The 286,297-nt window shown below is 44.5% G+C and overlaps 6 protein-coding genes, 1 long non-coding RNA gene, 6 other non-coding genes and 1 pseudogene across 25 annotated transcripts; 8 read left to right on the top strand and 6 right to left on the bottom strand.

The window, feature by feature from the left end:
- The first annotated feature begins 7,693 nt into the window (after positions 1-7,693).
- On the top strand, positions 7,694-40,166 carry PTGES3 (prostaglandin E synthase 3). Its single transcript, XM_066369839.1, has 8 exons — positions 7,694-8,032; positions 31,744-31,857; positions 32,003-32,072; positions 32,537-32,635; positions 33,206-33,295; positions 37,321-37,383; positions 38,557-38,581; positions 39,272-40,166. Coding segments are annotated over exons 1-8 (483 nt in total). The 5' UTR covers positions 7,694-8,030; the 3' UTR covers positions 39,292-40,166.
- TRNAV-AAC (transfer RNA valine (anticodon AAC)) lies at positions 26,208-26,283 on the bottom strand. Its single transcript has one exon. It is a non-coding gene; the product is annotated as a tRNA-Val (tRNA).
- On the bottom strand, positions 35,931-36,006 carry TRNAG-ACC (transfer RNA glycine (anticodon ACC)). Its single transcript has one exon. It is a non-coding gene; the product is annotated as a tRNA-Gly (tRNA).
- A 20,073-nt stretch (positions 40,167-60,239) lies between the features above and the next one.
- On the top strand, positions 60,240-71,598 carry ATP5F1B (ATP synthase F1 subunit beta). The gene is made up of 10 exons (XM_066369816.1): positions 60,240-60,398; positions 60,850-61,032; positions 61,274-61,448; positions 64,038-64,159; positions 64,781-64,965; positions 65,764-65,922; positions 66,183-66,305; positions 67,887-68,099; positions 68,525-68,726; positions 71,346-71,598. The coding sequence occupies exons 1-10, from the start codon at positions 60,272-60,274 to the stop codon at positions 71,441-71,443; spliced, it is 1,587 nt and encodes a 528-aa protein (XP_066225913.1). The 5' UTR covers positions 60,240-60,271; the 3' UTR covers positions 71,444-71,598.
- LOC136396038 (small nucleolar RNA SNORD59) lies at positions 61,097-61,171 on the top strand. Its single transcript, XR_010749469.1, has one exon. It is a non-coding gene; the product is annotated as a small nucleolar RNA SNORD59 (small nucleolar RNA).
- LOC136396039 (small nucleolar RNA SNORD59) lies at positions 64,246-64,316 on the top strand. Its single transcript, XR_010749470.1, has one exon. It is a non-coding gene; the product is annotated as a small nucleolar RNA SNORD59 (small nucleolar RNA).
- A 1,438-nt stretch (positions 71,599-73,036) lies between the features above and the next one.
- BAZ2A (bromodomain adjacent to zinc finger domain 2A) lies at positions 73,037-116,231 on the top strand. Of its 2 annotated transcripts, none has more exons than XM_066369799.1 (30): positions 73,037-73,215; positions 78,143-78,208; positions 93,181-93,315; positions 94,886-95,479; positions 96,361-96,546; positions 97,161-97,379; positions 97,845-98,297; positions 98,440-98,500; positions 100,063-100,171; positions 100,334-100,435; positions 101,319-101,529; positions 104,272-104,372; positions 105,092-105,157; positions 105,339-105,566; positions 105,708-105,962; positions 106,336-106,550; positions 106,850-106,924; positions 107,137-107,317; positions 109,061-109,120; positions 109,319-109,463; positions 109,981-110,633; positions 110,786-111,008; positions 111,114-111,269; positions 111,385-111,536; positions 111,726-112,015; positions 112,105-112,237; positions 112,344-112,490; positions 112,896-113,119; positions 113,236-113,379; positions 113,467-116,231. In XM_066369799.1, the coding sequence occupies exons 1-30, from the start codon at positions 73,212-73,214 to the stop codon at positions 113,630-113,632; spliced, it is 5,754 nt and encodes a 1,917-aa protein (XP_066225896.1). In that variant the 5' UTR covers positions 73,037-73,211; the 3' UTR covers positions 113,633-116,231. The 2 variants fall into 2 exon arrangements, with proteins under 2 accessions (XP_066225896.1, XP_066225895.1); XM_066369798.1 differs by having other exon boundaries at positions 112,893-113,119.
- Positions 116,094-206,382, bottom strand: RBMS2 (RNA binding motif single stranded interacting protein 2). Of its 10 annotated transcripts, none has more exons than XM_066369826.1 (16): positions 206,307-206,381; positions 198,824-198,891; positions 197,835-197,921; positions 155,418-155,584; positions 149,312-149,370; positions 146,273-146,364; positions 143,468-143,625; positions 135,174-135,253; positions 134,929-135,038; positions 134,568-134,614; positions 133,864-133,957; positions 124,625-124,702; positions 123,825-123,917; positions 123,107-123,187; positions 122,579-122,664; positions 116,094-122,468 (listed from the first exon to the last, which is right to left on the bottom strand). In XM_066369826.1, the coding sequence occupies exons 3-15, from the start codon at positions 197,898-197,900 to the stop codon at positions 122,584-122,586; spliced, it is 1,206 nt and encodes a 401-aa protein (XP_066225923.1). In that variant the 5' UTR covers positions 197,901-197,921; positions 198,824-198,891; positions 206,307-206,381; the 3' UTR covers positions 116,094-122,468; positions 122,579-122,583. The 10 variants fall into 10 exon arrangements, with proteins under 10 accessions (XP_066225923.1, XP_066225922.1, XP_066225927.1 ...); XM_066369825.1 differs by lacking the exon at positions 206,307-206,381 and adding an exon at positions 199,015-199,246; XM_066369830.1 differs by lacking the exon at positions 197,835-197,921 and having other exon boundaries at positions 206,307-206,382.
- Positions 168,874-169,307, top strand: LOC136393258 (large ribosomal subunit protein eL32-like; annotated as a pseudogene).
- LOC136396263 (U2 spliceosomal RNA) lies at positions 184,192-184,383 on the bottom strand. Its single transcript, XR_010749649.1, has one exon. It is a non-coding gene; the product is annotated as a U2 spliceosomal RNA (small nuclear RNA).
- An 18,076-nt stretch (positions 206,383-224,458) lies between the features above and the next one.
- TRNAD-GUC (transfer RNA aspartic acid (anticodon GUC)) lies at positions 224,459-224,534 on the top strand. The gene has a single exon. It is a non-coding gene; the product is annotated as a tRNA-Asp (tRNA).
- An 8,763-nt stretch (positions 224,535-233,297) lies between these two features.
- LOC136395309 (uncharacterized) lies at positions 233,298-234,403 on the bottom strand. Its single transcript, XR_010749308.1, has 2 exons — positions 234,266-234,403; positions 233,298-233,484 (listed from the first exon to the last, which is right to left on the bottom strand). It is a non-coding gene; the product is annotated as an uncharacterized lncRNA (long non-coding RNA).
- Positions 234,266-253,004, top strand: GLS2 (glutaminase 2). 3 transcript variants are annotated; one of them, XM_066369813.1, is made up of 18 exons: positions 234,266-234,596; positions 240,449-240,548; positions 240,961-241,082; positions 241,639-241,768; positions 242,157-242,236; positions 242,320-242,483; positions 242,700-242,758; positions 245,627-245,659; positions 245,918-245,976; positions 246,826-246,892; positions 247,043-247,093; positions 247,255-247,431; positions 248,062-248,193; positions 248,309-248,401; positions 248,570-248,631; positions 249,135-249,211; positions 249,494-249,557; positions 251,712-253,004. In XM_066369813.1, the coding sequence occupies exons 1-18, from the start codon at positions 234,397-234,399 to the stop codon at positions 251,866-251,868; spliced, it is 1,827 nt and encodes a 608-aa protein (XP_066225910.1). In that variant the 5' UTR covers positions 234,266-234,396; the 3' UTR covers positions 251,869-253,004. The 3 variants fall into 3 exon arrangements, with proteins under 3 accessions (XP_066225910.1, XP_066225911.1, XP_066225912.1); XM_066369814.1 differs by having other exon boundaries at positions 234,460-234,614; XM_066369815.1 differs by having other exon boundaries at positions 234,460-234,820.
- Positions 248,639-254,732, bottom strand: SPRYD4 (SPRY domain containing 4). Its single transcript, XM_066369838.1, has 3 exons — positions 254,567-254,732; positions 253,855-254,219; positions 248,639-248,991 (listed from the first exon to the last, which is right to left on the bottom strand). Exons 1-3 carry the CDS (start codon positions 254,676-254,678, stop codon positions 248,914-248,916), a joined length of 555 nt encoding a protein of 184 aa, XP_066225935.1. The 5' UTR covers positions 254,679-254,732; the 3' UTR covers positions 248,639-248,913.
- Between the last annotated feature and the right edge of the window lie 31,565 nt (positions 254,733-286,297).

The raw sequence follows: 286,297 nt of genomic DNA, 5'->3' as shown, positions 1-286,297 counted from the left end.
TGGAGTGGCTCTGGTGGCTATAGAGCAACCCCCCAGATGGGCAGAGCATCGCCCCCTAGTGGGCGTACCGGGCGTGCGGGAATCTGTCTGACCGCTTCCTCGTTTCCAACTTCAGAAAAATACAAATAAAATAAAATAAAATAAAATAAACAGGCCCTGGCCGGTTGGCTCAGCAGTAGAGCGTCGGCCTGGCGTGCGGGGGACCCAGGTTCGATTCCCGGCCAGGGCACATAGGAGAAGCGCCCATTTGCTTCTCCACCCCCCCCCTTCCTCTCTGTCTCTCTCTTCCCCTCTTGCGGCCAGGCTCCATTGGAGCAAAGATGGCCCGGGCGCTGGGGATAGCTCCTTGGCCTCTGCCCCAGGCGCTGGAGTGGCTCTGGTCATGGCAGAGCGACGCCCCAGAGGGGCAGAGCATCGCCCCCTGGTGGGCAGAGCTTCGCCTGTGGTGGGCGTGCCGGGTGGATCCCGGTCGGGCGCATGGGGGAGTCTGTCTGACTGTCTCTCCCCGTTTCCAGCTTCAGAAAAATACAAAAAATAAATAAATAAAATAAACATTGGCTGCATGATACTTACACTCATCCAACCATTGATATTACATTATTTTTAATTGTGTACCACCTACATGGATACCATGGCAAACTAGATTTATTACAAGCAGGTACCCTCAAACATTTTGTTCCAACTTACAGTTAAAGTTATCATCAAAAGGATTTTTAGGATTATTTAAACAGAATTCTATTACACCACTCTATCCAGAAGTAATTAGGCCAACATTAGCTGAAAAGCTAGGATTACTAGAAAATACAGAATTTCATCTAAATCACACACATTTGTGTAATGACACCATACAGAAAGCAAAATATATAAGATGCATTAATATTACCTTTGGAGGAAAAATAATTGCATCAAGGCCCAAATATAAATATCTGGAAGCTATATTGGCCAATATATCTTATTATACATATAATTATACATGGCTGACCAACTCATCATTTGATACACAATGATATTTCCATTTTCCTAAGGCATATCAGACAAGACAACACAAGTATACCCAAACAGAAAATCAACATAATAGCACCAAAACTACACAAGATATCACAGTGCACAGACACAACATATTTAACACAATTAAAGTAATCTCATCACCGTACATTGTAATACCATATAATCCATTTCCTAAAGCATTTAAGTCACTCAGTTACAGTCCACATGTATATATATATTTGGACCATATCACCCAAACAAATACACAAACATGTCATTTATGAATGGCATGGAAATATACACATTCCCAGAAATAATGGAGGCACCACCAGAAATCTTAAGGAATCCAGACATAAGACACCAATCATGTTTTGGGTTATTAGACTCATTAGTAGTTTTAAACTATAATGCAAGTTACAATTATAAAACATTACACTGGTATGACACATTTGGTGCAGAAACAAATCCACTTAGCAACCAAAGAATTTTAGGGTCCATGCATCATTGTTTATATATTATATGTTAATGCCACTAGAAGATTCATGGACAAAAGTAATTTTACAAACACATACACCAGTGACAAATTATTCTTTTCATCCGCAAACAGATTTATTTTTAACACAAGTTTCTAGACAAGATTGGTTTTTTTTCCTTTTTCTTTTTTTTTACAGAGACAGAGAGAGAGTCTATCTCAGAAAGAGGATAGATAGGAACAGACAGACAGGAACGGAGAGAGATGAGAAGCATCAATCATTAGTTTTTCGATTACCACACAAATTAGCAAATGGTAAACATGTAATACAAGTAGGCTATTTGATACATGCCAAACTTTACTTCTTGAAACCAGAACAACTAATAACATGGACAAAAAATATATACATAACCACACAGCAGCTAGTCATAAACTTTTTTGATCTACCTGTGGTAGAAACCACCCTAAGGGAAGCATTTTATAATTTAAGAAACCACCTTCGTAGACTGCAACACCAACCTGACCTACTGGGACCACACTGAGAACTCAGGGAATTGGACAACAGATAAAATCACAGATGACTCAATGGACACCTGCAAACTAATCACTGACACCATGAACATGACAATCAATGGAAAAACCATATACTCGAAAAACCATATACTCATTGTAAGGTATTTTTCCCCACCAAAAAGGAAGGAAGAGGCCAGAGCCACAAAGTTTGGAATAGCAAACGGCTTGAGTACAGAGCACATATCCCGCCCGGCAAGGTTCCCTGGCCCCGAGGAAAGAAAGATGGAGGCTAGGAAAGTTGCAAAGATTAAACGGCGTGGGAGATATTTAAAGGGTCCCTCTAGGGAAGTGGAGCTAACATGACATGGTGAAATCCCACTGGCTGGCAGACGATGGCTTTTTTCCAAAGGGTTCCTGTGAAGCCTCCTTTTGGCGCACTTGGTTGTGGGTGGTCCTAGCCAAAGTTCGCGGGTCTAGGTTCCTCACGTGACCATCCCCCCTTATCCACCAACCTTACATTCATCATATGCAATTCACGGCACATTGAAATATTTACCAACGAGCACATTCATCAAACTGCAGGAAGAACATATTGTTGTAAAGTACCTAAATCCACAAATCCGCGGGTGTTTGTAGAGGCACATAGTCCAAATAAGTGGGGTTTTTTTTTACAGGGACAGAGAGAGAGAGTCAGAGAGAGGAATAGACAGGGACAGATAGACAGGAATGGAGAGAGATGAGAAACATAAATCATCAGTTTTTCATTGCAACACCTTAGTCGTTGATTGCTTTCTTTTTTTTTTTTTTTTTTTTTTTTACAGAGACAGAGATAGACAGGGACAGACAGACAGGAAAGGAAAGAGATGAGAAGCATCAATCATCAGTTTCTCGTTGCGCGTTGAGACTTCTTAGTTGTTCATTGATTGCTTTCTCACATGTGCCTTGACCGTGGGCCTTCAGCAGACCGAGTAACCCCCTGCTGGAGCCAGCGACCTTGGGTCCAAGCTGGTGAGCTCTTTGCTCAAGCCAGATGAGCCCGCGCTCAAGCTGGTGACCTCGGGGTCTCGAACCTGGGTCCCTGGGTCCTCGGCATCCCAGTTCGATGCTCTATCCACTGCGCCACCCCAAATAAGTTTTTGAAAAGTTTTATTAAAGGAGGAAATTTATTAAATATGCCAGCCACATATGGCTGACACAGGGCAACAGACCCAAATTGTGCAGCCCCCAAAAACAGTTCAGGGGCTGTTTATATACTCTTAATTATACATGGGAGGGGAGAAAACCCAACATTACAGCATAAGTTTATACCTTTTGTTTAAAGATACAAACATTAATTACATGCTTTCAGGAGGGGAGGGGTGGTTTCCATGGGAACAAATGCCTACAAATGATCCATCAGCCTAAGAAAAGATTTCTTTTCTCCTTACACCTAGTTAGCCATTGACCCTTCCTCCAAAGGTATGGGGAAGGTCAGGGAATCCAAGTCTCCTTCCTCTTTCTACATTTACAACACAATGCCATCTTGGTCTTATGCTAATCACACACGCATAGAAATCACACTTACAAAATCCCTCCACTTGCCTAGCCCAAATTAATAAAATGTTCTTTAAATTTCCTAAAATATATATTAATATTAATTCTGTAGCTTTTGGCACTTTACAACAATACAAACAGAGAAAAAGATTATGGAGAAACCTTCAAAAAACTTGAAGTACTCCATAATGAGACTAAAAAATATCTCAAAAGCTGGACAAGAACAGAATATTATAAAGGAACTGAGACCAATACCTAACAGTATGAGCATCATCCTACTAGACCATGATGCAAAAGGACTCGGTAAACCATGAAATTTTATAGAGACTATAGGATCTATATTTTCAACACTGAGTTGTAAACCAACATAGAATTTATTAAATCCAGTATATAGTGTGTCTATAAAGTCATGGTGTACTTTTGACCAGTCACAGGAAAGCAACAAAAGACGATAGAAATGTGAACTCTGCACCAAATAAAAGGAAAACTCTCCCAGTTTCATACCTATTCAGTGCAGTTCGATATGGGCTCCATTTGTTGCCCTACACACATCCAAACGATAGTGAAGTTCTTGCCACACATGGGTAAGGAAGGACGTCTGGTGTAACAGAGTGAATAACGTCTGTGATTCTCTGTTTTAAGTGATTAATGTCATGGTGCTTCGTTATAAACGCGCCGATATTCACGTTGCACTTTAGTCACAAATTCGAATTTAGTGAGCCACAGAACACCCACATCTCGACTGGCATGGCTGTGGGCTGCTCTGCTGTATACACAGTGTTGCATCATCATCTGTGCATAAGGACATGCTGCCACATCATCCTACAGAAACTGGGAGGGTTTTCCTTTTATTTGGTGCAGATTTCACATTTCAATCGTCTTTTGTTGCTTTCCTGTGACCAGTCAAAAGTGCACCAGGACTTTACGGACACACTGTATTATACTGAAGAAGGTATTCATACCTTTACATCAATATGGCTTGGAATTAAGGAAATAATAATACTGTAAAGCCAGTTGCCACGGCCACCATTACAGCTACCTGGCCCATGCAGGTTTGCATTGTATTCGGACAGATGGAAATGAAACAATGGAGCCAAGAACTGGTAGGCCATCACCTTTAATCCTAGCTTGCACCTGGTGGGCAAGTAAAAACACACCCTGGGCTCCAAAACCCACTCATTCAGTGCTCACAAAGCTACTGACTTATCTGAATTTCCTAGAATCAAAGGTTTTTAGCTCACCAGACTTATTAACCACTGTTCCCATTTCCTTCCTCCTCCCTGCACAAACTCTGCACTAACTGGCTTCTCTTTCAGCACTCTGCCATCTTGGCTGCCTCTCCTCTTCTCCACATGGCCTTATCCTGCTCTCCAACCTGCTCTCCTCTCTAATGCTAATCTCAGGAACCAAGAGAGCAAGCTCCCAGTCTGCCCCACTTTATAGTGCAGAAATCAAAACCTTTAATCCAATATACAAATAGGGAAGTCTCTAATACAAAGACACTTATCTGAGGCATGATGGGATTGTACCACCCCACATCAAAAAGGGTGGGAAAGGCTTAGTCCTAAAACCAAGCCCCAGGCTACAAGGATCCTGCCTAACCACAGCCCGGCCCCAACACACATTAATATCACCTGGGTGATGAGCTTTCATGTGGGCAGCACCATCTTTAACAAAGTGAGCATAATATATTTTATCTGCCCAACAATATTTATATGCCTGTTTTTTTCTATTGTATTTGGATTAAAGATGTGTAATCCCATTTGCAATATATGTTTAAAAAGGAATAAAAAATAGTTTTGTAATGATCCCTGCAAGCATATAGCTTGCTAGGATCAAGGGGTGGAGTGTTGTAGTAATATAATGTTATAGTAATTAAATATATAGAAATATAAAAAAATGGAAGATACATAAAATTAAGATATATTAAAAATAATTAAGGAAATTAAATAGTTATGCTGTCTGGATAAGAATTAATATAATGTGTGCAGATGTGGTAAACAGATTCTGACTTTCAAGCAGGGCCCAGTTAATTGTGTGTGAAGTTATACATGGATAAGAAGTGGCTTGATGTCATAACTGTAAATTAACATAAACAAGAAGCTTCCCTAGGAACACCTTAAAAGTGGCTTGATGTGACATTTCAGTAGATTAACATAAAAAGGGCTCCCTGTGAGGAACTCCCAAAAAGGTGGTTTGAGGTGATAATCCTGTAGATTGACGACTGTTAGAAGGCGTTGGCCAGAAAAGGTACTAAAGCTAAAGGCCCCCTGCTGCAGTAGTCCACCGGGAGGGGAGCACGCTGGCAGGGCTCCCTTAAGCATGCCAAAAGGATTTGTGGGTAATGAACTGCCTGTGTGCTTCTTGCCACTGGTGGCAGTTGTCAGCACTAATAAGTAGCAAACTCATGGCCGCCTCAAGAGTAGTCTCGAAGAAGCCGCCAGCCCCGCTGATAAACAGGAGTGTCCCACTGCACCGGGAAGTTGAATCCGGGCTGCCTGATTCACGCAAAGCTCGGGCTCTACTGGGACAGCACCGTCCCCTCCCCGCCTGCTTTCGTGCCAGTCACCGAGTGTCCCAGTCTCTCCACTCGCACAACCTCCGTCTTGCCTACAGCGTTCATCTCTCAGACTGGGGCAAACTCCAGCCTCCAATGGCCAACGGCCCTCCTCGGCCAAAGACCTCCAATTTCCACGGCCTCTGGACCTGTTTATAACCTTCAGAGATGACCCAGGCCCTCGATTCTGAAGTGAGCCTGTTGGGCAGATAAAATGTATTATGCTCACTTTGTTAAAGAGGCCATCGCCCAGGTGATATTAATGTGTGTTGGAGATCGTTGTAACCTGGGGCTTGGTTTTGGGATTAAGCCTTTCCCACCCTTTTTGCTGTAGGGCGGTACAATCCAATCATGCCTCAGAGAAGTGACTTTGTATTAGAGACTACCCTATTTTGTATATTAGATTAAAGGTTGTGAAGCTACACTATAAAATAGGGGTAGAACGGGAACTTGCCGCTTGGTTCCTGAGATTAGCAAGAGAGAGCAGAGGAGAGCAGAAGGAGGCCACGTGGAGGAGGCCAGGAGAAGCAGCCAAGATGGCGGAGTACTGAGTGAGATGCCAGTCTGTGTAGAGTTTGTATCTGGGATAAGGAAGGAGATGGGGAACTGAGGAGAATAAGGTTGGTGAGCTAGAAACCTTTGATTCTAGGAAACTCGGATAAGTCAGTGGCTTTGTGAGCACTGAGTGTGACTGGGTTTTGGAGCCCAGTGTGTATTTTTACTTGCCCGCCGGGTGCAAGGTAGGATTAAAGACTATGGCCCACCAGTTTTTGGCTCCATGGTTTCTTTACTGACTGTCCGAATCCAATGCGAACCTGCATGGGCTGGGCTGCTCTGATGGTGGCCCTGGTCGTGGCATCTGGCTTTACAGAGCCCTTTCCCGCAAACATAACCAGCACCAGAGATCTTTTATTATTATTATTGTTATTATTGATAGATATGTAAATTCCAAACTGCCCTCTTGATGTTCCGCTCATCTGTCAGACCTCACTCTTACTGGACTATCGCCCCTGAGACAGAGGAATTCCAAAAAGCTGACAAGCCGCCCCAAGGAGGGGCTCCGGACATACCAGGACTTTTGATTCAACACCCACATGCTTGAAGCCCCCCAAGGAGGAGCATTCTGGACATACCAGGACTTTTGCCTCAGTATCCCCTCAGGCTAACTTGCCCCTAGTCTGTAACCCGGTGCACTTCTCCTGGAGGAGTGCCCGGCAGATCTTTCTCCTCTAATAAAGCCTGCACATCTGGTGATGGAGTGCCATCTCATTCTTACAGTTATTATTTTGCGGTGGACTGCTTCATCCCTGGGCTGGTTTGTTCCCTAAATAGTAACCAAGCCCCCACTTCACTTTTCAAGCCTCCCAAACTCATTGAGCCCCTCTCCCTCCCCCCCACTGTCAACGCAGCTGTTCCCCGGGGACATGGCCAACTGCGTGTGGCGGGGCGATTAAACGGCCAACGGTTTTCCAACGCGAGGGGGAGCGCAGGAGGAGAGGCCGGAAACAGTCGGCTGTGGGGCAGCCGGCGAGGGGACCAGTCAGCGCCAGTAAGAAGAGCGAAGAGCTGGAAAGCCCCGCCCCTTCCGTAGATATCTCTAGAAAGCCGCGCAGGAGTCCGAAAACAAGGAGTGCGCAAGCGCGGCGGCAGGGCCCGGGCATTTTGCTGCGTCACCAGCCGCCGCCCGGCCTCACCAGCTCTAGCTCGCTCGCACGGACGCACGCACGCACGTTCCTTCTCCGTCCTCGTGCCCCTTTTCCTCCACTTTCCTCTTCTCCCCGACCGAGGAGCGCTCTCTCCGCGCGGTGCATTCTGGGGACTCAGGTTCGGCCCGCTGCAGCCACCGTCGCCTGAGAGAAGCAAGGAGAGGCCGCACCGGGGAGAAAACGCGGTAGAGGCGTCCACTGCCCAGCATCTACCACCGGAGAGGCCCGCCCACCCACTCACCCGTCCCGCTGCCCGTTCACGATGTGAGTGCGACAGCTCGCCATGGAAAGGTTGCCCGGACAGAGGACGAGGCCGCGCCGGGGCTGCTGGGGAAGTAGCCTTCACCTTCGCTCTCGGCCGCTAGGCTTTCTTCCCTCAATGGTGGCTGTCGTTCTCGCCTAGGGGTGGGAGGTCTAGTGCCGTTTTTCTGGTTACCGTTGGTGGGTGGACATTTTTCTACCAGCTATCCGGTTCCCCCACCTCTCAGCTGTCCCTCAGACTCCCCGTGCCGGAAATCCCACTTTTCCCCCCTTGGCAGACCGGCTCACTCCTAACTCTCCGAACTGAGCCTTAGGCATTAGTCTCTGGTGAGCTCTCTGCCGTGCGGCGCCCTGGAGGCGTGGACCTTCTTGAAGGGCCACTTCGTTTCGTGGGCAGTCCGGTTCCACCGCTCCGATGCCGCCACCAGGCCCCGGGCCGAGTGCCCCGGTGGTGGGTGCTACCCGAGGCTGGTGGGGCCGCGCGTGGAGCACCACGCGGGTCTCCCCCCTGAGCGACAGGGACTGCTAAGCAACGGGAGGTCAGCTATGCCGTCACCACAACATACTCTCCTCTCGAGTGCCGTGATTTCTCCAGTGTGAATCTTTCTGGGCCCTCTCCTAACTCTGCTCTCTCTCGTGATGGCAGGGAAGGTGCCAGAACTCAGCGGGGTCCCTAACAGCGAGCAGTTACCGTAGAGCAGGTGGTTCTGCACGTGTCGGGCCGAAGGATACTTGTAGATATGTTCTGTAATCGGTGTTAAACTTGAGGCGAGGCTTCATTGTTCTATCATAATTTAGAGATGAAATAGGCATGTAATTGCTTTCTTGTCTTAAAGAGCTTAAATGACTTACTATAGATTCTTAAGCAATCTCAGTTTTGTTATAATTAAGGAAAACTTTTGTCATTTTAGCCAAATAAAAATTCTTGGTACTGCCACTTCCAGGCCTTAAACATTCTTTTCAGGAAAAGCTTTACCTTTTCGAATGTGGGAATTGTCAGTTTTATATAGTTTTGGTACTAACTGCTCCCTTAAAGTTATGTATGGAGACCAGTTGAAGGGGAACCGTTTTAATTCCTTTAAAAAGTAACATACTTTCAAGGGTTTGCTTAATAAAATAATAACATTGATGGTAAGTATATTGGGCTAGAATTCTAAGTAGACAGTATACACCCAGTCAGTTGATGTCAGAGAACAAGCCTGAAGAATTTTGGAAGGAATTTTTTCCCCAAGAAAACGGTATCCAATAGAAAATTATACTCTATGTTAAATACCTTTTTCCCCCCTGAAAATCTCTATTCCAAATAATGTAGTAGGATTGTCAATCTTAAAATATCTGTGAATAGAAAATTTATCCTCAGATAAAGTATTACCAACTCTTAATAGATTAGTGTAGCCAAACAAAATTATCTTTTTGCAAAGAAATACCATTGTTTAATATAGTTTGAAATAGAAACACTTTGGGGAAGTTACTTAAAATAAGAAAAGTTCAATTTGTGAGTATATTAAAAAGTGAGATGAAAAGTGTAACTAACAATCAGTATTCCAAAACGCAGTTTATAGTTTCAAAAATGAAGAGCACACAAATCTCATTCTCTTTAAAAAGATTTAATACATGTGTCCTTGCAAATTCTTTGGGGGGTTCTTACTGAACTAATGGCTTGAATGGATTTATAAGATGAATATTATGGGGGAGGAGAATATTGTGAGTTGAGTTGGAAAAAAACTTTATTGAATTTTAGAGAGAGATTAAGAGGGAGTGGAGGAGCAGGAAGCATCAACTCGTATTTGGTTCTGGTATATGCCTTGACCAGGTAAGCCTGGAGTTTTCAACCAGCAACCTCAGCATTCCAGGTTCATGCCCTATCCACTATACCACCACAAATCAGGCGCGTTAGAGAAAACTCAATGGGTCATCCAGTCCTAGGAAGAATCTGGCTAAGGATTCATTTTGTTGATGTCTGATACAGACTTTTTTTTAAACGTGGAGAGAGACATGCTGGGTATTTTAAGGGTTTTAATGTCTGTTTTTTATTTGAATGCTCTTTAGTAGTGATTTCCTAGGTAAATTTCTTTGAATCACGTTTTTTAAAGTTTTGTTTAGTAGTTTACATAAAAGTTCTTGATCTCTCATCTATCTTGGAGAGGTCTGGGAATTTAGGACCTTCCTCTGGTATTTTAAGTCCTGCACAATCAATTATGGGGGGTGGGGGCAGAGTAATGGTGCCCTTTTTTTTTTTTTTTTTTTTAAGAGGGGCACCTGACCAGTCGGTGGTGCAGTGGATAGAGTGTCGGACTGGGATGTGGAGGACCCAGGTTTGAGACCCTGAGGTCGCCAGCTTGAGCCCAAGGTCGCTGGCTCGAGCAAGGGGTCACTCGGTCTGCTATAACCCCACGGTCAAGGCACATAGGAGAAATCAATCAATGAACAACTAAGGAACCGCAACGAAGAATTGATGTTTTTCATCTCTCTCCCTCCCTCCCTTCCTGTCTGTCTGTCCCTATCTATCCCTCTCTCTGACTCTCTCTGTCTCTCCCACAAGAAAAAAAAAGAGAGGCAGTGGAAAGGAGCGTAAAGCATCAACTCATAGTAGTCGCTTCCCATATGTGCCTTGATCAGACAAGCCCAGGGTTTCGAACTGGTGACCTCAGCATTCCGGGTCCATGCTTTATCCATTGCACCACCACAGGTCAGACAGCTTTTTTTTTAAATTAGCTGTTGTGGTTGGTTCTAATTCTAAGTTGGACTCCTTAGCAATACAATAGGTACAAAGTAGAATGTTCGATTAGTTTTGAGCTATTTGAAGTAATTCTGGTGTCTTTTTTTTTTTTTTTTTTTTTTTTTAAGAAAATTTAACAGGGTAGCATTGATCAATAAGAGTACATAGGCCTGTCCTGACCAGGTGGTGGCACAGTGGATTGAACAACAGACTGGGACGCAGAGGACACATGTTCAAAGCCCCAAGGTCGCAGTCTTGAGTGTGCTGGGTTGCTGGCTTGAGCAAGGAGTCACTCAGTCTGCTGTAGCCCTCTGTCAAGGCACATATGAGAACACAATCGATGAACAACTAAGGAACTGCAATGAAGAATTGATGCTTCTCATCTCTCTCTACCTTCCTGTTTGTTCCTCTTTCTGTCTCTAAAAAAAAGAGTACATAAGCCTGACCTGTGGATAAAGCGTGGACCTTTAATGCTGAGGTTGCTGGTTCCAAACCCCAGGCTTGCCTGGTCAAGGCACATATGAGAAGCAACTACTGCAAGTTGATGCTTCTTACTCCCCTTCCCCTTTCTTTCTCTCTCCTCACTAAAATAGATAAATTTTTAAAAATTGTATTAAAAAGTACATAAGCTTCAGGTAAACATTTCTATAGCATTTAAACTAATTGTTGATTAAGTTGTATACATTGAAAAATCAAATTATTTTCTGGCACCTTATATTTGTCCCCCTACCTCTAATTCTGGTGTCTTGTAAACTAATAAACTGTCTAGAAATATACTGTTACTTTCTATAACAGGGGTCCCCAAACTTTTTACACAGGGGGCCAGTTTACTGTCCCTCAGACCGTTGGAGGGCCGGACTATAAAAAAAACTGAACAAATCCCTATGCACACTGCACATATTTTAAAGTAAAAAAACAAAACGGAAACAAATTCAATATTTAAAATAAAGAACAAGTAAATTTAAATCAACAAACTGACCAGTATTTCAATGGGAACTATGCTCCTCTCACCACCAATGAAAGAGGTGCCCCTTCCGGAAGTGCGGTGGGGGCCGGATAAATGGCCTCAGGGGGCCGCATGCAGCCCGCGGGCCATAGTTTGGGGACCCCTGCTCTATAACATTGGTTAAAGTCTTTGCCATCACTCAGCTTTGTAGGATTGAGTCCCCCAAAAAAATCATCAGTCTTTAGGCTCCAAAAGTAATAATGAGTATATTGTTCATTTCTTTTTGGCTTTGTTTATTCTTTTGTTTCTGCGAGAGGGACAGACAGGAAGGGAGAGAGATGAGAAGCATCAATTCTTCATTGCAGCACTTTAGTTGTTTATTGAATGCTTTCTCATTTGCTTTGATGGGGAGGTAACCCCTTGCTCAAGCCAGTGACATCGGGGGTTTTGAACCTGGGTCCTCTGCATCCCACGCTGATGATGTTCTAACCGCTGTGCCACTGCCTGGTCAGGTGAGTATGTAGTTAATTTCTGTAATTCCTCTATAAGGAAGAGTAACCAATGATGGCCTTTGTTAAACGTTTATCACCTAACCACTGTAACTTGGCAACTGCCCCCCCATACTTAGTTAGACTTTAACTAGAAGGCAGTAGAAACTGGAATTGACAAATCACTGAAGTGCAGACCAGTGTGTACTGTATTGTTAATTAAGATTCTTCTGTTTAATTGTATTTTCTAGTTTAAAATCTAGAATATTATTTTGGGGTCTCAGGGTTAGTGATTGTCACTTTTTGAGAAAAGTTGGTATCTTTAGTATGTTTACAGTCAGCGTCTTTAATGCTTAAAGTCTTATTTTAAGTTCTTAACATTGAGAGTTGCGTTTAGTATATTTTGTTACAGAACTATTAAGTTGTAGTAAACTTTTAGATTTGTGTGTGTGTGTATGACAGACAGAGAGAGGGACAGATAGGGACAGACAGGAATGGAGAGAGATGAGAAGCACCAGTCTTCGTTGTGACACCTTAGTTGTTCATTGATTTCTTTCTCATAAGTGCCTTGACTGGGGGGCTACAGCAGAGCAAGTAACCCCTTGCTTAAGCCAGCAACCTTTGGTCTCAAGCCAGCGACCCAGCACTTAAGCTGGTGAGCCCGTTCTCAAGCTGGCAATCTCGGAGTTTCGAATCTGGGTCCTCTGCATCCCAGTCCAATGCTCTATTCACTGCCACAACCTAGTCAGGCTTAAGATTTTTGTTTATTGATTTTAGAGAGGAGAGAGAGAAAAGGGTGGTGAGGAGTGGGAGCATCAGTAGTAGTTGCTTCTTGTATGTGTCTTGACCTTGGGTCCAAGCTGGTGAGCTTTGCTCAAACCAGATGAGTCCACGCTCAAGCTGGCGACCTCGGGGTCTCGAACCTGGGTCCTCCGCATCCCAGTCTGACGCTCTATCCACTGTGCCACCGCCCAGTCATGCGGCAGTGCCATTTTAAATTGAGGCTGTCATCCTCATTTCCCAAGGCCATTCACTTTATTTATTTATCTTTTTAAAAATTTTTATTTATTTATTCATTTTAGAGAAGAGAGAGAAAAGGGGGAGGAGCAGGAAGCATCAACTCCCATATGTGCCTTGACCAGACAAGTACAGGGTTTTGAACCGGCAACCTCAGCATTCCAGGTTGATGCTCTATCCACTGTGCCACCACAGGTCAGGTTAGGGCTATTCACTTTAAAGCTTACCTTGCGCAGTATGTCCTCCCTCATGTTGTATTTCAAATTCAAATAAAATGTGATGTCGGCTCTGGCTGGTTGGCTCAGTGGTAGAGCGTCGGCCTGGTGTGCAGGAGTCCCGGGTTCGATTCCCAGCCAGGGCACACAAGAAAGGTGCCCATCTGCTTCTCCACCCCTCCCCCTCTCCTTCCTCTCAGTCTCTTTTCTCCTCCTGCAGCCAGGGCTCCATTGAAGCAAAGTTGGCCCCGGGTGCTGAGGACAGCTCTGTGGCCTCTGCCTCAGGCGCTGGAATGGCTCTGGTCATGACAGAGCGACGCCCCAGATGGGCAGAGCATCACCCCCTGGTGGGCATGCCGGGTGGATCCCGGTCGGGCGCATGCGGGAGTCTGTCTGACTGCCTTCCTGTTTCCAACTTCAGAAGAAAAAAAAATGTGCTGTCATGGGCTTTCTGTGCAGTAGTTGATCTTCACATGTAGCCATACTTTATTGCTAAAACATGTTTATGTCAGGACCTTTTCCAACTCTATATGTTTAATTATTTTGTGTTCTGAAGGATCTGAATCACAAATAGTTATGTGTTTTGGGGTTTTTTTTTTATAAATTTTTATTTATTTATTTATTTTTTACAGAGACAGTGAGTCAGAGAGAGGGAAAGACAGGGACGGAGAGAGATGAGAAGCATCAATTATCAGTTTCTCATTGCACGTTGCAACACCTTAGTTGTTCATTGATTGCTTTCTCATACGTGCCTTGACCGCGGGCCTTCAGCAGACCGAGTAACCCCTTGCTTGAGCCAGCGACCTTGGGTCTAAGCTGGTGGGATTTTAATCAAACCAGATGAGCCTGCATTCAAGCTGACGACCTTGGGGTCTCGAACCTGGGTTTTCTGCATCCCAGTCTGACACTATCCATTGCGCCACTGCCTGGTCAGGCTTTGTTTTTTAATATGGAATTTCAGGATCTAGCTCTTCAAATATCAGTTCATGCTGTGCTAATTAGCATACAGGGCTGTCCCAAATAGGATTGGAACCATATTCAGGAATGCAGCATTACTGAAAGAGGGCTTATTTTTCCCAGGAAGAGTAATTTTTCAGGTGGTCCTTTTCCAAGGAAATAACCATTTCTGGTTTAGTACTATTATATAATCTAAACTGCTACTACTTTTAAAATCTGTGCCACTTCTTGGCATGTGGTAATGGAACATTGAGGCTAAAATTTGTAATGGAGACAGTGAGAGGTTGATTTTGAGTCTTATATGAAGAAGAATTGTTTTATCTGCTTTGGGGATGTATGCACACAATGGGAATGTAAAAAAAGTCATAGAATTGCTTGGAAGAAAGGCACTAAGTATTTTTGGAGGGGCCTGACGTGTGGTGGTGCAGTGGATAAAGTGTTGACCTGGAACACTGAGGTTGCCAGTTCGAAACTCCCTGTTTTCCTGGTCAAGGCACATACGGGAGTTGATGCTTTCCTGCTCCTCTCCCCTTCTCTCTTTCTCTTAACTATTTCTGGAGGGAGTTGACTTACTGATTTTTAGAGAAAAAGGGAGAGAAAGAAACACTGATTTGTTGTTACGCTTATTTATGTATTTATTGGTTAATTCTTGTTTGTTCCCTGACTGGGGATTAGCCCCCAGCCTTGTGGGGCATAATGCTAACCAACTAAGCTATCTTGCCAGGGGGAGGGATGTTACCTTTAAAAATTTAACCTTTACTCTGGCCGGTGGTTCTGTGGATAGAGTCTCCTTCTGGAGTGCCAAGGTTACCGACTTGATTCCTGGGTCGCTGCTTTGAGCCCCAGTCAGGGCACAACTAAGTGGAGCAAAAAGTCATTGCTTTCCCTCCCCCTCCCTCTCCCTTTTGACCCCCTCCCTATCCCCCTTTCCCCCTCATAAAAAAAAAGTCAGCTTTCATCCTATTTTAAAGTGAGGATTACCAAATAAAGGAACTAGTATAGAGGTTCACAAACATTCTTTGTTAGCCCCTGGGTGTTTTATCTTTTTTTTTTCCCCATTGAGAGGTGTGGAGGCAGAGACAGACTCCCGCATGCGCCTGACTGGGATTCACCTGACAAGCCCACCAGGGGGTGATTCTCTGTCCATCTGGAGTGTTGCTCTGTTACTCAGCAGATGAGCTCTTCTTAGCACCTGAGGTGGAGGCCATGGAATCATCCTTAGCGCCCAGGGCCAACTCACTCCAGTTGAGCCATGGCTGCAGGAAGGAGAGACAGAAAGAAAAGTGAGAGGGGAAGGAGTAGAGAAGCATACGGGCACTTCTCCAGTGTGCTGTAACTCACAATCGAACCCAGGACATCTACATGCCAGGCAGACGCTCTACTACTGAGCCAGCTGGCCAGGGACAGCCCCTGGGTGTCTTTGTAGGTGTTCTTTTATGGTGCCAGAGAAATAACTTAGCAGTTCTGTTTATTAGGTAGTGGGTCCTGATAACTTAAATATTTTGTCCTTACAGCCTAACAGCTCTTTGAAAAATGAATGCATGAGTTGAAAGAAAAATGGAGTTTCTTATAAAATCACGGGTACTGATGGAATGTACATGCCTTTTGGACACTTTAACTACTTAACATCTTTTTGGGGGTTTTTTGTTTTGTTTTTTTTGTGGCATAGACAGAGTCAGAGAGAAGGACAGACAAAGTGAGAGAGATGAGAAACATCAATTCTTCGTTGCAGTTCCTTAGTTGTTCATTGATTGATTTCTCATATCTGCCTTGACTGGGGGGCTACAGCAGACCGAGTGACCTCTTGCTCGAGCCAGCGACCTTGGGCTCAAACTGGTGAGCCTTGCTCAAACCAGATGAGCCCACACTCAAGCTGACGACCTCGGGGTCTCGAACCTGGGTCCTTCACATCCCAGTCCGACACTCTATCCACTGCACCACGGCCTGGTTAGGCTAACTACTTAACATCTTGAAATCAGATTGGATATTACATTATTGGGTACTTTTTTTTTTTTTTTTTAACACAGCAACTACCAAAAACCCAGTTTTGCAGCGATGCAACCTAATAGAGACAGATATAACACAATCTACTATTGAAATTGAGCCACTTAGGCCTGACCATTGTGATGGCACAGTGGATAGAGCATTGATTTGGGATGTTGGGATGCTGAGATCCCAGATTTGAAACCCCGAAACTGCTGGCTTTAGTGTGTGGGATCATCAACATGATTCCATAGTCTCGGGCTTGAGCAACGAAGAGTTCACTGGCTCAGTTGGAGGACCCCCCCCCCACCATTCTACCCCCCACCCAACTCCATCAAGGCATATATGAGAAGCAATCAATGAACAACTAAATTGCTGCAACTACGAGTTAATACTTTTCATCTCTCTCCCTTTCTGTCCATCTTGTCTGTGTGTGTGTGTTGCTCTTGCTAAGGGGGAAAGTTTTTTTGTTTGTTTTTGCATTTTTCTGAAGCTGGAAACGGGGAGGCAGCCAGACAGACTCCCGCATGCACCCAACCATGATCCACCCGGCACGCCCACTAGGGGGTGATGCTCTGCCCATCGGTGTGTCGCTCTGTTGTGACCAGAGCCATTCTAGCGCCTAAGGCAGAGGCCACAGAGCCATCCTCAGCGCCTGGGCCAACTTTGCTTCAGTGGAGCCTTGGCTGCAGGAGGGGAAGAGAGAGACAGAGAGGAAGGAGGGGGAAGGGGTGGAGAAACAGATGGGCGCTTCTCCTGTGTACCCTGGCCGGGAATCGAACCCGGGACTCCTGCACGCCAGGCCGACGCTCCACCACTGAGCCAACCAGCCAGGGCGAGGGAAAGTTTTTTTTAAAGAAATTGAACCACTTATTCTTGTTTTTTGTTTTGTTTTTATATTTTTTCAATTACAGTTTACATTCAGTATTATTTTTTATTAATCTCAGGTGTACAGCATAGTGGTTAGCTAGGTTAGCTAATCATGTACTTTACAAAGTGTTCACAATATTTCCAATACCCACCTGGCACCATACATAGTTATTATATAATTATTGACTATATTCCATATTCCCTATGCTGTACTTTATATCCCCATACTACCAATTTGTATTAATCCCTTTACTTTTTCCACCCAATCACTTAAAACCCCCTCTCCTCTGGCAACTATCAGTCAGTTCTCTGTGTCAGTGGGTGTTTCAAGTTTTTGTTTGTTTATTTTGTTCTTTATATTCCACATTATGTAGCATTTTTCTTTTTCTGACTGATTTATTTCACTTAGCATAATACCTTCTAGCGTCATCCATGCTGTGGCAAATGGTGAGATTTCATCATTTTCTTTTTTTTTTTTTTTTTTTTTTTTTGGCGGCCGAGTAATATCCCATTGTATATATACATATATATATGTAGCACAGTTTTATTAGCAGTCAGTCCTCTGTTGCTGGGCACTTGGGTTGCTTCCACATTTTGGCTATTGTAAATAATGCTGCAGTGAACATAGGGGTACATGTATTCTCTCTAATTAGTGTTTTGGGTTTCTTCACCTATGCACCCAGAGCCGCTGGGTCATAAGGCAGTTCCATTTTTAATTTCTTGAGGACCTTTCATACTGTTTTCCATAGTGGCTGCATCAGTCTGCATTCCCACCAACAGTGCATGAGGATGAACCACTTAGTGTTTTCATTGCAGTTGAATTGCTCTTGAATTTAAAATATCCTTTGGCAACCTTGTAAGTTTCTCCACAGGGCCCTGATGCACCTTGGCATATAATTGTGAACCACTGGACTAGCGTGTCTGTTTAGGTCACCTTTCCAGAAAGTTTTACATGGTAAAACTGACATACAGAACATCTAAAATTATGAGAAGCATATTTTGGGTTTATCTGAGCAAAGAATATGTGTGAGTTGGTTTTAGACATTTTAGACAGGACTTTTCATAATATTTAAGGCTTAGTCTGTGAACCTGGAACTACTTTTTCCCTTTCTGTAGAATAATTTTTATGTTTCCATATCATTTCAATAATTAGTTTTAATGAACTTTTTCTATAACACTTGGTATTTAAAAGATACTCTTGGATTTAAAAAATATTACTGCCCGCCCTGGCTGGATAGCTCAGTTCATTGAAGCATCATCCTGAAGCTTAGAGGTTGCTGGTTCGATCCCTGGCCAGGGCACATGCAGGAACAGAAGGATGTTCCTGTCTCTCTCTCTCTCACTTGCTTTCTCCCTTCCTCTTTCTCTAAAATAAATTAATTAATTAAAAAAAAGATAATACTGCCTGACCAGGCGGTGGCACATTGGATAAAGCGTCAGACTTGGATGCAGAGGACCCAGGTTCGAAACCCCAAGGTCACCAGCTTGAGTGTGGGCTCATCCGGTTTGAGCAAGGCTCGCTGCCTTGAGCAAGGGGTCACTTGGTTTACTGTAGTGCCCCCCCAAGGCAAATATGAGAAAGCAATCAATGAACAACTAAGGTGCCACAGTGAAGAATTGATGCTTTTCATCTCTCTCCCTTCCTGTCTGTCTGTCCCTCTCTCTGTCTCTGTCACACAAAAATATTAGTGAATATAGGCTTTTCACTTAGTAGGAATAATGTTTAGCTTATTCCTGAACCTAGAAGATATTTACTCTGTTATTGAGCTGTAGTGAAAAGCTAGTCTTCTAATTTCTATTTTAGAATTCAAAGTGTAGTAATTATTATTATTTTTTTTATAGAGAGACATAGGAAGGGAGAGAGAACCAATGGTAATTATCTACAGATAAGAGGAATGATCAGTCTGACCAATAAACTATTCCTCACAATAAACATTCCCAAAATGGCTCACAAACAAAAATGTACTTTGAGTGTATACACTGATTTGGTAGTTCTTTTTCAGATTTCCCCCAGTTTTGCAAAGCCTCAATTAACAGAATATAAAATCAGAGATTTGATTTATAGATGGCACTCACCAACTTTATTTTTCAATATTGCCTACCAGCCTGACCAGGCGGTGGCGCAGTGGGTAAAGCATCGGACTGGGATGTGGAGGACCCAGGTTCGAGACCCCGAGGTCCCCAGCTTGAGTGCGGACTCATCTGGTTTGAGCAAAGCTCACCAGCTTGGACCCAAGGTCGCTGGCTCGAGCAAGGGGTTACTCGGTCTGCTGAAGGCCCATGGTCAAGGCACATATGAGAAAGCAATCAATGAATAACTAAGGTGTTGCAATGAAAAATTTATGATTGATGCTTCTCATCTCTCTCCGTTCCTGTCTGTCTGTCCCTATCTATCCCTCTCTCTGACTCTCTTTCTCTGTAAAAAAAAAAAATACTGCCTACCAATAATATATCTGAGATATAGTTAAATTTAACTGAAAATGTCAGCGGAATACAGGACCAATAGGAGACCCCAGAGCCACCCACAAACCACACTATGTCAAGCAAGCCTTAATAGCTCAAATAAATTTAGAGTTTGAATGTTATTCAAAAAACAAATACTCATTAAACATGGGGCCAGGAATTGTTCTAGATAACAGCAGTTAACTAAATAGACAAAAATCCCAACCCTTACGAAGTTTGCATTCAAGCCTTGGCAGGATAGCTTGGTTGATTAGAGCGTTGTCCTGGTATGTGGAGGCTGGTTTTGATCATCAGTCAGGCACATACAGGACAGACCAATGTTTCTTTGTGTCCCCCATTTTTAAAAAAATCTACAGAGGTTGGATTTTCAGTCAGAATTAATCCTTTTTCCCCTACTATTTTTGTTCAATTTATGTACAAGGCCAATAATTAAAATAAAATTAATAGATTTTTAAATATTTATAAAACACTTCCTTGCATCACATTTTACAGTCCCTTAAATACTTTCAGAAAAGTAGAGCATTTCTGCCTGGGCTGGAAAGCTCAGTTGGTTGGAGCATGACCCCAATATACCAAGATTGTAGGTTCAATTCTTGGTCAGGGCACATACAAGAATCAACCAGTGAATGCATAAATAAGTGTAAGAACAAATCAGTGTTTCTCTTCCTTTCTTTGTCTCTAAAGTCAATTTTAAACAAAACACAAAAACTCTGGCCCTGGCTGGATAGCCCTGTTGGTTGGAGCATTGTCCTGATGCACAAAGGTTTTTTGATTCCCAGTCAGGGTGCACACCAGAAACAGATCAATCTTCCCCCTCCTCTTCCCTCTAAAATTGATAAATTTAAAAAATGTTTTTAACTTTTGAACTTTGGAATTTCTGAGAGAGAAAAATGAAAATGTTGAAGCTTTAATTATAGTGTTGCTTACAGAGACAAGTCATATGCTGTAGAATTCTATTATATATGGAATCACACACACACACATACACACACCCCGCCTGCAAGATTTCCAGAGTTCAAAAAGGATGAGGGCTGCAATTAATGTTTTTTTAAAACTAGGATAAAATGATATCCTTTCTGTTGTCTTCAAGGACTTCGTGAGCTAGTGCTAACTTTGTTTTCAACCTTAAGCTTTATGAATTTACCCCAAATTAAGTATAATATGCCTGTCCTACTAGTTCATAAAAGACTTGAGGTATTTTGTCTGTTAATATTATTATTATGCCTATGCTCTAACACTGAGCCAACCAGCCAGGGCCTATAAGACATTCTGAGCTGAGCATTTGGGGCTTCAGAAAGTCATTGAAGGATGCTAAGAGCAGACCTTCAGTAAATAGATGTATGCCCTTCTCTATGGATAGGTCAAAAGAAGTTATCTCTTCTAGGCAAGGCCAGGCCAGGCCTGGCCTCTAATTCAGAACCTTCCAGGCAGTCAAGGGTAAAGGCAGAAGTTTCTCCCATGTATGCTGCTAAAGTTGCCTTTAGCTCAAAGCAATCTACATACTGCTATGAGGCACTAATCCCATTCATAAGGGCTCTGCACTCATGACCTTGTCTTTTTTTTTTTCTTTTCTTTCTACTTTTTTTTTTTTTTTTTTTTTTGGTATTTTTCTGAAGCTGGAAACGGGGAGAGACAGACAGACAGACTCCCGCATGCGCCCGACCAGGATCCACCCGGCACGCCCACCAGGGGCGATGCTCTGCCCACCAGGGGGCCATGCTCTGCCCCTCTGGAGCGTCGCTCTGCCGCGACCAGAGCCACTCTAGCGCCTGGGGCAGAGGCCAAGGAGCCATCCCCAGCGCCTGGGCCATCTTTGCTCCAATGGAGCCTTGGCTACGGGAGGGGAAGAGAGAGACAGAGAGGAAGGAGGGGGTGGGGGTAGAGAAGCAAATGGGCGCTTCTCCTATGTGCCCTGGCCGGGAATCGAACCCGGGTCCCCTGCACACCAGGCCGACTCTCTACCGCTGAGCCAACCGGCCAGGGCCATGACCTTGTCTTAAAAAGATTTTATTTATTGATTTTACAGAGAGAAGGGGGGAGAGTGAGAAGTATCACTCATAGTTGCTCCACTTTAATTGTTCATTGATTGCTTGTTGCAAGCTCAGGGTTTCAAACCTGTGACCTCAGCATTCCAGGTTAACACTTTAGCCACTGCGCCACCACAGGCCAGGCTCATGACTTTGTCTTCAAAGGACCTCCTTTTAAGACAAGCTAAGAAATACTAGTTAAAACTATGGAGAATTTTAACTTATGCAAGGTTTAGTTACTTGAATTGACATAGCCCTATGTGGAGCTTTGAACTTCTTTCTTATCAGAAGAGTTTGGAAAGTCTCACTGGCTTTTTTTTTGGTATAGTTTTAAGTAGTGGATTACTGTTATTTTATTTATATATATATATTTTTATACTTTTAGATTTTATTCATTTTAGAGAGAGAGAGAGAGATAAGGGGGGAGAAGCAGGAAGCATCAGTTCCCACAAGTGCCTTGACCAGGAAAGCCCAGGGTTTTGAACCAGCAGCCTCAGCGTTCCAGGTCAACGCCCCATCCACTGCGCTACCACAGGTTAGGCTATTTATATATATATTTTTGTGTGTGTGTGTGTGTATTTTTCTGAAGCTGGAAATGGGAAGAGACAGTCAGACAGACTCCCACATGCGCCCAATTGGGATCCACCCGGCACGCCCACCAGGGGGCGATGCTCTGCCCCTCCGGGGTGTCGCTCTGTTGTGACCAGAGCCACTCTAGCGCCTGGGGCAGAGGCCAAGGAGCCATTCCCAGCGCCCGGGCCATCTTTGCTCCAATGGAGCCTCGGCTGCGGGAGGGGAAGAGAGAGACAGAGAGGAAGGAGAGGGGGAGGGGTGGAGAAGCAGATGGGCGCTTCTCCTGTGTACCCTGGCCGGGAATCGAACCCGGGACTTCTGCACGCCAGGCCGACGCTCTACCACTGAGCCAACCAGCCAGGGCTTATTTATATATATTTTTAAGTGAGAGGAGAGTAGATAGACTCCCGCATATGCCTGGACCCGGGTCCACCCAGCAACTGCTGTCTAGGGCTGATACTGTTCTCAGCACCAGGGCCAATGCTCAAACCTCTTAAGCCACTGGTTGTGAGAGGTGAAGAGAAAGAAAGGAGAGGGAGGGGAAGAGAGGCAGATGGTTGCTTCTCATGTATGCTCTGACTGGGGTTTCAGGCCGGGGCATCCACACACTGGACCAGCGCTCTATCCATTGAACCAACCAGCCAGGGGAAGTAGTGGATTATTTATGTAAGTTTGCTAAAGTGAAAACAATTTTGCATCTATAGGTGTGTTACTCTTTTTTTTTTTTCCTGAAGTTGGAAATGGGGAGGCAGTCAGACAGACTCCCACATGCACCGGACCGGTATCCACCTAGCAAGCGCACCGGGGGTGGGGGGCGTGATGCTCGGCCTCTCTGGGGCATTGCTCCGCTGCAACCGGAGCCATTCTAGTACCTGAGGCAGAGGCCACAGAGCCATCCTCAGCGCCCAGGGCCAACTTGGCTCCAATGGAGCCTCGGCTGCAGGAGGGGAAGAGAGAGACAGAGAGGAAGGAGAGGGGGAGGGGTGGAGAAGCAGATGGGCACTTCTCCTGTGTGCCCTGGCCGGGAATCGAACTCGGGACTCCCGCATGCCAGGCCATTGCTCTACCACTGAGCCAACTGGCCAGGGCAGGTGTGTTACTCTTAAACTGAATTAACAGACTTACACTGTCGTTATGAATTTTGCCAATGTTAATATAAAGCTAGAGATAGATCCCATAAGTTTAGGAGCTAGAGTTAAAGCTAAGTAAACTCTCTCTAGGTTAAGAGGAGAAAAAGATATGATCCTCGTTGCAGACAAAAAGGGATTTCATAAATCTATTTCCCTTTGAAATGAATGAAATTTTTTTTTTAGAGAGAGACGCAGGTAGGGAGAGAGATGAGAAACATCAACTTGCAGTTGTGTCACTTTAGTTCATTGATTGTTTCTCATGTATGCTTCGACTGGGGGGCTCAAGCCAAGCCTTTGAACCAACTCTTGCTCAGGCCAGCATCCTCTGGGTTTTAAACCTGGGACCTCAGCGTCCCAAGTTGATACTCATATCTACTGTACCACCACTGGTAAGGTGAGTGAATATATGTTAATTACTGGTTTAGGTTGTTTAGGGGTCCCTCAGTACATTTTAGATAGTTTAGATCAGGGTCACCTAGTAAATATTAGACTTTGTAGGCCACAGGAAATCTCCTGGTCTTGGTTTCTTTGTTTTTGTTTTTGTATTTGTATTTTTCTGAAGTTGGAAACGGGGAGGCAGTCAGACAGACTCCCGCATGCGCCTGACTGGGATCCACTGGCATGCCCACCAGGGGGCGATGCTCTGCTCGTCTGGGGCATCACTCTGTTGTGACCAGAGCCATTCTAGCGCCTGAGGCAGAGGCCATGGAGCCATCCTCAGCGCCTGGGCAAACTTTGCTCCAATGGAGCCTCGGCTGCAGGAGGGGAAGAGAGAGACAGAGGAAGGAGAGGGGTGGAGAAGCAGTTGGGCGCTTCTCCTGTGTGCCCTGGCTGGGAATCGAACCCAGGACTCCTACAAGCCAGGCCGACGCTCTACCACTGAACCAACCAGCCAGGGCCGCTTTTCAACTCTTTAAAAATATAAAAAACCATTTTTGGCTCCTATGGTTTAGATCTTTAATTTTCTTTTTATTATTGTGAAAATGATTGTATTAGCTAAGGCTGCCATATTGAAGTGCCAGAGACAGGGTGAGGTAAGCAGTGTATTTTTTCACAATTCTGGAAGGTGTTAGTTTGAGATCAGGGTGTCAGCAGGGTCAGTTTCTTCTGAGGCCCCACTTCTTAGCTTCCCTTAGGTTGCACATAACTATCTTCTGTGTTTTCTCAAGGTCTTTCCTCCTTTTTTTTTTTTTTTTTTTTTTTTTTTAATTAAAAAAAAAATTTATTTTTATTTATTCATTTTAGAGAGGAGAGGGAGAGACAGAGAGAGACAGAGAGAGAAGGGGGGGAGGAACTGGAAGCATCAACTCCCATATGTGCCTTGACCAGGCAAGCCCAGGGTTTTGAACCGGCGACCTCAGCATTTCCAGGTCGACGCTTTATCCACTGCGCCACCACAGGTCAGGCCAGGATCTTCCCTCTTTAATGGTGTCTTTTTTAGCGAGAGAGAAGGGGGACAGATAAACAGGAAGTGAGAGATGAGAAGCATCAACTTATAGTTGCAGGACTTGAATTCTTCATTGGTTGCTCTCATATGTGGATGGGGGGCAGGGGCTCCAGCCTAGCCAGTGGCTTTTTGGGCTCAAGCCAGTGTGACCTCGGTGTCCCAGGTCAGTCAATGCTCTATCTAGTAGGCCACCACTGGTCAGGCTCTTTGTGGTATCATTTAACTTGTTCCTTTTCTTTCTGTAGACTGAAATTAAATTTACTGTGGAATGTATCATGTTACATCAAATTAAAAGGAATGTGTTTGGTTGTCTCACTTTCAGTGATGCTGAGATCTTAAGTTCTTTATCAGTTGTTAGTCTTGTTGCTGTTGTTAATCATTTTATCCATTGATGTTCACTGCCAAGTCAAAGGGCTGCAAAATAGTGATACCCCCCTTGTTTTAGTCCACACCAAAGCTGGAATTCTGTAAAGAAGTTTCCTTTGTTAACTGGCCCTATTCAGTTATGAATAAAGGTTCATAAAGGGAAAGTAGGGACAGTACTTGATTCTCTTTAATTACCAATCTATAAAGAAATTGGAGCCTGTATCATCTTTTAGTGATATAAAATTATAGGTAGTAGTTTGTCTTTTCTTTTGTTAATATGACTCGAGTTTTATATTCAGTGTATTGAATCAATTTGCAGTCATTCTTTCTGATGCTGTAATTGTCATTGGCCAATGTGAGAGACCTTAATTATTGCCTCTTGTGTTTTTGGGGGGGTGGGGTTTGCCTCTTGTTTTGACTGACCTCTTCCTTACTAGCCTTATTTGCACAAGATGTCTCAAGGTCATCTATATTTCCCACCTCAGGCCTGAGATCAGCCATCTCTCTGTAGGAATTCTGGTTTCTTTTAGTTAGAAATGCATAGTAGTATTGAAATAATAAAATTAATCTGTTCATTGCCCCAGATTGTTATCATTAGTGCTTTTTTTAAATAGGGCTTATCTGGTTACTTTTTTTTTTTTTTTTTTTTTTTTTTTTTTTTTTTTTCATTTTTCTGAAGCTGGAAACGGGGAGAGACAGTCAGACAGACTCCCACATGAGCCCGACCGACCGGGATCCACCCGGCACGCCCACCATGGGGCAACGCTCTGCTCACCAGGGGGCGATAATCTGCCCATCCTGGGCGTCGCCATGTTGCGACCAGAGCCACTCTAGTGCCTGAGGCAGAGGCCACAGAGCCATCCCCAGCGCCCGGGCCATCTTTGCTCCAATGGAGCCTTGGCTGCGGGAGGGGAAGAGAGAGACAGAGAGGAAAGCGCGGCGGAGGGGTGGAGAAGCCAATGGGCGCTTCTCCTGTGTGCCCTGGCCGGGAATCGAACCCGGCTCCTCCGCACGTTAGGCCGACGCTCTACCGCTGAGCCAACCTGCCAGGGCCTTTATCTGGTTACTTGAATTTGAAAGTCCATAAACCTAGTCATTTAAAGTTTAATTATTAAGTTAGCAAATATTTTCTTTTTTTTTTTTAATTTTTTTATTTATTTATTCATTTTAGAGAGGAGAGGGAGAGACAGAGAGAGGAGAGACAGAGAGAGAGAAGGGGGGAGGAGCTGGAAGCATCAACTCCCATATGTGCCTTGACCAGGCAAGCCCAGGGTTTCGAACTGGCGACCTCAGCATTTCCAGGTCGACGCTTTATCCACTGCGCCACCGCAGGTCAGGCCAGCAAATATTTTCTTTTTTTTTTCTTTTTTTTTTTTTTTTTTTTTTTTTTCATTTTTCTGAAGCTGGAAACAGGGAGAGACAGTCAGACAGACTCCCGCATGCGCCCGACCGGGATCCACCCGGCACGCCCACCATGGGGCGAGGCTCTGCCCACCAGGGGGCGATGCTCTGCCCATCCTGGGCGTCACCATGTTGCGACCAGAGCCACTCTAGCACCTGAGGCAGAGGCCACAGAGCCATCCCCAGTGCCCGGGCCATCTTTGCTCCAATGGAGCCTTGGCTGCGGGAGGGGAAGAGAGAGACAGAGAGGAAAGCGCGGCGGAGGTGTGGAGAAGCAAATGGGCGCTTCTCCTGTGTGCCCTGGCCAGGAATCGAACCCGGGTCCTCCGCACGCTAGGCCGACGCTCTACCGCTGAGCCAACCGGCCAGGGCCTAGCAAATATTTTCAATTAAAGAACTATGTTGCCTGACCATGCGGTGGCGCAGTGGATAGAGCGTCGGACTGGGATGCCGACGACCCAGGTTCGAGACCCCGAGGTCGCCAGCTTGAGCGCGGGCTCATCTGGTTTGAGGAAAAGCCCACCAGCTTGAACCCAAGGTCGCTGGCTCCAGCAAGGGGTTACTCGGTCTGCTTTAGGCCCGCAGTCAAGGCACGTATGGGAAAGCAATCAATGAACAACTAAGGTGTTGCAATGCACAATGAAAAACTAATGATTGATGCTTCTCATCTCTCTCCATTCCTGTCTGTCTGTCCCTGTCTATCCCTCTCTCTGACTCTCTCTCTGTCTCTGTAAAAAATAAATAAATAAAAATTAAAAAATAAAATGAACATTATTTTTTAAAAAAAAAACTGTTACCACATACTGAGAATTACTGTTTGGGCAAGAAAATGAGTAGAAATAATGTGTGACCTATTCATAAAACTGTAAAATTATATATTGGTTATACAGGGTGGGGCTATAATAGGTGTACATTTGTGAATACATGAAGCTCATGCTTTATTCTTGCATTATTTATTGTATTTAGTTTTCATACAAACAACTGTTAACCTACTTTTGCCTCACGGGGTCCAGTATTACTAACACACTCACATTAGCCTGACCTGTGGTGGTACAGTGGATAAAGCCTTGACCTGCAATGCTGAGGTTGCCAGTTCAAAACTCCAGGCTTGCCTGGTCAAGGCACATACAGGAAGCAACTACTATGAATTGATGCTTCCCGCTTCCCCACCCCTTCTCTCTCTCTCTCCTCTCTCTTAAATCAATAAAAGTTAAAAAAAATACATTAGAGTTTGTGATTCCATAGTTCATAGAAGTTTGGTTAGACATCTTTTTCAGAGGCATTTAAAAGTCTCTTTTTTTTTTTTAACCAACCAACAGATGCCTTAAAAAGTAGATTCACCCTTGCTGATTTGCTGGTATTTAGATTTTGGATACTGCCAATGTAATTCTTAGTTTACTTTAGATCTGATACCAGTTTTCCAGAATTGAGTGACTAGTCAAGTTTAACAGTTGTATAAAAATATTGGTGAACAGTTAATTTCAACTTTTATTTGTAAAAGGGACTTGAAACTGCTACTCCTTAGGGCTGAGAATTTCAGAGCTTCGTAACACAACAGTTTTTTTTCAATTGAGTTGATTTATGAGTAGTATTTTAACATACAATAACTAATACTTTTAAATTTTATTATGCCTGTCTGTCCCTGTCTATCCCTCACTCTGACTCTCTCTCTGTCTCTGTAAAAAAAAAAATTAAATTTTATTATGCTGGATTTTTTTTTTTTTTAAGAGATCAGTTTGTTGTTCCACCCATCTGTTTATTTACTGGTTGATTCTTGTATGTGCCCTGACTGGGGATCAAACTCACAGCCTTAGTGTATTGGGATGACGCTCTAACTGAGCTACCCAGCCAGGGCTTTAACTTTTATTTTCAAATAATCTTAGGTGTACAGAAAAATTGAAGTATTTATCACATATAATTTTTCTTTTAATTTATTGATATGCCCTGATCAGGGATTGAATCCGCAACTTTTCATATCAGAACAATGCACTAAACCAACTAAGCCATTCAGCCAGGGCCATCACGTACAATGTTTATCAACTATTAGTCAATTATATTTGCTTCTAGCAGTTTTTTTAAGGTTTTATTTATTGCCTGGCCAGGCAGTGGTGCAGTGGATAGAGTGTCAGCCTGGGACACTGAGGACCCAGGTTCAAAACCCCAGGTCGCAGGCTTGAGGGGGCTCATCTTTGAGCAAGGGATTACTTGGCTTGGCTGGAGGGCTTCCCCCTACACACACTCCCCGTCAAGGCACATATGAGAAAGCAATCAATGAACAACTAAGGTGCCTCAACTATGAGTTGATGCTTTTCGTCTTTCGTCCTTTTTGTCTGTCTCTCTCTTGCTTTAAATATATATATACAAATACTGATCGATTTACAACCTATGCAACTTACGACCATTTGACTTTACGACCACAATCACTAGCCACGACTGCTCCGTGTCTGGCAGTGCGTGTTGCCCAGCTGGGCGCATGGACAGTATGGACGAGCTTCCGGCAGCACTACCATCTCCGTGTGCACCATTTCAACTGTTATCTCGGACTCGGTACAGCAATTTGTGTTTTGTGTCTTGGATATTTTTCATCAAACCCCTCCCAAGATGTCTGCCAAGTGGAAATTGTCTTTGCAAATATTAAACCAGTTGTACTGGTAATGCAGTGTTTTACTTAAACCTGACAAATTTAAAATTAAGAAACAAAATGGTGTAGAGATGATACAAATGGCATAAAATGAACAAAGAAAATTATATATAACAATAATGAAAAATTATGATAAAATATGACTTAAAGATTTTTTTTATTATTATTATTATTTTTCGTATTTTTCTGAAGTTGGAAACAGGGAGGCAGTCAGACAGACTCCTGCATGCGCCGGATCGGGATCCCTCCCTCCCCCGCATGCCCACCAGGGGCCGATGCTCTGTTGCAACCAGAGTCATTCTAGCGCCTGAGGTGAGGCCATGGAGCCATCCTCAGCGCCTGGGCAAACTTTGCTCCAGTGGAGCCTTGGCTGCTGGAGGGGGAGGGGTGGAGAAGCAGATGGGCGCTTCTCCTGTGTGCCCTGGCCAGGAATCGAACCCGGGACTCCTGCATGCCAGGCCGACACTCTACCACTGAGCCAGCCGGCCAGGGCCGACTTAAAGATTTTTATAACATTATTTCACAGTACTGTACATATAGCCTACTCAACTTAAGACCAAATCGTGTTACGACTGGTCTGTTGGAACCAATCGTGGTCGTAAGTCAAGCACTAGCTGTATATTGATTTTACAGGGGAGAAGAGAGAAGTATCAACTCATAGTTAATTGTTCCTTTCTTGCTTGTCATATATACCTTGAACTAGGCAAGCCCAAGGTTTCAAACTGGCAACCTCAGTGTTCCAGGTCGACGCTTTATCTACACTGCCACCGTAGGCCAGGCACTTTTAGCAGTTTTTTAGCCATATTTTAATGGATAAGTAGAGCTCTAGGCAACTGACATTTTGAAGACAGGGATGATACTGTATTACAAAGAACAGGAGCACATGAATAATAAGGAAAAGGCAAAAACTCTAATATATTGAGTACATGTATAGATAGTATAAAGGTGAGGCTGTAAAGAAATTTAATTCACCTAATGTCATTTAATTTTTTTTCCTTTTTTTTTTTTTTTATAGAGATGGGAAGGGAGAGATGAGAAACATCAACTCGTAGTTGCGGCACCTTAGTTGTTCATTCGTTGCTTCTCATATGTTCCTTGACTGGGGGGCTACAGCTGAGCCATTGACCCCTTACTCAAGCCAGCAACCACGGGATCATGTCAATGGTTTTGCACTCAGGCCAGTGACATGAGGTTTTGGAACCTAAGACCTCGGCATCCCAGGTTGATGCTCTATCCACTGTGTCACTACTGGTCAGGCAAAAATTTTTATTGATTGATTCTAAGGGGGTTGGGGAGAGAGAAAGAAACATTGATTTATTGTTCCACTTATTTATATGTTTGTTGGTTGCTGCTTGTATGTGCCCTCACCACTGGGGATTGAACCCACAACCTTGGGTATCAGGAAGACACTTAAACCAAGTGAGCTACCCAGCCAGGAGTTGTAATGTCATCATTTAGAATCATAAGTTTGTTAGAAAGATTTGTTTGCGCAGGGGGGGAAAAATGGCTGCCTTTCATAGTCAGAAGTAAGCTCAGGTGAGAACTTGTTTGAGAATAATTACTGTCTTTTCTCATACTTTTAAATTTCAATCCCCATAGTTTCTAGTATTCATTGTAAGTAAAAATGTTGACTACTACATGTACTATTTGATAGTGGATTAGTTATAACTTTTTAATTCTGTGAAGTTTAATATTAGAAGCAGGACTCTGAAGGAATGGTTTACAAAATTTGACAGGGCTACCTAAATAGTTAACTCTACTGAGCATTGTTTTAATTTGAAATCCTTTTTTTTTTACAAGTCAGTGTCATTGTGTTTTAACTTGAAAAGTAGCTGTTAAGAGTAAATATTTAGTTTTCTTTAGAAATTGTAATAAATACCCTGGCTGGATAGTTTGATTTGTTAGAACAGTGGTCCCCAACCTTTTTTGGGCCACAGACCGGTTTAATGTCAGAAAATATTTTCACGGACAGGCCTTTAGGGTGGGACGGATAAATGTATCACGTGACTGAGACAAGTGTCAAGAGTTGAGTCTTAGACGGATGTAACAGAGGGAATCTGGTCATTTAAAATAAATAAAACATCGTTCAGACTTAAATGTAAATAAAACGGAAATAATGTAAGTTATTTATTCTTTCTCTGTGGACTGGTACCAAATGGCCCACGGACCGGTACTGGTCCGTGGCCTTGGGGGTTGGGACCACTGTGTTAGAACATAGTTTAGAAGTTCAGAGGTTGCCATTTGACCCCCTGTCAGGGTATATACAGGAACAGATCTATGTTCCTCTCTCTTCCCCTCTCTCACTAAAATCAATTTTTTAAAATGTTTTAAGAAAAGAAATTGTAGTAAACTGCCTTAAAGTAGTTAATGCTCTAATGGAATAGAGAAATGTTATTTATATGCCAAACTTTGGAGGTTATGTAAATATTCAGTTAATGAATTTCAGCTTTGTCTAATTTTATCCCTTTTAGGCAGCCTGCTTCTGCGAAGTGGTACGATCGAAGGGACTATGTCTTCATTGAATTTTGTGTTGAAGACAGTAAAGATGTTAATGTAAATTTTGAAAAATCCAAACTTACATTCAGGTAGATTTCCATTTTACATAATTGGGTAAATCTTATTTCAGACAATTGAATAACTTTGGCTTGCTTGTTTTGTGTTTTCGCTGAAGTTAATTTTACTAATCTTTACCTCTTTGAAGAGGCTCATTTTTTTCTTCTTTTTTCACAGTTGTCTTGGAGGAAGTGATAATTTTAAACATTTAAATGAAATTGATCTTTTTCACTGTATTGATCCAAATGTAAGTAGTCTTGATGCTTTAATATTGATTTAAATCATGAAGTGTAGACATAATGTCAATTACTCTTTTTATCAGTAAGCACTAATTTTTTTTTTAACAGTTCAGAGAGCTAACTAGTTATATTTATTTATATTTTGTGGTGTTTTCCCCCTTCTAACCTCTTTTCTGCATACTCATTTTGTTTTTCTTTTCATTATTAGACTCTAAGTATGGAATCTTTTAACTGTTCTATGATTATGCCATATTCGTTTTTTTTTTTAAGTTTTCATTCTATTCACCTTGTATGGGGAAGAAAATGGACTCTTTTGCAATTGGATAGCTTGTGAAATTTTTAGTAGTTAGAGGTTGTTTCAGAGTTCAGGGAAAATGTAGGGAAAGAAAAAGAGGTGAGGAATGACAAGCTTCTTCTTATAGTGATACTGGAGAGATAAATGGTATGATAGTGCTTTCATTTTTGTTTTTAGGATTCCAAGCATAAAAGAACGGACAGGTCAATTTTATGTTGTTTACGAAAAGGGGAATCTGGCCAGTCATGGCCAAGGTTAACAAAAGAAAGGGCAAAGGTAGGTTTCTTTTTTTTTTTTTTTTTTTTTTTTTTTTTTTTTAATTATTATTATTGAAAGTTTGATGGTTTTACTTTAATAAGAAATACATTTGTTTTGTATAAGGAACATAGTGTTTGTTTCATAGTTAAGTATTACCAGTCTTGTGTCTGTGTTTTTCTCTATTTTGAGATTTCATTCGTTTTAACTGAAGGCCTGGTGTGGTCAGAATAAGATCAGTCATTAGTTGATGCAGAATCTTTTGCATTCAAGAGGCAGACTTAACTTAGATGCCTTTCTTACTTACACAGGGAGCATATTGTGGTACTACCAAATAAAATAAGTTAACCAGGTATCTTGGCATAGTTCCTACCAGTGAATCTGTGTTGTAGCTTTGAAAAGTAGGTTTGTTTTTAAAAAGCTTCATGAAACTGTATTGATTTCACTTTGATTTTTCTAGTCTGTTGTTTTGTGCTAATTTCATGACTCACTAGTGTGTATGAACCCACAGTTCAAAAAAATGTAGTTTTAAGGTACATCAATGAATGCTAGTTAACCTAACCATAGGGTGATATTTGTATTGGTCTATAGCTTAATTGGCTTAGTGTGGACTTCAATAATTGGAAAGACTGGGAAGATGATTCAGATGAAGACATGTCTAATTTTGATCGTTTCTCTGAGGTAAGTTCTTTTAAATACATTCTTCTGCCTTCCTTCCCAATATATTTCTGAGTGGTGAATTTTATTTGGTTTGAAGGCATCTAGTGTTATTTAACCCATAGCATTACTTTACTTAGAAAGCCATTCTACAGTAAAACTAAATAAGATCTTTATTTATTTATTTTTTACAGAGACAGAGAGTGAGTCAGAGAGAGGGATAGACAGGGACAGACAGACAGGAATGGAGAGAGATGAGAAGCATCAATCATTAGTTTTTCATTGCGCGTTGCGACACCTTGTTCATTGATTGCTTTCTCATATGTGCCCTGATCGCGGGCCTTCAGCAGACCGAGTAACCCCTTGCTGGAGCCAGCAACCTTGGGTTCAAGCTGGTGGGCTTTTCCTCAAACCAGATGAGCCCGCACTCAAGCTGATGACCTCAGGGTCTCGAACCCGGGTCTTCTGCATCCCAGTCCGACGCTCTATCCACTGCGCCACCACCTGGTCAGGCCTAAATAAGATCTTAACAATAGTCATTTAATCCTAAAATGTACAGTTTTTTTAATACTAGTGTTAAGTTCTGCCTGACCAGACGGTGGCGCAGTGGATAGAATGTCAGATGGGGATGTGGAGGACCCAGGTTTGAGACCCCAAGGTCACCAGCTCTAGCGCAAGGTTGCTGGCTCTAGCAAGGGGTCACTCGCTCTGCTGTAGCCCCCTGGTCAAGGCACATATGAGAAAGCAATCAATGAACAAGTAAGGAGCCACAATGAAGAACTGATGTTTCTCATCTCTCTTCCTTCCTCTCTGTATGTCCTTATCTGTCCCTCTCTCTGTCTCTGCCAATAAATAAATAAATACATACATACATACATACATACAAACTAGTGTTATATTCTAAAATTGATGTATAAAGCCTTGATAGCTCAGTTAGTTGAAGCATTGTTCTGATGTGCCAAAATTGTGGGTTCAATCCCCAGTCAAGGCATATGCAGTGGTCAACCAATGAATACATGAATTTCAATAATTATATCTCTATCCCTCCCTCTTCTCTCCCTCCCTCTATCTCCCTCTCTCCTTGTCTGCCCTTCCTCTCTCCTTCTCTTTCTCTAAAATCAAATTTTTAAAAAAGTATATATATAAAGACCAAAAATAAACCATACAGTCAATCAGTGCCATGAAACTGGTTTTTATTTCAACACTGGAACAGATTTTTTTTTTTGGACCATGAGTATAGTAATTGGCTAGCATTTTGGAGCCATGTGATATGAATATAAACCTTTAAACACAAGAATCATGGTGAGGCCCTGGCCAAATAGCTCAGTTGGTTAGAGTGTTATCTCAGTATGCCAAGGTAGTAGATTCCATCCCTGGTCAGGTTATATACAAGAATCAATCAATGGCCTGACCTGGTGGTGGCACAGTGGATAGAGTGTCAGACTGGGATGCGGAGGACCCAGGTTTGAAACCACAAGGTTACCAGCTTGAGCACAGGTTCACCAGCTGAGCATGGGGTCACTAGCTTAAGCCCAAAGTCACTGGCTTGAGCAAGGGGTCACTCTCTCTGCTGTAGCCCTCCCCCCCTCAAGGCACATTATGAGAAAGCAACCAGTGAACAACTAATGTGCCGCAACGAAGAATTGATGCTTCTCATTTCTCTCTCCCTTCCTGTCTGTCCGCCTCTCTATCTTGTCAAAAATTTAAAAAATAAAAAGAGAATCATCCAATGGATGCATAGATGGTGGAACAATAAATCGGTGTTTCTCTTTCCCTCTTCCCTATTCCCTTAATTTCAAAAGAGGGAAGGGAGGATATTCATGTGATTTCCCTCAACTCCACTATTTCTTACCTGAGTATTTGGTGCCATCATTTTCCCAGTTGTGCAAGTAACAACTTCTTAATACTGTTATCTTTCACTGCCTTTCTATTCAGTATAATTTTTACTGCATCTATATCTATTGCCATTGTATCCTCAGCACCTCACATTGTGCCTGGCACATTTTGAGCATTTTTCCTGCTGTAAGAAACTTAACCAAGGTGTTCAACATTGTCTTCAGACATAGGGAAGATTTACTAATTGCTCATATTTGACTGGATTGCCCAGAATTTTTATACTGAGAGAAATTTGACTAGGTATTTAACTCTACAGTCCAGGTAAGCACATATACACTGCTCACAAAAATTAGGGGATATTTCAAAATACATATGAAGCCTTGAAATATCCCCTGATTTTTGGGAGCAATATATATTTTTTAATTTGTTGATTTTAGAGAGGGAGTGAGGGGGAGAGAGAGAGAAACATTGATTTGTTCTGTTTATTTATGCACTCATTGATTCTTTTTTTTTTTTTGCATTTTTCTGAAGCTGGAAACAGGGAGAGACAGTCAGACAGACTCCCGCATGCGCCCGACCGGGATCAACCCAGCACGCCCACCATGGGGCACGCTCTGCCCACCAGGGGGTGATGCTCTGCCCATCCTGGGCGTCGCCATGTTGCGACCAGAGCCGCTCTAGCGCCTGGGGCAGAGGCCAAGAGCCATCCCCAGCGCCCGGGCCATCTTTGCTCCAGTGGAGCCTTGGCTGCGGGAGGGGAAGAGAGAGATAGAGAGGAAGGCGCGGCGGAGGGGTGGAGAAGCAAATGGGCGCTTCTCCTATGTGCCCTGGCCGGGAATCGAACCCAGGTCCTCCGCACGGTAGGCCGACGCTCTACCGCTGAGCCAACCGGCCAGGGCCTCATTGATTAATTTTTGTATGTGCCCTGACTGGGGATTGAACCCGCAACCAGGGCATACTGAGACGATCTGCTAAATAGCTGAACTACCCAGGGTCAAAGCATATATTTTTGAAGTCTTTTGATTTTTATTTACAAAGTTATACACGGTTGGTAAATATTTTAAATTGTTAAAAGTTTAAACCATATAGAAAAGTGGTAACTTAAGATAAGATTTTCCCCATCTGATAATATAGGTAGTTTCATCTTTGACTATTTGTACCTCTTTAAATAATACACTACTTGCTTTATGATGAGAAACAACTAAAAAAAAAAAGAAAGTGAGAGACAACTAAAGATGGGAAACTAGTACTTCATATAAGTACATATGTTCTGTTGTTGGTCCCAGTTGATTTTAAGAATACATGGTGTTTATATATGCAAGGTTATTTTCTACTGTGTGTATCTTTTATGTTTATTTTCTATTTCTAACTTAGTTATTGCTGTTTGACCTTTGATTCAGTTTTCAGGCCTTTAATGCAAATTAATCATCCTGAAGGACTTTATTATAGATCATTTATTAGTTCTTCACAATATTCAAAACTATAATGAGAATACCATAATACATATATGTATCAGATAGCTTAGAATACAAAACTTGACAACTACATATACAGCCTGACCAGGCGGTGGTGCGATGGATAGAGCCTGGGACATTGGGGACTCAGGTTCGAAACCCTGAGGTCGCTGGCTTGATCATAGATATGACCCTATGGTTGGTAGCTTGAGCCCAAAGGTCACTGACTTGAACCCCAAGGTCCACTGGCTCAGCTGGAGGGTCTCCCCACCCCCACCCCAGGCAAGGCACATAGGAGAAGCAATCAATGAACAACTAATGTGTTGAAACTTTGAGTTGATGTTCCTCATCTCTCTCCCTTCCTATTTGTGTGTCTCCCTCCCTTTTCTCTCTCTGCCTAAAAAACAGAAACTTTACAAGTACAAATGAATCCCATTCTCTTCCTTAGCCATCAGTGGTAACAGCTATTCAGGAGGATTTAGGTGTTTGATTTCTGTATCATACTTAGATTATCTTGCTGAATGAATTTTAATAACTTCACTTTTCTTTGATGGAACTTAGTTTTGACTTTCCTACAGCTTTTCAGGATTTTATACAATTACTTGTAATCTACCTTTTCCAGAAAGGAAGGTACTTAATGTTTTGCTTTTTTTATTGATGGAAATCTATGGCAGACATAAAGTTTATTCTGGACATGCAAGGTAATAATTAAGGCTTAATTTAACATTATTTTTAAAACTAATTTTTCACTTGAAATAGATGATGAACAACATGGGTGGTGATGAGGATGTAGATTTACCAGAAGTAGATGGAGCAGATGATGTAAGTCTGTAAAATCTTTTCTGTTTACTCTTAATAGTAAGAAACAATGTATTTATAGGTGTTTGATATAGGGTATTTTTGTTCTAACAGAAGGAAAACCAGTTTTAAAATGTGCTTATTTTTGAGGGATGGGTACCTTAGGGAACCTAGTGTCCCAAGGAACCAGATTTTCTTTTCTCTTTTTCTTCTTTTGTAATTATTATTATTATTTATTTATTTATTTATTTATTAAGTGAGAGGAGGGAAGACAGAGAGACAGACTCCCATATGCACCCCACCAGGATCCACCTGGCAAGCCTCCTGCTAGATGATACTCGGCAACTGAGCTATTTTTAGTGCCCGAGGGGGAGGCTCCAGGGAGCCATCCTCAGCACAAGGACCAACTCACTGGAACCAGTTGAGCTATGGCTGCAGGGGTGAGATGGGTGGAGAAAGAGAGATGGGGGAGAGGTAGTGAAGCAGATGGTTACTTCTCCTGTGTGCCCTGTTGGAATTGAACCTGGGACATCCACACCCCAGGCCAACGCTCTACCACTGAGCTAACCGGCCAGGGCCAGGACCAGGTTTCAGAAGAATCATTGCATAGAGACATACATATACCTTATTTGATTAAGAGTAAGTTTAGGGATTGTTTTTGCAAAATAGGTTTTATAAAAGGATTGGTCAGAGATTATAGTAAGCATATGGTTGTTGTGAATCTATAAGAGGATATACTGGTTCATTCTAAACATTCCCCATCTGGCATTCTGTTAAGATCATTATGAAATTTGTTCAATACAGTTAGGAAAAAATACTTGACGATTCACCAGCTATGATTAGAGTTCATTGTCTTCTATCAGTTCAGTGGTCTTTGTATTGAGCCATTTTCTTCTTTCATTGATTGTCAAGAGAGAAGAGAAACCATTTTATACCAAGATTCAGTCTGGTTGATAGGGAGGAATTTAAAGGGTGGGCTCAATTCCTACCAAAAGGCACACATCTCAGCTGTACATCTGTTTGTTTTCAATAAACCTATTATTAAGTCAACTGATTAAGTTCATAAGCCTGATGTAACATATATCTTTGTTACTTTAATGAAAAGTACAGTTCTTCAGATTTTTAAGGCAAATTGTTCAATTAGCAGAGTAATGTTTGATCAACTTGGTAATTTTTTTTTTATTTCCCCTTCTGCAGGATTCACAAGACAGTGATGATGAAAGTAAGTGTCTTTGTAAAAAGAATATTTTACACAGTGATATTTCACATCAAAGATCAAACTCAGGCCCTAGCCGGTTGGCTCAGCGGTAGAGCGTCGTCCTGGCGTGCGGGGGACCCGGGTTCGATTCCCGGCCGGGTCACATGGGAGAAGCGCCCATTTGCTTCTCCACCCCTCCCTCCTCCTTCCTCTCTGTCTCTCTCTTCCCCTCCCGCAGCCAAGGCTCCATTGGAGCAAAGATGGCCCGGGTGCTGGGGATGGCTCCTTGGCCTCTGCCCCAGGCGCTAGAGTGGCTCTGGCCTCGGCAGAGCGACGCCCCGGAGGGGCAGAGCATCGCCCCCTGGTGGGCAGAGCATCGCCCCTGGTGGGCGTGCCGGGTGGATCCCGGTCGGGCGCATGCGGGAGTCTGTCTGACTCTCTCCCCGTTTCCAGCTTCAGAAAAATACAAAAAAAAAAAAAAAAAATCATCAAACTCAAATAAACTAACTTCTTTATAATTTATTTTTAGAAAAATGATTATTTCTTTATGGCTGCTAATAAAACAGCTAACGCAGAAATTTGAATGATTTGAGACTCAATTTTTAAAAATATAGGAAACTATTGAACTGTTGCTGTCTGCTTTTCCTCTAAGACTTTGAATTTGGTGTATCATTTCCTTGTGCTTTATACTAATCTTTTTTAAAATCCTTTCAGAAATGCCAGATCTGGAGTAAGGAATGTTGTCATCACCGGATTTTGAGAAAGAAAATTAACTTCCCTGCAAGATTTCATAATTGAGAGAATTCCTGAGTTGATAGCTCTAAAGGCAGATGATGCATTTGCCACCTTTAACCCATTTTTCAACCTGTTTTTCTTAAAGGCTTCATTAAGGGTTGATAAGTACCATTGTATGGGGCAATTTTAAGTCAGCTAAGGCAGTAACCTTATGCATGAACATTTCTCAGATTTTCATCACGCTGTTGAGGTCCTAGGCAATTGATACAGCAGTTGTGATAAAAACATTTCGCCTAAGTCTCCTTTACTTCATAACATATATACTGACATGATAGGAAGCTCTTGGATTACAGAAAGATAACTAAGTTTTAGATTTTAGAACATGACTCAAACTGGCTGACACAAATTGGTTGATACCTTAAACTGGTAACCTTTGTTCCCTTTGATATATTCAGGATTGTTCCACTAAAGTTTTATTTTTCAAAAATTTACTTCACATTATTGTACATAAGTGATCACTTGTCAGTGTTCCAAATGTATCTTAGCTAAAACTAGTGAATGCCCTAAAAACTTAGATGGTTTTTGAAGCCTATACATTTGGTATTGTTTGACCCTTGAACTTTTACATCTCTTAGCATGGAGGACAAAGAAAGGCTGTACATTGTTGCTTGAGAGTCTGTACATTTAGACCAAATTTGTATTTGCACTGTCAGTATGGCAAATGAGTGGAAAAATGTTAATACACTATTGGATTTTTTTATTTCTTTTTTTGGAACCAGCTTGTACCACGGCTGAAAACCTCAATTTATGTTCATGACAGTGGGGATTTTTTTTTTAATGTCTACATTCTTTCTAATAAACTGTTGGAAGACTTCTTGGCTGTTCTTTTAAGTGTCTGGTTTACTGTAATTTCATGTATATTATTTACTGGACTGAAGTTATTTTTACTTGAGGGAGAATTTGGGATTATTTCTCTGTTTGAAAAAAGGTTTGCTGTAATATCACAGGAAAACTTTTAAAAGTGGATCTGTAATAGCAAATTGTAGATGCACTTCGTAGCAGTTGGAAAAGAAAGTGTGATTTGATTAAAATAAAACAGAATGTGTTGTCCTCTAAATTTTTGAGATTCTGCATTTTGGCAGTTTTTTATTTTCTCCAGCTTCTGCATATTTGTCATAGCCTAGAAAAACTTCATATTTCAGTACTTCTGTGTTTCATAGCTGTGTTAAGTGCTGGTGTTACAAAGATTAATCTTCTAGGTAATTGCTGTGTTTGGAGCTCACAGGTAAGGCTGGGGAACAAACATTGGACCAAAACTAGGTTAATGGGAAGTATGGTAATAGGTGTGCATACGGCATGAAACAACCTTTTCTCTTCCCGTTATGACTCTTCAGAGTGATATTTAACACTATATTCTTAAAATGCTACAACTAGAAAATCTTTCTACTTTTCAGGAGCCCTAGGGCAGAACATTTGATATTCAACTCTGTTATGTGATAGGAGTAACTTGGGTTCTTCTTCTCTTAAGGGGTTGCAGTTTCCTCAAAGTCCTAGGTTTTTCCACATTGGGGGAGGTATGTTTGAACTTAACATACTACCTGTGGTGGTGCGGTGGATAAAGCATCAACCTGGAATGCTGAGGTCGCCAGTTTGAAACCCTGGGCTTGCCCGGTCAAGGCACATATGGGAGTGGATGCTTTCTGCTCCTCCCCCCTTCTCTCCTCTCTCTTCTCTAAAATTAATAAAGTCTTTAAAAATTTTTAAGAATGTATTAAACATGGAGCCCTGGCTGGATAACTCAGTTGCTTAGTGGATTGTCCCAAAGTACAAAGGTTGTTGATCGTTCTGCAGTCGGCATACAGGAACAGCTCAAATGTTGCTGTTTTTCCCTCGCTCAGTGAGATCAACAGAAAAAAATTTTTTTACAAATAAACAAGCATGGTTTCCTTGCTTTGGAGCATGGCAGCCATATTGGTATAACTGGTAGGTAGTGTAGTTCTTAGCTTAAGAGGAAAATTTTTTTAAAAGATTTTTTTGATTTTCAAGAGGGAAGAGAAAGGCAGGGGAGAAGACAAGGAAACATCAACTCAAAGTAGTCGCTTCTCATATGTGCCTTAATGGGGCAAGCCCGGGGTTTCAAACTGGCAAGCGCAGAGTTCCAAGTCAACACTTTATCCACCGAGCTGCCACAGGTCTTCAGAGGAAGACTTTAAAAGCTGAAAAATCAATTTTTAGTTTTTCTTTGAAAACTATTTTGGGGATTGGGATCAAATCATTTTATTTAAGGGCTTCAGGGGAGGACCCAAGGACTAGGGTGAGAGTGAGATCTGACATCCTTGGCCAGCTGAGATCTCCCCAGTTTTGTAATTGAAAAAACTTTATTCCCCATTGGTTTGGGGAGGAGGGAGAGAGAGAAGCATCACCTCATTTCACTTAGTTCCATTTATCTGTGTATTCATTGACTGCTTTTTCTGTTACCAGGGGTTGAACCCGTGACCTCTGGCATGCTGGCACAACACTTTATACACTGAGCCAGAGACAAAAAACTCAGTTGGATCTGGAAATTAAAAGTTTCATTAAGGACCCTTGGCTTACTGCCAGCCATTGGACTATAGCAAATTCAGTATAGCTGGATGGATTTCTAATTCCATCTGTCCTTCAAAGGTTCTTTTTCAGCCTGACCAGGCGGTGGCGCAGTGGATAGAGCATCGGACTAGGATGTGGTGGACCCGGGTTCGAGACCCCAAGGTCACCAGCTTGAGCATGGGCTCATCTGGCTTGAGCAAAGCTCACCAGCTTGGACCCAAGGTCGTTGGCTCAAGCAAGGGGTTACTTGGTCTGTTGAAGGCCCACGGTCAAGGCACGTATGAGAAAGTAATCAATGAACAACTAAGGGGTCGCAACAAAAAACTGATGATTGTTGCTTCTCATTTCTCTTCATTCTTGTCTGTCCATTCCTCTCTCTGACTCTTCTCTGTAAAAAAAAGAAAAAACAAAACGTGATAATGAACTGGACTTGTATACTAACATCAAATAAAGCTGTTTGTTACCCATGGCTCACCCAGCATAGTACCAAACTTGAGAACGTAGGCTGGGATGGAGAGGAGAGGCAGGTACCTTGTCTACTATAGCCCCTAAATTATTTTTGGGGTTTTTTGCCTGACCTGTGGTGGCGCAGTGGATAAAGTGTCAACCTGGGAATGCTGAGGTCACCGGTTCAAAACCCTGGGCTTGCCTGGTCAAGGCACATATGGGAGTTGATGCTTCTGGCTCCTCCCCCCTTCTCTCTGTCTTCTCTCTAAAAATGAATAAATAAATTTTTTTAAAAAAATTATTTTTGGCCCTGGCCGGTTGGCTCAGCGGTAGAGCGTCGGCCTAGCGTGCGGAGGACCCGGGTTCGATTCCCGGCCAGGGCACACAGGAGAAGCGCCCATTTGCTTCTCCACCCCTCCGCCGCACTTTCCTCTCTGTCTCTCTCTTCCCCTCCCGCAGCCAAGGCTCCATTGGAGCAAAGATGGCCCGGGCGCTGGGGATGGCTCTGTGGCCTCTGCCCCAGGCGCTAGAGTGGCTCTGGTCGCAATATGGCGACGCCCAGGATGGGCAGAGCATCGCCCCCTGGTGGGCAGAGCGTCGCCCCATGGTGGGCGTGCCGGGTGGATCCCGGTCGGGCGCATGCGGGAGTCTGTCTGACTGTCTCTCCCCGTTTCCAGCTTCAGAAAAATGGAAAAAAAAAAAAAAAAAAATTATTTTTGTTTTTATATATGCTTTTAAGACCTGTGGATTTAATTTAAACATTAGCCACATATGATTAGTTATTGTATATCTATTCCTACCAAAACAGAGAATAATGTATATCATCACCATTAAATCTCTACCCCTTAGGACAACACGACGCAAAGATTCAGTAAACATTTCAGGAATATCTGTGGGTAATGTTTGGTGAGTAGGTCTGGAGGCAAGGAAACAAGTTAGTGCAGCAATTCAAGTAGCAAAAGTTTAGTAAAGAGGTAAACTTAGGCACTGGCAGTGAGATCTGGAGAGGCGTATTCCAGAAATACGTAGGTGGTTAAATAAGATTTGGCCTGTCTTGCTTTGCTTTTTTAATACTTAACAGTCTTTTCCAAAGTGAAAACCAAATCACGTAACTTGCTTACAAGTTACATTGTCAGCATGAATAATTTCATTGTTTATGTGAAGAACCTATCTAGATCTCGAGCATAAATTTCTTAGCCTCAAATCAGTGACCTTCACTTCCATACTGTATTTAGCAACACTTCCTTAACTGTATCATAATAACCCTAAATTCAGGAGGGAACTAGAAAGCTGCTTCCCCTACACTAACAGCTTCCATGAAGAGTATGTGGCCCTGGCCGGTTGGCTCAGTGGTAGAGCGTCAGCCTGGCGTGTAGGGGTCCCGAGTTCGATTCCTGGCCAGGGCACACAGGAGAAGCGCCCATCTGTTTCTCCACCCCTCCCCCTCTCCTTCCTCTCTTCGCTCTTCCCCTCCTGCAGCCAAGGCTCCATTGGAGCAAAGTTGGCCTGGGTGCTGAGGATGGCTCTGTGGCCTCTGCCTAAGGCACTAGAATGGCTCTGGTTGCAACAGAGCGATGCCCCAGATGGGTAGAGCATCGCCCCCTTGGTGGGCGTGCCGGGTGGATCCTGGTCAGGCGCATGCGGGAGTCTGTCTGACTGCCTCCCCGTTTCCAACTTCAGAAAAATACAAATAAAAAAGAAGAGTATACCTGTTCCTCAACCATTGTTCTTTTCTCACAACTAATTAGCCTCTTAGGTCTAGTTCCCTATCTCTAGCCCTCTGGCTCATTTTGATCCCAGTGGTTCTGTTGGGGTTTTTTTTCTTTTCTTTTTTTCAGAAACAGAGAGAGGGATAGGCAGGACAGACGGACAGGAACAGAGAGATGAGAAGCATCAATCATTAGTTTTTCGTTGCGCTTTGCAACACCTTAGTTGTTCATTGATTGCTTTTTCATATGTGCCTTGACCGCGGGCCTTCAGCAGACTGAGTAACCCCTTGCTTGAGCCAGCGACCTTGGGTCCAAGCTGGTGAGCTTTTTTGCTCAAGCTGGCGACCTCGGGGTCTCAAACCTGGGTCTTCCGCATCCCAGTGCGACGCTCTATCCACTGCGCAACCACCTGGTCAGGCTGAACCCAGTGGTTCTGGATGAAAATCATGGTCTCTGATGATGTGGATTCCTAGGTCTTAACCCTAAGAGGCATTAGGTGCATGAGGGGCCCAGGAATTTGCAATTTAACTGATACTTGCGATCTGATTGAAGTGTGGTCCCCAGACTAGCAGCATCAGTCCCACATATGAAATGGTTAGAAATATAATAAATTCTAGGCCCCCCCAAAACAGGCCTACTCAATCAGAAACTTTGGTAGAGTCCAGTGATCTGTCTAAAACTCTAGGTCAGCGGTTCTCAACCTGTGGGTCACCCTGTGGGTCGTGACCCACAGGTTGAGAACCACTGTTCTAGGTGATTTTTTTTTATTATTAATTTGAGAGAGAGGGAGGAGAAAGATGAGAAGCATCAACTCGTAGTTGCTTCACTTTAGTTATTGATTGCTTCTCATACATGCCGTGACCCGGGGGCTCCAACGGAGCCTGTGACACCTTGCTCAGGCCAGCGACCTTTGAATCATGTCAGTGATTCCCACGCTCAGGCTGGCAAGCCTGTACTCAAGCCTGTACTTGAGGTTTTGAACAGGGGACCTCAGTGTCCCAGGTCGATGCTCTATCTACTGTGCCACAACTAGTCAGGTTCACTAGGTGTTCTGGTTTTAAGTGTGACAACCACTGTTTTAGATCTAAAATGCAGATTCTGAATCATTTGGTTCTGCTGAGATACCAGTGCTTTACAATGTGAGTTTTTGTGAGGAAAGAAATCTATCTATTGTCTGATAGAGTAGCTACCAGCCACATAGAGCTATTGAGGATCTGAAATGTGGGTAGTGCCACTGAGAAACAATTTCAATAACTCTATTTAGCTAGTGATTACCAGATGCAGGTAGTTCCTGGCCCACTCATAGAAAAAAAAAAAAAGTTCAGCCTGACCAGGTGGTGGCCCAGTGAATAGAACGTCGGACTGGGATGCGGAAGGACCCAGGTTCGAGACCCCAAAGGTCGCCAGCTTGAGCGCAGGCTCATCTGGCTTGAGCAAAAAAAGCTCACCAGCTTGGACCCAAGGTCGCTGGCTCCAGCAAGGGGTTACTCGGTCTGCTGAAGGCCCGCGGTCAAGGCACATATGAGAAAGCAATCAATGAACAACTAAGAAGTCACAATGAAAAACTAATGATTGATGCTTCTCATCTCTCTCCGTTCCTGTCTGTCTGTCCCTGTCTATCTCTGCCTCTAAGAAAAGAAAGAAGAAAAAAAAAGTTCATTAATCAAATTCTTACCTAATGATAGGGGGAAATCGAAGTATGATACAAAAAAAATCTAGAAGCTACAAATAAAATGTTTAATCTTACTTTTTTTTTTCTTTTGTATTTTTCTGAAGCTGGAAACGGGGAGAGACAGTCAGACAGACTCCCGCATGCGCCCGACAGGGATCCACCCAGCACGCCCACCAGGGGGCGACGCTCTGCCCACCAGGGGGCGATGCTCTGCCCCTCCGGGGTGTCGCTCTGCCGCAACCAGAGCCACTTTAGCGCCTGGGGCAGAGGCCAAGGAGCCATCCCCAGCGCCCGGGCCATCTTTGCTCCAATGGAGCCTCGCTGCAGGAGGGGAAGAGAGAGACAGAGAGGAACGAGAGGGGGAGGGGTGGAGAAGCCAATGGGCTTCTCCTGTGTGCCCTGGCCGGGAATCGAACCTGGACTTCTGCATGCCAGGCCGACGCTCTACCGCTGAGCCAACCGGCCAGGGCCAGATCTATGTAATTTTAAATGTAAGATTGGCCCTGGCCGGTTGGCTCAGCGGTAGAGCGTCGGCCTGGCGTGCGGGGGACCCGGGTTCGATTCCCGGCCAGGGCACATAGGAGAAGCGCCCATTTGCTTTTCCACTCCCCCTCCTCCTTCCTTTCTGTCTCTCTCTTCCCCTCCCGCAGCCAAGGCTCCATTGGAGCAAAGATGGCCCGGGCGCTGGGGATGGCTCCTTGGCCTCTGCCCCAGGCGCTAGAGTGGCTCTGTTCACAACACAGCGACGCCCCAGAGGGGCAGAGCATCGCCTCCTGGTGGGCAGAGCGTCGCCCCCTGGTGGGCGTGCTGGGTTGATCCCGGTCGGGCGCATGCGGGAGTCTGTCTGACTGTCTCTCCCCGTTTCCAGCTTCAGAAAAATACAAAAAAAAAAAAAATAATAAAAATAAAATAAAATAAAATAAAATTACATAGATCAGGCCTGACCTGTGGTGGCGCAGTGGATAAAGCGTCGACCTGGAAATGCTGAGGTCGCCGGTTCGAAACCCTGGGCTTGCCTGGTCAAGGCACATATGGGAGTTGATGCTTCCAGCTCCTCCCCCCTTCTCTCTCTCTGTCTCTCTCTCCTCTCTCTCCCTCTCTGTCTCTCTCTCCTCTCTAAAAATGAATAAATAAAATTAAAAAAATAAAATAAAATTACATAGATCAAAGATACTATTGGTTTAAAAGATAAGTAACATACTAGAAAATATTTACAACATACTTAACCAACTTGTGGTTTTTTTTGGTGATAGGAAGGGAGATAGACAAAGTGCATTAATTCATATACTGTTCACAAAAATGAGAGGATATTTCAAAATGAATATGAAGTGATAAAAATGCATTTGGCTTTTTTTATTAAGAACATTAGAACAACAAGTCAAAGAAAGTTGTTCAATTATGCAAATGAGATGCTAAACCAACTTTAATTTCATTGATGAAAATGCACTATACCAGACTGAAAGTACTAGAGTATCTGCACGTTCCCTGATCACCTAATTTTTGTGAGCAGTGTAGTTGTGTCACTTTTAGTTGTTCATTGTTTGCTTCTCATATGTTCCTTGACTGGCAGGCTCAAGCTAAGCCAACAATCTTTAGGTTTAAGCCAGTGACCATGGGATCATGTCGATGATCCTATACTCAAGCCAGCAACCCCACACTCAAGCTGGTGACCCAGAGCTCAAGCTGCAACCTCAGGGTTTTGAACCAGACTTCCAAAGTGGACGCTCTATCCACTGTGCCACCACCAGTCAGGCGTTTGAAGATCACTTATAATCACTATGACAAGCCTATAGGGGGAAAACCGGCAAAAGGTAGGGACAGTATTTCACTGAAGAAATAAGTGACCAATAACCATTAAAGTATTCCATCTTAGAAATTAGAGAAAGGCAAATCTAATCAAAGTAATTTTATTTAATGTTAGCCACATTTTTTTTTAATTTTGGCAAGGATTCTGGGGACCTGGTAAATTAGCAAGATGGTTTTAGAAGGCCATTTGGCAGAATTTCATTTAAATGAACATTTTTTTTTTAAGATTTTATTTATTCATTATAGAGAGGGGAGAGAGAGAGAGAAGGGGGGAGGAGCAGGAAGCATCAACTCCCATATGTGCCTTGACCAGGCAAGCCCAGGGTTTTGAACCGGCAACCTCAGCGTTTCCAAGTTGACGCTTTATCCACTGCGCCACCACAGGTCAAGCTAATTTTTTTTTAAGTTGCTTAATTTTAGAGAGACAGAGGAAAGGGGGAGAGAGAAGCACCCATTTGTTATTCCACTTAGTTGTGCATTCATTGGTTGCTTTCAGAATGTGCCCTTACCAGGAACAAACCAACAACCTTGGCATTTCAGGACAATGCTCTAACTGACTGAGCTAACCAGCCACAGCTAAAAAAAACATATTTTTTTGTTTGTTTTTGTTTAAAGGAACATAATTTTAAGCCAACATTTTATTTCTAGGAATCTAATATTAAGTACTAGATGGTTTACACAATGATGTTGTGTACAAGATCTCTCTTTTCAGCCCTGGCCTGTTGGCTCAGTGGCAGAGCATCAACTAGCAAGTGAAGGTCCCAGTTTCAATTCCTGGTCGGGGACACAGGAGAAATGACCATTTGCTTCTCTTCCCCTCCCCCCTACTCTTTCTCTCTTCCTCTTCTGCAGCCATGGCTTGATTGATTTGAGTACATTGGCCCCTGGTGCTGAGGATGGCTCCATGGAGCCTCCATCTCAGGCACTAAAAATAGCTCAGTTGCGAGCATGGCCCCAGATGGGCAGAGCATTGGCCTCAGATGGGGGTCACTGAGTGGATCCTAGTCAGGGCACATGCAGGAGTCTATCTCCCTTCCTCTCACTTAAATAAAAAATAATAATAAAATAAAGATTTCCTTCTTTAATCAATATTACAATTAATAGTCATTTGACACAATCCAAATTACCATTAATGGAGTAAATTATTACACATTCTTATGGCGTTATGTGCACTCATGATTGATAAAGTAAACATAAATGTACTGACACCAAAAGTTCTCCAGGCCCTGGCTGGTTGGCTCAGTGGTAGAGCGTCGGCCTGGCGTGCGGAGGTCCCGGGTTTGATTCCGGCCAGGGCACACAGGAGAAGCGCCCATCTGCTTCTCCACCCCTCCCCCTCTCCTTCCTCTCTGTCTGTCTCTTCCCCTCCTGCAGCCAAGGCTCCATTGGAGCAAAGATGGCCCGGGCGCTGGCTTTGTGGCCTCTACCTCAGGCGCTAGAATGGCTCTTATTGCAACAGAGCGACGCCCCAAGATGGGCAGAGCATCACCCCCTAGTGGGCGTGCCCGGTGGATCCCGGTCGGGCGCATGCGGGAGTCTGTCTGACTGCCTCCCTGTTTCCAGCTTCAGAAAAATGCAAAAAAAAAAAAAAAAAAAAGTTGTCCAAAATATAGTAATCAAAAAAGCCTTGTGCCCTGGCCAGGTCACTCAGCCAGGTGATTAGAGTGTCGTCCAGCTAGCTGGCTCAGCTGATTCACCCGGATATACCAAGGTTGCAGTTTTGATCCTGTCAGAGCACATACAAGCACTACTCAATAAATGCATAAATAAGTGGGACAAAAATCAATGTTTCTCTCTCTCCCTTCCTCTCTCTCTAAAATCAATTTAAAAAAAACAAAAAACTGCGGCCCTGGCCGGTTGGCTCAGTGGTAGAGCGTCCACCTGGCGTGCGAGAGTCCCGGGTTCGATTCCCGGCCAGGGCACACAGGAGAAGCGCCCATCTGCTTCTCCACCCCTCCCCCCTCCTTCCTCTCTGTCTCTCTCTTCCCCTCCTGCAGCCGAAGCTCCACTGGAGCAAGGTTTGCCTGGGCGCTGAGGATGGCTCTGTGGCCTCTGCCTCAAGCGCTAGAATGACTCTGATTGTGGCAGAGCTACGCCCCAGATGGGCGGAGCATCGCCCCCTGGTGGGCATGCGGGGTGGATCCTGGTCAGGCGCATGAGGGAGTCTGACTGCCTCCCCGTTTACAACCTCAGAGGAATACAAAAAAAATAAATTAAATAAATAAATAAATAAATAAAAAACTGCCTGGCCTGGGATAGAGCACCAACCTGGAATACTGAGGTCGCCGGTTGGAGACCCTGGGCTTGCCTAGTCAAGGCACATACAACAAGTAACCAATGAACAGCTAGACTGAAGTGACTACTTTTTGTTCCCTGACCCCCTCCTTTCTCTGTAAAATCAATAAATAAAATCTTTACAAAAAAACAACTGAAACTACAGTAATGAATGGCTTTTCTTCATGGAATTTGAAATCACCCAAGATCCTTGGTTGGCAAACTGCGGCATGCGAGCCACATGTGGCTCTTTGGCCCTTTAAGTGTGGCTCTTCCACGAAATACCACATGCGAGTGCTACCTCGATAAGGAATGTACCTACCTATATATTTTAAGTTTAAAACATTTGGCTCTCAAAAGAAATTTCCATCGTTGTACTGTTGATACTTGGCTCTGTTGACTAATGAGTTTGCCGACCACTGCCCAAAATGATTGTCAAGAAATGTAGTAGTTGCCTGACCAGGCGGTGGCGCAGTGGATAGAGCGTTGGCCTGGGATGCTTAGGACCCAGGTTTGAAACCCCAAAGCCGCCAGTTTGAGTGCAGGCTCATCCGGCTTGAGCACAGTGTCACTGGCTTGAGCATGGGATCATAGACATGACCCCATGGAGCCCATCAAGGCACATATGAGAAAGCAATCAATGAGCAACTAAGGTGTCACAACTGTAAGTTATGCTTCTCATCTCTCTCCCTTCCTGTCTGTCTCTCTCTTGCAAAGAAAAAAAATGTGGTCGAGACAAAAGATATTCTACCAATTACCAAAATACAGGAAGAATGTGGAGCATGACCATAGTGTATGGCAGTAAAATGGAGTCAGTGGAAAATGCACTTTCACCTTAAGATAACATTGAAATGTTGTCAGTCATAAATTATGGGATCGCCTGACCTGTGGTGGCGCAGTGGATAAAGCGTCAACCTGGAAACACTGAGGTTGCCGGTTCAAAACCCTGGCTTGCCTGGTCAAGGCACATATGGGAGTTGATGCTTCCTGCTCCTCCCCCTTCTCTCTCTCTCGCTCTCCCCCCGCTCTCTAAAATGAATAAATAAATAAAAAAAAATTATGGGATCAGTCATTTGAAATTAACTTCAGGTAAGAAATCAGATCAAATCTTTGTGGTTCTTACTGTCCCATGTAAAGTAACTTGTATTTTACATAAAATATTACCTGATAACTGGGAATCAAGAAGTATGAAGTAGCCTTAGCCAGGTAGCTCAGTTGATTAGCACAGCCAAGGTTGCAGGTTTGATCCCTGGTCAGTGCACATATGATAAATGAATGCATAAATAAGTGGAACAACAAATAGATGTTTCTCTCTCTCTTCCTCTCTCTTTAAGATCAATCAATAAGTTTTTAAAAAAATGATGCCCTGGTCAGTTGGCTCAGCAGTAAAGCATCAGCCTGGCGTGTGGAAGTTCAATTCTCTGTCAGGGCACACAAGAGAAGCGCCCATCTGCTTCTCCATCCCTCCCCCTCTTATTTCCCTCTCTCTCCCCCTCCCACAGCCATGGCTTGAATGGCTCAAGCAAAGTTGGCCCCAGATACAGGATAGCTCCATGGCCTTGCCTCAGGTGCTAAAATAGCTTGGTTACTGAGCAATGGAGCAGCGGCCCCAGATGGGCAGAGCTTTGCCCCATAGGGGGCTTGATGGGTGGGTGCTGGTTGGGACGCATGCGGGAGTCTGTCTCTGCCTCCCTGCCTAAAAAAAAAAAAAAGAAATATGAAGTAGGACCATACTTGTCATAACTGTAAATAACATTTATTTTATTTTTTATTTTTTTATTAAGTGAGAGGCGGAGAAACAGGCTCCCACATGTGTCCCAACTGGGATCCACCAGGCAATCCCTGTCTGGGACCAATACTCGAATCAACTGAGCTATCCTCATCGCTTGGGGCTGATGCTCAAAACCAACTGAGCAACTAGCTGTGAGAGGAGGAGAGACAGGGGAAGAGAAGCAAATGGTTGTCTCTCATATGTGCCTTGATCAGGGATCAAACTTGGGATGTCCGCACGCCAGGTCGACACTTTATCCACTGAACCAACTGACCATGGCTTAAATGACATTTTCTTTTTTTTAAAGAAAGACTAAGGCCTATCTCAAGCCAAGCTAGTCAAGTTTATTTACTTTTCTTTTTCTTTTTTTTTGGTATTTTTCTGAAGCTGGAAACGGGGAGAGACAGTCAGACAGACTCCCGAATGCTCCCGACCAGGATCCACCCGGCACGCCCACCAGGGGCTACGCTCTGCCCACCAGGGGGCGATGCTCTGCCCCTCTGGGGCGTCGCTCTGTTGCGACCAGAGCCACTCTAGCACCTGGGGTAGAGGCCAAGGAGCCATCCCCAGCGCCCGGGCCATCTTTGCTCCAATGGAGTCTTGGCTGCGGGAGGGGAAGAGAGAGACAGAGAGGAAGGAGAGGGGGAGGGGTGGAGAAGCAGATCAGCACTTCTCCTGTGTGCCCTGGCCGGGAATCGAACCCGGGACCTCTGCACGCCAGGCCGATGCTCTACCACTGAGCCAACCGGCCAGGGCCATATTTACTTTTATTTTAGACAGTATTACTTACAAATTTAGCAGGCAATCTGATTTCAGGAGATGATAGGAAATTACTGAGGGCAAATACTGACAGCAAAGGAATCGGAAAAATATGGCCCTGGCCAGCTGGCTCAGTGGATAGAGCATTGGCCTGGCATGCGGACATCCTGGGTTCGATCCCTGGTCAGGACACACGTAAGAAGTGACCATCGGCTTCTCCTCCCTCTCCCCCTTCTCTCTCTTCCCCTTTCAGCCAGTGGCTCAATTGGTCTGAGCGTCAGCCTTAGGTGCTGAGAATAGCTCTGTTGATTTGACCTTTGGCCCCAGACAGGGGTTGCCAGGTGGATCTGGTTGGGTACATGTGGGAATCTGTCTCTTTATCTCCTTTTCTCTCAGTTAAAAAAAAAAAAAAGAAAAATACAAAGTTCAAAATTAGCCTGACCAGGTAGGTGGTGGCACAGTGGATGGAGCATCAGACTGGGACACAGAGGACCCAGGTTCAAAACCCCAGGGTCGCTGGCTTGAGCACGGGCTTACCAGCTTGAGCATGGGGTCACTGGCTTGAGCGTGGGATTATAGACATGACCCCATGGTCACTGGCTTGAGCCCAAAGGTCGCTGGCTTGAAGCCCAAGGTCACTAGCTTGAGCCCAAGGTCACTGGCGTGAGCAAGGGGTCACTTGCTCTGCTGTAGCCCCCTGGTCAAGACACATATGAGAAGCAATCAATGAACAACTAAGGTACTGCAACAAAAAATTGATGCTTTTCATCTCTCTCTTCCTGTCTGTCCTATCTGTCCCTCTCTCTGTCTCTCTGTCTTTATCACCAAAAAAAGAAAAAGTTCAAAACGAGCATAATGGAGAAATGACTCTATATGTCCACATCAGTAACATTTAAGCATTTAGCTTTGCGGTCTGATACAAAGATTTAATAACTCAAATGTACAAGAAAAAGTTTAAATGACCTGATAACATGCTAAGAAGACAAACATGTGATACTTTTCAAAAAGTGATGAGCTTCAATTACCTGGAAATTTATGTGAAAAATTTTGACACCTGGATTAAGTGAAGTGTCAGTTTAACTCTGATGGTTAAATAAAATTTTGGCCAAGACCAAAGGATCTTACCACTAAGCTGCCTTGTTCTGCTACCGATTTTTTTTTATAAATAAATTTTTATTTTAATGGGGTGACATCAATAAATCAGGGTACATATATTCAAAGAAAACATGTCCAGGTTATCTTGTCATTCAATTCTGTTGCATGCTATCCATTTCTTACCTTAGTTTGTCCTTGATTTCTTGGGGAATAGAACAGATGGATACAGATAAGCCATGGCAAAGGTTGGCCTAAATAAAAGGACCCTGGTCTCCCAGTAGGGCAGGAAGTTAAGTAGTAGTTCTAAGTCTTTAGCTCTGAACCCCTGGTCTATGTATTTTTTCCTAGTTGCTTTTAAAAATGTAATTGTTTTTAAAAATCCAGTCTTTCAGACTAGCCCTTTTGTTTTCTTTTTTGATTTTCTTAAAAGTGTAAAAATGAAAGAACTGAACAAAAACCCACTATTCTTACTTTTCCAGATTGATCTATGAGTGTCCCCACTACACTCCCCACTGCCTTTGCAATTGATCATTCCTCCCTTTCTCCTCAGCTTGAAACAGCAGTGTCTAGTGTCTATGAAATTATACTTTATCTGTTTTTTTTTTCAGGATGAGAAATGACAATCATTCCCCTAGGTGCTGGAAACTGGTTAGCTTTGAGGCAAGGGTTTCTAGGGCCACAGCTTAAGGATGTGTCTTTATTTTTATTTTTATTTTATTTTATTTTGTATTTTTCTGAAGCTGGAAACGGGGAGAGACAGTCAGACAGACTCCCGCATGTACCCGACCGGGATCCACCCGGCATGCCCACCAGGGGCGACGCTCTGCCCACCAGGGGGCGATGCTCTGCTCCTCCGGGGCGTCGCTCTGCCACGACCAGAGCCACTCTAGCGCCTGGGACAGAGGCCAAGGAGCCATCCCCAGCGCCTGGGCCATCTTTGCTCCAATGGAGCCTTGGCTGCGGGAGGGGAAGAGAGAGACAGAGAGGAAGGGGGGGGGGTGGAGAAGCAAATGGGCACTTCTCCTATGTGCCCTGGCCGGGAATCGAACCCGGGTCCCCTGCACGCCAGGCCGACGCTCTACCGCTGAGCCAACCGGCCAGGGCTAAGGATGTGTCTTTAATTACGAGGTCCCCAGAAACCCCTTTCTTGGCTGCCACAAGCAACAGCTTCTTTTCTGGGCTTGGAAGCCAGATCTGGACTGTTTCCTCAGAGGCAGAAGCTCCAGAGAGCAGACCAAGTCTGCATGTAACTGGGGTTTCCTGTCTAGCCATTCCTGGGCTGCCTTGAGACTTGACCTCTGGATGTCCTGGAACATGAGCCACAGTGGCCCGGCCTGTTCATAAGATGCCTGGTCCTTCTGCCAAACTAGTCCCTGTCTGGCCTGCCTCCTCTGGGCCTGCAGCCCTAAATGGGCCACTGCCTGCTCAGGAATCAAATGCAGGCTCAGAGGGAAGCTATGAGTTAAGCCAGAGCTTGCTCCAAGCCGAAGAAAAAAGTTGTGTTCCTGGTGGAGGTTAGTTTTCCAAATCCTGGAGCCACCTGTGCCAGCCAATGTATCATTTTTGCCCTTTGGTGATCATTATTTTCTTTTTCTGAAATGTTTTATAATAGGTGATAATGTTGTTGACTCAAATTTCCATGAAAAAGAAAAAAAACACAAAACACTACCTCTTGGGAGACATCCTGGTTGATTCCTCTTTGAGAAGTCCTGTGGGAAAATAATACTGTAGCTCCTGCTCTGTTTACATGTTTCTGTCCGGAGAGGAACTCTGCCTGCCCTGGGGTGTTGGTGTTTTTTGTCTGTGCAGCCATCTCGGCCTGCGACAGGGGCTTGTGGGTACATTGTAATGTCTGGGTTGTGTCTAGGGAGTCCTTCATCTGCCCAGCCAGGGACTAGCCACGCACGTGAAGAAGCCTCCATTTCCTTTCTATGATGCAAGGCACAGAAAGTACGACCCTACTGTTAAGGGCTCTGATGGCACATGTATCCACAAGCCTATCCCTGGGCTACCTGTCCGAGGTCCACCTCTACCCACAGTCCTCTGTAGGAATTAAATAAACAGGATGTCTCTGAGTCCTTGTCCCCAAAGGGCCGGCCAAGGTCTGCCTGCCAGCCTGACTCCATCAACCTTGCATGACCAAATGAGAGTTGGTGGGCTCTGTAGGCTACCCAGGCCTTCTGCTACCTCCCACTCTGCCAGCTGGCCAGGGATGGGCCTTCTTCTGTGAATTGACTGCCTGTGGAAATGTGACCAATTACTGTGAAATGAATGTTTAGAAAATGTTAGGTACTATATTTAAACCAATAAATGTGAATCCTTCTGCAAAAATAAATAAAAAATACTAGTTAATACAAATACTGCTAAATGTCAGGCATTGTTCTATTTATTTATTTATTTATTATTATTTTTTTTTGGTATTTTTCTGAAGCTGGAAACGGGGAGAGACAGTCAGACAGACTCCCGCATGCGCCCGACCGGGATCCACCCGGCACACCCACCAGGGGCGATGCTCTGCCCACCAGGGGGCGATGCTCTGCCCCTCCGGGGCATCGCTCTGTTGCGACCAGAGCCACTCTAGCGCCTGGGGCAGAGGCCAATGAGCCATCCCCAGTGCCCAGGCCATCTTTGCTCCAATGGAGCCTCGGCTGCGGAAGGGGAAGAGAGAGACAGAAAGGAGAGGGGGTGGGGTGGAGAAGCAGATGGGCGCTTCTCCTGTGTGCCCTGGCCGGGAATCGAACCCGGGACTTCTGCACGCCAGGCCGACGCTCTACCACTGAGCCAACCGGCCAGGGCTTCAGACATTGTTCTAAATGCTTCTTTCATGTATTAATCTATTTACTTAATCTTTTTTTTTTTTTTTTTTTTACAGAGAGAGAGAGAGTCAGAGAGAGGATAGATAGGGACAGATAGGAACGGAGAGAGATGAGAAGCATCAATCATTAGTTTCTCGTTGCAACACCTTAGTTGTTCATTGATTACTTTCTCATATGTGTCTTGACCGTGGGGCTACAGCAGAGCGAGTGACCCCTTGCTCGAGCCAGTGACGTTGGGTCCAAGCCGGTGAGCTTTGCTCAAACCAGATGAGCCTGCGCTCAAGCTGGCGACCTCCGGGGTCTCGAACCTGAGTCCTCCGCATCCCAGTCCGACGCTCTAGCCACTGCGCCACCACCTGGTCAGGCTTAATTCTCTTTTATTGATGAAGAAAGGGATGGACAGAGGATTTTTTAAACTTTTAAAATTTATTGATTTTATATAGAGAGGAAGGGATAAAGAGAGAAACATCAATTTGTTGTTCCACTTATTTATGTACTCATTGGTTGATTCTTTTTATTTTTACAGAGACAGAGAGAGAGTCAGAGAGAGGGATAGATAGACAGGAACGAAGAGAGATGAGAAGCATCAATCATTAGTTTTTCGCTGCGACACCTTAGTTGTTCATTGATTGCTTTCTCATATGTGCCTTGATGGGGGAGGCAGGGCTACAGCAGACCAAGTAACCCCTTGCTTGAGCCAGTGACCTTGGGTCCAAGCTGGTGAGCTTTGCTCAAACCAGATGAGCCTGTGCTCAAGCTGGCGACCTTGGGGTCTTGAACCTGGGTCCTCCGCATCCCAATCCGACGCTCTATCACTGCGACACCACCCGGTCAGGCGGGTTGATTCTTTTTTTTTTTTTAACGGATTTATTTTTTTTTAATTTTATTTATTTATTTTTTTTTTACAGAGACAGAGAGTGAGTCAGAGAGAGGGATAGACAGGGACAGACAGACAGGAATGGAGAGAAATGAGAAGTATCAATCATCAGTTCTTCATTGCATGTTGCGACACCTTAGTTTTTCATTGATTGCTTTCTCATATGTGCCTTGATGGGGGAGGCAGGCCTTCAGCAGACCGAGTAACCCCTTGCTGGAGCCAGCGACCTTGGGTTCAAGCTAGTGGGCTTTTGCTCAAACCAGATGAGCCCCGTGCTCAAGCTGGAGACCTCGAGGTCTTGAACCTGGGTCCTCTGCATCCCAGTCCAATGCTCTATCCACTGCGCCACCGCCTGGACAGGCCAGGCAGGTTGATTCTTATATGCACCCTGACTGGGGATTGAACCCTCAACCTTGGCACATTGGGACAATGCTCTAACCAACTGAGCTAGCTACCTATTAGGTTAGAGCTGTGAGAGCCCAGTTTACTGGCAAAGGGGAAAGCCTCCTTTCAGCTTCTCTTGGCAATTGGCACGTCGGTATAAACCTCTGACTAGGTCTGACCTGGAGAGAACTCCAGTAGACTTGCCTATCCCATGTGAGATAGCTGACAGGCTAAACCCCTTCCCGGGTCTATGGGTAGGCATCAAGGAGAGTTGAACTGAAAACACAAGGCTGGTGTATTCCAAAAGGATTATTTACTTAAAATTCTTGAGTGCAAGTGTGCCAAGATGAACCCAAATGCCATGTCAGCCCTAGGGAGGGTTGGAATAGGGTATTTATAGTTTAGTCAGGGGTCTTGGAAAAAGTGGCTGATGTCACTGCCTCTATAGGTACAAAGTAATATATTTGTGTGTGTGGATTGGAGAGGCGCCACAGTTTCTCCAAACTGTTTCTCTCCCGGCTCAACTGCCTAAGGAGGCCTGTGCTAGTAGTTCAAAAGGTCCCAAGCTGGCCAGGCAGGCCGAGGCTTCAAGCAAGCCAGTGCCCCCTCCTCCCACTGGCTTGCACTGCCCTTGGAATGGGTGGGGTGGGGTGGGGGCTGATCCCTTAGAAGGCTACTATCAGAAGGCTGAACCTCTGGGCCTATAGCCTGGCTTTTATTGTAATTTAAACTTTTCTAATTGTCAAGTCTCTTCCCATTGTAAGCTTTCCCTGACATTTCTACATTTCAAAGTGTATGTAGGCCAGGAAACCATTAAGGGAGAGAATAGCAAGCCAATCAACTACAACCTCACAGTGAGGGAGGAAAATGTGCTGCTTTGAGCCTGGGTAAGAAATTGGGTGAGCTGCCTGACCTGTGGTGGCACAGTGGGATAAAGCGTAGATTTGGAACACTGAAGTTACTGGTTTGAAACTGCAGGCTTGCCTGGTCAAGGAACATATGGGAGTTGATGCTTCCTGCTCCTCCCCCTTCTCTCTCTTTCTCTCTCTCTCCTCTCTGAAAATTGAATAAAGTCTTTAAAAAACAAAAACAAAGAAATTGGTTGAGCGGAATTTTAGTTTTAATGGGGGCTCTGGTTTTAAAAGCCACTCTGAACCAAAACCTTACACTTCCCAGCCAGGGCCTCTGTCACTTCTTCGCTGGTTCATTTTTCTCTGCCTGCTCTATACATGTTTTTTTTCTTGGGTTCTATCCCTCTTACTAGGCAAGATTACCATAGGCCCTTCAAATTTAACATTCTCTTCTCTTCCCGTTTTCTCCTTTAAATCTTTCAATAGCTAGCTCTACACTGCCAGACAGGAAACTTTTTTCACTAAATGCAGAAAAACAGTAACTAATGTGGGCTGGTTGAGAGAGTTTGGGGAAGGTAGCTAAACTACTCCATATGGTCATGTTTGTTCTAACAGATTACGAGTGTCTCCCATCCTGCCCCTAAATAACTCTGAATAAAATCAATACTACAGAAGAGGATGCCTTGTTTATTCTGTGATTTTCCATACTCAAGGAACACTTCCACATACCTACCTCTTTCTAGCCTCCACTCCCATTCAAAGCCCTGAGACCTAGCTACTGCTTCTCTTTTTATACTCATCTCTTTATTACCCCCATCTCCCCTTCCTCACCTCCAACCTTCCTCACCTTATTTTTTTTTATATTTTACTTATTGATTTTTTAGAGAGAGAGGAGTGAGAGAGAAAGAGAGAGACAGAGAGAAGGGGGAGGAGCAGGAAGCATCAACTCCCATATGTGCCTAGACCAGGCAAGCCCAAGGTTTCGAACCAGCGACCTCAGTGTTCCAGGTCGACGCTTTATCCCACTGTGCCACCACAGGTCAGGCCTTCCTCACCTATTGCCACAAAAAGGAACATGCTGTTTCACACAAACATATGCTTGGAAAATTCCTTTCTATTTACCCTTGGAATATCTGCTTCTGTTTCACAACATGCTTATTAGCCTCCTCCACTTTGAGGCAATTCCCCTACTTCTTTAGGTGACCCAAATTTTCCCCCCTCCTTTGCGCACCCACTTAACCTGCGTCCACCATACTTTTTTGTTTGCTCCTCTTTATTTCCCCTTTCTTAAAACGGAGCTCCTCAATGTCTAGCATACACCTGTTGAATGACTGGTTACATTAATTTCTTTCATTGTACAACTTTATGTGTTAGAAATTCTGCCTGGATTCCTGACCTGCTGAGCTGTCTACAAACGTCCAATCTCACTACTGCAAAAGAAACATCGTGCTTTCATTCTTGGAGAAGGGCCCTGACTTCATCAAGGTCACCATCAGCTTCAAGACAGAACACTTCCCTTACCCCCGCCCCGGAGACTACCACCCAGCTCAAGGTCCTATCTCAGGAGAGAGCTCAAGGACAGCCAGACCGCCCACGTGCTTCCCAACAGGAACTCGGCCCCTTTCCTAAACGTAGTTCCGCCAAGTACTATCACCAACGGACACTTCTTTTGTCCAATTATGTTTTGAGGATCTGAGGGTTTGAACTCAGGCTTTGACAATGTCCAGTAAAAAACGGCATTCAGAGTAGCACCAATTTTGACCAATGCTTGAAAAGATAAGGGATTATTAACCTATAGAAACAGCGCTAAGGATGATGAGCAGCAAACTCATCCAATGGACGCGGCGACTGCAGAGTAGGCCTCTCCCCAATTGCGGGATGTTTTTGGCAGCCGCTGTTGCTGCTGCGTTCAGTCTCCACTTGGACTCCGCCATGTTGGGTCTTGTGGGTCGTGTGGCCGCAGTCTCGGCCTCGGGGGCCTTGCGGGGACTCAGCCCTACAGCGCCTTTACCCCAAGCTCAGCTGTTCCTGCGTGCCGCCCCGGCAGCGCTTCAGCCTGGTAAGTGCCTTTTGCTAGGAGCTGGCTTTGTTTCTGCCGCCCTATGACCTTGAGCCTGGGGCAGATTGTCGCGCAGGCTGACGGTGTCTGGTGCTAGAAACACGCCAGGGCCGGCCAGCCCTCTGCCCTGTCACGTCTGGAGAACAAGAACAGTTCGCCCTGGGGGCTTTTTTCGATTTAGTTACGTCGAATTTTGCAAAGGGGGCACGGATGGAAAAGTGCGGGGAGGTGCAGCGACCTTTCCGTGGGACGGGGGAAGCGAGTGCTCGAATACCAGGCTTGTGGGGGCGCTTTCTTGATTTCTGCGCGGCCCTCTGGACACGCCTTCTCTGCGAGCGGCAGGAGGCCGGGCCTGGCCTGAATTCACCAGTACATGTAATTACGTCCGGGCTTCCAATGACCTTTAACTGCTCTAACCCCAGCTTCTTCCAATATCTGTTTTGTCTATTAGCCAGAGACTATGCTGCCCAAACGTCTCCTTCGCCAAAGGCAGGCGCTGCCACAGGGCGGATCGTGGCCGTCATCGGTGCAGTGGTGGACGTCCAATTTGATGAGGGACTACCACCGATCCTAAATGCTCTAGAAGTGCAAGGCAGGGAGACCAGGCTGGTTTTGGAGGTGGCCCAGCATTTGGGTAAGTAGAATTTGTTAGGAATAGTTTGTTTTAGCCTAAATATCCCCCGAAGCCAGGCGGTCTTCCTTCTATGATGATTTTATCAAAATGACTTTCGTTCTTCTGAGTCTGCTGAAGCCACATTTAGGTACTGAGAAGGAATCTTGGTTGATTTAGATCTTTCATGCCACCTACACTTCGTTAAAACCATGAAGACAACTTGTTTTATGTATCATCCTGTAGTATTGCCTTTATCTGACAGGTGAGAGCACAGTAAGGACCATCGCCATGGATGGTACAGAAGGCTTGGTTAGGGGCCAGAAAGTCCTGGATTCTGGTGCGCCAATCAAAATTCCCGTTGGTCCTGAGACCTTGGGCAGAATTATGAATGTCATTGGAGAACCTATTGATGAGAGAGGACCCATCAAAACCAAACAGTAAGTATTCTGCTTGCCTCTACACACAAAGGAACTGCTGCTCTTGCAGTGTTACACATTAGGTGATACCTTTTAGTATGGCAGAATTTTCCTGTGGAGAATACTTAAAATACTGATATGTACCATATTAAAGCCACGCCGCCTGACCTGTGGTGGCGCAGTGGATAAAGCGGCAACCTGGAAATGCTGAGGTTGCCAGTTCGAAACCCTGGGCTTGCCTAGTCAAGGCACATATATGGGAGTTGATGCTTCCAGCTCCTCCCCTCCTTCTTTCTCTGTGTCTCTCCTCTCTCTCTCTCTCTCCCTCTCTCCCTCTCTCCCTCTGTAAAAATGGGGGAAAAAAAGCACCTCTTACCTAAGAGTGTGCCTTAAAATAAATAAATTAAATAAAGCCACGTGATGCAGTTTCTTCTGAAAAAAATGAAGGATGCAGAAATTCTTATTGTAAAAACCTGCTACTTAGTACCCAAGTGATTACTTGAGTTTTTTTTTTTTTTAATTTTTTTTTTTAGTTTTATTTATTCATTTTAGAGAGGAGAGAGAAAGGGAGAGAGAGAGACATAGAGGAAGAGAGAGAGGAGAGAGAGAGACAGAGAGAGAAGGTGGGGAGGAGCTGGAAGCATCAACTCCCATATGTGCCTTGACCAGGCAAGCCCAGGGTTTTGAACCGGCGACCTCAGCATTTCCAGGTCGACGCCTTATCCACTGCGCCACCACAGGTCAGGCTGATTACATGAGTTTTAATACCAATGGCTTATATTGTGGGATTTCCAGAACTTGCATGTCTTGTATTTCCTATTCCTATGTGAAGAAGTGCTGTTAGGACTCAGTAAAAGGAAAATCTTTTTTTTTTTTTTTTTCATTGTGTGTTGTGACATCTTAGTTCATTAGTTGCTTTCTCACATGTGCTTTTTTTTTTTTTTTTTTTTTTTTTTAATACATCTTTTTTTTTTATTCATTTTAGAGAGGAGAGAGAGAGAGAGAGAGAGAAGGGGGGAGGAGCTGGAAGCATCAACTCCCATATGTGCCTTGACCAGGCAAGCCCAGGGTTTCGAACTGGCGACCTCAGCATTTCCAGGTCGACGCTTTATCCACTGCGCCACCACAGGTCAGGCCTCACATGTGCTTTGACTGTGGGCCTTCAGCAGACCAAGTGACCCTTTGCTCAAGCTGGCGACCTCGGGGTCTCGAACCTGGGTCTTCCACATCCCAGTCCGATGTTCTGTCCACTGCACCACCACCTGGTCAGGCTCTTTTTCTTTTTTTTAATTTAGTGAGAGGAGGGGAGGCAGAGACAGACTCTTGCTCGCGCCCTGACAGATCCACCTGGTCCCCTGCCCATCTGGGGCATTGCTTGCAACCGAGCTCTTTCCTAGTGCCTGAGGTGGCCATGGAGCCATCCTTAGCACTTGAGGCCAACTCTCCAGTTGAGCCATGACTGCAGGAGGAGAAGAGAGAGAGAGGGAGGGAGAGAGAGAAGCGAGAGGGGGAGGGGTGGAAAAGCAGATGGGTGCTTCTCTTGTGTGTCTGGGAGTTGAACCTGGGACATCCACACACTGGGCTGATGCTCTACCGCTGAACCAGCTAGTTAGGGCCTGACAAGTTTAACTGTTATAAAGATTCTCCTGCTCTTGGCTGGTTGGCTCAGTGGTAGAGTGTTGGCCGGGCATGTGGATGTCCCAGGTTTGATTCCCAGTCAGGGCACACAGGAGAAGTGCCCATTTGCTTCTCCACCCCTCCTCCTGTCGCTTCTCTCTCTCTCCTCCCTCTCCCTCTCCCTCTCCCACTAGCCATGGCTCAAATGGTTCCAGCTGTTTAGCCCTGGGCTCTGAGGATGGCTCTGTAGCTTGTCCTCAGGCACTGAAATAGCTCAGTTCAGAGCAATGGAGCAGCGGCCCCAGATGGGCAGAGCATTGCCCCCTAGTGGGCTTGCCAGGTGGATACCAGTCCAGGTGCTTGCAGGAGTCTCTCTGCCTCCCTGCACCCCCACCTCTCACTTAATAAAAAAAAAAAGTAATAAAGTTGTCAGGGAAAGGGATTATTACTTACTGAGATAATGAAGTCCCCTTTGTAAGAGAAGCTGAGACTATTCTTTTTTTTTTTTTTTAACCATTTTTTTTAAATTTTATTTTAATTTTATTCATTTTAGAAAGGAGGGAGAGAGGGAGAGAGAGAGAGAGAGGAGAGAGATAGAGAGAGAACGGGGAGGAGCAGGAAGCATCAACTCCCATATGTGCCTTGACCAGGCAAGCCCAGGGTTTCAAACCGGTGACCTCAGCATTTCCAGGTCGACACTTTATCCACTGCGCCACCACAGGTCAGGCCTGAGTCTATTCTTGTTGGATACCTCAGTTGGTCAGTGTTGTTCCCATATGCCACAGTTGAAGGTTTGATTCCTAGTCAGGACACATACAAGAATCAATCAATGAATGCATAAATAAGTGAAACAACAAACCAATGTTTCCCCTTTTCCTCTCTCTCTAAAATCATAAACTTTTTTTTTAAAAAAGAAATGAGATTATGGGTAAAAGATTAGATTTGAGGAACCTTTCGACAAAATGAATAGACACTGATCTTTTGCCTTTGCAGATTTGCTCCTATTCATGCTGAGGCTCCTGAGTTCATGGAGATGAGTGTTGAGCAGGAAATTTTGGTTACTGGCATCAAGGTTGTGGATCTCCTGGCTCCCTATGCCAAGGGTGGCAAAATTGGTATGTTAGTGGTGGGTACATATTTCCCAAACCTAATGTGGGAAGGAAAACTCTTACCATGTTATGAGTGGGTACTGAGATCTATCCCTCGCTGATGAGTACCTTCTGATCTCTATTCTTCTGAGTTGGCTGAAGCTGAATGCCATTCCTAAGGAGGAGAAAGATAGAACCTTTTTTTTGGTGGGGGGGGGTGAGAGGGAACACTGGATTATTTTTTTTTCCCTTTTACTTAGAGGCAGGGAGGCAGAGGGACAGAGTTTTGCATGTGCCCCAACCGGGGTCCACCTGGCAAGCTCCCTACAGGGCGATGCTCTGACCATCTGGGGTAGCTGCTCTGTTGCTCAGCAACTGAGCTATTTCATTCAGTGCCTGAGGTGAGGCCATGGAGCCATCCTCAGCGTCCAGGGCCAACTTGCTCTAATTGAGTCTTGGCTGTGGGAAAAGAGAGAAGGAGAAGGGTGAGGGGTGGAGAAGCAAATGGTTGCTTTTCCTGTGTGCCCTGACCAGGAATTGAACCTGGGACTTCCACACACCAGGCTGACACTCTACCACTGAGCCAACCAGCCAGGGCCAGGAACACCAGGTTCTTTAACTGTTCTTTTTTTCCTTCATCTCTCCCAGGGCTCTTTGGTGGTGCGGGAGTTGGCAAGACTGTACTGATCATGGAGTTAATCAACAATGTCGCCAAAGCCCATGGTGGTTATTCTGTGTTTGCTGGTGTTGGTGAGAGAACCCGTGAAGGCAATGACTTATACCATGAAATGATTGAATCTGGTGTTATCAACTTAAAAGATGCTACCTCCAAGGTGAGCACTGAACTGACTGGTGTCCATATAGTAGTTTTGCTAGGAAAGTACCCCCTTGCTCGAGCATAGTAAATTTTACTATGTTTATGCATTATTTCAGGGAGCACATAGATTAGCTTGGTTGGTTAGAGCCTTGTCCAGAAGCACAGAGGTTGCCAGTTACATCTCTGATTAGGGCACATACAGGAACAGATTGATTTTCCTGTCTCTCTCTCTCTCTAAAATCATATTAAACATTTAAAAAACCCAAAACATGAACTTCTGATAAAGAGGGTGTTTTCGTAGTTTCGCATATGGTTTCCATACTCCTCTGTCTGGTTTTATTTTTCCTTTTTTTGCCAGGGAGAGTGCAAATGCAGTCCCCCACTACCACATAGTATGCAGTTGAGTTTCCCACATTTGGATAAGTCTGCCTTTGGAGCCCACACATACATAACCCCTGACTCCACATCCAGGTTTTTGTTTTTGTTTGGGAGAGAAACAGGAAGGGAGAGGGATGAGAAACGTCAGCTTGTAGTTGTGTCACTTGAGTTGTTCGATGTTTGCTTCTCATTTGTGCCTTGATGGGGGAGTTGGGGGGCTCAAGCCAGTGACCTTGGGCTTCAAGCCAGCACTCATGGGATCATTTCAGTGATCCCCTGCTTAAGCTGGTGACCCTGTGCTCAAGCTGGCAAACCTATGTTCAAGCCAGCAACCTCAATGTTTCAAACCTGGGACCTCAATATCCTGGGTTTATGCTCTATTCACTGCACCACCACCAGTCTGATCAGGTTTTCTGATGGTGTGTAATTACTTCAGGTAGCGTTGGTGTACGGTCAGATGAATGAACCACCTGGTGCTCGTGCTCGTGTAGCTCTGACTGGACTGACTGTAGCGGAATACTTCAGAGATCAAGAAGGTCAAGATGTACTGCTGTTTATTGATAACATCTTTCGCTTCACCCAGGCTGGCTCCGAGGTAAGAGAGAACACCTGAGAGGACCTGGTTCCTTTGACCTTTCTCTAGAATGATGCAGATGAGGCTAAAGATGTAGACACCTAAGACCTTTTATTTTCAGTCATTTTTTTTCTTATTGATTTTTCGATAGAGGAAAGAGAGAGCACGCGGGGGGAAGCGGGAAGCATCACCTCATAGTAGTTGCTTCCTATATGTGCCATGACTGGACAAGCCCAAGGTTTTGAACTGGCAACCTTAGCATAGTCTCTCTCTTTTTTAAGGTGTCTGCTTTATTGGGCAGAATCCCTTCTGCTGTAGGCTATCAGCCTACACTGGCCACTGATATGGGTACCATGCAGGAAAGGATCACCACCACCAAGAAGGGGTCTATCACTTCTGTACAGGTAAGAACAATTAAATACATGGTCTCATTTGTATAAATGCATGTACAGAGGTATAAAATCTATTTACATCCTATGTGCTCCCTGAAATAATGTATAAACATAGTAAAATTTACTGAAAATGTCTAAATTGTGTGGTAACTTTCATATTTCATTTTCCTAGTGAACTATTATGGTGGTGCAAGGTTTTCTTTTTCTTTTTTTTTTTTTTAACAGGGACAGCGAGAGAGTCAGAGAGGGATAGATAGGGACAGACAGGAACGGAGAGAGATGAGAAGCATCAATCAGTTTTTTGTTGCGACACCTTAGTTGTTCATTGATTGCTTTCTCATATGTGCCTTGACTGCGGGCCTTCAGCAGACCAAGTAACCCCTTGCTCGAGCCAGCGACCTTGGGTCCAAGCTGGTGAGCTTTTTGCTCAAACCAGATGAGCCCGCGCTCAAACTGGCGACCTCGGGGTCTCGAACCTGGGTCCTCTGCATCCCAGTCCGACGCTCTATCCACTGTGCTGCCGCCTAGTCAGGCTAGGCTTTCCTTTTTTTATTATTTATTTATTTATTTTTTTTTAGGTTTTCTTTTCTTTTTTTTTTTTTTCTTTTTTTTTTTTTTTTTTGTATTTTCTGAAGCTGGAAACGGGAAGAGACAGTCAGACAGACTCCCGCATGCGCCCAACCGGGATCCACCCGGCACGCCCACCAGGGGCGATGCTCTGCCCCTCCGGGGTGTCGCTCTGCCGCGACCAGAGCCACTCTAGCGCCTGGGGCAGAGGCCAAGGAGCCATCCCCAGCGCCTGGGCCATCCTTGCTCCAATGGAGCCTCGCTGCGGGAAGGGAAGAGAGAGACAGAGAGGAAGGAGGAGGGGGGGTGGAGAAGCAAATGGGCGCTTCTCCTATGTGCCCTGGCCGGGAATCGAACCCGGGTCCCCCGCACACCAGGCCGACGCTCTACCGCTGAGCCAACCGGCCAGGGCCAGGTTTTCTTATTTTTAACTCAAAAAGTGGGTATGACTATAATAGAGTTAAAATGTAGACTGAAAAGTAAAAGGAATGACCATGAAAATTCATATCTTGGAGGAACTAGATAACTCTAGGGGTGGTAAGAAAGGGTTTGTTTGAGGTAGATTTTTTTTTTTTTTTTTTTTTTTTTTACAGGGACAGAGAGAGTCAGAGAGAGGGATAGATAGGGACAGACAGGAACGGAGAGAGATGAGAAGCATCAATCATCAGTTTTTCGTTGCAACACCTTAGTTGTCCATTGATTGCTTTCTCATATGTGCCTTGACTGCGGGCCTTCAGCAGACCGAGTAACTCCTTGCTCGAGCCAGTGACCTTGGGTCCAAGCTGGTGAGCTTTTTGCTCAAACCAGATGAGCCTGCGCTCAAGCTGACGACCTTGGGGTCTCGAACCTGGGTCCTCTGCATCCCAGTCCGACGCTCCATCCACTGCACCACCGCCTGGTCAGGCTTGAGGTAGACTCTTGAATGTTAGAAGATGGGGTGAGAATGAAAAGATGTTGGAAACGGGATGGCTTAAGTAGAGTTACTTGGCTTTCTGTTGCTCCTTATGGCTTCTTGACTCACTTTAGGCTATCTATGTGCCTGCTGATGACTTGACCGACCCAGCCCCTGCCACTACCTTTGCCCATTTGGATGCTACCACTGTGTTGTCCCGTGCTATTGCTGAACTGGGCATCTACCCAGCTGTAGATCCTTTAGACTCCACATCTCGCATCATGGATCCCAACATTGTTGGCAGTGAGCATTATGATGTTGCCCGTGGGGTGCAAAAGATCTTACAGGTGAGTATTATTGCAGCTGAGATTAGTGTCCATAAAATCATGTAAGAGAATTTGGGGACTTTATTAGAACCAGATCTTTCCTGGTGACTTGTATGATTTGTTCTAGACCCGGGAGAGATGAGATAAGCAGTCTAGTTAGTGCGTGTAATGGGGTCTCTGGGGTTTCTAGGTACTTGGTCTTCGGAATCCAGTTTTATCTAACAGTACCAGACTAGGATCAGGAAAAACAAGACACTGATCTCAGCTCAGGGCTCTCATGACGACTGAGTATGTACCTTTTCCTCCACTAGCTTGTTTGACTTTAATAGAGTGAGGTAATGGTGCTAAAGTGCTTTGTACAAAACGTAGTATGAATGTAAGGCAATTTTTTGGTCCAAATTAAAGGAATGTGAATATTTACTCCAGGCTTTCTTGTTTTCTCACAGGACTACAAATCCCTCCAGGACATCATTGCCATCCTGGGTATGGATGAACTTTCTGAGGAAGACAAGTTGACTGTGTCTCGTGCACGGAAAATACAGCGTTTCTTATCCCAGCCATTCCAAGTTGCTGAGGTCTTTACAGGTCATATGGGGAAGCTAGTACCCCTGAAGGAGACTATCAAAGGATTCCAGCAGATTTTGGCAGGTGAGATTTCAAGTATAAAGTTGAATAGGCCCTGGCCAAGGAGCTCAGTTGGTTAGAGCATTGTCATTTTTTTTGTCAAAGTGTGGGTTCGAATCCCTATCAGGGCATATATAAGAATCAACCAATGGCCCTGGCCGGTTGGCTCAGCGGTAGAGTGTCAGCCTGGTGTGCGGGGGACCTGGGTTCGATTCCTGGCCAGGAAAATGAAATCTCTTGAATGCTTGCTTTGCTGTGTTCCCATTCCAGCAGCTGTCAATATATAAATGTATTATGCCTAATTATATAATTCTTTTTAAATATAAAACAAGCTATTTCCCATTACTTTTCTTTGGAAATACTCTACTACTGAGTGAGACATGTATTACTTGATTCTTGTCAGCCAACACTTAGTACGATTAGTGTTAGCTAATGTTGTAAGTGAAATACCGTCCTTAGGAAGAGGGCAGTATTATTCTGTTTTACAAATTAGGAGACTTGTAGCACAGAAAAGTTTAAAATAACCAGTCCCAATATCACACAACCAAAGTAGAGAGGAAGAATTTGAATCCAGGCCCTGGCCGGTTGGCTCAACGGTAGAGCGTCGGCCTGGCGTGCAGGGGACCCGGGTTCGATTCCCGGCCAGGGCACATAGGAGAAGCGCCCATTTGCTTCTCCACCCCCACCCCCTTCCTCTCTGTCTCTCTCTTCCCCTCCCGCAGCCAAGGCTCCATTGGAGCAAAGATGGCCCAGGCACTGGGGATGGCTCCTTGGCCTCTGCCCCAGGCGCTAGAGTGGCTCTGGTCACGGCAGAGCGACGCCCCGGAGGGGCAGAGCATTGCCCCCTGGTGGGCAGAGCTTCGCCCCTGGTGGGCGTGCCGGTTGAATCCCGGTTGGGCGCATGCGGGAGTCTGTCTGTCTGTCTCCCTGTTTCCAGCTTCAGAAAAATACAAAAAATAATAATAATAATAAAAAAAAAGAATTTGAATCCAGTTTTCATGGCTCCAGACCATATGTTCTTAGCCCATACTGTATTGTCTTTTTTTTTTATTTATTTATTCATTTTAGAGAGGAGAGGGAGAGACAGAGAGAGAGAGGAGAGACAGAGAGAGAAGGGGGGAGGAGCTGGAAGCATCAACTCCCATATGTGCCTTGACCAGGCAAGCCCAGGGTTTCGAACCGGTGACCTCAGCATTTCCGGGTCGACGTTTTATCCACTGCGCCACCACAGGTCAGGCTGTCTTTTTTTTTTTTTTTTTTTTTTTTTTACAGAGACAGAATCAGAGAGAGGGAAGAACTAATCAATCATTAGTTTTTTGTTGTGCATTGCAACACCGTAATTGTTCATTGATTGCCTTCTCATACATGCCTTGACCACGGGCCTTCAGCAGACCGAGTAACTCCTTGCTTGAGCCAGCGACCTTGGGCTCAAGCTGGTGAGCTTTTGCTCAAACCAGATGAGCCCTCGCTCAAGCTGGCAACCTTGGGGTCTCCAACCTGGGTCTTCCGCATCCCAGTTCGACGCTGTATCCACTGCGCCACCTCCTGGTCAGGCTCTTTTTCTTTTAAGATTTTTTTTTCTTTTTCTTGCATTTTTCCAAAGCTGGAAACGGGAAGGCAGTCAGACAGACTCCCCGCATGTGCCCGGATGGGATCTACCCAGCATGCCCACCAGGGGGCGATACTCTGCCCCTCTGGGGCATCGCTCTGTTGCATCCAGAGCCATTCTAGTGCTTGAGGCAGAGGCCACAGAGCCATCCTCAATGCCTGGGCCATCTTTGCTCCAATAGAGCCTCAGCTTCTGGAGGGGAAGAGACAGAGGAAGGAGAGGGGGAGGGGTGGAGAAGCAGATAGGCGCTTCTCCTGTGTGCCCTGGCTGGGAATCGAACCTGGGACTCCTGCACACCAGGCCGACGCTCTGCCACTGAGCCAACCGGCCAGGGCCTCTTTTAAGATTTTATTTATTCACTTTAGAAAGAAGGGGGGAGGAGCAGGAAGCATCAACTCCCATATGTGCCTTGACCAGGCAAGCCTGGGGTTTCAAACCGGTGACCTCAGTATTCTAGGTTGATGCCTTACAGGTCAGGCTGTATCAAAGATTGGATTTGTGAGGGAAGTTAAGAAAAGATTTCTTGGCCCTGGCCGGTTGGCTCAACGGTAGAGCGTCGGCCTGGCGTGCGGGGGACCTGGGTTCGATTTCCGGCCAGGGCACATAGGAGAAGCGCCCATTTGCTTCTCTACCCCCACCCCCTCCTTCCTCTCTGTCTCTCTCTTCCCCTCCCGCAGCCAAGGCTCCATTGGAGCAAAGATGGCCCGGGCGCTGGGGATGGCTCTTTGGCCTCTGCCCCAGGCGCTAGAGTGGCTCTGGTCGGGGCAGAGCGATGCCCCGGAGGGGCAGAGCATCGCCCCCTGTTGGGCGTGCCGGGTGGATCCCGGTCGGGCACATGCGGGAGTCTGTCTTGACTGTCTCTCCCCGTTTCCAGCTTCAGAAAAGTACAAAAAAAAAAAAAAAAAAGAAAAGATTTCTTAGATGACATGAATTTATCACATTCTGACTGGTGACCTCAAGGGTGAGGTATGTATACACTGCAGAAAGTTGATATCCCTCTACTCACCAGTTGGGTGTTTTTTTTTCCTGTACAGGTGAATATGACCATCTCCCAGAACAGGCCTTCTATATGGTGGGACCCATTGAAGAAGCTGTGGCAAAAGCTGATAAGCTGGCTGAAGAGCATTCATGAGGGAGTCCCAACATTCTTACTCCAAGCTATCCCTCTCCTTGTTCCTAATTCCAAAATATGTTTTCTCTGTAAGCCACATGAGAGCCTTGATTGAAGACATTGTATTCTGTCTGAAGAGTATTTAAGGTTTCCAATAAAATGTACATCCCTCAGAATCTGTTTTTCTTGGTTCTAACAACAGCCAACACTGAAGTTTTTAACAGTAATTTTAGAGTGGCCACAAGAAACGGCACAAAATAGGCCATATGTTTGAAATGAATCAAGCCAGTCTTGGATTGATGGACAATTGTGGGTCTTGTTAGAAGTGCACACTGGGAAAAATGGGTTGGGTTTAGAAATAATTTATTTTAAAACAAGGTAAGGTTTAATTAGTGGATGAAGTGAATTTAATTTTTAGGAAATGATGTGTGCCCTGGAGGAGTAATATCGGCAAAAATTGAGTGAAGGGCTTCCTCTGTCTTACCTATGCCTTCATTCTTTTTTCAGAATGGGCTGTGTTTCCTGATTTACATTTTGGGCAAGCTTTGACTTGTATGTTTGAGATTGAGACAACACAGGTTATAAAATGCTATCAGGTCTATCCTGAATGCTGCTAAAATCTCGTACCAAAGTTGGGGAAAGAGGAGAACAGAAATTTTCAGGGTTGCAGGGCTTGGGCTTCTGAACTATAATAATGCAATTATATAGTTTCCCCTTTGATTTAGGTCACTAAAAGATGCAGGATTAGAATGAGGCCACAAGTACATCTATTTCAGTTTGAAACAAGTGCCTGTTAGTGCAAGGTCAGATTTGGTGCCCCTAAAGGTTTATGGGCCCAGACCCATCTCCTACTACCCTCTGGTGGTAGGACTGGAGACGGCAAGAACTGATCTCACCATTTTGAAATCCTGAAGGCCATTTGCTAGGATGTGCTTCTTAGCTAATGACTGTTTACAAACCAGCTGGGGCTTTTTGTTCTGAGGAGGAGTCTGCATATATAAGCTCCACCCTTGAGGCTTTCCAGTCGGGTAGAAACAGGGCGGGGACAAACATGCCAATTAAAGGCCCCGTAGGGGCTGAAGGTTGGGGAGGGACGTTGGGAGAAGTGCCCGGTGTGGGGAAGTTGCCTCCCGTCTGCCTTATGACGTCCTTGGCACCACTCTGTCATGTTCTGGACAGAAGGTGGAGCCCCTGAGCCGCCTGTGCCCAATAATTTACTCCCAGAAAAACCTGGATTTGGGGAAATGCTGAGTTATGGCGGTGGGGTCCTTCCTCTGGAGTGGGTTAAGAATCTGGTCCAGAGGCCCAAGGGTCAGCTCTTTCTGTTTTGATTTTCACATGTTACCCAGATGCAGACCTAAAGGTCATTTATATCCTTCCACCCCCACCCCTGAGCATTAATCGAGAGCCTTCTCCCTTTTACTAGCTGCAACTATTTATTTCCTTCCCCCTTCACCACTCTTTTTTTACAACGCCACTGGAGTGTCAACACAGATGCACCCTTCCTCCATATTTCTCCCGGTTCTGCCCAGTCCTCGCCTCCCCCTCCCTCTCCACCCAGAGAAAGCCCCGCCCTTCCCTCCTCCCTCTCCACCCCAGTCTGTCACACAGGGACATCACCCTACAGCAGTTCAGGCCGTGGTTTGTAGGAAGCATACATTGCTTATTGATTCGTGCTAGTTCCCAGTTCAGTTTGGGAAGATCTAACGCCGCCAGCCTTCGGGTGAAGGGGGAACCAAGGGCAGCGAGGAGCTAGGTGGTCCCAGCCCTGGAGCCCTGCCACCCTGACATGGGTAAGTTTGAGGACCAGCCCCCGGGAAGGCCTGAGGGATGCCTGCCTCCCTCTCTGGCTGACTCAGCAGGGGTGGGGCCTAACCTTTGCTCTTTTAGGGGGTGAAGGAGAAAAGGAACTATAGGGGCACAGAGCTCGGCCGATGAGGCTGCCGACCAAAGGATCAGGAGTATTGGCAAGCTCCAGCTCCAAGGAAGAGCCTTGAGACTCTGCATCTAGGGTCGCGGCTCTTCCCACTTCACGCTCCCCCCCACCCTAGCCCCTTACTCCTTCCCATTTAGCTGCTGAGATTCAAGTTAATATTTTATATTGTAGTTACCACTGCTGGCCTCGCTCCAAAAGTAAAGCCCACTTTTGGACGCGTTGGAGGGTTTTTAAGGTGTCTTTCCTCCCAGGCTGTTTTCTCTCCTCCCCCACCGTGACCCTCCACCAGGTGGGGGCTGCACTGCGCAGCTGTTTCCTGTTGCCCCAGAGGTTGCTGCAAGGGTAGTGGTGGTTGGGGGAAAACAACCTGAATAAAGCCGATTCTCACTGTCCCACATCAGCCTTACTAGGGCTGCTATAACCCCCCCCCCCCCCAATCACTGAGAATACTGAGAGGCAGGATTGTGGCTGAAAGGCCTAGGAGGTTTTTGCCCTCGTTGCTTCCTGATTCCATAGGCTTTTAAACTTGGGCAGTGCCGGGGTAAGGAGACTGTGTCAGGCCTTTCTACAGCTATAGGATGGAGCCCCGAGGAGCCGAAACACAGGGAACCTGTTCACCTAGTAGGGCCGTTGCGCGTTACCCCAACAGGATCAGCCCTGAGTTCCCTCTCCGGCACCTCCCATTCCTCCTTGGGAGTCGTGACTCTCACTACCTTCCCCGCCCTGCTTTGTGAAAAGATCTTTGCCGGTGCCCCGGGAGCGCAGGCGGAGCCCATCCAAGTCCTCCGGTTGGGACCCACCGCCATTCCCTACGTCACCGCAGAAGTTTCTGTCTCTTCCTGGGATCTGTTCTCTTCCTCCATCTGGATCCTTCCTGGTTCTGGCCCCTAGGAGACGCCACCCCTTCCCCATCCCCCAGCGTATTCTTCGCGACAGTCCTACCCAAGGGCTCGTCCTTACCCCAGTAGCTCCTGCCACTTTAAGCGCTCTCCTCCTGCACCCCCACCCCCGCCTCCACGGGCGCCGCGGGTCCAGAGCTGGGGGAGGAGGCGCCGCCGCCGCCCGGCTCAGCCACCTGCGCCGCCACCGCCTCCCGACCGTGCTCCAGGTGAGGCCTGACACCCACGTCCGGTCCTGGAGTACCTAGGCGGGCCGCTCCTGCGGTCCCAATGCCCAGGACTCAGGATTTGACCATCCCCCTACGGGAGCTGCCCTTCCTCTCTCCCCCGCACTATCTACTTGCCCATTTCTTCCCTGTCCTCTGCGACTGGAATCTCGAGGCTTCCCACGCCTCTCGGCTAACCTCTCCCGGGTATCCCTCCTACATATACTGGACCCAGGATCACCCCCTTCCCCGCCGGGAAAAACTCCCGCGGTCTGGGTTTCGTCTCCTCTCCTCTGGAACCAACTCTTTCCCACGCCATTCTAACCTCCAATGGGAGGGGAATAATCGTCACCCCAACTCCTCACCTCCGTAGTAAGGGGGTTGGGGGATTAGCATAGATAGAATACATTCACTTTCTGGCCCTGCTCCACTTAGTCCTTCAAGTCCAACTAAGCCATCTAAAGCTTTTCTGTAGCTGTCACCCCACCCCACTACTCCTGGAGTTTGGGGGTCCGAACCTCAGCAATCAGGAAACCAGCCCAGGGAAAGGCCCTCCAGCCTAGGAACGCACCTACCCCGGAGTTAGGGAATTGGCGGGGTGGGGGGAGGGGGTGTTACACCCGAATTTTGTGATTCTGGGCTTAAGAGGCTGTTGGGCGATACTGGGTGAGGGGGGGACTGGAACAAACTCTATAAGGGTATTAGGATGGTGGGAAAGGTGAAGGAAGCCAGCCTTCACTATTCAGATGCAAAGGGAGTTCCCACCCCTAAGGAAATTAGGGCTTTCTTCAATCTCTCCTGAGACGTCATGGTGAAGCTAGTTGCTGTGTTTGAAACAGGATTGATTGTGCCTGAATCAGAGGGAGCACATACCAACCTGAAGAGAAGGGGTTATGGTCTTTTTGCTGTGTTATAGGAGAATCTAGCCTCCCCAAAATATAGAGAGGAAGAAGGTGTTTTGCACTAACCTGGAGATGGAGGGGGGACAAGGTAAAATGGTTACAGGGTTGAGGGTCCTCTCCTTATTAGACCCTATCAACATTATGAACCATTCAACCAGTAAGGCCCTTCTCCCTCCCTCCAAGTCCAGCTGCTCCCCCAGCTCTGCCCCTTCTCTTTTTGTGCCCTCACTACCCACCCCCCTTCCAGAAATGAGAGGACAAGGTGTCTGGATTTGTTGCAGACTCTTCTCTGAGTCTTGTCCTATGGGCTGGGAGGAAGCTTGGGGGGAGGAGAGGGTGGTCAGTTTTGGGATTAAATTCCAGGAGTATCTGAAGGGGAAGAAGGAGGAAGGTAGGGGGATGCAAACGAGTCCCCTTATCACTCCCTTTTTATCTTCTTTCCCCCAGCCCTAGCCATCTGGCTCCAGAGTGGAGCCAGGCACTGTGGCAACTGACCCCAGAGTCAGGGTGGTGCAGCAGGAACACAGGGTGAGAAAGGGAGAGCAGGTGCTAATTTCTCCCTTCCCATTTCTTTCATTACCCGCCCACTGTCCTGGTTTGAGAAGGGTTTGGAGTATTCCCTAGCGGGTACCATTTCTCACAGGTTGCTAGAAAAAAATGATCATTTACTCCTTTCCCTTTCTAGTAGCTTTCTAGAGGGAAATAGGGTGGGTGATTGGCCTCATCTGATGGGATTGAGGAATGTTTGGGGACATATGGGGTCAGTCTGCCCTCTGTCGTCTGGATGTGGAGAAAAGCCTAGGGGCTACCTGTGGTGGTTTCTGGCAAGAAGTGAACACTCAGCTTTTGGGCATATTGACATCTCATCCTTTCTCAAAGAGCAAGTAAGATCTCTGATTAGATGGGATGAGGAGGGGTCTCATTTAGGAAGGAAGGTGACTAGACTTTGAGCATCTGATGGAAGAATGGATCTTGCCCCACTTTCTACTCGAAGCCCAGGTGGCCCTCTCCTATCCAACACCCCTCTTCCCAGCAGCTCCTTGGTCGGGATGGTGCTAGGGGTTGCCCTGGAGACTAGGCCTGAGGCTCGGAAGGGGTGGGGGAAGTCAAGTAGGGCACAGGAGTAACCGGCTCTTCCGGAGCGAAGCCAAGCCAGTGGGTGGGTGTGTGTGGGTGTGTGGTGGAGGAAGGGGCGTGGCTATACCCGTCTGACTGGCACAGGCTCCTCCCCTGCCCCCTGTCTCCTACAGGCCAGCTGTATGATTGGGGGCGGGAGGTAGGAAGATGCTCTCATCTGCCCTGGAAAAGAGAAGCAAAAAAAAAAAAAAGGATGCCGCCCCTTTAAGAAGCTAGTTCCTTGCCCTGAGCGGTCTTCCTCACCTACCTTTATTTATTTATTTATTTATATTTATTTTTTTGGGGGGAGGATGGACATTTCTTAGCAGAAATTTGCTGGATCCCTGCTTTCTTCAGAAGGATTTCTCTCCCTTCAGTGTGGCCCCTATTTTACTCAGGGACTTGAGCTCAGCAGGCTGTTGGAGGGTCTTTTATCTTTTTTTCTCTAAGAGGACCAAGCTGTTACTTAGGAGAGAAGAGTTTTCATTTCTACCTGTCTACCCCTTTCCCGTGGTAATCTGCTTTTCTCGGGAGAGGGAGAGAAAGTCTTCTTAGCTTCCTTTCTTTCCCTGGCCCACAAGCAGAAGCTCGCTTCCGCTTCCTTCTTAGTCTCTCTGAGCTTTTTGTAGTGGGTAGTAGAGTCCCCAAAACTCAGAGAGAGCACTCTGAGGAGTAAGGAAATCCATTTTTTTTTTTTTTTTTTAGTGAGAGATAGAGATGAGAAACATCGACTCCTTGTAGCACCTTAGTTGTTCATTGATTGCTTTCTCATATGTGCCTTGAGGGTGGGGGGGACTACTTTAGAGCCAGTGATCCTTTGCTCAAGCCAGCGACCATGGGGTCATGTCTATGATCCCACACTCCAGATGGAGACCCCACACTCAAGCTGGTGACCTCAGTGTTTGGAGCCTGGGTCCTCTGTGTCCCAGTCCCAGTTCCGGCACTCTATCCACTGTGCCACTGCTGGGTCAGGCAGGAAATCCAATCTTGATTGATGGATTATATTTGGCCATTCCCTGTCCCTACCCAATTTTCAGATCTCCTTCCTTTCCAGATCCCAGAGGAAAGGTATTTGTTGATTCCCCAAACCTGCCAGAGTTTCATGATCCCCATGGTGTCTGTCCCTCTTCCAGGATATTCAGCCTCAGTTTTGCACAGTTTAGGCAATTGTTTGTAAAACTGCATTGCATTGCATTGAATTGAAGCCTGCAAAGCCTGCTGAGTTGCAAGGAAAGGAAAACAGGTTTCTAGTCACATTTTATCTATTTGACCTTGAACAAGTCAGTTAATCTCTCTGGCCTTAATTTTTTTAATCTACCGAACAAGAGAAGGTTGAACTAGAAATTCTCTAAATTCTAACATCATATATGACACTGTTCCCCACCCTGGGGCCCATCAGCAAACATTTTAGATGATAGCCACACTTGAATCCTCTGCTAGACTTTTATTTCCTATTTTCATTAGGTTTCACACAGTCAGCCCTATCAAAACAAGTGATGGAACAATAGAATAGGTGGACATTTGGGGCATCTTACTTGCTTGTCAGTTTTCCCACTCATCCCTGCACCTCTGACCAGGTTAAGGCTAGACTCCTGTGTTCCCTGTCTGGCCCCGGAGCCGAGCGTCCTTTTCCTACGCACAGGAATCTTCCTGACCCGCAGGGCTCTGCAGATGCCATTGGAAAAGTGGTGATCCAGGAAGGACCAGGCTGTCTCCACAAGACAGAGGTGAGTGGGCAGCAGGCGCCGTGCCTTTCTCTACCTCTTTACCACGACTGAACTTTGCTGACTAACCTTTCCGCTTTTCCACCACCCAGCCTGGGAAATAACTCCCTCGAAAATGATCTCCAACCGCCCCCCTGCCCCATAGGGAAGTGGCACATGCCTTGATCCTAGAAATTTGGGCATTTAGGTTAACCTTGGGACCATAGCACGCCTTTCAGTTGTTCAGTGTGAAGCAGGGTTATAGCTGGCCACAACGAAACGCGGTGCAGAGGGAGCTGAGGGGTAGACTAGGGGGAAACGACGGCGCTAGGACCCAGGTCAGGATCGGGGAAGACAGAACGCCTGGCGCTAGGACCCGGTGCGCCCAGGCCGCGAGGGTGGCTCTCCGTAGACCGCAGCTTCCCCGCCCCCTCAGGCTTTGACTCACTCCTCCCCTGCCGGCCATGTTGGCTCCTCTCGGGCCCCGCGGTTGAGCCGCGTCCCCCTCCCCCCTCCCAGACCCCAAGCCCCCTCCCCCGCGGTCCCCTCCCCCTCCTGGCACCCGGAGCGTGGCCATGTGAACCGCCCGTCCCCTGGTCCCCTGGGTAGAGACCAGCCCCGAGTCCGGCAGGACGCCGCCGCCGCCTCAGGTCTGTGGGGGTCTGCGGCCGGGGGCCTGAGGGGAGGCAGTCCTACTTCCATCAGTGGCTTCCCTCCGGGAGCCGGGGCTCAGCAGCCGCTTAGAGCTTCTCCTGAGGAGAGGAGCTGACTTGAGTTATCTCCAGTTAGGGTCCGGCCCCTTTCGGGGGTCACCCTGCCCGAGAGGGTGGGAGGAGAAGGGGGCTGGCAGGTCTGCTCAGGACCCGGGACAGGGCGGCGGGAGCAGGAGGAGCTGCGGAGGTTCCCGGCGGCGGCGGCTGGGACGATGGCGACCGCAGCGACAACGAGGACGGTGAAGATGACGAGGCGGAGGAGCTGCCTAGCTGGTGGAGATGACTTCTGTGGGGGACCCGGGGCGGAATCCCCGGGAGGGGCTCCACCGCCTCGAGGGGTGGAGGTGGGGATTGCCTGAGTGGAAGGGCAGGTGACGGGGCTTCCCTGGGTGAATTCACCGCCCCGGTCGTGGGGACGAGGCGTTTTGGCAGCGGTGAGTGGAGGGTGGACGGGATGTCCAGGTTTCTCGGGGTGTCTCCCTCGGGGCGGGTGTGTATGTGTGTCTACACGTTCTCTGCAGCGTGGCCGGCGGGACAGGGCCTTTCTGGGGTGATGCTGCGCGCGGCGTGGGGCCCTCCCGTCACGGGAGGATCCCCCACTTCAGGATCGAGGTTGATGAGGGCTAATGCTGAAGCATCCGTATTGGAGCTGGGCTCAGGGACTGAAGGGAAGAAGAAAGAGATTCCTTTTCCAAGGGGGATCCCTTACCAAAGGGGATCCCCATTTCCGTGGCGGAAAAGATAATCCCGCATCATCCCTTTCTTTCCCGATGTTCCCAGTTTTCAGGGGAAGGCAACGCCAATAGCAGTCATCCTTTGTAGAATGTATTGGAGTGAGAGATTTGCATCCTGGGGGGGGGGGGGGGCGACAGGAGGTGACTTCCACCTCCGTCTGTACACAAACAGCCCCTCCCCCAAGCCTCCCGCAGGAAGTGGCCGGGAAATGGCAGCTGTGTGTTTGCTGCTGCGTCTCTTGTTTTGAAATGTCCATTTTAATCAGATTTGGTTTCATTTTCTGAGGCCTTCTGGGCAAGCTTGCATCCTGCCAGCCATGTGGTCTGAGAGCCCTTTCGTTCGACTTTTTTTTTTTTTTTTGTAAACTTGATCAACTGGAAGTTGACCCACTGATCCCTACCCCCCCCCAGAGCATCTCTGTCTCCCTCTCTTGATTATTAATACCCCCCCCCCCCCCCCCAGCTAGAGGTCGTAGAGTAGTAGAATAGCAAACAGTCATCCACCAGCAGGGTTATACTTTCAGTATGAGTGATGCAAATTCCCACAGCGTCAAGAACTGTCTGGAGGACTTCACGGAGTCTTTTGTAGCATGAGAGGAGTGGCTCTGTTGAATCCTGCTGAATATATTAAGTATGACAGTTTCTGTATTGCATAGCACCTGAGCAAGTGAGCCTCTGAAGTGAGGGGTGGATTCCAAGAGGTGGAAGAAGATTTTAACTGAGTGAGAATTTATTTGTAGAGCAAGGGTGGTCGGCCTGTTCTTCACTGGTGATTCTAGCCTAAAGATTGTCCCCGTGGGAAGCCTTGAGTTGACAGGGTACTAGAGAATTTACCTTCTGCAGAGTCTACTAATTATGGGAGTTAGCTGTCATCTGACTCTTCAGCCTATAAAAGACATGGTCTGTCTTACTACCTTTCTTGGGGAGAGGTAAGCTTTTTCTCTCATGTACAGTGAGTCATGTGTCCAGGTTTTCTCTTTCTCCTGATAGCTCCAGGAGATTTCTACTGTAGCATATAGTGGTGGAGAGAGTGTGCTATGTCCACACAGGCACTTTGTTAGACACTGGGTTGGGTTAGAAATGAATTTGCCACAGGATTTTGTATTTTGGGAGATGAGGCATTGAGATCATTTGGATTGTGCTGAATACTGCTTAAATCTGGCATTTAAATAAACTTTCCATTATTTTTTTAACAATTTTATTTCAGTCTTTATTTTATTTATTTATTTTTAAATTTATTCATTTTAGAGAGGAGAGAGAGAAGGAGAGAGAGAGAGACAGAGAGAGAGAGGAGAGAGAGACGGGGGAGGAGCTGGAAGCATCAACTCCCACTGCCTTGACCAGGCAAGCCCAGGGTTTCGAACCCGCGACCTCAGCATTTCCAGGTCGATGCTTTATCCACTGCGCCACCACAGGTCAGGCCTCTTTTTTTATTTTTTGAGAGAGAGACAGAGGCAGATAGGAAGGGAGAGAGATGAGAAGCATCAACTCATAGTTGTGGCACCTTAGTTGCATATGTGCCTGGAGGGATAGGGCTCCAGCTGAGCCAGTGTCCCCTTGCTCAAGCCAGCAACCTTGGACTCAAGCCAGTGACCTTGGGCTCAAGCCAGTGACCTTTGGGCTCAAGCCAGTGACCATCAGGTTATGTCTATGAGCCTGCGCTCGGCGACCTTGGGGTTTCAGACCTGGGTCCTCAGCATTCTAGGCCAACACTCTATCCACTGCTCTACCACCTGGTCAGGCAGCAATTTTATTTCAATCTTGATTTTGTTTTTGAAGTTTAAAAAATTTTTTTATTGATTTTTAGAGAGAGAGAGAAACATTGATCTGTTTCTGTGTGTGCCCTGACCCGAAATCAAATAGGCAACGTCTGTATATTGGGATGACACTAACTGCCTGAGCTGTCCAGCCAGGGCAACTTTTCATTATTTTTCAGTCATAAACTACCCACCTGAACTGTCGATTCCTCGAATAAAGGTCTGGGATACAAACAGATAAGCATACGATTATGTGACAGCAGCGTCATCACTTTTAAGATAGCATCCTTGCTTTTTTCACTGGGTTTGTTGGGATTGATATTCTGGAAACAGTAAGAACAAGTCCCATGTATGTCATTGTCCTTTTTCTTGCCCTTCTGCTGCTTGACTGGCTGGTTTGAGGGGTGGATTGGTGATAGGGTTGATTTGATTTGACTGACTTTAGATTTCCCTTTTTTCAACCTTTGTTTATCTAAATTGGGACTTGACAGAATAGTAAATTGATTTTCCCTGTTGGTGGTTACAAGAGTGAAGAAAAAAGACCACTCTTTTCTTTGGACTCTTTAAAAGAAATAGAAATTGATTTTGAGAAAGATACTGACTTCATTTGATACATAGTTGATCAGAAAGCTGAATGAAATAAGCCTTTCATTGCCTTCTTTTAAAATGGATGCATTTTTCTATCATAGAAGTGAATTTCTTAATATTGACCTTTTTTTCCCCTCTTTCTTTAAAGGCAAAAAATTTGAAGTATAGATAGAACCATATGGGATGACCTCAGAGCCAATCAGAAATCTAGAATACCCAGAGAAGCTCATTTTGCAGTCTTGTGGTTCTTGAATCAGGTCTTGCCAAGAGAGAAGAAAAGCTTGTTAGGATTACTGACTTTCTTGCTGCTGTAGACCTTATTACGTACCTCACCTCGGAAGTGGACCACTATATTCTTTTACTGTTAAAATAGTGTGGAAGTTAGTCCAATAACTGATACGATGTTTGACCTTGTGTGAGATGTGTTCAGTGAGCCAAAGTTTTATGTCCTAGGACATAGTGAAGTTTAAAACTTTTTTTTTTGGTGAGAGAGGGAGGGACAGACACAGGAAGGGAGAGAGATGAGAAGCATCAATTCATACACTGCTCATATTCATTTTGAAATATCTCCTAATTTTTGTGAGCGGTATAGTTGTGGCACCTTAGTTGTTCACTGATTGCTTTCTTATATGTTTCATTCATTTATTTATTTATTTATTTATTTATTTAATTTTTCTGAAGTTGGAAACAGGGAGGCAGTCAGTCAGTCCCGCATGCGCCCGACCGGATCCACCCGGCATGCCCACCAGAGGATGATGCTCTGCCCATCGGGGGCGTTGCTCTGCCGCAATCAGAGCCATTCTAGCGCCTGAGGCAGAGGCCACAGAGCCATCCTCAGCGCCCAGGCAAACCTTGCTCCAATGGAGCCTTGGGAGGGGAAGAGAGAGACAGAGAGGAAGGAGAGGGGGAGGGGTGGAGAAGCAGATGGGCGCTTCTCCTGTGTGCCCTGGCCGGGAATCGAACCTGGGACTCCTGCACGCCAGGCTGACACTCTACCGCTGAGCCAACCGGCCAGGTCCCTCATATGTTTCTTGATGAAGGGGGAGGGCTCAAGCCAGCCACCATGGGGTCATGGCTATGATTCCAAGATCAAGCTGGGGAGCCCGCACTCTAGTGGGCAACCTTGGGGTTTCAAATCTGGGTTCCTCAGCATCCCAGACCCCAGGCTGACACTCTTTCTACTGCACCACTGCCTGGTCAGGCTTCCTTCTACCCTCCCTCATATATGCTATGACCTGGGCAAACCCAGGGTTTCAAAGCAGCAACCTAAGAGTACTAGGTTGACACCTTATCCACTGCGCCACCACAGACAAGGCTGAAGTAAAAAACTCTTGAGGTATTTCCTGGGGCAAATAATCTTCCTAATTTGTTTCTTGGGATATGGATGTACTGGTATACCTCATAGCCCAAGATTAATACTTTATCAGCATTGTTACACAGTGATCAAAAGGACCATTTTTTCACCAGCTTGTCACCCTGCATAATGTTTTAAAGAGATTTTATTTATTGATTTTACAGAGAGGAGAGAGAGAGAAAGGCAGGGGTTAGGGAGGAGCAGGAATCATCAACTCCTTCTCATGTGTCTTGACTGAGCAAGTTGGGGGCCCTGAATCAGCGTCCTCAGCGTTCCAGGTCGACACCCCATCTTCTGTGCCACCACAAGTCAGGCTTTTTTTTTTTTTTTTTTTGTATTTTTCTGAAGCTGGAAACGGGGAGGCAGTCAGACAGACTCCCGCATGCGCCCGACTGGGATCCACCGGGCACGCCCACCAGGGGGCGATGCTCTGCCCATCCGGGGCGTCATTCTGCTGCCTGGGGCAGAGGCCACGGAGCCATCCCCAGCGCCCGGGCCATCTTTTGCTCCAACGGAGCCTCAGCTGCGGGAGGGGAACAGAGAGACAGGGAGGAAGGAGAGGGGGAGGGGTGGAGAAGCAGATGGGCGCCTCTCCTGTGTGCCCTAGCGGGGAATCGAACCCGGGACTTCCGCACGCCAGGTCGACACTCTACCACTGAGCCAACCGGCCAGGGCCAAGTCAGGCTTTTTTACAGTCTGCATAATTTTTTTCTTAAGATGTATTTATTGATTTTATAGAGAGAGGAGGGGGAGTGGGGATGAAAGGTTGTTTGTCATATGTGCCTTAAACCAGGCAAGCCCAGGGTTTTGAACCAGTGACCTCAGCATTTCAGGTTTACGCTTTATCCACTGTGCCACCAGAGGCCTAGCAGCATAATTTTGAAATTTATAAAATTCTGCAAAACAGAAAGCTTTGAAGATCTTTGGTTGTTCTTGGATTGGGTCACTCGCAGTAAAAATGGAATTGTGTTATTGAGTTACTGAGTCTTTTGTCCTTTTACTAGTTATAATGAATAATTAAGAGGGTTGTTTTTTTTTAAAAAAAGAGGGTACTTTAGCCTGACCAAGTGATTGCTCAGTGGATAGAGCATCGGACTGTGATGTGGAAGAACCAGGTTCAAAACTCCAAGGTCGCCGGCTTGAGTATGAACTCACCAGCTTGAGCGCAGGTCGCTGGCTTAAGCAAGGAGTCGCTGGCTTAAGCAAGGAGTCACTTGCCCTGCTGTAGCCCCCCAATCAAGGCACATATGAGAAAGCAATCAATGAACAACTAAGGTGCCACAATGAAGAATTGATGGTTCTCATCTCTCTCCCTTCCTGTCTCTGTCCCTCTCTGATTTTCTGTCTCTGTCCAAAAAAAAAAAGGGAGGGTATATTATACAGACTAAAAGGATAATATAATCTTACCAAAAATTGATCAAAACATTAAAACATGAGGGCTTTTTTCCAGCAATTGAGAGAGGGGACAGTCAGGAAGGGAGAGAGATGAGAAGCATTAACTTGTGGCATTTTGTTTGTTCATTGATTGCTTTCTCATATGTGCCTTGAGGGAGTGGGTTACAGAGACTCCTTGTCCAAGCCAGTGTGACCTTGGGCTCAAACCAGCGACCATGGGGTCATGTCTATGATCCCATGCTCAAGCCAGCGACTTTGGGGTTTTGAACCTGGGTCCTCAGCATCCCAGGCCAATGCTCTCTCTATCCACTGTGCCACCACCTTGCCAGGCAAAATATGAAGGTTTCTAAGAGACAGGTAATCTTACTACTTTGGTTCCTGGGATTAGAGACTTTATAACCTGCCTCACCAAACAGGATTTCAAGCCTGCCTGCTCAGCTCAGGTTTTTGGAAGGATGGGGATATCTTCTTGTAAGAAAGGATGAAGTCCTTACCTATTTGAGCTGAATTTCTGAGAATCAGAGCTGAAAAAGAGAAATAACCTTGTTACATACAATCCCTGGATTGTGGTTTTTAGTGTCCTGCAATTTCAGAGGCATTTCTAGTCCTCTGATAGTCAAGTGACCAGAGCTATGACAATATCTAGCCTAGATTTTTGTTGTTGTTGTTACAGGGACAGAGACAGGGAGAGGGACAGACAGGAAGGGACAGAGATGAGTAGCATCAATTTTTTGTTGCAGCACCTTAGTTGTTCATTGATTGATTTCTCATATGTGCCTTGACCGGGGCTACAGCAGAGCGAGTGACCCCTTGCTCAAGGCAGTGACCTTGGGCTCAAGCTGGTGAGCCTTGCTTAAACCAGATGAGCCCTCCCTCAAGCCAGCAACCTCAGGGTTTAAAATCTCTGTCCTCTGCGTCCCAGCCCAAGGCTCTATCCACTGCGCCACCTCCTGGTCAGTCTAGCCTATATTGTTAAATGGTTCCTTTATTCAGTCAAAAATTTTTTAGTTTTTTTTTTCTTCCCATTTTAGAGAGAGGAGAGAGAGAGAGGTGGAGGAGCAGGAAGCATCAACTCCCCTATGTGCCTTGACCAGGCAAACCCAGAGTTTTAAACTGGTGACCTCAGCATTCCAGGTCAACACTTTTTATCCACTGCCCACCACAGACCAGGCCAGTCAGCAAATATTTTAAAACCTATTCTGTGCCTTGAGTATTCAGTTAAATCAAGCAGGATGTTTTACTAATTTAGAGTTTAAATTTATTGCCTTTTTACATTTTCAGTACTTCCCTGTTTTCTTGCCTTATTTTCTGCAAGGTACTGCTGTCTAAAATAATCAAGATTTGGGGCCTTTGTTCCCTCTAGAAATTGTTATCTCTGTGAAGAATGAAACTGAATTTATTGGTTCTCTGAGAACAGTAGGAGCAAAAACCACAATCTTTATTGGATGAGTAAGCTGGTAGAAAAGATCTATTCATTCTTCAATCAATGGGTCCAACAAATACATATTTCCTTTGGTTCTTTTATGTACTTAACACTAAGTTAGGTGCTGGAGACCCAATGGTAAAACTTAGTATCTGATTTATGCTGTAGAATGCACATAGTTTAGACAAAATCAGGACAGAGAACAGTCATCTCTGTTCTTCTGAATAGCCTGGACATGACAGTTGTCTTTGAGTAGTGCCCCACCCCCCTTGGTATAATCTTCCTTTCATCATCTTGCTCCTGCCTTGCTCTCCTGATTAGGAAAGAAGGATAAGGAAAGAACATTTTGAGGGAATGAGCCTCAGTCAGTACATGCTGTAGTCTTTGCATCAAAGTTTGAAGGGAAGATTGTTACTAGGGCTGTAAAAATGGGCTATGTTGAATGGGGAAGAAAGCATGTCAGTTTTTTCTTTCATGTGTGTGAGAGACAGGGACAGGAAGGGAGACATGAGAAGCAAGCTCATACTTGTGGTGCTTTTGCTTTGTATTGTTTGCTTTCCATACGTGCCTTGACGGAGGCTGTGGGGGCTTCCAGCTGAGCCAGTGACCATTTGCTCAAGCCAGCGACCTTGGGCTTAAGCCAGCAACTTTGGGCTTTAAGCAACCAATCTCTGGACTCAAGCCAGTGACCATGGGATCATATCGATGACCTCATGTTCAAACCAGTGACCCCGTGCTCAAGCTGGTGAGCCTGCACTCAAGCCAGTGGAGTTTAGAACCTGGGACCTCAGTGTCCCAGATCTGCACTCTATCCAGTGCCACCACCAGCCAGGTGAAAACCTGTCAGTTTTGTGACGTGGCACTTGGAACTCAGTATTGGAAAAGGAAGACAGGTTAGCCAGGGAAGGGGGTTTTAATTTTCATTTTATTTTTCAGGGAAGGAGTTTTTATTTATTTATTTATTTGTATTTTTCTGAAGTTGGAAACGGGGAGGCAGTCAGACTCCCGCATGCGCCCGACTGGGATCCACCGGCATACCCACCAGGGGGCGATGCTCTGCCCATCTGGGGCGTTGCTCTGTTGCAACCAGAGCCATTCTAGCGCCTGAGGCAGAGGCCATAGAGCCATCCTCAGCGCCCGGGCCAACTTTGCTCCAATGGAGCCTTGGCTGCGGGAGGGGAAGAGAGAGAGAGGAAGGAAAGGGGGAAGGGTGGAGAAGCAGATGGGCGCTTCTCCTGTGTGCCCTGGCCGGGAATCTAACCCAGGACTCCTGCACGCCAGGCCGACGCTCTACCAGTGAGCCAACCGGCCAGGACTTCAGGGAAGGAGTTTTTAGATACAAAAGTCGAAGCATTCTTATTTGCAGCACAGAAACTGGGAATAGTGAAAACTTTTAGAACCTCCCTGGGGTGTGGGATAGGAATGGGGGAATGCGGCAGCTTTTACATGGGAGCAGGGATTTTCATCCTTGGCACTACTGATATGCTGGGCCAGATGATTCTTTGTTGTGGGCTGTTTTGTGTATTTCAGGGTCATTAGGAGCACCCTCAGCTTCTATTTACTGGCTGCCAGTAGCATATACTTTTGGTCATTACTAAATATTCCCCCAGGGGGCAGAATCGCCCATGTTGGGAACTACTATATTAGAGTCTGGTGGGTAGACCCAGAGATGTATACCTTTAAGAAATATTCTTCATAACATTCACAATTATGAAGCTAAAACATAGTGGTGTGATTTACTTACTATACAGCATAATTTGCATTTGCTGTTTAGTAAAGATAAATATTTGAAATCTCTCCCCACCTCTTCAAAAAAGAAAAAAAATAGGAATTAGAAACCTATGTGTGGAATTTTGGTATACTGTATGGAAAGAGTGAACTAAAGAGCTTTTAGGGACTGCCAAAGTGTTTGGCTGGATGACTTTAATATGTCTGGCCTTTCTGTGGGTAGCTTTTAGAGGTCTGAGAGTTAGGATTGGTCAGGGCACCTGCAACAGTGTTGAAGTCTAATATTTATTTCAACACTGCATTGCCAGCCTTTTTCTGTTAAAACCATGTCACAGGTCCACAGAGTGATAACTCCTCAGTTGCAACTGAGAGAAAGCAGCCTGTTTAGCTATATGGTAAGGGTTTTACTGCTTCAAGCTTAAGGGGCACCATCCCATAACTTGTATAAATGAAGCATAGAGTCTCTTAAGAGATCCATTTACATACTGCTGGGACTGGGCTGGGTGCTGGCCTGACTGTATGTACTTTTTCTGGTCATGAGAGCTGCCTACTATTCTTGGGATTGGGCACTGACTTATTTCTTTTTTTATTTGGCCAAAATCCTATTAGTTCAAAGGGAGACACTCTCCTTTGCTTTACTGTTGTCCTTAACAATGTAGTTCTAGATGGCAAGGCATAACTTTACTTTCAGGCTTTATTGTGAAATGCATCTTGGGTAGGAAGGTTAAAAGGAAGTAACCCCGGCTTATTGCTTGAGAGGAGCTGTCCACATTTTCTTTGCATTTCTATACTGTGATCCCATATTTAAGTGACATTCAATATTAAGAATCAGGGCCTTGGCCAGTTAGTTCAGTCAGTTTAGAGCGTTATTCCAAAACAACAAGGTTGCAGGTTTGATCCCCAGTCAGGGCTCACAGGAAGCAACCAATGAATGCACAACTAAGTAGAACAACAAATGAATGTTTTCCTCTCTCTTTCTCTCCCTTCTTTGTCTCTAAAATAAATCAATAAAAAAATGAAATCAAGAGTTGAGTTGCCTATAAGGATGTCTGGCTGGGTAATGGTTTAAATTATATTTTGACCTGGTTATCTTCTTTATTTTATTTTATTTTTTATTTAGAGAGAGGAGAGACAGGGACAAATAGGAATGGAGAGAGATGAGAAGCATCAACTGGTTGTGGTACTTTAGTTGTTCATTGATGTGCCTCCACCAGGGGTTTCCAGCTGAGCCAGTGACCTTGGGATCATATCTATGATCTCACGCTCAAGCCAACAACCCCGCGCTCAAGCTGGTGAGCCCACATTCAAGCTGGATGAGTTTGTTCTCAAGCCAGCAACCTTGGGGATTTGAACCTGTGTCTGACACTCTATCCACTGCGCCACTGCCTGGTCAGGCGATCTGATTATCTTTCTTTAAAACTAACTTTTTTTTTTTTTTTAATGATTTAAAAAAATTTTTTTTATTCATTTTTAGAGAGGAGAGAGAGAGGGAGAGAAAGAGACAGAAAGGGAGAGAGAGACGGAGAGAGAGAAGGGGGGAGGAGCTGGAAGCATCAACTCCCATATGTGCCTTGACCAGGCAAGCCCAGGGTTTTGAACCGGGGACCTCAGCATTTCCAGGTCGACACTTTATCCACTGTGCCACCACAGGTCAGGCAAAGCTAACTTTTTTTTTTTTAATTATTTATTTATTTATTCATTTTAGAGGAGAGAGGGGGGGGGAGAGAGAGAGAGAGGGAGAGGGAGAGGGAGAGGGAGAGGGAGAGAGAGAGAGAAGTGGGGAAGGAGCAGAAAGCATCAACTCCCATATGTGCCTTGACCGGGCAAGCCCAGGGTTTCGAACCGGTGACCTCAGCATTCCAGGTTGACGATTTATCCACTGCGCCACCACAGGTCAGGCAAAAAACTAACTTTTTTAAAAAATTGATTTTAGTGAGAGAGGAAGTGGGAGAGAGAGAGAGAGAGAGAGAGAGAGAGAGATAGGAATATCAATCTGTCCCACTATGTTCCCTGACTGGGAATTGAACCAGCAACTGCTGTGCTTCAGGATAATTCTCTAACCAACCAAGCTATCTGGCCAGGGCAACAGCTAACATTTTTTGAGTGCTTGTTGGGTAACAGACAATGTGTTAGGTTCTTTATATAGACTTTCTCATTTAATCCTTATAAGCCCTGGAGGTGAGTATTGAAGTTCTTACTAATGATGAAACTGATGCTCAGCAACATTAAGTGATTTGTCCAGGGTTACACAACTAGTGGTAATGGAGCTGGTAGTTGAACCTAGAGCCCACTGGGTTGTGCTGATCTCACTGCATAGCACAAAGACTATTTTATGATTCCATGAGGCCTCTTGTAAATGAAGTGATTTGTTCCTAATGACCCTTCAGTGGAGGCTATAGGGAAACAGACCTCAGGCACTAGATAACTTCCCATTTATTTATTTTACTTACCCGATTTTTGTGAGCCATGCATTTATTCTTATTAATATATAATTTATGAAACAGGAGATGCTGTGCTCTCCCAGAGTAGCAGAGGAGAAAATCAGTAGGTTCTTCATGGATTCAAATAGAAAATGGAAAAATGTACTGTGACCTATCACTGACCGGGAGGATATAGTCCAGAGAAGGTATTTGTGTCACAGAAACACCAGGAGAGCTGTGGTTGTACATAAAACTGGGGAGGAAATAATGGAGGTCAGAGGAGATTGGCTGTCCAGGCATAGCATTTCTAGGACTTCTGAAATAAATAACTAAATATCCTCTTTGGTCTATGATGTAAGCTTTGGAAGGAACCTAACCTAGAGAATTAGGAGTGAACTTTCTTCCTTTTATTTTTCATTTCAGAGTCATTAATCTCATGATGTTTATTTTTTAGATCCCTTCCTGCTGAGGAGTGGCCTTTAAGTATACAGACATCCTGGAGAATCCTGAGATCTTTTTCTTTAGAGATCCAGTTCTTAATTGAAAGCAGGTTTAGATTTGCTGCTTATTTTAGAGTGGAGATAGGAAAATAAGTCAATCCTAAAATCTTTTCCCCCTTACATCAACAAAATGCAAATTGCTTTTATTTTAAAAAATTTTAGTTAAAATTGATAAAAGTCAAACTTTTATCAATTTTATTAATTATGGTATTAAGCCTGGAAAATCTCATAGCTATCATGCTATATTCTATATAGGGTTCATATTTCATGCTCAGAATTGTATTAAATTCATTTGTTACATAGTGGTGTCTAATTTGCGTTGTCTAGCATATTCAGGAACATAACTCTTCCAGACCTCCAGTACTGGTCATATATATTCTTAACCAATTTATTCATGTTTTTTACTTTTATTTTTTTTACTTTATTTTTTATTTTTTTAAGACTTTATTCATTTTAGGGGGGGGAGAGAGAGAGAGAGAGAATGGGGGAGCAGCAGGAAGCATCAACTCCCATATGTGCCTTAACCAGGCAAGCCCAGGGTTTTGAACCAGCGACCTCAGTGTTCCAGGTCAAAGCTTCATCCACTGTGCCACCACAGGTCAGGTGAAAAACTTAATTTTGATCAAGGACTTTACTAGTAGTATGTCACCTCATATTCAGGAGAGAATGAAAAGCTTTTTTAACCTTACTATCTCCCAGTGAGTCATTGCACTTTACAGATATAAATATCCAGCTATTCTCTCCATGACCTTTTACGTTTAAGCCACAAAACCCCAACATTATGAACCATAGTAGATATAAGAGAGTAATACAGTGTGTCCATAAAGTCATGATGCACTTTTGACTGGTCACAGGAAAGCAACAAAAGACGATAGAAATGTGAAATCTGCACCAAATAACAGGAAAACTCTCCCAGTTTCATACCTATTCAGTGCAGTTCGATGTGGGCTCACGCAGATTTTTTAGGGCTCCTTAGGTAGCTATCCCGTAGAGCCTCTACAGACTCATCACTGACTGATGGCCTACCAGAACTGGGTTTCTCCACCAAACTGCTGGTTTCCTTCAACTGCTTGTCCCACCGAGTAATGTTATTCCTATGTGGTGGTGCTTCGTTATAAATGCGCTGATATTCACGTTGCACTTTGGTTACAGATTCTAATTTAGCGAGCCACAGAACACACTGAACTTTCCTCTGTACCGTCCACATCTCGACTGGCATGGCCCCAGTGGGCTGCTCCGCTGTATACAGGGTGTTACGTCATCTGCGCATGCATACATGCCTCCACATCATCCTACAGAAACTGGGAGGGTTTTCCTTTTATTTTGGTGCAGATTTCACATTTCTATCGTCTTTTGTTGCTTTCCTGTGACCTGTCAAAAGTGCACCATGGGCCCTGGCCGGTTGGCTCAGCGGTAGAGCGTCGGCCTGGCATGCGGGGGACCCGGGTTCGATTCCCGGCCAGGGCACACAGGAGAAGCGCCCATCTGCTTCTCCACCCCTCCCCCTCTCCTTCCTCTCTGTTTCTCTCTTCCCCTCCTTTCCCTCTTCCCCTCCTGCAGCCAGTGGCTCAATTGGTTTGAGCATTGGCCCAGGTGCTAAAGATAGTGGGTCCAAGCATCAGCCTTAGATGCTAAAAATAGCTTCATTGATTTGAGCATCGATCCCAGACGGGTGCTGGGTTGATCCCAGTTGGGGCTCACTATCTTTCCTCTCACTTACAAAAAAAAAAGTAGCAGTATTGCTTGATGATTTTAGTTTTGCCATTATGGTCATGTTTCCTGATTCTTCTTTCCAAATCCCTTTACTATGGTAACAATATTATTTTCTTCAGATATCTAGGCTATGGATAGAATAACTTGGAAATTGTTTAACTCAAGTATAATAAAATAAAGCAGGATATATATCAAATATGCTTTTCAGCCAATACCTCCATTTCCATGGCTTCCTATCAAAGAGATGGCTTTGAGAATCTTCTGTGGGATTCTGTCCTTACCTTGCAGAGGAAAAAAAGCAAAGGCTGGAGAATATTATATGTCACAATAGGGGTGTAATATTTAACATAGAAGGGTAATAACTTGCACTAGGAGTTAAAAGTGTGGGGCTAACACAAGGGGAGGACTCCTGCAGGCTTGTGTGATTTTTCTCACTCTTTTTATCTGTACAGGGCTGACTTTAAAAGACTATTTCTGCAGGGTCATTGCCCAGGTTAAGAGTATGTTTCTTCCTCCTTATTCTGTTTTCCAACCTCTACCCTTCCCCTCATACTTATGTAGGAGAAGGGTAAGAAGATAGAGGGGAGGGGGCATTCCTTCTAGAAAATTCCAGGTGACATAACTTTGTTTAACCGCCAGTATTTTTTTCCCTCCTCTCTCCCCTCCTACAGAAATGGAGGCCAACGACCATTTTAACTTTACTGGCCTTCCCCCTGCACCTGCTGCCTCAGGACTGAAACCCTCTCCCTCAGGGGAGGGCCTCTACACTAACGGGTCTCCCATGAACTTCCCCCAGCAAGGGAAAAGTGAGTGTGAGGGCCACATGCCCTGGGGGGAGGGAGTGGGCATATTCCTTTAGAGCAGGTTGATGGGATAGGTTTGGCTCCCCTCTGGGCTAGCCAGCTCACAAACATCTGTGTCCCAGGGGGAGAGGAAGGGAATCCTCAGAATTCCAGCTGCTGGACAGAAGTCAAGCTTCTAATAACAAGCTCTAGGGGGTTATGGATGCAACACTTTTTAGTCTTGATTTAAGGTTGGAAGGGATTAGAAAAACATACCGGCTTTTTCATCTTAGCCTGCTCTTCTGTCAGCCCTGTTCCCTGGCTACTGCCAGAAAGTGGTGAGGTGGCTAATGCTTCTGATAACCTGGTTGAACACATGAGAGAGATAAAGGTCCTACCCTCTGAGAAATTGTATTTAGAGGTTGAAGAAGCCACCCCTAGGACTGGGGTGTGTGTGGAGGATTGGGTGAAGGTTAGGATGTGTTGCATTTTAATTTGTACAACAGAAAAGAGGGCAGATACATGTGCCACCTCCTGACCTTGAGGATGGAAGATAGGGACAGGGAGTTTTTAATGCTTACTTACCTAGTTCCCCAGAGAGTAACATCCAATTCCTGACAGACGTGTTGTTGCCAGGGTCAGGTCTTTTCCTGGATTTGACTTTATCAGTTGCTCTGAATCATGACTCTGCCAAGTACCTCACTAATCTTGCCTGGGTTTCAGGTATTTTATACTTGGAAACAGAGAGAAGCCCAGATGCTTCTCTCCTTCCTTGCAGCAGAAAAATACCGTCATAAGCTTACACTTCCCACCTCTCCCTTCTGTCCTCCACGAGGGGTTGCAGGTGAATAGAGGCTCATTTATTTCACTGGAAGACTCCCTCCCCTCTCAGCTTCCTTAGAGCTTGGTTTCTTTTATTTGACTGTCCTGCAGTCTAGAGGGTGCCATTGCTGTTGAGAACAGAAGTCTGCAGTACTAATCATGCAGAGATTTCCCACCCCAATGCCCTGCATATTACTCTAGTGCCTATGGGTAAGGGCCAATCCCAGTCTTTTGAGCTGGGATCTTGCTTTGTGGTGACTACAATTCTATTCTTAGCCCAGCACAAAGTGCTGGATCTGCATGTGCCTGTGAGGTGGAAGCTGTCCCTTCTGGTGCCACTGTGGGGCCAAGCAGGCACTGGGGAAAAGAGGGGCCAGGATAATTCAGTCATGCCACTCCAGGGGAAAATTTCTCTAGGGTATGAGGATGGGAAAGAATGCAAGTTACTGTAGGGAGTCTGCAAACAGCTTCATTTAAACAAAATAAAAAGTCCTGAGCACCAGCAGTAGCCAGCTCTCTGCTGGTCACACCTGTGGTAGACCAAGAGAGCTCCCCAGCCCCCTACTCAGCAGCCTTAGTGGCAATTGCTAAGCTTACATACATCCAGGAGCATCTGTGTTGGGTGTTCCCTGGAGACCAAAAAAGCTATAAATATAGCAGTGAGGGAATCCCCCTCCCTTTCACCTTCCCTTTTTCTAGTCCGTGCTACTCTTTTGGTAGAGTGACTTGCATACATACCTGTAACTGACCCGTTTTCCTCCTTCTCTGCCAGGTTTGAATGGGGATGTGAATGTTAATGGCTTATCTACTGTATCTCACACTACTACTTCAGGGATTTTGAACTCTGCCCCCCACTCCTCCAGCACCTCACACCTCCATCACCCCAATGTGGCCTACGACTGTCTCTGGAACTACTCACAGTACCCATCTACCAATCCTGGCAGCAACCTCAAGGACCCACCCCTTCTCTCCCAGTTCTCGGGGGGACAGTACCCACTCAACGGCATCCTTGGGGGCAGCCGGCAACCTTCATCCCCAAGTCACAACACTAACCTTCGGGCTGGGAGCCAAGAATTCTGGGCCAACGGTACCCAGAGTCCTATGGGGCTTAACTTTGACTCACAGGAACTGTATGATTCCTTTCCTGACCAGAATTTTGAGGTGATGCCCAATGGATCCCCTAGTTTTTTCACCTCCCCACAGACTTCTCCCATGTTGGGCTCCAACATCCAGACTTTTGCACCTGCCCAGGAGGTAGGCAGTGGTATCCATCCTGATGAGGAGACAGAAAAGGAGCTGACTTCAGTTGTGGCAGAGAATGGCACTGGCTTGGTAGGCAGCCTGGAGCTGGAAGAAGAGCAGCCAGGTACAACTGGGCCTGTGAGCTGGGCTGGGACAGGGAAAACTGGGCTGTGAGGGCAGTGGCTCTTTGAGGTGAGGAAAACTTGTCTTTCCAGCTCTCTGCAGTGGAGGCTGATTTGCATGTTGGTGATTAGCAGAGCCCCAGTGGCTGGTGTTTTTGTGGCAGCAGCACCAGCTCGTGAGTGGGAGTGCAAATTATTTCAAGCTCATGCAGAGCTGCTGGCCTGGAGAGGGCAGGTGGGCGAGCCTGAAACAGCCCCAACAGACACTCTGCGTCAGGGCTTCTAAAACACAGGAAGGGATGGGGACATTAGCAGAGGGCATTGAGGCCAGTTTGACTTGTCTGTGGCAGGCCTAGACTGGCTGCTGAAGCGGCCTGAGCCCTGTAGTGACTGGCACTTGAAGGAGGGAAGGAAGCAGGCAAAGCAAACCATTGCTTGTCTGCTCACAGTTTTCCTTCCTTTTTTGTTGTTAGCTTTGGTACATGTGATCATTCCCCTCATCTTTTCCCTCTAAATAGATCAATGCTTAGTTTGCTATTGATTCCAAGTATAAGGGTGACCACCCTGTAAAATCACAGGATGTTTCTTCTGTTTATCACCTGTTTCCACTGAGTGGAGGAAATAGCTGCGAACATGATGGGAGTCTTGTCTTGGGCCCCATACTCCTTTTTCCTCTCTTTACCTGCCTCAGGATTTTAGTAGTACTCAGTAAGTATTCTGCTTACAGAGAATATCTTGCTATGATTGGTATCCAACATAGACTGACACCTATAAATGTTGAAAGAATGAACATCCCTTTTGAAAAGATTGACTGCCTCCTATAGCTAAAGAAACCAGGAGAAGGCATTGATTTTGAATTTTGCTCTTTCCTGGTATTTCCTAGAACTGAAGATTTGTGGCTACAATGGCTCCATCCCTTCTGTGGAATCATTACACCAGGAAGTCTCAGTCTTGGTCCCTGACCCCACAGTGAGCTGCTTAGATGATCCTTCACATCTTCCTGATCAACTGGAAGACACTCCAATCCTCAGTGAAGTCTCTCTGGAGCCCTTTAACACCCTGGCACCAGGTGGGCTTGGAGGCTGGCTCCCTTCAACTTAACCATGCAGAGAACAGCCAGCTTCTGTCATCTGGAAGAGATAGTAAACCAGGGAAAGGACTTTGGAATCTGAGGCATTGAGGCCTCCAGATACTCCTGTGGCAGACCACAGTCTTATGCCACTGGTCTGCCTGGGCCTGCTGTACTCGGAGCTGAATTGCTTCATTTCACACATTCTCTCCTAATGTTCCTTTGACCAAGAGCCCTGAGCTTTAATATTTCACTGAATAGGGACTTATTAATACACAGTTGGGCTGTTTGGGTGCTTACTAACTAGAAAGAAGACATTTGCTAGTGAAAAGTTACCTTTTATCTCACTGAAATTTAAGAACAGCCTATTTTATGATAGATGTTAGAATTTGCATTGGTCATGGGTTGTTATAGGGTCCATGCTTTTCCCTTCATTTCCACTTCAAATTTTTATGATCCTTATTGCATAATGACTTCACTCTTTTATGAGAGTGCTGTAAAATTTCCCTAATTTATTATTAGAAAGAACCTTCATACTGTGGGAACTAGAATTAGATATATTCACACAAGTATTTCTTAAGTCTTGCTCTCTGATTATTCTACCCCCTGTGAAGAGCCAGTAAGCGGAGGACTCTATGGTATAGATGACACGGAGCTCATGGATGCAGAGGACAAGCTGCCTCTTGAGGACAGCCCTGTGATCTCTGCCCTTGATTGTCCTTCCCTCAATAATGCCACTGCCTTCAGTCTCCTGGCAGATGACAGTCAAACCTCAGCTTCTATCTTTGCCAACCCCACCTCTCCACCTGTCCTTGGGGAGTCTGTCCTGCAAGGTAAGTGAGGAGATGTGGGACAAAGAAAGTCCTTGACCTAGGAAAAGGTGAGCGGACATGCTCCATAGTTAGGATACTAGGCGTGGGAGATCTATGAAAGCACCTTGCTGGCAGCTGAGCAGACTATGGGGTAGTGTGTGGTGGGACTAAAGAAGGCACAGGCAGCTCTACTCTGACTTCTGTCCTGTGCCCAAAAGGACTTGTGAGACTTGGAGTTTGCATGAAAAGGAAGCCAGAGGCCTTACTGGCTCCAGGTAATATAAGACATTTCTTCACACAGTGACAGCAGCAGCATTTTTGCCCTTTAACCTTCAGGAGTGGTTGGGGAGGACAGCCAGAGACTAATTCTCTTTTACCAACTCTAGGGAAAAGTCCTTGAAGTAACCCCGTTTATCTTAGTCCAGGTTTGACTGAGTAGATGAAATACCATGTCTCTTTTACTCATCTTGTCCTTTTGGATTCTAGATAACAGCTTTGACCTGAATAATGGTAGTGATGCAGAACAGGAAGAAATGGAGACTCGGGCTTCAGACTTCCCACCACCTCTGACCGTGTCAGCCCCTGACCAGTCATGCACTCTTCAGCTCCATCCAGCAACCTCACCAGTAGTCTCTCCCCCAGCAATCTCCCCGGCGCTTTCTCCAGCAGTCTCTCCGGGAATCTCTCCAGAAGTCTCCCCGGCAGTTTCCCCAGCAGCCTTCCCAACAGTCTCTCCAGCTTCCTCACCAGCCTTCCCACCAACCTCTTCAGAAATTTCCTTGAGGGCCTCCCCAGTGACCTACCCCAAAGCATGCACTGCAGCTTCCCCTGCAGCTGTCTTCCCAACAGCCTCCCCAGCAAATAAGGATGTCTGCGCCTTTCCTGACACTACTGCTGACCTGGAAGAGATCGCTGGAGAAGGAGTCACTACTTCTGCTGGTGAGTGTACAGATCTGGTTCCACTCCTAGCTGGTTCCAGGAAGTTTCTGTTCCATGTGGTATTTAGCCCTTCCCTGCTGGCCTGTTGTTTCAGTATTTTGCTTGAATTCTTAATTTAGGTATCCTCTATTTTTCTCCCAAGGTGATGTCCTGAGAAGGCGAATTGCTACCCCAGAAGAAGTTCGTCTTCCCCTCCAACATGGGTAAATGCTCTAATTTGCTACATGCATTGACCTTGGAAAACTTAATGAATGACTATAGGAAAAAGGAAAGGGAGCTCCTCACCTGAGATGGGGCGGAACAGGCTAGACAAGACAGTTATCTGCAATGATAATGTTTCTTACGAGATTCCTGGGTTTTCCTTCTCTCGTAGTCTGCCTCCCCTCACCTGTTCTTTCCTTTTTCTTATTTTTTATTGGTTTTAGAGAGAGAGACGTCAGTTTGTTGTTTTACTTATATATGCATTTGTTGGTTGATTTCTTATATGTGCCCTGACTAGGGATTGAACCCGCAACCTTGGCATATGGGGATGATGCTCTAACATACTGAGCTACCCGGCCAGGACCTCCCCTCACCTATTCTTTCCTCCTGTGTGGCCACTCAGTTTTTTTTTTCTTTCTTTCTTTTAATTAATTAATTTATTTATTTTGTGACAGAGAGAGTCAGAGAGAGGGACAGACAGGAAGGGAGAGAGATGAGAAGCATCAATTCTTCGTTGTGGCATCTTAGTTATTCACTGATTGCTTTCTCATATGTGCCTTGACTGGGGGGCTACAGCACACTGAATGAGCCAGCGACCTTGGGCTCAAACTGGTGAGCTTTTGCTCAAACCAGATGAGCCCGTACTCAAGCTGGTGACCTCGGGGTCTCGAACCTGGATCCTCTGTGTCCCAGTCCCATGCTCTATCCACTGCGCCACCACCCAATCAGGCGCTACTCAGTTTTTTTACTGAGGGTGCTACACAACTATTATTGTTTCCAAACCTAGCTGGTGGTGACCCTAGGGCTCAGGTATTCAAATTAGCTGACTTGTCCTAGATGCTTAGAGAGCAGGTAGCAGAATGGGGAGTGGCTTAGTCCCAATGAGTTGGGATTTTTTTTTTTAATGCTCTTCGGAGAGGTAAGGGCAGGAACAGGATGTGACCAGAATAAATAGCCATCTAACACCAGGGGCCTTGTAAGAATCAATGCATTCCTGATCTTCCCCACCCCTGCCCCTCTAGGCTACTTGTGGTCACCAAGTCTGAGTTCTGCTTAAAGTTTTGTGAGAAAGATAAGGTTTAGTCTTAGAATAATCTGTTGTTCAGAACAGAGTTCTTTACTAAACCCTGGTCTGCGGAATTATTTCATGGAGTCAGCAGTGAGTTTTCTCTTCCTTTTGCTTCCCCAGCCCCCACCCTCTGTCATTTCTGCCTTTATTCCCTTAGGTTTTTATCCTCTTTACTGGAAACTCACTAATTGCCCTGAATGGCATAGGTGATGGGGGTTTCTGGCTGCCCTTATCTGACTTTGCGCAAAGGGAGGGGTGGAAGCTTTCTGGGTTTGTGCAGTTGGTGTCTTGCTTTCCCCAGAGGCCCTGAGGGGTTTGTGGAGCTCAGGCCTGCTGTCTAGCTAAGCTTCTGTCTCATGCTGTGTTTGCATCTACCTGCAGTTTTAGTGAAAAAGAAGTGGAGAGGGTCATCTGCTCATTGGGCTTGGCTCCTGGGTGACTTGAGTGTGGGTAGGGGTGTGACGTGGCGGCAGGGCACATGTGCTTCTTTGGCAGGTGGCGGAGAGAGGTGCGCATCAAGAAGGGCAGCTACCGATGGCAGGGGGAGACCTGGTATTACGGCCCTTGTGGGAAGAGGATGAAACAGTTCCCGGAAGTGATAAAGGTAATTTAGCTTTCATGGACTTTTTAAGGGAAGTACAGGCTTTTCTTGGGTTCAGTGGCAACAGTCTGACATTGTCTACTCTGGGGACTGTTCTCATGCTATTGCTGGCCAAAAGCTTGGTATGGCTATGACTTCATTAATGCCACTTTATCTCCTTTTTAGTACCTAAACCGCAATGTGGTGCACAGTGTTCGCCGTGAGCACTTCAGCTTCAGTCCTCGTATGCCTGTTGGAGATTTCTTTGAAGAGAGAGACACACCAGAGGTGCAGACCCAAGGGTTAAATTATGTTTTGTCCCTGAGAAAGGGTTGGTGGATAAGCTGTAGCTTGCTTCCTTTGTAGAGTTTGGATGTTCTGGGGCAGGGAGTCCCCAAACTTTTTACACAGGGGGCCAGTTCACTGTCCCTCAGACCATTGGAGGGCCGGACTATAAAAAATACTATGAACAAATCCCTGTGCACACTGCACATATCTTATTTTAAAATAAAAAAACAAAACGGGAACAAATCCAGTATTTAAAATAAAGAACAAGTAAATTTAAATCAACAAACTGACCAGTATTTCATTGGGAACTATGGGCCTGCTTTTGGCTAATGAGATGGTCAATGTGCTCCTCTCACTGACCACCAATGAAAGAGGTGCCCCTTCTGGAAGTGTGGCGGGGGCTGGATAAATGGCCTCAGGGGGCCGCAGTTTGGGGACCCCTGTTCTGGGGTATTGAATGGTTTAGAGCAGTGATAGTCAACCTGGTCCCTATCGCCCACTAGTGGGCATTCTAGCTTTCATGGTGGGCGGTAGCAGAGCAACCAAAGTATAAATAAAAAGATAGATTTAACTACAGTAAGTTGTTTTATAAAGATTTATTCTGCCAAATTTAGCAAAAATCCAACATAAAGTACTTGGTAAGTAATTATTATTATATGCTTTAATTTGCTATAACTCTGCTTTATAAATTTTATAAAGTAAAGTTACTTACCTACTTTATAAATCACCATTACTGTGGAACCGGTGGGCAGTTAGAAAATTTTACTACTAACAGATACAGAAGTAGGCGGTAGGTATAAAAAGGTTGACTACCCCTGATTTAGAGGGCTGGGTGGCTTGCACTGGTTCCCTCCCATTATAACAGTCTTCTTCATTACCTTAGGGCTTGCAATGGATACAACTGTCAGCAGAGGAGATCCCGTCTAGAATTCAGGCAATTACTGGAAAACGGGGCCGACCTCGAAACACTGAAAAGGCCAAGACCAAGGAAGTTCCCAAAGTGAAACGGGGCCGAGGTCGGCCACCCAAGGTTAAAATCACTGAGCTGTTGAATAAGACAGACACCCGCCTCCTAAAGAAATTGGAGGCCCAAGGTACAGTGGTGTTTCTCTTTTTTTTTTTTTCAATTACAGTTGACATTCAGTATTATTTTGTTGGGTTCAGTGTTCAGCACAGTGGTTAAACCAATGGTTCTCAAACTTATTGTTGGAGCACATTTAAAATCCTACAAATAATTATAGGCACACTATATACAAATTTCTGAGAAATATGTTATAATAATTAAGTCAAATATTAAAGAAAAAAATATAAAGTTCAAGCGTGCTTTTATGATAATTAAATGAAATAAATATGACAAAATTACATTTATTCTGACATTAAAAAACATTTTTATGTTACATTTTTTGTTATGCTTTTTAAAATTCATAAAAAAGAGGGGTTAAAAAATAAAATAATGACAAACAAATTATCTTTCTCTATATATAGATAACATTCTTAGTAAGATTAAGTAAATTTGGCAGGTCCCAGCACGAATGTGTTTTTTCATTCTTGTGTTTATGAGGAACATGAGCCTGATGTGTTCTTGCAATTTCTTCAATATTTGGGCATATATTTGAAAGGCAGAAACTCACATTTTCTCATCAATACATTGAAGAATTCCTCTCTTTTTACTCTTAATTGTGTTGAGTGCAGAAAACCCCCACCATACATATCATCTTAACTTTACACCAAACAAAGGATAGAAGAAACTTGCCTCCAGTCTTTCCGGGGAACATGGGGGGTAGTGTAAACAGTCCAGCACCACAGCTTAACAGCCTTTTGCAACCTAATCAGGCAAGTGAGGTGGGGGGTTGGTCAGACTGTCAGCTTACAGCCAATTCTCCACACTCTGTCCCCCAAAAATCTAAGCTCCAAAAACCCTGTTGGTTTTTGGTCCCCAACAGGCACATACTTCTCTGGAATACCATAGGGTGCACCTGGAAATCTTCTAGGGCGCACCAGTGCGCCCTGGCACACACTTTGAGAACCACTAGGTTAGACAGTTAACAATTTATGAAGTGATCTTCCCAATAATTCTAGTACCCACGTGGCATCATACACAGTTATTACAATATTCCCTGTGCCAGCAATTTTCAACATTTTTCATCTCATGGCACACATAAATTATGTACTAAAATTCTGCAGCACACCAAAAGCATAGTTTTTACAGACCTGACAAAAAACAAATAGGTATAATTTTGATTCATTCACACTGAAGAGCTATGGTTGTTTTGGCTGTTGTCATTTTTTATTTGACAGTTTAAGGGAAAAGAGGTCAGTGCCCCTGAGTAAATAATCAGGCGCTGCATGTTTAAAATTTTTTTGCAGTACACCAGTTGAAAACCGCTGCCCTGTGCTGTACTTTATATCCACATGAATATTTTGGGATAAAGCATCGACCTGGAAATGCTGAGGTCGCCGGTTCGAAACCCTGGGCTTGCCTGGTCAAGGCACATATGGGAGTTGATGCTTCCAGCTCCTCCCCCCTGTCTCTCTCTCCTCTCTAAAGTGAATAAATAAATAAATAAATAAATAAATATTAAAAAAAATATTTTGAACCGTCAGTGGCATTTCTTACTTTGAGATTCTGCTTACTTAATGAGGTTTCTGAAATGTTGATAAATTGCTAATGCCTCTGTTTCTCAGGAGCATGGCTGACATTGTCTAGACAGAGTGAATCTGAATCACGCTCCCCCTCATTAGAAAGCAGCAGCAGGGTCCCAACTTTTTTGTGGCACTTCTTTAACAGCCAGTTTCTCCCTTGAGTTGCTCTTACTAGTGGAGCCTTGGGCAGTCCCCCAGTAGTTAAGAGAGGAGCGGGCCTTTTTACCATGTTTCAGCTTCTTATTTATCTTACTGGTTTGGTTATACACTCTTACCCACTGTCACCATTACAGAAGTTCAGAATTAATATAATTTATATGTGAATCCAAAAGATAATTGGCACCATCGCTAATGGGATAGACAGGTAGGAAATATCTAATTTTTTAGTTAATATTGCATTTACCCTTATATAGTATGAAGAATTTGAAAAAATTTGGAGTCTTCTGACTCTTAATTCAAAGATTGTGACTATATGACCTAGAACAAGTGACTTATATTTTAAGAGAAGCCTTATAATGGCTCATCTGCACATAATAAATTTCTAACTCAGAGGGTTGTTGTACAGATGTGGTAGTGTTTCTATGCCAAAATAGAATAGGTACTGTCATATCAAAAACATCAATTTTAAAACACTATTGTTTGCAGAATCACACTTCAATATTCAGTCTTCCAAAGGGGAAGAAATTCAGAATTTTTTGTGGAGCAAGATCTAGCAAGTAAACATAATCAACAGCTATGTCAGTGTTGATCTGATTGCACTTTCTTGTACTTCCTTCGTTAATCAGTACTTCGAATTCTGGAGACAACTCTCTTTCCCTGCCAGTTTAGTTTTCTGTTCTAAAATCAGTCTATGGGTTGCTGCCCTTATCAGGTAGCCAGGGTGATAGAGAGGCTATGTGGCTGGTCTGCCATCGTGGCCCCTAGGACACCTTCTAAGGCAGTGCCGTCTGTTCCAGGCGCTGGTACTTCTGGCCCAGAGATAGCATTTGAGTTCTTTGTTCTACCCTATAACAGGTGCCTCTCCAACATCCCCTCTCCCCCTAATGTTTTATTTTGTATACTTAAAAAAAAGAAACAGGGAACTAGGTTCTTCAGGGAGTTGCTCAGGAAGCCAGCTTTGTGACAGGCATGTGCTGCTGTGGATGCTGGAGATAGGTCTGCCTGCCTCACCAATTTTCTTTTTGCTCTCACAGAAACACTGAGTGAGGAAGATAAAATAAAGATAAGTAAAATCAGGAAGAAGTTGAAGCAGAAGGTACAACGTGGAGAGTGTCAGGCTACTATCCAAGGGCAGGTGAGGGACATCAGAGATTACACGTTGGGTTAACGTTTCCTGTTAACAGCCAGGTCTATCTCTTTTTCCTTTTCCTGCATCTGCCACCCCCCATGTAGCAAGCACACCTTGATTACCTGGAATTTGGGGGGACTTGATTTAGAGAGTTGGGCTTGTTCAAGAATAATGGCATCTCCAAGGTGAGAGAAGCGATCCATTGTCAACCCCTTATCCCATCTCTTACCTCTCTTCCCCAGGACCTTTGTTGTTTTTTTTTGTATTTTTTTTGTATTTTTCTGAAGTTGGAAATGGGGAGGCAGTCAGACAGACTCCCGCATACGCCCGACCAGATCCTCCCGGCATGCCCACCAGGGGGCGATGCTCTGCCCATCTGGGACTTCACTCTGTTGCAACCAGAGCCATTCTAGCGCCTGAGGCAGAGGCCAAGGAGCCATCCTCAGCTCCCAGGCAAACTTTGCTCCAATGGAGCCTTGGCTGCAGGAGGGGAAGAGAGAGAGAGGAAGGAGAGGGGGAGGGGTGGAGAAGCAGATGGGTGCTTCTCCTGTGTGCCCTGGCCGGGAATGGAACTCGGGACTCCTGCATGCCAGGCCGACGCTCTACCACTGAGCCAACCGGCCAGGGCTCTTTTTTTTTTTATTAAGTCTTTTTTGAGTCCTAGCCCAAGCAGAGATCCTTTCAGAGTTTGAGGAGAAATGACTTCCTTCCCTTATGGTTTACAGGCCAGAAACAAATGGAAACAAGAGACCAAGAGCTTAAAGCAGAAGGAAGCTAAGAAGAAATGCAAGGTAGGTGCATGTACTCATAAGTGTAACTCTGAAGTCACCAAACTGATTTTGCAAGGCATGTGTGAGTTGGTCTTTTTTAAAGTAATGTTTCTGGCTTTGGGGTGGGAAGATGGGGACCAGGGAAGGTAGGGACTGGAATCTTTATGGCACTCTTGATTCCTTTTCTCCCTTGGGTCCATAGGCTGAGAAGGTAAAGACAAAGCAGGAAAAACTGAAGGAAAAAGTCAAGAGGGAGAAGAAGGAGAAGGTAAAAATGAAGGAAAAGGAGGAAGTAGCCAAATCTAAGCCAGCCTGTAAAGCAGATAGAACACTGGCTACACAGAGGTGTGTGGAGGAGCAGCAGAGGCAGCAGATGATCTTGGAGGAGATGAAGAAACCCACAGAGGATATGTGTCTAACTGACCACCAGGTAGCAAGGGGAGAATAATGGGGCCTGGGTCTTGGAGGAGCCAGTTGTGAAGACACTTGGATTAAAGGAAGGACCTCCTAGATATCCAAACTGTTGTCTTCCAGTCTGTTTGACCAACCCCTATCACTTTTATCCTTCCAGCCTCTGCCTGACTTCTCACGCATCCCTGGTCTGATCCTGCCTAGTGAGGCCTTCTCAGACTGCTTGACCATTGTGGAGTTCTTGCACAGCTTCGGCAAGGTGTTGGGCTTTGACCCTGCCAAAGATGTACCTAGCCTAGGGGTCCTGCAAGAGGGACTCCTGTGTCAAGGTGACAGCGTGGGTGAGGTGCAAGATCTGCTGGTGCGGCTCCTGCAGGCTGCACTCTGTGATCCTGGCTTGCCCTCCTACTGTCAGGTGAGCTCCTTTGCAAGGCAGGCTGGGAGGGCCTGGGATCCAGTGCTTTGTCTCAGTTTTGCTTTTTTACGTTAAACACATGTAAGCCCCTACCTAAAGTGTTTGGGACAAGTGAAGAGAAGTGGAATTTCTGTTTTCCTTATATTTTTCCTTCTTAATTTCTTTTTCTTCCTGGCCTCCCTCTGCTTATTTTGTTCATTTTCCTTTTACTCTTTTTCTTTTGCACCTTTCCTTTGTCTTCTCTCATCTTGTTGTAGCAACTTTGATTTTTTTCCTAATTAAACCCCAGTTCTCACCTCTATTTTCTTGTTCCAGATATATGCAACTTGAATTGTTTCACTTTCACTCTTCCTTTATGTTCTCTTCCAAACAGTCCTTAAAGATCTTGGGGGAAAAGGTGTCGGAGATCTCACTGACAAGAGACAATGTATCTGAGATCCTACGCTGCTTCCTCATGGCTTATGGAGTGGAGCCAGCCCTCTGTGACAACCTGCGCACCCAGCCTTTTCAGGCCCAGCCACCCCAACAGAAAGCCGCTGTCCTGGCCCTCCTTGTACATGAGCTCAGTGGCTCCACCCTTATCATCAAGTGAGGGGCAAGGGTGGGAATGGTTATTGTATGCCTTGGTTAGAATCCGATGAGGAGGGTTTAGCCATCTAGAGTCTTGGGTGATAATGTGTCTGCTGCATACTCTGGAGATGCTGGAGTGACTTGGAATCGAATCTCGGTGCCTTCCCTGGGAGAACCTAAGCTTTCCTCTGCCACTCATTCTCAGCTTTAGGCTGAAACTTCCTGTTCAGCTTCAGCCCCTTTATCCTTGAGCCTCCCTTCTTTTTTGTGTGTGCTGCCACTTCTACCTCAAAATCCCATTCCCTATTCCCCTGCAGTGAGATTGACAAGACTTTGGAGAGTATGTCCAGCTACAGGAAAAACAAGTGGATTGTTGAAGGCCGGCTCCGGAGGTAGGGATGGGACAGAGGGCAGGGTTCCGAGAGAGGCGAGAAGGGGGAAAGGGTGAAGCATAGCCAGGACTTTTGCCTGGAACTTGATGCTCTTGGTCTTTCCCCTGGGGTTGGGACCTAATCCCAGGGCTCAGAATGGCTTAGATTCCAGATGTTTCATTTGTGGTAGTATCACATTCCTCACTATAGTTTCCCTTAATCTCTATTTCAAGACTGAAAACTGCTCTGGCCAAGAGAACTGGGAGGACTGAGGTAGAGGTGCAAGGGCCAGAGGAAAGCTTGGGGCGAAGGCGCAGTTCTCGGATCATGGAGGAGACTAGTGGCATGGAAGAGGATGAAGAGGAGGAGAGTACAGCAGCTGTCCATGGCCGTAGGGGTCGAAGAGATGGAGAGGTACTAGCTCCAGACCAAGGAAGATTAAACTTGGAAAATGGACTATAGTAAACTCTTTTATTTAATGATTTTAGAGAGAGGAAGGAAAAGAGAGAGAAACTTTGATTTGTTGTTCCACTTACTCATGCATTCATTGGTTGATCTTGTGTGTTCCTTGCTGGGGATCAGACCTGCAACCTTGGTGTATTGGAACCAACGGAACTATGGCCAAGGCTAGGGTTGACTATTGAACATGGATTTGAACTGTGCTGGTCCACTTACATGCAGATTTTTAAAAATAAGTATACAGTCAGCCGTTCGTATCCATGGGTTTTGTTTGGTTTTTTGTTTTGTTTTGTTTTGTTTTTTTGTAGTTTTTTTTTTTTCTGAAGTTGGAAACCGGGAGGCAGTCAGACTCCCGCATGCGCCCGACCAGGATCCACCGGGCATGCCCAGCAGGGGGCGATGCTCTGCCCATCTGGGCGTCGCTCTGTTGCAACAGAGCCACTCCAGTGCCTGAGGCAGAGGCCACAGAGCCATCCTCAGTGCCCTGGCCATCTGCTCCAATGGAGCCTTGGCTGTGGGAGGGGAAGAGAGAGAGAGGAAGGAGAGGGGGAGGGGTGGAGAAGCAGATGGGCGCTTCTCCTGTGTGTCCTGGTAGGGAATCAAACCCGAGACTCCTGCACGCCAGGCCGACGCTCTACCACTGAGCCAACTGGCCAGGGCCTGGAGTTTTATATCTACAGAGTCAACCAACTGTGGCTCAAAAACAGTACCTTTTTTTTTTTTTTTTTTTTTGTATTTTTCTGAAGCTGGAAACAGGGAGAGACAGTCAGACAGACTCCCGCATGCGCCCGACCGGGATCCACCCGGCACGCCCACTAGGGGCGATGCTCTGCCCATCCTGGGCGTCGCCATGTTGCGACCAGAGCCACTCTAGTGCCTGGGGCAGAGGCCACAGAGCCATCCCCAGTGCCCGGGCCATCTTTGCTCCAATGGAGCCTTGGCTGCGGGAGGGGAAGAGAGAAACAGAGAGGAAGGGGGGGGGTGGAAAAGCAAATGGGCGCTTCTCCTATGTGCCCTGGCCGGGAATCGAACCCGGGTCCTCTGCACACTAGGCCGACGCTCTACCGCTGAGCCAACCGGCCAGGGCCAGTTCTTTTTTTTTCTTTAAGTAAGAGACAGACAAGAAGGAAGGAAGGGAGAGAGATGAGAAGCATCAACTTGTGGCATCTTAATTCATTGATTGCTTTCTCATATGTGCCTTGACTGGGGGACTCCAGCCAAGCCAGTGACCCCTTGCTCGAGCCAGTGACCTTGGGCTCAAGCCAGCAACCTTGGGGTCATGTCTATAATCCCATGCTCAAGGTTGATGAGCCCTTGCTCAAGCTGGCGACCTTGGGGTTTTGAACCTAGGTCCTCAGCATCCCAGGTCAAGTCTCTGTCCATTGGTCAGGCTCAGTACATATTATCAATCCACAGTTGGGAGTCCTAGTAGTATATGCATTCTTCTACACCACTTTATATAAGGGACTTGAACATCTATGAGTTTTGGTATCCACAAGGCATCCTGGAACCAATCTCCTACGGATCCTGAGGGACAATTGTAGTTTAGTTTAGGGGGAGTCAAATATTATAAGATTTTTTGACTGTGGGTGGGGAGAGTGTCAGCACCCCGTAACGCCTCATTGTTCAAGGGTCAACTGCATTTCTCTTTCTCGAATCTGATAATTCCTTTTCTCTTGGTGTCTACTTGTTTTCCAGGTTGATGTCACAGCATCTAGTATCCCAGAGCTAGAACGCCAGATAGAAAAACTCAGCAAGGTATTGTGCTTTTAACCTCCCAGGAGCTGGAGATATGGGCTAGGAGAGAATTGATCACTTTATGAGTTGGGCCCAGGTAGTATCAACTTCACAGGGAAGTTGAGAGACATTGCCCTTCTCCCATATACTGGATGAAGTCACCATTGTCACTCTGGGAATGTGTTTTTTATTTATCTTCCTTTTCTACTGTCTACCCAGCGTCACCTCTTCTTTCGCAAAAAGCTGCTTCACTCATCCCAGATGCTGCGGGCATTCTCCCTGGGTCAGGACCGCTACAGGCGCCGCTACTGGGTGTTGCCCTACTTGGCTGGTATCTTTGTGGAAGGAACAGAGGGGAGCTTAGGTAGGTGTGTTGTCGGAGCATGAATTGAGACTTATTGAACAGAAGTTAAATGGCTCCTTTCTCTCTGCCTAATCATTTTAGGCGCCTTTCATTTTATGAGAATCAGCATAGCATAGTGGTTAAGAGCATAGGCTGTGGAGAAAGACTGCCTGCCTACCTGCTCTGCCATTTATCACCTATATGTTCAGTTTTTTAATTTAAAAGATGGAGATGATAATATTATGTATACTTCATAGGGCCACTGACAGGCTTAAACGAGTTAATGTTCTTAGAATGGTGCTTAACACAAAGTTGGTTCTTCAAAAATGTTAGCTTACCATTATGCTGCTGCTGATGAATACTTGGGAGAATAGTGTTTCTTTCCCAGGTACTGTGTTCATTGACATATAAGTTGTTCTAATAAAACCTCAAAAAAGGGAATTAAAATCAAAAGAAAGTTTGTCTCCTATATTTATACACCCCTTTCTTTCCCCTTATGTATCAGTGTATGTCTTAAGCTCTTTACTTCTCTTTACAGTTCCTGAGGATATGATAAAGCAGGAAACTGACTCCTTGAAAGTGGCAGCCCATTCAGCATCCAGCCCAGCCCCCTTTTCTCTGAAGAGGGAGTTAGCTGGCTCCAGCACCTCTGCCAGTTCTCCTGCCCGGGCCCGAGGTCGACCTCGGAAAACTAAGCCTGGGTTTATGCAACCTAGGCACCTTAAATCCCCTGTCAAGGATCAGGGTTCAGAAGAGCCCCTAGCCCACCTTCAGCCCGAGACTCAGGCCCACCCTCAGCTTCAGGCTTATGCACAACCCCAGCTTCAGTTCCATCCTCCAGCCCATAATGGGTTCCTGGAGCCAGAAGGCTCCCTTTTATCTCTGGGTCAGAGCCAACACGACCTCAGCCAGTCAGCCTTCCTGTCTTGGCTGAGTCAGACTCAGAGTCATGGCTCCCTGCTGAGCAGCTCAGTCCTCACACCTGATAGCAGCCCTGGAAAACTGGATCCAACCCCATCACAGCCCCCAGAGGAGCCAGAGCCTGAAAAGACAGAATCCAACCCTGATTCTCAAGCCCCCTGGTTTAACTTCTCAGCCCAGATGCCCTGCAATGCTGCCCCTACACCACCCCCTGCAGTTTTGGAGGACCAACCTACTCCCTCCCTTCAGCTACTTGTCTCCTCCAAGCTAGTAAGTAGCCAGAATTAGTGGTATGCACCTGACTTCATCTTACCACAGGCTCCATTGCCTGGCTATGGGCTGTTGCTAACATTGGGGATAGTGATGGAGGTCTATTAGGATCCGATAAACCCTCATCCTCTTATGTTTCATCTCATGCACAGGTGAATAGACCCAGTGCTGCCAACACCTGTTCTCCAGTGCAGCTCTCTTCAGCCCCGTTGCCTGGGGTGGCTCCTAAGAAGCGAGCAGGAGACCCTGGAGAAACACCACAGAGTCCCACAAGGCTGGGACAGCCAAAACGGAGAGGAAGACCTCCCAGTAAGTTCTTCAAACAGATGGAGCAGCGTTACCTAAACCAGCTGGCAGCCCAGCCTGTTCCCCCTGGTGAGTGACCTTGGGGTACAGTGGGGTAAGAAGACAGGAGTAGCATCAGATGTGGGCCACATGGTTCATGCTGGTTCCCACCCCACATACATAAACTGTTCGCAGAGATGTGTTCAGGCTGGTGGTGGATCCGAGATCCTGAGACACTGGATGCCACGCTCAAGGCCTTGCACCCCCGAGGCATCCGAGAGAAGGCACTTCACAAACACCTAAATAAGCACAGGGACTTCTTGAAAGAAGTCTGCCTACGGCCCTCAACTGGTAAGATAGATAATTAGACCCCACCTGAGCTAAAGATTTAGCCCAGGGTAAATGTTGAACTGCTTCTATGGACAATGGCCCTGTGGGCCTTTCCTTCTGCCTTCTGTCTCCTCAGACTCCATCTTTGAGTTCAGTAAGTTACCTGCTTTTCAAGAAGGGATTATGAGCTGGTCCCCCAAAGAGAAGACGTATGAGACAGACCTAGCTGTGCTTCAGTGGGTAGAGGAGCTAGAACAGCGGGTCATCCTGTCTGACCTGCAGATTCGGGTAACCTGGGGCTGGCACTGGGGAGGGGCTGTTGAAGGGAGGATGTTAATCTTTTGTATCTTGTTAGAAAAAAACCATTGGGTCCCTCCTCCACAAGTCATCTCCCATGACTTTAATGGGTCACATTTTTTTCCATGCTTAATTTTCTTCTTTTAAAATGAGGAGTTTATTTTGCTCTCCCATCTGCAGGGCTGGACATGTCCTAGCCCAGACTCTGTTCGTGAAGACTTGGCCTACTGTGATCATCTCCCCGACTCCCAGGAGGATATCACCTGGAGAGGTCGAGTCAGGGAAGGACTGGCACCCCAGCGTAAAGCCACAAACCCTCTGGACTTGGCTGTAATGCGACTGGCTGCCCTGGAGCAGAATGTGGAGCGGCGGTACCTGCGGGAGCCCCTCTGGCCGGCTCATGAGGTTGTACTGGAGAAGGCCCTGCTCAGCACACCCAGTGCTGCCCCTCAGGGCACCACTACAGAGATGTGAGTGACCCCCCATTCTTGGTCCTGGGGAGAAAGGGATAAGTTTAATGGAGTCTGTTCATCCAGAGATCACCACTTGCTCCCTTCAGATCATATGAGATCACTCCTCGCATTCGGGCCTGGCGCCAGACGCTTGAGCGGTGCTGGAGTGCAGCCCAGCTGTGTTTGTGTCTGGGCCAGCTGGAGAGGTCCATTGCCTGGGAGAAATCTGTCAACAAAGTGGTAAGAGGCTGGGAGAGCCTGGGAAGGCTGGGGAACCAGGCAGCCTGGTGGATGGGGTCACTGGCAGACAGAGAGCTCACCCTGCCACCTCACAACCTTGGTCTAGATCTGTTTAGTCTGCCGGAAAGGTGACAACGATGAGTTTCTTCTGCTTTGTGATGGCTGCGACCGTGGCTGCCACATATACTGCCATCAACCCAAGATGAAGGCTGTTCCAGAGGGAGATTGGTTCTGTGCTGTCTGTTTGGCCCAGGTAAGCCTTTTGCTCTCTCATGCCCACTCCCAAGCAGAAGTCAGGTTTTCTTCTCTTTCTACTTACTATCAGTCCTACAAATAGAACTTTCTGCCATGCCTTCAGTCCTCCCTTGGAAGGATCTCCGGCCTGTGTGCTAGGACACCTGGGTTCCTGAGTTCTGGTCCTTCTTTGGACAATTCACATAAATTCTATAGCTTCATCAATTCTACAAATTAGGAGTGATTATACTTTCCCTTTTATCTACCTAGTGAGTTATGTGAATGAATACACGTACTGGCTTATGTATGAAAATATTTGAAAGCCTTCTCAGTCATTTAGACGTGTCGGGATGGTAATGAACTAGAGGGCAAGCTGAGTACATTCCGGATGTTGCTGAGCTCATCTTTTTCCTGTAATTAGCAGGAAGAGGGAGAATTCACTCAGAAGCCTGGTCTCCCAAAACGAGGTCAGAAGCGAAAAAGTAGTTATGTGCTGAACTTCCCAGAGGGTGATGGCCGCCAGCGCCGGGTGTTGTCAAGAGGCCGAGAAAGCCCAGCAGCACCTCGGTACTCAGAGGAAGGGCTGTCTCCCTCGAAGCGGCGGCGGCTCTCCATGCGGAACCACCACAGTGATCTCACATTTTGCGAGTGAGTTCAGTGAGTTCTGGGGACAATTGGCTCTACCCTTTACTGGAGTAGAGGGCTGGGAGCAGTCAGTGTATTTGCTTCCAGAGATGTAGCCATCACTTTCCCTTTAATGGTAGGATTATCTTGATGGAGATGGAGTCCCATGATGCAGCCTGGCCTTTTCTGGAGCCCGTGAACCCACGTTTGGTGAGTGGGTACCGGCGCATTATCAAAAACCCTATGGATTTTTCCACCATGCGAGAGCGGCTGCTCCGGGGAGGGTGAGTAGACATCAGCAACTGTCCCAGCTCCTCTGTCACTGCTCTAACTCTTACACGACTCACAGCGTGGCCTCCTCCCTTGCCCAGGTACACCAGCTCAGAGGAGTTTGCAGCTGATGCGCTCCTGGTCTTTGACAACTGCCAGACCTTCAATGAGGATGACTCTGAAGTGGGCAAAGCTGGGCACATCATGCGACGCTTCTTTGAGAGCCGCTGGGAGGAGTTTTATCAGGGAAAACAGACTAATCTGTGAGGCAAAGGTGGTGGGGAATTACCTGTGGCATCTCCCCTCACCTTCCAAACAAAAAGCCCTGCCGTTCTCACCTGCTGATGCTGCCCTCTGAGTCTTGACTCAAGTCAGAGATGTATCCCTGATATCTGACTCTACCTTTGGCAGCACCCACGTCCTCTTATCCCTGGACCCCTTTCCTCCTCTTGCTCCTCAAATAAGAGGGGCAGAGATGAGGTCCTTCTGGACTGAAAGCCAAAAAAAGAAAGAAAAAAAAAGATTTTTCCTTTTTGTTTTATTTCCTAATTTAAAAGGAGGAGGAGGAAAGACCCCCCCCTCCCCCCGGCTTCCTCCCCTTCCCTGTCTGTGCCCCAGCGTACTGGGGCTGTTTAACAATAGCAATAGTTCTAGTGAATGTGTGAAACCGAGAAACACTCTGTACTGTGTGTGGACCCGCAGTGACGGCCAGTAAAGTGGACTTAATTCCCGAATGTGTCGAGCCGGACACTGGGCCCTGAACATGCTGCTTCCATGTTCAGTCCCCCTTCCCTCTTTCTCAGCTCTTCACCTTCCCTCCCACCTTTCAGACTTTCTGTCATCCAATAATGTAAGACTATCGTGTACAGGTTCCTTCATTATTCTTCAAATCTTTTTTCCCTTCAAAGGAAAAAAAAAGTCAGAGGTCCCTGTCTTTCTCTCTGTCCTCATCTTCCGCTAATAACTATCTCCTCTATAATGTTGGATACTCCTCACACTGTGAGTTTCTAGCCTTTTCTGAAACTCAGTAGCTGGGGGAGGGCAGGGCGGCATCCTTGACCCTGGACCTTGCAGCTTCCTTCCCCCACCTCTTACCCAAACCTCCTTCTTGGGAACTCCTCAGGGACAACTACTGCTGAGTTTGGGCACACCCCAAGATGGAGGCCAGGTAGCAGTCGACTGGCCAGAGAGAGAGAGAGAGAGAGAGAGAGAGAAGAAGAGAGTGGTGTGTGTGAGTGAGAATGTATTTGGGGGGGGGCACTGTTACCTGTGCTCCTATATTGTTTGAAGGCATCCATGCAGTTTCCCCAAGTATCTGTTTTTATTCCCACCTTCCCCATAGTTTCAAACCATCATATTTTTGTTTTTGGGAAACCACAGGAACCGTTTTCCCAGGTACAGGCTGTGTCTCTTCTCTCTCTCTCCCAGTCATTTCTGTTCCAGCCTCTAAACTGTGCAATCTTTCAGCAGGAATTCCCTCTCCTTTCAATAGCTCTGAGCTTTTGCAGGGAGAGGGGTAGAACTGGATCTTTTCCTAATCCCATGAGCTTCTGTGGGTTTAGTTGTGCTTTCCCTCCTTTGTACTTCATACCCCAGGACCCCTTCCCCAGCAGCAGAGACCCTGGAGCACAAGAAAGTAGGGAGGAGGGGTTTTGGGTACTGCCCTACATGTGACTATGCCCAGATTAAACCCCAGCGTGTGAGAGGAAAGCTGCTAACTCCCAGCTATAGCCATGGGCCCCTGGCCCCTGCTTTCCTGCTCAGCAGAGCCCCTCCCATCAGAATTACGGGTACTTGCACTGGGGAGGTGGCCGCTGGCTGGCCCAAGCAGAGAGCTAAGGCACCCAAGAAATGTTCCATAGGTGGGGAAGGGGGTGCCAGTGAGGGGAGCATTCCTTGTGCATCTGGCAGCACTGAATAGCCACTGGGGGGCATTGCAGGTCCTGGGGCAGCCCCTTTCTTATTCCTTTAGGCCCTTCTCCCCCATAACCTATTTCTAAAGTCGCCTTTTCTGTCAGATAAACCTCAAAACTTAATTTTATTTGAGATTTTTTTTTTGCTTTAAAATAAGATGTGGATTGAAGAATATTTGAATTGACTTTATATTATGCATAAATATTTATATTTTATCTAAATAACTGCGCTGTAACAAACCCTGTGTTAGTCAAACGTTTGGAACTGTTAGAGCTGGGACTCTCCCCCATAGCAGTCTCCCCTGGTAGAAAGTGTACTAGATTAATTTTATTGTCGGAGGCAAAGTGGACAGGGGAGTGAAATCTTGACTGTTCCTACTTTGTGTTCCTCTCCCAGCTCCATCTCTTTCCCGAGGGACCAGGCACTCTTAAGGTGGGATGGAGTCCTAGCCTCAGTCTGAAGAAGTGTGGGGGCTGAGGGGGGGGAGGGCATGAGCAGAGGGGCCATTTCTCACTTTTCTCTCCTCACCTTCACTGCCTCCTGAGTGAGGTAGTCTTCTCTTCTTGATAAGTAAGAGTATTTGTAGGGAAGGCAGGTGAAAAGAAGCAACACACCTACCCCTTGTTTCCCTCCCCCGTCAGTCTAGTAACAGAAAGAAACCACACCATCAACACCAACACGTTTCCATGTTCCTTTTACATCAAAAGGGACTTGACTTTTTATATAACCAAATGTGGTGTTTTAGTGACTTTTTGATAATGTACAGTTTTTTGTGAATTTAAATTTATTTCTTTCTATATTTTTAGGACCAATCTCATTTTTAATAAGGTTAAAAAAAGGAAAAAAAATCTAGAGAAAAAACTTTTTTTTTTGCCATGTGATGTTCCACAAGTGCAGCTGTAGAAAAGTGCTTGTCAGTTGAATAAAAACCACATTTGATAGAGATTGAAAAGACTCTGTATTTTTCTTTCCTTCAGCATAGGTTCTCATACTTGCCTAAAAGGAACACTGGGCATTAGTTGGGGTGGGGGGGTGGCTGGTTTGGTGTAGGTAGGAGATAGCAGGCAGGAGACCAATATGGCCATTATCTCAAAACTTAGTTTGCCTGTCTTCCCTGTGCAAGAGGATCCAGAACAGAGTTTTTGCTCCTGTGGTTGGCAGGGCCCTTGGTGTCTCTGGGTTGGTGCCAGAGCAACGTGGGCTCAGTGTGCTAGTCTCTGCCTTGTGAGCCGAGCTGGCTTCAGTTTCCTGAGCTGCCAGCCATATTCCTGTAGTAGCACACATGGGCCCATCCCCAATTTCACAGCTTCCATCCATGGATAAGGAACCAGGAGGTAGATGTTTGTGTTTTATTTCAAAACAAAGGTTGAAATAAGATTAAATGAAGTTGCACCAAATTGTAGGAAAGGAACATGAAAATCCCAAGGGTCAGATAAAGAAGAATATGGATCACATTGGCATAGACATGGGGAGAGTATAAAACTAGAAGCCCCTGGATAAAGAAATAATGTACAAAATGTACTTGAGTATAAATTAAACTTTTTTCCTGTCCAAGGTCATAAGTGCACACCAGAGAGTACCCACCACCCAAAAAGTATGTGTTTTAGGGGACAGGACACCAGTAATGGGCGAGGACTTTCTTTACTCAGGCTAGAAAATCTTACCACCCTCCAGGTCAGAAGTTTTATTTTGGTGAAACCTCTAACTGGAGTAAGAAGAAGGAACATCTGCTTAGAGCTCTGCTCCAATCTTGGTGTTCCTGGGGTGGTTCCCAAGGATTAGTTAATATCCTAGTCCAGGCCATCATTACACGGTTCGTCTCCCTGGCCTGCCACAGAGATGCCTAATTGAAGAGTTCATACTATTCTAGGATGACCAGAAACAACCCCGCACTTGATTATGAATCCTTTCTAGCCCCCAGCTTTCTAACCCTCCTGAAGAGAAGAACAGAGTAAGGGAAAGGTGCAAACCAGGTGTTTATATCCTGTTTCTCCTAAGAAAGTGAAAACTGACAACCGTATTTCCCCATGTATAAGACACCCCCCCCATCCCACCTCCGAAAAAATTTGGGCTCTAAAAACTGGGTGCATTTTATACAGTGGTTGTAGTTTTGTGGAGTTTTTTACTTGCATTTCCTGCTTGAGGAGTTGTATGAATTTTATTTTTTATTTTTTTAAACTTTTTTTTTTTTTAATTCATTTTAGAGAGGAGAGGGAGGGAGAGAGAGAGAGAGAGAGAGAGAGAGGAGAGACAGAGAAGGGGAGGAGCTGGAAGCATCAACTCCCATATGTGCCTTGACCAGGCAAGCCCAGCGTTTCCAACCGGCGACCTCAGCATTTCCAGGTCGACGCTTTATCCACTGCGCCACCACAGGTCAGGCTTGTATGAATTTTATGATGAATAAAATTTGAGTTCCATAACTATGTAATACATTTTTTTTTTCTTCAAATTTCGGGCCCCAAAATTAAGGTGCATCTTATACACGGGAGGGCTCTATTAACGTTTGGAAGGACCTGAAGTGCAGGCAAGCACAGAAATGGAGTAGTTGGCTTAAGAGGTAATTGGGAAGAATCATTATGATAAGGCACGAGATTTAAGACCTAGCCCTACAGATTGGCTTTATAACACCCACCCTTTGTTCTGAAGCTCATCTATCAGTTTGGGGACAAATTTATATCTGATTAACCATCCCAGTTTATTGCCCTTATAAGAAAGTCCCAGTGGCCTCTCATGGATGCAATGCTGCTGCTCTCCCAGAAGTGGAGCACATCTGTGAGAGCAGCAATGATTTTTCCCCCTAGAAAACTAGACCTCTGCCCAGGATGCCTGCAACATTCCATTCCAGCAAGGCCTCACCTTTGTGCTGCCAAGTACCAACCCACAAGTAGGTCTCCAAAGCATTGACACTGAAGCACTGACCCATAAGTTAGAAAAGGAATAGAAGTGAAATAGCTGAACTGGCCCAACCTAGGGACGGTCTATAGCACAGCAAGGTCTAGTTCTCACCCTCAGTGCAAGTTAATGTCTTCCTACCACCCCTATCTATTACTGACGGGGGTTTTACTGCTTAGAGCCACCAGCTTCCAGGTCTGGGCAGCTCTTCAAATACTTTGATTAAAAAATAGTATTTCTCCCTACTATCATTTCCACATCTTCCCTAACCTCTATCCACACTCCAAAAAGTATAATCAACCTAGGGTCTGTGTATCATCTCAGAACGTGAGATGGGACAGGCAGGTTCTGAGCCTAGTAAAGGGCTATATGGTCCTATTTGAAGATGAAAACACAAAGTACTAAAATATTTTTAGAAGGTATGAGCATCTGTAATGAACGCAGATGAGATGGGATCAGCAGAGACAGCATTATCTGGGCTCCATGAAGACAATTCAGAAAACACGAGGCAGTGGTGTTTAAAAAGCCCAGCCCCGGTCTGACCTGTGGTGGTGCAGTGGATAAAGCATCAACCTGAAACACTGAGGTCGCCGATTCAAAGCCCTGGGCTTGCCTGGTCAAGGCACATTATGGGAGTTGATGCTTCCTGCTCCCCCTTTTCTTTCTCTCTCTCTCTTTCTCTCCCCTCTTTAAAATGAATAAAGTCTTTAAAAAAAAAAAAAAAGCCCAGCCCTATGTTGTGTGCTTGAAGACGCCCCTTCAATTCCCCAGCCACTACTAGACTGTTGAAGGAGAGAATGTATCCCTCATTCCTGCCCTCTCCTTGATGCAATCACTCATCCGTATTTGAACTGTTAGAAATGAACCAACAACGGAGGGGGGGGGGGACCATGAGGGTAGCCCCAAAACACCAAAAAGTAATCACTACAAAAATAACTGGGCTCCTCATCACTTCCTGTGCCCAACCGAACCTGCCCAGCCCAGAAACACTCAATAGAATTCATTAAGTAGATTCACATGAGGAGAACACACAAAAGGTCATTTTAGAATGTAAAACAAAGCAGAGTCATGGACATTTAAACATGTTTTAAAATACAGAGAAAAACAATCAGTTTGGGAGGCAGAGGAAGGTCAGCGGTGACATCAAGTCTCCATGTGTGAAAGGATCCCATGGCACTAAACCTCACATAGTAAGGGTCCCCAAGCTACTATCAAATGAACAGGATTCTAGATTTGTTTCTCTTTTTCTTCAAGGCCACTGACAAGAAATTTACCATGTACTTTCCTTAAGTAGGAAATGAGCTACCTGCCCAGCTAAACCCTTCTAGAAGGTTATGGAGCTTGGGGCTCTTATATTGGGTGAATCCTTCCTGAGGCTAGAAGCATCCATGAGAAAATAGTGGCAATTTTGTCCTTTATACTTTATATCTTACCCATTGCCCCCTACTCACTCACCCGCAGGATGTACAAAAGGACAATCTAAGGGTAAGGAACATTTGGTGGTGGGAGCGGGGCAAAGCTGTTCCCAAGTCCTGGGAGTACAACGAGACAGCTTCTGTCCTCCCTGCCATCATATCCTTCCTCGCTTGACAGCTAGCCTACTGAACACCTGCTTCTCCATTCTCCATCATCTGGCCTTCGGTCTGATGGGTGGAAAGGCACCTGACCTTGACGTGAAGGGGACCAGAACTCTCCATGTATAGGAGGGTCTGTGGCCATACCATCCTGAACACGTCCGATCTTGTCAGTGTGCAGGGAGGGACTGGTAGAAGACAGGTGCAGGAGCTTATCTCCTAGGGCAGTGGTCTCCAACCTTTTTTGGGCCACGGACCGGTTTAATGTCAGAAAATATTTTCATGGACCGGCCTTTAGGGTGGGACGGATAAATGTATCATGTGACCGAGACAAGCGTCAAGAGGAGTCTTAGACGGATGTAACAGGGAGTCTCGTCATTTTTAAAAAATAAAACATCGTTCAGACTTAAATATAAATAAAATGGAAATAATGTAAGTTATTTATTCTTTCTTTCTCTGTGGACAGGTACCAAATGGCCCACGGACTGGTACCAGTCCGCGGCCCGGGGGTTGGGGGATCACTGTCCTAGAAAATGGGCAACAGTTTTGTCCCTCTCTGTCTCCATGTACACAGAGTGAGGACTCGCAGGAGATGGAGTTTAAGAGAAAATACAGGCTTTTTAAAAGGACTCATGATACTGTAAATAATGAGATGGGATTTATTGACCTTTTCTCCCCCAGCTCCCTCTTGTCTTTCCACAAGATGAAAAATGACTGATTCCCTGGCAAAGGGGCCCAAACACACCGGGCCTGGACAGGTTGCTCTGAACAGTTACAGAGAGCTTTGTCCTTTCCTACTCCTGCACAGCACATACAATAAACAGTCTCCAGCTAGATCCCTCTGAATGTATGTGCATAACGGCACAAGCTTTTCAGGGGGTATGCAGAGGAGTCAAAGGTCAAAGCGTGAGGAAACTTCAAGGATTATTTTACCGAGAGAAAGACAGACAGGAAAGGAGAGAGATGAGAAACATCAGCTTATACTTGTGGCACATTAGTTGTTCACTGATTACTTTCTCATATGTGCCTTGACCAGGGGGCTCCAGCCAAACCAGTGACTCCTTGCTCAAGCCAGTGACCTTGGGCTCAAGCCGGCGACCTCAGGGTTTCAAACCAGGGTCCCAGGTACACTCTACTGTGCCACCACTGGTCAGGTCATTTCCATCACTTTCAACTAGTTGCAAGAGTGTCCAAAGGCACTGTGTGTCCAGGGTTGGAGTAGGAATTTACCACATCCTCTGATCAAGAGACAGGGACAACAGTCATCATCAAGGTTTCTTGGCATTACTGGCATCTGGAGCCAGATAATTCTGTGTCAGGGGGATTGTGCTGTATTGTGACTGTAGGATGTTTAGCAGCCTCCCTGGTCTCTAGCCACTAGATGCCAGTAGCACACAGGCCCCACCCCCAGGCATGATAATAAAAAATATCTCTAGAGATTGCCAGATTGCCTCCAGGGGACAAAACCATCTGCTGGAGAACCACCATCCTAGAGGTGAAGCAACTGATCTTCTGGAGTGAGAAAGGAGCTTAAGTGGATTCAGCAAGGTCACAACTGCTAAGGTTACCAGAACAGTTATGTGCAACGGGAAAGAGAGGAGCCCCTGAGACCCAGAGCAGAGAAGATCCTCTAGGAAGCAGAAAAGCAGGGATCTTTGGGAAAGCTGTAGCTAGAGAAGACACTTCCTTAGAGGGTGTTGGCCTTGGCAGTGAGAAGAATTAGTCAGAGTCAGTTAAGTCCACCCTTCTAAAACTTGTAAGGGAAGACCTAGTCTTCATCCATACTTGGGCTCAAGCATGACTTCCAAGGGCTGTGGGATTGTCTCTTTAACCCTTTGAGTAGTACAACCATTCATGTATATCTTCACTCAAAGAGTTAAAAATAACTCACTACTCAAAGGGTTAATGAGCAGAGGTCACATCCTGCTTCCTGAAGGCAGAGTCTAGTCTTCTCTCACCCGATGTGGCAGGACAGAGTGAATAAAAACATCTTTCATTGCATGCTTAGTGTCCTATCTTGTTCCTTGCCCAACACCCCACAAATTCCATATGAAAATTTCATTCAAAAGAGAAATTCACAAAATTATAAACTAAAAAGGTGAAATAGGCATGCTCTGCTGTAGGAAAAGAGAAGAAGAAAAATATGCATGAGAGAAAGAAGGTATAAAAATGTGTGAAAAGATAGGATGCATGAGTTAAGAGCTTTATAAAACAAAAAAAGTTTAAACTCTGTATATATTCTTACACACACCAAAAAAAGTCCATAACTAAACTCAGTAAGAAGGGCTCACAGTAGGTTCCTTCAATGTTCTAGCACCACACCTTTCTTTTTCTTATTTTTAAAAGAAGAAATTTTAAACCTTTCCAAATGAGTTCAACATGTCAAGAAGTGTTTTTCATAAAGATGAAAAGAAGCTCCAGGCACTGTGTCTCTTTGGGGCAGGGGAAAAATATACTGCAGGTAAAAACAAAAGAAACAACTTTCTTTGCAAAAGAAAGAAAAAAAAGGCTTTTTTGATGTCTTTGAAGGTAGAACACACAAAACGTGAAGGTTCCTTGGGCTCCGTCAGGAATGGAAGAACAGCAGAGAGTTCTTAGGCCCAGGCCTGTGAAAATCCATGGCCAGGTGCTAGGTCTGGATTCCTGGTTAGCCTTCTGGATGTCAGGGAATATCAGCATCTCCAAGAAGTCCTTTGTATTCAACAAAGAAGGGGAGGGGAATCCTAAGGAAGAATAAGCCGGAGAGGGTAGGGAGAAGAAATGATAAACATGAGATCTGGTCTGACTTCAGGCTGCTCAGTACACCCTGCCCCTCTCAGCATGTGATTCTTACCACTGCTACTTGCTGAACTGGAAAGAATATACTCCAGGGTCTGAGGGAGCATCCACAGTCACTTGACTTCGCTGGCCGCTGTTCTCCTGTAACCACAACCACAGCAGGTGAGTCACCTTTGTGTCCTTACCGCCCCTCCCTCTGAAGCAGCCTAGCTAACACCCACCCAGAGCTGAGTACCTTCCCCAGCTCGCCTGCTCCCACACCAGCGTTAGTGCACACATACACGGCGCACATGCACTCACACACACAGCGTCACTTCCCCAACATCTAGAGCAGCCTATTCTCTTCCAAAGAAACACTAGTAAATACAAGCCAGTATCCTGGTGTTTACTATCTGGCCAAGTGTCAGGAACAGCCTCATTCAAGGACCAACCTAACCAAGTCTTTCCTTCCTGCATTCTACCTGCCTACTCGCTATTTGTGAGCACAGAATCAGCCTCATCGGGACAGGAAGATCTTGAACAGGGGAAAATCTGCCTCTGTGCAGTTTTTACCCTCAATCCAAAGAGATTATAAAGCTCTCACCTCAACTGAAACATTGGAAGAAGGCAGAGGGGTGTACTGGGAGATGTAAGCTCCTTGCACAGCCGCAGCTGTTGGCACATACTAGAATGAAAAACATCAATCGACTTAGAACACTGATTCTTGGCTACATGTATAGCATCTGGCAAGCTTTAGAAAGTACTGATGTCTTGTTCCTTCCCTGGAGATTCTAATTTAATTGTGCTTTTTAAAAACATTTCAGGTGGTTCTAAAATACACCAGCTTAGAGAGACTTCTGCATACATGACTTCCTTTCCTTCTCTTTCCTGTCTTCCTTTCCTTCTCTTTCCTGTCTTCCTTTCCTCAGTGCACTGCCTTCTTCGCCTTTAAGCCCTCCCATGCAAAGCAGAATGCAACAGACCCACAAAACAACCTAATGAGCTCCATCCATTCTTCTTGTACCTATTTCATAAGGATCTCTAGGAAATGTGAATGGACTCTTCCTAGATAAGCTAGTTTGTAGATAGAAACTCCACTTGTTTAGTTCCATGAGCAGAAATCAGTTAAAAGGAGTGGGCTGGGAAGCAGAATGGCTGTCTTCCTGGTTCATGGATTATTGTCTTTTTAGTTTCTCTGCTATTCTGCGTGTGCCCTCAGTGACACTGAAGTGGCTCTCATCATCATTCATAACTATGCTCAAGAGTATTACCCAGGTGTTCCTTCCTCAGGAGGAGTTTATAACCAGAAATCCCTGCTTTACCGTGCCCATGGTGCTGAGCGAGAGGTGGCTCAGTTGCTGGGTAAGAGACTGGAGAGAAACGGGGTGATCCATCCCTGGGGTCAGAACTGAACCCTACAGGCAGCAACGAAGGACAGGGTTAGTTGGCAGCATCCGGTGATGCTGCCTGAAGCAGTGATTCATGGCTACCAGAACTATTTAACCCTTTGAGTAGTGAGTTTTTTTCATGCTTGCTGACCCCTGGGAGTGAGTTTCTTTTATCAAAAAATAAAATTAGTTCCAGTTCCAGTTTTATTAACTTAAAATCATGTTTGTTTGCTAACCAATTTATGGAAATGAAGAACATATATGTATATTTGCCATTTTTAATGTTGCCTTACACATTTGTTTTTTAGTTTGCCAACTTCTTTTTTTTTTTAATTAATTTATGGTGTTTACATAGATTCTAATGTCCCCCCGAATACATCCTCTCCTTCCCCTACACATTTTTAAAATAAAAATTTTGTACAATCATACTTTGGATGGTCAGGAATCATGAGGATGTACATGAACGTTTGTACTACTCAAAGGGTAAAAAAAATCCTGGAAAATGAACCCAGTTATGCAACAGGAATATGCAGACACACTGCCAATCAGTCTAGACTCTAGACTCTAGGGATCCCTGCCTAAGAATATTAAACTCCCAAAGTTAGAGGACATAATACCTGGGTTGCATAAAGGTCTAAGACAAAACTCCCACCAACATCCACTGTCATTACATCCTAGTATTTTTCTTTACATCAAAATGCCTCTTTGGCATTTGCCCACTTCTAAACACTCACTGAAGGCTGCAGGAAGTATGACTGGTGGGGCATCCAAGACGGGTGAGGTGTTTGTAGAGGAGATGTCTGAGTTACTCTCTAATGCAAGCAAAAATAAACAAACAAAAATGTTATGAACACAATAAACTGAGGAACACAATAGAAACAGAGGCAGGATCACAAGGAGCAGAGGGACAGCTGTCAGAGGGCAGGGGAAGAGGGGACGGGACCAAAGAGGGGGAAAGGATAAGCCAAATTATATACATAACACACAGACACAGACAACAGGGCAGCAAGTCCCAAAGGGAATGGGGGGCCGGGGGGCAAAGGAGGTGAAAAGGGAAGGGAAAGAGACTCTGCATGGGGCATGGGGGCACCATACAGGAGGTTAAGGTGTAATATTGAATGGGACACTTGAAACCATGTTAATAATAAATTTTAAAAAATTTTAGTGTTAATTAGAAACTATTGTTTTGTCCAATGATCTGATAATGCTCAGACAAAATTCAAAAAAAGTTGGAGTGACCCATCAAAAAATAAAAACATTAAGAATAAACTGTTTGGGCCTGACCAGTGGATAAAGCATTGGACTGGGATGCGGAGGACCCAGGTTCGAGACCCCGAGGTCGTCAGCTTGAGTGCGGGCTCATCTGGTTTGAACAAAGCTCACCAGCTTGGACCCAAGGTCGCTGGCTTGAGCAAGGGGTCACTCGGTCTGCTGAAGGCCCGTGGTCAAGGCACATACGAGAAAGCAATCAATGAACTAAGGTGTTGCAATGAAAAACTGATGATTGATGCTTCTCATCTCTCTCCCTTCCTGTCTGTTTGTACCTATCTGTCCCTCTGTCTGACTCTGTCAAGAAAAAAAAGAAAAAAAAAGGAATAAACTGTTTGGTCCTGGCCCAGTAGCTCAGTTGGCAAAGCACTGTCCAAAACGCCACCATGGTTTGATCCCTGGTCAGGGCACATGTGAGAAACAACCAATAAATGCACAACTAAATGAAATAACAAATGAATGCTCCCCCACCCATTTCCTCGCTCTGTCTCTTTAAAATCAATCAATAAAAAAAATAAAAAAGAATAAGCTGTTTAGCCTCTGCCAGGTAGCTCAGTTGGTTAGAGCAGTGGTCCCCAATCCCCGGGCCGCGGACCGGTACCGGTCCGTGGGCCATTTGGTACCGGTCCGCAGAGAAAGAATAAATAACTTACATTATTTCCGTTTTATTTATATTTAAGTCTGAACGATGTTTTATTTTTAAAAAATGACCAGATTCCCTCTGTTACATCCGTCTAAGACTCACTCTTGACGCTTGTCTCTGTCACGTGATACATTTATCCATCCCACCCTAAAGGCCGGTCCGTGAAAACATTTTCTGACATTAAACCAGTCCACCACTGGGTTAGAGCATCATCCCTATATGCCGAAGTTACCGTATTCCCCCATGTATAAGACTCATCTTAATTTTGGGGCCTGGAATTTGAAAAAAAAAGTATTACATAGTTATTGAACTCAAGTTGTATTCATCATAAAATTCATATAACTCCTCATCACTGTCAAAACTCCCATCCATTAGCTTGTCCTCATCTGTGTCTGATGACGAATCACTGTCTTCAACAATGAGCACAAAAACAAGCGCGAAAAAGCGGGAAATGCAAGTAAAATACCTACAACCACTGTATAAGATGCACCCAGTTTTTAGACCCTAAATTTTTCGAGAAAGGATGGGGAAATACAGTATGTGTTTCATCCTCGGTCAGGGCACATGCAAGAGACAATGATTGAGTGCAAAAATAAGTGGAACAACAGATCGATGTGAGTTTTTTGTTGTTGTTTTTAAATTTAGTAAGAGGAAGGGAGGCAGAGACAGACTCCCTCATGCGCCCGACCAGGATCCACCCTGGGAGCCCACCAGGGGGCGATGCTCTGCCCATCTGGGGACCTTGCTCCATTGCAACCGGAGCCATTTTCTTAGCACCTGAAGCGGAGGCCATAGAGCGGTCCTCAGCACCCAGGGCCAACTCGCTCTAACTGAGCCTTGGCTGCAGCAGAGGAGGAGAAGAGAGAGAGAAGTGAGAGAGGGAGGGTTGGAGAAGCAGATGGGCGCTTCTCCTGTGTGCTCTGACTAGGAATCAAACCTGGGACTTCCACATGACAGGCTGACACTCTACCACTGAGCCAACTGGCCAGAGCCTAAAATCAGTTTTATAAAAAAGAATAAACTATTAAAAAAATATTAGTAACTCTTACACCTCAACAAATAACTCAGCTTAAAAATGAGCATCCCGGGGTCTAAGGCCCTAACAGCTTAACTTGTGTAGAGGTTCAGAATGAGTCACCCCAAGATGTGCCTCTGTGGTATGCAGATTATTTTGAGCTAAAGGCAACTGAGACCCTACAAGAGAAACTCCCACCCCTCTCTCCCTTTACCTAGAAGAATTTGAATTAGGACCCTTGCTCATAGTAATACAGTATCAGAGAGAACCTTTTTGTCTACCTATAGGGCAGGGCAAACTAATTATTGAACACCTGTTCTTCTTCTGGTCCTAAAATAACCCTCTGAAGCCGCCCAAGTACCTTACCCTATGCTTAGCTCAGAATGCCATATTTACCTCATTTGAACTTTCCATCCCTGACCCTCTCGTGTATGTGAATGTGATGTTGATGCTGCATCAGGGAAATCAGAACAGAGCTGATGCTACTCTACTTTTAATTTAAAAAACCAATGAAATGAAATAGTGATCAATTCTATATAAGATTGAAAATAAAATAAAATAAAAATGGGCGAAGGAGTTAAATATTTCATTAAGAAGATATACAAATGGCCAATAAGCACATGAAAGAGGTATAAAACCATTAGCTGCTAGAGAAATGCAAATCTTCCCCTTCACACTCACTATGATGCCTGTGACTAAAAGGACTGAATAGTCAGTGTTACACACTGCAGCTGTGAACATAAAATGGTTCAGCAGCTTTGGAAAACAGTTTAGCAGTTCCTCAAAAAATTAAACAGTTACTGCATAACCCAGCTATTTCACTCCTCAGTACATACTCAAGAAAAATGAAAGCATCTGTCTACACAGAAACTGTACACAAACATTCCTGGCAACATTATTCATAATAGCCCATAGGTGGAAACAACTCAAATGGCCATCAACTGATAAATGAATATTAAAACAAGGTATTATCCATACAATGGACTATGATTCAGGAAGTACTGATACATGCTACAACATGAATAAACCTTGAAAACAAGCTAACTGGAAGAAGCCAGGTACAACCATATTGTATGCTTCCATTTATTATGAAATGTCCTGGATGTTTTGCTCAGTGGTAGAGCGTCAGCCCAGCATATGGATGTCCCAGGTTCAATTCCCAGTCAGGGCACACAGGAGAAGCAACCATCTGCTTCTCCACTCCTCCCCCTCTTCTTTCTCTCTCTCTCTCTCTCTCTCTCTCTCTCTCTCTCTCTCTCTCTCTCTCTTCTCCTTCCACAGCCATGGCTCAGTTGGAGCAAGTTGGCCCCGAGCACTGAGAATGGCTACATGGTGCTAAAAAATTGGCTCCATTACTGAGCAACAGAGCAAGGGCCCCAGATGGGCAGAGCATTGCTCCCTGGTGGGCATGCCGGGTGGATCCCAGATCAGGGTGTATGCAGGAACCTGTCTCTCTGCCTCTCTGCTTCTCACTTAAGAAAAATTTTTAAAATTTAAAAATGCCTAGAACAGGCAAATCTATAGTCATAGAAATAATATTAGTGATTGCTAGGTGCTGGGGTAAGGAAGAATGGGGAATGACTACTAAAGGGAACAGGGTTTCTTTCTGAGGTGATAAAAATGTTCTAGAATTAGATAATGCTGATAGTTGTATAACTTTGTAAATATACTAAAAACTACCGAATTGTACACTTTAAGAGGGTGAATTTTGCCTGACCAAGCGGTGGCACAGTGAATACAGCGTCAGACTGGGATGCGGAAGGACCCAGGTTCGAGACCCCGAGGTCACCAGCTTGAGCACAGGCTCATCTGGTTTGAGCAAAGCTCACCAGCTTGGACCCAAGGTCGCTGGCTTGAGCAAGGGGTTACTCAGTCTGCTGAAGGCCCACGGTCAAGGCACATATGAGAAAGCAATCAATGAACAACTAAGGTGTCACAACGAAAAACTAATGATTGATGCTTCTCATCTCTCTCCATTCCTGTCTGTCTATCCCTCTATCTGACTCTGTAAAAAAAAAAAAAAAAAAAAAAAAAAAAAGTAATGCAAGAGGGTGAATTTTATCTCAATCTTCAAATAAAAATAATTAGCAATGAGAAGTTAGAAATGCATCATAATAAACAAGTAGGGTTTATTCCATCTATGTAAGGATTGCTCAAGATCAGAAATTCTATGCACACGAGTCAAAATGGAAGAAAAAAGCCATAGCATAAAATCAGATGGTGAAATGACATTTGATAAAATTCAGCAGCCACTTATTTTTTTAAAAATCACAAAGTAAACCTGTCTGGTGGTGGCACAGTAGATAGAGGATTAACCTGGCATGTTGAGGTTCCAGGTTAGAAACCCTCGGGTTGCTGGCTTGAGTGCGGGCTCATCTGGCTTGAGTGTGAGGTTACTGATTTGAGCATGGGATCAATAACATGATCCCAAGGTTGCTGGCTTGAGCAAGGGGTCACTGGCTCAGCTTGAGCCCCCACCCCATTAAGGCATATATAAGAAGCAATCAATGAACAACTCAAGTGACACAACTAAAAGTTGATGCTTCTCATCTCCTTCTTCTCTCTCTCTCTCACTAAAAAAAAAAAATCACAAAGTAAAATAGGGACTAGAAAAAAAAAAACTACTTGCGTATATTAAGTGTTGTTACCAAAAACTAGCCACTAACATTAGTTTAGAGATATTAAAACCACTGCAATTATAGTGACCTCGGTTTTTTGTTTTGTTTTGTTTTGTTTTGCAAGAGACAGACTGACAGACAGGAAGAGAGAAAGGGAGAAAGATGAGAAGCATTAACTCGTAATTGTGACACCTTAGTTGTTCATTGATTGTTTTATCATATGTGCCTTGCCTGGAAACCCCAGCCAAGCTAGTCACCCCTTGTACAAGCCAGCAACCTTGGGCTTCAAACCAGTGACCATGGGGTCACGCCTACGATTCCATAATCAAGCCAGCAGCCTCACACTCAAGCTGGTGATCCTGTGCTCAAGCCGGCAACCTCAGGGTTTCTAACCTGGGTCCTCAGCGTCCCAGGCCCATGCCCTATCCACTGCACCACCGCCTGGTCAGGCACAAAGGTTAGTATTTTTTAAAATGTCAATTCTCTTTAAAATGTATATATATATTCTCTTAATATAAATATATATATTTAATAGAATTCCAATTAAAATCCTCACAGATTTTTTAAAATTAGATAAAATTACCATAATTTTATACAGAAGACTAAGTGTCAAATAATAGCAGAGTATGGCCTGACCAGTGGTGGTGCAGTGGATAAAGTGTCAACCTGGAACTCTGAGGTCACCAGTTTGAAACCCTGGGCTTGCCTGGTCAAGGCACGAATGGGAGTTGATGCTTCCTGCTCCCCCCCCTCTCTCTCCCTCTCTCTTTCTCCTCTCTAAAATGAATAAATAAAATCTTTTAAAAAAATAGCAAGTATGAAAAAGAGTGGAGAAAACTTTGTCTTATTAAATATTAGAACATATTATGATCAAGTCAATATATTATTGGACTAGAAACAGAAACAGTGATCACTGGGAGAGAATAAAAACTACAGAAATAAGTGCAGTATTTATTATATGACAAACGTGGCATTTCAATTCAGCAGAAAAAGAATGGATTATTTAATAATTTGGTGCTAGGACAACTGTTTAACATTTTGAAAGAAACATAATAGGATTCCTATTTTCTACTATATACAAAAATAAATTCCTAAAGATTACACATGTACATATAAAACAATGAAATAAATCTAGAGACCATGTAGATAATATAGGGACTAGGGAGGTCTTTTGAATTAAGACAAGAAATTTCAAAGATACAAGTGAAAAAGCAGACTTTTTTTTTCTTAAGTGAGAAGAAGGGAGATAGACAGACTGGCATGTGCCCCAACCACGATCCACCCGTCTGGGTCTGATGCTTGAATCGACCAAGCTGTCCTTAGTACCCAGGGCTGCTTGCTGCTGGGACCAATAGAGCCACTGGCTACAAGAAAGGGAAGAGGAGAAGGGGGAGAGAGGGGGGAGAGAAGTGGACAGTCACTTCTGTGTGCCCTGACCTGGGATGTCCATATAGGCTGACACTCTATCCATTGAGCCAACCAGCCAGGGCCCCAATGTATTTAACTACATACAATTTTTAAACTTTCTTATGGCAAACGCAAGTGATCCCAGCATGTGGTCCTTGCATTAATAGCAGTAGCTGCAGCAGCACCTGGGAACTTGTTAGAAATACAAATTCTTGCCTCCCAGCCCATCCTTAGTGAATCAGAAAATCCTGGTGTGCTGCCAGTAACCTAGGTTTAATAAGCTCTTCAAGTGATCCCGATGCACAGCTAAAGTTCAAGACCACAAGGCAATGGACACAAATTCAAAAATGGAAAAAGACATCTGTATCAAAGATAACATTCAGAGAATCAATACTTACAATATACCAATAGTTTTTATGAGTTGTTGGGAAAGGAACAAATAACCAAACAGAAAAAGGGGCAAATAACCAAACAGAAAACACATGAAGAGCAATCAGAGAACAGCAAATCAAAACAAGACAGAACATTTTAAAATGCTTAAACTAAGCTGCAGTCAGGGAAGTTCAAATTAAAGGCATAATGCACTTTATACCGATCAAGATAGAAAAAATTTAGAAAGAGCAACGTGGCCTACAGCTGGAGGGAAACAAGCACAGCCCTACGGTGCTCGAGGAAACAGGACTCACAGCTTCTGTGACAAGCAATCTGGGAACACTTATAAAACTGAAAGTTCATGCCTGACCAGGCAGTGGCGCAGTGGATAGAGTGTCGGACTGGGATGCGGAGGACCCAGGTTCGAGACCCCGAGGTTGCCAGCTTGAGCGCGGGCTCATCTGGTTTGAGCAAAAGTTTACCAGCTTGGACCCAAGGTCGCTGGCTCCAGCAGGGGGTTACTCGGTCTGCTGAAGGCCCGCGGTCAAGGCACATAAGAGAAAGCAATCAATGAACAACTAAGGTGTCGCAATGCGCAATGAAAAACTAATGACTGATGCTTCTCATCTCTCCGTTCCTGTCTGTCTGTCCCTGTCTATCCCTCTCTCTGACTCTCTCTCTCTGTCTCTGTAAAAAAACAACAACAACAACAAAACCCCGAAAGTTCACAAATTTAAATTAGTAATACTACTCCTCGGACTCCAGTTCCCAGAAAAGAAACTACTCATATATGTAAGGACAGAGGCACAAGGGTCTTTACCGCACAAAGAAATTTATTAAGCATTATTTGTAGCAGGAAAACATTGAAATCCAAGTGAACAACCTTCACTGGGGCATACATGAAAAATTCTGGTGTATCTTCAGCGTGCAATACACTGCTCATAAAAATTAGGGGATAAAGAAAAAGAAGCATTTGATTTTTTTTTTTGCGGAGACAGAGAGAGTCAGAGAGTGGGACAGTTAGGAAGGGAGAGAGATGAGAAACATCAATTCTTCGTTGCGGCTCCCTAGTTGTTCATTGATTGCTTTCTCATATGTGTCTGCCTTGACCGTGGGGCTACAGCAGAGCGAGTGACCCCTTGCTCGAGCCAGTAACCTTGGGCTCAAGCTGGTGAGCCTTGCTCAAACCAGATGAACCCACGCTCAAGCTGGTGACCTTGGGGTCTCGAACCTGAGTCCTCCACATCCCAGTCCAATGCTCTATCCACTGCGCCACCGCCTGTTCAGGCTGATTTTTTTTTTATTTTTTATTAAACAACAATATCAGAAAAGCAAACAAGTCAAAGAAAGTTGTTTGGTTATGCAAATGAGATGCAAAATCAACTTTTATTTCATTGGTGAAAATGCACTATACAAAAGGCTGAAAGTACTGGAGTATCTGCACATTCCCTGATCCCCTAATTTCTGTGAGCAGTATATAAAGCAATTATTATTATTTTTCTTCTTTTCCAAAGGAAAACAGGGGAGATAGAGAGACAGATTCTCGCATGTGCTTGACTGGGGTCCACCCGGCAACTGCTGTCTGGGGCCAATGCTCTGCCTATCTGGTGCCATGTACACAACTGAGCTATTTTTAGCACCTGAGGCAGAGGCTCCACAAGCCATTCTCAGTGTTCAGGGCCAATGTACTTGAATCAATTGAGCCATGGCTGCAAGAGGGGAAGAGAGAGAGAGAAGGGGGAGAGGGGTGATGGGAGAAGCAGATGGTTGCTTCTCCTGTGTGCCCTCACTGGGAATCAAACCTGGGACATCCATATGCCCAGCCAAAACTCTACCACAAGCAAACCATCCAGGGCCTAATGCAACTATTAAAAAAAGAAAATATTAGAACAGAGATTTAAACATTAGCTGCATCACCCAGAGGGCTTTTGAGAACTACTCAGATTGCTGGGATTTACCACCAGTTTCTAAAACAGTAGAGCTGGGGTGGAGTCCAAGAATTTGTGTTTTAAAAAATTCCCAGATGATGCTGATACTGCTGTCCCAGGGACTACATTAAAAAAAATTATTTTTTCACTTAATGATTTGAGAGAGAGAGGAAGGGGGAGAGAGAGAAACACAGATTTGTTGCTCCATCCTTCCAGGCATTCACTGGTTGACTCTTGTATGTGCCCTGATCGAGGATTGAACCTGCAACCTTGGTGTATGGGGACAAAGCTACCCAGCCAAGACCCAGGGACTAAACTTTGAGAATCACTGGTTTAAGATACTGTTAAGTGATAAAAGTAAAGTATGAAAATATATTTAATATGGTCAATTTTCTTGTAAAATAAGCATTGACTTCCAAAAACTGTATGTATATGTATATATGCACATGAAGAAAATATGGGAAATGTAGAAAATTAACATGAATTTACTTGTGGGGTAGTGGACAGAGAGTAAGAGGATGCTCCTACTACAATCTATATATATATATATATATGTAATTTAATCATGTGTTCTGCTTTCACATAAAGTTATTTTTGTGCAATTTGTATAAAAGAAAGAAAAGTAGAAAAAAGAAAACCCAAGTAGTTTCCAGGCTTATGTTCCTTTATCTAAAACCCAATGATAGGGAAAACCACCACTCCCTTTTTGGGCATGAATTACCTGAAACGAAGACACGGGAGAGGGAAGATATGGGGAGAGCACAGACTGAGCAAGCATCCTGTTGGCGGCGATGTTATAAGGAGCTGGATAAAACCTATAATAGGAAGGAACCTCATTGGTAAGGGGTCACAGGAAATCAGAAAGTAAGAACCCCCACTGATAGACACAGCCACCTTCCACTAAGTGCTATTTATTATTATTATTATTATTTTTTTTGTATTTTTCTGAAGCTGGAAACGGGGAGAGACAGTCAGACAGACTCCTGCATGCACCTGACCGGGATCCACCCGGCACGCCCACCAGGGGCGACGCTCTGCCCACCAGGGGGCGATGCTCTGCCCCTCCAGGGGGGGGGGTCGCTCTGCCGTGACCAGAGCCACTCTAGCGCCTGGGGCAGAGGCCAAGGAGCCATCCCCAGCGCCCGGGCCATCTTTGCTCCAATGGAGCCTTGGCTGCAGGAGGGGAAGAGAGAGACAGAGAGGAAGGAGGGGGAGGGGGGTGGAGAAGCAAATGGGCGCTTCTCCTATGTGCCCTGGCCGGGAATCGAACCCGGGTCCCCCACACTCCAGGCCGACGCTCTACCGCTGAGCCAACCAGCCAGGGCCCCACTAAGTGCTATTTAAAAATCAAGATGAAACATCTAAGTGCCTGGATACAGGCTGTTGTAAATTTTCAGTTGGCCTAATTATATAAAACACTCTTACCCATTCTGAAGAGCTGCAGTGGGGTCATAGGTCAAGGTCATACCACCCTATAAAGAGAACACAGCATTCATATTGTAAGGCCTTGGACAAGACAGGAGCAAGCTCAGAATGTCAGGGGTGGGGATATAGTTGGTTCAACTGATGAAGTGAAGTCTGGACAAGCTGTTCTACAGTTTTTCTGGGTGTGCAGGCTGCAAAATCCCACTCAGACCCTCTCTGAAGAGCACGTTAAGTAGCCAGCTTCTCCAAGTTACAAGCTGTAGCTCTCAAGCTTGCCACCTAAGCTGACAGAAATCAGGGTGGTAATTTCCATTCTGTTTTAATAGGCGTAGTATTCCTGTCTTCTCAGAGGTCCTCTTACCATATCTCCATTCCCGGGCCAGGCCCGTCCATTTTGCACAAATTTTCCTTGGTTCTGTCGTTTCTTTGGACCACCATCAGCAAATTTACAAATCAATGGATCAGATGGGGCTACCAAGAGAGAAAGCAGACAGGTAGCTGAGTCCCACTTCACTTAGCCCACGCACACTCGTGCAAAACTCCTCCGGAATCTTCACTGCAAATAACAACCTGTGGCCCTCAGAGCCTGATTCCCAGATGCCTCACCTGGTACTCCAGGGGGTGTCTTAATATATTTTCCATTAAAGTGGGTGATGATGGCTTCACATTTCTCTGTGGACTCCATCCTAAGGAGCACAAGAGGGGTTAGGCTCTAGCTTCTCCAGGATCTGTACTCTCCCTACATTAAAAAAAAAATGCCCTAAGTTCCCAGCCCCACAAATGTTCTAAAAGTTGTGACTCGAAACAGAGTTTCCTCCACATGAATTCAAGACATCCCGAAGAGGCAACCCCAGCTCTGATGAAGGTTCCCTCAACTGGTTGATGTAGGATACTGAACAGGATAATAGAGGTCTTTATTCCAAAAGCACTTATATTCCAAAGAAGATACTGATGAATGGGCCGAGCATTGTCTGGTTCAGAATACAATAAATAAAGGCTGATATTCCTTTCTTCTTCTTCTTTTCCTTCATTTTAGTTTCCCATTGATTTGAGAGAAAGGAAGAGAGAGAAGCATCTTTGCTTCTCTTTGTTCTCTTTTTTCACTCATTGTTCCACTTAGTTGTTCCATTTTTAGTTGTGCATTCATTGATTGCTTCTCATACATGCCCTGACCAGGGATCGAACCCACAATCTCGGTGCTCTAGGACAATGCTCTATCCCCTGAGAAATCCAGCCAGGGCCTGTTATCATTACTTTTTATTACAAAATTCCTAATGGAAATTGTTCCCTCACTTTGATAAAACTACACAAGCTAAGAATTTGTCAATATTAATTTTTTTGCTTTGGTTATGTATTAAGGTCTAATTAACTACTGATAACATCATTAAGATTTCATGAGTCTGTAGGAGGAAACAGTAATAAGACAGGGTGTATAGTCCCTAGTGACAGAAAAAAAAATGTTGGGAACTATGAAGTTAAAGTAGTATATTGGTAAGGAAAGAGGACTGAATAAGGAACCAGAACACCGAGACTCCAGCTCCTGTTCACCTCCCAAAGCTCTGTGAGTTAGGACATGCACAGAAACTTTTTGGACCCATTCCTCATTTTCACTTCAGAGAGATTATCCATCTACCCTACTACACAGGATTGTTCAGCTCAAATAAGATAATTTATATAAATGTATTCTAAGTACAGTATCTTGCCTGCTTTCCATGTCTGAAGTAAGTCTCAGTGTATTTATTCTCTGTGCCAGTAACCACTAAAAATATAAACCATTCCTATGAGGGTGGTTACTATAAAAGGCCTCAAACGGGAGTTTTTATTTTTTGTTTATTTATTTATTTTACAGAGACAGAGAGAGAGTCAGAGAGAGGGATAGATAGGGACAGACAGACAGGAACGGAGAGATGAGAAGCACCAATCATTAGTTTTTTCGTTGTGACACCTTAGTTGTTCATTGATTGCTTTCTCATATGTGCCTTGACCACGGGCCTTCAGCAGACTGAGTAACCCCTTGCTCGAGCCAGCGACCTTGGGTCCCAAGCTGGTGAGCTTTGCTCAAACCAGATGAGTCCACGCTCAAGCTGGTGACCTCGAGGTCTCAAACCTGGGTCCTTCCGCATCCCAGTCCAATGCTCTATCCACTGCGCCACTGCAGGCTCAAATGGGAGTTTTTAGAGAAAACCATGTTAAATATCCTAGAGCAGAAGTCTTTTTTTTTTTTTTTTTTTTTTTACAGGGACAGAGAGAGAGTCAGACAGACAGGAACAGAGAGAGATGAGAAGCATCAATCATCAGTTTTTCGTTGCGACACCTTAGTTGTTCATTGATTGCTTTCTCATATGTGCCTTGACCACGGGCCTTCAGCAGACCAAGTAACCCCTTGCTCAAGCCAACGATCTTGGGTCCAAGCTGGTGAGCTTTTTACTCAAGCCAGATGAGTCTGTGCTCAAGCTGGCGACCTCGGGGTCTCGAACCTGGGTCTTACGCATCCCAGTCCGACGCTCTATCCACTGCGCCACCGCTTGGTCAGGCTAGAGCACAAGTCTTTAGTGGGGTTTCTCTTATTCCTTAGTTTTTCCAAAAGGGTGAGCAGGCATAATAAAGAGGTTCAAAAGACTTGCTTTCAGAACCTCAACTTCAGCCCTGGCTGGCTGGCTCATATGGCATATGGCTCTCAGCATATGGACTTCCTGGGTTCGATTCCCAGTCAGGGCACACAGGAAAAGTGACCATCTGCTTTTCTCCCCCTTCCTCTCCCTCTTCTCTCTCTCTTCCCCTCCCAGAGCCATGGCTTGATTGGTTCAAGAAGCCCTGGACACTGAGGATGGATCCATGGCCTTGGCCTCTGGTGCTAAAATAGCTCAGTTGCTGAGCAATGGAGCTGTGGCCCAGCTGGGCAGAGCATTGGTAGGGGATTGCTGCATGGATTCTGGTTGGGGCAGATGCGGGAGTCTATCTCTCTGCCTCCCTGCCTCTCACTTAACTTAAAAAAAAAGGTTTTTGTAAATTAGATGCTCCCTCCCAACAGAAGCTGGAGGACTCAGCAAGTTGTCAATTAACACATAAAAAAAATCAATTTTGATGATAGATTACCCTGGTTCTTAGCAAATGATTTAAAAGGAACTAAAAGAATTACTATTTTAACAAATAGGAATTCCCCTTTACTTATTTATTTATGTGAACAAAGTTTTTCAACCTTGTCTTGTAACAGCAATAAATAATATAAACTGATGGGTACATGACCTAATTTAAAAAAATTAAGCAGCCTGACCAGGTGGTGGCGCAGTGGATAGAGCATCGGACTGGGATGCGGAGGACCCAGGTTCGAGACTCCGAGGTCGCCAGCTTGAGCGCGGGCTCATCTGGTTTGAGCAAAGCTCACCAGCTTGGACCCAAGGTCGCTGGCTTGAGCAAGGGGTTAATCGGTCTGCTGAAGGCCCACGGTCAAGGCACATATATGAGAAAGCAATCAATGAACAACTAAGGTGTCACAACGAAAAACTGATGATTGATACTTCCATCTCTCTCCGTTCCTGTGTATCCCTCTCTCTGATTCTCTCTCTCTCTGTCTCTGAAAAAACAAAAAAAAACAACTAAACAAAATAAAAGTTATTCACGTCATAGGAGATGCATTTCTAATAAAATTTACTTTCTACAAAATAATTTTGTATCAACATTTAAATGAACCTATGTTGTTTGGGGCAACTGTAAACTAAACATAAAAAGAATTATCTTTTCTTTTTAATTGATTTTTAGATAGAGAGAGAAAGGGAGAGAGAGAGAGAGAGAGAGAGAGAGAGAGAGAGAGAGAGAAACATCCATTTGTTGTTCCATTCATTGATGCTGCATTGGTTGACTCTTGTATGTGTCCTGACTGGGGATCAAACCTGAAACCAGAGCACGCTGAGATGATATTCTCTAAACAACTGAGCTACCTGGCCCCAGATAATTTTCTTACGGGTTAATACACATATAGCCGCAGGACCACTGGAAAAATTTTAATGTACATACTGTTTTTTTGAGAGAGAGGCAGGGAAAGACAGGAACATTGAGCTGCTTCTATATGTGCTCTCACTGGAGAATTGAACCAGCAACCTCCACGCCCTGGGATGACACTCAACCGAGCTATCCAGCAAGGGGTCAATTGGTTTTTTTTTTAAGAGACAGAGAGAGAAAGGGAGAGAGAAGGGAGGGGAAGCATTCATTTGTTGTTTCACTCAGTTGTGCATTCATGGCTTCCCGTATGTGCATTATTTGCTTCCCATGTATGCTCTGACCAAGGATCAAACCCACAACCTTCGATTTTTGAGACAATACTCTTAACCGACTGAGCTAACCAGCCAGAGTCTCATACATATTTTTATTGCAGAGAAGTATGACAGAATGATCCCTAAAAAGACTTTCAACTATAAAAATATTTTACATTGCTTGACCAGGAGGTGGCGAAGTGGATAGAGCATCAGACTAGGATGCAGAGGACTCAGTTGCAGGTTTGAAACCCCAAGGTCACTGGTTTGAGCATGGGCTCACCAGCTTGAGCCCAAAGTCGCTGGCTTGAGCAAGGGGTCACCCTGTCTGCTGTAGCCCCACAGTCAAGGCACATATGAGAAAGCAATCAATGAACAACTAGTCTTGCAACGAAAAACTGATGATTGATGCTTCTCATCTCTCTCCGTTCCTGTCTGTCTGTCCCTATCTGTCCCTCTTTCTCTCTGTCATAAAAATATATATATATTATATATATATTACACTAGCATACAATACAAATGAAATAAAAATACTAGATCAAGAAGAAAAATAGGAACACTATAAGAAAGATGTAAGAATTATAACTATTAAAAAAAATTTCTGCCTGACCAGGCGATGGCGTAGTGGATAGAGTGTTGGACTGGGATGCAGAGGACCCAGGTTCGAGACCCCAATGTTGCCGCTTGAGGGCCGGCTCACCAGCCCAAGTCACTGGCTTGAGTGTGGGATTATAGATATGACCCCATGGCCACTGGCTTGAGCCCAAAGGTCACTAGCTTGAAGTCCAACGTTGCTGGCTTGAGCAAGAGGTCACTCACTCTGCTGTAGCCTCCCTGTCCACCCCATCAAGGCACATACCAGAAAGTAATCAATGAACAACTAAGGAGCTGCAACAAAAAATTGATGCTTCTCATCTCTCCCCCTTCATGTCTGTTTGTCCCTGTCTGTCCCTCTCTCTGACTCTCTGTCTCTGTCAAAAATAAAATAAAATAAAATAAAATGTCCTATGTGTTTTCAGAATAAATGATTTCGTGTATCAAGTTACTATGACCTCATTTGGATACACTGAAAAATGATATGACAGTTTGATTTAATGTTTATAATTTGGTGGAAATCATACTTAGCAAGAACCAAAATATATGAAGAAAAATTATAGTTATTAATGTAGATACATGCAAGAACTTTCATAGTTTTTGAGTCTTCAAAGCTACAGTTCCCAAACGGGGCTCTGAGACACTTGGGTCATTGTGTGTACTTGCAGAAGCACAGCAAAGAATGTTTTAACTTTCTAAAGAAAATACAGCAACACCTGTGTGGAAAACTAACTCTAAATAGTCCACCATTTCAACAACAGATTACCCTACAACTCTCTCTTTTAATATTGCATTTTGGCAAAGCTGGTTTTTTGTTGTTTTTTTTTTACAGGGACAGAGAGAGTCAGAGAGGGGATAGATAGGGACAGACAGACAGGAACAGAGAGAGATGAGAAGCATCAATCATCAGTTTTTCGTTGCGCATTGTGACACCTTAGTTGTTCATTGATTGCTTTCTCATATGTGCCTTGATTGCGGGCCTTCAGCAGACTGAATAACCCCTTGCTCGAGCCAGCGACCTTCGGTCCAAGCTGGTGAGCTTTTTGCTCAAAGCACGAGTCCACGCTCAAGCTGGCTACCTTGGGGTCTCGAACCTGGGTCCTCCGCATCCCAGTCTGACGCTCTATCCACTGCGCCACCGCCTGGTCAGGCAAAGCTGGTTTTTTAACGGTTGCAGTGATAAAAACAAGGACCATAAGAAAACCAATGTGTGACAGGAAATGAGGATCTAAGTGTCCAATCTGATTTCAAGGTTTGTGAAGCTGTGCAGTCTCCAACAGGTACACATCCCATTAGTAAGCATAGTTATTTATGGATGAAATAAAAGTATTTCCTCTCTCAATGTATTTCTCAAAAAAGCTACAAAATTAAAATATGAACACCTTTTGAGTTGTTTAGACCATTTAATTACTCAATAAATTGAACTGTTAAGTTTTTTGTTGTTGTTTGTTTTCTGGGTGGGGTTGTTTTTGTTTTTGTTTTTGGTCTTGGGAAAAAAAATAAGAAGACAACTACAGTGCATGATCTGAAACAGGTTGGGAACCTCGGCTTTTAGAGTGTAGGAGCAAAGACGTTTGATGACCACAAGCCTGCGAACTCTTTTAGTTCTACTGGGGATTGCCAACAGGTGCTACTACCAAGACAGAGTTGGCTAGAGAAGCCCTAGTTCTCTTTCCCAAGGTTTGAAACACTCCAGAGTAAGGAAGTGTTTTTGGACCAGACAGATATTATAAAATAGCCTGCCCTGTGGTGGAGCAGTGGATAAAGCATCCACCTGGAATGCTGAGGTTGCCAGTTCAAAACCCCAAGCTTGCCCAATCAAGGCACATACAAGAAGCAGCTACTATGAGTTGATGCTTCCTGCTCCTCCCCCTCCCCCATCTTTCTCTCTCCTCTTTCTAAAATTAATAAATAAAACCTTTAAAAAGAAAAAGATAAAACAAAAAGTCCAGTAGTATTAAACTTTAAAAAAACAAGAGTCACCCCAATAAATTCAATAAAAAGGAAACAAACAACAGATTCTCCTTTCAAACAAAATCTTAAATAAAAGAACCATTCCTTAAATGGGACAGCGTGAGCTGATGCCCTACAACAATGACACCTGAGCTAAAGAGGGCACCCTAGAGAGCTCGGAAGTTGTAGGGAACATCTACATCAACCTCCAGAGTCAACCAGGACTCATAAATGTCAGAGACCAGGGGGCTACAGCAGAGCAAGTGACCCCTTGCTCAAGCCATAAAGGCTATACTTTCAGCCTTTTGTATAGTGCATTTTCACCAATGAAATAAAAATTGGTTTTGCATCTCATTTGCATAACCAAACAACTTTCTTTGACTTGTTGTTTGCTTTTCTGATATCACATGGGCAGTTAGTGGCAGAGGTGGTTCTAGAATCTAAGTCTCTCAAAGAACCTAAAAAGATAAACCAAATCTTCCACTTCCTCCTAACTGATCTTTTTTTTTTTTTTTTTTGCCAGAGAGAGAGAGACAGACAGACAAGAAGGGAGAGATGAGAAGCATCAATTCATGATTGTAGCACCTTAGTTGTTCACTGATTGCTTTCTGATATGTGCCTGACCCAGGGGCTTCAGCTAAGCCAGTGACCCATCACTGAAGCCAGTGACCTTGGGCTTCAAGCCAGTGACCTTTGGGATCAAGCCAGCGATCATGGGGTCATGTCTATGATCCCATGCTCAAGATGGCAACCCCACACTCAAGCTGATGACCTCAGGGTTTCAAACCTGGGTCCTCAGCATCCCAGGCCGATGCTCTATCCACTGCGCCACTGCCTGGTCAGGCTCCTCCTAACTGATCTTAATGCCAGAAGGATTAGGGCTCTGCTGCTATCACCCACTCCTGTGACAACTTGAACAAATCACTTCATATTGGGAACTTTGTTTTCCTTATCTATAAAATAAGTTAATTAATATTTCCCAGAGTTGTAGTAATGATTAAATGAGATAATACGATGAGAAACTACTCAATAACTACACTGCTTACAAAAATTAGGTGATCAGGGAACATGCAGATACTCCAGTACTTTTAGCCTTTTGTATAGTGCATTTGCACCAGTGCAATAAAAGTTGGTTTTGCATCTCATTTGCATAACCAAACAACTTTCTTTGACTTGTCATTTGCTTTTTGATGTTCTTGTTTAATAATAATAAAAAAATCAAATGTTGCCTTTTTTATTGCTGAAATATCCCTTAATTTTTTATTTTTATTTTTTCTGAAGCCGGAAACGGGGAGGCAGTCAGACAGACTCCCGCATGCGCCGACCGGGATCCACCCTGCACACCCACCAGGGGGCGAAGCTCTGCCCATCTGGGGTAGGGCTCTGTTGCAACCAGAGCCATTCTAGTGCCTGGGGCAGAGGCCATAGAGCCATCCTCAGCACCCGGGTCAACTTTGCTCCAGTGGAGCCTTGACTGCAGGAGGGAAAGAGAGAGACAGAGAGGAAGGAGAGGGGGAGGGGTGGAGAAGCAGATGGGCGCTTCTCCTGTGTGCCCTGGCCGGGAATCGAACCCGGGACTCCTGCACACCAGGCCGACGCTCTACCACTGAGCCAACCGGCTAGGACCATGAAATATCCCTTAATTTTTGTGAGCAGTATGTAAGAAGATAAAGAATTATTTCATTCTGGTTAGCTCTGGATCAAAGGAGCAAAGGCCAGAGTAGCAGGAAGTAGTGTGGAAAGAATAAAGATTTGAAGGCAAATGGAACTGTGACCTATAATTAAATGAACTTTGGATTTACTGTCAAGTACTTAAAAAAAATCTTTTTTAATTTATTGACTTTAAAGAAAGAGAGGGAAAGAAACATTGACCTGTTGCTCCACTAATTTTATGCATTTATTGATAAACTCCTGCACGTACTTCAACTGGGATCAAACCTACAACCCTGGAGCATTGGGATGATGCTCCAACCAACTGAGCTACCCAGACAGGGCTACTGTCAAGTACTTTTGGCCAATAGTTGGGGGGCACAGATTTTTTGGCGAGCCTCTAAGTGACATTTTTTATTAACTTCATCATTTCCCATTCTAGGCATCCCTCACCTTGCAAAGCCAACCCCTCTGCTGGTCCCACTAGTGTCTCGAAGAATTCGAGTGGAGATAACTTGGCCAAAGGGCTTCAGCATTCCCTCCAGTTCTTGCTCATCCATTGACAGTGGGAGGTTTGATATGTATAAATTTGTGGGGTCCTGCTCCTGTTGCTATGAAAATAAAAGAGAGAAAATGAAGCTCAGATCTCTTAACCCTTTCCCACCATCAGCAGTCCTCCAAAAAATGACATCTCAGAAAAGAGATAGCAGGAAGGATCCTGCACAAAGAGAATCTTTTTTTTCAGAGATTTATTTAATGATCTTTTCACAGAAAGGAGAGAGAGAGGGAGGAGAGGGGGGGAGGGGGCGGGGAGGAGCAGGAAGCATCAACTTATAGTAGTTGTTTCCCTTATGTACCTTGACTAGCAAGCCTAGAGTTTTGAACCTGTGACCTCAGCATTCCAGGTCAATACTTTATCCACTGCGCCACCACAGGTCAGGCAACAAAGAGAATCTTAACAATTTGTAACAAATACCAATCCCACTACTGTCCAGACAAAAAATAAACAAATAAAAATAAAAAGCAGATTTAATATAACTAGTACTGTACACAACCATAATTAAAGTCACTGATAAAGTTTTGGCTGTTTCTTTAAAAACTAGGCCAGTACAGTCCCTCCTCCCCCAACAGCCTGTCCCAGAGGCCAGGTTCTCTTGGATTGCCTAGTTCCCTGGCTGGATTGTTTTGAGTAATCCTCCCTCCCCCCTTTTCCAGCCACAGCAGACTCCTCCGAGTAGAAATGCCTGTTCACTCCCTGATGGAAGGAAAGCAGGAGAAACAAGGGAGACGGGGAAAGCGGGAAGGCAATGTGCTGGTGGCTGTACTAAGGGCCACGTGCACAGCTCACTGGGTCACCAGGGAACTCTGAAAGCTCTAGTCTCACAGGAACTCTGGAGACTCCTAAATTCCCACTGTCAGGGCTTTTCCATGGAAAGAAGAAAGCCCTTCCAGTGGGCAGAATGTATACAAAGGCTAAAACTTTCCATAGCTATATATATTTATTTTATTTTATTATTATTATTATTATTATTTTGTGGCACAGGTAGAAAGAGTCAGAGAGAGGGACAGATAGGGACAGACAGACAGGAAGGGAGAGAGACGAGAAACATCAATTCTTTGTTGCGGCTCCTTAGTTGTTCATTGATTGCTTTCTCATATGTGCCTTGACCATGGGGCTACAGCAGATCGAGTAACCCCTTGCTCAAGCCAGGGACCTTGGACTCAAGCTGGTGAGCTTTGCTCAAACCAGATGAGCCCATGCTCAAGCTGGCGAGCTCGGGGTCTCAAACCTGGGTCCTCCACACCCCATTTTGACGCTGTATGCGCCACCGCTCGGGAAGCTGGAAACGGAGAGAGACAGTCAGACAGACTCCCGCATGCGCCCGACCGGGATCCACCCGGCACGCCCACCAGGAGGCGATGCTCTGCTCCTCCGGGGCGTCGCTCTGCCGCGACCAGAGCCACTCTAGCGCCTGGGACAGAGGCCAAGGAGCCATCCCCAGCGCCCGGGCCATCTTTGCTCCAATGGAGCCTTGGCTGCGGGAGGGGAAGAGAGAGACAGAGAGGAAGGAGGGGGTGGGGGTGGAGAAGCAAATGGGCGCTTCTCCTATGTGCCCTGGCCGGGAATCGAACCCAGGTCCCCTGCATGCCAGGCCGACGCTCTACCGCTGAGCCAACCGGCCATGGCCCATAGCTATATTTTTAAGAATTTAAGCAGTCAAATTGCCCTAGATAGTGGGTCACCAGCAACTTTAATTCCTCTTCTGCCTTTCCCTTGAGGGCTTCCTTTTCTTTCATCTTTATAGAAAAAGGTGGCTGGCAGATCTGCCTTATTCGCTCTACACAGAGTATTCACAAGGACTTCAGAAAGGCCAAGGGCAATCCCACCTAAGAGAAGAAGGGAGAGAAATCCTACACTTCTAGAGTGTAGATGAAAATAAAAGCTAGAGACAGATGTGAGAAGGAGGGAAGATTTCCTTCCCTGCTGTGGTGTCCCTCTCCTCACCCCAAACACATAACCACCACCACCAACAACAACAACCACCCCTCAACAGTGCTGGGAGGTGGAGAGCATTGTTCTCAACTTCTGAGATGCACAACTGGCTACAAAACTACTACCAGCTGTCTGGTAGGGAAGGGTTGGGGGTGGGGAAACAGCAAGAGGAAGGTAAAAGACTCCTGACTCTCTTGCCTGCTTCTAATACTTAATGAGAAAAAAAAGTTGACAGAGCCCCCTGCCACAGATTTGTGTGTGTGTGTGTGTGTGTGTGTGTGTGTGTGTGTGTGTGTGGCAAAGACAGAGAGAGTCAGAGACAAGGACAGACAGACAGGAGGGGAGAAAGATGAGAAACATCAATTTTTCGTTGTGGTTCCTTAGTTGTTCATTGATTGATTTCTCTTATGTGCCTTGACCGGGGGGCTACGGCAGACCTGCTCAAACCTGATGAGCCCGCGCTCAAGTTGGCGATCTCGGGGTCTCGAACCTGGGTCCACCGCGTCCCAGTTGGATGCTCTATCCACTGTGCCACCGCCTGGTCAGGTTGCCACAGATTTTAAATACCATGTTCCTCCAACAGCCAAGGGATGCAAAATGGGTGCCCTGTCCAAGCTGTCTCTGGCCAGATATAGTCAAAGAGCACTGCAGATAGCCTCTACCCATCAACTTCATGGTTCTTATACCTTCTGGAAAACTTGGAATTGGACTTTTGTTGCTAATCACAATCCCTCAGAGGAAAAGACATGGGGTAGTAACCTTACCTTTGCCATCTGTGCCTGTATACCACTGGCTTTCAGTGCCGTTACAGCTTTCTGTGCAGCTGAAGGACTGTCAAAGTCCACAAAGCCATAGCCTGGAACAGGGAAACAGCATCACTGGGAGGGAGGGGTGTAAGGGAGGCAGGAGGCCCAGGCTTTTCAGGAGACAGAGGAAGAGTTATGATTCATGGAATAGGAGAAATATGATTCATAGTAGGGAGAAAGAGAAATTAAGAAGTTTCAGGGGATTATTCGTGTGCTCCTCAAACCCTGTGAGATCTGGTCTACTTTAAAGTTAAGAACACTGGCCCAGGCCAGTTTGCTCAGCGGTAGAGTGTCAGCCTGGCGTCTGGAAGTCCAGGGTTCAATTTCTGGTCAGGGCACACAAAAGAAGTGATCATTGACCATCTGCTTCTCCACTCCTCCCCCTCCTTTCTCTCTTATTACCCTTCCCCAGCCCCCCATCCGCAGCCACGGCTCAAGAGGTTTGAGCGAGTTGGCCCCAGGTGCTGAGGGTGGCTCCACAGCCTCGGCCTCAGGTACCCAGATGGGCAGAGCATCGCCCCCTAGTAGGCTTGCCAGGTGGATCATGGTAAGGGCGCATGCAGGAGACTGTCTCTCCACCTCCCCTCCTCTCATATAATAACAAAAATATAAATAAATAATGAAGTTAAGAATGCCAAAGGCAATAAGGTCCTTGGGGATGTCCTTGATGTTCCCCTTCCTCTTAAAGAAATCTAAGATTTCAGAAACTAGACTATTCTGATCATCTACAGCACCCACCACACTTTTTTTTTTTTTAGGAAGAGAGACAGAGAGAGGGACAGGTAGGGACAGAGAGACAGGAAGGGAGAGAGATGAGAAGCATCAATTCTTCGTTGCAGCACCTTAGTTGTTCATTGATTGCTTTCTCATGTGTGCCTTGACTGCTGGGCTACAGCTGAGCCAGTGACCCCTTGCTCAAGCCAGCGACCATGGGGTCATGACTATGATCCCATGCTTAAGTCAGCAACGCTGCGCTCAAGCTGGTGAGCCCGTGCTCAAGCTGGCGACCTTGGGGTTTCGAACCTGGGTCCTCTGTGACTCAAGACGATACTCTATCCACTGCATCCCCGCCTGGCACACCCATGTAGTCAGGCCACGTTTTTTTGTTTGTTTGTTTTCTTTTCTTTTTTTCTTTTTGCATAGGGCAGCTTAATTTCTTCATCTGGTTACTTTTTTTTAATTTTTTTTATTTTACAGAGACAGAGAGTCAGAGAGAGGGATAGACAGGAACAGACAGATAGGAATGGAGAGAGATGAGAAGCACCAATCATTAGTTTTTCGTTGCGCGTTGCAATACCTTAATTGTTCATTGATCGCTTTCTCATATGTGCCTTGACCGCGGGCCTTCAGCAGATCAAGTAACCCCTTGCTCGAGCCAGCGACCATGGGCTCAAGCTGGTGAGCTTTTGCTCAAACCAGATGAGCTCTTGCTCAAGCTGGTGACCTTGGGGTCTCGAACCTGGGTCTTCACATCCCAGTCCGATGCTCTATCCACTGCGCCACCGCCCGGTCAGGCCAGGCCATGCTTTTTAAAAAAAGATTTTAGCCCTGGCCGGTTGGCTCAGCGGTAGAGCGTCGGCCTAGCGTGCGGAGGACCCGGGTTCGATTCCCGGCCAGGGCACACAGGAGAAGCGCCCATTTGCTTCTCCACCCCTCCGCCGCGCTTTCCTCTCTGTCTCTCTCTTCCCCTCCCGCAGCCAAGGCTCCATTGGAGCAAAGATGGCCCGGGCGCTGGGGATGGCTCTGTGGCCTCTGCCTCAGGCGCTGGAGTGGCTCTGGTCGCAACATGGCGACGCCCAGGATGGGCAGAGCATCGCCCCTGGTGGGCGTGCCGGGTGGATCCCGGTCGGGCGCATGCGGGAGTCTGTCTGACTGTCTCTCCCTGTTTCCAGCTTCAGAAAAATGAAAAAAAAAAAAGATTTTATTTATTGATTTTAGAAAGAAGAGAAAGAGAAAGGTGGGGGAGGAGAAGAGCAGTAATCATTCACTTGTAGTAGTTGCTTCTCTTGGCAAAGCAAACCTGGGGTTTCAAACTGGTGACCTCAGTGTTCAAGGTTGATGCTTTATCCACTGAGCCACCACAGGTCAGGCCCATCACACTTCTAAAAAACACCTTTCCTCTCTTCTAGCCACACCCCAGAAACACTAGGCATATAGGGAATACAATCTCTTTATTAAAGATAATCAGCCACCTGCTGAAAGAAGCCTTTCCTCACCCTAACCTACATACTTTCCCCCTCCTTTAACTCTTACAACTTCACCTAAAACTGCCCAAAACCCCAACAGAACTATCAATCTTCACAAAATAATACCTACCAAGTCAGCCACTCCACCACCACCGAAAAACATTTATAATGCTTTGCTAAGGAGAGATCATCTCACCTACACATACCCATCATCCAGTTCAGGGAAACATGTGGTCCAAAATAAGCCCAAGGCACTCCAAAACTCTTTGTGCAGACTTCTAGCCTTGGGTCCCCAAATAGCATTTGCAGCTCTAGCTATCAGGTCACCAAAGAATCTGTTAGTCTTTCTTTTTTTTAAGTGAGAGAAAAGGAGATAGACTTCAGCATGTGCTCCGACTGAGATCCACCTGGCAACATCCATCTGGGGCCGATGCTGGTACCAACTGAGTTATTCTCAGCATCTGAGGCTGACGCTTGAACCAACTGAGCTATTCTCAGTGCCCTGGGCCATGGTATGAATCAATCGAGCCGCTGGCTGTGAGAAGGGAAGAGACAGAGAAGTAGGAATAAAAGGGGTACAGAAGCATGTGTGCCCTGACTGGGGCTAGAACTCAGAATGTCCACATGCTGGGCCAATGCTCTATCCACTGAGCCAACTGGCCAAGGCCTATTTGCTAGTCTTTTAAACCTGCAAACCTTTGAGATTTCTCTCTGGCCTTGGGTACTAGGAATTCTCAGAAGTAAAGGGCAGAGAGAAGGGATGGGATCACTCACAGCTGTTCTTTGCCACCAAAGACAGCCCTTTTCTCACCTTTGCATTTGTTTGTGGTCTTGTCCAGTATGGCCCTAGTGGAGACAATCTTGCCATATCTAAGGGAGGAGAAAATGCAAAGGAATTTAGAAAACAACAAAGATTTAGATATCTGGATGAATCCATGTCCTTTCTTCCCTCCCTCTTGGACAACTGATCTACCCAAACCTTAATAAAAACAACTAAAGAGATGAACTGAAAATGTCATGTTGCCCTGGCCAGTTGGTGCAGTGGTAGAGAGTAGCTTGGCGTGTGGAAGTCCCAGGTACAATTTCCGGTCAAGGCACACAGGAGAAGCAACTATCTGCTTCTCCACCTCTCCCCTTTCTCTTACTCTCTTTTCTCCTCCCACAGCCATGGTTTGGTTGATTCAAGCACAATTGGTCCTGGGTACTGAGGATGGCTCCATGGAGCCTCCCTCAGGCACTAAACATAGCTTGATTGCAGGTATGCCCCAGATGGGCAGAGCATCAGCCCCAGGTGGCAGTTGCCAGATGAATCTCAGTCAGCGTGCATGCAGGAGTCTATCTATCTCCCTTCCTCTTACTTGGAAAAGAAGAAAAAAAATTTTTTTTAAAGAAAGAAAATGTCATGTTTATCATATGAACCTAATCCCCAAAGGTGCCTACAAGAAATAAGGTAACAGTAGTCCAATACATTTCTCTATTCTTCTTCAACAAATACTCAGATACTAGTTGGAAAGAGATTACTATCTTTTTGGAAAAGAAGCTTGGTGACAGACATAGCAGAATGTGTAAGGACAGAGCTTTGGCTGGAATTACCTGAGGACTAAAATTAGTCCTTGATATTACTTATCTTCTTTTGAACAGAGAGGTTTTTCATTCCTCCTATGAAAAACATGTAGACGTTTTTCTCCTTTGACACCCCATTCCCTACCCCTCCACTGGCCCCCTGATTGAAGGCCAACCTGAACCAAATTTCTTTTGTTCAAATCCTGGTTCTGTCACTTTGTAGCCATGTGTAATCTCAGACAAGTCACTTAACCTGTCTGGTCCTCAGTCTCAACTCCTATAAACAGAAATAAGATTGTTGGGAATATGACATGAGTTTGTGAATATAAAGCATTAATGCCTACCACATGGTGAACACTTAAAAATTCTTAATTACTGCCTGACCAGGCGGTGGCGCAGTGGATAGAGCGTCGGACTGGGATGCAGAGGACCTGGGTTCGAGACCCCGAGGTTGCCAGCTTGAGTGCAGGCTCATCTGGTTTGAGGAAAAGCCCCCCAGTTTGAACCCAAGGTCTCTGGCTCCAGCAAGGGGTTACTTAGTCTGCTGAAGGCCGGTGGTCAAGGCACATATGAGAAAGCAATCAATGAACAACTAAGGTGTTGCAACGCGCAATGAAAAACTAATGATTGATGCTTCTCATCTCTCTCCGTCCCTGTCTATCCCTCTCTCTGACTCACTCTCTGTCTCTGTAAAAAAATAAATAAATAAATAAAAATAAATAAAAAAAATTCTTAATTACTATTATTGTTATATTCAAGGGACCTCAACTTTAATCTGCAAATAACTCTCTTATTTTACTGTATTCTAAGACTTCTATTTCTTTTTTTAATATATTGAATTTGAGAGAGAGAGAGAAAAAAAAAGGGGGGGGAAGGGGGAGAGAGAGAGAGAGAGAGATTGATTTGTTGCTCTACTTATTTATGCATTCACTGGTTGATGTTTTATGTGCTCTGATTGGGTATCGAACCTCAACCTTGGGTATTGAGTCTTGCAACCTGCAACTTTGGTGTAATTAACCAACTGAGCTATCCAACGAGGGCAAGATTTCTATTTGTCATTGTCAAGATCTAAGTGTATAAGGAGACTGGGCACAGCAGTGCTAAGAAAATTATACAAAATTTGATAATAAGGCAAAATGAGGATTGTATATCCTTTTAATGTCATTCTGGAATATTGTCTGAAAGGTGCTCATTTAAGGTAGATTTCATTATCTAGCAAGTTGTTTCTTTGTTTCACTTACTAAATACTGCTGATTAGGGCCCAGTCTTTGTGCAGATCCATATTAACTTGTAGATTTTTATCCAGTTGAAATACAAATAATTTCTGTCCAGTAGAAAAGATAATCTACTGGATTATTCGTTGATGTTTTATTGTTCCTTAGGATATGAACCAGTTTTGTATGTAACCTAGCAATCTTATTCCAACATTCTTTTTTCAGTACCTATATTAGGCAAACAAGTGTGTTAGGCTTGCTCATGTGCACTTTGCCTGATTGGTGCAGGAGCCCAGGGCAGCACCTCATGTGAAGAGTCTATGTAAGGCTGCAGGTGCTCGCCTCAGGATGGCAGACTGTAGATTGCAGATTGCCCGCTGCCATTGGGAGGGGCCCCCTTTTGCTACTGTTTGCCGGAGAAGCCCCCCCCCCCCACCAGTCTGTTTGCTCATCAACGCAGAGAGAGAAAAGGGATTTGTTTCCTGATTCCTTGCTCTCCACTGTAAAAAGCAGGTTTTCCTTTGTTCTTTTTCTTTTCTTTCTTTTGGCTTGCCTGTCTTTGTGAGACTCCAATAAACTGGTATGGCTCCCCATTTTCTGGCTCCACAGTTCCTTTACCATCTGCCTGAATGCAATGTGAATCTGTATGGCCACAGCCACCAGCCTTACAACCTATAAATAGTCCCTCAAATGCTCTTTGAACCCATTTTATCATCTTGCTTGTTCCCTCATTAATGAGTAGAATAAATCTTTGGCGTGTGTTCACCTATATTTGTATGGCAATCATGTTTTGTTTTTTTTTTAATTTAGTGAGAGGCAGGTAGCAGACAGACAGACAGACTCCCACATGCACCCCAACCAGCATCCGCCCGGCAAGCCTCCTGTGGGGAGAAGCTCTGCCCATCTGGGGCCACTGCTCTGTTGCTTGGGCAACAGAGCTATTTTTGCACCTGAGGTGAGGCCATGCTCAGCACCTGGGGCCAACTTGCTCATTTGAGCCAATGGCTGTGGGAGAGGAAGAGAGAGAGAGAGAGAGAGAGAGAGAGAGAGAGAGAAAAGAAGGAGTTGGGGTGAAGAAGCAGATGTTGCTTCCACACACTGGGGCAATGCTCTACCACTGAGCCAACCAGCCAGGGCTAAAAACAAAGCTATTTCTCCTTTTTTTTTTTTAAATTATTCACTTTAGAGAGAAGAGAGAGAAAGAGAAGGTAGGGGAGGAGCAGGAAGCATCAACTCCCATATGTGCCTTGACCATGTAAGCCTGGGATTTTGAACCAGTGACCTCAGCGTTCCAGGTCAACACTTTATCCACTGCACCACCACAGGTCAGGTATGGTTTTCAACTTTTTGAAAATTATACATGGGCAGCAAAGCCATGTGGAGTTCCCCAAACTTGAGCAATGGTGTATCACAGGTCAGGGATTATATTCCATTCCAGGAAGGTGAAAATATTAAAGAGACAGAACAGATATCACTAACAAAGTCAGATTTAAATGAAAACATTTGGCAGGGGCTGAATTTAAGACCAATACCCCAAAGTAGCATTTTTTTTCTATCACTCTTCTCATACCTAAAAAGCATAGAATGACTGATGTATTTGTTTTGCTCCTTGGAGATCTCTGACTGACTTTTTCAGTGGGGCTTTTGGCTCCCAAGAGATTAGAAAGAACCAGCTAAACAACGCCCTGAAGGCTGGGAAAAGAACACATTAAAATGGGGGTTGGGGGAAAGGAAGTGGTGATCCTAGCTCTTCAGGGCTACATACTTGGATTCTTTCCCAAATTAAGGCAAAGGAAAAGCTGCAAGAGACTAGGCCAGAGGACATGCATGCATGCTGCTATCCTAACAAGGCCCCAGGGCGGAGCTGGCTGTGATCTGAGCAGCCTGAGACTTTGAGCTCAGAATTTCCACAGCAGCTGGCGGCAGCAGGGGAGTCGCTCGCTGCTGCTTCCTCCTCCAAGAGAACCATGAGTTCCAGTGCCAGACTCCATGCCTCTCCTTCTCCCCTGCCAGCATTTAGGATCCAGCAATTTTTACTTACCCTACAACCCAGAGAGAGACAATTGGGACAAAGGCAGGAAGTCCTTCCACGCATGGGAAACACCATTCCTAGAAAGGCCTAAACTCCCAGCCCAGCTCAAACCATCCATGAGTGTTCTACTTACCTGCTTGGCTCAGCCTCTCTTTCATCAAAACTCATCTAGCACGTACTCTTTCCCTGTGTGGTTCTTACTTCTCCACAGCTCCCCTTTTGCACTCCGTACTTCCATCCCCCATGCTGACCCTGACTATTTTCATTCCTTCAGACATAGCAGAAGGTAAGGAACTGTTGGAAAGGGTGACATGAATGTTTTGAAAGCATAGTGTTGTAGAATTGAGTTTTTTCTGTCTTGTGGAGTGAGAAGATTTTTTTTATAGTACATAATGTTTAGAACAAGACCCACAAGGTGCAGAAATTAAGGAACTAGACTGATATGATATTCTTTCCCCTCATAAACCAACATTCATGCCAATTTCCATTTCCCCAAATATTACTATTCCTAGACTAAATTCCATTTAAATATTTTTTAGCAAGGAAAGCTGAAGTAAAGGAACCAGTTTTATACATACACATAGCCTTTAGAGATGCAGTCTGTGCAGCCTGAAAAGTACCGCGTCAGAAGAGTAAGGGATTTATTGAGTCCATCTGATGCCTCATACAACTATAATTTGAGGGCAAAATGTTCTGCCTTTCCAGGATTTGGAACATTGGAACTTATGTACATTGTTGTGGGAGTTTGAATTAGTTTAACCACTTCAGAAAATTGTTTAGCAGTATCAACAAAAGCTGAACAAATGCACATCCTGTTAACCAGCAATTTTACTCCTAGGTATAAACCCATCATAAATGCACCAAAAAACATGTACAAGTTTGTGGCAGCATTATTCATACTCAAGAAGATATTTTGAGGGTAGGAAAGATAGAGTAACTGAGAAGTAGGCTTCTGAAGAGTTGCTAATGTTCTGTTTCTTGATCTGGTAACAATAAGGGTGTGTTCACACTTACAATTTATACATTTTTCCATACTCTTAAAAAATGGTAAATTTACATAATCTATGATGCCAGTTTTGCTCTTTCAAACATTCACTTACCCAAATTCAATTTTCCTTTTTCTCATTAATGTCTCCATCCCACCCCCAGACTTCTTCCTCTAATAATTCCCCCAATGATATTATTTAAAACATATTTTTCTGCCAAAAGGAAATGAGCTGGCATTTCTGCACACTTGCAATTTTTCCAGCATTCTTAACTGGGTTAATTCTACAGTTGTAATCGCCACCTCATGACTCAAATCTACTCAGGAAAGCCCCAAAAGTCTTTAGAGGGTAGAAGCAAAGTGACAGCCTCTTTTTCCACTTTCTTCTTTATCCACTAATTTTATTTTATTTTTTTTTTTAGAGAGAGAGAGAGGGACAGACAGACAGGAAGGGAGAAAAAATATTTTATTCTTTGACTTCCTTTTTTTTAGAGAAAGGAAAGAGAGAAGGAGGGCTGGGGAAGAAACCAGAAGCATCAGCTCATAGTAGTTGCTTCTCGTTTGTGCCTTGACCCGGCAAGCCCAGGGTTTTGAACTGGTGACCTCAGCATTCCAGGTCAACACTTTATCCCCTGCGCCACCACAGATCAGGTCCTTTATCCACTAATTTGAGGGCTCCTTTGGTTTACTGAGAATCTCTCTAGTAGCAGAAACTCTCATAAGTATATAATTCAACTGGCCAGTCCCACTTTTTTATATTCCTACCTACAGCTGGCTCTCACTGCCTTCTAATCAATACCTTTGGAGACACCAAACATTTCTATTCAAGGTGTAAGGATAGGAATCTTTCCACTAAGACCATCAATTCTAGATACCTGCTAGAAACAAAATTATTTACTAGGCTTTAAAGGCCAGCCTTATCCCGGCTTTCCTCATAGAAACACAAAGGTTTTATATATTAGTAGCAGGTAGAATTTCTTTAAGAGGGGCTACTGAGAAACTTTATGACTATGGGGTAGAAACAAAATAATATTGCATTTCAGGATAAGAGTATCTGGGAAGAAGCCAGCATCACCAAATCTATACTGTCCCTGGAAGCCTACCCACACATACCCCAACTTACGACTGACACAACTTGACAAGGTCCTGGTCAGTAGTGCCTGGTTGCAATCCCCGGATGTAAAGGTTGGTTTTGCTCAGCTGGTCATTTCCATTGCTCCCACTGCTGCTGTTAACAGTACTGTTGCTTGGACTAGGTGGAGCCATCTGCTGAGACAATGACACATATGGCTGCAAGAAGACATGAGGAACAGAAGGTCAAAGGGTTATATAATTAGATGTTGGGCAGTGAGAAAGATCCTGGCCCCTTAGAAAGAATGATTTCAGCAATGAACTCAATAGGAAAGTAAAAAAAAAAACACTAAAGGAAATTCCTGTCTACCATAGAATAAGTAAATACATAATTGTCTTACCTATCTTTGGAATGTTTTTATCATACAGATGCTAGAGAACATAATGTATTCCTCTTAAGTAAACTGTGTCATGAGACAAGACTAATAAAATCTAGGTTCCATTCAAAAATGATGAAGAGGAAATAATAAAAAAATTATTCAATCATTAAGGTATAAATGAGTTGAACATAGATTATTCACAAAGCTGTAGAATGTGAGAACTGCAAAATGCATGCAAGAGCTTGAAAATTATCGTAAATTTAGACAAATAAAATAAAATACTAATTACCATGTCATTTTGTAAAAAATATAAGTTTTTATAATGGTATTAAGGGTTTAGTTGACTATAAGTTATTTATAAGTTTTAAAAGTTTAAATAAATTTAAAATAGATATAATATGGTCAAGAAATCTGGATCATGGTGAAGCACTTCTAATCTCCCACCACTGATACCAAGACAGGCAACCAGACTCTGCTAAACACTTTTAGGTACTTCTATTAGAGACAACAGAATATCAGGTTGGCTGGAACATGGGTCCATTCCTTCATGGCATATTTTATATCCTTATGCTCTAAGCAGACTTTTAGTGTTTACTTTTGGTTCATAATACTCTCAATTTGTAAAATTACCTATTCTATAGTATATTTTACTATATCACAATCATATTCTAGTTCTCCCATGGCTCAAAGTACTTGATAGTATAAATTTATTTGGAATTACTTTACAATAAATATGTTTTGCTACTTTCATCTCAGGTCTCTCTCTCTTGGCTGATGGTGGTGGTGGTGGTGAGGAACTGGATTAGTAACAGAAAAAAAGAAAACCAGGCCCTGGCTGGTTGGCTCAGTGGTAGAGCGTCGGCCTGGCGTGCAGGAGTCCCGGGTTCGATTCCCGCCAGGGCACACAGGAGAAGCGCCCATCTGCTTCTCCACCTCTCCCCCTCTCCTTTCTTTCTGTCTCTCACTTCCCCTCCTGGAGCCGAGGCTCCACTGGAGCAAAGTTGGCCCAGGCGCTGAGGATGGCTCTGTGGCCTCTGCCTCAGGTGCTAGAATGGCTCTGATTGCGGCAGAGCAATGCCCCAGATGGGCAGAGCATTGCACCTTGGTAGGCATGCCGGGTGGATCCTGGTCGGGCGCATGTGGGAGTCTGTCTGACTGCCTTCCCGTTTCCAGCTTCGAAAAAATACAAAAAAAAAAAGAAAAAAGAAAAAAAGAAAACCATAAATATCAAAGAGGGAAAATCTCCCCCCTCAAAGAATCTTTTTATTTTATTTTATTTTATTTTATTTTATTTTATTTTATTCATCATTCTTAGAGAGGAGAGAGAGAGAGAGAAGTGGGGAGAAGCAGGAAGCATCAATTCCCATATGTGCCTTGACCAGAGAAGCTTGGGGTTTGGAACTAGCAAGCTCAGCATTCCAGGTCTATGCTTTATCCACTGCACCTCTACAGGTCAGGCAAAGAATCTTTTTTCTTTTTTTTTTTTCCCCAGAGACAGAGAGTCAGAGAGAGGGATAGACAGGGACAGACAGACAGGAATGGAGAGATGAGAAGCATCAATCATTAGTTTTTCGTTGCGCATTGTGACACCTTAGTTGTTCATTGATTGCTTTCTCATATGTGCCTTGACCACGGGCCTTCAGCAGACCAATTAACCCCTTGCTCGAGCCAGCGACCTTGGGTCCAAGCTGGTGAGCTTTTGCTCAAACCAGATGAGCCCGCGCTCAAGCTGGTGACCTTGGGGTCTCGAACCTGGGTCCTCGGCATCCCAGTCCAACGCTCTATCCACTGTGCCACCGCCTGGTCAGGCAAGAATCTTAATTAATGTGAAATATATCTCTTATATGTCATGCCTCTGACCTTTAGCAAACTTCAAAATAAAAATCTTTACTTGGGCTAAAACATGTTAAAGCAGGTATTTCCTTATCTTTATCTGTATGCCTCAGAGATATTATGGGTTCATTCAGATCTAGACTATTGCAATAAAGCAAGTATTACAATAAAAAAATGTCATACAAAATTTTTGGTTTCCCAGTGTACGTAAAGTTATGTTTCCACTATACGGTAGTCTATAAAGTAAGCAATAGCATTATGTCTAAAAAAAATCATGTCCTGGGCCTTGGCTAGGTAGTTCAGTTGGTTAGAGTGTCATCCTGACATGCCAAGGTTGCGGGTTCAATCTTTAGTTAGGGCACATACAAGAATCAACCAATGAATGCATAGGTACATAGAACAACCAATCGATGTTTCTCTCTCTTTCTTCTTCCCTCTTGCGCTAAAATCAATCAATAAAAAATCTTTTCAATCATTACTGTACATACCTTAACTTAAAAATATTGCTAGGCCTGACCTGTGGTGGCACAGTAGACTAAGCATTGACCTGGAACACTGAGGTCGCCAGTTCAAAATCCTGGGCTTGTCTGGTCAAGGCACATATGGGAGTTGATGCTTCCTGCTTCTCCTCCATTCTGTCTGTCTCTCTGTCTCTCTCTCTATCTATCTATCTATATATTATATATAGCTGTCTCTATAAAATGAATAAAGTCTTAAAAAAATTTTTAAAGGCCGGTTGGCTCAGTGGTAGAGCGTCGGCCTAGCGTGCGGAGGACCGGGGTTTGATTCCCGGCCAGGGCACACAGGAGAAGCGCCCATTTGCTTCTCCACCCCTCCGCCGCGCTTTCCTCTCTGTCTCTCTCTTCCCCTCCCGCAGCCAAGGCTCCATTGGAGCAAAAATGGCCCGGGCGCTGGGGATGGCTCTTGGCCTCTTCCTCAGGCGCTAGAGTGGCTCTGGTCGCAATATGGCGACGCCCAGGATGGGCAGAGCATCGCCCCCTGGTGGGCAGAGCGTAGCCCCATGGTGGGCGTGCCGGGTGGATCCTGGTCGGGCGCATGCGGGAGTCTGTCTGACTGTCTCTCCCTGTTTCCAGCTTCAGAAAAATGAAAAAAAAAAAAAAAAATTTAAAAATATTACTAAAAAATGCTAAGCTTTGGCCCTGGCTGGTTGGCTCAGTGGTAGAGCATTGGCCTGGCGTGCGGGAGTCCCGGGTTCGATTCCCGGCCAGGGCACACAGGAGAAGCGCCCATCTCCTTCTCCACCCTTCCCCCTCTCCTTCCTCTCTGTCTCTCTCTTCCCCTCCTGCAGCCAAGGCTCCATTGGAGCAAAGTTGGCGCAGGCACTGAGGATGGCTCCATGGCCTCTGCCTCAGGCGCTAGAATGGCTCTGGTTGCAACAGAGCAATGCCCCAGATGGGCAGAGCATCGCCCCCTGGTGGGCATGTTGGGTGGATCCTGGTCGGGCGCATGCGGGAGTCTGTCTGACTGCCTTCCCGTTTCCAACTTCAGAAAATACAAAAAAAAAAAAATGCTAAGCTTCATTTGAGCCCTCAGCGAGTCCTAATATTTCGCTAGTGAGAAGGTTTTGCCTCAGTGTTGATGGCTTCAGACTGATTAGGGTGGTAGTTGCTGCAAGTTGGGATGGCTGAGCCAATTTCTTAATTTCTTAAAATAAGACAATGAAATTCACTACATTGACTGACCATTCTTTTCATGAACGATTTCTCTATAGCAGTGGTTTTCAGCCACCAGTCCGTGATGTGGTTGATAGCTTTTTTTTTTTTTTTTTTTTTTTTAGAAAGAGACAGGAAGGGAGAGAGTTGAGAAGCATCAACTCATAGTTGCATCTCTTTAGTTGTTCATTGATTGCTTTTTATATATGCCTTGACAAGGGAAAGAGGGGACTCAAACCGAGCCAGTGACCCCTTGCTCAAGTCAGCAACCTTGGACTTAAGCCAACAACCTTGGATTTTTGATCCTGGGACCTCAGCGTCCTAGGTCGATGCTCTATCCACTGCGCCACCACCAGTCAGGCCTGTTTGATAGCATTTAAACCACAGTGGAACGTCTTTCAAAAATAGAGTCAATCCTTTCAAACTCAGCTGTTGCTTTATTAACTAAGTTTATGAAATATTCTAAATCTCTTGTTGTCATTTCAATAATCTTCCCTTCTTTACTGGGAGTGGATTCCATCTCAAAACACCACTCTCTTTGCTCATCCTTAAAAAGCAACTCCTCCTTTGTTTTATCATGAAAGTGTAGTGATTCAGTCACAACACTGAGCTCTACTAATTCTAGTTCTCTTGCTTTTGCCACCAAATCTATAGTTACTTCCTCTACTGATGTCTTAAACCCCTCAAAGTCATCATGAGTGTTGGAATCAACTTCTACCAAACTCCTGTTAATGTTCATATTTTGACTCTTCCTATAAATCATGAATGTTCTTAATGGCATACAGGATGGTGACTCCCTTCTGGAAGGTTTTCAGTTTACTTTGTCCAGATGAATCAGAGGAATCACTAACTATGACAGCTATAGACTTACAAAATGTTTTTTTGTTGTTTTTTTGTGGCAAAGACAGAGAGAGTCAGAGAGAGGGACAGATAGGGACAGACAGACAGGAAGGGAGAGAGATGAAAAACATCAATTCTTTGTTGTGGCTCCTTAGTTGTTCATTGATTAATTTCTCATATGTGCCTTGACCAGGGGGCTACAGCAGACCGAGTGACCCCTTGCTAGAGCCAGCAACCTTGGGCTCAGGCTGGTGAGCTTTGCTCAAACCAGATGAGCCTGTGCTCAAGCTGGTGACCTCGGGATCTCGAACCTGGGTCCTCAGAGTCCCAGTCTGACTGTCTATCCGCTGCGCCACTGCCTGGTCAGGCTTGAACTATACTTTAACCAAATGGACCTAACAGAAAATTCCATCCAAAAGCTACAGAATATACATTCTTCTCAAGTGTACACAGAACATTTTCTAGGATAGAGCCCAACAAGTTTCAATAAATTTAAAAATACTGAAATTATACCAAATTTCTTTTCTGACAAAGATGGTATAAACCTAGAAATAGAGGAAAACTTGAAAATTCACAAATATGTAGAAATTAAACAGCACACTCTTGAACAACCTGTGGGTCAAAAGCGAAATAAAAAAATATTGTGAAACAAACAAAAATGAAAACACAGCATATCAAAACTTATGAGATGCAGCAGAAGCAGTTTTATAGCAATAAATGTCTACATTAAGAGAAAAAAAAGCTCAAATAAACAACCTCAAGGAATTATAAGAAGAATAAATTAAGCCCAAGGTTAACAGGAAAAATAAAGATTAGAGCAGAAATAAATAAAATAGAGAATAAAAAAACCAAAAGATCAATAATACTAAGTGTTTTTTGTTTGTTTGTTTTTAAGATAAACAGCTTGATCTGTGGTGGTGCAGTAAATAGAGCGTTGACCTGAAATGCTGATGTCCCAGGTTCAAAACCCCGAGATCACCAGCTGGGCACGGACTCATCTGGCTTGAGCGTGTGGTTGCTGGCCTGACCATGGGATCATGTCAATGATCATGTCAATGATCCCATGGTCACTGGCTTGAGCCTAAAGGTCATTGGCACTGGCTTGAAGCCCAAGGTTGCTTGCTTGAGCCCAAGGTCACTGGCTTCAGCAAGGGGTCACTGGCTCAGCTGTAGCCCCCTGGTCAAGGCACATATGAGAAGCAATCAATGAACAACTAAGGTGCCGCCACTATGAGTTGATGCTTTTCATCTCTCTCCCTTCTTATATTTCTCTCTCTCTTACTAAAAATAAACAAAAATAAAGATAAACAAAATTGACAAATTTGGCTAGACTTACCAAGAAAAAGAGAGGATTCAAAATTACAGTGAAAGAGAAAGCATTACAACAGATACCACAGAAATACAAAGGATCACAAGAGATTGCTATGAACAATTATACATTACTAAATTGGACAGTCTAAAAGAAATGGATAAATTCCTAGAAACATACAACCTACCAACTTTTAATCATAAAAAGAAAAGGAAAATCTGAACAAACAAATAACAAGTAAGGAGAAAGAATCAGCAATCAAACACTTCCCAACAAAAAAAAATGCCCAGGACCGAAGACTTTTGAAATTCTATTAAACATATAAAAGAGAATAAACATAAATTCTTCTCAAATGCTTCCAAAAAACTGAAGAGGAAGGAATACTCCCAAACTCATTTTATGAGGCCAGCATTACCCTAATACCAAGGCCAGATAAAGACACTAAAAAAACCCACAACAGACCAAAATCCCTGATGAATACAGATGAAAAAATTCTCAACCAAATCCTAGGGAAAAAAAAATCAACAACTCTGGTGGGTAGCCCAGTTATTTAGAGTGTCATCCCAATACACCAAATTTGTAGGTTTGATCCCTAGTCAGGGCACATGCAGGAACCAATAACCAGTGAATGCAAGGATGAGTCAAGCAACAAATCAATGTTTCTCTCTCTCTCCCTCCCTTCCTCTTTCTCTAAATCAATATATAAATTTAAAAAATCAACAGCACATTGCCTAACCAGTGGTGGTACAGTGGATAGAGTGTTGACCCAGAATGCTGAGGTCACTGCTTTGAAAGCGCAGGTCACTGGCTCGAGCCTGGGGTTGCTGGCTTTATCCCAAGGTTGCCCTTTTGAAACCTGAGGTTGCCAGCTCAATCCCAGGGTCACTGGCTTGAACCTGAGGTTGCTGGCTCAATCCCTGGGTTACTGGCTCGATCCCTGGTCAAGGCACAGATGAGAAGCAATCAAGCAGATCCATTAAGTGGAGTTGATGCTTCTATCTCTCTTCCTTTTTCTCTCTCTCCCAAAATAAAATTAACAGCATATTAAAAGGATCATACACCATGATCAAGTCAAATTTATCCATAGATGCAAGGATGGTACAACATACACAATAAGTATGATGCACATTAATAAATTTGAAAGACAAAAAACATGATCATTTCAATAGATGCAGAAAAAACAATGGACAATATTTAACATCCTTTCATGATAAATATGCTCAACAAATTGGGTATAGAAGGAGCATACCTCAACATAATAAAGGCCACATATGATAAATCCACAGCCAACACCATAATCAATGATGAAAAGCTGAAAGCTTTTTCTTTCTTTCTTTCCTTCTTTTTTTTCCTTTTTACCTTTTTTGAGAGAGTCAGGGATAGAGAAAGAGACAGGAACATTGAGCTGTTCATGTATGTGCCCTCACCACGAAATCAAACTAGCAACCTCCACAACAAAACTCCAATCAACCAAGCTATCTGGCTAGGGCTTGTTTATTTATTTATTTATTTATTTATTTATTTATTTATTTATTTATTTATTTTAGAGAGACAGAGAGAGGAAGGAAGAGAGAGAAGAAAGAGAAGAGAAGCATTCATTTGTTGTTCTACTCAGTCGTGAATTCCCTGTCTGATTCCCATGTGTGCCTTGACCAGGGATGGAACCCACAAACCTTGTTGTTTCGGGACAACATTCTTTTTTTTTTTTTTTTGTATTTTTTCTGAAGCTGGAAACGGGGAGAGACAGTCAGACAGACTCCCGCATGCGCCCGACCGGGATCCACCCGGCACACCCACCAGGGGGCGATGCTCTGCCCCTCCGGGGCGTTACTCTGCTGCGACCAGAGCCACTCTAGCGCCTGGGGCAGAGGCCAAGGAGCCATTCTCAGCGCCTGGGCCATCTTTACTCCAATGGAGCCTCGCTGCGGGAGGGGAAGAGAGACAGAGAGGAAGGAGAGGGGGAGGGGTGGAGAAGCAGATGGGCGCTTCTCCTGTGTGCCCTGGCCGGGAATCGAACCCGGGACTTCTGCACGCCAGGCCGACGCTCTACCACTGAGCCAACCGGCCAGGGCTTGGGACAAAACATTCTTAACTGACTGAGCTAACCGGTCTAGGCCTGAAAGCTTTTAAGATCATGAACAAGACAGGGTTCCCACTCTGACCAGTTCTATTGAACACAGTACTAGAAGTCATAACTATAGCAATTTAGCAAGAAAAACAAAGGCATTCAAATCAGAAAGGAAGAAGTAAAATTATGTTTGTTGATGACATAATTTTGTATATAGAAAATCCTAAAGATTACACACACACACAAGTGTGAGACCTAATGGATAATTCAGTGAAGTTTCAGGATACAAAATCAATGCACAACAATTTGTTGCATTTCTATACACTAACAATAAAATCAATTGCATTTCTATACACTACCTGAAAAAGGAGTAAAAAACAATCCATTTACAATAGCATCAAAAAATAATAAAATACCAATGAATAAATTAAACAATGAGATGAAAGATCAGTACATTGAAAACTACAAAACACTGATGAAAAAAAAATAGGAGACACAAATAAATGGAAAGATATCTCACGTTCATGGATCAAAAGAGTTAATATTTATAAAATGTCCATACTACCCAAAGCCATCTATAGATTCAATGCAATAGCTTTGAAAATTCCAATGGCAATTTTCATAAAAATTGAAAATAACACTAAAATTTATAGTGTTGACCCCAAATAGCCAAAGAAATCTTGAGAAAAAACAAAGCTGGAGGCCTTGGCTGGTTGGTTTAGTGGATAGAGCAACGGCTCAGCATGCAGACTTCCTAGATTCCATCCCCGATCCCCGGTCAGAGCATGCATGAGAAGTGACCATCTGCTTCTCTTCCCTTCCCTCCCCCCTTTTGTCTCTCTTCCCCTCTCACAGCCAGTGGCTTGATTGGTTTGAGCACTGGCCCAGGAACTCAACCCCAGGAACTAAGGATAACTCAGTTGATTCAAGCATCAGCCTCTGACAGGAGTAGCTAGGTGGATCCCAGTCAGGGCACATGAGGGAGTTGGTCTATCTCCCCTGGAGCCTGACCAGGTGCTAGTGTAGTGGATAGAGCAGGGGTCGGGAACCTTTTTGGCTGAGAGAGCCATGAACGCCACATATTTTAAAGTGTAATTCCGTGAGAGCCATACAATATATTTAACACTAAATACAAGTAAATGTGTGCATTTTATGTAAGACCAACACTTTTAAAGTACAGTAAGTCTCAGAATTCTTTTTAATAACGTTGTTATGCTGTTGCTAACCAATGATGAATAAAGTACTTCTTATTATTAATGCGACTTCTGGTGCTGCATGGTTTTGCTGATGGCTTTGTAGTCTGGTTGATACATGGTGAGGTTAAGCTTCATGCAGGCATTGAGACTTCCATCCGTTAAACGTGATTGTAGGTTGGTCTTAACGTTCTTTAGATGTGAGAAAGACTGCTCACATGCATACATAGAGCCAAACATTGTCAGTACAGCAATACTCACACGCTGCAGTGTGTGGTATGTGACGGGAAGCGCGGTCCAAGTTTTGACAATCAGCTGGTCTGCTGGTTGAAGTTTTTTCATTTCTCCCCACTTGTGTTTGCTTGCCAACTCTGCTTGCTGTAATGCAAGTCTTTCAAAATCTTCATTCTGTGACTTGAACTTATTCACCCACATGTCTGAGGCCTTCAGGTCAACAGCTTGTAGCTCAAAATCTCTGACGGAGACACCGGGGATGTAACGCAGCTCAGTGCTGTTCACTGCTCACTTGTGTGGATGGGTTATGAACTTAAAAAGACGAGCGCACTCACGAAATTCTCCAAAGTGTGCTCTGAATGACTGCAAGAGATTAGATGGGAAGCCCGCTAGCTGCTGGAGATCAAGATGTTGAGCAGGGTCACTTGCTGTGCATGCATCTTTAAACTCTCCCAGTTTTTCAAAGTGTAGTAAATGACCTGTTTCAATGTCAGCGATGAAGAGTTCCAGCTTGTTTTCAAATGCAAACACTGCTTGTTGAAGAGATAAGACTGTATTTCCAACGCCTTGTATTTTCACATTGAGCTGGTTCAGATGTTCAGTCATGTCCACAAGATAGTAGAACTTCAGGAGCCACTAACTAACTAGTTAGTCATTAGCTAACTCAGGATGCTCGACGTTTTTCATTTCAAGTAAAGTTCGGATTTCGCTCAGACAAGCCGCGAAACGGCTGAGCACCTTCCCTCTTGACAACCAATGCACATTGCTGTGCAGAAGCAGACCAGGATAATTATTCCCAACTTCATCCAGCAGTGTTTTAAACTGGCGATCATTTAAAGCTCGGGCAACAATAAAGTTGACCACCCGAATAACCAGCGACATCACCTCACCAAACTGCTTGCCACACATCTGAGCACAAAGCGCCTCCTGTAGGATGCAGTGAAAACTTAGGATGGGTCTCTTTTCATGTTCACAAAGAAGCGCTACGAATCCTCTGTTTTTCTCCACCATGCACGGAGCACCATCAGTACACATTGAAATTTTATCCATCAGTAGATTTTTTTCTTTAGCAAACTCAGTGAAAGACTTGAATAAATCCTCCCCTCTTGTTGTCTCTTTCATAGGCAAAACAGCAAGACTTTCCTCACATAGTGTGTCACTGACAGCATACCTTTCAATCAGCACACAACACTGAACTGGGATAAATGGCTTACGTCTGTTGACACTTCCAAAGCGAGAGAAAAGAATGGTGCTGCATTTATGTCCTTCACTTGTGTTGCCTCGATTTGATTTGCCATCATGATGGTACGATCGTTAACAGTTCTTGCCAACAGAGGCATGTCTTTTATTCACTTGATTATCTTGTCTTTATCCGAAAAGTTGTCAAAAAGCTCATTGGCAACATCAAGCATGAATGTTTTGGCATACTCCCCATCTGTGAATGGCTATCTGTTTCTCACAATAGCTAAAGCACCAGCAAAGCTAGCCGAATTCCAGTCACCTTGTTGGGTCCAAACACGGAGTTGCTGCTGACTAGCTTGCACTCTGCACAGTAGCTCTTGACATGCTTCCTTCCTGCTGTCCCCAGCTGGATATTTCGATGCAAATGTAGTATGGTGTGTGTCGAAGTGCCGCTTTATATTTGACCGTTTCATCGATGCAATTTTATCATTGCATATTAGACACACTGTCCTCTGTCCATTCCTGCTGAAAAGTACGATATTCTTCATCTTTTTTTCTTTTAGCCATCTTCTTCGTCAAAAGGGTTTCTGCAATTAGCTAGCTGACTACTTGATTAAAAGGAGGGAAGTTTACTTCCTGACCTCACAACAACCTGTGTATGTTATGCATTATCCAATAAAAATTTGGTGTTGTTCTGGAGTACAGCTGTGATTGGCTCTAGCCACCCGCAACCATGAACATGAGCGGTAAGAAATGAATGGATTGTAATACACGAGATTGTTTTATATTTTTAACGTTATTAATTTTTTTTATTAAAGATCTGTCTGTGAGCCAGATGCAGCCATCAACAAAAGAGCCACATCTGGCTCACGAGCCATAGGATCACAACCCCTAGGATAGAGCATCGACCTGGGACGCTGAGGACCCAAGTTCAAAACCCTGACATTGTCAGCTTGTGCACACAAGCTCATCTGGCTTGAGTGCAGGCTCAACCACTTGAGCATGATCTTATAGACATGACTCTGTGGTCACTGGCTTGAGCCTAAGGTCACTGGCTTAAGCAAGGGGTCACTGGCTGGGCTGGAGCTCCCTGGTCAATGCACATATGAGAAACAATGAACAACTAAGAGTGTCACTATTATGAGCTGATGCTTCTCATCTCTCTCCCTTCTTGTCTGTCTCTGTCTCTCTCACTGAAAAAGAAGAAGGAGGAGGAGGAGGAAGAGGAGGAGGAGGAGGAGGAGGAGGAGGAGGAAGAGGAGGAGGAGAAAGCTGGAGGCATCACACTTCTGATTTCAAACTATAGTACAAAGCCATAGTAATTAAAACAGCACAGTACAGGAATAAAAACAGACATACATACTAATTTAATAAAATCAAGAAACCAAAAATAAACTCACACATACATGGTGAACTAATATTTGACAAGGGAGCCAAGAACACTCTGGGGAAAAAATAGTCTCATCAATAAATGATGTTAGGGCCTTAGCTGTGGTGGCACAGTAGATAAAGTGTTTGCCTGGAATGCTGAGGTTGCCGGCTCAAATGCTGAGGTTCCCTGGCTCGCCTGGTCAAGGCACATATGAGAAGCCAAGTTGATGCTTCCCGCTCCTTCCCTACCTTTCTTTCTCTCTATCCTCTCTCTAAAAAATATCAATAAATCTAATAACTAAAAAGCTTTAAATAAATAAATAAGGTTAGGAAAACTGGATATCTACATGCAAAAGAGTGAAATTGGACCCCTATCTTACACAAATCACAAAAATTAACATAAATGTAAGACCTGAAACCATAAACTTCCTATAAGAAGACAGTGAAAAAGATCCCTGACATTAATCTGGGCAATATTTTTTTGAATATGACACTAAAAGCACAAACAACAAAAGCAAAAGCCAACAAGTGGGACTACTTCAAACTGTGCAGAGGCTTCTGCACAGAAAAAATTTAAAAACCAATCAAAATAATGAAAAAGCAACCTACAGAAAGGAAGAGAATATGTGAAAATTATATATCTGATGAGGGGGTTAATATAAAAAAATCTATAAAGAACTCATAAAACTCAATAGCAAAAAAGGAAAGAATCCAATTAATAAATAGGCAGAGGACTTTAATTTTTAGAGAGAGGATAGAGACAGAGAGAAAGTGGGGTAGGGAGGAGGGGGAAGCATCAACTCATAGTAGTTGTTTCTTGTATGTGCCTTGACCAGGCAAGCCCAGGCCCTCAAACGAGCAACCTCAGCATTCCAGGTCAATGCTTTATCCACTGTACCACCACAGGTCAGGCAACATTTTCCTAAAGAAGACATAATAATGGCCAAAAGTTATATAAAAAAAGTGCCTAATACGAATCATTGCAGAATGTAAATAAAAACCACGATGAAATATCACCTCACACCTCTTAGAATGGCTGTTATTTTTTTTTTTTAAATGTTCACTTGCCTGACTGGTGGTGGTGCAGTGAATAAACTTTTGACCTGGGACACAGAGGACCCAGGTTTGAAACCCTGAGGTCACTGGCTTGAGTGAGGGCTCACCAGCTTGAGCCAAGGGTCACCGGCTTGAGCATGAGATCATAGACGTGACCCCATGGCCGCTGACTTGAGCGCAAGGTCGCTGGCTTGAGCAAAGGGTCACTGGCTTGGCTGGAGTGTCCTGGTTAAGACACATATGAGAAGCAATCAATGTGAACCACAAAAGTGCCACAACTACCAGTCAATGCTTCTCATCTCCTTCCCTTCCTGTCTCTCTTCTCCCTCTCTAGAAAAAAAAAATGCTTTCTTCCTTGGCATTGCCTACAGAGGTGGCATCCATTTCCTACTTGGTACCATGGTTACCTTCAGACCTCTCGTGAAACCCAAGATTGTCAAAAAGGAGACCAAGAAGTTCATCTGCCACCAATCAGACCAATATGTCAACATTAAGCAGAACTGGCAGAAACCCAGAGGCATGGACAACAGGGTTGACAGAAGATTCAAGAGCCAGATATTGATGCGTTGGTTACGGGAACAACAAGAAAACGAAGCACATGTTGCCCAGTGGCTTTCGAAAGTTCCTGGTTCACAACGTCAAGGAGCTTGAAGTGCTGCTGATGTGCAACAAATATTACTGTGCTGAGATTGCTCATGTCTCCTCAAAGAACCATCTGCAAAGCCATTGTGCAAAGAGCAGCACAGCTGGCCACCAGAGTCACCAATCCCAATGCCAGGCTGTGCAGCGAAGAAAATGAATAGATAGATTGTGTGCACATTGTATTTGTGTTAATAAAAACCATAAAATTCTACCATCTGGCAAAATAAATAAATAAATACAATAAAAAACAAGAAATAAACACTGGTAAGGATGTGAAGAGGGAACTCTGGTGCACTGCTGGTGGGAATGTGGTGGGCACAATTATTATTAAAAACAGTGTGAACCTACACACCCACAAACACAAACACAAAATAAATAAATAAAAACAATAAGGAGTTTCCTCAAAAAATTAAAAAGAGAACTTTATTAGTTTCAGCAGTCCCACTTCTGGGTATTTAAGGAGATGAGATCACTATCTTACTGAGGTATTGGCATCCCCATGGTCATTGCAGTATTACTTACAATAGCCAAAACATGGAAACAACCTAAATGTCCATCAATGGATAAGTAAATAAAGAAAATGTGGTGGAATATAATTCAAATATAACAATGGAATATTATTCAGATATAAAAAAAGAAGTAAATCCTGACATTTGCAGCAACATGGATGGCATTACTAAGTCAGACAGAGAAAGACAAATACTGTATGCTCTCACTTATACGGGGAATCTAAAATCATCAGATTCAGAGATTAGAGTGGTGGTTGCCAAGGGCTGAGGGGTGAGGGAAATGGAGAAATATTGGTAAAACAGTACAAACTTCCAGTTATAAGGTGAATAAGTTCCAGGGATCTAATGTACAGCATGGTGATTACAGTTAACGATATTGTATTGTATACTTGAAATTTGCTAGGACAATAGAACTTTAATGTGCTCACCATAACAACAACAACAACAAAAGGTAATTATGTGAGGTGAAGAATAACCTAACTAACCCTAGTGTGGTAAACATTTCACAATATGTACCTGTATCAAATCATTACATTGTAACATCTTAAACTTACACAACGTTATATGTCAATAATATCTAAATAAAGCTGGGGGTAAAGTACCTGATGATTATGATGACCTGTTTTAGTGGGATGGTGGGGGCAGAAGTCAGATTGAAAAGGGATGAAGAGTAAATAGGAGATTTTGTATTGAATACATGTAATTATCTCTAAAGTCTCCCAAATCCCACTAAAATTATTACAAAAGGCATAAAAAAAAAACCACCATAAACCTCCAAAGACAAAGAAAACAGATAGCAGATCCCAACATTTTAGAAGCTGGATACCAGATGGATAAATGATATATAACTTAGAAGAGGGGCAGGAGAAGAAAGCTAAAAACCTAATAGGAAGAAAATAAAGAGAAAGGTGATTCTCCAGAAAGGCTCAGAAATTAAAGGCACCAGATGCCTAAAAAGACAGAGGTGTTAGCTGCACAATCAGGCTACCACTGCCCCTTTTCCACCTCCACTCCAAAAGAAAACTAGTTTTTTCTTTGAGGGGGCTGAGCCAGAGGGACTCTGGATTTACAGCCACTGAGCACAGCTGCGTGGGACAAGTACTAAACTGAAAACATAGGGATTAAACACCGCCTGAGGATTTCCCTCTGGGGAAACTAACCAGCCCAATAGAAAAGCTCTATAAGTCATGACAGGTCTCTGCCTATGGAACAGTGTGATCACCTATAGTGAAGTCCACCATTTGGTAAGGTTTGCCCATTCCAACAGGGCTTCCACTTGTTTTTTCTTTTTCTGAAGTTGGAAACAGGGAGGCAGTCAGACTCCCGCATGCGCCTGACCAGGATCCACCCAACACGCCCACCAGGGGGCGATGCCCTGCCCATCTGGGGCGTCGCTCTGTTGCAACCAGAGCCACTCTAGCGCCTGAGGCAGAGGCCATAGAGCCATCCTCAGCGCTCAGGCCAACTTTGCTCCAATGGAGCCTTGGCTGCCGGAGGGGAAGAGAGAGACAGAGAGGAAGGAGCGGGGGAGGGGTGGAGAAGCAGATGGGCGCTTCTCCTGTGTGCCCTGGCCGGGAATCAAACCTGGGACTACTGCAGACCAGGCTGACGCTCTACCACTGAGCCAACCGGCCAGGGCCCCACCTGTTTTTTCAATGCCTTTTGTTAGATTCAGGGAGTACTGATATGCTGGGGCTGCCAAGAGTGTAACTATTGAAGGAACAGGGAGTGCTGATATGGCCCCTGTGAGGCTGAGAACAAAGAAGGTCAGAGACCCTTATCAGAAGTTTATGTTTGAAATTTGCCACTAAGCTAAAACCGGCCCCTGTTGCTATACCGGCCCCTGTTGCTATGCTGTGTGTGACCTCCCTAGCCAATAGCTAAACTGCCACATCTTGCTCACTTAGGATATATAAGGACCTGGCTGTAAGCGCCAGGCGCGGCTTCCATTTGCAGCTCCTTGTGAGCACGGTGTCTCTGAACATCTTGGGAGTTCGCCCCTGCGCAGGTTAAACTGGCCAATAAAGTAACATCTTAACTCCTGAAGTCTCCGACGTTTGTTCTCGTACCCGGTGGATGCTACACCTTTCACTTAAACAAACAGCCAAAAAGTATGAGGCATTTAAGGGAAACCTTTGAAGTTATTGATGAACAGAAACAGAACCCACTAAAAAAAAGAAACTCGAAGAAAAAGAGACAAGATAGGAGAAAATAATTAAAAGTCTCAAGAAAGTAAAACAAAAATATTTCATCTATGGAGCAAAGCAAAATTCAACAAAAAAGGAATTTACAGAGAAAAAAAAAGTTCTTGGAAATTAAAAATATGATAGCAGATATAAAAAAAACCCATTGAAGGACTAAGAGATAAACAGAAGAAAAAGTAAATACCCCAGAAAGTAAAAGATTAAAAATATAAGATATAGTAGTCCCCATTGTCTGCAGGAGATATGTTCCAAGATGCCTAATGGATACCTGATAGTACCAAAATCCTATATATACTATGCTTTTTCCTATACATACATACATACATACATACCTATAATAAAGTTTAATTTATTATTTAGGCACAATAAGAAATGAACAATAACCAATAGAATAGAATAACTTTTTTAATATAATTTTTCTTAAATGAGAAGTGAGGAGGCAGAGAGACAGACTCCCTCATGTGCCCTGACCAGGATCCACCCAGCAAGCCCCTTATATGGCAATGCTCTGCCCATCTGGGGCTGTTGCTCCGTTGTTCAGCAACTGAGCTATTTTAGCACCTGAGGCAAAGCCATGGTGCTATCCTCAGTGCCCAGGGCCAACTTGCTCAAATAAGCTATGGCTGCAGGAGGGAAAGAAAGAGAGAGAGAGAAGGGAGAGAGGGCAGGATGGAGGAGTGGATGGTCACTTCTCCTGTGTGCCCTGAGCGGGAATTGAACCTGGGACATTCACATGCTGAGCCGACACTCTACTGCTGAGCCAACCAGCCAGGGCCTTAAATAGAATAATCATAACGATATACTATAAAAGTTATATAAAAGTGGTTGCTCTCTCTCTGTCTCTTCAGTAATTTTTTTTTGTTTCTTTTGTTTTTGGTGCACCATACCTAGAAGTGTTGCTGAGACAATGACTACTCAGAGTAGCAAACCTGTCGTTTGGTTCCCATTCCTCACACAGGGCATAACTTATTGTGGCGACAAAAAACTACTAGATGAGGCCCTGGCCAGTTGGCTCAGTGGTAGAGCGTCCACCTGGCATGCAGGAGTCCCGGGTTCGATTCCTGGCCGGGGCATGCCGGGGCACACAGGAGGGGTGCCCATCTGCTTCTCCACCCCTCCCCCTCTCTTTCCTCTCTGTCTCTCTCTTCCCCTCCCGCAGCGAGGCTCCATTGGAGCAAAGATGGCCTGGGCACTGAGGATGGCTCTGTGGCCTCTGCCTCAGCTGCTGGAATGGCTCTGGATGCAACAGAGCAACGCCCCAGAGGGGCGGAGCATTGCCCCCTGGTGGGCATGCCGGGTGGATCCCGGGCGGGCGCATGCGGGAGTCTGTCTGACTGTCTATCCCCGTTTCCAGCTTTGGAGAAATGAAAAAAAAAGCAAAAAAACAAAAAAACAAAAAAAACCTACTAGATGAAATGCACCGAGGGGCCAAGGGGAGGCAACAGTCCGGGACAGCAGATCAAAGCTCTGTCCCCAGCCTCACTCAGGTATTTATTAGCCAGTCCAAGTAACTCAAGGAAGCAGAAAGAAGTTCTCAGGAGGTGAAGGAAGGACAAGAAACATGCTGACTCCTAATCTCTGTTCCAAGATTCTAAACATTTCTTGTTGCTGAATCTTATCTTGCTGCTTTGCTGTTTCCAGCACGCACTGTTTCCAGTACAGGTCAGAGAGGCCTGGACTGTCATCCAGGGCACTCTAGGGCACCTCACTGTCTCTAATTGTTATCCAAACTCTGCATGGTTTTGTTTCGTTTTTGTATTTTTCTGAAGCTGGAAACGGGGAGAGACAGTCAGACAGACTCCCGCATGTGCCCGACCAGGATCCACCCAGGGCACCTCACTGTCTCTAATTGTTATCCAAACTCTGCATGTTTTTTGTTTTTTTTTGTATTTTTCTGAAGCTGGAAACGGGGAGAGACAGTCAGACAGACTCCCGCATGTGCCCAACCAGGATCCACCCAGCATGCCCACCAGGGGCGAAGCTCTGCCCACCAGGGGGCGATGCTCTGCCCCTCTGGGGCTTCGCTCTGCGGCGACCAGAGCCACTCTAGCACCTGGGGCAGAGGCCAAGAAGCCATCCCCAGCGCCCGGGCCATCCTTGCTCCAATGGAGCCTTGGCTGCGGGAGGGGAAGAGAGAGACAGAGAGGAAGGAGGGGGTGGGGGTGGAGGAGCAAATGGGCGCTTCTATGTGCCCTGGCTTCCTATGTGTCTGGGTCCCCCGCATGCCAGGCCGACGCTCTACCGCTGAGCCAACCGGCCAGGGCGGTCTCTGCATGTTTTTATAGCATATCCCCACATATCCTTCATTTTTGTTTCAGTAAAGATGAACAGAGAGTAAGATGGTTAGGTGCTCAGTGATGACTGGCTTGTTAACAGGTGGCAGTGGTTGCAGTGGAAGGTCAAGGGCAAGCAGAGAGAGAAACAGGTTTACAGGGGTCACAGACATGCCTGTATTTTGCAAAACTTCTTCAGCACACCTGGTTAAATGTTTTAAGTGTTCCAGGTGATGTCAGATGCTTCCCGAGGGCTTGGCAGTGAGTTAGGTGTCCTTCCCTTTTGGGGGTTCATTTCCAAAGGTGAATTTACTATCAGCTTCTGGATCTTTGGAACCGGGTTGCTTTCTAGGGGCTGATGCCAATTCATGATAGGACTTTAGGTTTCTCACTAGTATCCATCCAAAGAGGACCTGCTGATGACAAAATTGCAACATACCCTCGCCCCCAGGCTAGTAATTTGACTGGACTCTGCCACTCAGGGCCAGCTAATATATCCCGTACAACACAAGAGCCTTAGGCCATTGCTCAGCAGGTGCGGCCTCTCGGCTGCAGTAAGTCCAGATGAAGAAATGTTCAAAAAATTAAGAGTAAAAAGAGCCTTAGACAATTGTTCTTGTGGGTGAGTCTCTTCTCCTGAGTTCCCTTTTCTTATTTGTGTACTTGGGGCTTAAGAAAGCCATTGGCTTCTTCTGTAATACCTGTAAGTTTGGGTGAATTTCTTAAGCTTCTGAGGCCCCTAAGAATGTCTTAATGTTCCTTTTTATTTTATTTTTAGGAAAATCCTTCTTCTAATATCCTTCCTTGCACTCTTTTGTCTACTTTCTCAGTTCCTTCTTTTTTTTCCTTTGCACAAACCTTCTACAACCTGCACAAACTTTCTGCAACTTACACAAACCTGCAACTTACACAAACTTTCTACAACTTTCATAAACTTTCTTATCTATTCAGAAATAACTAGCTTTCAAAACTTAATTACTTTCTTTTTTTATTTCAAAAGTACCTCTATTAGACCTTATACCTTTTATTATTAAAACTACACAATTTCTCTTCAATTAAAATTCTCAATTTCTACAAACCTTAACTTTTAGTGACAACTAAGTCAGTAATTAACAATTTTAGATCGATAATTTTATGAATATAATTCATGACCTTTAGAAACAGTTCTTTCATTGGCAGATAAACTTATATTTTCAAAAGATATAATAGAAATAAAAAAGATATAATATGTAATGTAAACCCAAGCAAAACAAACATTTTTTCTTTAAGAACTTTAAAACACATTAATTAAATTAAACTACATAGTTATATCAGATGTATTCCTAGATCACCTGATTAAAAAAAACATTTGAAATAGTTTTATATTTTACAGTATTATTGATAATTGCAGAGAACGCAAGACTCTAGTTGTCCCTGGCAGCCTTCTAGGATCACTGAAGAGAAGGCCTAACAGAAGGGAGGGAGTGATTGAGCTGCTTGGATTTTTAATGTCCTTTTTTTTTTTTATTTAGTGAGAGAGATATATAGAGAGAGACAGAGAGAGGGGCAGATAGGGACAGGCAGGAAGGGAGAGAGATGAGAAGCATCAATTCTTTGTTGTGAAACCTTAGTTGTTCATTGATTGCTTTCTCACATGTGCCTTGAGGGGAGGGGGGCTCCAGCAGAGTGAGTGACCCCTTGCTCAAGCCAGCCACCTTGGGCTTCCAGCCAATGACCTTTGGGCTCAAGCTAGCAACCATGGGGTTGTGTCTATGATCCCACACTCAAGCCAGTGACCTTGCACTCAAGCTGGTGAGCCAGTGCTCAAGCCGGATGAGCCTGCGCTCAAGCCAGAGACCTCAGGGTTTTGAACCTGAGTCCTCTGTGTCCCAGTCCAATGTTCTATCCACTGCATCACCGCCTTTTTTTTTTTCCTTTTTTTACATCAAGGCTGTGGTATGACCCTTCCTATTTTTACAGCCTGCATAGAGTCTGGAGAGTTGTTAATTTTCCTATTGTTCTCAGAATTACAATAGTTCCCAGATCTCTAAGAAAAGGCTTCGAGCCCTGGCCGGTTGGCTCAGCGGTAGAGCGTCGGCCTAGCGTGCGGAGGACCCAGGTTCGATTCCCGGCCAGGGCACACAGGAGAAGCGCCCATTTGCTTCTCCACCCCTCCGCCGCGCTTTCCTCTCTGTCTCTCTCTTCCCCTCCCGCAGCCAAGGCTCCATTGGAGCAAAGATGGCCCGGGCGCTGGGGATGGCTCTGTGGCCTCTGCCTCAGGCGCTAGAGTGGCTCTGGTCGCAACATGGCGACGCCCAGGATGGGCAGAGCATCGCCCCCTGGTGGGCAGAGCGTCGCCCCATGGTGGGCGTGCCGGGTGGATCCCTGTCGGGCGCATGCGGGAGTCTGTCTGACTGTCTCTCCCTGTTTCCAGCTTCAGAAAAATGAAAAAAAAAATAAAAATAAAAAAAATAAAATAAAAAGAAAAGGCTTCGAGATATTTGAATGACTTGGTTTCTCTTTTTTTCTTCCTAAAATTACCTAGTTTTTAGAGTTTTTTAAAGAGCCAAATTAAGATTATCCTAGTTACAGTATTAAGTTCACTTTTAACTTGGCCTGGCAATTTGCATAAACACAACAAGAATAGTAATTGATCATATTGGCTTTTTACAATCTGCTTTTGTTAGATTCAGGGAGTACTGGAGCTGCCAAAGAGTGTAACTATTGCAGGAACAGTAAGTGCTGATATGGCTCCTGTGAGGCTGGGAACAAAGAAGGTCAGAGACCCTTATCAGAAGTTTAGGTTTGAAATTCGCCACTAAGCTAAAACCGGCCCCTGTTGCTATGCCGGCCCCTGTTGCTATGCTGCGTGTGACCTCCCTAGCCAATAGCTAAACTGCCACATCTGCTTCTGTCTATGCTTGCTCACTTAGGATATATAAGGGCCTGGCTGTAAGCTCCAGGCGCGGCTCCCATTTGCAGCTCCTTGTGGGCAAGGTGTCTCCGGACATCTCGGGAGTTCGCCCCTGCGCAGGTTAAACTGGCCAATAAAGTAACATCTTAACTCCTGAAAGTCTCCAACATTTGTTCTCGTACCCGGTGGATGCTACATTTTGGGGGCTCGTCCGGGATTCTCCCTTGGCGGAGTTTTGGGTTGGAGACCGGAAGGACAGCTCGAGCTGAGTAAGTATTCACGGAGGATCCTCATTTGGTTTGGTTTTGGGCTCCGGAGCATATAAACCTGAGGTAGTAGGTGGGACGCCGCTGGTAACCTACCCAGGGCTTTCAGAAGCGGGACGCCGCTCTCTGAAATTTGGATATTTGGATTTGTTAACTTTGGAGTGACCGGTCACATTAGAATCCGTTTTGCGCTGCGCTGCGCTGCGTTTTGTCTGAGCTCAAATGACTGAGTTGAGTGTGAGAGAGACAAGTGTGTTCCTTGTATTAATAGTGTGTGTTGCCTGTATCCTACCCTTTCTCATTATTCCTGATTCATCTAGGATGGGACAACAGGAGTCTGTGCCAGAATCCCTGCTCGAGTGCCTGTTGAAGAATTTTTCTGATTTCCAGAAGAGGGCTCAGGGGTACGGAGGTCCGCAGCCAAGTCTAGGTTTCCTCCTGACCTTGAGCCAGCTGGAATAGCCTGCATTTAATGTAGGACGGCCCACAGAGGGCACTTTTGACCTTCCAATTTTGTTTGCTGTCAGAGCCACGGTCTATAGGGCTCCCCACCCAGACCAATATCTGTATATGGATGTGTAGGTAAATACAGCCATTTTGTCTCCTCCTCCGGGAGGGCAGCCATTTTGTCTCCTCCTCCGGGAGGGCAGCCATTTTGCCTCCTCCTCCAGGAGGCGCAGCTATTTTGCCTCCTCCAGGAGGCACCGCTGGCACCAGATGCTGGCCCACGGGCACCTCCTCGCCTCATCTATGGGCCTTTTTCCACTAGTGATTTATACAATTAGAAACATCAGAATCCCCCATTTTCCGAGAAACCTCAGGGACTAATATTTCTCCTTGAGACCATTTTTTTGGACCCATCAGCCCACATGGGACGATTGTCAGCAGATTTTACAAACCCTCTTCACTTCTGAAGAAAGGGACAGAATAATGAGAGAAGCTGCTAAGGCGGTATTAGGAGAAGAAAGGGAAACTTAGGAGGGACGAAGGGAAATAGAAGACGTTCTCCCGTCTCAACCGCCTACCTGGGACCCTAATACCACTGGGGGAAGGGACGTGCTCCTCCAGTATCGCTGGGCTCTGTTGGGGGGGCTCAAGGCAGCAGCTAGAAAGTCAAATCAACTTTAGCAAGGTAAGTAAAGTCATCCAGGGAAGAGAGGAATCCCCAGCAGCCTTTCTAGAGAGACTCATAGGGGCTTATAGAGTATATACCCTTCTAGATCCTGAGGCAGAGGTCAACATAGAAGTAATTGTCCTACTGTCTGAAGAACACTTACTTGCCACCGTCCTAGAAGGTAAGGAGGCTGAGGAAAGGGTTCCAGATGCCCTGCATGCCCGGGTACCTGAGGTTTGGGCGGAAACCAACCCCCCAGGTTTGGCTGCTCACCAACCGCCTGTCCTGGTGCAACTGCTTAGCACTGCTAGACCGGTTAAGATCAGGCAGTACCCGGTCCCAGCCCGAGCTAAACAGGGAATCACCCGGCACTTGCAACGCCTGCTGGAGGCAGGCATCCTTCGAAGGTGCCAATCAGCCTGGAACACCCCACTGCTTCATGTCCAGAAATCGGGGAGCCAAGACTATCGTCCGGTCCAGGACTTGCGGGAGGTGAATGCACAGGTAGAGACTATTCATCCCACGGTGCCCAACCCGTATACCTTACTGAGCTCATTGCCTCCAACTCATACCTATTATTCTGCCCTGGATTTAAAGGATGCCTTCTTTTGTATTCCCCTGGCACCTCAGAGCCAAGGGATCTTTGCCTTTGAATAGAATGACCCAAATAATAGACTGGTAGAGCAGTTCACTTGGACCAGACTACCACAAGGGTTTAAGAATTCCCCCACCATTTTTAATGAAGCCCTCAGCAAAGATCTGCAGGCTTTCTGCTTCTCCCATCCGTCAATTGTACTGCTCCAGTATGTGAATGACATCCTCATAGCTGCCAAGGATAAAGGAGAGTGTGAGGAAGCTACCTTGAACCTGCTACAAGATCTCGGGCGAATGGAGTATCGAGGCTCCGCCAAGAAGGCCGAGATTGTGACGCAAACTGTAAGTTATTTAGGTTATAACTTACAGGGAGGGCAAAGGACATTATCCAGCCAGTGAATTCAGATGGTCTTGCAGATCCCCGAGGCTACTAACAAGAGACAGGTACGAGAATTTCTGGGTGCAGTAGGATACTGCCGACTGTGGATATTAGGCTTTGCAGAACTAGCTAAACCCCTGCACGAACTGACCAGGGGTAAGGAAGAGCAGTTCACATAGACAGATAAGAAGAAGCAAGCGTTCCAAGCGCTGAAAAAGGCCCTGGCGGCTGCCCCGGCTTTGGCCCTGCCAGATCTGGCCAAACCCTTTCAGCTATTTATAGCAGAAAAAGGAGGGGTAGCCTTAGGAGTACTGAGCCAGGAACTTGGGCTGTAGAAGAGGCCTGTTGCCTATCTGTCCAAGAGACTTGATCCTGTAGCCTCGGGATGGCCAACATGTCTGAGGGCACTTGCTGCCACCTCCATACTAGTCAAGGAGGCTGGTAAATTAACTTTAGGGCAGGACATCAAAGTCATTGAGGAGCACTACGTAGAGCAAGTGCTGCGAGCACCTCCTGACTGGTGGCTATCTAATGTGCGGCTAATGCAGTATCAGGCTCAGCTGCTGAACTCTCCATCTGTTCAGTTCCTCAAAACTGCTGCCCTGAACCCAGCGACTCCACTTTGGTCCACAGTTGCAAACAAATCCTTGACACAGTGACTGGCTCCCGCCCGGAATTAAGGATCAAGTATATAGGAAGGCAGACCTGACCCTCTTTACTGACAGGAGCAGTTTTATTAAGGATGGACAGCGACATACAGGGGCAGCAGTGGCCATGGAAAATAAGGTCCTGTGGCAGAAAGCACTGCCCGCAGGAACATCTGCACAAAGGGCAGAGCTAATAGGACTAACCTGAGCCTTACAGATAGCAGAGGGAAAAGTTGCCAACATCTATACTGACAGCCGGTATGCATTCGCCACTGCCCATGTCCATGGAGCCATATACAAGGAGAGAGGCTTACAGACAGCAGGGGGAAAGACATTAAAAATCGCAATGAAATTCTTGCCCTCCTAAACGCCATTTGGCTACCTACCAAAGTTGCAATCATCCACTGCAAAGGACACCAGAGAGGGGCAGCCACTAGGCCACAAGAAAGCCTTCTGCCATTGCTGCCTAAGCCAACGCTACCTCCGGATCCTAGATATTCCCCAGAAGAAGAGCAGAAAGGGATGCAGTTGAAAGGGAAGAAAAATCAACAGGGAGAGATAGAGCTTCCAGACTCCCGGCTCTATTTACCCCAGGGAATAGTAAGAGAAATAGTAGGAAGTATTCATACTAGTACCCATCTAGGACAAAACAAGCTAGAACAACTTATCAGGAAGTATTATATAGGGCCCAACATCAGAGATATTGTCCACTCCATTGTCTCGAGGTGCAGCATCTGTGCCAGAGTAAATGCACAGAATAAGAAGCTACCCCCCTTTATGAGGTATCGGGGGAAAGCTCCGGGAGAACTGTAGGAAATAAATTTCACAGATATAACCCCTAGGAAGTCAGGTTATAAATATCTACTAGTATTATTAGACACCTCAGGATAGGTGGAAGCATTCCCCATGTGAGGAGAGGCTGCTTCCACAGTCTGCAAAGTCTTATTAAGGGAAATCATACCTAGACATGGCATTCCCCTAGCCCTAGGATCAGACAATGGACCTGCATTCATATCCAGGATATCTTAAGAATTAGCCACGAAGTTAGGTATTAATTAGAAATTGCATTACATTTATAGGCCCCAAAGTTCAGCACAGGTAGAAAGAATGAACAGGATTCTGAAGGAAACTATAATTAAGCTGAGAGGGGAGACCAGCGAAAACTAGGTTGAGCTCCTCCCTTTCGCCCTTTTTAGAACCAGATGTACCCCCTATCTCAATAAATAGACCCCTTATGAAATCTTACTTGGGCAACCTATGCCCCTTGTACCTCGATTGACCAGAGGGGAACTAGAGATTTCTAATCATAATTTCCTCAAGTCCTTGCAGGCCCTGCTTCAGAGTAGAAAGAAAGGTCATTGAACTGAAAGCCTGCCAGGCTTCCCGGCCCCATCAAGAGATACGTCTGTGCTGTAGAAAGTAGGACATAAGAAGGTTTTACAGGTTACTCAGCAAACTGTTCAAAGACTGTCCAGGAGGAACTTCTAGAAGTACACCACCCAAGGACTGACTCCCACGTAGACGGGTCCACACACCATGATCTTGAGCACCCCCACTATTGCCAAGGTAGAAGGCATACCTGCCTGGGTCCACCGCAGCCAGCTGAAGCTTGCAGTCCCAGCAGAGACACCTTTGTGGACAGTAAAGACTGACCCCACCAACCCTTGTAAGCTGACCCTGAGAAGGACAGCATGCCCTGCTTCAGCCACAAACCAGAAGTTAACTGGTCCACGCATGGCTAATGCCTAGAGGAACTAACTAAGGACTCTTTTAATCAGGCTTTAGGAAAAGAGAAACTAGGATAAAAAGAAAGTCAACTTAATTGTTACTAAAGGTTAAAAATTTTTAAATCAAAAGTTTTGACTAGAAAGAAATTGTATAGTTTTAATAATAAAAAATATAAAGTATAAAGGTACTTTTAAAAAAAAAAGGGAAAAGCAAGTTGTTATGAAGGCCAGTTATTTCTAAATAAGAAAGTACATAAAAGTTAAAGGTTTATATAAGTTGCAAAAGGTTTGTGTAAGTTATAAAAAGTTAGTACAAAAAAGAAAAATACAAGGCAGGACACGTTCCTTGTGTATCAGCCCTGCAGATATTGCAGGAAAGCAGTTTATTATCTTAAAACAGTGTGTGCTTGTGTACTTTTGCAAAGATATTGTACAAATGTGCTGAAAACATTGTAACCTTGTAGGTTTCGCCTATAAATACCCCTCTCCCCCTGAGCTCATCGCTGACCATTGTGAGAGGCGTAGTAGGCTAATCACTAGCCAGTGTATAAGACCCAATTAGCTTATAGCTACAGCTAAAGTAGAAAATTCTCATAAGCCCCAGCCTTATACCATTCTCCCCAATGATGAAGAATCAAGGGTTTGATTTATGCCCAAAAGAGATGGGGGAATGTTAGATTCAGGGAGTACTGGAGCTGCCAAAGAGTGTAACTATTGCAGGAACAGTAAGTGCTGATATGGCTCCTGTGAGGCTGGGAACAAAGAAGGTCAGAGACCCTTATCAGAAGTTTAGGTTTGAAATTCGCCACTAAGCTAAAACCGGCCCCTGTTGCTATGCCGGCCCCTGTTGCTATGCTGCGTGTGACCTCCCTAGCCAATAGCTAAACTGCCACATCTGCTTCTGTCTATGCTTGCTCACTTAGGATATATAAGGGCCTGGCTGTAAGCTCCAGGCGCGGCTCCCATTTGCAGCTCCTTGTGGGCAAGGTGTCTCCGGACATCTCGGGAGTTCGCCCCTGCGCAGGTTAAACTGGCCAATAAAGTAACATCTTAACTCCTGAAAGTCTCCAACATTTGTTCTCGTACCCGGTGGATGCTACACTTTGATGGAACTTTATAAGAAATTTTCATATTATTAATTAGCCCTTCAGGGCACACCCAAAAGCCAAGCTACACAGTTGCTATTAGGCTCTGCCTGTAATCTTTCTGAAAACGTCCTTCTTTCCCACAGTTGTAACGAGTTTGTGGCCTTGGTCACAGACTGTCTACCTTTCCCAACCCTCAGGTCCCTCCTGAAGGCTTTGTCTCAAGAACACTTTCTAGAACCTTCCCAGGGTGGGGGGAGTTGCTTAAGGGGAGGGGAGGGTTGGGTGGGGGAGATGCTTAATGAAGAAGTTGCCCAAGTGGGAGGTTGGGTGAGGGGAATTTGAGATTAAAGGGGGCTTAAATTTAAAAGAGCCCTGAACCCAAACCTAACATTCCAGCCTTTTGTTTTTTAAGGAAAGGGGGTCAAGGTCTCTTCTTCTGTAGCTACTTCCTGCTGGTTAGGATCAGTGAAATATCTAGGAGGAATGGCTGGTCTGAGGTTTGGGCTTGGTGATGAGAACAGTGTTTACAAGCCCTTTCAAATCCCAAGGGGTCATTTCATATCCCGTCTCAATTGCTTCAACCATCCCCTTGGTAAAAGTGCTTTCCCAATCTTCTAAGTCTAAACTTCCCACCTTCGGATACCAAGGTCATTGTTGCCGGATCAGATGGTGAACAAGAGGGCAGTTAAATTCTGATCTGACACCCTGCAGCTTGGAGGAGTCCTGTAGCTGTAATTTGAGACTCCACTGCTCAGAGGAAAGGGAATGCCTCATGATGGAGAGATGAAGGGAAAGGGAAATCCTCTGGCCTGAACTCTAAAAGTGACCTCCATGCAAGCATTCAAGGGCTATTCCCCTGCTGCTTGTGTCCCTTACCAAATGAGATGAGCGGACATTCTTTTCCTTTGCCAGACTTTGGGAGGTCATTTCTTCTAGTTCCTCACACAGGCCACCACTTGTTGCAGTGACAATGAACTACTCAGAGGCCAGATGAAATGCTCTGAGGGGGCAAAGGGTAGGCAACAGTCCAGGTCAGCAGATCAAAGGACTGAAGCCTCATCCCCAGCCTTACTCAGATATTTATTAGCCAGTCCAAATAACTCAAAGAAAAATAAAGAAGTTCTTGAGGGTTAAGTAAAGGACAAGGAACATGCTGACTCTTAATCTCTATTCTGAGAGCCTAAACATTTTCTTTGTTGCTAAATCTTATCCTGCTGTTTGGCTGTTTCCAGCATGCACTGTTTCCAGTACAGGGTCAAAGAGGCCTCTGGACTCTGGTCTGCTCAGGGTTTTTGTCCTAGGGAGCCTTGCTATTTCTTACTGTTAGCCTAATTCTGCATGTTTTCATAGCATATCTATCCCCACATGGAAATACTATAATACTAGGTTGATGCACAGAGTGAACAGAGAAAGCTCCTTCCTATTCCATCTCCTAATTCCAAAAATCCATTTAATATATTGTCCTCAAGTAGAAGACATATCAGATAATAAATTGATAAGAACAGGTACTACATTTGGTCTTAGCCAAAGGCTAAGAACTAATCCAATAATTTTTATGTTTTTCATTTCAAACCTATTCTTGAACCTGTGTAACCAGCCCTTACTTGCATTAACTAGCTTAGTGTCACTTGTTTTAGAGCAGAGGTCCCCAAACTACGACCCATGGGCCGCATGTGGCCCCCTGAGGCCATTTATCCAGCCCCTGCCACACTTCTGGAAGGGGCACCTCTTTCATTGGTGGTCAGTGAGAGGAGCATAGTTCCCATTGAAATACTAGTCAGTTTGTTGATTTAAATTTACTTGTTCTTTAAATATTGTATTTGTTCCCGTTTTGTTTTTTTACTTTAAAATAAGATATGTGCAGTGTGCATAGGGATTTGTTCATAGTTTTTTTATAGTCCGGCCCTCCAACAGTCTGAGGGACAGTGAACTGGCCCCCTGTGTAAAAAGTTTGGGGACCCCTGTTTTAGAGGATCCTTTGCTAACGACATCATTTATGCTCAATGCTTTCTGCCACAGCATGGGACTATCAATTGGAACATATTTTCTGTTTGGGTCTTCCACCACAAAAAAAAATTTTTTGTGACAGAGACAGAGAGAGAGACAAAGAGAGGGACAGACAGGAAGCCTGACCAGGAGGTGGCGCAGTAGATAGAGCATCAGACTGGGATGCAGAAGACCCAGGTTTGAAACCTCAAGGTTGCCAGCTTGAGCGTGGGCTCATCTGGCTTGAGCACGGGTTCACCAGCTTGAGCATGGGGTCACTGGCTTGAGCATGGGGTCACTGGCTTGAGTGTGGGATCATAGACGTGACCCCATGGTTGCTGGCTTGAGCCCAAAGATTGCTGGCTTGAAGCTCAAGGTTGCTGGCTTGAGCCCAAGATTTCTGCCTTGAATAAGGGGTCACTCGCTCTGCTGTAGCCCCCGGTCAAGACACATATGAGAGAGCAATCAATGAGCAATTAAGGTGCTGCAATGGAGAATTGATGCTTCTCATCTCTTTTCCTTCCTGTCTGTCTGTCCCTATCTGGCCCTCTCTGTCTCTCTCACTGTCTCTGTCACAAAAAAATAATTAATTAAATTAAATTAAAATCATGAGTTGTTTATTTCCCCATTTGATGGGGAAGGGAGAGCCTTTTTAGCAAATGGAATTGGGAAAACTGGATCTCTACCTGTAAAACAATGAAATGGGACCCTTACATTATGCTGTATACAAAAATCTCAAAATGAGCCTGACCAGGCGGTGGCGCAATGGATAGAGCATTGGACTGGAAGAATGAAGTTGCTATTTACTGAAAGGGAGAAAATGATGAGGACAGTTTCAGCAGGACCGGGAGGCAGAAAGCAGGCAGGAGGTCTGTTTTAAACAGATTAAATTTGAAATGTCTATAAACACCTAAATGGAGATGTCAAGTATATTAGATATATGAATCTGGAAACCAGGAAGGCATTCCAGGTTGGAAATATAATTTGAGAGTTGTCATCATATGAATGATAGTGAAAGCTACAAGACTGAACAAAATTTTGAAGGGAGAAGCATAGACAGAAAAACTCAATGACTGAGTCTACAAGGGTTAGAGAGCAGGAAAATTAGGAAGAAAGGAGTCAGGAGAGAGGTCATAGATACTAGAAGAACAGGAGAGTGTGATGTTCTGTAAACAAAATCAAGAAAGTATTTCAAGGAATAGCGTGGTCAACTGTGACAAGTGTTAACAACAGGTTAAGTAAGATGAGGAATAAGAACCAACCATTCAAGAATATGAGGCCTGACTGGTGGTGGCACAATGGATAGAACATCGACCTGGGACACTGAGGTCCCAGGTTTGAAAACCGAAGGCCACCAGCTTGAGCGCAGAGTTACCAACTTGAGCATGAGAATCATCGACAAGATTCCATGGTCGCTCGCTTAAGCCCAAGGTTGCTGGCTTGAGCCCAAAGTTGCTGACTTGAACAAGGGGTCACTGGCTCGGCTTGGGACCCCCAGTCAAGGCATGTATGAGAAGCAATCAATGAACAACTAAAGTGCCACAACTATGAGTTGATACTTCTCATCTCTCTGCCTTCCTGTCTCTCTTTAAAAAAAAAAAGAAAAGACTATGAAAGTCTCCTGACCTGTGGTGACACAGTGGTAAATAAAGTTCATCAACCTGTAATGCTGAGGTCACTGGATCAAAACCCCTGGTCAAGGCACATACGAGAAACAACTACAATGAGTTGATGCTTCCTGCTCCTTCCCCCTTCTCTCTCTCCTTTATCTCAAATCAATAAATTAAATCTTAAAAAAAGAAAAAAGAATATGAAAGTTATTACACACATTTATAAGAGCCATTTTGGTGGAGTGGAGGGGTAAAAGCCTAGTTAGATTGGGTTTAAGAGTAAATGAGAGAGATCTGACATTATCAACAAGTAGAAGATGTGAATCTACAGTAAAACTTATACACTGTTGAGGAAAACAACTTTGGTAAGTTAGAAAGCATCTTACCATTCTCTCTTAAAGGTGAATATTCATATACCTTATGACTCAGCAATCCCACTCCTATATATAAACCCAAGAGAAATTCTTAAATAAATGTACCACATATATGAGGATGTTCAGAGCAGCAATTTTAGTAATAGAAAAAATAAACAAAGACACCTGGAAACAATCCAAAAGTTCATTGATAGGAGAATGGATAAATTATACATATTCACAAAATGAAATATCATATGACATTGAAAAAATGAATAAACCATGGCTATAGACAACATGAATGAATCATGAAAACGTAATATTGAATGAAAAAAACAAACCTAGAAGACTATGTGTTGGAATAAAGCAATATGGTAGTGGCTGAGAGATAGAGAAGAAGCTAGACTATCTGGGTTCAAATCCCAGCGAGGTCATTCACTAGCAATATGATTATTAAATTCGCTATGCCTCGCTTGACCTGGTGATGGTGCAGCGGATAGAGAGTCAACATGGGACACTGAGGTACCAGGTTTGAAATTCCGAAGGTTATCAGCATAAGTGTAGGCTCACCAGCTTGAGCGTGGAATCTTCCACACGATCCCATGGTTGCTAGCTTGAGCCCAAAGTCGCTGGCTTGAGCAAGGGTCACTGGCTCTGCTGGAGCCCCTCAATCAAGGCATATATGAGAAGCAATCAATGAACAACTAAAGTGATGCAACTATAAGTTGATGCTTTTCATCTCTTTCCCTTCCTGTCTATATGTCTGTCTTTCTCTCTCTAAAAAAAAAGTCTTTATACCTCTTTTTAATCTGTAAAATTTATCTTCTGATTATATTAATAATTACAGTTCTATAATATTAGGACAATATAAACAAGCAAATTAAGCATGATTTTAAACTATGTTTTAAAAAAATCAATAGAGCCTGACCTGTGGTGGGCAGTGGATAAAGAGTTGACCTGGAAGACTTAGGTCGCCAATTTGAAACCCTGGGCTTGCCTGGTCAAGGCACATTCGAGAAACAACTATTGTGAGTTAATGCTTCCCCCCTCTTCCTTCCCCCATTTTCTCTCTCTCTCTCCTCTTTCTAAAATAAATAAAATAAATAAAATATTTTTAAAAATAAAATTAAAAAGCAATAGAGTAACAAATATAAAATTTACGAGAGTGTTTACCTCTAGAGGGTATGTAGGAGACAGGATGGGGAGGAACTCATAATTATATGCAATTTATAGACAATGATCCTATTTCTTGAGTTGGAAAGTGGATTTACAGCTCTTCCTCTTATTTCTATGCTTTATAGGTACATGTAATCTTTTGTATTATCAAATAATGCAGTAAAGATAATAAAGGAAAAAATAATGAAAGGAAATAAATTGGAGACAGCAAATATATACAATCTTGAATAAAGAACCCTCTAAAATATTTTACTATAAAGGGAAAAAGAGAAATGAGGCAGCAGTGGGAAGAAATGGCATCAAGAAAAAGGTTTTTTTGTGTTTATTTTTTTGCCTGACCATTGCAGTGGCACAGTAGATAGAGCGTCAGACTGGGACGTTGGAGGACCCAGGTCCGAAACCCGAGGTCGCCAGCTTGAGCAAGGGGTTACTCTGTCTGCTGTAGCCCCCATCAAGGCACCTATGAGAAAGCAATCAATGAACAACTAAGGTGCCACAACAAAGAATTGACGCTTCTCATCTCTCTCCCTTCCAGTCTGTCTGTCCCTCTCTCTGCCACCAAAGAAAAAAAAGAAAGAAAAAGGTTTTTTTGATTTAAAAAAATGACAGTCTATTTACATGCTGATATATGATTATAAATATAAATATTACTGATCCTCAAAATAACTCAATAAAGTATATCAGTAATTTAAGATGAAGAACTCAATGTCAGAGAGCCTAAGCAATTTGGAATTAGGTCATATAGTTAGTAAGTGACAAAAGCCACATTTAAACTCAGCTTTACTTAACTACATATTTCACAATTTGTACAGAATACAATACTGCCTTCCTTTGTTTAATCTTCACTTAATGACTAATATTAGCTGAATTACATTTATTAGGATATATTTTTAAAGTAACTATTAGATAGACTGAAGATGCTGTATCAGCTATTCTGGAGGATAATAAATCGAATAACCTTTACAGAGTTTACACTCCAGCAATGAAGACAAAACAATCACCTGAATGATTCCCATACAATGCAAAATTATATAAATACCTTATATGAAGTACAAAGTATTAAAGAGGCTCAGAAAAAAAGGTCCCCTTGCCTGACCAGGTGGTGGTGCAGTGGATAGAGCATTGGACTGGGATGCAGAAGACCCAGGTTCGAGACCCCGAGGTCGCCAGCTTGAGCATGGGCTCATCTGGTTTGAGCAAAGCTCACCAGCTTGAGCCCAAGGTTGCTGGCTCGAGCAAGGGGTTACTTGGTCTGCTGAAGGCCCACGGTCAAGGCACATAAGAGAAAGCAATCAATGAACAACTAAGGTGTTGCAACGCGCAACGAAAAACTAATGATTGATGCTTCTCATCTCTTCGTTCCTGTCTGTCTGTCCCTGTCTATCCCTCTCTCTGACTCTGACTCTCTCTCTCTGTCTCAAAAAAAAAAAAAAAAAGGTCCCCTTTGGGGCTGGGTGGTGGATATTTTGGAGAAGTTTTACAAAAAAAAGTAACATTTCAGCTGAACTTAAATAGATAGGTAGGGTTTAAAAAAAAAGAAAGAAAATGAGATAGGTAGGGTTTTGAAAGACAGTTTTGACTGTGAGCTCTTAAAGGGCCACACAATCATGCCTGCCCCCAAGATCTAACAGCTGGAGCTGTTTAATGAATGTGGGTGGAGTGAACAAGTGAACAGAAAGGCCATGCCAAAGGAAGCAACAACAAAAGGTTCAGAGGCTGAATATATACAAGCACAACAAAAGGATCAGAGAGAGTGGAAGGAATAGAGATATAAATATACATATTTGGAAAATAAGTATAACTCGTCACAATTCTTTCTACATTTTGGCTCCCATTTTTCCCATCTTTAAGAAAATTCTTGGCCTGACCTGTGGTGGCGCAGTGGGTAAAGCGTCAACCTGGAACGCTGAAGTTGCTGGTTCGAAACCCCGGGCTTGCCTGGTCGAGGCACATATAGGAGTTGATGTTTCCTGCTCCTCCCCTCTTCTCTCTCTCTCTCTCTCTCTCTCTTTCTCTCCCCCTTCTAAAATGAATAAATAAAATCTTTTAAAAAAAAAGAAAATTCTTTCAACACCACTCCCATCCTCTGCCAACTTTTACCTAATTTCTCTCCTTCCTATCTTTTTTTTTTAAATTACCTGACCAGGCGGTGGCGCAGTGGATAAAGCGTCGGACTGGGATGCAGAGGACCCAGGTTCGAGACCCCGAGGTCGCCAGCTTGAGCACGGGCTCATCTGGTTTGAGCAAAAGCTCACCAGCTTGAACCCAAGGTCGCTGGCTCGAGCAAGGGGTTACTCGGTCTGCTGAAGGCCCATGGTCAAGGCACATATGAGAAAGCAATCACTGAACAACTAAGGTGTTGCAACGCGCAATGAAAAACTAATAATTGATGCTTCTCATCTCTCTTCGTTCCTGTCTGTCTGTCCCTGTATATCCCTCTCTGACTCACTCTCTGTCTCTGTAAAAAAAAAAAAAAAAGAAAATTTTAGCCTGACTGGACAGTGGTGCAGTGGATAGAGCATTGGACTGGAATAGAGGACACAGGTTCAAGACCCCGAAGTCGCCAGCTTGAGCGCGGGCTTATCTGGTTTGAGCAAAAAGCTCACCAGCTTGGACCCAAGGTCGCTGGCTTGAGCAAGGGGTTACTCAGTCTGCTGAAGGCCCACAGTCAAGGCACATATGAGAAAGCAATCTATGAACAACTAAGGTGTCGCAACGAAAAACTGATGATTGATGCTTCTCATCTCTCTCCATTCCTGTCTGTCTGTCTGTCCCTATCTATCCCTCTCTCTGACTCTCTCTCTGTCTGTAAAAAAAAAAAAAATTTAGCCTGCCTGACCAGCCGGAGGAGTAGTAGATAGAGCGCCAGCCTGAGAAACAGGGCCCAGGTTCAAAACCCTGAGGTCACCGACTTGAGTGCGGGCTCATCTGGCTTGAGTGCAGGCTAGTCCGGTTTGAGCATGGGCTCACTAGCTTGAGCACAGGGTCGCCAGCTTAAGTGCAGGGTCACTGGCTTGAGCATGGGATCATAGACATGACCCCATGGTCTCTGGCTTGAACCCAAGGTTTCTGGCTTGAACAAGGGGTCACTGGCTCATCTGGAGTCCCCCAGTAAAGGCACATATGAAAAAGCAATCAATGAATAACTAAGGTGTCACAACAAAGAATTGATGCTTCTCATCCCTCTCCCTTCCTGTCTGTCCCTCTCTCTCCCTGTTTCCATCTTTCTCTCTCTCTTTCTCTCTCTCACTAAAAAAAGAAAAAAAAGATTTGAGCTCAACCTGTGGTGGTGCAGTGCATAAAGCATCATCAACCTGGAATGCTGAAGTTGCTGGTTCAAAACCCTGCATATGCCCAGTCAAGGCACATATAACAAGCAAGCTGGATTACAGAGAGAAGGAGTAGGGAGGATCAAGAAGTGTCAACTCATAGTTGCTTCATTTTAGTTTTTCAGTGCTTGCTTGTTGTATGTGCTTTGACCAGGCAAGCCCAGGGTTTCGAACTGCAACCTCAGCATTCCAGGTTGATGCTTTATCCACTGCGCCACCATAGGTCAGGACTGTTCCCCAGCTTTTAAATTTTTTTATTTATATATAATTTATATACCATGTAATTAACCCATTTAAACTATAAATTCAATGGTATCTAGATCATGGAGTTGTGCAACCATTACCACAACCAATTTTAGAACATTTTCATTACCCTAAAAATAAACCCAATACCCATTAGCAGTCACTCTCCATTTTCCCTCAACCATCCCCCTTTCCAAAGACCTAGGCAACTACTAATCTGCTTTCTGTCTCTGTGGATTTGCCTATTCTGGATGTTTCACATAAATGGAAGTATGTGAATGGCTTCGTTCACTAGCATAATGTTTTCATGGTTTATCCATTTTGTAGAATGTATCAGTACTCTATTCCTTTTCATTGTTGAATAAAATTCCATTGTATGAGCATATAAAAAATTTTATTTATCCATTCATTAGTTGAAGAATATTTGGATTTTTTCTACTTTGGGGCTATTATAAACAATACTGCTATGAATATAAGTGTACTGGTTTTTGTGTGGATATATATTTTAATTTCTCTTAGGTATATACCTAGGAGTGCATTTAACCTTTTAAGAAAATGCCAAACTGTTTTCCAAAGAAGCCACACTATTTTACATTCCCATCTGCAGTGTATGAAGGGTCCAATTATTGTACATTATCACCTGTCTTTTGTATTAAAACCAACCTAGTGGGTATGAAGTGATATCTCATTGTGGTTTTGATTTGCATTTCTTCAATGACTAATGATGCTGAATATCTCTTCATGGATCTTCTTTGGAGAAATATCTATTCAGATCGTTAGCTCATTTTTTAATTGGATTCTGCTGTCCATCTTAATCAAAGTTCTTAAAAGATTCATCTATACACACTACCTTACCTTACTTTACTCATCTATCCACTCCAACCTTGCTTTTGCTCCTCATCCTCTAAAAGAATAAAGATCAGCCAAGCCCACCAGTCTCACTCTCATCATCGCCTCCCACCCTCCACTGGTTTCCAATGCAAGATCAAGAGAAGATAGAAATTTATACAAAATAGGTTGGGGAAGGCAAATTCTCCCAAATTTGCCCAGTCCCTTTTCTTTTTTTTCCAAAGGAAATGGTTGTTTATGCTCTGAGGAGTTAAATTATAATAACACATGCCAGGAAGATGATGTCAGGGAAGGCATGGTTAGGCCCTTTACAAGTCTGAAATTCCTTTAGTCTCAAATATTTCCTTTTTTTTTTTTAAGATTTTATTTATTGATTTTGAAAGAGGAGACAGAGAAAAAAGAGCAGGGTGGGAGGGGGAAGCAGGAAGCTATCAAGCCATTGTTGCTTCTCATATGTGCCTTGACCAGGCAAGCCTGGAGTTTTGAACACATGACCAATGCATTCCAGATCAGGTCCAAGTATTTTTTCTTTGAGTCTCACCTACATTCAAATCACTCTACTAAGGTAATGCTTTCAAACATTGAAGAAACAGTTTTGAGACCCTAGAACACAGATACTTTTACTTGTCTTTTTTTTTTTAATAAACCAAGAGGCCAGTTGGCTCAGTGGTGGAGCACTGGCCTGGCATGTGGATGTCCTGGGTTCAATTCCCAGTCAAGGTATACAGAAAAAGCGCCCATCTGCTTCTCCAACCCTCTCTCTCTCACTTCTCTCTCTCTCTCTCTTCCCCTCCTACAGCCATGGCTCAATTGGAGTGAGTTGGCCCCAGACACTGAGGATGGCTCCATAGCCTCTGCCTCAGGTGCTAAGAAGAGCTCAGTGGCTGAGCAATGGAGCAATGCCTCAGATGGGCAGAGAGCATTGCCCCCTAGTGGGCTTGCTGGGTGGATCTGGTCGGGGCACATGAAGGAGTCTGTCTTTCTGCCTCCCATTCTCTCACTGAATAAAAAATAAATACATAAATAAATTAAATAAAATAAACCAACAGTAATTGAAGGTCATTAAAATATATATACTTAATATATAACATTATTTTACAGATTTTCTCTTTGAAACCCACATTTTGCCCCTTCTATGACTATTTTATTTTATTTTTTCCATTGATTTGAGAGAGAGGAAGGAAGAGGGAGAGAGGGAAAAGAGAAGAGAGAGAAGCATCAACTCATTGTTTCACTTAGTTGTTCCATGTCGTTGTGTACTCATTGATTGCTTCTTCTATGCCCTGATGCCTATCGAACCCATGACCGTGGCACAGTGGGGCGCAGGGGGAATGAACAATGTTTTATTCACTAAGCCACTTGGCTAGAGCTCTGTGAGTATTTTAATTCCAAAGAAAGGAATTGATATTCAATACTACATCCTGAGAAAGAATCTGCCTTTATTATACATCATACATTTGTTGTTTTGATTTGCATTTCTCTAATGATTAGTAGTGTTGAGCATCTTTTCATATGCTTGTTGGCCATCTGTATGTCTTCCTTGGAAAAATATCTGTTCAGATCTTCTGCCTGTTTTTTATTTGAATTATTTGTTTTGTTGTTGTTCAGTTGTATGAGTTCTTTATATATTTTGGAATTAACCTGTTACTGGAAGTATCACTTGCAAGTATCTACTCCCATTTGGTTGGTTACTCTTTTGTTTTGTCAATGGTTTCCTTTGATGCACAGAAGCTTTTTAGTTTGATAGAGTCCCATTCATTTAGTTTTGCTTTTGTTTCCTTTGCCTTTGGAGTCAAGTTCCAAAAACACCACTGTGACCAATGTCCAGAAGCTTAGTACCTATGAATTCTTCTATGTAATTTATTGTTTCAGGTCTTACATTCAAGTCTTTAATCCATTTTAAGTTAATTTTTGTGCATAGTATAAGACAGTGCTCTAGTTTCATTCTTTTGCATGTGCTGTCGAATTTTCCCAATACTATTTATTGAAAAGACTTTCCTTCTCCATTGTATAATCTTGGCTTCTTTACTGTAAATTAATTGCCCATATGTGTGTGGGTTTATTTCTGGGCTCTCAATTCTGTTCCATTGGCCTGTGCATGTTTTTGTTTAAAGCAGATATTTATAATTTGTACCTTTTCAGAAGTTCAGTTTGATTATTCTTTCAGTTTTTTAAATGTTTTTGACAGATCAAAAACCTTATTATGTATAGTTGGTGAACTAAGTTCTTCATAGAAATGGCAAATAAGCCAATATCAAAATTATAACTTTACTCAGTCGTAGAAAAAGTCTGGTAGGATACACATACCAAACTGCTACCAGTTCTTTTCCTTGAGGGATGAGATCTGAGTAATAAAACTTCAGGACATAAAGGGAAGACTTGACTTTTAATTTCATATATCTCTTTATGATTAAGTTTTTTAAAATCACAAGTTTTACATTTACTACTAAAAACAAGTAAAAGTTATTTTTAAAATTAAACCTTGGGTAGCCCTGGCCAGTTGGTTCAGTGGTAGAGCGTTGGCCTGGCATGTGGGAGTCCCAGGTTCGATTCCCGGCCAGGGCACACAGGAGAAGCACCCATTTGCTTCTCCACCCCTCCCCCTCTCCTTCCTCTCTGTCTCTCCCTTCCCCTCCCGCAGCCGAGGCTCCATTGGAGCAAAGATGGCCCGGGCGCTGAGGATGGCTCTGTGGCCTCTGCCTCAGGCACTAGAATGGCTCTGGTTGCAACAGAGCAACGCCCAAGATGGGCAGAGCATCGCCCCCTGGTGGGTGTGCCAGGTGGATCCCGGTAGGGCGCATGCAGGAGTCTGTCTGACTGCCTCCCCATTTCCAACTTCAGAAAAATACAAAAAAAATAATAAATAAATAAATAAATAAATAAATAAATTTAAACCTTGGGTATAAAAATTCACAAATTACATGACCAAATCCATCCAAAATACTCTCCTCAAAAGAGAAATGAACACATTAAGCCCTATATTTCAACACAAAACAAAGAGTAATGTAGAAATGCTTTAGTTTAAATATATCCAATATTCACAAACCTACATATAAACACAAAGAGTCATATATATAGCCACAGGGTGACGTCATCATAACATTGACCTGTAAGAACCCAAAGAATTCCTTTTTATTTTTTAGAAAACACCTTTTTAAAAATTTATTTATTGATTTTTTTTTTTTAGGAGAGAGAGAGAAATGTCAATTTGTGTTCCACTGATTTATGCATTCATTTGTTTAGTTATGCATGACTGGGATCAACCCCATAATCTTAGCTTGTTAGGACAACGTTCCAACCAATTGAGCTACCAGGACCAAGAATTCCTGACAAATACATTAGTAAGTATATATCTACTTCTCTGCCAATGTTTCCTGAATTGTTTCTCAAACCTAACAAGTTATCAAGAAAAGAGATAAGATTTAAATCCAAATCTATAATCAAACCTCTTTGTCCCCTATACGAGCCTAGATTTAGAACATGATTAAATAGTTTTTTTATAATACAAGTGGAAAAGGGAGAGCTAAGAAAAGAGAATATTTAGATAGCATCAAATACATAAAACCCTTAATAAGAAAAAGACAATAATTTCTGTGATTTATTTTATTTTAATGGGTCTGGGTAACCGGAGAGACTTGGAAGGAACAAATTAGAAAGGAAACTTTCATATAGTACCATATAAGATTTAAAAAGAATAAAGACAAATGAAATATCTCTCTATAAAAATCATAAATCCAGCCCTTGTCAGTTATCTCAGTAGGTTAGAACATTCTTCCAAAACACCAAGTTGCAGGTTCAGTCCCCAGTCAGGACACACATGGGAAGTGATCAATGAATGCACAACTAAGTAGAACAACAATACTCTCCCTTATTCTCCCTGTCTCTCTCCCTTCCTCTCTCTATCTCTCTAAAATAAAGCACTTTTAAAAATCATAAATTCATGTATGTGTGTGTATATATTATGGACAACCAACAATGGACCCATACTTTTTAAGGATATAAACAGAACCAGCCTGACCAGGCAGTGGCACAGTAGATAGAGCGTCAGACTGGGATGCAGAAGACCCAGGTTCAAGACCCCGAGGTCGCCAGCTCGAGTGCGGGCTCATCTGGTTTGAGCAAAAAGCTCACCAGCTTGAACCCAAGGTTGCTGGCTCAAGCAAGGGCTTGCTCAGTCTGCTGAAGGCCCGTGGTCAAGGCCCATATGAGAAAGCAATCAATGAACAACTAAGGTGTTGCAACGTGCAGCGAAAAATTAATTATTGATGCTTCTCATCTCTCCGTTCCTGTCTGTCTGTCCCTGTCTATCCCTCTCTCTGACTCTCTCTCTGTCTCTGTAAAAAAAAATAAAATAAAAAAATAAACAGAACCAATACCACATAAACCAGTAACCATAAACTAACACTAAGTGTGAGGGGGAGGGTGAAGTTGGATCTAAACATTTACCCCTGCCTTGATCACATGCTCTGTTTAAATCAACCTGTATTAATCTCTTTCTGTATATGAGAAAGCAGCAGGAATCCTTCCTCACCCTCCAACACTCCATCAAATGATCAAAAGATACTTAAATGTCTATGGTACCTTTCTTCAAAGAACAGCTACAACACCAAGAGAGGGGAAAGGGTCTTTTTGTTACAGCATGAAATTCCTCCTAATCGGCACTGTATGCCCTGAAATGCCAAGAAACTGCCAGGGATATTCCCTGGCAAGTGTGGGCATGATGTCCACCTCTCTCCAGACTGCCCATGTGCTCAAGCATAGTACAGCTCTTTGGTAGCCACAAGTTAACCCTAAAGGCTCCAAGGATCCCTGGTGAGCTGGCTATCTACAGACCTCAGAACACCAGTTTAGTAGCAAAATCCAAAGAATCTCAGATCTTTCTGCCTTAATCCTCAAGTATGTCTTCTCTTATGGCTCCCTTCTCTTAGGCTGGGTGGGGTAGCGTCTCTATCTAGTCTAGAAGAGTATACAGTACCCTGTCCTTGAAGAAGCTGTGCTTTCACTGACTTTATTTCTGCTACCAGATAATGCTGGTGGAATGGGAAGGATGGAAGGTGGAGTGGGGGAGAACTGAAACAGTTAATCAACAAGATAAAATAACATTGGATGAGGGTGGGTTGGGGGCCAGGGTCTGAGATGACATATTATCCCTGTGGAGCTTGGGTATATCCTCAGGAAGTCAAACGAACTTCATTTCTCAAAGACACAAACTTGCAAGCTTGATTTGTTTTTAATTCCCCTGCCTTCTCAGTCCTCACAGAGACTGTAAATTCCTGTAACTGTAGACCCAGGTGAGAAAAGATGGCAGAAAGTGGTGGAAACGGGAGAGGTGTTGTGATGAGAGAGGAATTCTTTTCCTGTCTTAAGGAGAATGTTAAAGCCGAAAGCATTCACTCCCGAATCCCCAGAAAGGAAGTAGCTGAATTCCAAAAAAGCACTTTTCCCTACCTTTTTGTTGTTCTTGTTGTAGCCAAAAGTCGAAATTCCAGGTCTGGAAGTCACTGATAGCAGCATTTTCTCTTTAATATTAGGGAGCTGAGAGAGAGGAGAGGGACAGGGACAGGGAGGGGAAAGAGAGGGGTGGGGGAGAGGAAGAGGGAAAGAAAGGGAGAAGGAGAGAGAGAGGGAGAGAGGGAGAGGGAGGGAGGGAGAAAGAGGGTGAAGTGAGGGGGAGGAGAAAGGGAGAGAAAAGGAGTAAGAGGGAGAGAAATGGGGGGGGGGGGGTAAAGAATGAGCTAAGGCTGCTTGTTGACGTCACTGAGAGAAGTTAACCCAGAGTCTGAATGAGGCACAACCACTGGGTCCTAATGCCCAAGATGTTATTTTTTAAAATTTTCACAGGCTTAGAAGTTAAAGCAAAAAGAAAAGTTTTTAGGTCCACCCCTTTCAATTCCAGCCCCTCTCCACTATGAATAAGTTCTGAGTTTCATGAAAAGACAATGAAAATTATTTCTCCCTAGATATCAGCTATGAGAAGATTTCATGCTTGATTTTAAAGGCGTTACTGGGACACTGCCTTGGGAGAACAAGTGAATAAAACCATGCTAAGAATATGTAAGCTGAGCTTAGGCATTTACAGTGATTTTAGTACATTAAGAAAATACAAACAGGAGAGCTCATCAAGGAACAGAGACAAGCAAAACAGAATATGGGAAATAACTAGTTTGAGGTCCTTGGATGACAGTTCTGTTCCTCGTGGTTTGTGCTAATGGGCTGATGATGTCTCTCTCACTACTTTCCAGATTCCCCCAGCTATGACTTCATACTAAGGAAGAAATGATCAAACTGGACTATGTCATAAAACTTGGTACCTACTACCCCTGGCTTTACTGAGATATAATTGCCTAGTTGTTTCTTCAAGTATCTTATTTGACTCCTTATCCTACTATTTCCTAGTCTTCAAGGTTCATGAAGATGAAACAACTAGAGTTACTCACCAAACCTGAAATTTATGCTCAAACTGAAGTTCACAAAGTTGAGATGTTTGCTTCAAGTTGTCTCTGAGCTGTAGAAAAAAAATAACTTTTTAAAAAGCATATGTTTCACAAAGAACAAAAATACAAAGTTCTTAGAAGACAAGGAAATAAACTTAGAGTCAAGAACCTAACACAGTTGCAATAACACTCACCTCTAAGTTTCAAAAGCATGTCCTGGGGAAGTAGCCTTAACAAGAAAAGAAACTTACAAGAAACCAAAACTTTAAGAATGATACCCTGTAACTCCTATCAATCCAAGTGGAATAAGGATGGAGAATGAAAGCTTTCAAATCCCTTCTCAAGGCCACCTGGCTGCCATCATGGATATTATCTTAAGACAAATTAACAACAACCATTAAGTCCAAACCCTCCCTTAAATGAAGTCCTCATCTCTATTCTAGTTTTCCTGTCACTTTTTTGCTATGATAATAAGACAGACAGTACTAACATTCTGCAGAGTACATACACACATACTACACCCCCAATCGTTAACTTTCATTTCCAATAGGACAGGAAGTGCCTGCTTAGCTCAAGGGACACAGGAAGGGTGGGAACAGCCTCAACGTGGGAATTGCAACAGAGATTAGAAGCACAGCAGTCAATGCAGTAAATAAGTTAATCAAGGCATCTCTCAGTGATACGATATTTTCTTAAAATCCCTTCTCTATCCTGATTCTCATTCATTATATACCAAGTTATCCTTGCCATTTAGAACCTTAATGTTTTCTCCTTTAGCCTAATAATGTGGTAAAAACCTTAACCTTTAAGGCCTGGTCTATAATAACAGTCAATTTAACTTAATTTTTAAAAAATTATAATATTCTCTGCCTGACTAGGTGGTGGCACAGTGGATAGAGTGCCAGCCTGGGATGCTGAGGACCCAGGTTCAAAACCCCAAGGTTCAATGCATAGATGGGACATAAAAATGAGACTCAGAGACATGGACAAGAATGTGATGGTAACAGGGAGTGGGGTGGAGGGGTGGGGAAGGGGCGAGGAAGGAGAGGGAGGGAGTGGGGGGAGGGTAGGGGCACAAAGAAAACCAGATAGAAGGTGACGAAGGACGATTTGTCTTTGAGTGAGGGGTATGCAGCATAATCAAAGGTCAAAATAATCTGGAGATATTTTCTCGGAACATATGTACACTGATTTATCAATGTCACTGCAGTAAAATTAATAAAAATAAGATAAAAAAACAACAACCCAAGGTTGCCAGCTTGAGCACCAGCTCATCTGGATTGAACATGGGGTCACTGGCTTGGCTAAAGCCCCCCCCCCCATCAAGGCACATATGAGAAAGCAATCAATGAACAACTAAGGAGTCCCAATGAAGAATTAATGCTTCTTATCTCTCTCCTTCTTGTCTGTCCCTAACTGTCCCTCTTTCTGTCTCTCTCACTAAAAAGAAAAAAGAAAAATTCTAAAATTCTCAATGTGTTCTCCTACTGAATTCCTTAATGCTCAATGATATCTTAGAATTGGAAATACGTAGTTAAAGCCATGATTTTTAGAGAGAAATAGACCTGAGTCAAATCTTAGCACCACAGTTAGTCACCATTTACGTGACTTTAGGCCAAGTTAGTTAACATCTCTAATTCTCTCATTTGCAAAATGGAGGTAATATCCACTTTAATAGCATTTGGAATCAGATCTTTTTTTTTTTTTTCAAGGAGGGGGACAGACAGGGACAGACAGACAGGAAGGAAGAAAGATGAGAAGCATCAACTCATAGTTGAGTCACTTTAGTTGTTCATTGATTGCTTTCTCATATATGCCTTCACCAGGGGCTCCAGCTGAGCCAGTGGCACCTTGCTCAAACCAGCAACCTTGAGCTAAAGTCAGTGACCTCTGGGCTCAAGCCAGCAACTTTGGGGTCAGGTCTATAATACCACCCTCAAGCTGGCGACCCAGTGCTCAAGCTGGTGAGCACACACTGAAGCTAGTGACTTTGGGGTTTCGAACCTGGGTCCTCAGCATCCCAGCTTTGATAGTTTCTCCACTGCACTACCACGTACGTGGTCAGGCTGGAATCAAATCTAAGTTCTGGTTTAGTACTGTCACTCACAAGCTGAGTAATGCTGGGAGAATTATGTCACATGTCTGAACCTTACTTTTCTCATTTGTAAAAGAGTAAATAAATAGTATCTACTGCCTAAAATTGTAGTGAAATGAAATAAGGCAATGCATATAAAGGTGCCTGACACTTGGTAAACACTCAGTACATGTTAGCTCCATTATGATTAACTACTCTCCTGTCTCTCAGTGTGTATCCCTCTGGGTATTGTATAACCCAGATTTGGTGATCTGAAGTGAGTGTTTCCAAAAACTAGTATCTTAATTACATTAAAAAGATTACACTAGTCAGAGGAGTGGGGGTTTGGGGGCTGGGTGAAAAAGGTGAAGGGATTAAGCAAAGGCAAAACAAAACCCTCATAGACACAGACAACTGTGTGGTGATCACCAGAGGGAAGGGGGCTAGGGGGAAGTAGAAGAGGGTAAAGAAGAGATAAATGGTGATGGAAGGAGACCTGACTTGGAGTGGTGAACACACAGTACAATATATACCTGAATATATATTTTATTAACCAATATCACCCCAATAAATTCAATTTAAAATTTTTTAAAAGATAATATGAGAACTAGATGATATGCAGATGTGCTAGACCCTACATAGACGTTCAGGCTAAACTTTATACTTGGAAATAATAAATAAGAAGTTTCAGGAATCACCCAATCCAATTCCTTCTCTTTCTGTACCTTCCAAACAATCTGAATATACAGAAATTCTTTTCATAATTTTCAATCTCCTGGAAATTGGTGGACCATCTCTTATCTCAAGAAAAAAAGGACAGAGATTTGTTGTAGAATTTGGGCACCTGAAACCTGTATAATTATGTTAACCAGTGTCACTGTAATAAATTAAATTTTTAAAAATCTTTTAAATAGGCCCTGGCCGGTTGGCTCAGCGGTAGAGCGTCGGCCTGGCATGCGGGGGACCCGGGTTCGATTCCCAGCCAGGGCACATAGGAGAAGCGCCCATTTGCTTCTCCACCCCGCCCCCCTCCTTCCTCTCTGTCTCTCTCTTCCCCTCCCGCAGCCAAGACTCCATTGGAGCAAAGATGGCCCAGGCGCTGGGGATGGCTCCTTGGCCTCTGCCCCAGGCGCTAAAGTGGCTCTGGTCTCGGCAGAGCGACGCCCCAGAGGGGCAGAGCATCGCCCCCTGGTGGGCAGAGCGTCGCCCCTGGTGGGCGTGCCGGGTGGATCCCGGTCGGGCGCATGCGGGAGTCTGTCTGACTGTCTCTCCCCATTTCCAGCTTCAGAAAAATACAAAAAAAAAAAATCTTCTAAATATAAAATAAAGAAACAAGAAAACATAATGCAGAATCAAAAAGCACACTAGATATGAGACACCTCAGGTCTCATTTCTCTAGAGTCGTAATACTCTAAGAAATAGAAACAGATGTAGAACCTGACCAGTGGTAGCGCAGTGGATAGAGTGTCAACCTGGGACACTGAGGTCCCAGGTTCGAAACCCTGAGGTCACCAGCTTGAGCATGGGATTATCAACATGATCCTGTGGTCACTGACTTAAGCTCAAGGTTGCCGGCTTGAGCAAGGAGTCACTGGCTCAGCTAGAGCTACCCGGTCAAGGCATGTATGAGAAGCAATCAATGAACAACTAAAGTGACACAACTATGAGTTAATGTTTCTCATCTCTCTCCCTTCTTGCCTATCTACCTCTCTTGCTCGCTTACTCTCTCACCCTCTCTCTCATTTACTTCAATTAAAAAAAAAATTTTTTTTTTTAAAAGAAGAATTTGACCAAGCAGTGGCACAGTGGGTAGAGTGTTGTTGGCCTGGGACACTGAGGACCCAGGTTCGAAACCCTGAGATCACTGCTTGAGCACGGGTTCATCCAGCTTGAGTGCAGGGTCACCTGCTTGAGCGTGGAATCACAGACATGACCCCAAGGTTGTTGCCTTGAGCAAGAGGTCATTGGCTCAGCTAGAGCCCCCCCTCACCCCTCATCAAGGCACATATGAGAAGCAATCAATGAACAACTAAGGTGCACAACTATATGCGTTGATGCTTCTCATCTTTCTCCCTTTCTGTCTGTCTGTCTCTCTCACAAAAAGAAAAGAAATGGGTGTAGAAAAAAAGTGGAATTTTCATGCATCCTAAGATTTAACACCATTTCTCTGCTCTAAAAGTAGACAGTATCAAATAAATTCTATTTACATGAACTAATACAAAGCTCTAGGGTTTTACAGTTTGTCTAATAATTTTCGGGCCATAAAAGTAAAATGACCCAGACTTGTGAACTGATGTTAAAAAGCACCAACAAGACTAAAAACTACACTTTTTATTTTGGTAAATGTATTTTTAAAGGAAGTTTTAGAATTTTGTGGAAGTGATAGAGAAGGTAACGAAGTTCTGTGGTTAGATTCAGGAAGTGTATGACAGGAAGGAGAACCCTGTTTCTTACAAGTGTATTTATTCACACACCCCTATCTGCTTTGCCCTAGTGCCCACATTTTTCTAGATTTAGTCAATGTCTCTCAAAACCTTTTCTTTTTTTTTTCTTTTTGAGAGAGAGAGAGAGAGAGAGAGAGAGGCAGGGAGAGAACGAGTCAGGAACATCAAAGTGTTCCTGTATGTGCCCTGACTAGGGAATTGTACCAGCAGCCTCCATACTCCATCCACACTCCAGGATGATGCTCCTATCCAGCCAGGGCTTAATTTTTGTTGATTTAAAAAAAAATTTTTAAAGAGAGACAAAGAGATGGGGGGAAGCATTTGTCATTCCACTTAGTCCTGCACTCCTTGGTTGCTTTCCATGTGTGCCCTGATTGGGGATCAAACTTGCAACTTTGTTGTTTAGGACAACATTCTTAACCAACTAAGCCAACTGCTAAGAGCCATCAAATTCTTGATTCTCATAGATCCAGCACGGAAGAATTGTTTGGAGGTGAAAAAGTAAAGGGTTATTTGAAACTTTTCTTGGAAATAGACATTTGTGCCTCTGCTGTAATACAGACTTGTTTGTGATTTCTCCAGAAAAAAACACTTTTGAATAAGTGTCTCAGGTAAAAGAGTCGGCTAGTGCAACCCTGATCTGTATGTTGAAAGCTGTTTGCATGCCACTATTGGTCCTCTGCAACAGGGTAGAGAACTCAAAAGAATGTATTACTTGCAGATGTGCTAGACCCTACATAGACATTCAACTGGAGCCAGGCTGATGTCTGAAAGCAGTAAGGCAGGACCAATTTGCTACTGAAGTTCTGCATGTGGTGCAGAGACCCAATCAAGGTATATTAGAGCGAAGGACACTTTTTTCCCTAGCTATTAACACTCTCTGGGGATTATCTTTCCTACCACTGATTGACTTGTGTGCCCAAAAAACTAAGTAATGGAAATAAACCAAAAAGTTGGTTTATTCATGGTAAAGAGATGAGGTAATACCTTACAAAGAACTGAAAAAAAAAAGTTTATTTAACACATTAGCTTTCTTAAGCAAGAAAACTTAAAGAAGCCCTGGCCAGGTAGCTCATTTGGTTAGAGCATCCTCCCCATATGCCAAGGTTTCAGTTTGATCCCTGGTCAGGGCACCTACAAGAATCAACCAGTGAATGCATAAATAAGTGGAACGACAAATTGATGTTTCTCTCACTCCCTAAAACAAACAAACAAACGAACAAACAAATGAACGAACAAATGAATAGAAAAGTTAAAGAAATATCAAACAACAAAGAAAAAGTTACCTCTGCCCCCTTCTGATGTAGAATGGAATGACAGAATTAGTCTAAAACTAGAAATTGGGAATTTGGCCTCTCAACTCCTGATTTAACTCACTGAAAAACACGGGCAAAGATAGATAACTCTGAAGAATTATCTCACATGTTAAATATCAGTGCTAATAGTATATTCTCCTCTCCCACAACAACAGATACTTTGCTCAAAATTATAGGGAATATCCTGGCCATGGCTGGCTGGCTGAACGGTAGAGTGCTGGCCCGGCATGTGGATGTCCTGCTTTGGATTCCTGGTCAGGGCACACAGGAGAAGCACCCACCTGCCTCTCCACTCCTCCCCCTCTCGCTTCTCTTGCTTCTCTCTCTCTCTCTCTCTCTCTCTCTCTCTCTCTCTCTCTCTCTCTCTTCTCTTCTCCTCCTGCAGCCATGGCTCATTTGGAGTGAGTCGGCCCCAGGGGCTGAGGATGGCTCTATCTATATCGTCTGCCTCAGGCACTAAAAAATGCCTCCAGTTGCAATGGAACAAGGGCCCCAGATGGACAGAGTATCGCCCCCTAATGGGCTTGTTGGGTGGATCCCCCTCAGGGTGCATGCAGGAGACTGTCTCTGCCTCCCCTCCTCTCACTAAAAAAAAAAAAAAAAAAAAAAAAATTATAGAGAATATCCTAAGAAAATTTTCAAGTAGACTTGTCCTTTGCCAGATACTAAAGAAATATAAGAATCAAACTATATAGAATCACTGCCCCCAAAATTAGCACAATGTAGAAAGAAAGAACTAGACTAGACTCTCTGCATATCCAGAATGGGTTGCATTGATTATATGGTTATAGTATATTCTCCAAATTTATGTTTTCTTCATATTTAAGACATTAATTTTGCTTGACTTCAGCCACCCCTAAAATAAATAATTCAATGATCCCAATAGGAATTCAACAATTAGGATAAATAAGATGAAATGGCTGTTTCTATAGGTCAAATACAAATCTTTTCAGACCGACCTGTGGTGGCACAGTGGATAAAGCATCAACCTGAAATGCTGAGGTCACCGGTTCAAAACCCTGGGCTTACCTGGTGAAGGCACATATGGGAGTTGAGGCTTCCTGCTCCTCCCTCCCCTTCTCTCTCTCTCTTCTCTCTAAACTAAATAAATAAAATCTTTAAAAAAAAAACCCAAATCTTTTCAAATAGTCTAACATTGGCACCTAATCAGGCGGTGGCGCAGTGGTTAGAACGTCGGACTGGGATGTAGAGGACCCGGGTTCGAGACCCCGAGGTCACCAGCTTGAGTGCGGGCTCATCTGGCTTGAGCAAAAGCTCACCAGCTTGGACCCAAGGTCGCTGGCTTGAGCAAGGGGTTACTCGGTCTGCTGAAGGCCCACGGTCAAGGCACATATGAGAAAGCAATCAATGAACTACTAAGGTGTCGCAACAAAAAAACTAATGATTGGTGCTTCTCATCTCTCTCCGTTCCTATCTGTCTGTCCCTATCTGTCCCTCTCTCTGACTCTCTCTCTGTAAAAAAAAAAAAAAAAAAAAAGTCTAACATTGGCTATTTATACGATTAAATCCAGCCCCGCAAAAAGTGTGAGACTGTGGGAATAATAATTAGAATACTGATTCATTGAATAGATCCTTTCCTTTATCCTCTCTCATTTTAAGAAGAAAAAAAGACAAAAACCCAGAGAACTTACTTGCACAAGGTCATGGGAGTTAAATAAGAACGAACACCAGAATCCAGACTTGCTGTTTCTCAATTCAGTATCCTTTCCATATCGATCGGATTCATCTATAAAATTAAAAATTCTGACAAATGTAGTTTTGGGTCCAAAATAATAAAGGAATGACCCTAGAATTACAGAGGTGAGAGTTCAACTATTTTCCTCAAACCAGCTCTTTATCTTCAAGTAGCAGTGATACTTAATATTTTGGCCTATTATAAATTGCACAGTGAGTGACATTCCTAGGAATAAACTTATAATGAAAACAAGAAGATCTGTAAAAAACTACAGTTGTTGGAAAGTACTGCTAATTAAGTGCTCAAGATTATACCTGAAGTTTGATTCACTATATTTGAAAGGTAATTTCCTTGAATTCTGTTTTCCTTCTAGGGATAATCTGTACCATATCCTGAAACTCTCAGATGAAGCATAAGATTATTTTTCTAAATATTTATTTATTTATTTTTTACAGAGACAGAGAGAGAGTCAGAGAGAGGGATAGACAGGGACAGACAGACAGGAACGGAGAGATGAGAAGCATCAATTATTAGTTTTTCATTGCGCCTTGCTACACCTTAGTTGTTCATTGATCGCTTTCTCATATGTGCCTTGACCGTGGGCCTTCAGCAAATCAAGTAATTCCTTGCTCAAGCCAGCAACCTTGGGTCCAAGCTGGTGAGCTTTTGTTCAAACCAGAAGAGCCCGCGCTCAAGCTGGCGACTTTGGGGTCTCGAACCTGTGTCTTTCCGCATCCCAGTTTGACGCTCTATCCACTGCACCACCACCTGGTCAGGCTGAAGCATAAGATTTGAATATAAAAAACAATTTCTAAAATATCAATATGTGTTATTTATAAGGCCACTAGTCACTAGCAGGGTTTTTTGTGGGGTTTTTTGGTTTTTTAACAGAGACAGAGAGAGTCAGAGAGAGGGATAGACAGGGACAGACAGACAGGAACGGAGAGATAAGAAGCATCAATCATTAGTTTTTCGTTGCTTGTTGCAACACCTTAGTTGTTCATTGATTGCTTTCTCATATGTACCTTTACCGCGGGTCTTTATTTATTTTTTGGGGGGGGGGGTATTTTTCTGAAGCTGGAAACGGGGATAGACAGTCAGACAGACTCCCGCATGCCCCTGACCGGGATCCACCCGGCACACCCACCAGGGGGCGTTGCTCTGCCCACCAGGGGGCAATGCTCTGCCCCTCCGGGGCGTCGCTCTGTCGCGATCAGAGCTACTCTAGCGCCTGGGGCAGAGGCCAAGGAGCCATCCCCAGCGCCCGGGCCATCTTTGCTCCAGTGGAGCCTTGGCTGCGGGAGGGGAAGAGAGAGACAGAGAGGAAGGAGAGGGGGAGGGGTGGAGAAGCAGATGGGCGCTTCTCCTGTGTGCCCTAGCTGGGAATCGAACCCGGGACTTCTGCACGCCAGGCCGACGCTCTACCACTGAGCCAACCGGCTAGGGCTTTACCGCGGGTCTTCAGCAGACTGAGTAACCCGCTGCTCGAGCCAGCAACCTTGGGTTGAAGCTGGTGAGCTTTTTGCTCAAACCAGATGAGCCGGCGCTCAAGCTGGCTACCTTGGGGTCTCGAACCTGGGTCCTCTGCATCCCAGTCCAATGCTCTATCCACTGCGCCACCGCCTGATCAGGCTCACTAGCAGGTTTTACTAGAAGCAAAGCTTGATGAGGACAGGGATTGTGACTATTTTTGTACACCATTATATCCCTGGCATTTAACAGTACCTGAGTAATTTAAAATTTTAAATATTAGTTCAATGAATGAATGGAGTATCTTGAACACTAAATTTACACTTGAAAAGTTATTACTAATTCAAAACACTGTGAGTAGTGTTTACAGTGATAGAGGGGCACTTTCTTTTATATTTACAATATATATTACTTTCCTTTTATTGCTTATTTTTGTGTTGTTAGGAAGTCAGAGAGCTTGGATTTAGTTGTGTGTCTCCTCTGTGTGTTAGACAAAAAACTATGCTTCCATTATCACGTTAAAACAGGGGTTGGGAACCTATGGCTCATGAGCCAGATATGGCTCTTTTGATGGCTGCATCTGGCTCGCAGACAAATCTTTAATAAAAATAATAATAATGTTAAAAATATAAAACATTCTCATGTATTACAATCCATTCATTTCCTACCACTCATGTTCATGGTTGCAGGTGGCTGGAGCCAATCACAGCTATCCTCCGGGACAACACCAAATTTTTATTGGATAATGCTTAACATACACGGGCCATTGTATGGCTCTCACGGAATTACATTTTAAAATATGTGGCGTTCATGGCTCTCTCAGCCGAAAAGGTTCCCAACCCCTGCATTAAAAAAGACACCACCTTGGCCCTGGCCGGTTGGCTCAGTGGTAGAGCGTAGGCCTGGCGTGCAGAAGTCCCGGGTTCGATTCCCGGCTAGGGAACACAGGAGAAGCGCCTATCTGCTTCTCCACCCCTCCCCCTCTCCTTCCTCTCTGTCTCTCTCTTCCCTCCCGCAGCCAAGGCTCCATTGGAGCAAGGATGGCCCGGGCGCTGGGGATGGCTCCATGGCCTCTGCCTCAGGCGCTAGAGTGGCTCTGGTCGCAACAGAAGCGACGCCCTGGATGGGCAGAGCATCACCCCTGGTGGGTGTGCGGGTGGATCCCGGTCAGGCGCATGCGGGAGTCTGTCTGACTGCCTCCCTGTTTCCAGCTTCAGAAAAATACAAAAAAAAAAAAAAAAAAAAAAAAAAAGACATCACCTCAAAAGGTCCATTATAAATTTGTAGTCCCATAGCATTTTGTACAAAATTTTAACCGGCTTTTAATTATGCTTGACTGCCCCACCCCTTCCACTTAGACTGTGAGCTTCTAGGAAGCAAGCACCAATTTTACTAATCCTTTTATCTTTGACATCTAAACATAATTTTATGCTCAAGAAGGTTAGCTGATAGAATACAATTTACCCTTTCTTTTAAGTATCTCCTGTGGGCATCGACCTGGAACGCTGAGGTCGCCTGTTTGAATCCCTGGGCTTGCCTGGTAGAGGCACACATGGGAGTTGCCGCTTCTTGATCCTCCCCCCTCCCTCTCACTCTCCTCTCTTTTTAAAAAATGAATAAATAAAATCTAAAAAACATAAATTAAAATAAAAAAATAAATAAAAGAATCTTTGGGAAGTATCTCCAGTGGGAAAGTGAATCCCTAATGAAAATTAAGAGAACACTGCCATCTCTTGGATAATATAGGTCATGCATCCTTTAGCAAACGACTGGAAAACAAAACAGAATTTGTACTATGATCAGAAGTTTGAAATTTAAACTTAGCTCTACTATATGTTGTGTTAAACTAAAAAGTCTCAGTCTTTTAAAATACAAGTTTCGCCTGACCAGGCAGAGGCACAGTCGACAGAGCATCGGCCTGGGGTGCAGAAGACCCAGGTTCGGAAACTCTGAGGTCACGGGCTTGAGCTAGGGCTCATCAGCTTGAGTGCAGGCTCACTCACCAGCTTTGAGAGCAGAATCACCGGTTTGAGCATGGGATCATAGATATCACCCCATGGTTGCCGGTTTGAGCAAGGGCTCACTGGCTTGGCTGTAGCTTCCCAGTCAAGGCACATATGAGAAAGCAATCAATGAATAACTGAAGTGCTGCAACAAAGAATTGATGCTTCTCATCTCTCTCCCTTCCTGTGTCTGTCTTTATCTGTCCCTCTCTCTGTCTCTCTGTCAAATAATAAATAAATAAACAAATAAAATAAAATATAGTTATATTTCTCTAAAATAAAATAAAATACAAGTTTCCACCTTGCTGGTTAGCACAGTTGGTTGTCCCGATTTGCAGAGATTATCAGCTGGATCCCTGGTTAGGGCACATACAAGAACAGATCAATGTTCTTTCTTTCTCCTTCCTCTCTCCCTAAATAAAATAAAATAAAATAAAAATTTAACTAATTAATTAATTAAAAAAATAAAATACTCGTTTCCTCTTCTACAAAATGAACATAGTATCTGTCCTGTTTCTTTGGGATTATCATGTGTTGGGGAGGAAGAAACTTTCCTGTACCCTCCTAGGTTTTTTTCAGCTGGCCTGATAATTAAATCAACATGAGATAAATTAAGAAAAGAAAGTAAATTGAATATATACCTATGCATGGGAACCCCACATACATGAGGTTATCAGAAACCCATGTGCATGAGAAATTCGAAGACGGAAAGGAAAAATGAGGTATACCTGACATTCTGAGCTAACGATCACCTTGGGACTTCAGAGGGGAGGGAGGCCATTGCAGGATGAGAAGAGCAGGTGTTCAGTAATTAGACAGGTCATCAAAAGTCACTTCTGGTGGTAACTCTGGTTATGGGCAAGGCCCCTGATTTAAATTCTTTAAGGGAGAACTAGAAGTATCTTGTTAGTCTGCAGGGGTTTGATTTACCTGCAGCTCAAAATAATTCACATGACAAAGTGGTACATTTTAGGGAAGACTATTCTGAACCTCTACACATGACAGTCAAATCAGATGACTGTTAAAAGTACTTTGTTGATTACAAAGTATTTTACAAGTATGAGATGTTTGTTCTAATTCTTTACTACAAATCTTAAGAACCTGCTGCTTGAGGGTCAGAGCCAACTCATTAAATTTTAGATAGCTAATGGCAAATTCCTTTCTTTATATGTTAATGTAAGCTCACTATCACAACTTATTAAAATGTTGCTGAACATAAAAATATGCTAAATTAAAACTACACAGAGACACACCATTTCTAACCTACCAGACTAGCGAAAATCCCAAAGCCTGACAACACACTGTTGGAGAGGTTGTGTTAAAATGGCATTTTTACATATTGTTTATGGAAGTGCAAGATAGCATAACTCTTCTTTCACTCTATCTAGCAAAATCACATATGTATTTACCTTTCAACCTCACAGTTCTACTTATAGGAATATATCCCAACGATACAATGGTAAAATTAGGAAAAGACAAAATGTTCAAGGCATATCCATACCAGTAAGCAAGAAAGCTATCAAAAACTTCTAGGTTGTTTTACTGCAAACCTCAAATTAATACTCTTAAAATGAGATTTGAATTTTTAATGAGTACCTTTAAAAAGGTACTCATATAAAATCATAAAATTAAGATTGATATGTGTTGCCTGCAGTAGATAGAGCATCAACCTGGGACACTGAGGTCCCAGATTCGAAACCCTGAGGTTTCCAACTTGGGTACAGGCTCACTAGCTTGAGTGCAGGTCCCTGGCTTGAGCATGGGATCATCAGCATGATCCCACGGTCACTGACTTGAGCCCAAATGTCGCTGGCTTGAAGCCCATGGTCACTGGCTTGAGCAAGTGGTCACTGGCTCAGCTGGAGCTGCCAGTTAAGGCACATATGAGAAAGCAATCAATGCTAAATCAATGAACAACTAAGGTGTCACAACAAAGAACTGATGTTTCTCATCTCTCTCCCTTCCTGTTTCTCACTCTCTTTCTCTCTAAAAAAAAAATAATAATAATAAAGATTGATATGTGTTGTGAGTCATATCTAAACCTAAGTATAAATATAAATTTTATTTTGTTTTAATTTCAGGGTAACGATTGTTTGGGAAAGCTATTAAGTAAATATTTTATAAATTATTGTTTCTCATTTTCACTTATACCCTAATGATTCTAGCAAACTCTTTGAAGAGATACATCAAACCTAGTACACATTAAAAATCCTATAAGGTTCCTAGTTTTTATTTATTATTTATTAAAACATTTATTTTCCTATTGTAACAAATGTAAAGTTTTTGATTGTTAATAAAAGAATCTGCTAAAATAAATAAGTAAAATTTAAAAATGAAAGAATATGTCAACCACCAAAAAACCACCACAAGGCCCTGGCCAGTTGGCTCAGCAGTAGAGCATCGGCCCAGCATGTAGAAGTCCTGGGTTTGATTCCCAGTCAGGGCACACAGGAAAAGTGACCATCTGCTTCTCCACCCCTCACCCTCTCGCTTCTCTCTCTCTCTTTCTCTCTGTTATCCTCCCCTCCTGCAGCCAGGGCTCCACTGGAGCAAGTTGGCCCCAGGCACTGAGGATGGCTCCATGACCTCTACCTCAGGTGCTAAAAAATGGCTCTGGTTATACCTGACCAGGCGGTGGCGCAGTGGATAGAGCATCGGACTGGGATGTGGAAGACCCAGGTTCAAGACCCCAAGGTCGCCAGCTTGAGCGCGGGCTCATCTGGTTTGAGCAAAAGCTCACCAGCTTGAGCCCAAGGTACCCAAGGGGTTACTCAGTCTGCTGAAGGCCCACAGTCAAGGCATATATGAGAAAGCAATCAATGAACAACTAAGGTGTCACAACAAAAAACTAATGATTAATGCTCTGTTCTTGTCTGTCTGTCCCTATCTATCCTATCTATCCCTCTCTGACTATGTCTCTGTAAAAAAAAAAAAAAAAAAAGGCTCTGGTTGCAACGGAACCAGGGCCCCAGATGAGCAGAGCATCATCCCCAAGTGGGCTTGCCGGGCGGGCCACATGCGGGAGTCTGTCTTTGCCTCCCTCCTCTCACTAAAAACAAAAACCCCACAAAACTACTGGAGTGGTATCAAAAGGATTCAAAAGTCAAGTCAAGCCTGACCCATGGTGACATTAACCTGAAACCCCAAAGTCACTAATAAGGAGTCACTGACTCAGCTTGAGTCCCCTCTTTCCCTGTCAAAGCATGTATATAAGAAGCAATCAATGAACAACTAAAGTGCTGCAACTAAAAGTTGGCGCTTATCTCTCTCCCTTCTTGTCTCTTTCTCTCTCTGTAAAACAAAAAACAAAGAATCAACTTTATTTCCATACACTAGCAATAAAGAAACTGAAATGAAATTAAGAAAACAATTCCATTCATAACAGTATCAAAAGAAATAAATTTAACAAGACAAAAGACTTATACACTGAAAATCATAAAGCAATGCTGAGAGAAATTAAAAAAGTAATTGTTAAGATAGAAATTTCCCCCAAATTGATATATCATTTCAATGTAATTCCTACCAAAATCTTAGCCAGCTGTGACAAGTTGGTGGAACTGCAAAGGACCTAGGAAAACAAAAACAATTTTTAAAAAGGACATAGTTGAAAGATTTACACAAATTGGTTTCAAAACTTACTATAAAGCTAATGTAAATAAGAAAATGTGGTATTGGTGCAAAGATAGGAATGTAGATCAATGGAACAGAATTGATAGACCACAAAGAAACTCTGACATTTATGGTTAATTAATTTTCAACAAAGATGCCAAAATAATTCAATGAGGAAAGAATTTATTCACAAATAGAGCTGAGATCATTGAATACCCACATGCAAAAAACAAAACAAACAAACAAAAAAGCCTTTACCTCATACCATATAAAAAGTTAATTTAAAATGGATCACAGAATTAAATGTAAAAGCTAAAACTATAGACTTCTAGAAGAAAATCTTCATGGTGGACTAGCAGAGTTCTTAGGCACAACACCAAAAGCATAAGCCGTAAAAGAAAAATACGATAAATTGGATTTCATTAAAATTCAAAACTTTTGACTTTTAAAAGATGTCATCAAGAAAATGAGCCCTGACTGGGGCTTGAAGGCGAACTCAGGCTGGAGCCAGCACCCTTGGAATCTAGTCGATGACCCCAGGATCTAACTTAGGCATGACCAACATACGGCCGCGGGCCCGATCCGGCTCCGTAATGAGTTTATGTGGCCCGCAATTAAATTTTTAATATTCTTTGCTACTTTAAAAATCTCAGATACTCAGAAGCAAAAGCGTCTTTGATTATTGGAAATTGAGATATTTAAAAAGATTGTGATATGCAGAAAATAATTCCGTGTGTGACTAATCTAGGGTTAACTTCCAATAATTGGTCAAATGGATTTGCAATACTTCTTTAATTTTTTTTTTTTTCTCAAGTTGAAAACAGGGAGGCAGTCAGACAGACTTCCGCATGCGCACGACCGGGATCCACCTGGCATGCCCACCAGGGGGCGATGCTCTGCCCATCTGGGGCATCGCTCTGTTGCAACCAGAGCCATTCTAGTACCTGAGGCAGAAGCCGTAGAGCCATCCTCAGCGCCCGGGCCAACTTTGCTCCAATGGAGCCTTGGCTCCGGGAGGGGAGGAGAGAGACAGAGAGGAAGGAGAGGGGGAGGGGTGGAGAAGCAGATGGGCGCTTCTCCTGTGTGCCCAGGCCGGGAATCAAACCCGGGACTCCTGCATGCCAGGCTGATGCTCTACCACTGAGCCAAACGTCCAGGGCCACTTCCTTAATTTTTTTTTTAAAGTTCATTATAAAGATTTACAACTTTTGTACTCATCTGTACTTGATATGAACTGTTTGATGTTTAACGGCAATGTGAAACCCACATTCTTTTAGGCGGAGTTTGCCAGTGCACACCCAAGGTCAAACCATTATTTTTGTGGTCAAGTGTGCTGAATCAAGTGGCACTGTAGCATAGACAATAGCTGCAGTTGATAACTGAAAACGTGTCCAGGCTGTTTGTAAAACGAAATAATTGTTTTATATAACCCCTTCACACTCGTTCTATTAATTAAATATTGTTTTGATTGATTGCGATACAGTTTGGATATTTATACGGTATGTAATATTTTTATTAAAATATATTTTTATTAAAATAACATTGTATATTAAAATTTTTCACTCACATTTATTCATAAAAATTATATAATAAAATTTTGTTTACTTAAACAAATCGTTTTTGTATTTAACATTTTTTAATTTTAATATTTCGTCTGGCCCGTGAAAAATGTTTTCTTTCTAATCTGGCAAAACTGTTGGCCACGTCTGATCTAACTGGTGATGTCGGTGCTCTAACATGATGCTCTATCCACTATGCCACTGATCAGGGCAATAAATAAAAATTTAAAGAAATTGCTCTGGCCGGGTAGCTCAGTTGGTGAGAGCATCATCCTGATAAGCCAAGGTTGCAGGTTCAATCCCCAGTCAGGGCACATACAAGAATCAATCAATAAATGCATAAATAAATGGAATAACAAATCAATGTTTCTCTTCCGTGCACGCATGCGCGCTCGCTCTCTCACTCTCTCTGTAAAATCAATAAATTAAAAAAAGACAGAAGAGAAAGAAAAACAAGCAAATAGCTAGAATATTGCAAAGTACATACCTGATAAAAGACTTGTATCTATAATATATAAAGAAGTCTTATAACTAAGACAATAACCAATTTAAAATTGGGCAAAAGACTTGAATAGACATTTCACCAAAGACATCCAAATGACAATAAGCACATGAAAAGGTGCTCAGAATCATTAGGCATTAGGGAAATGGAAATTAAAACCACAATAAGATACTACTCTACACCCATTAAAGTGGCTATAATAAAAAAGACACTAACTAGTGCTGATAAGGATGCAGAGAAATTAGAAGCCTCATACGTTGCTGGTGGGAATATAAACTGGTATAGCCACCTTGAAAAACAGTTTGGCAGTTTCTTAAAAAGTTAATTATATCTTTACCATATAGCTTTATAAAGTTTTGATGATATCCTCTAGGGAAGTCCAGTCCCTTTGCCATTCTTTTTCAAGATTATCTCAACTTCTCTCAACTGTTTTGTCTTCCAAAATAATTTTAGGATTCATGCAAATTCTATGCGAAATGCTGTTGAGATTTTAAATGGAATCCTGTTAAAATTATAAATTACTTCAAGGAGAGCCTCCATCTTTCTGACATTGAGTTTTTTCCCTCTGCTTAATATGGTATATAAGTTATCTATTGCTGCATAACAATATTACAGCAAACTTAGCAGTGTAAAGAACACATCCTTATTATCTCACATTTACTATGGGTCAAATATCTATGCATGGCCTAGCTAGGCTGCAAAGTGTTGGCCAGGGCTGAGTTCTCATCTGAGGCCCCCATTGGGAAGAAGCCATTCTGTGACATGACTTTTGGCAGCATTCAGCTCATTGCAGGCTGTTGGACTGAAGGCCTCAGTTCTTGGGGGCTGCCTTTAGTTCCTTGCCAAAGTGGCCTTCTCCTCAGGTCAGCTCACAATATAAAACCAAAAAGCAAGAGTCACCTTTGCAATATTCTATTTGTCAGAAGCAAATCACAAGCCCAGTTTATATTTAAGAGAAGGGGATTACACAAGAGTGTGAATACCAGCAGACAGGGATCATGGGAGCCATGTTAGAATTTGCAATATATAGTATACGTTTCCCTTTATTTTTTTAAAATTATTGATTGATTTTAGAGAGAGAGGAAGGGTGGTGAGAAAGAGAGAGAGAGAGAGAGAGAGAGCGTGCGACAGGAACATCCATCTGTTTCTGTATGTGCCCTGACTGGGGATTGAACCAGCAACTTCTGCACTTCCAAATGACACTGTAACCAAGCTATCCAGGCAGGGCTTTAGTAATTTCATCATAAAATTCTTATGCATCCTGTATTAGGTTTGTTCATATGTACTTGTCAGGTTTTGGGGTTTTTTGTTTCTTTCTTTGTTTTAGAGAGAGAGACGGGGTGGGGTACAGACAGAAACAGACAGGCAGGAAGGGAGAGAGATGAGAAAATAAGCTCACAGTTATGGCATCTTAGTTGTTCATTGATTACTTTCTCATATGTGCCTTGTTGGGGTGTTGGGGGGCTCCAGCTGAGCCTATGACTCCTTGCTCAAGCCAGTGACCTTTGGGCTCAAGCCAGCAACCATGGGTCATGTCTATGATTCCACACTCAAGCCAGCAGCCTTGCACTCAAGCTGGTGAGCCCTTGCTCAAGCCAGCGAGCGACCTCAGGGTTTCGAGACTGGGTCCTCAGTATCCCAGTCCGATGCTCTATCCACTGTGCCACTGCCTGGTCAGGGTATACTTCTCAGTTTTTAATGTTATCATAACATATCATATCATGCTTTAAAAAAAGGCATATCATATTCCTCTATGTATAAAACACTCCCATGTATAAGATGCACCTTAATTTGGGGGCCCAAAATTTGGAAAAAAAAAAGTATTATATAAAGTTATTGAACTCAAGTTTTATTCATCATAAAATTCATACAACTCCTCATCACTGTCAAAACTCCCATCCATTAGCTTGTCCTCATCTATGTCTGATGACGAATCACTGTCCATATATTGCCCTGTCCTCAGTTCCATCTATGGCATTTGAAATGCCAAAACCACTGTATAAGATGCACCCAGTTTTTAGACCCCAAATTTTTCTGAAAAAAGGTGTGTCTTATACGTGGGGAAATACAGTAATTTTTACTTCGGTATAGGAACACTTTTGAATTATGGATATTGATTTTTTTTTTTTTTGTATTTTTCTGAAGTTGGAAACGGGGAGGCAGTCAGACAGACTCCCGCATGCGCCTGACCGGGATCCACCTGGCACGCCCATCAGGGGGCGATGCTCTGCCCATCTGGGGTGTCGCTCTGTTGCAACCAGAGCCATTCTAGCACCTGAGGCAGAGGCCACAGAGCCATCCTCAGCGCCAGGGCCAACTTTGCTCCAATGGAGCCTTGGCTGCGGAGGGGAGGAGAGAGACAGAGAGGAAGGAGAGGGGGAGGAGTGGGGAAGCAGATGAGTGCTTCTCCTTTGTGCCCTGGCCGGGAATCGAACCCGGGACTCCTGCACGCCAGGCTGACACTCTACCACTAAGCCAACCAGCCAGGGCCGGATATTGATCTTTTATCAAGCCACCTTGAACTCTCTTATTAGTCCCAACAATTTAATTATAGATTCACTTGGATTTTCCTCATCAATATCATTTGTAAATAATGACAATTTTGTTTCTTTTCTTGTAATCCTTATACCATTTATTTCTTCTTGTCTTACTGGACAATAAAACCTCCAGTTAAATATTTAACGGAAGTTGTATACCAGACCTGTTGTTCCCAGATAAAGCTTTTATCAGGTTTATTAGGATATTCCTTCTCTTGTGTAGTTTGCTAAGAGCTTGGAAAACAAATAGGTATTTATTAAGATTTTTCTGCAATGATCAAGAGGATCAAGAGTTCCTCTCTTACTCTGTTCATGTGGTAAATTATGCATATTTTCCAGTGCTAATTCATTGTACTATCCTTGGGATAAACACTTTTGCATTTATGTCTTTCTATTAACTTTTCTTATACTTTCTTTTTCCAGTTTTGGTTTTAAAGTTTATATTAATTTAACAAGTTGTTACATTTTCCTTTTCTTCTATTTCTTGAAACAAAGTACATATGTTTGCAATTATCTGTTCTTTGAAAGATTCATAGCACCTCCACATAAAACTATTTGTATTTTTTTCTATATAAATGTTTAAACTACAAAACTTCTAATCTCAGCAGGCTCTTATATATTTCCCACGCTAGTTAGTGGCCTCTCTTAGTCTCCAGAATATTCTAAAAATTTACAATTCTCAAGCATTCTTCTTCACAAAGTCTTCCTATATTCTTAGCATGTAATATTCACCTACTATCTTCAAACATTTCATCTCTCCTGGCTTCTTTCTTCAGCACATGGATAATTATTTTAAAAAGACAAAACAAGCCTGGTCTGTGGTGGTGCAGTGGATAGAGAGTATCGACCTGGAATGCTAAAGTCACTGGTTTGAACCTTGGGCTTGCCCTGTCAAGGCATATATGGAAAGCAATCAATCAATGAACAATAGCCTGACCAGGCGGTGGCACAGTGGATAGAGCATTGAACTGGGACGTGAAGGACCCAGGTTTGAAACCCTGAGCTCACTGGCTTGAGCATGGGCTCTTCCAGCTTGAGCACGGGGTTGCTGGCTTGAGCGTGGATCATAGACATGACCCCATGGTTGCTGACTTGAGCCCAAAGGTTGCTGGCTTGAAGCCCAAGGTTGCTGGCTTGAGCAAGGGGTCACTCGCTCTGCTGCAGCCCCCCCACTCCCCATCAAGGCACATATGAGAAAGCAATCAATGAACAGCTAAGGAGACTAAGGAGCCACAACAAAGAATTGATGTTTCTCATCTCTCTCCTTTCTATCTGTCTGTCCCTGTCTGTCTCTCTGTCTCTGTCACACACAAAAAAAGTGAATGAACAATAAAAGTGAAGCAACTATGAATTGATATTTCTTGCTCCCCTTCCCTCTCTCTGCTCTCTCTGTAAAATCAATAAATAAAAATCTTAAAAAAAAAGAAAACAAAACACACATATATACAAAACACACAAAAGCCTCTCCCCTGAACTCTAGGTTCTTCTTTCTTGTTCTTTTAATTTTCCCCACAGTCAAGAATAATCTACATCTGTTAAGTGTCCTCATCTCTCATTCGTTTTTCCCCTATCCATTTTTACTGTATTTTGTTATGTTAGTGTTGAGTGGGAAATCATCAGCGGTTATAAAAAATATATAACATAACCATATTTGCATTTCTGAAAGATCACTCCTGGCTACATTGTAAAGAAAAGATTGGAAGTTTGGCCCTGGCTGGTTGGCTTAGTGGTAGAGTGTCAACCTGCCGTATGGAAGTCCTGGGTTCAATTCCTGGTCAGGGCACACACGACAGCAACCATCTGCTGCTTCTTCCCCTTCTCTCCTTCTTTCTTTCTCTCTGTTCCCCTCCCCCAGCCATGGCTCAATTGATTCGAGTGCTGTTGGCCCCAACACTAAGGATGGCTCCGTGGAGCCTCTGCCTCAGGTGTCAAAAATAGCTCGGTTGTGAGCATGGTGTCCAGATGGGCAGAATATTGCTGCCAGTGGAGGTTGCTGGGTGGATCCCGGTCAGGGACCATGTGGGAGTCTGTCTTTCTATCTCCCCTCCTTTCACTTAAATGAAAAAGATTAAAAAAAATTAGAAGTAATAAAAAAAAAGATTGGAAGTGAGAGAAACTGATAGGATAGAGATCTAAGTTGAGCTTAACAGAACAATAGCAATGGGAATGAGGAAAGTGGATGGATTTGAGTCCTATTATAAGACCTATTATAAGGGTCAGAGGGATGCATTCGGGGCAACACTAGAATCTATGTAAACACAATAAATTAAAATCAATAATAAAAAGTATTAAAAAAATAAAAAAAATAACAACAACAAAAAAAGACCTATTATAAGATGTGAAGAACAAGAAAATTAAAGATTAAATCTGAGTTTCTAGTTTTATAGTGGATTTTTCTTTTTTTTTTTACAGAGACAGAGAGAGAGTCAGAGTGGGGGATAGACAGGGACAGACAGACAGGAATGGAGAGATGAGAAGCATCAATTATTAGTTTTTCTTTACGCATTGCGACACCTTAGTTGTTCATTGATTGCTTTCTCATATGTGCCTTGACCGTGGGCCTTCAGCAGACCTAATAACCCCTTGCTCGAGCCAGCGACCTTGAGTCCAAGCTGGTGAACTTTGCTCAAACCAGATGAGCCTACGCTCAAACTGGCAACCTCGGGGTCTCGAACCTGGGTCCTCCGCATCCCAGTTTGACGCTCTATCCACTGCGCCACCACCTGGTCAGGCTAGTTTTATAGTGGATTTTGATAATAATCATTGAATAGAAAATAAAATTTTTTTAATCTGATAAAAAATTTGTACATAGCAAAAACCACAAAAGGAAAACTAAAAGTCACATAATAAACCCAGAAGGAAAAGAAAATGCGTGCAAAGCATTTCTCAAAACGCTAAGTTCCAAAATATATGAATGAAGAGTTCCTACAAATCAATATAAAAACTCTAATAACCAGTATTTGAATAGTCATTAAAAAGGAAACACAATGATTGTTAAACATATAAAAAAGATGTGCTCAATCTCATTCATAATTTTTTCAAAAGTAAAATAAAAACAACACCGAGACACTGTTTTATATTTATTAGAATGGCAAACAAAAAATTCACCTGAGGTGAGGTGAAAAAAACCCAAGTACTTTACTACAATGGTATGACCAATATGGAAGGCAATTTGGCAACATTTGTCAAACTTACAAATATGGATATTTATTTATACCTTTTGACTCAGCAACAATAAGATATATAAAGTTATTCACCGCTGCAGCATTGTATTAGCTATGATAACCATAAAATATATTGTCCAAACTGGAACAGTTTTATAAGAGAAAGAGGGCACCATTAATATTTAATCTGGGGCAATTGGCATAACCTACCCAAGCAAGCCAGAAAATATAGTCACTCTAATTACAACAAAAAATGGAAAATAATACAAATATTCACCAATGGGAGACTTATAAAATAATAATGATACATCCTGACAATGAAATACTACATAGTCATAAAAGAAAGCATATTATGTGATTTCAGATGTTCTTCAGATGTATAGTAAAAAATGTTTTTAAAGAACAAATACAAAACAGTACTTATAGTATGCTTCCAATTGTGTAAAAGAAAAAATATGCTTGCTTAGCAATGAATTAAATATACCTGGCATGATATATAGATCACATCTTGGCCTTTTAACTAAGATCAAGTGTGGAAGGAACTATAGAAAACCAATAATAATGTTTGCCTCTGGGGAGAAAAAGTAGGTGTCTAGGAAACAGAAACAAAAGAGTTACTTCACTACATGTCCTTTTCTACCTTCTGAATTTTGAACCAGATGAATAAATGAAATTGTAAAAGAAAATGGTCTTAGTAATGAGTTGGCTAATAAGTTTTATGACCTATTTTTCCCCCTGCTTGAGCTTATTTGCTGAATAATAAAAATTCTGTTAAATGTTATGATCCTACAGTTTCTTAAATAGTTTTAAAATCATTTTAATTTGGCCCTGGCCAGTTGGCTCAGTGGTAGAGCATCAGCCCAGTGTGTGAATGTCCTGGGTTCAATTCCAGGTCAGAACACATAGGAGAAGCGACCATCTGCTTCTCGACCCCTCTCACTCCCCTTTCTCTCTCTCTTCACCTCCCGCAGCCATGGCTCTATTGATTCAAGCCAGTTGGCCCAGGTGCTAAGGATGGTTTCATGAAGGCTCTGCCTCAGGTATTAAAAAAGTGCATGTGGAAGTCTGTCTCTCTGTCTTTTCTCCTCTCACTTAAAAAAAAAAATCATTTTGGCCTGACCTATGATGGTGCAGTGGATAAAGAGTCAACCTGGATTGCTGAGGTAGCCAGTTCAAAACCCTGGGCTTGCCTGGTCAAGGCACATATGGGAGTTGACGCTTCCTGCTCTTCCCCTTTCTCTCTTCTCTCTCTCTCTCTCTCTCTCTCTCTCACACACACACACACACACACACACACACACATCTCCTCTCTCCTCACTAAAATAAATAAATTTTTAAAAATTGTAATCATTTTAAGTTTGCTGTAGAGCCCTAAGAACTGTGCAAAATGAAACTAAGATATACTTCAGAAAAATCTGAAATCAAGTACCAGCATTATAACTATCACAGACAATTTATATGTAATATTATGTTTTCCCAATCTCTGTATTTAATAATTCTCATAAAACAGCAAGTAATAGCCTAACCAGGCAGTGGTGCAGTGGATAGAGCATCAGCCTGGAACACTGAGGACCAAGGTTTGAAACTCCAAGGTCGCTGTTTTGAGTACAGGATCACTGACATAACCCCATGGTTGCTGGCTTGAGCCCAAGGTCGCTGGCTTGAGCCCAAGGTCGCTGGCTTGAGCAAAGAGTCACTGGCTTGGCCGGAGCCCCCCAGTCAAAGCACATATGAGAAAGCAATCAATGAACAACTAAGGTGCTATAACTATGAGTTGATACTTCTCATCTCTCTCTTCCTGTCTGTCTCTTTCATAAAACAAAAAACCAGCAAGTAATCATTTTATAATTATATATTTATTTGACACCTTCTGTACTTCTTACTGTGATTTTCCATCCAATTAAATTAAATTGCACTGGGATAATAAATGCAAATACATGAATATACTTAGTCCTGAAAATCTCTTACTTAAATGGTAGCTACTATATAAATTACCTTATAAACTAAAATTATTTTATCTAAAAATCTCCCAAACATCAAATAGCTGCAAGAACAACTTTTAGCAAATTGACAGGCAAAAGCGGATGATATTAAAAAATTCAAGGTATGTATAAGATCTTGAGAAATTATGGCTTATAGAATGTTCAAGTAGAAAAGTGTGGTTAAAACTTAATTTAGCCTGACCAGGCGGTGGCGCAGTAGATGGAGCGTCGGACTGGGATGCAGAGGACCCAGGTTCAAGACCCCGAAGTCGCCAGCTTGAGCGCGGGCTCATCTGGTTTGAGCAAAATCCCACCAGCTTGAACCCAAGTTCGCTGGCTCCAGCAAGGGGTTACTCGGTCTGCTGAAGGCCCATGGTCAAGGCACATATGAGAAAGCAATCAATGAACAATTAAGGTGTTGCAATGCACAATGAAAAACTAATGATTGATGCTTCTCATCTCTCTTCGTTCTTGTCTGTCTGTCCCTATCTATCCCTCTCTCTGACTCACTCTCTGTCTCTAAAAAATAAATAAATAAATAAATAAACTTAATTTAGCTAGCATTTTAGAAAATAATTTTGTTCTCCATATGGTAATACAAAATTCTTAAAACATCTTTCATGGCCCTGGCCGGTTGGTTCAGTGGTAGAGCGTCGGCCTGGCGTGCAGAGGTCCCGGGTTCAATTCCCGGCCAGGCACACAGGAGAGGTGCCCATCTGCCTCTCCATCCCTCACCCTCTCCTTCCTCTCTGTCTTTCTCTTCCCCTCCCGCAGCGAGGCTCCATTGGAGCAAAGATGGCCCGGGGCGCTGGGGATGGCTCCTTGGCCTCTGCCCCAGGAGCTAGAGTGGCTCTGGTCGCGGCAGAGCGACGCCCCGGAGGGGCAGAGCATCGCCCCCTGGTGGGCAGAGCGTCGCCCCCTGGTGGGCGTCCCGGGTGGATCCCAGTGGGGTGCATGAGGGAGTCTGTCTGACTGTCTCTCCCCGTTACAGCTTCAGAAAAATACAAAAAACAAACAAAAAAAACAACCCCCCAAAAAACCATCTTTCATGTTCTTTAGGTTAAAAAAACACAAATACTGTATTAAAATGCTATCGACCACAGTCAAGACTAATCTACATTTGCTAAGTGTCTTCATCTCTCATTTGTGTTTCCCTAATTCATTTTTTTATGTATTTTAAGTTATGTTAGAGTTGGGAAATCATTGGTGGTTATAAAAAAACAACAACCAGATCTGCATTTCTGGAAGATCAGATTTGCTGTTTCAAATTCTTTCAAATTGGGTCCTGGCTGGTTGGCTCAGTGGTAGAGCGTCGGCCTGTCGTGCCGGGGACCCGGGTTCGATTCCCGGCCAGGGCACAGAGGAGAAGCGCCCATTTGCTTCTCCAACCCCCCCCCCTCCTTCCTCTCTGTCTCTCTCTTCCCCTCCTGCAGCCAAGGCTCCATTGGAGCAAAGATGGCCCGGGCGCTGGGGATGGCTCCTTGGCCTCTGCCCCAGGCGCTAGAGTGGCTCTGGTCTCGGCAGAGTGACGCCCCGGAGGGGCAGAGCATCGCCCCCTGGTGGGCAGAGCATTGCCCCCTGGTGGGCAGAGCGTCGCCCCTGGTGGGCGTGCCGGGTGGATTCCGGTCGGGCGCAAGCGGGAGTCTGTCTGACTGTCTATCTCCGTTTCCAGCTTCAGAAGAAAAAAAAAAAAAAAATTCTTTCAAATTGGCCCTGGCCAGTTGGTTCAGCGATAGAGCATCAGCCCAGTGTGTGGATGTTCCAGGTTCGATTCCTAGTCAGGGCATACCCATTTGCTTCTCTGCCCCTCACCCTCTCACTTCTCTCTCTCTTCTCCTCCCTTCCTACAGCCATGGCTGGATTGGAGTGGGTGGCCCCAGGCGCTAAGAACGGCTCCATGGCCTCCACCTGAGGCGCTAAAAAAAGGCTCTGGTTGCAACGGAGCAAGGGCCCCAGATAGGCAGAACATTGCCCCCTAGTGGGCATGCCAAGTCAATCCTGGTGGGGGCGCATGCAGGAGTCTATCTCTGCCTCTCCTCTCCTCATTAAAATAAAATAAAATAAAAATAATAATAAAAAAAAATTCTTTCAAATTAGTTTTAATCTACAAAGCATTTTGTTTAATATTTTTTAGGGACTCTGGCCAAATCTAAAAAATGTTTTAATGATTCAGACTTGCTATAATCTATTCTATGGTCATCAGAGAAACCTAATTACAGAAGACATGGTTTAGCAAAATAAGAAATGTGTATTAGGCATTGTAAATCTAACCAATGTGATGATATATTGCAATTTTTTTACATGCTCATGTTTATATGTTTTCAGTCCTAAAAATTTGGTTTTATTATTGCTAAACCAAAGAAGAATTAGGAAAACATACTGGAATATATCATAGATACATCTGAACTTATATGAAATTTCATTTACTTCATGAAGGTCTAATATCAAGCTAAAATGTTCACCAGCACCATAGTGCTCTAGCCAGAAACTAAATCCTATTCAAATACATGTGCTTACTAATGATGTCTTAGCAATTTTTAAATGTATTAATTTATCTGTTGCCCTTGATTAATATAGTTAAACTTTCAATTCCAAGGAATCCCTTAAAGCCTTTAAACTCAAAGCAACACAAAGGCAGCATCAGCTTAGTTTCACCATTATTGAAGAATGAATGAGAATTGAAGATAAAGAAGTAGTAAGTTTAAGGACTTCCCAAAAACTTGGTGACAGAATGAATACAGATAAAAGTCAAAATATATCAATTATATCTAAAAAAAAAAAAAAAAAAAAAAAAAAGAGTAGGCCTGACCAGGTGGTGGTACAGTGGATAGACTGTCAGACTGGGATGCAGGGGACCCAGGTTTGAGACCCTGAAGTCGCCAGCTTGAGCGCAGGCTCATCTGGTTTGAGCAAGGCTCACCAGCTTGAGTCCAAGGTTGCTGGCTTGAGCAAGGGGTCACTCGGTCTGCTGGAGCCCCCCCCAGGTCAAGGCACATATGAGAAAGCAATCAATGAACAACTAAGGAGCCACAATGAAGAAGTGACACTTTTCATCTCTCTCCCTTCCTGTCTGTCTGTCCTTATCTGTCCCTCTCTTTGACTCTCTCTGTCTCTGTCACAAAAATAAAATAAAATAAAATAAAAATGAGTAGCTCTGGGCAGTTTATTCAGTGGATAGAGCATCAGCCAGGGTATGGATTTTCCAGGTTTGATTCCTGGTCAGGGCACACAAAAGAAGCAACCGTTTGCTTCTCTTACTCCCTCTCTCCCCCTTCTCTCTCTCTTCCCCTCCTGTAACCAGTGGCTTGGTTGGTCTGAGTATTGGCTTTAGGCACTACAGATAGCTTGGTTGATCCAAGGGTGTCAGCTTCAGGTGCTAAAAATAGCTCAGTTGATTGAAGCATTGGTCCCAGATAGGGTTGCTGGGTGGATCCTGGTTGGGGCGTATTTGGGAGTCTGTCTCACTATCTCCTCTCCTCTCCCTTAAAAAAAAAAAAAGAGTAATACTGATGAAAAATATGAATTGCATAAAGCTGCTTAACTGAAACATATTAAATGTAATCATGCACACAAAGAATCAAAAGACAGTGACCATTTAAGATGGCAGACACTTGACCTTATTTATTTATTTAAGACTTGAGCATATTTAAATGCTGAAGGATAGAGTCATTGGAGAAGAAGATGAAAAATAGAGTTAAGTAACTAGAGAGATTAACCTGAGAGTAGAGGAAAGATCTTCTTCAATAGTATTTGGAGGGATAGATATGGGTTATAAATGTAATAGCAGAAAATTGGGGGCCTTTTTGTGAAGCAGTGGGATGGTGAGCTTAAGTGAAGTGAAAAAGCTTTGAAAGGGTGACTATGGAGCTGCCTTTAGGATGTAGTTGAATATTCTTATCATAGTGTTGAAAATTCTTCATAAGAATTTCACTGATTGTACATCCTCAGCTTCACTGATTCACACATTCTCACACCCAACAACACTTATTCCAACAACACTGATCTTGAGTCCCTAGAATGTTTCTCTTATGCTGTTTGTTCTTGCAGAACCCCTGTCTAGAACACTTTTCTCCTCATCTCCATATAAACATCTCTCATTTTTTTAAGAGTTGGCTTCCATACCCTGGTCAGGTAGCTCTGCTGGTTCCATCATTGTCCCAGTAGGCCAAGACTGTGGGTTCAATCCCCACTTGGGGCACATACAAGAATCAACCAATGAATGTATAAATAAGTGGAACAAATAGATGTGTTTTTCTCTTTCTCTCTCTAAAATCAATTAAAAGAAAAAAAAGAGCCTGATTGGTGGTGGCACAGTGGATAGAGCATTGACCTGAGACAATGATGACCTAATTCGAAACCCTAAGGTTGTCAGCTTGAGCATAGGCTCATCTGGATTGAGTGCAGTCTCACCAGCTTGAGCATGGGATCATCGACATGACTTGCTGGCCTGAGCCCAAAGGTCGCTGGCTTGAAGCCCAAGGTCTCTGGCTTGAGCAAAGGGTCACTGGCTTAGCTGGAGCCCCTGGTTAAGGCACATATGAGAAGCAATCAATGAACAACTAAAGTGATAAAACTACAAATTGATGCTTCCCCTCTCTCTCCCTTCCTATCTCTGTCTCTTGCAAAATAATAATAATAATAATAATAATAATAATAATAATAATTCCACAAAACTCTGGCACAACCAGGGACTGACCTAAAAACCTATTAGAGATACATGAAAGAGTTTTCTTGCGCCTATGAAAAGCCTGGCCATGTCACAGCTTGCTAATACTTTTGCACAGATTTAACTAGTTGGCTCCTTTTCAAATCAGAAACTAAAAAGGACCTAACACTGCTAAGCTTAACCACCTGGGATGACAAACTTCTTTTTGAATATATCACACTTTGCACCAGTGTTTTTCAACCACTAGTCCACAGACTGGTCCACCAGAAATTTCATGCCAGTTCATGAAAGAGTTAACCACCTGTTAGGTTTGGGTCCAGGGCTCCTTTAGATTCAAGGCCTCTTTAAAAACTTAAATTCCCACCTGACCAGATGGTGGCGCAGTGGATAGACACGGAGGGCCCAGGTTGGAATTCTGAGATTGCCAGCTTGAGTGTGGGCTTGAGCATGGGATCATAGACATGACCCCATGGTTGCTGGCTTGAGCCCAAAGGTCACTGACTTGAAGTCCAAGGTCGCTGGCTTGAGCAAGGAGCCACTCGCTTTGCTGTAGCCCCGCTCTCCCCCCCATCAAGGCACATATAAGAAAGCAATCAATAAAGGAGCCTCAATGAAGAATTGATGTTCCTTATCTCTCTCCCTTCCCTTCCTGTCTGTCTGTCCCTATCTGTCCCTCTCTCTGTCTCTGTCACAAAAAAACAAAACCAAAAATATCCCTCAAATTCCCCTCACCGCAACCTTGCACTAGGGCAACTTCTTCATTAAACACCTCCCTCTCCCAACCTCCCTTTTCCTTAAGCAACTCCCCTCACCCTGGAAAAGTTCTGGAAAATGTCCTTGGTTGGGACAAGGCCATCGATTGGGAAGGGAAGACAGTCTGTAACCAAGGCCAAAAACCAGGATATGCTAATCTGACCATATCCAGGTACACCAAACCCCATGCCAGCAAATGCTTGCAACAAACCCTATATCAGACACCCCTTCCCTGACACTCTTCGCTGATGCCACTAGGGTTGCAGCTCATCTGTTTTGCAGATGCATAAAAAATAAACTTCTTACAAAATTCATCAAGCCTGTACGTCCCTATAAACAAGTGTTTTTTAGGTTTGCTCTCCTGTGTTGGGGAGCACCCTGTGTATATAGTCTATGCAAGGTTATGGATATTTGCCCTCAGGGCAGCAGATTGCAAATTGCAGATTGCCTTCCTGCTTGGGATGGGGGATTGTTTGCTGAAGAAGGATTTTTTTTCCTCCAGCCTGTTTTCCTAGAGTGCAGAGAATGAGTCCACGTTGTGGAACCGGAGACCGAGTCCTGGTTTGGGAGCCCTGATTTCTGCCCAGGCTATTTGGCTGAGAACTGCTGAGACTGGTGGGGTCCTGAGATGGAAGAAAAGGAAGCAGTCTTCCCTGTCTGTTTGCTTGTCTGCCATTATGAGACTTTAATAAATGGAATGGCCCACCATTTTTCGGCTCCACAATTCCTTTACTGTCTGCCCAAGTCCAATGAGAACCTGCATCTGCATGGCCACAATGGCAATGGCCACTGGCCCTACAGTCGCTCCTTCGGCTGATCTACCACCACCCTGATGTTGTATGAAGATTATAGACTCAATGATCTTAGCTGAATTCACTTATGCTTATGATGATTTCTGCCTTAGTGGTCCCCAAAATAATTTTCCTATTTTCACCAGAGCTCAAGTGTAAAAAGGTTGACACATGAGAACCACTGCTTAACACATGGGCCTCCCAAGTCATGGGTTCATGATCCACCCTCAGACAAAGGCAGCAATATATATATATATATTGTTGTTGTTGTTGTTTGTTTGTTTTTTGTACTTTTCTGAAGTTGGAAACGGGGAGGCAGTCACAGTCAGACAGACTCCCGCATACCCCCGACCGGGATCCACCCGGCATGCCCACCAGGGGGCGATGCTCTGCCCACCTGGGGCATTGCTCTGTTGCAACCAGAGCCATTCTAGCACCTGAGGCAGAGGCCACAAAGCCATCCTCAGCGCCCGGGCCAACTTTGCTCCAATGGAGCCTTGGCTGCAGGAGGGGAAGAGAGAGACATAGAGGAAGGAGAGGGGGGTGGAGAAGCAGATGGGCACTTCTCCTGTGTGCCCCAGCCGGGAATCGAACCCAGGACTCCTGCACACCAGGCCGATGCTCTACCACTGAGCCAACCAGCCAGGGCCATTTTTTATTTTTTATTTTTTTTACAGAGACAGAGAGAGAGTCAGAGAGGGACAGACAGACAGGAACAGAGAGAGATGAGAAGCATCAATCATCAGTTTTTCATTGCGACACCTTAATTGTTCATTGATTGCTTTCTCATATGTGCCTTGACCGTTGGCCTTCAGCAGACTGACTGAGTAACCCCTTGCTCGAGCCAGCGACCTTGGGTCCAAGCTGGTGAGCTCTGCTCAAACCAGATGAGCCCACGCTCAAGCTGGCGACCTCAGGGTCTCGAACCTGGGTCCTTCTGCATCCCAGTCCAATGCTCTATCCACTGCACCACTGCCTGGTCAGGCGGCAGCAATATTATAGTAAAAGAAGAGAGGGTCGCAAGGTCAAAGTTCAGCTGAGGGCTGGTTCTCTATGCAAACAGCCTCCCTTTCTACTTTAGATTTTCTTTACTGCCCAACCAGTTCCTATTACTGAAGAGAACTGAGGAGAAAGAGAGTAAGAAGCTCATTACTGATTATAATTAAGGCTAATTCAAAAAAGCAGTAGAAAATAAAAGAAAGCAAATAACTTCTGGGTAATGTTTAGAAATCCCCTAACATACAGTATTTTTCATCTCAAAAGCTTCAGAGAAATAATATTCTTATGAAACAAGGATAAGATTAGGCTGTTAACATTTGGAAAAACTAATGATGGCTTGAGTTTCTACAAAGTATTAGGACCCAAAACTTTCTTAAAGAACTTAATGGGCACTTGACCAGGTGGTGGCACAGTGGATAAAGCATCAGACTAGGATGTGGAAGGACCCACGTTCAAGACCCTGAGGTCGCCAGCTTGAGCGCAGGCTCATCTGGCTTGAGCAAAAAGCTCACCAGCTTGAGCCCAAGGTCACTGGCTTGAGCAAGGGTTACTCGGTCTGCTGAAGGCCCGCGGTCAAGGCACATATGAGAATGAGAAAGTAATCAATGAGCAACTAAGGTGTTGCAATGAAAAACTGATGATTGATGCTTCTCATCTTACTCCGTTCCTGTCTGTCTATCCCTCTCTCTGACTCTCTGTCCCTGTAAAAAAAAAAAAAAAAAAAAAAAAAAAAAAAAAAAGAACTTATAGGCAAAACCATGCATAAGCCAGCCCAGGGCAAGCAGGAGGCACTAAGTTAGAGAGTCCTATCCTCCATAGGAGAACAGATACAGCAGATAGGGAATGATTACAGAAAGTAAAAGCAAACAAACAAAAACAAAAGAAAGGTGCTATTGGGCAAACAAGTGCCTTAGGTTTGCTTGCTTGTACTTTGCCTGATTGGTGCATGAGCACGGGCCAGCACCACATGCTCTGCAGGTGCTTGCCCTCAGGGTGGCAGACTGTAGATTGTGAATTGCCTGCCGCCACTGGGGGAGGGCACTTTTTGCTACTGTTTGGCAGAGAAACCCCCCTACCCCGTCTGTTTTGCTCCTCAGCCCTGAGAGAGGGAAGCAGTTTTCCCTGCCTGCTTGCTTGTCCGCTGTTGAGAGACTCTAATAAATGGGAATGGCCCAACACTTTCCAGCTCCACAATTCCTCTACCCATCTGCCTAAAACCAATGTGAACCTGTATGGCCACCGCCACCGCCCTTACAGGTGCCTTGGTCATGTAGCTCTTCCTGATGCACTAAAGTTGTGGGTTTGATCCCTGGTCAAGACACATGAAAGAATCAATATATCAATGCAAGAATAGTTGGACCAACAAACCGATGTTTCTCTCTTTCCCTTCCTCTCTCTAAAGTCAATCAATTTTTTAAAGGTCATTGTTGGGAAAACAGCAGTGTTAGGCTTGCTCACTTGGACTTTGCATGGTTAGTGTGTGACCACGTGGCAAAGCCACGTGTGTACAGCCTACCTAAGGCTATCTACGGGTACTTTCCCTCAGGGTAGCTTCTGGCAGATTGCTTCCCTGTGATTGTGAGGGGCTGTATTCCTGTTTGTTCACCTGCTTGCCACGAGAAGAGGTTTCCTCCTGCCTGTTTGTCCACCCGCTGTTGCAAGACTCTAACGAGAATGGCCCAACGCTTTCCAGCTCCACAGTTCTTCTACCCGTCTGCCCAAATCCAATGTGAACCTGCCTGGCCTCGACCACCAGCATTACAGTCATTCCATCTGGTTTCAAACCAAATAAACCCTCCAACCCTAACAAAGACAAAGGAGAATTGCCTTTCCACAGAACATACCAGGGTATGGTTTGATATTTATTTTCCTATGGTCACCCTTGATGTTCATTTTGATCCAAACATGAAGTGACATTTTGTGATACAGCCAGCCTCTAGACAACTGTCAGGACTGTATCATAATGCTTCCACATAAAATATTTTTTTTAGGGATGAGGTCATTTCCTGGGATAATTCTATTCAATGTTAATTTTGGGAAGAGCTGCATGATGGAGAGAGCTTTATAGTCAGAGACTTGGGTCTGATTCCTGCACCTAATACTTATTAACTGGGTTATCTTATTCAAAGGAGTAAATTTTTTTTTTGGAGAGAGAGAGGGAGAGGGACACACAGGGGCAAACAGACAGGAAAGGAGAGAGATGAGAAGCATCAACTTGTAGTTGTGACACGTTAGTTATTCATTGATTGCTTTCTCATATGTGCCTTGACTGGGAGCAGGGGGTGAGGTACTCCAGGTGAGCCAGTGAACCCTTGCTCAAGCTAGCAACTTTGGAATTCAAGCCAGTGACCTTTGGGCTCAAGCCAGTGACCATGGGATCATGTCTATGATCCCACAGTCAAGCTGGCGACCTTGGGCTTTTGAACCTGGGTCCTCAGCATCCCAGGCTGATGTTCTATCCACTGCATCACCACTTGGACATAGTTTCCTCATCTTCAAAATAGAACTAACAACTACTTTGCATGCTTCTGGTAAGAGGAAAATGCAGACTATATAAAGGTTGGCAAACCATAAACACTAGATAATAGCTGTTATTTACATGACTTTACTAAATATAGATGCTGTGTTAGGCTTTGTGCAGATACAAGTGAATATTCTCTTAGCAACAAATGATAAAATTCCTGAAAGTGCTGAGTTTTCAAAATTCTTTTTGTGCATCAATTCTTTTTATCCCCTGGCCTAAGGAACACAGGGGCAAGCAATTAAAATAGCTAAAATTTTGGAAGTACTTAACAGTTTATAAAATATTCAAAGGCTCAAAATGAAGAGTCCCTGATTCCTAAACAACCACAAAATAATTGGTAAAGATAAGAGAACTGACATCTTAGTGAAAGAATGAGACGGCACTCGAATTCCAGGTGTGCAGGCTTTATTAGAGGAGAAAGACCTGCTGGGGCACTCCTCCGGGAAGAAGGGCCCCCAAAACAGACTGAGGTAAAATTTTATAGGGTTGGGGATAGCCTCGAGCAAGGGTGTGCTGGTATGTTCGGCTTTCTGGAATACTCCTCTTCTAAGAGATTGACCAGCTTCCTGGAGTTCCTTTGTTCCAGGGGCGATTGTCCGGTAATTAAGGGTGGGGTCAGGCAGCCAAGCAGAACAGCAAAAGGGCAGTTGTAATTCATGTATCTATCACTTAGCAACCACCAGGGTGCACTTTTAAGTCTCCTGACCTCCCTAGGGTGCCAGGGGAGCTGTTTCTGGTCGGGTACTTTCTGGCTGTTTGACTCTTAACTCACCAACACCACCTGCCAGAGACTTAAGAATTTGGCCCCTATGATGCCAGCAGGTGGGTTACTGAGTGCCAACTCTGGCCTTCCAATCTCTCTAAGTGGCCTCTTAAACAAGGCTCATTCTTATCGAAGTACTGTGAGGAAACGTTTCCCTCTCTGAGAATTCCATCTTTCTGACCCCGCTGCGTTCTCCCATCGTCTCGGGGCTCGCCAGGCTTAGCAATCGCTCAGCCACGCTTTTCCCGCTCTCCGCGCGTGCTCCCACGGCCGGCCAACCACACCGGGCCTCAGCGCGGAGCAGTCCGGGGGCCTTTGCGGTCAACTCACCTCCTTGCACTCATTGGATAGGTTCTCCCTTTCCCTGCCCCCAAGCTTTTTGCTCCCTCAATGATTGGACCTGGGCATTGTCCATCCCAACTCTCAGGCACCGCCCTCTTCTCACGACGCATTGATACCCTCCTCCCGTTTTCTTCCCTAACCAGGAAACTTCTCACCCAGCGGGAATCGGGGGCACCTGACAGTGACCTGAGCCTTATAGGGGCAGGCCCCGCCTCCTGCTACAATCCCACCCACCTGGCCCAGCTCCTCACCTCCCAGGTTTTGCACTCCATCACAGAGTTCCCGCCACCTATCTTCGCCTCAATTCCTCTGCTCCTCATTCCAACCCCGGTTCAGACGCGCTGGGAGCTCTGGCAGAACAGGCGGGCGACGTGCAAGGGGGATGCGCTCCTTGAGGGCTCTGCAGAATGCGCTGAGCAGGGCGGGCAGTCACTGTCGGCGGGGAGGGTGGGGTCACCTGAACCGGAGCCCCCTCCTTGGCGGGGGCGATCGGCACCACCTCAATGAGGCCGGGGCGCAGGGCCGGGAGACGCTGCACAGCCGGGAAACGCTGCATAGCCACCAGCCGCAGCACCCGGATCAGTAAGGCTTGCGCGACGGGTAGGGAAAAGGCTCCCATTTACTAGCTCCCAAGTCCCATTCCTCGGGAGCGCATCTCACCTTCCCTCTTCTCTCCTTGCTCACTAGTCTGAGATGCCTTTTCCTTTAGATTTGGGGCTTTGGGTCCGCCGCACTCGGGCGGTAAAATGCTGTCAGCCCAGGAGGGTGTTTGGTCAGGTGGGTCCTTGGGATGGTGCCTGTCCAAGGTACGTACCTAAATGGGAACGTAGATACACGGGGTGTTTCTCAGTGCACGTGTCCGAGTGCAGGGCCGTGTGCACACCACCCAGCCTCACCCTCCCTCTTCTCCCCGATCCGCATGTGTATTTAAGGGGATGCATGGGGATGCAACAGCCTCATGCCTCGAGTCGCGCTGTACTTGGGTCTGTCAGTGTGGTGTGTCTGTGTTTTTGGCGTGTCCTCGGCGTGTAATATATAATGTATTATTGGTGCGCAAGTACGTGCGTGTTACCGGTTATGTGTCGTTTGTGTAAGTGTTGGGTGTGTGAGTTATCAGGGCTCTGTAATCTGTGAATAAGGGTAGTTTTCCAGTTGATTATTGAATGAGGAAAATCTTTATAATGAAGGGGAGGGGGATCATATGACACAGATTTCCCAAACCAGAGCCCATCGGATCCCTTATTTGCGCTGCTCAGGCTTACTGATGTAAGGGGCTCTCTCTCTTCCCTTGGGCTCTTATTCTGCCAGAGAGGCTGCACCTCTAACCCTCCACCCAGTAACACTTGGTGGCTGAGCCTCTTTTCTCCCTCCGAGACACAGAAAGAGCAGAGCAGGAAATTTTACCATCCCAGAAGTCAACATTGACACTTTCCAAGTCGCCCCCACCCTATTATAGCAGGAACAGGAAATGGCCCATCTGCCCTGTCATTAACATCTACTATGACTTTCAGAAAGGCATGCGTACCATAATTAAAGTAGCCAGACAGACATAACACTACCTCACCACCACTGGAGTCCCTGTCCCAACAGGTAACAGACCAATAAGGTATTACTTATTTAATATAGTTATTGTGCTGTATGTACTTTTCCATCAGTCTGAAAGAGACATGGAACGTTTTTAAATTTTTTTACTAATTAAAAACATTGATTAATGTTTCTCTCTTCCTCTCTTTCTAAAATCAGTTTGTTGTTCCGCCTACTTATGCATTCCCTGGTTAAAAAAATTTTTATTTGTTGATTTTAGTGAGAGAGGAAAGGAGTAATAGACAGGAACATTGAACTGTTACTGTATGACCCCTGACTGGGGTTTGAACTGGCAACCTCTGCACTTCAGGATGATACTCTAACCAACAAAGCTATTGGGTCAGGGCTGCCTGGTTGATTGTAGTATGTGCCCTGACGAAGAATGAAATCTGTAACCTTGGAGTATCAGGACGATGCTCTAACCACCTGAGCTACCCAGCCAGGGCAAACATGGAACATTTAAACTTTAAAGAATAAGCCCTCTCTCCCCTGATCTACTCCCCCCAACTTTCACCAAATAATTGCCATAGGAGAAATGGCAGTGGAAGAGAGCAAAGGCTTAACCTCCCTCACCCTTACTCCCTCACACTTTCTTTGGGATGGGGAGCAAGAGGTGTCCCTGATCCCCTGCCTCCTTTCCTTATCCAGTGGAGTCAGGTGATAGGAGTGTTTTTAGGAAGCTTGATCTCCTGCCTATGACTGCCTATGCCCAGGGACTTTTTGCTAATGACCTTGGACTGATGCTCCCATTGGCAGAAGGAGTTGAGAGCACTGGAGGGGGTGGGCTCTGGGAGAATGACATTGTGAGGGGGAGGGGTGCTTGTATTGGAAGTAAGGAGCACAGCAAAGAGAAAATGCTGTTGTTCAGGGTATTGCTTGTTTATAATATTTAGCTGTATTGTATTTTTAATTATAAAAGAAAAACAAGATAAACAAAACATCCAGGAAAAAAGATCCCAATATTAGAGGTAGCCAGTTAATTTTGTGATATGTAAACATCTATATCCTATATATGTATATATAAAATTTAACAAAAATAGGATTATGGCATTCATATTCTTTGGTAATCTGTATTTTCCATTTATGAAGGGCTTTTTTTGTGTGTGTATTTTTCTGAAGCTGGAAACGGGGAGAGACAGTCAGACAGACTCCCGCATGCGCCTGACCGGGATCCACCTGGCACGCCCACCGGGGCAACACTGCCCACCAGGGGGCGTCGCTCTGCCGAGACCAGAGCCACTCTAGCGCCTGGGGCAGAGGCCAAGGAGCCATCCCCAGCGCCCAGGCCACCTTTGCTCCAATGGAGTCTTGGCTGCGGGAGGGGAAGAGAGAGACAGAGAGGAAGGAGGGGGGGATGGAGAAGCAAATGGGCGCTTCTCCTATGTGCCCTGGCCGGGAATCGAACCCAGGTCCCCCGCACGCCAGGCCGACGCTCTACCGCTGAGCCAACCGGCCAGGGCCTATGAAGGGCTTTTAATATCATTGAATGTGTGTATACGATATTGTCATTTTTTAATTAATTTTTTTTGCAAGAGGACAAGGGATAGATAGACAAGGACAGACAGGTAGGGAAAGAGATGAGAAACATCAACTCATACTTTCAGCACCTTAGTTAAATTCATTGATTGCTGTCTCATATGTGCCTTGACCTGGGGGCTCCAGCAGAGGGAGTGGCCCCTTGCTCAAGCCATTGACCTTGGACTCAAGTCAGCAACCATGAGGTCATCTCTATAATCCCACACTCAAGCCGGTGACCCCACGCTCAAGCTGGTGAGCCTGTGCTCAAGCCAGATGAGCTTGCGCTCAAGCCGGCAACCTCAGGCTTTCGAACCTGGGTCCTCTGTCTCGCAGTCCGATGCTCTATCCACTGCACCACCACCTGGTCAGGCTGATATTTTAATGGCTGCCATTTTAAGATTCTATTGTATGAAGTATCATAATTTAACTAATATTCAGTTTACTTACTATATATTCTTGTGCACTTGTTCAATTATTTCTTTTTTTTTTTAGAGACAGAGAGTGAGTCAGAGAGAGGGATAGATAGGGACAGACAGACAGGAACGGAGAGAGATGAGAAGCATCAATCATTAGTTTTTCACTGTGCGCTGCAACACCTTAGTTGTTCATTGATTGCCCTCTCATATGTGCCTTGACCGTGGGCCTTCAGCAGACTGAGTAACCCCTTGCTCAAGCCAGCGACCTTGGGTTCAAGCTGGTGGGCTTTTGCTCAAACCAGATGAGCCTGTGCTCAAGCTGGCGACCATGGGGGTTTCGAACCTGGGTCCTCTGCATCCCAGTCCGACGCTCCATCCACTGCGCCACCGCCTGGTCAGGCATTGTTCAGTTATTTCTTAAATTGCTAGGAAGTTTTGCTCTTTAGATATATCTGTCATTGATATCTTGTATAACCATCTACTAGAGATATTTTATGCATATATTAGCAAATACATGTTGATATTATTAAGGCTTGGGATATATTCAGTGGTATGGCATTATTTCTGTCTTTCTTTAGCTTCTGGCAGATAGACCTGCCCTCAAAGTGTTCCTGTATACTTTCCTTCTTGAGTTATTCCTAAGATATATTTTTCCTCCCTTCCTCTGTCACCACATAAATCCTCACTTCCCTTGAACTTCCTCAGAAACAGAGGAAAATGTCCCTGTCTTGGTATTCCTCCTAGAACAAAATACATATACACACATGCCTAATCTATGCCAAACTTCTGGAGAGGCTTTTTATTTTTGCTTTTTTGTTTGTTTTGTTTGTGTGTTTTTTTGTGTGTGACAGAGACAGAGAGGGACAGATAGGGACAGATAGACAGCAAGGGAGAAAGAAGCATCAATTCTTTTTTGCAGCTCCTTAGTTCATTGGTTGCTTTCTCATATGTGCCTTGATGGGGGGCTATAGCAGAGTGAGTGACCCCTTGCTCAAGCCAGTGACCATGGGGTCAAATTTATGATCCTTCACTCAAGCCAGTTACCCCATGCTCAAGCTGGTGAGCCCACGCTCAAACCAGATGAGTTCACGTTCAAGCTAGATGAGCCTGCACTCAAGCCGGCAACCTCGGGGTTTCAAATCTGGGTCCTTTGTGTCCCAGTTTGATGCTCTATCCATTGTGCCACTGCCTGGTCAAGCTCTGTTAACATATTAATAGGAGAACTTTTGAAGACCAAGAAGTCTTCAGTACCTGGAATTTTAAGTATTATAAGCCAGCTAGAGAGAATTTAGGGAACAAAACTTCCTGGAAATTTATTTAATTCTTTATTGAAGACCCATTATGTGCTAAGGACTTTCCTCAATGCTAGAAAGACAAAAATACATAAAACACAAAGAGCTAACAGTAGAACAAGGGAGATTCTTCTGTCAATAAGATGGTTTATTGTCATACCAGCAGCATAGCAAAATCTGGAAGAGGGGAAGCCTTTACAGTGTTAGTAACATTTGATCAGGACTTGAAGGATGAGCAGAACTGTGCAATGTGAAGGAGAAAATTTCAGTGCACAAGTTTCAGCATAAGCAAAGGCCAGGAAGCCTGACGGTGCCTGGCCCGTTTGGAGAACCGCCTGGCATACCTGGAGTGTGGGAGCATGGTGAAAAATAGGCAAAGAGTGTTGGCAGGTTCTAAAGAGACTTCAATGCCACACTAAGAAATAAGAACTTACTTTGTAAGCACTAGGGAGCTATCAAAGGTTTTTGAGTAGAGAAATAATATTTGAGTTCTAGAAAGATAACTGATGCATGTGGAAGATGGGATGGAAGTCAAGAAAGTGAGTGTAGTACTGTTAGGTGACAGACAATAAGGAGCTGATGATAAGGAAGCATGATTTACCAAGCATCTACCTTGAGAAAGGCAGCTTTTCATGGCATGTTATGTTGATGAAGCTTTACATCACCCAAGTAAAGCAGACATTACTACCCTTATTTTATAGATGAGGAAGCAGGTTCAGCAGAATTAAATAACCTTACTGTCCATATTAAGATCACACAGCCATTAAGAGGCAAACACTGGTCCTTTCTACTATACCATGCTGGCAAAGGGAAAGAGAAGAAAAGAGGATGCATTTGAGATATAGAGGTGGATTCATCCAATGTTGTTTACCAACTGAGCATGGATATAAGGCAGGGGTCCCCAAACTACGGCCCGCGGGCCGCATGCGGCCCCCTGAAGCCATTTATCCGGCCCCTGCCACACTTCCGGAAAGGGCACCTCTTTCATTGGTGGTCAGTGAGAAAAGCATAGTTCCCATTGAAATATTGGTCAGTTTGTTGATTTAAATTTACTTTATTTTAAATATTGTATTTGTTCCTGTTTTGTTTTTTTACTTTAAAATAAGATATGTGCAGTGTGCATAGGGATTTATTTATAGTTTTTTTATAGTCCGGCTCTCCAACGGTCTAAGGGACAGTGAACTGGCCCCCTGTGTAAAAAGTTTGGGGACCCCTGATATAAGGTATGGGAATTATCAAAATGCGTCCGTGTTCCCAGCTTGGCACCTGAATGAGTGGTAACACTATGAACCCAGATGGAAACACAAGAGGAGCACCAGGAGGGAGGTGAAATGATCTTGCAGTTGGACATGTTGAGTTTGTGGTGTGTATGAGACATCTAGAAATGGATGTGTCTGAAAGCAACTCAAAGTAAAGGTCTAAAGATCAGAAACAAAAACACTAGGGAGTAAAATTTAAGACTTCTCAGGACAGATGTGAAAGTTGGAATTATGAGGATAGATCAGATAGCTCAGGGAAGAGGCCTAGAGTGAAGACACCTAATAATAAATAAGCCCATGTTCCAGGAGGAGCAGCAAGGAGCAGTTCTCAGGCTACTCTTCTCCCATATTTCTGCCCCCAACAGTGATTCTTCAGAGAGTGGCATGCTGTCCCGCTTGGGTGATCTGCTCTTCTACACTATTGCTGAGGGACAGGAACGAATCCCTATCCACAAATTCACTACTGTAAGTTCCTCTCTGCCTGCTCAGAACCCTAATATCTTGGGATCTCTTGAGTGTGGAGAAAGGAGGAGAGAACAGTGCAGGGCAGTGAACAATGGGCTGTTTTATGAGGATGAAGAATCTGATGAGACAATCTCATCCCTGCCCCAGGGCGGTCAGATTAAACTCTCTGATTCAACCCATCATCTTGTTTTGGGACATTGACCCAAGAGGTTCAGAAATCAGATGGCTTGATAAAAAAGACTAGGAAACCCCCATTAACCCTCAAAGCTACTCCATTCCCTCCTTTATTAGTCTGCAAACCCATTTGTTTCACTTAATGTAGTCATTGGGGTTGAGCTCATTGTTATCCATTGGGAAAGACTGGATTACTGTCCCTGTAGCTGACCTTACCAGCTTCTTCTTTACCCTAAAGGCACTGAAGGCTACTGGACTGCAGACCTCAGATCCTCGGCTCCGGGACTGCCTGAGCCAAATGCGCCGCATGGTTCGCGAGTCCAGCAGTGGTGGCCTCTTAGACCGAGATCTCTTCCAAAAGTGAGGGCCCCAGAAACAAAAGCACTGCTCTCAAAACTGTCTTGGACATAGATTATAACAGCAGGGATCTTGGGGATCAGATAGTTCAACCCCTTATTTTATTTTATTACTTACTTATTACACAAGTTACACACGAGTATGTATATAATCGTTATGAGTTCAATATAGAAATACATGTTTTTTCCCTGTCTCCCCATCCCAGTTCCATTATTAACAGATTAGTGGGTGTCTTTTAGATAATGTCCTATGCATTTACATACATATAGGAATATATGTGAATGTGCTTATATGATTTAGGATTTTTAAAATATAAAGATGACCTACTATACATATTATTCAGCTACTTATTTTTCTTGGGATATCTTTCCACATTATTCCAACTCCTCATTCAAGAAACTTGAGACCCAGAAAGATAATGTGGTGTGCCAAAGGTCACACAGCTGTTGGTCCCAAACCTGATGACCACTCACACTTTCTTTATTCCCAATTTCCATGGCTCCAGAGTGAGTCACAGCTGCATCTCCAGCTCCCTAACCCACTCATGTCTGGGATCCAGGTGTGTGAGCAGCAACATTGTGCTCCTGACCCAGGCATTCCGAAAGAAGTTTGTCATTCCTGATTTTGAGGAGTTCACGGGCCATGTGGATCGCATCTTTGAAGATGCCAAAGAGCTGACTGGAGGCAAAGTGAGGGCCAGGGGACTAAGGGAGGGGCAAGGGCTCTGGGCCAGATAAACCTTGTTTCTCAGATCTCCTGGGGCTGGGAATCCAATGAATGAGGGATGAGAAGCAGGACTTCTAAAAATGGGGACAAGGGCTTTATGTATTTCTATACATGTGATTTCTAGAGCCAGCGAGGGAATCTTGAGATTTTTATGGGAACATTTGGCATAAAGACTGAATAAAACTTTGAAAGAGACCTATAAGGTAACTGAGACTAAAAAGCAGAAAGGGAAGCTGACCCCGGAATCCTCCTGCTAGGAGCAGTAACAGAAAGACAGACGTCTTAGGTGTCTCTGGGAACGACATCCATATTTCCATTCTGTCCCTGTTTTCTCTATCCACTCCTGGCCAGGTGGCAGCCTACATCCCTCAGCTGGCCAAGTCAAATCCAGATCTGTGGGGCGTCTCCGTGTGCACGGTGGATGGTCAGCGGTGAGCTCTGGGGGAGAGAAAGGGGAGGCTGGGCACAAGTGCAGCATATAGGCCGAATTCTCACGGCATTTATCTACCTCCAGGCACTCCGTGGGCCACACGAAGATCCCCTTCTGCCTGCAGTCCTGTGTGAAGCCCCTCACCTACGCCATCTCGGTGAGCACCCTTGGCACTGACTACGTGCACAAGTTTGTGGGCAAGGAGCCCAGTGGCCTGCGCTACAACAAGCTCTCCCTCAATGAGGAAGGTGAGCACTGCCACAGCTCAGACCAGGCTCATAAATGCCCCTTCTTATCCCCACCCCCACCATTTTTCTGTTTGTTTCTCTGCCTTTCCTGATTAGCTCTGTCACTCCATCCTGCCAGCAAATAACTCTTTGTAGTCTAGCCTGCAGAGTGTGCGGGCTGTAAACAAGGTTTTTCTCAGTGGCTGATAAGACATTGGGTGGTTTGTGTTTCCCCAGGAATCCCCCATAACCCCATGGTCAATGCTGGTGCCATTGTCGTGAGCTCCCTGATTAAGGTCAGTTCCCCTCTAACCTTCTCTAAACCCCCTTTTTCCTATATCCCTCCTCTCTATCCAGCTCTCCAGGGAGACTGGTAGAGCCTTGATTCCTTTGAGGATCCTCCGAAGAGTAGTAAGGATATATATTATGTTGAGGATGTTAGTAAAAGGAATTGTACCCCTGCCCCCACCCATGAGTCTGGAGCCCAGAGCTTCCTGGCCCTTAGAGAAGTGAGCAGGTCCTCACCCCTGCTATGACCAAGGGATAAATGCCAGACACAGGGGGAGGACAGCACTATTAGGTGCTGATTGGCCACTTCTGGGTGAGGGATACATGGAAGGAAGGGTGAAAATGGCCAGGACGGGGCAGCTATTCACGTCACCCAGAACTGTGAGTTGGCCTTGAGCAAGGGTGTCAGGCTGTCCTGTCAGCTGTAGGTCTCCCAGGGTTTGAGCAAGAACCTGAGAGCAACGTGGGCAGCAATACTCCAGAGCCAATCACAGCCCCTCCTGGGAAGGTGGTGTTAGGACTTAGGTATCAGAGTCCCTGTAGTGTTGACACTATAGTTGACAAGTGCAGGAAGCAATGGGGGTTGGGGCAGACTAGGCTCAAGCCCTTCCCTTGCTCTGGGATATCTTTACAGCTCTGTCTGGGACCTGCCTCACCCATTCCCATCTAAGCAGACCCTATTGGACTTAACTCTCAGCTAAAATCTTTAGCTTTATTTCAATTATCAATATAATAGATATACGTGAATATTATAGTATATGTAACCCACACCCTCATTCCATTCCTGTCACTCCAGTCTTGGAGATGGCTGTGGGAGTGAGGGAAAGGACAGAGTGAGCTCCAGCACAGAGTATAAGGGTGGGGATAGGATCAAGAATAGAGGTGGGGTTTGGGGACAGGGTTAGAATCAGGAAAACGAAAATGGGGGTTGGGGATGAATGTTGGAATTGAGAATGGAAGTGGCCCTGGCTGGTTGGCTCAGTGGATAAGATAGTGTCGGCCTGGCATGTGGACAGCTGAGGTTCAGTCTCCGGTCAGGGCACACATGAGAAGTGACCATCTGCTTCTCTTCCCCTCCTTCTCCCCCTTCTCTCTCTCTTCGCCTCACAGAGTGGCTCGACTGGTTCAAGCATCGGCTGGGTGCTGAGGACAGCTCAGTTGATTCAAGCATCTGCCCCAGAGCGGGGTTGCCGTTGGATCCCGGTCAGGGCACATGTGGGAGTCTATCTCTCTTCCTCTCACTTAAAAAAAAAACAACAAAAAAGGAATAGAAGTAGGATTGAGACTCAGGGATGAGTGAGGCTTATAGATGAGGTGAAGTTATTTGTATTCATTACTTAATAATAAAATCTAAATGGTTTGGTTTTAAGGTCACTAGATATGCATGGATAAAAAAGTCTCAGCCTGACCTGTGGTGGCGCAGTGGATAAAGCGTCGACCTGGAAATGCTGAGGTCGCCGGTTCGAAACCCTGGGCTTGCCTGGTCAAGGCACATATGGGAGTTAATGCTTCCAGCTCCTCCCTCCTTCTCTCTCTCTGTCTCTCTCTCACCCTTTCTCCCTCCTCTCTAAAAAAAAAAGTCTCAGTTGCTTTTGTCTTTTTTGTTGTTGTTAAGGTGAGAGGAGAGGAGATAGTGAGGCAAACTTCTGCATGCGCCCTGACCAGGATCTGCCAGGCAACCCCATCTGGGGCTGATTTGTACCAAGCTATTTTTAGCGCCTGAGACTGATGTGCTCCAAGGGAGCTAGCCTGTGGCTCAAACCAAGCGAGCCACTGACTGTGGGAGGGAAAGAGGGAGAGAAGGGGGGCAGAGAAGCAGATGGTTGCTTCTCCTGTGTGCCCTCACCAGAATCAAACCCGGGATGTGCATATGCTGGGCCGATGTTCTATCCACTGAGCCACCAGCCAGAGCCCTCAGTTGTTTTTCTATTTTTTATTTATTTATTTTTTCAGTTTTTTTTTTTCAGTTGTTTTTTTAAAAAAGAAAAATGTAATTGTAAAATGTAACAGTTTCCTAGTAGCAAAACCATTCTAGCCTGACCAGGCAGTGGCGCAGTGGATAGAGCGTTGGACTGGGATGCCGAGGACCCAGGTTCGAGACCCTGAGGTTGCCAGCCTGAGCGCGGGCTCATCTGGTTTGAGCAAAAGCTCACCAGCTTGGACCCAAGGTCACTGACTCAAGCAAGGGGTTACTCGGTCTGCTGAAGGCCCGCGGTCAAGGCACATATGAGAAAGCAATCAATGAACAACTAAGGTGTCGCAATGAGCAACGAAAAACTAAAACTAATGATTGATGCTTCTCATCTCTCTGTTCCTGTCTGTCTGTCCCTATCTATCCCTCTCTCTGACTCTCTCTCTGTCTCTGTAAAAAAACAACAAACCATTCTAACACTTTAACTGGCCCTTCCTTTTTTTTTGCATTTTTCTGAAGCTGGAAACAGGGAGAGACAGACAGACTCCCGCATGCGCCCGACCGGGATCCACCTGGCACGCCCACCAGGGGGCGACGCTCTGCCCACCAGGGGGCGATGCTCTGCCCATCCTGGGCGTCGCTATGTTGCGACCAGAGCCACTCTAGCGCCTGGGGCAGAGGCCACAGAGCCATCCCCAGCACCCGGGCCATCTTTGCTCCAATGGAGCCTTGGCTGCAGGAGGGGAAGAGAGAGACAGAGAGGAAGGAGAGGGGAAGGGGTGGAGAAGCAGATGGGCGCTTCTCCTGTGTGCCCTGGCCGGGAATCGAACCCGGGACTTCTGCACGCCAGGCCGACGCTCTACCACTGAGCCAACCGGCCAGGGCCTTAACTGGCCCTTCTGACCCTCCTTGGTCTTCCTCCTAGGCTTGGAATACTGATGACACTCTCTTTCTGTTTTTGCAGATGGACTGTAACAAAGCAGAGAAGTTTGATTTTGTAAGTTTCCTTGCTACTCCGCCCCTGGCTGCTTTTCTCCATGGCATGTTGTTGTCCTCTCCAGCCGCCCCAGTGCCTGGCTCTAACCCCACTTTGATGGTACACCCACCTAGAAGCCTTATTTCCAGAGGTGGGGGGATCTCCTGGCCTTAGAGAAGAAAGCCAACTGAAGACCTTGCTGGGATAAGGACTGAGAAGTTAAGAGTTAGTCTTGTGTTTAGTAGGGGTCCTCATTCACATGCCCTGTTTCTCTTCTAGGTGTTGCAATATCTGAATAAAATGGCTGGAAATGAATACATAGGTTTCAGCAATGCCACGTAAGGCCTTGTTCGCAGAATGGGCTGAATACATTGTGTGGGGCGAGGATGGGGAGGGATGATAGACTCTTAGGAGGAAGAACTCCCAGGGGAATATTGGCCTCCCAACCTCCACTCGGCCCCCTTTCATTGACATTTGTTTACTCTGTAAAAGGATTTGCTCCATTTCTATTTAGTATTTAATGAGTGAGGAGGTCTTGCCAAGCCTCTCAAAGCCAAAAACCACTAGTTTTCCTGGACTAGATGACTAGATAATTTGGGTTTTCTTTTCCTACATTTTATAATAATGCTCTACCCAGTACTTGCTAGTGTCCAGAAGTTTCTCAGTATTACTGTGAGAATTTATAAAGGGGCTTATTTAGTTTAATATTTACGATCTAGGCCCTGGCCGGTTGGCTCAGTGGTAGAGCGTCGGCCTGGCGTGCAGGAGTCCCGGGTTCGATTCCCGGCCAGGGCACACAGGAGAAGCACCCATCTGCTTCTCCACCCCTCCCCCTCTCCTTTCTCTCTGTCTCTCTCTTCCCCTCCTGCAGCCAAGGCTCCACTGGAGCAAAGTTGGCCTGGGCGCTGAGGATGGCTCTGTGGCCTCTGCCTTAGGTGCTAGAATAGCTCTGGTTGCAACAGACACCCCAGAAGGGCAGAGCGTCACCCCCTGGTGGGCATGCCGGGTGGATCCCGGTCGGGCGCAGGCGGGAGTCTGTCTGACTGCCTCCCGGTTTCCAACTTCAGAAAAATACAAAAAAAAAAAAATATTTACGATCTAGTTTGGTCTCTCTCAGGGAAGGTATTTTTTCCCCTTCTCACACTCACCCTTCAAACATCAAGTGCTGAATTGGTCATTTGCTTCAGATTCCAGTCAGAGAAGGAAACGGGGGATCGGAATTATGCCATTGGCTATTATCTGAAGGAAAAGAAGGTAACTGCGAGAGGCTGGTAGAGCAATCCCTGGGAATTCTGTGGCTGGGATAAGGGCAGCTGGGGTTGGGGACTTGGGCTAAGATCCTGGCTGTGGAAAGGGGCTACTGATGGCCTGAAGAGAAATGCTCTCCCCTCTTCTTTCTTGCAGTGCTTTCCTAAGGGGGTGGACATGATGGCTGCACTTGATCTCTACTTCCAGGTAAGCCAACACTGCCGTTCCCCTCAGGGCCACAGGATGCTCCTCTCCAGAAACACCAGGGGAACTTGTTGAAAGATCAGGATGCCAAGAATGTTGTTCTATGTCCAAGAGCACAGTGTTCAGGTCCGCACCACATCCTCCCCTCTGCCTTGTTTCCATAGCTGTGCTCCGTGGAGGTGACCTGTGAGTCAGGCAGTGTCATGGCAGCCACTCTGGCCAATGGTGGGATCTGCCCCATCACAGGAGAGAGCGTGCTGAGTGCTGAAGCAGTGCGCAACACCCTCAGCCTCATGCACTCCTGCGGCATGTACGACTTCTCAGGCCAGTTTGCCTTCCATGTGAGTGTTCCCGGCCCTCTGTCTCCACTGGCCGTGAGCCCATAGCCAAGAAGAGAGGACACTGAGTCTCTAGAGGTACAGAGGTGGCAGTTTGTTCCTGCCTCTCATTCACTAACTTCCAGCCAAGCAATTAGGCCAAGAATCCCTAGGGATTTGTTAGACTTATCAGGTTCCTCAAGCACATAAACACATGATGTTGTAGCTTCTGAACCATTCCTCTGCCACCCTTCTCATGGCTGGGGCTTCTCTGAGTTTCAGTTTAGATGTCACTTCCAAAGAGAAGCTTTTCTGACCACCATCTCTCAAGTAAAGCTCCCTCCCACTTCTTTCTCTATCCCAGTACCCTACTTCTTTTCTTTTGTTACCATAAGCTGTGATTATTTTTCTGTTTACCTACTTACTGTCTATCTCCTACTATCAGAATGTAAGTTAAATGAGAGGCTTTGTTCTAGCCCTAGCATCAGTCACAGAGTGGATACAATAAATACTTCCTTACTGAAGCCATGAATTTAAGGGTGGCAGGGGAGGACAGGAGTAAGAAAAGCTAATTAACAAGCCTTGCTAGTGTAGTCATTTGGGACAGACTTGGAGCCCCTCTAGATCATCCTCACTTTCAACTCTGTCTCCAAGGTGGGCCTGCCAGCCAAGTCAGCTGTGTCAGGAGCCATCCTCCTGGTGGTACCCAATGTCATGGGAATGATGTGTCTGTCACCTCCTCTGGACAAGCTGGGGAACAGTCACAGGGGCATCAGCTTCTGCCAGGTGAGGTCCTCTGCATATATAGTACTAAATAGTCTTGAATGAGTAACTAAAGCAATTTTTAGCTCCTACTAAGTGCAAGGAATAAGTAAATAATCTCTTTGGCTTACGATTTTAGAAGTTGGTGTCTCTCTTCAATTTCCACAACTACGACAACCTGAGGCACTGTGCCCGCAAGCTGGACCCACGGCGTGAGGGGGGAGAGGTTCGGGTAGGAGAAGCACAGGTGGCTTCTAAGAATATCTGAGAATAGAACATTCCCTAACACCTCAGCAATGCCCTTGCCTAAACATCCATGGAGGAGGGTCACAGGGCAGAACTGGGCGTGGGTGGGTTCAGAGTCACCGCTACTCTCAAGTGGGTATGATCTGTTTTCCAGAACAAGACTGTGGTCAACCTGTTATTTGCTGCCTATAGTGGTGATGTTTCAGCTCTTCGAAGGTACTTCTGTAACCAAATAAACACTATAAAATACTCCTGGTCAGAGATCTCATGAGGAGTCCTCATAGCAAAATAGCTAAGTGCTTCACCTATAGAGCCAGATCAAATGGATACACACTGCATTTAAATGAGATTTTTCTCAAAGTACCATGCCTGCCATGGGATAAGACCTTAATTAATTGTAGCCACTGTTAAGATTAACCTGGGTCTTAAGAGCAGAAGTGGTAGGTGAAGACCTTGCCTTAAATGGATTACTAAAATCAACAAACATATACTGGGTACCTACCATGGATGAGTAAGCAGTGATGTTTCTGGAACCATCCCACTCCCATCTCTCTGATTTGGGTGTAACAGTCTCATCTGGGTAAGAAAACACAGATTGCACAAGGTTTGTAGACCTTGGCATAAGGTCTAGAACCTACCCAGTCTGACCCCAGTTCAGAAAAGACAGGAGTAATTCTAGGCTGATTTGGGTTATTCCAGCTGCTTTCCACTACCCTCAGGTTTGCCTTGTCAGCCATGGACATGGAACAGAAAGACTACGACTCACGCACAGCCCTGCATGTTGCTGCAGCTGAAGGTATCTGAAGGTTAAATAGAGAAAGGAGATTGTAGGACCCTTCCTTTCTACTAGGAGAACCCCACACTGGTATGCCTTCAAGGTTCCAGGGGCAGCCACTTGTTTTGTGCAGATGCCCTTCAGTTTGCAGGCTACTATTGGGTGTTGCAGGGAGCAAAATGGAAGAGGCCTCTTCTCTTCCCTTATTGGGTCAGAAGTCCCGCTGCCAAATGTCTGTACCAATGTTATCACCAAAAGGTCAGGATCTGTACCCTCTCATCTTCCTTCTGCCCATATTCCTAGGACACACTGAAGTCATTAAATTCCTGATTGAGGCTTGCAAAGTGAATCCTTTTGTCAAGGACAGGTGAGTAGGATTAAGCTAAAAGGGGGTGAGAGGTGGGAAGCAGTTTCTTCACTACCGCCCTCCAGCCACCACTGTTAGATATAGCAGTGATTTTCAACCTTTTTTGAGCCGCGGCACATTTTTTACATTTACAAAATCCTGGGGCACACCACCTACCAAAATGACACTCTAACACAGTACATATTATACATATAGTTAATAATATAGTTTCTAAATGTATTTATATTCACTTAGTGTGAAACCTGGGCCTGTTTCGATGAACACAAAAGGGATATCCTGGCAGGAATGGTAGAAAGACACACACGAAGCTCTTCCTCAACAGTTCTCAGTCTCTCTCTGTTTTTAGTTTTTATCGCAGTCAAGCTTGAGAAGCTCAGCTCACATAGATATGTGGTTGAAAACAGGAGCGCTAATAGATACTGGAGCTTTCATCAAGGTTGTGGGTTCAAATCAATTTGGCAAATAGTCTCTCTATATAGAGACTGGACAAAATCAATTTTAGAAAATGGCCTGACCTGTGGTGGCGCAGTGGATAAAGCGTAGACCTGGAATGCTGAGGTCACCGGTTCAAAACCCTGGGCTTGCCTGGTCAAGGCACATATGGGAGTTGATGCTTCCTGCTCCTCCCCCTGTTCTCTCTCTATCTTTCCCTCTCTCTCCCCTCTCTAATAAAAATGAATAAATAAAATCTAAAAAAAAAAAAAAAAAGCCTGACCTGTGGTGGTGTAGTGGATAAAGCATCAACCTGGAAACACTGAGGTTGCTGGTTCAAAACCCTGGCTTGCCTGGTCAAGGCACATATGGGAGTTGATGCTTCCTGCTCCTCCCCCTTCTCTCTCTCTCTCTTTCCCCCCTCTCTAAAATGAATAAATAAGTAAATAAAATTATTTTTAAAAATCTAAAAATAAAAATAAAAAATAAAATTAAAAAAATCTAAAAAAAAAAGTAAATAAATAGAAAATGTTGGGTACTTGTGTAACATCATAAGTCCTCAGATCATCTCTACTGTCAGATTGAGAAGTTTGCTTTCTAGGTAAGGATTCTGATAAATACTACAGTTCTCCCTGAGGTTGTGGGTTCAAATCACATGGTCAGCTGGGTGCAGGGGCCTTGGTTCTATCTGTTTTGATGGTGTATATAGAGATTTGAGCTCTTTAAGAAGATCACCCTTCAGGAGGCCATATAGATAACATTGTGATGCATTGTATATCACCCTCTGCGGGGGCCTCTTTTAAAAAGAAAAAGGTCAAATATCCATATACACCATCAGGATAGACATAACCAGCTGAGGCTGAGGCTTCATCTAGTGGTGGCAACATTTACCTCCAGTCCTGACCAGGATTAGAAATCAGGACCATGGGGAGGAGTAGCAGCTACAACTACTCACAGCGGCCACACAATGACAAGTGCACGGCAGCCCGAGTGGGGACCTTCCTGGGTGTGGATGAGAGGCGGCTTACTATTGGTTCATCGCTAGTGGTCGGGATGAATCCTAGAAGGTGATTGGTCAGTGAGCATTCCCTGTGCCTCCACTCTTCCTGTAGCGACAGCGATAGCTGGAAGGATTGTGAGGGGAATGTTTATGTTCAGATGGAGGCGGCTGGCCGGATAAATAGCCTCCGCAGGCTGTATCCGGCACGCGGGCCGTAGTTTGGGGACCCATGTTTAATTTCCCCACGGCACACCTGACCATGTCTCACAGCACACTAGTGTGCTGCGGCACACTGGTTGAAAAACACTGATATAGAACCAGGGCATTCACTGTCAGTGGTTTTCAGCCACTTGTCCATGGACCAGTGCTTGTCTGCCAGAAATTTTGTGCCAGTCCACGAAACAGTTGCATGAAGATTACAGACCCAATGATCTTATGATCAGGGTAGTTGCCACTTATCAGCCTGTATCATCGATGAAAATACTATTGAGGCTGTCTTAGATATCTTTGGAACTTGTCAGTTATAGTCTATTAATATTTTTATTAATTTGGTTATTTTAGAGAATTTTCATTTTATAGTATTATAATTAAAGAAAAGTGTACAAAATACTAATAATGGTTTTTATTTCTGCCTTAGTGGTCCCTGAAATAATTCTATTTTCACCAGTTTCCAAGTGTAAAAAGGTTGAAAACCACTGCTCTGTCTTCTTTGTTCCTCTCAGGTGGGGTAACATTCCTCTAGATGATGCTGTACAGTTCAATCACTTGGAGGTGGTGAAACTGCTTCAAGATTACCAGGACTCCTACACCCCCTCTGAAACTCAGGCTGAAGCAGTGGCTGAGGCTCTGTCTAAAGAGAACTTAGAGAGCATGGTGTGACCATGGAGCCTGCACAGCCCCCGCTCTAGAAAAGCATGAACTGGCCACATATTTAACCCATAACCATCAAACATGCTATGGAGAGCCGCACTGCTTCAGTGGGGACCAAGACAGGCCGGTGCTTTCTGTGATAGTCAAAATACCCCATTCTCTTGGCAGACAGAGTATAGAGAAGTGCCTCGATGGATACGTGAAATAGAGCTATCCATGGAGACTAGGCTTCTTCAAGGTATAGCCTAATTGCCTGGCCCACTCAAAACCTTCCCAGGTCCCCTCTTCCTGTCCCTGAAGAAACCATGATATATGAGAGAGAGAGAGACCAGTGAAGGGGCCCCAGCCACCATGCACATGTATATATCCACAGAGCTATGCATATGTATATTTTCACAGCGCTATACATCTGGCTTTAGTTGTCTGAAGTGATCTGCCCCCCTTGGCCAGGAAACAGAAATTTTATAGACAGAGAAAGTATTTTGTGCTCAAATAAACTTTAATTACATAAATGATTATTTTTGCTAAACCCAGTCCTTTAAAGGCATTTAGTTACATCACTATAATAAAGGTAAAATAAGATGGAACCACAGGGTCAGACAGCAATACATATTTTACATACCTACTCACCCCACCAGGTTTTCCTCAACCCCTAATACTGCTTTAGGTTCAATGTGTTCTGCCAAGGTGGGGGTGGGAGGTGAGGGCTTGAGTCTGAGCTGGCCCAAAAATGTACTATGCAAGACTCCAGGTCCTCTCCTCCTTCTGGAAGTTCCGAATGTAGCAGAAATGAAGATACAACTTCTCAAGAATAAAGCTTCCAGCCTGACCAGGCAGTGGCACAATGGATAGAGTGTTGGCCTGAGATGCTGAGGACCCAGGTTTGAAACCCAGAGGTTGCTGGCTTGAGCACGCATCCTCAGCTTTAGCGTGGGATCACGGACATGCCCTGTGGTTGCTGGCTTGAAGCCTAAGGTTGTTAGCTTGAGCCCAGGGTCACTGGCTGGAGCAGGGGGTCACTGACTCAGTTGGAACCCCCCAGTCAAGGCACATGAGAGAAATCAATGAACAACTAAGGTGCCACAACTATGATGCTTCCCATCTCTCCCTTCCTGTCTCTGTCTCTAAAAAAAAAAAATAAAGTTCTAGCACTAATCCCATCGATATTCCCCAGTGTCTTTCCTTTTGTTCACGGTTTTAACTAGCCCGGTGATTACAACATATTGACCAGGTGTCAGAGGTGTGTGTGGGTCCAGGCAGATGGACTCACTGTGAGGGTAGCTGTAGCTATGTGGGGCTGAGAGTCTCGCTTTGAGGTACTGGGGAAAGGAGGGCTCTGGACTGACACAGTACCTTCTGACACTGCCTGAGCTGTGCTTTAGAGAAAGGGTCAAGTCTTTGCCTGCGCCACTCTTCCAGCCAGCGGTAGAAAGGACTTCCTGTGGAGAGATTCATTCGAGCCCCAAGAACAGACAAAAGTTACACGTGGGCAAAGGAAGAGAGGTATCAGAGTAATGAATACATTGGAACAAAGCTGAAAAGTGAGACCCCAGGACTGAATAGTCTGAGAAAGGCCTGGGCATAGGCAGAGAGACTGAAGAAAGCAAGTCAGGGAAAATACATTCATGGTAGCCTAGAAAAATTGGCAGTAGCCTAGCTTTCACAGATAGGAGAGAGGAAAATGACTAAGATACTGCACAGAGGACCCGGCACTGAACTGCGGGAGCTAGAGGTCGCTTGAGGCGAAGTTAAAAGGTTTCAGACACTTTCAGAAGGAGGCTGGCCAAAAGCCTGACTAGAGACTCCAGTGATGGATATACACTAGAGGCTCTTGGGCACCTCAAGCCCTGAGTGGGTCAGCAATTCTCCATCCCAAAGGGCAAAGGCAGGTACCACTGGCCCTCGGAAATCTGTCTGCAGTGTACGAACCACAGCAACTCGGCTCACATCCACCAAGCTCAGCTTCTGGGCCTCCTACTCCAGCAGCAGCCCCACCTTCTCTGGTTGCCCGATGCCCTCAATAGGGGCTTTTTCGTTGGCCAACATGGTGTGCCACTGGCGCTGGACATAGGTGAACACCCAGGAACGATCGTCAACACCGATGCAGCTATCCCGAGAAAGGTCCACATCTGCTACTCCTACCCGGAACTGCTGGGAGCGCGTCACTGTCACCTCCCAGAAGTGCCTGCCGCTGGTGACCGCGGTGTCGGCCAGCACCACTGCCCACTCCCGGAAGCGCTCCACATTCAGGGCCAATGTGGTGGGCTCCAACCCCACCATGCCGTATCTGACACCTGTGTCATCTTTGAAGAGGGCCAGGCTGCTGTGGGCGGTTTTCTTTTCCAGTTTGAAACTGACGCCTGCGAGTAGAGCAAAGAGATTGGATGATGACACCGGCGAAGAACTCTAGAACGAGTGATAGATACATTACTTCCCATTTGAAGCAGGCAGTCACGAGATCGCGAAGAAAGCAGGAAAGAGTCCAAATGTCAAACGGACGAGAAAGTGGGGCGTCTTAGTATGGGAGTTACGAGGAGCCGAAAAGCTCGCACCGGTGAAGCCATGGGTTTTTAAAGAAACCAGATAGTGTCCTAGGTTTGGTGCCTCAAAACTCAATGCAGGTGAGGGAGGGGAAAGGACCCCAGGGGGATCTGGTAATAACAGACAGAAACGATTCTGAGGTAAAAGTAAAAGAAGAAAATCCTACCTCTGCGGGCTTCTGCGGCAGCAACCCCCAATCGTTGGGCTCCCCATCGGCACAGGTACAGCGAACGCTTAATGGGCAGCGCCATCTTACCGCCGGCCTCAGTCACCACCATTAGACCGGGGACTCCACTCACACGTAGTGCCGGAGAGACGGTGGCGCAGTGTGATTACGTCAGGGAACCAGCGCCCACCAAGGAGCCGCCATTTTAGTGAATCCCAGGCTGTGGGTACAATTTTTTCCACTTCTCTGTGGGGAGGGGCGCTAGTGACGTGTTTTATTTTTTAAGCAGAAATTTTTTGTTTACTTATTTTTAGAGAGAAGGATAGACAGGGACAGACAGACAGGAACGGAGAGATGAGAAGCATCAATCATCAGTTTTTCCGTTAGGACACCTTAGGCTTAGTTGTTCATTGATTGCTTTCTCATATGTACCTTGACCCGGAGTAACCCCTTCCTCGAGCCAGCGTCGTGAGCTTTTGCTCAAACCAGATGAGCCTGCGCTCAAGCTGGTGACCTCGAGGGTCTTGAACCTGGGTCCTCCGCATTCCAGTCTGACATGCTATCCACTGCGCCACCGCCTGGTCAGGTCGCTAGTGACGTTTTAACTAAATAGGAAGGTGTGTATCCACTGGCTGCTGCCATTGTCATGGCCACGCAGGTTATCACTGGATTTGGGCAGACCGTCCAGAAACAGTGGAGCCAAAGAAGGTTGGGCCATTGCATTTATTAAAGTCCGCCGCCTACTGGCAGGCGGACGAGCAAACAGGGAGAGCGCTTCTCTTTCCTTCGGAACTCCCAAAGCCCTGATGCATTCTCTAGTTCCGCAACCCGGAAAATCTCTGATTCCTCTTGGAATCAAAGGCCTCCACCAGCCTCCACGGAGCCCCCCAAAGCCCCTCAGTGCCAGTTCCACATCTGCACTCCTGAGGAGCCACTGAGCCATTTCACCTGCAGATGTTGTAGAGTACCAAAAGGCTACAGAATTAATATTAATATTTTAGGAGGCTTGGAGAACATTTTATTAATTTGGGTTAAGGTGTGCAGAGAAATTGTGAGAATAGTCTCTGTACTGTGTGATTAGCATAACCAGGATGGCTCTTGCCATTGTATTGTAAATGAAAAGGGAAGGAAAGCATGGATTCCCTGACATTCCATCACACCTGTGGGGAAAGGAGTGAATGGCTAGCCAGGTGCAGGAAGGGAAAAGCCAAAATAAACCTTTTCTTATAACTATGAGCCATTCGCGGGCATTTGTCCCCACGGAAACTACCTCTCTTATGTAAATGCATGTGGTTAATACGTCTGACTCTGGACAGAGAGATGGCGGATGAACACTAGAAAATATAGGAAGGCCTTTTAATATGTAAAGAGATATCTTTCTACCATTGTGTTGACTTGTAAATTTTGTTTTCTCCAAAATGATGTATAGTTTGCAAATTGAACGTGGTCCTATCATGTTAAAGGACATATGACTATAACCAATAGCGGTAAGGGGCTCCCAATTGCAATTTTTGCTTCTGTACTTCCCACTTACAAAACTATAAAAACTAAGTAGAACAAAGGGCCAGCGCCCTCTCTGTCAGATTTCTGTCGGAGTTCCCGCCGCTTGGCCAAGCTAGACAATAAAGCTTTAATGTGTAAACGACGGACCTTGCTCCTGTCTTCCATATTTTGGGTCCCTCCGAATTTGGATTAACACTCCTCCTTCTCTTCCTGCAAAACCCAGGCTGGAGAAAAAAAAACCCTTCTCCCGCAAACATTAGTCACACAATGGCCCCTACCAAGCTGGAAGGTAGTCAGCAATTTGCAATATGATGCCCTGAGGGCAAGCACCTCAGCCTTTCACAGACTACAGACACAGGGCGCTGCCCAGGCCAATGCAAAATTGTCGCAGTAGAGCCCAGCTCTACGTTGATCAGGCGTCCCTGATTCGACTTACCCGTGCAGTGGGACACTCCTGCTTATTAGCAGGGCTGGTAGCCTCTTTGAGACTACTCTTGAGGTGGCTATGAGGATTCTACTGTTAAATCCACTGGAAGAGGCCCTGGCCTGTTGGCTCAGTGGTAGAGCGTTGGCCTGGAGTGCAGGAGTCCCAGGTTCGATTCCCAGCCAGGGCACACAGGAAAAGCGCCCATCTGCTTCTCCACTCCTCCCCCTCTCCTTCCTCTCTGTCTCTTTCTTCCCCTCCCGCAGCCGAGGCTCCATTGGAGCAAGATTGGCACGGGCACTGAGGATGGCTCTATGGCCTCTGCCTCAGGTGCTAGAATGGCTCTGGTTGCAACAGAGCGACGCCCCAGATGGGCAGAGCATCGCCCCCTGGTGGGCATGCCAGGTGGATCCCGGTCAGGCGCATGCGGGAGTCTGTCTGCCTCCTGGTTTCTGTTGGAATCCATGGGAGTCCGAAAGACCAGAGTCACAGGCTTTATTGAAAGGAAGAAAGGAACCCTGCCGGGCACTCCTCCTGGGGGAGAAGAGCACCGGTTACAGACTAGGGGCGAGTTATGTAGTATTTGGGAGAGCCTGAGGGAATACTGAGGCAAAAGTCCTGGTATGTCCAGAATGCTCCTCCTTGGGAGGCTTCGAGCATGTGGGTGTTGAATCAAAAGTCCTGGTATGTCCGGAGCCCCTCCTTGGGGCGTCTTCTCAGCTTTTTGGAATTCCTCTGTCTCAGGGTCAATAGTCCAGTAAGGGTGAGGTCTGACAGATAAGCGGAACATCAAGAGGGCAGATTGGAATTCACGTATCTATCATTTCTCGACTCTGTGGTTACATATAAAAGAAAGGTAGATATTAATTTTATAATATATGGTGAGGGGTGATGAGGAGAAAGAGGAGGAAAAATTGGAAAATTATTGCTTCTTCTGGAGAGAACTCGAGAAGGGAATCTTGCCAAGCCAAGTCCCTCATCCAGTTAAGGAGGTCATCAATTTCCATGCTGTGAGGTCTGAACCAGGCGATGTCTCCGAAAACCTGAGTGAGGAAGTAAAAAAATTTTGCGGGGTAATAATTGTTAGTTGCTTGCTGTGAGTGCCAAGTGGACAGAGTGACATGGTGATACATAGTCTCCTGGATGAGCCTCATGAGACGTGCTGGTCTGGTTCCTCTCAAATGGGAGGACATGTGGAGATTTTAAGAGACAGGGAACCTGTTGGTGTAAATTTTTAGAAGAACTGAATATGTGTGATAAAGAGGAAGAGGGTTTGGAGAACATTCAGGAGGGAACTTCTCGGGCTGAGGGGCGGCTTCTTCCTGCTGTCATCCCTACCTATTTGATATTTCCTTCATGAAGTTCTCCTTGGGGTACTGGGGAATAGGAGTGTAGGAGCATTTGATTGTAGGTAATCCTAGAGATTTCTCTCATCCCGGCCTGTAGGAACTTAATAAAGAAAAAGGCAGGTATTTGGAGATTAGCAATGCAGAGATAAGGAGGGTTATATAGGAGTGTGTGTGTGAAAGTTCTTCCATGGTAAAGTTAGAGATATTTTTTCCTGGCAGACCTGGAGAGAGCAGTTAGCTTGAGTTAAAAGAAATGTTTCATGTCCGTTTGTAGGCTCCAAGAAGACTCAGTGATCTTGTCCTTTTACTATGTGAAAGGTAAAAAGACTGAAAAGCATTAAGAGGTGAATGCTATTCATTCTCCTAGTTCTTCAGGAATATGGGAGAGCTTTAGGGTTAGGGGATCTGTAGAGGTTGAAAGATAGAATTTAGGAGGTCTGCTGATACAGGGTTTCAGATCTTTCTGTTTCATGAGGGCAGGTTTCAGGTTTCAGGGTTGGTGTGTAGGGTTAGGTAGATTTTTCCAGTTTTCTGATTGGCGAAGGTCTGCATGCAGTTCTGTAAGAAACTAGTAAACAAATGTAAGAGGCAGGGTTTAAAAGTTAGAAAAGTAAATAGGAGAGTGAGTGAACTAATGAAAGGCAATAGTAAGACGCCCAGTTTGTGTGAAACCACTGATTCCATGTTTATGAATTCGCTGGGCTTCAGAGAGAGAGAGAGAGTAAATAGGAATAAGACAGGGCAGTGTGGCTAGTCCCCTTGTCCCTAGATCTACTTTTGTAGAGATTTCTAAAGCAATAAGAAATTACCTGTATAGCTTGTTTTGTCCTTACATTGATGGATAGTGTATTAGGAACTGGAAGAGGCTCATGGGGTGGGATTAGGTTGATATTTAGGGTGAGATAGATTAGGATACAGGTTTTTGTCTAATTAGTATGGAGACACAGAAAGGTGTTGGTCCCACACGAGTAGAAAGTTCCTGATTTGGTGAGGTAGGCTGAGAGGTGAATAGAGAATAGAAGGACAAGGGGTCGGTTTTGTTTCTGTTTCTGAGCTCCAGATGGTCAGGGTGGAGGAAAGAGTCATCCTAATAAGTGGGGAGGGTAGAGGATTGTTAGCTAAGGTGACTGATTAAACATTCTTTGAAAACCAGTTTTCTGACTGTACAAATTCTTTTTTCTCGGTACAAATCTCCTACAACCTGCACAAACCTTCTACAACTTACATAAACCTTCAACTTTCATGCAATTTCTTATCCAGAAATAACTGGCCTTCATAACAACTTGCTTTTCCTTTTCCTTTCAAAAGTATTTCCATACCTTATACCTTCTATTATCAAAACCATACAATTCCTTTCTAGTCAGAATTCTTGATTTAAAAAATTTTAACCTCTAGTGACAATCAAGTTGACTTTCTTTTTATCCTAGTTTCCCTTTTCCCAAAGCCTGACTAAAAGAGTCCTTAGTTTTTTCATATATTTGCCATACATAGACCAACCAGCTTCAGGTTTGTGATTGGAGTAAAGCATTCCGTCAGTTCAATGACCTTTCTTTCCACTCTGGAGCAGGGCCTTGATAGAATGCTATGAAACCCCTTAGGGCGCTGGAGCCAAAAGCTGGTATTTCCTGACTTCTTTTGGGCCTTATTTGCCTTTTCTGTTACTTCCTTGGTCATTATAGACCTTAAATGCCATGCTCAGAAGATCTCACTGAGGGGCTTGACTAAGAGAGCAAAACTGGGAATTCAGTGTTTAAAGAAGCCTATTAGACTGAGGAAAGAAAATATTTGATCTGTTGTGGTAGGTGGTTGGAGACTGTGGAGGGTCTGAGTTTGATCTAGGGTGAGACTTCAGGTGGTAGGGGTTAAAGTAATGCCTAGATAGACTAGGGACTGAGAATAAAGTTGAGCCTTAGCAGAGAAGACAGGATAACACTTCATAGCGAGGAAGTTAAGAAGGGTGGTGGTGAGTCTCCTTGAGGCAGGCAGGAAGGGGCTGCAGAGGAGTAGGTTATCTATATATTGTAAAAGAGTAGTACTAGTTTTGAGATTGCATGCTGCTAAATCCTGAGCTAGTGCCTGCTGAAACAGGTGTGGGCTGTTTCTGATCCCCTGGGGTAAGACAATCCAGGTAAACTGCTGGGCTGCATTAGTGTCCAGGTAAAGGCAAACAGAAAGTAAGAGTCAAGTTGTAGAGGAATGGTAAAGAAGGCATTCTTGAGGGCTAGAACCCTGAAGTGAGTGGTGTTTTAGAAAATGTGTGACAGTAACTTGTAGAGATTAGGGACCACTGGATGGAGGGGAATTACTGCCTCATTGATTAGATGTAAGGCTTGTATGAGGTGATAAGCTCCTGAAGGTTTTCGAACAGGAAAGATGGGGGTATTGCAGGGAGATTTCATGGGGATGAGTAAACCTGGTTTATCAGGTGGGTAATTACTGGTTTAAGGCCTTAGAAACAGACACAGTTACACATTAAACAAAGACTTCACATATTATGAATAAAGGAATTTAAATGAGCATGCTTTACTTGTTTCAATTCATTAGAAATATTTTTTGACAAACAATGAGACAAGACAGATTATTTACTCACATAGCTTAATATACAATTCTGTTTTTTAAGTTTTTCGAGATGGCAGAGAGTTGCCAGCAAAGAGGGGAGGAAGAGAGAAAGCAGACAGATGGACAGTGTGAGCAGCTGGATGGAAAGAAGGAGAGTCAGATTCTGCAGGAGGAGAGAAGGAGGTTAAAATATTGGTGTGGCGCCACATGGTCAGAGGAGTCAAAAGGATTTAGAGCTCTGAGGAGAGAGGAGAGGGTGAGGAGGAAAGAGGCACGTCAGTTTGTAAGGAAGGAGGAGGGGTCGGAGAGGAGACAGAACTGCAGTTTGTAAGGAGGGAAGAGAGGTCAGAGATGAGACAGGCACAGCTTCTAAGGAGGGGGGAGGGGACAAAGAACACTGTGGAGAAGGGAGAGGCCCCTGGCCAGCAGGGGAGGAGAAAGAGACTGGTGAAATGAGAAAACAGGATTCAGTGAAGGGAAGAGCTTTCTGGAGGGAAGAGACTCCAGCAAAAAGATTTGCTGAGAGACTAGAGAGGGGTCCCGATAGAGGGGTGCCCCGGGGGTCAGGCAGGAGAAGAGAGTTGGGAGTCCGCAGAGAAGGAAAGATTAGGAGCAGAGGTTTTAGGTGAGGTTTCTTTGGCCAAAACCAGCCTGTGTGTAGAACAGAAAGTACAGAAATTAAGGACAGGAGAGAAAGGAGAAGAAAGCCTGCACGTAAGGAACTTCTGATGCCCTCCCCGTCCGGTGGCAGAAATTGCCAAGATTTCTTAGGATATTATAATCGAATGTCCTGTTTTCAGGCCAATGGGAGTCATTGTTTAGTCTGTACTGAGGCCATGCCGTGTTACAGAAGAAAATTAATTTCTTCGGTTTGAGGTCTGAGAGACCGAGTTTGGTGAGGTTTTTTATGAGACATCCTAGAGGTGTCTGGTCGGAAGGCTTAGACCCTGAAGAGCCCAGAGTGGAGACAGGTGAGCAAGAGGGGGCGTCCCCGCCTTTTGTCACTGTCTCAAGAGGAGAGAATCTCCGTGTGGGGGAGTTGTCCCTGATAGAGGTCGTCACCACCTGTCAGGGAGCTCCGAGGACGAGAAGTCTGAGAGAGTGGAGAGATTTGGCTAGGCGCCCAGTCTTCCGTGCAGTCCACTGAGACTGAGTCAAACCCCTCAAAACGTGAGGCGTATCAGAGAAAACCGTCTGACCAGAAAGGGGTATTTTTAGAGAAATTTAGAGGCTAACCGGGGAAGGGGAAGGAAGAAACTCCTTACCTTCTGGTCCAGCAGGGGTTCAGGACAGGGTTAGACTGCCGGCCAATCAACCCACAATTACACGTCCAAACAGAATCAGGGAGTAAGCCCGGGACGAGCTGCCGCTGCCCATTGCTTCCCTGGTTGTAAGTTTGGACGGCAAAGAGGGATCTCCAGGCAGTTAGTACCCTGTCCCGGGTTTCGGCACCAAATGTTGGAATCCATGGGAGTCTGAAAGACCAGAGTAACAGGCTTTATTGAAAGGAAGAAAGGAACCCTGCCGGGCACTCCTCCTGGGGGAGAAGAGCACCAGTTACAGACTAGGGGCGAGTTATGTAGTGTTTGGGAGAGCCTGAGGGAATACTGAGGCAAAAGTCCTGGTATGTCCAGAATGCTCCTCCTTGGGGGGCTTCGAGCATGTGGGTGTTGAATCAAAAGTCCTGGTATGTCCGGAGCCCCTCCTTGGGGCGTCTTCTCAGCTTTTTGGAATTCCTCTGTCTCAGGGTCAATAGTCCAGTAAGGGTGAGGTCTGACAGATAAGCGGAACATCAAGAGGGCAGTTTGGAATTCACGTATCTATCAGTTTCCAACTTCAGAAAAATACAAAAAAAAAAAAAAATGCCACCGGAGGAAAGACATGACCAACACATAAGTTAGTTGCAATAATCACACAGGCGCCTGACCAGGTGGTGGCACAGTAGATAGAGCGTTGGACTGGGATGCGGAGGACCCAGGTTTGAGACCCTGAGGTCGCCAGCTTGAGTGCAGGCTCATCTGGTTTGAGCAAAGCTCACCAGCTTGAACCCAAGGTCACTGGCTTGAGCAAGGGGTTACTCAGTCTGCTGAAGGCCCACAGTCAAGGCACATATGAGAAATCAATCAATGAACAACTAAGATGTCACAACAAAAAACTAATGTTTGATGCTTCTCATTTCTCCGTTCCTGTCTGTCTCTGTCTATCCCTCTCTCTGATTCTCTGTCTCTGAAAAAAAAAAAAAAAGATTGGTGATAATACACAGCTAAAAAAAATTTTTTTTTTTAAATAATCACATAGGCAATTTATTACTCACAAATCCTTCTGGCGTGCCTAGGTACAACTTAAGGGGCCCTGTCGGTGTGCTCCTCTCAGCTGGCTTTGGTCAGAGCTCAGAGCGGCATGGATACAGTCCACATCAACGTTGGAGTCTGGGCGACTACTGCAGCAGGGGACCTCTCAGCTTTAGTACCTTTTCTGGCCAACGCCTTCTAACAGGTGTGAATCTACAGGATTATCACCTCAAACCACCTTTTTTTGGGTTCCTCACAGGGAACCCCCTTCATGTCAATTTACTGAAATGTTTACATTAAACCGCTTTTTAAGATGTTCTTATTTTCATTAATTTACAAAGTTAATGTAAATAACACTAAGCCACTTCCTATCTATGTATAACTTCACACACATACTAACTGGGTTCTGCTTGTAAGCCATAGTCTGTTTATCACATTACAGAGTTAAGGCACCAAGTTACTTTTTTTTTCTGAAGTTGGAAACAGGGAGGCAATCAGACAGACTCCCGCATGCGCCTGACCAGGATCCACCTGGCATGCCCACCAGGGGGCGATGCTCTGCCCATTTGGGGTGTTGCTCTGTTGCAACCAGAGTCATTCTGGGGTGTTGCTCTGTTGCAACCAGAGCCATTCTAGCGCTTGAGGCAGAGGCCATGGAGCCATCCTCAGCGCCCGGGCCAACTTTTTGCTCCAATGAAGCCTTGGCTGCAAGAGGGGAAGAGAGAGACAGAGAGGAAGGAGAGGGGGAGGAGTGGAGAAGCAGATGGGCGCTTCTTCTGTGTGCCCTGGCTGGGAATAGAACCTGGGACTTCTGCACGCCAGGCCAACGCTCTACCACTGAGCCAACTGGCCAGGGCTACTTCTTATCTATGTATAACTTCACACACATACTAACTGGGCTCTGCTTGTATCAATAAGTCAGAGTCTGTTTATCACATTACAGAGTTATGGCACTAAGCCACTATATTAATTCCTATCCAATTGGCATAACTTTACTTAATTTTAATAATTATTTTAAATATCCTTTTAATTACTTTTATATATCATCCATATTTTTATATTTCTATATATTTAATTACTATAACCTTATATTACTACAACAAAAATATAAGTGAGCAAGCCTAAAAAACACATTTTACAAACTTATTTGCCTAATACGTTTAAAGAAATGGTGTAGCAAGTGGGTTAAAAGTGATTTTGGAATTAAACAATAATTGGATTCAAGTCCGAGTCCATTGTGTGGCTTTAGACAAATCACTTAACTTCTCTGAGCTCTGTTCTCATGTATGAAACAAAAATATCTAGTCAGCAGACCTCAGTAAAAATTTAATGAGAAAACAGCCTAGAATACAACTTGACAAGTAGTAACCAGTAGGTAACTGACAGTTGTTGTTTTTTTTTTTAAAGATTTTATTTATTCAGCGTCGGCCTAGCGTGCGGAGGACCCGGGTTCGATTCCTGGCCAGGGCACATAGGAGAAGCGCCCATTTGCTTCTCCACCCCTCCGCCGCGCCTTCCTCTCTGTCTCTCTCTTCCCCTCCCGCAGCCAGGCTCCATTGGCCCGGGCGCTGGGGATGGCTCTGTGGCCTCTGCCCCAGGCGCTAGAGTGGCTCTGGTCGCAATATGGCGACGCCCAGGATGGTCGCAACATGGCGACGCCCAGAATGGGCAGAGCATCGCCCCCTGGTGGGCGTGCCGGGTGGATCCCAGTTGGGCGCATGCGGGAGTCTGTCTGACTGTCTCTCCCTGTTTCCAGCTTCAGAAAAGAAAATGGAAAAAAAAAAAAAAAAAAGATTTTATTTATTCATTATAGAGAGGGAAGAGAGAAAGAGAGAGAGAGAGAGAGAGAGAGAGAGAGAAGGGGGGAGGAGCAGGAAGCATCAACTCCCATATGTGCCTTGACTGGGCAAGCCCAGTGTTTTGAACCGGCAACCTCAGCGTTTCCAGGTTGATGCTTTATCCACTGCGCCATCACAGTTCAGGTCGATAGTTGTTTTAATAAATATTAAATACCACCCTGGACAGATTGCTTTTAGTTGATAAGAGTGTCAGCTCAAGCCTAAAAATTGGGGGTTGGATCCCCAGTCAGGGCACATACAGGAACAGATAGATCATTGTCTCTCTCTCTCTCTCATTCTATCTCTTCCCTTCCTGTCTCTCTAAAATCAATAAATTAAAAAATAAATATTAAATACATAAATACTGTGTAAATGTTGGTTTTACTTTTCAGGGCTGGGAATGGAGGGTTGTTGGTCAAATAAGTTTTTAAATATGATATTTGTTTACTCGCTTATAGTTTGTATTGGGTGTGGGGGACAGGCTGTAAGCAGGCCAGGTCGTTATATCCTAAGGCTTAGTTTTAAGACTAAGCTTTTCCCACATACTTGACTGTGCACTCTCATGTGGAATCCCAATATGCCTCAGATAAGTGACTTTGTATCAGAGACTTCCTTGTTTCTATATTGGATTAAGGGTTTTGGTTTCTACACTACAGTGTGTCCGTAAAGTCATGGTACACTTTTGACCAGTCACAGGAAAGCAATAAAAGACGATAGAAATGTGAAATCTGCACCAAATAAAAGGAAAACTCTCCCAGTTTCATACCTATTCAGTGCAGTTTGATGTGGGCTCATGCACAGATTTTTTAGGGCTCCTTAGGTAGCTATCCCGTATAGCCTCTATAGACTCATCACTGACTGATTGATGGCCTACCAGAACGGGATTTCTCCACCAAACTGCCGGTTTCCTTCAACTGCTTATCCCACCGAGTAATGTTATTCCTATGTGGTGGCACTTCGTTATAAACGCACCGATATTCACATTGCACTTTGGTCACAGATTTGAATTCAGCAAGCCACAGAACACACTGAACTTTCCTCTATACCGTCCACATCTCGATTGGCATGGCCGTGGGCTGCTCTGCTGTATATACGGTGTTATGTCATCATCTGCGCATGCGCACATGCTGCCACATCATCCTACAGAAACTGGGAGGGTTTTCCTTTTATTTGGTGCAGATTTCACATTTCTATCGTCTTTTGTTGCTTTCCTGTGACCGGTCAAAAGTGCACCATGACTTTACAGACACTGTATAAGGCAGACCGGGAACTTGCTCTCTTTTGGTGCCTGAGTTTAGCATTAGAGAGGAGAGCAGAGAAAGGCCACGTGGAGGAGAGGAGAAGCAGCCAAGATGGTGGAGTGCTGAGGGAGAAGCCAGTTTGTGCAGAAAGAAGGAGATGGGGAGCAGAGGTAAATAAGGCTGGTGAGGTACAAACCTTTGATCCTTGGAAAACTCGAATAAGTCAGTAGCTTTGTGAGCACTGAATGAGTGGATTTTGGAGCCCAGTGTGTGTTTTTACTTGCCTGCTGGGTGCAAGCTAGGATTAAAGCTAATGGCCCACCAGTTCTTGGCTCCATTGTTTCATTACCATCTGTCCGAATCTAATGCGAACCTGCATGGGCCAGGCGGCTGTGATGGGGGCCATGGATACTGTCTTTATAAGGGTTTAGTTCAGGGGTCTCAAACTCAACACAGCATGTGGGCCGCAGAGCAAGATCACAGCCATTCGGCGGGCCACACTAGGTCTACAAAAGGCAACTGTTACGCAACACTTTTCTCACTGCAGTTGAAAACAAAAAAAAAATCAGTACAACAAGCACAATCATACATGCAGTTTACTCAGTGTCACAAAACGACCAGAAACTGTAGTTCGCATCACAACTGCTGTTAACTAAGCTAATATCTAGCTAGGATGCTAGAGAAATGAAAAATACAAGTAGGCCCCTAGGCTTACTTAATTTTATCCAAAATATTTTGAACTTCGTGGATTAGTCTGCGGGCCGCACAAAATTGTTCAGTGGGCCGCATGCGGCCCGCGGGCCGCGAGTTTGAGACCCCTGGTTTAGTTCAATATTTGGTTTTCCAAACAACCGAAAACACTACTTTGGTTGAGTGAACAGGTAACTGATTTTAGAGAGCCTACAGTTAACATTTTCATCTGCTTTTGAGACGTTACAACCCTGCTTTCTAAATTTTTCAACCTGTGCACTTCTTAAGGTTCTGTTGGCCAGCTCAATATCAACATCCAATTTCCATAAGCCTATCCCTCAAAAAAGCAATTTTAGGTCTGTTGGTCAAATAAGTATAAATATGATGTATATGTTTGCTACCTTATAGTTTGCATTGGGTGTGGAAGACAGGCTGTAAACTGGCAAGGTCCTCATAGCCTGAGGCTTAATTTTAAGACCAAGCCTTTCCCAACCTTTTAATACTAAGATCTTTTCAACATCCTTCTAATATTAAGTTCTTTTCAAAACTAAGCTTTTCCCCACACCCTTGACTGTTGCATGATGTGGGGTGGTGCACTCTTATGAGGAATTCCATTTATGACTCCGATAAGTGGCTTTTGTTTTTTTTTTTGTTTGTTTTTTTACAGAGACAGAGAGTCAGAGAGAGGGATAGATAGGGACAGACAGACAGGAATGGAGAGAGATGAGAAGCATCAATCATCAGTTTTTTGTTGGGACACCTTAGTTGTTCATTGATTGCTTTCTCATATGTGCCTTGACTATGGGGCTACAGCAGACCAAGTAACCGCTTGCTCAAGCCAGCAACCTTGGGTCCAAGCTGGTGAGCTTTTTGCTCAAACCAGATAAGCCCGCACTCAAGTTGGCGACCTCGGGGTCTTGAACCTGGGTCCTCCGCATCCCAGTCCAACGCTCTATTCACTCTGCCACCACCTGGTCAGGCTCAGGTAAGTGGCTTTGTATCAGAGACTTCCTTATTTGTATATTAGCTTAAAGCAGTGGTTATCAAACTTTTTGAAGTTGGGGCGCATTTAAAATCTTACAAATAATTGTAGGTGCACTATATACAAATTTCTGAGAATAATTAAGTAAATAGTTACGAAAAAAATATAAAGTCCAAGTGTGCTTTTATGGTAATTAAACAAAATAAGTATGAGAAAATTACATTTATTCTGACATTAAAAAACATTTGGGGTCCTGGCCGGTTGGCTCAGTGGTAGAGCGTCGGCCTGGCGTGCGGGGGACCTGGGTTCGATTCCCGGTCAGGGCACATAGGAGAAGCGCCCATTTGCTTCTCCACCCCCCCCTTCCTCTCTGTCTCTCTCTTCCCCTCCGGCAGCCAAGGCTCCATTGGAGCAAAGATGGCCCGGGCGCTGGGGATGGCTCCTTGGCCTCTGCCCCAGGCACTAGAGTGGCTCTGGTCGCGGCAGAGCAATGCCCCGGAGGGGCAGAGCATCGCCCCCTGGTGGGCAGAGCGTCGCCCCTGGTGGGCGTGCCAGGTGGATCCCGGTCGGGCGCATGCGGGAGTCTGTCTGACTGTCTCTCCCCGTTTCCAGCTTCGGAAAAATACAAAAAAACACACAAACATTTGGCCAGTTGGCTCAGCGGTAGAGCGTCGGCCTGGCATGCAGGAGTCCTGGGTTCGATTCCCGGCCAGGGCACATAGGAGAAGCGCCCATCTGCTTCTCCACCCCTCCCCCTCTCCTTCCTCTCTGTCTCTCTCTTCCCCTCCCGCAGCGAGGCTCCATTGGAGCAAAGATGGCCCAGGCACTGAGGATGGCTCTGTGGCCTCAGCCTCAGGTACTAGAATGGCTCTGGATGCAACAGAGTGACGCCCCAGAAGGGCAGAGCATCGCCCCCTGGTGGGCATGCCGGGTGGATCCCACTCGGGCGCATGCGGGGGTCTGTCTGACTGCCTCCCCGTTTCCAGCTTCGAAAAAATGAAAAAAATAAATAAAAATTAAAAAAACACATTTTTATGTTACATTTTTTGAGTTATGGTTCTTAGAATTCGTAAAAAAGAGGGATTAAAAAATTAAAAAATGATGTTATCTTTTTATATATATAGATACATTCTTAGTAAGATTTAGTAAATTTGGCAGGTCCTGGCACGAATGTGTTAAGTTTTTTCATTCTTGTGTTTATGAGAAACACAAGATGTGTTTGAGTGATTTATTCAATGTTTGGGCATATATTTGAAAGACAAACTCTCATTTCCTTGTCAATACATTGAAGAATTCCTCTCTTTTTACTCTTAATTGTGTTGAGTGCAGAAAACCCCCACCATACATATCATTTTAACTTGACACCAAACAAAGAATAGAAGAAACTTGCTTCCAGTCTTTCTGGGTAATATGGGGGTAGTGTAAACAATCTAGCACCTGGGGGGCGGGTTGGGGGAGGGGAGGGGCACAAAGAAAACAAGTTAGAAGATAATGGAAGACAATTGGACTTTGGGTGATGGGTATGCAGCATAATCAAATGTCAAAATAACCTGGAGATGTTTTCTCTGAACATATGTACCCTGTCAATGTCACCCCATTAAAATTAAAAAAAAATAAAGCTAAAAAAAAATTTTGTAAAAAGAACTTATTTCTAAATTTTAAGTTTTCCCAGACTTTGAGAAAGCCTGTTTGTAACTAATTAAGACAATTCTGAACATAAAAAGAGGAAAGTGTTTAGTTTTTATATACTAAAGATATCAGATCAAATTATTTTTAGAATTTGGGGAAAAGTGTAAAGTACAATTTAGATAAACTAGAGAAAGCATGTTGAAAAATTTATAGACAAGTACTTCAACACCTAAAATTAATATCATATACAACAGGTATCTCAAAGATAAGAAAATAAAAGTTTTCGGCAGCCTAAAAACAACAACAACAAAAAAAAACAACAACAAAAATCCAGCACCACAGCTTAACAGCCTTTTGCAACCTAATCAGGCAAGTAAGGTGGGAGGTTGGGCAGACTGTCAGCTTACAGCCAATTTCTCATACCTCTGTCCCCTAAAAATCTAAACTTCAAAAATCCTGTTGGTTTTTTGGTCCCCAACAGGCAAATATTTCTCTGGAACTCCATAGGGTGCACCTGGAAATCTTCTAGGGTGCACACTTTGAGAACCACTGGCTTAAAGGCTTTAATTTCTACACTGTAGAATGAGGCAGACCGGGGGCACATTTGTTCAGATCCTGCCATCAGCATTGAAGAGGAGAGGCAGCCAAGATGGTGGCATGCTGAAGGAGAAGCCAGTTTGTGCAGAGTTTGTGCAGGGAGAAGGAGATGGGGAACAGAGGTGAATAAGGCTAGTGAGCTAGAAACCTTTGATCTAGGAAACTCGGATAAGTCAGTGGCTTTGGGAGCCCTGAATGGAAAGGGAAGTATTTTCCCACTGTGTGTATTTCTTGCCCTCCGGGTGCGAGCTAGGATTAAAGCTAATGGCCCACCAGTTCTTGGCTCCATTGTTTCATTACCGCCTGTCTGAATCAAATGCAAACCTGCATGGGCCAGGCGGCTGTGATGGTGGCCGTGGCTACTGGCCTTACCAAGGTCCTTAAGAGCCTAAAAAGTTAACTAAAAATTCTTCCCGTACCCCAGAGATCCAACCATGGTTCTTATGGAGACAGCATTAGTTCAGGTCACTGTCATCCTTGGCCTCAATTGGGGCTTTCTTTTTTTTTGAGGGAGAGGGGGTGCTTTCTCTTTTTAATAGGGTGGCTTCTAAGCTGATATCCCACCTGCCGTTTGTCTGCTTTAATTGAATGCCCATAGTAGAGTCAGAGTGGTACAGTACAGTGTGTCCGTAAAGTCATGGTGCACTTTTGACCGGTCACAGGAAAGCAACAAAAGACAATAGAAATGTGAAATCTGCACCAAATAAAAGGAAAACCCTCCCAGTTTCTGTAGGTTGATGTGGCAGCATGTGCGCATGCGCAGATGATGACATAACACCGTGTATTCAGCAGAGCAGCCCACGGCCATGCCAATCGAGATGTGGACGGTATAGAGGAAAGTTCAGTGTGTTCTGTGGCTTGCTAAATTAGAATCTGTGACCAAAGTGCAATGTGAATATCGGCGCATTTATAATGAAGCGCCACCACATAGGAATAACATTACTCGGTGGGATAAGCAGTTGAAGGAAACCGGCAGTTTGGTGGAGAAATCCCGTTCTGGTAGGCCATCAGTCAGTGACGAGTCTGTAGAGCAGTGTTTCCCAACGTGGGGCCCACACCCCACAGGGGGGCAATTTGATAGTTAAGGGGGCAATTTGAAGATGGACTCGACAAGACTTTAACTCTTTCGCCCCGGGCCATTTAAATGCAATGCTAGATATCGGTGCCAAATTTAACAAAAAATGCAATTCTTAAATAATTGCAGTAAATAATTATTAAGTATAATTTCGTTTGACAAGACCAAAATATCAACTGGGTGATTGGCGTCGTCAAGTAAACTTCGTCCTGGGTTCACCGCTGAGCGTGCCGTCTGCCACGGGGAACCCCGGACGTTTTAAAAACTTGCTAAACAATGCAGTTATTCTCGACCTGACCTGTGGTGGCGCAGTGGATAAGGTGTCGACCTAGAAATGCTGAGGTTGCCGGTTTGAAACCCTGGGCTTGCCTGGTCAAGGCACATATGGGAGTTGATGCTTCCAGCTCCTCCCCCCTTCTCTCTGTCTCTCCTCTCTCTCTCTCTGTCTCTCCCTCTCCTCTCTAAAATGAATAAATAAATTAAAAAAAAAACAAAAAACTAAGGCCCTGGCCGGTTGGCTCAGCGGTAGAGCGTCGGCCTGGTGTGCGGATGACCCGGGTTCGATTCCCGGCTAGGGCACATAGGAGAAGTGCCCATTTGCTTCTCCACCCACCCCCTCCTTCCTCTCTGTCTCTCTCTTCCCCTCCCGCAGCCAAGGCTCCATTGGAGCAAAGATGGCCCGGGCGCTGGGGACGGCTCCTTGGCCTCTGCCCCAGGCGCTAGAGTGGCTCTGGTCGCAGCAGAGCGACGCCCCGGAGGGGCAGAGCATCGCCCCCTGGTGGGCAGAGCGTCGCCCCTGGTGGGTGTGCCGGGTGGATCCCGGCCAGGCGCATGAGGGAGTCTGTCTGACTGTCTCTCCCCATTTCCAGCTTCAGAAATTAAAAAAAAAAAGAAAAAAGAAACAAAAAAAAAAACAAAAAAAAAACCTAAGAAACAAGGCAGTTATTCTCACCTAATTGGCCCATCGCAACTTCTGTAGTGTTTCACATCATTCAGTTGGTGTTAATTTGAAATAAGTGTCAGTCAAAACTGTTGTAAAAGCTCGTTGATTTAATAAATATACATATATATTGTATAGATATAATTGGTAAGTATTTGATTTTATTTTTATCAATATTAAACTCTTTATTAAGTACTTCTTGCATCGGGGCTAGAAAGCACTAATATTTTATAAATATTATTGGGGCTATAATAGTGCATGCATGACAATTTTAATTTTAGAAGCATAACTTTCCAGAAAATTTTGTCAAGTGGAAAAAATATAGATACCTTTTGATTTGCGGTGGTAGTGTAGTAAATGTGTTATATACATTTAAATAAATATGAATTCTTAGTATACATTTACTCTATGTCACATTGAATATATTTTAACACATATTTTAATATTAGTTTTTAATTGATCTTATTTTTATTATAGCCCATAGTAAAATGAGTGGTGCAAGCAAGAAAAAAACTCATCAATATTCGGAGGAATATTTAAAATTTGGGTTCATACCCGCTGTTCACAATGAGCGGATTTCTTTTTGTCTTTTATGCCAGCAATGCTTGACCAACGAATCAATGAAACGAGGTCGTCTTGAGGTGCATTTGAAGGCGAAACATAGTGCTCATATTAATTCCAATCTGAGTTACTTTAAAACTTTAAAGAAAAATTTTGAAAAAAGAACAACATTAAAGTCTCTATTTACTGCTCATATACTTCAACTAAGAATCGTGTTCTTGAGGCTAGTTATCAAATTTCTTTATTCATTGCTAAAACTGGAGAAAATCACACTATAGAAGAGAATTTAATAAAACTGTCAATATCAGCATTTCTTAAAACGGTTCTTGAAAAAGATGACAAAGATGTAAAAGCTATGCCACTCAGTGACAATTCTGTTAGCAGAAGAATAGACAAAATGAGTGAGGATATTGAAAAACAACTTATTGAAAAGCTGAAAACAAGAAAATTCTCCTTGCAAATGGATGAATCAACTTTGAGAGATAGTGAGGCAGTATTGATAACTTACGTAAGATATATTGATAAAGGACATTTTGCTGAATAAATGTTGTTCTGTAAAAGATTAGAAAGCACCACTACCTCCAAAGATATATATAATAAGCTAAAAAACTACTTAGATGTCAATGATATACCAATGAAAAATATAACATCTTGTGCTGCAGATGGTGCTCCCAATATGATGGGCAAGAAAAATGGCTGCTTAAAATTGATGAAAGATGCGAATCCAGAAATGATTCTTGTGCATTGTGTTATTTATAGGGAAAACTTGGTAGCTAAAAACATCTCGCCTGTTCTGAATGAAGTATTACATACAGTAATAAAGTGTGTTAATGCTATTAAAGCTAGTGCCAAATGTGAGCGTCTTTTCAAGCTATTTTGTGAAGAACAAAATGAAGACCATGTGAGACTCTTACTTCATACTGAAGTCAGATGGCTATCTAAAGGAAACTGTTTGAAAAGATTTATGGAACTGTTTGATACTCTTAGTGATTTTTTAAGCGACAAACCTGAAATGAAGTATCTGTTAACAATAGATGGTAAAGCATTTGTGAGTTATTTAGCCGATATCTTTGAAAAACTAAATATATTAAATAAGCAACTTCAAGGAACAAATAAAACTTTTGTCGATGCAAAAGCAAAGATATTTGGTTTCATTACCAATATTGAGTTATGTCAGAAACATATTAACAACAAAAACTTTAAACAGTTTCATTGGCTCCAAAAATGTGAAGTAACTGATACCGCTTTACTTGTTATTGTCAATCATTTGAATATTCTATCGGCTGATTTAAAAGAAAGATTTTCTGATTTAAAACAAATTGATTTCCCAACATGGATGATGCAGCCAATGTTAGTGGATTTGTCTGATATATCAAATAGGCAGTATCAAGAAGAACTCGCAGAATTGCAAAATGATGAGTCAGTTAAAGCTTTATTTAATATCAAAGGAGCGATGGCATGGCTTTGCGAGGAAACAGAAATCAAATACCCAAATTCAACCAAATGTGCAAGAAAACTATTGCTACCGTTTCCATCTTCATTTTTAGCTGAATGTGGATTTAGTGCTGTAAATGATTTACTGGTAAAAAAAAAAGAAATCGGCTGGATATAACACAATGTGGAGACTTGAGACTAAAGCTAACCAAATTGGAACCTAATATAAAATCTCTGTGCAGCAAGCATCAAGCGCAAGGATCACACTAAATTAAAATAATAAATTAATATAGAAAAATCTGTATTAAAATTATTTGGAATTTAAATTTCTGTTTTTCATTATATGTTTTGAAATTTTACTTACTGTGTTTTGTTAACAATTTCATAGTAATTTCTTCCTAGAACCTATCATTTATGTTTATTAAGTGAACAAATCAATTTTTTAATGTTAAAAATTATGTATGTTACATAGGGGGGGACATAAAAATTTTAGAAAGGTTAAGGTGGGACATGGCACATAAAGGGTTGGGAAACACTGCTGTAGAGGCTATACGGGATAGCTACCTAAGGAGCCCTAAAAAAATCTGTGCATGAGCCCACATCGAACTGCACTGAATAGGTATGAAACTGGGAGAGTTTTCCTTTTATTTGGTGCAGATTTCACATTTCTATCGTCTTTTGTTGCTTTCCTGTGACCAGTCAAAAGTGCACCATGACTTTACAGACATGTATTTTGAAATCCCTAATCTGAGCATGCCACTGCCCTGCTTAAATCTTCAGTGGCCTGTAGCACATTTCCTAGCGTAGTCAAAATTACATGACAGCTGCCTACATTTTTTCTTTTTCCCTTCACAAAAGAGTTTCTCTTTCAAAGGTCTACTAGTGAGGAATGGCGGCAGCCACAATATTAAGTGTCGTGACTGATGTGATTGCAGGATGCTCAGTAAGCTAAAGAAAAGCCTCTGAGTTCCTGTAGATGAGGGAATGTTGGAGGGAGGCTTCCCAGAAGCCACAGCTATGTCTTGGAAAGCAAAACTGGTTAAGCAAGTGAAGGAACCTCAGAGTGCTGAAGATCTCAGCTAAAGTCTTTTCTAACACACATACTTGAGTATCTTGTCTACATTGCTGGAGACCCCTATTACCTGTTGCAGAAGGACTTTCAAAAGCTCTACCCTTTACTTCTTTCCTGAGTTCCAGATCTGTATATCCAACAGCCTATTGGACATTTCGACCTGGATGCCCCACAGTCACCTCAGTCATACTTAACATGCCCGAAGCTAACTTTGTCTTCCTATATAAACTTCCTCTTCCTAGATTCCCTGACTCCATGAACTACAACCCATTACCAGCCAGTTTCCCAGGCCAGAAACCTTGACATCCATGACCTTTGTCTCCCTCTCATATATCTGATTGTGATTGAATCCTTACCACATGAATTCTCCCCTGGAATACTGCACTGGCCTTCTAGCTGGTCTCCCATTCTCCTCAATGCTCTCAAGAGAACATTTAGAGAGGCAGCTACCCATCTCATCCATTAGATTGTGAATTCTTAAGAATAGGGATGAAGTCCTTTGTTCTCTGTGCGCCAGGGCCGCAGTGTTCCCAGTATTACAGAGTAAGTGTTCATTGTTTTTGAATTAATAAATAAATAAATAAATATAAAAGGAGAGGAGTGCTGTGCCCACACTCATGGAGTGCAGTGACTTGTTCCCTCCACTAGGGGTCAGCCTGGTGCAGCCTTTTCATCTGGTTTAACATGTGAGAAGAGAGGTTACTATTCGGTTAAGCCTAGGAGCAAAGGGGTAGAGGAGAGATTTCCTTCAGAAAAAGCCTCCTCTGCCAGTCCTTTTTGCATTTTGGTAATAATGAGAGGAAAGTTTCAGAATTATGTTTCTGTAGAATTTCTCCTTTTGGTTCTGTCCTGGTCATGAGTGCTGAAGCAAATAGTTTCTTTTTATTTTAATTTATTGATTGATTGATTTTAGTGAGGGAGGCCGGGAGAGGGAGAGAGACAGAAACATCAATCTGATCCTGTATGTGCCCTGACTCAGGATTAAACCGGCAACTCTGTGCTTCAGGACAACGCTCTTATCTAACTGAGCTATCTGGCCAGGGCAGCAAATAGTTTCTTACTTGTCATCTTTTGCATTATTTCACTTTGACGTAGACTATCCATCAGATAAACTCACCTTCATTATTCAGATGATTTACCTACCTCGTTGCTAATGAACAAGCAATTCTTAACATTCCCTTTCATAATAATTAGAAAGTGATATAATTTTACTTGATAGACAAGAGGGGAATAGACAGTAAAGGTATAGGGACAGCTTAGGCTAAATCACTGGATTATGAAACAGAATGGCATGTTTAGGGACCACAGCAGCACATTATTGCCAGAGTCTCATGCTGGGTAGATAAGGACAGCAGCTGGAAAAGTTGAGACTGGATTATGAAAAGTCATGTATGCTGTGTGATATGAATCTTTCAACTCTTCCCAAAAGCAGACAGAGGTGACCCCTAAAAATGATTTCCTATTCATTTGATTAAGAAAAACTCACAAAATCGTCAGTGAAGAGATTCCGCTCTTTGTGTTCAGTTTAAGAACACTTGGGAGGCCTTGACTGGGTAGCTCAGTTGGTTAGAGCATCATCCTGATAATCCAAGATTGTGGATTCTATTCCTGGTTAGGGCATATATGAAAATCAAACAATGAGTGCATAAATAAGTGGAACAACAAATTAATGTTTCTCTCTCTCCCCCCCCATCTCCCCATATCTTTCTTTTAAAAAAAATCATTTAAAAAAAGAACACTTGTGGGCCCTGGCCGGTTGGCTCAGCGGTAGAGCGTCAGCCTAGCGTGCAGAGGACCCGGGTTCGATTCCTGGCCAGGGCACACAGGAGAAGCGCCCATTTGCTTCTCCACCCCTCCGCCGCGCTTTCCTCTCTGTTTCTCTCTTCCCCTCCCGCAGCCAAGGCTCCATTGGAGCAAAGATGGCCCGGGCGCTGGGGATGGCTCTGTGGCCTCTGCCTCAGGCGCTAGAGTGGCTCTGGTCGCAACATGGCGACGCCAGGATGGGCAGAGCATCGCCCCCTGGTGGGCAGAGCGTCGCCCCTGGTGGGCGTGCCGGGTGGATCCCGGTCGGGCGCATGCGGGAGTCTGTCTGACTGTCTCTCCCTGTTTCCAGCTTCAGAAAAATGAAAGAAAAAAAAAATAAAAAAAAATAAATAAAAAGAACACTTGTGGAACTGCCCAGGCCATCAAGAGTATGCATATCTGAAAAGCCACCAAGTATCTGAAGAATGTCATGTCACATTACAGAAGCAATATGTTCCACTCTGTCATTACAGTGGTGGATTTGGCCTGACCAGGCGGTGATACAGTAGGTAGAGCATCAGCCTAGGATACTGAGGACCCTAGTTCGAAACCCCAAGGTCACCAGCTTGAGTGCAGAATCACCAGCTTGAGCACGGAGTTGCCAGCTTGAGCATGGAATCATAGACATGACCCCATGGTCAATGGCTTGAGCAAGGCTTCACTGGCTCAGTTGGAGTTCCCTGGTCAAGGCCCATATAAGAAAGGAATCAATAAACAAGTAAAGTGCCACAACTACAAAAGGATGCTTTTCACCTCTCTCCCTTCCTGTCTGTCTTTCTCTCTCTTGCTTAAAATAAATAAATAAATAAATAAATAAATAAATAAATAAATGTTGAATTTGGTAGGTGTACTTAGGCCAAACCGTGGGGCTGGACACAGGCTCAGTGGCCTAAAAAGAGTGCTGAATTTTTGCTGCATACACTTAAAAACGCAAAGAGTAATACTAAACTTAAGGGTTTAGCTGTAAATTTTTCTTGTCATTGAGCACATCCAAATGGACAAAGCTCCCAAGATGTGGCACAGAACAGACAGAGTTTTTGGGCAGATTAATACACTTGTGAACTCTCCCTGCCACGTTGAAATGAGCCTTACTGAAAAAAAGCACGTTGTTCCTAAGCCAGGAAATGAGGTTGCACAGAAGAAAATGATATCCCAAAAGAAACTAAAGAAACAAAATCATATAGCCTGGAAATAAATTCAGCATAAAATAAATACTGGGCCCTGGCCGGCTAGCTCAACGGTAGAGTGTCGGCCCGGCGTGTGCAAGTCCCGGGTTCGATTCCTGGCCAAGGCACACAGGAGAAACACCCATTTGCTTCTTCACCCTTCCCCTTCTCCTTTCTCTCTCTCTTCTCCTTCCGCAGCCAAGGCTCCATTGGAGCAAAGTTGGCCCGGACACTGAGGACGGCTCCATGGCCTCCGCCTCAGGTGCTAGAATGGCTCCTGTTGCACTGGAGCAAGGCCCCAGATGGGCAGAGCATCGCCCCCTGGTGAGCATGCCGGGTGGATCCCAGTCGGGCCCATGTGGGAGAGTCTGTCTCTCTGCCTCCCCACTTCTCACTTCAGAAAAATACAAAACAAAACAAAAACTAAAATAAATACTAATAAAAGTTAAAAATAAATAAAAGAATTCAGGCATTCAGGAGAAATTAAAGAGAATACAGGGAAATGACAAATTGCTTTTATAAAAATAAAGCTGGCAACAACATGAAGAATTTGTTGGCAGGGATAAGACTAGAAACAGGGTCTAAGACCAATAGAGTTCTCAGGTAAGACAGTGTGGGCTCAACTACCTAAAAGGTAGACTCGATGGTACTTTATTGACTGGTTACCTGGGAATGAGAGGATGGAGGAAGGAGAGCTGATTCATAGATTTATGATTTCATAAGGGGATATGGAAGGAAAAGCATATTTGGATGGGGGGAAGATAATTAGTTGAGTTTTGGACAGGTTGAATTTGTAGTGTCTATGGGACACCTAGGTGAAAATGTTCTGTAGTCATATAAATATAAATATCCAAAGTAACTGTACTATTTTGCACTCCTATCAGAAATGTTTGAGTTCTAGTTGCTCTACATCAGGGGTCCCCAAACTCCGGCCCGCGGGCCACACGTGGCCCCCTGAGGCCATTTATCCGGCCACCACCACACTTCCGGAAGGGGCACCTCTTTCATTGGTGGTCAGTGAGAGGAGCATAGTTCCCATTGAAATACTGGTCAGTTTGTTGATTTAAATTTACTTGTTCTTTATTTTAAATATTGTATTTGTTCCCGTTTTGTTTTTTTACTTAAAAATAAGATATGTGTAGTGTGCATAGGAATTTGTTCATAGTTTTTTTTATAGTTCGGCCCTCCAATGGTCTGAGGGACAGTGAACTGGCCCCTGTGTAAAAAGTTTGGGGACCTCTGCTCTACATCCTCATCAGTACTTGATATTGTCAGGTTTAAAAAAATATATTTTGGCCCTGGCCGGTTGGCTCAGCGGTAGAGCATCGGCCTGGTGTGCGGGGGACCCGGGTTCGATTCCCGGCCAGGGCACATAGGATAGGCGCCCATTTGCTTCTCCACCCCCCCCTCCTTCCTCTCTGTCTCTCTCTTCCCCTCCCGCAGCCAAGGCTCCATTGGAGCAAGGATGGCCCGGGCACTGGGGATGGCTCCTTGGCCTCTGCCCCAGGCGCTAGAGTGGCTCTGGTCGTGGCAGAGCCACGCCCCGGAGGGGCAGAGCATTGCCCCTGGTGGGCAGAGCGTCACCCCTGGTGGGCGTGCCAGGTGGATCCCGGTCTGGCGCATGCGGGAGTCTGTCTGATTGTCTCTCCCCGTTTCCAGCTTCAGAAAAATACCAAAAAAAAAAAAAAAAGAAAAGAAAAAAATATATATTCTATTTTAAAAAATATTTTATTTCCTGACCAGGTGGTGGCGCAGTAGATAGAGCATCGGACTGGGATGCAGAGGACCCAGGTTCGAGACCCCAAGATCGCCAGCTTGAGCGCGGGCTCATCTGATTTGAGCAAAAGCTCACCAGCTTGGACCCAAGGTCGCTGACTCGAGCAAGGGGTCACTCAGTCTGCTGTAGCCCCACGGTCAAGGCAGATATGAGAAAGCAACCAATGAACAACTAAGGTGTCGCAATGTGCAATAAAAAACTAATGATTGATGCTTCTCATCTCTCCATTCCTGTCTGTCTGTCCCTGTCTATCCCTCTCTCTGACTCTCTCTCTGTCTCTGTAAAAAATAAATAAATTATTTATTCATTTTAGAGAGGGGGGGAGAGAGAGAGAGAGAAGGAGGAGAGGGGCAGGAATCATCAACTCCCATATGTGCCTTGACTAGGCAAGTCCAGGGTTTCAAACCAGTGACCTCAGTGTTCCAGGTCAATGCTTTATCCACTGTGCCACCATGGGTCAGACAGATATAAATTTCAAGGAAGAGGTGGACATAGATGAAGTCATTCAAGGAGAGACACTCTCTCCTGGCCAGGTAGCTCAGTTGGTTAGAGTGTCATCCCAACACACCAAGGTTGCAGGTTCATTTTCCAGTCAGAACACATATAAGGAGCAACCAATGAATGCATAAATAAGTTGAAAAACAAATCAGTGTTTCTCTCTCTCCCCCCTTTCTCCCTCCTTCTTTCTCTAAAAATTAATAAATAAAAACTTAAAGAAAATAAAAAGGAGCCTTTGCCAATTAGCTCAGTCAGTTAGAGAATTGTCCTGAAACATCAAGGTTGTAGATTCAGTCCCTGGTCAGAACACATACGGGAGGCAACCAATGAATGCACAACTAAGTGGAACAACAGATGAATGCTTTCCCCTCTCTCATTTGAAAAGAGAGAAAGAGAGTTACAACAAAGTAAGTGGGGAATAAAACCTGAAGGTGCAATCCTAGGGAACACAGTACCTGAGATAACACATATGAAGTGCTTAGAACAGGACCTGAGCCATAGTGCTCATTGATCTGCCTGGCTTGGGATTGTATCTGACTTTATCAGAAAGGAAGGTAATAAGGAGGCAAAACCAAAATTGGCTGGTTTATTTTTACTGTTTCTTGGATTGCCCCATTTCTAATGTGTGGGCGTCCTGACCCAATCCAAGTGATATTTGCAGCCCTTAACCACGAATGGGAGAGAGATGATGCTTTCAGAGCTTGGTGATTTTTCTGGACTTTGCCAGGAGTCAGCAGTCAGCAAAGCATAACCAGAGAAAGAGAGAGAAGGGGGGCCCTGGGAACTAGCCAAAGGGGCTGCTAGACTGGCTTGTGCAACAACAGGGCCTTTGTCCTACTGAAACAGTGCACACAATAGAGCTAGGTTACATGCTGACCTGGTTTTCTGAGAATAAGGCTAGGCTAGAGATTTCACAAGGTAGAAACAGAAATGCATGGTCACTTATCCCCTCAGGATCATGTCTCTACTCAAACACATTGTAATTGCTAAAGAGAATGTTTAATACTTGGTAATCATAAATTATATTTTTTTACATCTGATTAATTCATGCATCAGTTCATTTGTACTTTGATTTAAGGCAGCTAACTTAACAATGCATACTGCTTGGGCATATGTCATTTGATCCTCATACAATCCTATAAAATTGGCAAAGTAGATATATTTATGGAACTCAAACCTGATTATAGAGAGAGGAAGGAAGAGAGAGAAAGAGAAACACTGATCTATTCCTGTATGTGCCCTGACTGGGGATTGAACTAGCAACCACTGCACTTTGGGATAATGCTCTAACCAACCAAGCCATCCAGCTGGGGCTGGATTATTCTTTAGGTCCTGATGATATGGGCTAGTTAGGAAGTTGCTTCAGTAAGGTGGTGAATTGCCGCGGACCAGCGCGGCTCCTAATAACAGTGCGGAATTAAGGAAACACATTTATCAAAACAAAAACAATGGGACCCGGAGGACTCTTCAAAATGCCTGGCAGTATCCGAGTGCCCCATAGCCCCAGTTCACTTTATTATCTTTATTATATGCGGCTTAAGTGTCTGTTTGTCGCCGATAGCTTATTGGTTGCTTGCGTAACTGTACTAGCCAATGGGGTGAAGTTGCCATGGCTGAACGCAAATTGAGCAGGTCAGGAGGAAGGTGAACATTTTTTTGCATTGGCAACCATCTGCTTTTGAAACAATTTAAGGCTGAACGCAAATTGAGCGTGTCAGGGGGAAGGTGAACATTTGTTTGCATTGGCAATCATCTGTTTTACATAAAAACTACGTCTTAACGTAATTTCTTTTAAGAATGCCTCCTAGAAAATACAGCACTGAAGAGGAGAGAAAAGGAGCTAGAGCTGCACAAAAACGGCTTTCTCGACAAAAAGAAACCACTGAGCAGAGAAAGACAAGGCTTGCTTCAGTCGCAGAACAAATGCATCTTTCTCGGCAAAATGAGACTGATGAGCATAGAGAAACAAGGTTTGCCTCAGATGCAAGACAAAAAAGCCTGTCTCAACAAAATGAGTCCCTTGAACAAAGGCAGGAGAGAAATGCAAAAAAAAAAACCCGACAGAGTAATGCTGACCGAAACGCAAAAAGGATTAAAACAGTTTCAAACGGAGAAACTTTAATTTTTGAGCATTCCTCTGGTGACATGAATATTAAATGTGAACACTGTCAGTCGAGCTTAAAAATGATGGAAAGATCTACACAAGAAATGTTGTGTACAAAGAGATCTTTGACATGTGAATTAACATTTTATTATTTAAATCACCTTTATTTATTGAGCTAGCGGTGGGTCTTAAGAAATGTACCGCCAGTGGTTTCCTTCACTGCACTCTACTTTAAGCAACTAAGCAAGTAGAAGGCGGAAACCCCATGGGGCACTAAGCAAAGGGGCGTCCTCACCGCCTGCCCTGGGTAATTCAGTTTGAATTAGCAGACACCTTTGCACAAATCATTTTAATGACAATTTATAATATCTAGAACAGCGGTCATTTCGTATGACCACCGGGCTTTCTAGTATAGTCATATGCAAATCAAGGACCCTGATACAAAGTTGCACATCCAAGGCTAAGACAGGAACTCTCCCAAGGCATAAAACAGGATGCATTAGTGAAATCTCCCAACATCCGAAAACAAACAAAGAGTCAGAGGAAGGGTATGTATATTGCTTCCAGCAACCCAAGGAAGCAAGTGGAGTGGGGGCAAATACTCAGCATCAAAGCCAAATATGGAGGTTAAGGGGGGGGGGGAGAACTTAGCCTTTTGCTAAGCCTCGAATCTATAATGGCTTTTTGCCATTTACGGTCCACAACATATCCCCCTTTTCTTTTTTATTTTTAATTTGTGTGCTGAGATTTGCACTTATCTGATTTCCTAGTTTCCCAGATTCTAATTTGGAGGCAGACGGAAAAAATACAGAACACAAAATTGGTATAGCCAATGCTAAAAGATACCCAAAACAAGTATACTAATACATCACAGTGATTAAAGCCTTTAAGCAAACTCTTGGCTAATACAACAAGAATCTATAAAAGAGTAATGTCCTTAACATGTTCACCAAGTCCAAGTTGGCACCAACACCCTTCCAAATCTCTGCAAATGCAACCCAACCCCAGTTTAGTCCATCAAAAACTGTCACAGGAGCAGGAGTCCAGGAAAAGTCCACATTCAGGAAAAGTCCACATGGCACTGGAATTGCTGTCACACTTCCACACTCTGCAGCTAGCGTCAAAGTCCCAATGACCGCTGCTCCCAGCTGGCAATGACACAGGTAGACTGGAAAAGCCATCTGCAGCACGTATGAAGACGGAGCTTCCGTCTTCTTTAAACTGGAAAGATGAACCCAGGGGGCCCTATACTGGAGCTGTACAGCCATGGGGTGGTGAGGAGAACCTTGGGATACACTAAGCTGGGTGGCAGAGGTAAATTTGTAAATTGGCAAAAAAGGAAAAAAGGAGCTCTGAATTAGGAGTAGGTCCTAGCCTAAAGTATGAGTGGGGCATTGAGGCAGGAGGAATAAAATAAAACTATATATTAAACAAAGCAACAGAAAACATGACTATCAATACCCACAGCAGAGATCTTCAAGGGAAGAATAAAAAAACCTGAATATTCAGGCAAGACATAGTTAAGTGGCCCTTGTGTAAATGAGACCAGTCTACCGGCTACTTGGAAGAAATACCCCAGGCTCGTCCACAGTGTCGTAGATGGGGCCGATGGCCCTGGGCACCTTTTAGCCTTCTGTGGCAAATCCCAGTATTCTGGGCAAGGTTAGTTCACAGGTGGCTGGAGCAGGGCTGTAAGAGACTGAACCCTCCCTTAGAGGAGCGAGGGGGAAGTCTACCTCCCAGTGTCCCTTCTTCCTCACAGCAAAAGCATGTAAGCCTGGTAGGCTTTGGCTTAAATGACCATCCTTTCCACTATTGAAGCAGGGCCCTGATGGAGTCCTATGAGGTCCAGTTGGAGCGTTGGAGCCTTTGAGTGCGTATGCCAAGAGCTAGTATTTTACCTGATCTCCTTTGGGCTTTTTCTGCCTCTTGGTACCTTAAAAGCCATGCTCAGAAGATCTCGCTGAGGGGCTTGAGGGTCCCTATCTGCCTATATATCTGGAGCTATTTGGAAAAAGACAAAACAGTGTTATTAGCTGGAATAAAAAAAAATAAAAAATAAAAAAGGGGATGTAGTTTGCAGGACAAAAAAATTTGGCATCTCTTGTACATCAGCATTCAAAAGAAATTGAAGTAAAAAGCATGATAGGGTATGTAAGGTCGGTGGATAGGGGTATGGTCACGTGGGAACCCAGGTCCGGGAACTTTGGCTAGGACCGCCCACAATCAAACCCACCAAAGGAAGCTTCCCAAGAACCATTTGGAAAGAAGCAATGGTCTGCCAGCCAGTGAAATTTCACCACGTCATAGTAGCTCCACTTCCCTAGAGGGACCCTTTAAATATCTCCCACGTGGTTTAATCTTTGCAACTTCCCTAGCCTCCATCTTGCACCTCCATTTCTCTTTCTTTCCTCGGGGCCAGGGAACCTTGCCGGGCGGGATGTGCGCTCAGTACTCAATAAAGCCGTTTACTTATTCCACACTTTGCGGCTCCGAGCCCCGTTTCTTCCTTCTCAGCGGGGAAAAATACCTTACATTTTTGGTGCCGAAACCCGGGAGGAACTAGAAGTCTGCAAGGACCACTCCTTTCTCCTCCCCTCCGAGAAAGAACCAGGATCTCCGATCTCCAACCCATTTCAGCGCACGGTGCGGTAAGTCCCCTGCCTCCAGCTTTCCTCTCAGTTCTTTCCTCCGAGACTCCCTGTCCGAAACCGTAGCTACGTCAGGGAAGTCTTTTCCGTCCGTCTGAGTGAGCATGTGCTTGTGGAGACCTCCCCAAGCACATCCACTTTCATCCGTGGCTGGACATTGAGTTTTTAGGACACTAATGCTCAGGTCTGACCACTCCAAGAACTGAGTGCGGCTGTTGGGGCACAGGAATTTCCCTCCCTAAGGAAGAAGAAACTGTTCTTCTTCTCCGCTGTGGCCAGGCCACAGAACCCACTCAATTAGCATCCTGAAGGGACTTTTGGTTTTAACACCCTCACCAATTTATCGCCAAAAAAGCTGGGAACTGATTGGAGATCTCTTACATTCACGGCCTCTAATTATTTGCGCAACTGTCCTTAATCTCTGTGCTGCCTGTTCCATCGCACGGGTCTTTTTCTGGCCGGAGAAACCTCACCTAAAACCTCCATTCCTAATCTTTCCTTCTCTGCAGACTCCAAACTCTCTCCTCCCTCCCTTCGCAAAAACCTGTTTCTTATTTGCCATCTACTACCATCTCTTTCTCCTCCCCTGCTGGCCAGGGGCCCCTTCCTTCACTGTGTTCTCTAGTCCCTCCTCCGTCAGGCCTTTCTCAGCCTGGCATTGGCTCTTACACCGGTTTTCAGGACGTCCAACCCCAATTTTCTTACAGGAAGTTCCTGCCCTGTCCTGCCTTTGGCTCCAGCATTTTTCCTGCAGGATCTGGGTGCCGGGCTCCGCACGAGCCCTCCTCCTCTTATTCCCAAACCCCCAAACTCCTATCCGGAACCTGTGAACACGGCATTTAAAGTTTTTAACGGTCCCAACTAGTACAAACAGGCCTGTTAGCCAGGCCCCCATGCAGCAGAAGGTAACGCTCCAAACCCAGGCTCTTGTGGCAACCCTGAGACCAGCAGAGCCACCAGCAGCTTGCGTTAAGTGTGGCAAGCAGGACCACTGGTCCCGGCAGGGCCCCTACCAGCGGCTGCCCACTGAGCCCTGCCCTGACTGCAAGCAGCCCAGTCACTGGCGGAGTGAGTGCCCCTTTGGGCAACAGGTTTTTTCCTCAGCGCCTCTACGTGGAGGACAAGCCACCCAAATGGAAGGCCAATCCAGCCAGGTGGGTGCATTGCTCGAACTCCTAGGACACGGCCTGGACTCGGAGAACCCAGGGTTTTGCAACAAGTGGGTAAGTCGATCTCATTTCTTGTGGACATGGGGGCTGCCTTCTCTGTTTTTGCCTTTATACTCTGGACCTCTAGTTCCCTCACAGGTTTCGGTTATGGGAATGGATGGGACCCTCTTCCTTTCCCCTTTTTACGCCACTCCTGACATGCAGTTCTGCCTCACCCTTGCCTCCTTATAGGACCTCTGGCAGTTGGAACCACTAGACTCCATCCATCTCCAGCTCACCAAAAGGCTGGACCCTGCAAATTCCCCTATTACTCCTCTCTTTTTTTTTTTTTAAATCCTTACAGGACCGCATCTGCGAAGTTTCTCCAATCACAGCCAC

The sequence above is a fragment of the Saccopteryx leptura genome, chromosome 2 (assembly GCF_036850995.1).
Source record: "Saccopteryx leptura isolate mSacLep1 chromosome 2, mSacLep1_pri_phased_curated, whole genome shotgun sequence".
Taxonomy (NCBI): domain Eukaryota; kingdom Metazoa; phylum Chordata; class Mammalia; order Chiroptera; family Emballonuridae; genus Saccopteryx; species Saccopteryx leptura.
The sequence above is the reverse complement of the archived record's forward strand: the minus strand, read 5'-3'. Positions and strand labels throughout refer to the sequence as shown.

Excerpts from the sequence above, each read along its gene's own strand:
- PTGES3 (XM_066369839.1), top strand. Across the intron at positions 37,384-38,556 it reads AAGTAGATGGAGCAGATGAT|GATTCACAAGACAGTGATGA; the intron begins GTAAGTCTGTAA and ends CCCCTTCTGCAG. Across the intron at positions 38,582-39,271 it reads ACAAGACAGTGATGATGAAA|AAATGCCAGATCTGGAGTAA; the intron begins GTAAGTGTCTTT and ends AAATCCTTTCAG.
- ATP5F1B (XM_066369816.1), top strand. The coding sequence starts at position 60,272 with ATGTTGGGTCTTGTGGGTCGTGTGGCCGCAGTCTCGGCCTCGGGGGCC. Across the intron at positions 64,160-64,780 it reads TGCCAAGGGTGGCAAAATTG|GGCTCTTTGGTGGTGCGGGA; the intron begins GTATGTTAGTGG and ends CATCTCTCCCAG. Across the intron at positions 68,100-68,524 it reads GGGTGCAAAAGATCTTACAG|GACTACAAATCCCTCCAGGA; the intron begins GTGAGTATTATT and ends GTTTTCTCACAG.
- BAZ2A (XM_066369798.1), top strand. Across the intron at positions 100,172-100,333 it reads AGTTCCCGGAAGTGATAAAG|TACCTAAACCGCAATGTGGT; the intron begins GTAATTTAGCTT and ends TCTCCTTTTTAG. Across the intron at positions 113,120-113,235 it reads AGTGATCTCACATTTTGCGA|GATTATCTTGATGGAGATGG; the intron begins GTGAGTTCAGTG and ends CTTTAATGGTAG.
- RBMS2 (XM_066369826.1), bottom strand. The coding sequence starts at position 197,900 with ATGCTGCTATCAGTGACTTCCAGACCTGGAATTTCGACTTTTGGCTAC. Across the intron at positions 135,254-143,467 it reads AGAGGGGTTGGCTTTGCAAG|GATGGAGTCCACAGAGAAAT; the intron begins GTGAGGGATGCC and ends TGTGCTCCTTAG. Across the intron at positions 123,188-123,824 it reads CGCTCAGCACCATGGGCACG|TATGTGCCAACAGCTGCGGC; the intron begins GTAAAGCAGGGA and ends TTTTCATTCTAG.
- GLS2 (XM_066369813.1), top strand. The coding sequence starts at position 234,397 with ATGCGCTCCTTGAGGGCTCTGCAGAATGCGCTGAGCAGGGCGGGCAGT. Across the intron at positions 242,237-242,319 it reads TGCACGGTGGATGGTCAGCG|GCACTCCGTGGGCCACACGA; the intron begins GTGAGCTCTGGG and ends ATCTACCTCCAG. Across the intron at positions 246,893-247,042 it reads ATTATCTGAAGGAAAAGAAG|TGCTTTCCTAAGGGGGTGGA; the intron begins GTAACTGCGAGA and ends TCTTTCTTGCAG.
- SPRYD4 (XM_066369838.1), bottom strand. The coding sequence starts at position 254,678 with ATGGTGGTGACTGAGGCCGGCGGTAAGATGGCGCTGCCCATTAAGCGT. Across the intron at positions 254,220-254,566 it reads TGCCGCAGAAGCCCGCAGAG|GCGTCAGTTTCAAACTGGAA; the intron begins GTAGGATTTTCT and ends CTCTACTCGCAG. Across the intron at positions 248,992-253,854 it reads GCATCGGGCAACCAGAGAAG|ATGAGACTGTTACACCCAAA; the intron begins GTGGGGCTGCTG and ends TTTCTTACCCAG.